General features: G+C 49.5%; 5 protein-coding genes and 1 non-coding gene across 6 annotated transcripts in view; 4 read left to right on the top strand and 2 right to left on the bottom strand.

The window, feature by feature from the left end:
• Window positions 1-40,361, top strand: part of TANGO6 (transport and golgi organization 6 homolog) — a 164,895-nt gene extending 124,534 nt beyond the window's left edge. The window contains exons 16-18 of the mRNA XM_063945922.1: window positions 2,605-2,756; window positions 3,145-3,258; window positions 39,979-40,361. Of these exons, the coding sequence (XP_063801992.1) occupies window positions 2,605-2,756; window positions 3,145-3,258; window positions 39,979-40,155 (443 nt within the window). The 3' untranslated portion in view covers window positions 40,156-40,361. The remainder of the gene's footprint in view (window positions 1-2,604; window positions 2,757-3,144; window positions 3,259-39,978) is intronic.
• A 30,724-nt stretch (window positions 40,362-71,085) lies between these two features.
• On the top strand, window positions 71,086-95,907 carry HAS3 (hyaluronan synthase 3). Its single transcript, XM_063946242.1, has 3 exons — window positions 71,086-71,691; window positions 80,179-80,280; window positions 93,220-95,907. Exons 1-3 carry the CDS (start codon window positions 71,086-71,088, stop codon window positions 94,147-94,149), a joined length of 1,638 nt encoding a protein of 545 aa, XP_063802312.1. The 3' UTR covers window positions 94,150-95,907.
• On the bottom strand, window positions 89,444-89,559 carry LOC134971076 (U5 spliceosomal RNA). Its single transcript, XR_010190221.1, has one exon. It is a non-coding gene; the product is annotated as a U5 spliceosomal RNA (small nuclear RNA).
• Window positions 95,908-105,868: 9,961 nt separating the features above from the next.
• On the bottom strand, window positions 105,869-143,464 carry CHTF8 (chromosome transmission fidelity factor 8). The gene is made up of 3 exons (XM_063945920.1): window positions 143,382-143,464; window positions 112,666-112,783; window positions 105,869-106,574 (listed from the first exon to the last, which is right to left on the bottom strand). The coding sequence occupies exons 1-3, from the start codon at window positions 143,402-143,404 to the stop codon at window positions 106,347-106,349; spliced, it is 369 nt and encodes a 122-aa protein (XP_063801990.1). The 5' UTR covers window positions 143,405-143,464; the 3' UTR covers window positions 105,869-106,346.
• UTP4 (UTP4 small subunit processome component) lies at window positions 143,444-188,456 on the top strand. The gene is made up of 17 exons (XM_063945919.1): window positions 143,444-143,543; window positions 145,389-145,548; window positions 145,646-145,837; window positions 145,934-146,018; window positions 146,223-146,312; window positions 147,717-147,928; window positions 148,013-148,184; window positions 148,260-148,351; window positions 148,759-148,855; window positions 149,811-149,875; window positions 179,289-179,411; window positions 179,536-179,692; window positions 185,564-185,670; window positions 185,767-185,862; window positions 185,952-186,137; window positions 187,029-187,139; window positions 188,049-188,456. Exons 2-17 carry the CDS (start codon window positions 145,390-145,392, stop codon window positions 188,163-188,165), a joined length of 2,061 nt encoding a protein of 686 aa, XP_063801989.1. The 5' UTR covers window positions 143,444-143,543; window position 145,389; the 3' UTR covers window positions 188,166-188,456.
• Window positions 188,457-244,326: 55,870 nt separating this feature from the next.
• Window positions 244,327-263,915, top strand: SNTB2 (syntrophin beta 2). The gene is made up of 7 exons (XM_063945918.1): window positions 244,327-244,953; window positions 255,251-255,452; window positions 255,537-255,732; window positions 256,335-256,477; window positions 260,947-261,143; window positions 261,860-262,041; window positions 263,015-263,915. Exons 1-7 carry the CDS (start codon window positions 244,461-244,463, stop codon window positions 263,105-263,107), a joined length of 1,506 nt encoding a protein of 501 aa, XP_063801988.1. The 5' UTR covers window positions 244,327-244,460; the 3' UTR covers window positions 263,108-263,915.
• Window positions 263,916-288,358: the final 24,443 nt, after the last annotated feature.

Genomic DNA, 288,358 nt, shown 5'->3' with positions numbered 1-288,358 from the left:
TGTAGCTGTAATCTCCTCTCAGCGTGTCATATAGAGCGTTCATGTGTAGCTGTAATCTCCTCTCAGCACGTGTCATATAGAGCGTTCATGTGTAGCTGTAATCTCCTTTCAGCACGTGTCATATAGAGAGTTCATGTGTAGCTGTAATCTCCTCTCAACACGTGTCATATAGAGCGTTTTTGTGTAGCTGTAATCTCCTCTCAGCGTGTGTCATATAGAGCGTTCATGTGCAGCTGTAATCTCCTCTCAGCGTGTCATATAGAGCGTTCATGTGTAGCTGTAATCTCCTCTCAGCGTGTCATATAGAGCGTTCATGTGTAGCTGTAATCTCCTCTCAGCGTGTGTCATATAGAGCGTTCATGTGCAGCTGTAATCTCCTCTCAGCACGTGTCATATAGAGCGTTCATGTGCAGCTGTAATCTCCCCTCAGCGTGTCATATAGAGCGTTCATGTGTAGCTGTAATCTCCTCTCAGCGTGTCATATAGAGCGTTCATGTGTAGCTGTAATCTCCTCTCAGCGTGTATCATATAACGCGTTCATGTGTAGCTGTAATCTCTCAGCGTGTCATATAGAGCGTTCATGTTTAGCTGTAATCTCCTCTCAGCGTGTGTCATATAGAGCGTTCATGTGCAGCTGTAATCTCCTCTCAGCGTGTCATATAGAGCGTTCATGTGTAGCTGTAATCTCCTCTCAGCGTGTCATATAGAGCGTTCATGTGTAGCTGTAATCTCAGCACGTGTCATATAGAGCGTTCATGTGCAGCTGTAATCTCCTCTCAGCGTGTCATATAGAGCGTTCATGTGTAGCTGTAATCTCCTCTCAGCGTGTCATATAGAGCGTTCATGTGTAGCTGTTATCTCCTCTCAGCGTGTCATATAGAGCGTCCATGTGTAGCTGTAATCTCCTCTCAGCGTGTCATATAGAGCGTTCATATGTAGCTGTAATCTCCTCTCAGCACGTGTTATATAGAGCGTTCATGTGCAGCTGTAATCTCCCCTCAGCGTGTCATATAGAGCGTTCTTGTGTAGCTGTAATCTTCTCTCAGCGTGTCATATAGAGCGTTCATGTGTAGCTGTAATCTCCTCTCAGCACGTGTCATATAGAGCGTTCATGTGCAGCTGTAATCTCCCCTCAGCGTGTCATATAGAGCGTTCATGTGTAGCTGTAATCTCCTCTCAGCGTGTCACATAGAGCGTTCATGTGTAGCTGTAATCTCCTCTCAGCGTGTCATATAGAGCGTTCATGTGTAGCTGTAATCTCCTCTCAGCACGTGTCATATAGAGCGTTCATGTGTAGCTGTAATCTCCTCTCAGCGTGTGTCATATAACGCGTTCATGTGTAGCTGTAATCTCTCAGCGTGTCATATAGAGCGTTCATGTTTAGCTGTAATCTCCTCTCAGCGTGTGTCATATAGAGCGTTCATGTGCAGCTGTAATCTCCTCTCAGCGTGTCATATAGAGCGTTCATGTGTAGCTGTAATCTCCTCTCAGCGTGTCATATAGAGCGTTCATGTGTAGCTGTAATCTCAGCACGTGTCATATAGAGCGTTCATGTGCAGCTGTAATCTCCTCTCAGCGTGTCATATAGAGCGTTCATGTGTAGCTGTAATCTCCTCTCAGCGTGTCATATAGAGCGTTCATGTGTAGCTGTTATCTCCTCTCAGCGTGTCATATAGAGCGTCCATGTGTAGCTGTAATCTCCTCTCAGCGTGTCACATAGAGCGTTCATGTGTAGCTGTAATCTCCTCTCAACGCGTGTCATATAGAGCGTTCATGTCTAGCTGTAATCTCCTCTCAGCACGTCATATAGAGCGTTCATGTGTAGCTGTAATCTCCTCTCAGCGTGTCATATAGAGCGTTCATGTGTAGCTGTAATCTCCTCTCAGCACGTGTCATATAGAGCGTTCATGTGTAGCTGTAATCTCCTCTCAGCGCGTCATATAGAGCGTTCATGTGTAGCTGTAATCTCCTCTCAGCGCGTGTCATATAGAGCGTTCATGTGTAGCTGTAATCTCCTCTCAGCGTGTCATATAGAGCGTTCATGTGTAGCTGTAATCTCCTCTCAGCGCGTGTCATATAGAGCGTTCATGTGTAGCTGTAATCTCCTCTCAGCGCGTCATATAGAGCGTTCATGTGTAGCTGTAATCTCCTCTCAGTGCGTGTCATATAGAGCGTTCATGTGTAGCTGTAAGTGTGAGAGCATTAACGAGGCGTTTCTTACACCGGCTATGGCCGCGGTGCTTTCCTCCGCACTTTTTTCCTATGTGGGAGGTGTTCCGTGTTAGTCTTGGGAGTATGTCGGCTGGTACGTTAGATATTGCCGTCATTAGATCGTGTTTAACCTTGTGTCCCATGTAAGCTGTGCCCTCAGGTCTTTAGTGTATACTGCTACATACAGTCGTGTGGTGACACATTCTGTTTTCCGCATCGTCAGTGTGTGCATACAGAACTGCCCACAGCCCGGATGCCGCTGACAGGCGTGTAGCAGTAGTGGACAGCCCTGGTCTGTTATTATAAGATGCTCCCTATCGGCAGGGTTATTACAATACGATAGAACATAATGGAACGAGCTCACACATTTTTACTCCATTCCTTCATCTGCAGGGAACATGATTCTCCAGCACAGAGACTCTCTGGTTAATGTCTTCCTGAGGGGTTCCCGGGACCCGGACGGCTCACTGAGGGCTAGCAGCCTTTCCAACCTTGGTGAGCTCTGCCAGCAGTTACAGTTCTCGTTGGGACCTATCATCCATGAGGTAGGTTACTGATATCTTCCCAATGACTCTCTCTGCACCTTGCCGAGGATGAGGTCACACGGGTGTTTTAGGGCCCTGGTGTTCCAGCCGGGAGCCGCAGTGTCCTAAAGTGATGAAATGCTCAGACGGCGAAACGCGGAAGAAATTGGGGGAAACTGTTCCACCATAACTGTTTTAGCTGTGTCACCATGTGTTTGCTTTGGTGTGAGAGGGGCAACATCATTCCGGATACATATCGCTGCTGAGTGGGTGCGGACTCGGCATATTGTCACATTAGAAATCCGCGGCTTTGACGCATTTCTGACCGCTGGCGTGACCATATCCTAGTGATGCAGTTTTCAGTCACGTATACCTGTAACACAGCTTGCATTTATTTCCCTTTCTACAGGTGAGCTCCTGTCTATCAGCCTTGATCCGTACTGACCCGGAGGCGCAGGTGCGAAGGGCAGCCATTCACGTGGTCGTCTTGCTCCTGAGAGGGCTGAGTGAGCGAGCCACAGAGGTAAATATGTTCGGGAGTCAAGGCTTTATCTAAACGCCTTCCGGTTTTTCCCTGTTCAAGGCTGTATATGTGGCACCGGGCTGTGTGCAAAGCTGGATCCGGGCTGTCTTTGTGTGTAAGTCCCAGATCCGTACAGCACATGCCAGTCACTATTATATCCCGGTTACACCGAATCTGTCAGACAGCACAGTTACATGCACTACATAGATAATTACAGAATGGCTGCTGGGGTGTTATTGCAGATCGTCACTGCAGAGATAATAACACTCACTGACTCCTAAACCTCATCAGGCATCTTTCTTGTTTAAAAATATAAAAAAATCAATAAAAGTGTTTAGAAAAACATACAAAATGGTTGACAGCCAACTCTTATATCCTATCCGGAGGATTGCTTTTGATTATATATAAAATAATCCCTGAAAAGACGCATGTTGGCTCTGCACCCAGCGTGTGAGGAGCCCTGTGCAGCATCATTGTGGTTTATATCCAGTTCCCTGTGCATCACCGTGGTTTAGGTCCAGTCCCCTGTGCAGCATCACCGTGGTTTAGGTCCAGTCCCCTGTGCATCATCGTGGTTTAGGTCTAGTTCCCTGTGCATCATCATGGTTTAGGTCAAGTCCCCTGTGCATCATCGTGGTTTAGGTCCAGTCCCCTGTACATCATCGTGGTTTAGGTCTAGTTCCCTGTGCATCATCATGGTTTAGGTCCAGTCCCCTGTGCATCATCGTGGTTTAGGTCTAGTTCCCTGTGCATCATCGTGGTTTAGGTCCAGTCCTCTGTGCATCATCGTGGTTTAGGTCACGTTCCCTGTGCATCATCGTGGTTTAGGTCCAGTTCCCTGTGCATCATCGTGGTTTAGGTCCAGTCCCCTGTGCAACATCACCGTGGTTTAGGTCCAGTCCCCTGTGCAGCATCACCGTGGTTTAGGTCCAGTCCCCTGTGCAGCATCACCGTGGTTTAGGTCCAGTCCCCTGTGCAGCATCACCGTGGTTTAGGTCCAGTCCCCTGTGCAGCATCACCGTGGTTTAGGTCACGTTCCCTGTGTAGCATCGTGGTTTAGGTCACGTTCTCTGTGCAGCATCGTGGTTTAGGTCACGTTCCCTGTGCATCATCAGGGTTTAGGTCCAGTTCCCTGTGCATCATCGTGGTTTAGGTCCAGTTCCCTGTGCATCATCGTTGTTTAGGTCCACTCCCCTGTGCAGCATACAGTGGTTTAGGTCCAGTCCCCTGTGCAGCATACAGTGGTTTAGGTCCAGTGTCCTGTGCAGCATTGTGGTTTAGGTCCAGTCCCCTGTGCAGCCTCGTGGTTTAGGTCCAGTCCCCTGTGCATCATCGTGGTTTGGGTCCCATCCCCTGTGCATCATCGTAGTTTAGGGTTAGGCTGCAATGGGATTGTTAGGGTTAGGCTGTGGGGGGAGGTTAGGGTTAGGCTGCGCTGGGATTGTTAGGGTTAGGCTGTGGAGGGAGGTTAGGGTTAGGCTGCAATGGGATTGTCAGGGTTAGGCTGTGGGGGGGAGGTTAGGGTAAGGCTGTGGGGGGGGAGTTTAGGGTTAGGCTGTACTGGGATTGTTAGGGTTAGGCTGCGATGGGGTTGTTAGGGTTAGGCTGTTGGGGGAGGTTAGGGTTAGGCTGCGATGGGATTGTTAGGGTTAGGCTGTGGGGGGAGGTTAGGGTTAGGCTGCGATGGGGTTGTTAGGGTTAGGCTGTGGGGGAAGTTTAGGGTTAGGCTGCGCTGGGATTGTTAGGGTTAGGATGCAATGGGATTGTTAGGGTTAGGCTGTGGGGGGAGGTTAGGGTTAGGCTGCGCTGGGATTGTTAGGGTTAGGATGCAATGGGATTGTTAGGGTTAGGCTGTTGGGGGAGGTTAGGGTTAGGCTGCAATGGGATTGTTAAGGTTAGGCTGTCGAGGGAGGTTAGGGTTAGGCTGCGATGGGATTGTCAGGGTTAGGCTGCGAGGGGATTGTTAAGGTTAGGCTGCGCTGGGATTGTTAGGTTTAGGCTGTGAGGGGAGTTTAGGGTTAGGCTGCGATGGGATTGTTAGGGTTAGGCTGTGGGGGGAGTTTAGGGTTAGGCTGCGCTGGGATTGTTAGGGTTAGGCTGTGAGGGGAGTTTAGGGTTAGGCTGCACTACTAATTAATTTTGGTAAGGTATAAAGGCTTGTGGGAACCAGTGGTGGCAGACCTTTTATAGTATATATAAAAATAAAATGCATTTGTACGTGTGCCTGCTGTTACATAGATCTATCTATCTATCTATCTATCTATCTATCTATCTATCTATCTATCTATCTATCTATCTATCTATCTATCTATCTATCTATCTATCTATCTATCTGCCTAGTGGATCCCCCTGCCTTTTTACCTCATACGTACACTCACTGTTGGATGTCGGAGACCTAGCACAGCCCCGGCAGGGTTAATGCCATGCGGCGTAGTATAATGCCATGCGGCGTAGTATGTATGTCCAGGGTCCACAGGTTATCCACAGGATAACATTGGGATATGATGGAGCGACAGCGGATTGGCACCAGACGATCACAAGCTTTCATTCCTCCCAGGATGCAACGGGCTCGTCCATATAACCCCGCCCACTGGCTCAGGCAAATCAGTTTTTTGTTTGGTGCGGCAGGAGCCGGACCATGGTCAGAGGGCTGCTGTTCTGGGCAGCCCTAAGCTTTCTTATTTTATTTTTTATAGTCTTACTATGTTTTTTGAGTGATCTTTCCTAACAGCGTCTTATACGCATATTGGAAAGAGTCGCTCCAACAACTCTCCGCCGGGTCGCAACAACGCTTACCCATGCGTACTGTGCTGTCTCGGCGGGCGTCTGTGTCGGATATACTAGCAGGTCCAGCAGACGTTACCAGGCTGTGGCCGGAGCACAGGGAGAAGGTAAGGCATCGGTACCACGTAGTCGGGGAATACGGACACAGCCGCACTGTATTGGGAGGAGACTACCAAACAGTAGCTGACGCGCCGCCACCACGGGTGCTCCAGCGCTAGGCCTTAGGGATCATAAGGCACCAGGATTAGCATGAGGCTGCGATCCCTAGGGTTGATGTCAGCGGTGGGGAGTTAGACGCTCATGACCAGTTTCCGCGAGTCTCCCGCCATGAACTGATTGCCTCACTTCCGTCTCAGACGCTACCACAAGGGGTCTCGTTTGCAGCATAGGCCGCTACGTCTGTGTTCACTAAGCGCTACCGCGAGGAGACCCGGTCGCAATACAGGCGTCTGTATGACCGGTGCGTCTGTGTCCACTTAAGAGTTCCCGGAGCGGCAGTGCACACTAGTAGCGTCTGGAACCACTCAGCGTTCGCTAACGTATTGATCGATCTTGGAAGTGAGGTGAGTCTCCCTGTATCCCACTCTACTGAGTACGGGTTATACAGCACTAAATTTCTATCTACTTTTTGTCAGTATGGATAGTTAAATTTAAGTGCCTATTGCATATTAGTCTGTGTACATTACTGTGGTTTTCTTCGCATTGCGTCTAAATACTTTAAGATCTGCATAAAGCAGAATTCAGTAATATGTACTCCTACATACTTTAAAATGTGTTTGTAGTTGATTATGTGCTCATATGACTAATATATAACATGTGACTGACTGCTAGTGTGATTGCTGACTTTAATATATGTTTGTCAGTTGTTTCTTCTGATCCTCAATGCCGGTGCATGGGTATGGTCAGATTGATATCACTTTAGAAGGTTAAAGTGATTACAGTCACAAATTGTGTAGTACACTGTGAAAGTGCTGATTATTTATCATGTCTAAGAGCGGCAAAGGTGACGAGGGTACACTCACAGCAACACCAACACTCATATCTTGTTTGTCTTGCAAAACTGTATTATCCTCTCAGGATCTGGTACAGGATGGGTTATGTGCAAATTGTTTTGCGTTTCAGCAGATTACAAGGCAGATCCCTGTTCAACGTCAGATACAGATAGATCCACCTTGGGCGATGTTTGCACAGACCTTGTCCAGTATAGCTGAACAGGTAATTCCTACAGCTTCACTACCAGGAAGGGGGTACACAAATTACCCATACATGCAGCTCCCTACTTACGGTATATCATTCTCCTCACCAGCTTCTCCTAAAAGACCAGCTGATAAACCAAGTGTAAGTAAACCATCAACTTCACAGGCTACACAGGATGATTCATCGGATGATGAAAGCTCTATATACTCTACTTCGGCATACGAAGAACAAGTAGAAGGTCTTAGCTCAATGGATATAGCTGAGATAATTAGAGAATTAAAGGCTATTCTAGCCTTAGAGGATTCAGCAGAGCCTGTGTTAAACGGCGCAAAGCAGGGAAGACTGAGTTTCCAGGGTCAATCCAGCTTACGGAAATCATGGAAGAGGCTTGGGCTACACCCAGTAAAAAATATAGAATTCCCAAAAAATGGGATTCCAATGATCCTTTCTCCTTCATCCACTAGGGGCCACTGGAGTGTAGTTACAATGGGGAAATAGTAGGCAGTAGTTGGGAGCTGGCACTTTAAAATTCTCACACTGTGGCTAGCTCCTCCCCTACTATCTCCCCTCCAAGCCAGTCTTAGTTTAGTGCCCGAGGTAGCTGGTTCACTTGGGTTTAGCTGAAGAATTTTTTCTTTTTTCTTTATTATTTTATTTTTCTTTCACACACTCACAGACTGGCAGCTCTGCCACTGCCAGTCTGCACCGCGGGAGCTGCCGGCGGGGTCCCATCGCAGCTGCGTGCGGCTCGGGATGGGCCCCGGCTGAGGGAGACACTGAGCTCTCCTGAGTTGGCCGGACACCGCTGCGTGCGGCGCGTGTCGGGGCCACTCCATCCAGCAGAAGATTCCGGCAGCATGGCAGCGGTGAGTATCAAAAATGGCCGGACACCGCTGCGTGCGGCGCGTGTCGGGGCCGCTGGGTCGAAACGCCTGACGGAAGGAAGCGGTGAGTACAATCTCCCCCCCTCCCCCTCCAGACTGATGTATGTTTTTACATTTTTCAGTTTCAGTGTTTTAATACATGGATGGACAGGCTCCCCTATACTCTCCAGTCAGACAGGCTGGAGTGCATGAAAGGCTTACTAATTTGAAATTGGCGCCATTATGTGGGGGGCAGAGCTTCAGCCCGCTCTGTAAGCGGGCTCAGCGCTCTTCACTCCCCGGCTGCAGCATACAGGCAGCCGGGTGATAAATTTACATATATCATATATCTGTGTAATAATTAGCATAGCTCTCATGGCAGAGTGGTAACACCTATGGTTACGATGCCCACGAGCTAGGGTTCGATTCCAGCAAAGGACACACTCTCCCCGGCCGCAGCATACACACAGGCAGCCGGGTGATAGTGCGGTTTTTAATTTGAAAGTGACCGGAGCAGGGGGGCGTAGCTAACTCCCGCTCCGTTCGGCGGGCTCAGGCTTTCCGCTCCCCGGCCGCACATCGCTCCCCGGCCGCAGCATACAGGCAGCCGGGGGATGCATGGGCGCTTTCCGCTTACTATACAGCGGATTTGAATTTGGCGCCGAAGCGGAGGGGGCGGAGCTAACTCCCGCTCTGTACGGCGGGCTTTCTCCGCTCCCCAGCCGCTGCAGCATGACGAGACGCCGCTCCACGCTCCCCGGGCCACTGAAAGCTCCTTTCCTCTCCTGGCTGTGCAGGGAGGATTCTTTACATGTATAAGGTATGAGGGGGGGGGGGTGAAGCTTATTCCCCCCGATGGAGGCTCCCAGCTCTCATTGTCTCTAGGCAACACACCTGTCTCTGGAGTTTGTAGCTTTTCTGTGCAGTGTGCTGCAGAAATATTGTTACATCTTGCTTTGGCTACATTCCTCCTGCAGGGGAGTCCTCTGCCCCATTTCAGACATTTAGATCAGGGAATCTGCTCTATTACAGGAGCTGGGACTCAGCTCATTAATAATTAAAAATCTACTGTGCAGTATTTCTTTACCCTACAAATACACAGTATTTATCTACCCTATTAGGTGCACAGTAATTATCTACCCTATTAGGTGCACAGTATTTATCTGCCCTATTAGGTGCATGGGTTCACTGTGGTGTGTGTATATAGATATATATAGGGCAGATGGTTCAGGGGAAGAAACTTTCTGCAGGATTTCTTGAACCATTGGAGGTAAGTCCACTTTGCTTTCTCCTACTTCTGCCCCAGCTCCAAGACAGACCTTTACCGGTCTTTCCTTTAGAGTTTTACCGTGCCCTTTCAGGCTTTCGACTCCACACGGGCGATATCTCTGTCGCCAGGGGATCTCAGGGCAAAAAGGCTGAAGCAGAGGTTCAACATCCTCGGTCCAGTCTGATTTTACATCATCCTATACACACACTAAAGGTCAGACTTTCCTACCACCTGGAGGGTCCCAGGGTAGACGCAGGTCGGTGGGAGAAGGCTTGGGCGGTTACAGACTAGATTTGGGAGTACAACCGTCTCAGGAGTCCCTCGGCAGGGGTTGGCCGATTTACGATGACAAGAGAGTCATACTGCAGGCGGCGCTCCATATGCTTCTAACCGCAAAGGGTGTTGATCCCTGTTTTTTACATATCATTTGAATCGGGACAGTTCTCAGGCCTTTGTTTCTCTAACGTCCTAGTGGATGCTGGGGACTCCGTCAGGACCATGGGGAATAGCGGGCTCCGCAGGAGACAGGGCACATCTAAAAAGCTCTTTAGGTCACATGGTGTGTACTGGCCCCTCCCCCTATGACCCTCCTCCAGGCTTCAGTTAGGTTTCTGTGCCCGGCCGAGTAGGGTGCAACCTGGATGGCTCTCTTATAGAGCTGTTTAGAAAAGTCTTTTTTAGGTTTAAACTAATCAGTGATACCTGCTGGCGACAGGATCACTGCAACGTGGGACTTAGGGGAGAGACTTGCAACTCACCTGCGTGCAGGAGGATTGAAGTCTTAGGCTACTGGACACTGAGCTCCAGAGGGAGTCGGAACACAGGTCAGCCTGGGGTTCGTCCCGGAGCCGCGCCGCCGATCCCCCTTACAGACGCTGAAGACGGCAGAGACGGAGGTCCGGTGACAGGCGGCAGAAGGCTTCTCAGTCTTCATAGAGGTAGCGCACAGCACTGCAGCTGTGCGCCATTGTTGTCTCACAGGCTCACTGACACGGTCACGGAGGGTGCAGGGCGCTGCTGGGGGCGCCCTGGGCAGCAATATAAATACCTAATTTGGCAAAAGAAATACACCACATATAGCCATTAAGGCTATATGTATGTATTTTAACCCAGGCCAGTATTAAAAAACCGGGAGGAAAAGCCCGCCGAGAAAGGGGCGGAGCTTATTCTCCTCAGCACACAGGCGCCATTTTCCCTCACAGAAAGGCTGAGGGGAAGGCTCCCATGCTCTCCCCTGCACTGCACTACAGAAACAGGGTTATAACAGAGAGGGGGGGCAATGATTTGGCGATATAAATATATATTAAATGCTATAAGGGAGGAACACTTATATAAAGGTTGTCCCTGTATAATTATAGCATTTTGGTGTGTGCTGGCAAACTCTCCCTCTGTCTCCCCAAAGGGCTAGTGGGTCCTGTCCTCTATCAGAGCATTCCCTGTGTGTGTGCTATAGGTCGGTACGTGTGTGTCGACATGTATGAGGAAAATGTTGGTGAGGAGACGGAGCAAATTGCCTGTAATAGTGATGTCACTCTCTAGGGAGTCGACACATGAATGGATGGCTTACTTATGGAATTACGTGATAATGTCAACACGCTGCAAGCCGGTTGACGACATGAGACAGCCGGCGGACAAATTAGTATTGGTCCAGGCGTCTCAGACACCGTCAGGGGCTTGTAAAAACGCCCATTTACCTCAGTCGGTCGACAGACACTGACACGGACACTGACCCCAGTGTCGACGGTGAAGAAACAAACGTATTTTTCCTTTAGGGCCACAAGTTACATGTTAAGGGCAATGAAGGAGGTGTTACATATTTCTGATACCACAAGTACCACAAATAAGGGTATTTTGTTGGGTGGGAATAAACTACTTGTAGTTTTGCCTGAATCAGATAAATTAAATGAAGTGTGTGATGATACGTGGGGTTCCTCCGATAGAAAGTTATGGGCGGTATACCCTTTCCCGCCAGAAGTAAGGGCGAGTTGGAAAACACACCTTAGGGTGGATAAGGCGCTCACACGCTTGTAAAAACATGGCGTTACCGTCTCCAGATACGGCCGCCTCAAGGAGCCAGCTGATAGGATGCTGGAAAATATCATAACAGTATATACACACATACTGGGTTATACTACGACCAGCAATCGCCTCAGCATGGATGTGCAGCGCTGAGGGGGCTTGGTCGGATTTCCTGACTGAAAATTTTGATACCCTTGACAGGGACAAGATTTTATTTACTATAGAGCATTTTAAGGATGCATTTCTATATATGCGTGATGCGCAGAGGCATATATTGGATTCTGGCATCAAGAGTAAATGTGATGTACATATCTGCCAGACGAACACACGACAGTGGTCAGGTGAGGCAGATTACAGACGGCATATGGAAGTATTGCTGTATAAAGGGGCGGTCCATTGGACCTGGTGGCCATGGCAACAGCTGAAAAATCCACCTTTTATTACCCCGAGTCACATATCGGCAAGAAAGGACACAGTCTTTTCAGTCTCAGTCCTTTCGTCCCCATACGGGCAGGCGGGCAAAGGCCAGTCATATCTGCCCAGGGGTAGAGGAAAGGGAAGAAGACTGCAGCAAGCAGCCCATTCCCAGGAACAGAAGCCCCTCACAGCTTCTGCCAAGTCCGCAGCATAACTCTGGGGCCGTACAAGCGGACTCAGGTGCGGTAGGGGGTCATCTCAAGAGTTTCAGCACGCAGTGGGCTCACTCGCAAGGGAACTCCGGGATCCTACATGTAGTATCCCAGGTGTACATTAGAAATTCGAGACGTCTCCCCCTCACACAATTCACAGGCTGTATTCCCAGCAGGTGATAATCAAAGTACCCCTTTTACAGAAGGGGGTAGTATTCCACACTATATTGTGGTACTGAAGCCAACCGGCTCGGTGAGATCTGAAATATTTGAACACTTACATACAAGCGTTCAAATCAAGATGGAGTCACTCGGAGCAGTGATAGCGAACCAGGAAGAAGGGGACGATATGGTGTCACTGGATATCAGGGACGCTTACCTACAGGTCCAAATTTGCCCTTCTCACCAAGGGTACTTCAGGTTCCTGGTACAGAACTGTCACTATCAGTTCAGACGCTGCCGTTTGGATTGTCCACGGCGCCCCGGGTCTTTACCAAGGTAATGGCCGGAATGATGAATTTTCTTAAAAGAAACATGGACGCTTTCCTGATAAGGGCAAGGTCCAGAGAACAGTTGGAGGTCGGAGTAGCACTATCTTAAGTAGTGCTACGACAGCACGAGTGGATTCTAAATATTCCAAAATCGCAGCTTTTTCCGACGACACGTCTACTGTTCCTAGGGATGATTCTGGACACAGTCCAGAAAAACGTGTTTCTCCCAGTGGAGAAAGCCAGGGAGTTATCCGAGATAATCGGGATCCTCCTAAAACCAGGAAAAGTGTCAGTGCATCATTGCACAAGAGTCCTGGTAAAAATGGTGGCTTATTACGAAGCAATTCCATTCGGCAGATTTCCCGCAAGAACTCTTCAATGGGATCTGCTGGACAAATGGTCCGGATCGCATCCTCAGATGCATCAGCGGATAACCCTATATCCAAGGACAAGGGTGTCTCTCCTGTGGTGATTACAGAGTGCTCATCTTCTAGAGGGCCGCAGATTCGGCATTCAGGATTGGATGCCGGTGACCACGGAGGCCAGCCTGAGAGGCTGGGGAACAGTCACACAAGGAAAAAATTTCCAGGGAAGTGTGATTAAGTCTGGAGAATTCTCTCCGCATAAATAAGCTTAGAGCAAATATATAATGCTCCAAACTTAGCAAGACCTCTGCTTCAAGGTCAGCCGGTATTGATCCAGTGGGATAACATCACGGCAGTCGCCCACGTAAACAGAAAGGGCGGCACAAGAAGCAGGAGGGCAGTGTCAAAACTGCAAGGATTTTTCGCTAGGCGGAAAATCATGTGATAGCACTGTCAGCAGTGTTCTTTCCGGGAGTGGACGACTGGGAAGCAGACTTCCTCAGCAGGCATTACCTCCACCCGGGAGAGTGGAAACTTCATAGGGAAGTTTTTCAGCATGATTGTGGACCGTTGGCAAAGACCAAAGGTGGACATGATGGCGTCCCGCCCGAACAAAAAACGGGACAGGTATTCCGCCAGGTCTTGAGACCTTCAGGCGATAGCTGTGGATGTTCTGGTAACACCGTGGGTGTACCAGTCAGTGTATGTGTTCCCTCCTCTGTTTCTCATAACCAAGGTATTGAGAATTATAAGACATAGAGGAGTATGAACTATACTAGTGGCTCCGGATTGGCCAAGAGGGACTTGGTACCCGGAACTTCAAGAGATGCTCACAGAGGACTAAGGGCCTGGGGAGCTAAGATGGGACTTGCTTCAGCAAGTACCATGTATATTCCAAGATTTACCGCGGCTGCGTGTGACGGCATGGCGGTTGAATGCCTGATCCTGAAGGGAAAAGACATTCCATAAGAGGTCATACCTACCTTGGTTAAAGCCAGGAAGGAGGTGACCGCACTACGTCATCACCACATGTGGTGAAAATATGTTGCGTGGGTAAGGCCAGGAAGGCTCCACGAAGGAAATTCAACTAGGTCGATTTCTGCACTTCCTGAAAACAGGAGTGTTTTGAGCCTCAAATTGGGGTTCATTAAGATTTAAATTTCGGCCCTGTAGATTTTCTTCCAGAAAAAAAAAAAAAAAAATTGACTTCAGTTCCTGAAGTCCAGATTATAAAGGGTGTATTGCATATACAGTTTTTTTTTGTGCCTCTAGGGGCACCGTGAGATCTCAACATAGTGTTGGGATTCCTTAAAATCATATTGGTTTGAACCGCTCAAATCTGTGGATTTGAAATAGCTCACATGGAAAGTGACCATGCTGTTGACCAATATCTCACATGGAAAGTGACCATGTTGTTAGCCCTGGCCTCGGCCAGGCGACTGTCAGAATGGGCGGCTGTGTCTTACAAAAGCCCATATTATAATTTTCCATTTGAACAGGGCAGAACTGGGACTCGTCTCCAGTTTCTTCCTAAAGGGGTGTCAGCGTTTTCACCTGAAACAACCTATTGTGGTGCCTGAGGCTACTGGGGACTTGGAGGACTCCAAGTTACTAGACGTTGTCAGGGCCCTAAAAATAAATATATATATATATATATATATATATATATATATATATATATATAGTTAGGACGGCTTGCTGTTTATATTGTATGCACCCAACAAGCTGGGTGCGTCTGCTTCTAAGCAGTCTATTGCACGCTGGATTTGTAGTACAATTCAGCTTGCACATTCTGTGGCAGGCCTGTCACAGTCGAAATATGTAGATGCCATTCCACAAGGAAGGTGGCATTCATCCTGGGCGGCTGCCCGAGGAGTCTCGGCATTATAACTTTGTCGAGCAGTTACGTAGTCAAGGGAGAACACGTTTGTAAAATTTTACAAATTTGATACTCTGGCTAAGGAGGACCTGGAGTTCTCTCATTCGGTGCTGCAGAGTCATCCGCACTCTCCCGCCCGTTTGGGAGCTTTGGTATAATCCCCATGGTCCTGACGGAGTCCCCAGCATCCACTAGGACGTTAGAGAAAATAAGATTTTACTTACCGATAAATCTATTTCTCGTAGTCCGTAGTGGATGCTGGGCGCCCATCCCAAGTGCGGATTGTCTGCAATGTTTGTACATAGTTATTGTTACAAAAAAAAAAAAAAAAATCGGGTTATTACTATTGTTGTGAGCCATCTTCTTAGAGGCTACTTCGTTTTGTTATCATACTGTTAACTGGGTTCAGATCACAAGTTGTACGGTGTGATTGGTGTGGCTGGTATGAGTCTTACCCGGGATTCAAGATCCTTCCTTATTGTGTACGCTCGTCCGGGCACAGTACCTAACTGAAGCCTGGAGGAGGGTCATAGGGGGAGGGGCCAGTACACACCATGTGACCTAAAGAGCTTTTTAGATGTGCCCTGTCTCCTGCGGAGCCCGCTATTCCCCATGGTCCTGACGGAGTCCCCAGCATCCACTACGGACTACGAGAAATAGATTTATCGGTAAGTAAAATCTTATTTTTCTATTCACGTTCCGAAGCCAGTTGGCTCGGCCAGGCCTATTCTGGCCTTAGAATCCTTTCAGTCTGTGATTGCTAGTTGAACAAGAAAGGGAGTTTTACGCGTCCCTTGTCTTCAGGGATGCCTGTTTACTGATTTCCGTTGGGTTTCCTCATCGGGCTTTACTCAGAGTCGCATTACAGGATTCTCATTTTCACTGTAAGTCCTTTCCTTTCGCTCCCACAGGGTTCAGGAAGATCACAGAATAACTCTTTTTCAAGGGGTTGACGTTGGTTCCCTAATGGGACAATCTACTGCTACTATCCCACTCTGTACATTACGTGGCTTCTGAAGATCCGGAGGATCCAGGAGCTTCTGGTTCGACACAGATCCAATTTATGCTCCTCGTAGACGTTTTTTTCAACACGGTCCGTCAGAGGATTTTTCCTTCCTCGGCATCAGGTACTCTATTTTTTCAGTCAAGTTGCGACGCAATGAGTGGTCGCCTACATTCCCCTCTGAGCGGGGGACAACAATCTTCTTTCCAGGTCAGGCCACCAGGTCAGACTCCTGGGTGAGGGAACATTCCCCGGAGTTTTGTCAGCTGGTCTGCTGTGGGCGGAGATTTCGAATCGACCTCAGGGCGTTCTGACTGACTCTTTAACCCTTTACTACTCACGGACGTGAGCTCTGATGGCAGTAGCCGAGGATGCCCTTAGGGCTCCTGGAAGTTTCTGGTTATTCTATCCTGCCTCCTTTTCTATTTCTACCTCACTTTCGGTAACACAGGAGGAGAATATGCGTGCTAGTCCTCTCGGTGGCTCTGGTTGGGCCACCCATGACTTGAAGATACGGCTACAACTGTTGTCGGTAGAGGAGCCTTGGCTCCTACCTCGACTGGACTGTCTACTTCAACAGGGTCCTTTTCTTTGTTCAATCTTACACTGGTTTCATTTAACCGTGTGACTGTTCACGAGACCTCAGAAGGGAGGAGTTCCCTAGTTCGGTTAGGCCTACTAGGCCCCGATTTCAGAAGTCTGTTACCTCTTCTCGCTTTTGCCGCTTTTGGAAAACTGTATGGGACATAATAAGGACAAAAGGGGGTTTTCCCCTTCTTTCAGTTACCATTCAGCCGTAATCTTTAGTTTCTCTGGGAGGTTTTGCTCCGCTGCGCTTCAAACCACATTGACCTGAATTTTCAGTCCCTGCCTTTTTCGGTTTTCTTCCAAAAGAAATTAGCCTGGCGCCCGTAAGTTCGGGCTCTCTTTCAGGGAGTACTTTATTAGCAACTCCCCCGGCTGAGCTTCGGCCTCAGCGGTCGTTTCTTCCAAAGGGCATGTCCGTTTTCCATATAAATCTGACACTAGTGTTTTTCAGTCCTCTCTGACTGTTGTCAGGGCTCGCTGACTTTCTCTACAGAGGTCTTAGGCTATTCGACGAAGGGTTTTTTCTTCTTTATTCTGTACGATGCTCCCGTACTAAATAGCCGGGGTCCCAGCATATGCTGGGCTGTTGGATACATCTGACCATCAGACAGTCTTCTTGGCGGTTGCTCGGGAGCCTCCGTTTTCCATTTCAGCGCACTTTACGTGCGTGGTGGGACCTTCGTGGGCAGCTGCCCATGGGGTCTCCATGAATACTTTAGGTCGGGCGGCTACTTGGTCCGGCCGTCATACGTTTGTCAAATTCTACAAGTTTGACACTTTTGCGGCCTCTGCATCACAGTTTGGCCGAGCGGTTTTACAGGACTCTCAGCGCTCTCCCACCCGTTTTGGGAGCTCTGGGACGTCCCCATTGTAACTACACTCCAGTGGCCCCTAGTGGATGAAGGAGAAATCAGGATTTTGGTACTTACCGATAAATCCCTTTCTCCGATTCCACAGGGGCCACTGGACGCCCGCCCAGCGCTGTTCCTCCTTGTTTTTTGCTTAACGGTTTGCAGATCACCATATGACTGCTTGTTGAGTTCGGGCTAGCCGGTTGTTTGTTAGGTTCTGTTCCAGGTTGGGTTTGTGTTATCCTGGGTTACAGGGCGTCATTAACCTCCTCTACCTTACGGTTTGTTTATTCCAGCTCTCCTCGGGCACAGTTTTACGTAGACTGGCTTGGAGGGGAGATAGTAGGGGAGGAGCTAGCCACAGTGTGAGAATTTTAAAGTGCCAGCTCCCAACTACTGCCTACTATTTCCCCATTGTAACTACACTCCAGTGGCCCCTGTGGAATCGGAGAAAGGGATTTATCGGTAAGTACCAAAATCCTGATTTTACAGCTGGGGACTGTTTAAAATGGGAAATGGCTCCCAAAGTAGATACGCATGTCATTCGATTAGTGCGAAAATCTATATTGCCTTTGCCATCAACGTCATTGGATGATGTCACGGATAGGAGAGTGGATGGTTTTCTGAAAACCATATTTTCTCTGTCGGGGGCATTCATAAGGCCAGCCATGGCTTTGTATGGCAAAAGCAGTTGCTGCCTGGATAGAGGTATTGGAAGACGGTCTTTCAGCGCCTTCAAGGGAGCAGGAATCCTATGTAGCACACATAAAACAGACTGCAATATTCTTGGAAGAAGCAGCGTTAGATATGGCACTATCGCCTCCAGGGCATCAGCTTCAACAATAGCTGCTCGCAGAGCACTTTGGTTACGTACATGGAAAGCTGATTCAGAATCTAAGAAGGTTCTGGAATCTTTGCCTTTTACTGGAAGCATTCTGTTTGGTAAAGAATTGACAGATATTCTGGAGTCAGAAGCAGACTCCAAAAAGGTCAAATTTCCTTCCACATATAACCCCAAACATAGGGGTCCCGCTTTTCGGCCCTTTGGGTCACAAGGAAAAGCGAAAGGAAAAAGTAATTGTAAGCAGCCCCAATACAATAAATTTGGTAAGGCAAAAAAACAATGGGCTACCAGAACGCCAGCCTCAAAACCTGAGAATAAGCCATCAGTTTGATGGTGCGGGCCCCCTCCTGGGGGACCCCATGGTAGGGGGCCGACTTCTTCTTACGTTTGCACAGATATGGCAGCAGTCTACAACAGATGCCTGGGAGCAAGAAGTGGTATCTCAGGGTTATGTTTTCCCTTCAAGAAGCATCCTCCTCGAAGATTCTTCTGCACCAGCCCATCTCGGGTAGAGACGAAGGCCAGAGCCCTGCAAGAAGCAGTTCAGAAATTGCTTCCATCAGGAGTAATCATTCCAGTACCCCCTGCAAAACGGGGACAGGGGTTTTCCTCCAATATGTTTTTGGTTCAGAAGCCAAATGGGTCATTCGGACCAATTCTCAATCTCAAAATGCTGAACAAGTATATTTGGGTCCCATGGTTTCACATGGAGACGCTACGCTCCATAGTTTTGGCCATGGAACCAGGGGATTATATGGTATCCCTGGATATTCAGGATGCTTACCTACATGTTCCTATAGCACTGTCCTATCAGTGCTATCTCAGGTTCGCCATCCAGCAGCATTTTTCAGTTCCAGGCATTACCTTTTCGGTTAGCCACGGCACCCAGAGTATTTACCAAAATCATGGTGGTTATGGCAGCTTATCTCCGCAAGCATGGGATAAGAATTTCTCCATACCTCGATGACCTGTTAATTCTAGCACAGTCACAGGAAATTCTCCTGGACCATCTGTAACAGACAATAACATGTCTGCAGAAACACGGGTGGCTCATAAATTGGGCAAAATCGTCTCTAGTTCCGTCATAATGGATGATTCACTTGGGGGCTATACTGGATTCAAGTCTACAGAAAATATTTTTACCTCGGGACAAGATAGCCAAGGTACAGTCAAGGACTCAGGAGTTGTTACACAGTCAAACAATATCAATCCACGCAGCAATGCGACTGATGGGTTTGATGGTATCAACATTCGACATGGTGGAGTATGAACAATTCCACTCAAGACCTCTGCAGCGTCTGATTCTGGCCAGATGGAATGGAATACATCAGACAGTAAAGAAACAGACAATGGTACTTTCACACAAGGTAAGAAAGTCATTAGCCTGGTGGCTACAAACATCACATCTAAGCAAAGGGAGACCCTTTTGGATATCAGATTGGGAGATCCTGACAACAGATGCCAGTCTTCAGGGCTGGGGAGCGGTGTCCGGAAGATTATGGTTCCAGGGACAATGGACCACAGAAGAAAGTTGCCTGCCAATAAATCTGTTAGAACTCCGGGACATATACAGGGCACTGATTCAGGCAAAGGACATTCTTCAAGGAAAACCAGTCCAGATCCGCTCGGACAATGTAACGGCGGTAGCGTACCTCAACCATCAGGGAGGAACGCGCAGTCAGACAGCAATGAAGGAGGTAAGTCACATCCTAAAATGGGCAGAACTCCATCTTCCAGCATTGTCTGCAGTATTCGTTCTGGGAGTCCTAAACGGGGAAGCGGACTTTCTCAGTCGACACGCCATTAAAGCAAGCGAATGGGCTCTACATCCGGAAGTCTTTCAGACTCTAGTAGACAAGTGGGGGTTGCCAGAGATAGATCTCATGGCGTCCCGTCTGAACAACAAAGTACCCGTGTACGGGTCAAGAATAAAGGATCCCGGAGCGATCTTTTTGGACGCCCTGTCAGTTAAATGGGATTCATCTGGCGTATCTGTTTCCTCCGATCATCCTGCTACCCAGGGTGGTGAGGAAGATAAAAGAAGCAAAGGGTGCCGTGATTCTAATCGCACCGGCGTGGCCCAGAAGGCATTGGTACACAGATCTGCAGAGAATGTCGATGAATGCTCCACTTCTGCTCCCTCAATGTCCAGATCTACTAATGCAGGGTCCTTGTTACCACAGGCATCTGGATCGACTGTCTTTGATGGCGTGGCTCTTGAAACCTCTATCCTGAAGTCAAGAGGATTCTCACTACAGGTAATTCAAACAATGCTCAGAGCAAGGAAACCCTCCTCAGCTCGCATTTATCACCAAATATGGCAAGCCTATATTCATTGGTGCAGTGAAAGAAATATGGACCCGAAATCTTTCCAGGTTTCCAGGGTCTTAGATTTCCTTCAGGCAGGAATGGATAAAGGTTTGAAGGTGGCTTCCTTGAGAGTACAAGTATTAGCATAGACTGTAGGGTTCCAAAAGAAAATTGCCAATTTACAGGATGTGCGCACTTTCTTCCAGGGAATGCTGCGCATTCAACCTCCCTTTGTTCCTCCTACAGTGCCTTGGGACTTAAATTTAGTCCTAAAGGCCCTTCAAGTTGCTCCATTTGAACCACTTAATAAAGTGGATCTTAAATGGTTGACAGCTAAAGTTCTTTTTCTACTGACTATGGCATCTGCTAGAAGAGTATCAGATTTAGGAGCGCTGTCTTGTCGTTCTCCTTTTCTGACTTTTTATCCAGATAAAGCAGTTCTCAGAACTAGGTCTGGGTATCTTCCTAAGGTGGTATCTAAATTCCACCTAAATGAAGAAATTGTAGTTCCGGCTTTTCAGGTATCGGGACTTTCTGCGAGAGATGCGGCGTTAGACGTAGTCCGGGCATTAAGGATCTACATGGACCGTACCAGTGCCATCAGAAAGACAGATTCTCTCTTCATTCTCTACGGATTTCACAAGAGGGGATGGCCTGCTACAAAACAGATGCTAGCAAGATGGCTTCGAATTACGATTTCAGAAGCATATTCTCGAGCTGATCTCCCTGTTCCGGATAATGTCTCTGCTCACTCTACTCGTAAGGTAGGTCCTTCATGGGCGGCACAAAATGGTGCTTCAGCAGAACAGATATGTAAGGCAGCCACATGGTCGTCCATTAACACATTCATTAGACATTATTCCTTGGATACTTTTGCCTCTCATGACGCTGAATTCGGGCGAAAAGTTCTCCTGTCTTATCAGGAGCGTCCCCACCACTAAAACTGCTTTGGGAAATCCCATTGACGCACCTGATTTGAGGATCCTTTTACTCACTAACCTCTTCCTTCTTGTACGGAAGGGTGTGCATGTGTGTTCCTCTCGCCTGATTAGGGCTCTACATGATGCTCCTGCCTAAATGCTTTGGAATGCAACTGATTTGCCTGAGCCAGTGGGCGGGGATATATATGGACGAGCCCGTTGCATCCTGGGAGGACTGAAAGCTTGTGATCGTTTGGTGCCAATCCGCTATCGCTCCATCATATCCCATTGTTATCCTGTGGAACCTGTGAACATAGGAGAAATACCGTTATCAACGGCAAGTTCTTACCATAACGTATATATCCTCATACGTACACTCCCTGTTGGATGTCAGAGACCTGGCACAGCGCCAGCAGGGTTAATGCCATGCGGCGTAGTATAAGGGTGGGTGGGTGTGTGTGTGTGTGTATAATAAATATATATATCCTCTTACGTACACTCACTGTTGGATGTCAGAGACCTGGCACAGCGCCGGCAGGGTTAGAGCCATGCGGCATAGTATAAGTGTGTGTGTGTATATATAAAATATATATATATATGTGTGTGTGTGTGTGTATATATATATATATATATATATCCTCATACGTACAGTCACTGTTGGATGTCGGGGACCTGGCACAGCGCCGGCAGGGTTAGTGCCATACGGCGTAGTATAAGTGAGTATTTTAAGCTCGGCTCATGCATGAATCAGTTTCTTAATTACCCGCTGTGATAAAGTGCCAATTTCTGCCGCTCTGCTCATTTCTGCTGATGAGGGGGCAGCGGAGGCTCCCGCGCTGCTATTTATAGGCTTGCTGCACAAATGTATTCTGATAGGAGAGACACAATGCTCACAGAGTGTCATTCCCAGAGCCGGGAGCTGGGCCGCAGAGCTGTCACTCTACACCAGCAGTCCTGTCTGTCCGCCTCTGATGTATTACAATATATATGTCCTTTTATTCATCAGAGTGCCATGGCAATCGCCTCTCATAATCGCTACCAAATTCAGGTAACCTGTGGGAGACCAGATGTCACAGACTACAAGTCCCAGCACGACCTACAATAGTTAGAGAGCTGAGAAATGCTGAAACCTATCATTTGTCTTACCCGTTTCATGTGTCACATGGGGCCACGCGGTGACTGCCTCAGGACAGGGTATCATGCGTTACATGAGGCCACGCAGTGACTGCGGCAGGACAGGGTATTCATGTGTCACATGGGGTCACGTGGTGACTGCGGCAGGACAGGTTATCATACGTCACATGGGGCCACGTGGTGACTGCGGCAGGACAGGGTATCATGTGTCACATGGGGCCACGCGGTGACTGCGGCAGGACAGGGTATTCATGTGTCACACGGGGCCACGTGGTTACTACGGCAGGACAGGTTATCATACGTCACATGGGGCCACGTGGTGACTGCGGCAGGACAGGGTATCATGCGTCACATGGGGCCACGCGGTGACTGCAGGAGGACAGGGTATCTAGCATCACATGGGGCCACGCGGTGACTGCGGCAGGACAGGGTATCTAGTGTCACATGGGGCCAAGCGGTGACTGCAGCAGGACAGGGTATCTAGCGTCACATGGGGCCACGCGGTGACTGCGGCAGGACAGGGTATAATGTGTCACATGGGGCCACGCGGTGACTGCAGCAGGACAGGGTATCATGCGTCACATGGGGCCACGCGGTGACTGCAGCAGGACAGAGTATCATGCGTTACATGAGGCCACGCGGTGACTGCGGCAGGACAGGGTATTCATGTGTCACACGGGGCCACGTGGTTACTACGGCAGGACAGGTTATCATACGTCACATGGGGCCACGTGGTGACTGCGGCAGGACAGGGTATCATGCGTCACATGGGGCCACGCGGTGACTGCGGCAGGACAGGGTATTCATGTGTCACACGGGGCCACGTGGTTACTACGGCAGGACAGGTTATCATACGTCACATGGGGCCACGTGGTGACTGCGGCAGGACAGGTTATCATACGTCACATGGGGCCACGTGGTGACTGCGGCAGGACAGGGTATTCATGTGTCACACGGGGCCACGTGGTTACTACGGCAGGACAGGTTATCATACGTCACATGGGGCCACGTGGTGACTGCGGCAGGACAGGGTATCATGTGTCACATGGGGCCACGTGGTGACTGCGGCAGGACAGGGTATCATGCGTCACATGGGGCCACGCGGTGACTGCAGGAGGACAGGGTATCTAGCGTCACATGGGGCCACGCGGTGACTGCGGCAGGACAGGGTATCTAGTGTCACATGGGGCCAAGCGGTGACTGCAGCAGGACAGGGTATCTAGCGTCACATGGGGCCACGCGGTGACTGCGGCAGGACAGGGTATAATGTGTCACATGGGGCCACGCGGTGACTGCAGCAGGACAGGGTATCATGCGTCACATGGGGCCACGCGGTGACTGCAGCAGGACAGGGTATCATGCGTCACATGGGGCCACGCGGTGACTGCCTCAGGACAGAGTATCATGCGTTACATGAGGCCACGCAGTGACTGCGGCAGGACAGGGTATCATGTGTCACATGGGGCCACGCGGTGACTGCGGCAGGACAGGTTATCATACGTCACATGGGGCCACGCGGTGACTGCCTCAGGACAGAGTATCATGCGTTACATGAGGCCACGCAGTGACTGCGGCAGGACAGGGTATTCATGTGTCACATGGGGCCACGTGGTGACTGCGGCAGGACAGGTTATCATACGTCACATGGGGCCACGTGGTGACTGCGGCAGGACAGGGTATCATGCGTCACACAGGGCCACGCGGTGACTGTGGCAGGACAGGGTATCATGCGTCACATGGGGCCACGCGGTGACTGCGGCAGGACATGGTATCATGCGTCACATGGGGCCACGCGGTGACTGCGGCAGGACAGGGTATCATGCGTCACATGGGGCCACGCGGTGACTGCGGCAGGACAGGGTGTGTCTGTGGCTGGCTCTGCAGTATATACACTGGTTCCTCAGCCCAGGCTTTGCTGTCCTCCCTCCAGGCTGCGATATACCCTCCTTACATCACCCCGGGGTCCCAGTGCCTCAGACTAATTACTGCCATAGCCTGGGAGATCCTGTGTGGCAGGAGACGTGGCGACAGGGCTGTCCTCATTTCCTCTACTTTGTCCCTGAAGCCCTTGTTAAATGACATCAGTTTAATAAAGTCTGTTACTGAGCCCCACCCACGCCCTTATCTATGAGCCCCCACCCACGCCCTCGTCTATGAGCCCTACCCACGCCATCGCCTGTGGGCCCCAACCCATGCCCTCGCCTGTGAGCCCCCACCCATGCCCTCGCCTGTGAGCCCGCACCCATGCCCTCGTCTGTGAGCTTCCACCCATGCCCTCATCTATGAGCCCACACCCTTGTCTATGAGCCCCCACCCACGCCCTCGTCTATGAGCCCACGCCCTCATATGTGAGCCCTCGCCTGTGAGCCCCCACCCACGCCCTCGTCCCCGTTTGGAAGCTTTGTTTGTGCATATATACCTATAATACTGTGTTACTCTCTGATCAGTCCTCCAGCCTCTGTAGTGTGTATTGATTTTTCTCTAACGTCCTAGTGGATGCTGGGACTCCGTCAGGACCATGGGGAATAGCGGGCTCCGCAGGAGACAGGGCACATCTAAAAAAGCTTTTAGGTCACATGGTGCGTACTGGCTCCTCCCCCTATGACCCTCCTCCAAGCCTCAGTTAGGTTTTTGTGCCCGTCCGAGAGGGTGCAATCTAGGTGGCTCTCCTAAAGAGCTGTTTAGAAAAGTTTTTTTTTAGGTTTCAATCTCAGTGATTCCTGCTGGCAACAGGATCACTGCATCGAGGGACTTAGGGGAGAGATTTCCAACTCACCTGCGTGCAGGATGGATTGGAGTCTTAGGCTACTGGACACTTAGCTCCAGAGGGAGTCGGAACACAGGTCAGCCTGGGGTTCGTCCCGGAGCCGCGCCGCCGATCCCCCTTACAGACGCTGAAGAGACGGCAGAACGGAGGTCCGGAAAGCAGGCGGCAGAAGACTCCTCAGTCTTCTTGAAGGTAGCGCACAGCACGGCAGCTGTGCGCCATTGTTGTCACACGGCTCACTGACTCAGTCACGGAGGGTGCAGGGCGCTGCTGGGGGCGCCCTGGGCAGCAATATAATTACCTTTAGTGGCAAAATAAATACATCACATATAGCCATTAAGGCTATATGTATGTATTTTAACCCAGGCCAGTTTCTTAAAAACCGGGGAAAAGCCCGCCGGAAAAGGGGCGGAGCTTATTCTCCTCAGCACTCAGCGCCATTTTCCTGCTCAGCTCCGCTGGTGAGGAAGGCTCCCAGGTCTCTCCCCTGCACTGCACTACAGAAACAGGGTAACAAAGAGAAGGGGGGCATAAATTGGCGATATTTATATTTCTCTAACGTCCTAGTGGATGCTGGGGACTCCGTCAGGACCATGGGGAATAGCGGGCTCCGCAGGAGACAGGGCACATCTAAAAAAGCTTTTAGGTCACATGGTGCGTACTGGCTCCTCCCCCTATGACCCTCCTCCAAGCCTCAGTTAGGTTTTTGTGCCCGTCCGAGAGGGTGCAATCTAGGTGGCTCTCTTAAAGAGCTAGTTAGAAAAGTTTTTTTTTAGGTTTCTAATCAGTGTCTCCTGCTGGCGACAGGAGCACTGCAACGAGGGACTTAGGGGAGAGACTTGCAACTCACCTGCCTGCAGGAGGATTGAAGTCTTAGGCTACTGGACACTGAGCTCCAGAGGGAGTCGGAACACAGGTCAGCCTGGGGTTCGTCCCGGAGCCGCGCCGCCGATCCCCCTTACAGACGCTGAAGAACGGCAGAACGGAAACAGGCGGCAGAAGACTTCAGTCTTCATAGAGGTAGCGCACAGCACTGCAGCTGTGCGCCATTGTTGCTACACAGCTCACGGATCTCGGTCACGGAGGGTGCAGGGCGCTGCTGGGGGCGCCCTGGGCAACAATATAGAGTACCTTAGAGGCAAATAAATACATCACATATAGCCATTAAGGCTATATGTATGTATTTAACCCAGGCCAGTTTATTAGAAAAACCGGGAGAAAAGCCCGCCGGAAAAGGGGCGGAGCTTATTCTCCTCAGCACTCGGCGCCATTTTCCTGCACGGCTCCGCTGGTGAGGAAGGCTCCCACGACTCTCCCCTGCACTGCACTACAGAAACAGGGTAACAAAGAGAGGGGGGGCATAAATTGGCGATATAAATATATATTGAGAGCGCATATATAAAAACAACACCTTCTAGGGTTGTTATATACTGTATAGCGCTTTTGGTGTGTGCTGGCAAACTCTCCCTCTGTCTCCCCAAAGGGCTAGGAGGGTCCTGTCTTCAATAGAGCATTCACTGTGTGGCTGCTGTGTGTGTCGGTACGTGTGTGTCGACATGTATGAGGACGAAGTTGGTGTGGAGGCAGAGCAATTGCCGATGATGGTAATGTCACCCCCTAGGGAGTCGACACCGGAATGGATGGCTTTGGTTATGGAATTACGTGATAATGTCAGCACATTACAAAAGTCAGTTGACGAAATGAGACGCCCGGCAAACCAGTTAGTACCGGTTCAGGCATCTCAGACACCGTCAGGGGCTGTAAAACGTCCCTTACCTCAGTCAGTCGACACCGGTACCGACACAGATGAATCTAGTGTCGACGGTGAGGAAGTAAACGTATTTTCCAGTAGGGCCACACGTTATATGATCACGGCAATGAAGGAGGCTTTGCAGCTCTCTGATACTACTGGTACCTCAAAAAGGGGTATTATGTGGGGGGTGAAAAAACTACCTGTATTTTTCCCAGAATCAGAGGAATTGAATGATGTGTGTGATGAAGCGTGGGTTACCCCCGATAGAAAAATGCTAATTTCAAAGAAGTTGTTGGCATTATACCCTTTCCCACCAGAGGTTAGGGCGCGCTGGGAATCACCCCCTAAGGTGGATAAGGCGCTCACACGTTTATCAAAGCAAGTGGCGTTGCCGTCTCCTGATACGGCCGCCCTCAAGGATCCAGCAGATAGGAGGCTGGAAACTACACTGAAGAGTATATACACACATACGGGTGTTATACTGCGACCGGCAATAGCCTCAGCCTGGATGTGCAGTGCTGGGGTAGTGTGGTTGGATTCTCTGACTGAAAATATTGAGACCCTGGATAGGGACAGTATTTTATTGACTCTAGAGCAATTAAAGGATGCTTTTCTTTATATGCGAGATGCTCAGAGGGATGTTTGTACTCTAGCATCAAGAGTAAGCGCGATGTCCATATCTGCTAGAAGAAGTTTATGGACGCGACAGTGGTCAGGTGATGCGGATTCCAAGAGGCATATGGAAGTATTGCCATATAAAGGAGAGGAATTGTTTGGGGTCGGTCTTTCGGACCTGGTGACCACGGCAACTGCCGGCAAATCCACCTTTTTACCTCAGACCCCTTCACAACAGAAAAAGACACCGTCTTTTCAGCCGCAGTCCTTTCGCTCCTATAAAAAGCGACCAAAAGGACAGTCTTATCTGCCGAGAGGCAGAGGAAAGGGTAAGAAAGGGCAGCACGCAGCCCCTGCCCAGGAACAGAAGCCCGCCCCGGCTTCTACAAAGCCATCAGCATGACGCTGGGGCTTTACAAGCGGACCCAGGAACGGTGGGGGGTCGACTCAAGATTTTCAGCAATCAATGGGCTCACTCACAAGTGGACCCGTGGGTCCTGCAGATAATATCTCAGGGTTACATGCTGGAGTTCGAAAGGTTTCCACCTCGCCGGTTCCTAAAGTCTGCTTTACCAACGTCTCCCTCAGAAAGGACGTCGGTTTTGGAAGCCATTCACAAGCTGTATTCTCAGCAGGTGATAGTCAAGGTACCCCTCCTACAACAGGGAAAGGGGTATTATTCCACACTATTTGTGGTACCGAAGCCGGACGGTTCGGTAAGACCTATTCTAAATCTGAAATCCTTGAACCTGTACATACAGAAATTCAAGTTCAAAATGGAGTCACTCAGAGCAGTGATAGCGAATCTGGAAGACGGGGACTTCTTGGTGTCCCTGGACATAAAGGATGCTTATCTGCATGTCCCAATTTACCCCTCACACCAAGGGTATCTCAGGTTCGTGATACAAGACTGTCATTATCAGTTTCAAACGATGCCGTTTGGTTTGTCTACGGCCCCTCGGGTCTTTACCAAGGTAATGACCGAAATGATGGTTCTTCTACGAAGAAAAGGCGTATTAATTATCCCTTACTTGGACGATCTCCTGATAAGGGCAAAGTCCAGAGAACAGCTGGAAGTCGGTGTAGCACTAACCCAGGTAGTGCTCCAGCAACACGGGTGGATTCTGAATCTTCCAAAATCTCAATTGACCCCGACAACTCGTCTGCTGTTCCTGGGAATGATTCTGGACACGGTTCAGAAAAAGGTGTTTCTCCCGGAGGAAAAAGCAAGGGAGTTATCCGAACTTGTCAGGAACCTCCTAAAACCAGGAACGGTGTCAGTACATCAATGCACAAGAGTCCTGGGAAAGATGGTGGCTTCGTACGAAGCGATTCCATTCGGCAGATTCCATGCACGGACATTTCAGTGGGATCTGCTGGACAAATGGTCCGGATCGCATCTGCACATGCATCAGCGAATAGCACTGTCACCAAGAACAAGGTTGTCTCTCCTGTGGTGGCTGCAAACTGCCCATCTGTTAGTGGGCCGCAGATTCGGCATACAGGACTGGGTCCTGGTGACTACGGATGCCAGCCTACGAGGTTGGGGAGCAGTCACAAAGGGAAGAAACTTCCAGGGCGTGTGGTCAAGCCTGGAGACGTCTCTTCACATAAATATACTGGAGCTAAGAGCGATCTACAATGCTCTAAGTCTGGCAAAACCGCTGCTTCAGGGTCAGCCGGTGTTGATCCAGTCCGACAACATCACGGCAGTCGCCCACGTAAACCGACAAGGCGGCACGAGAAGCAGGAGTGCAATGGCAGAAGCGGCAAGGATTCTGCGCTGGGCGGAGAATCATGTCATAGCACTGTCAGCAGTGTTCATCCCGGGAGTGGACAACTGGGAAGCAGATTTCCTCAGCAGACACGACCTTCACCCGGGAGAGTGGGGACTTCATCCAGAAGTTTTCCACATGATTGTGAACCGTTGGGAAAAACCAAAGGTAGACATGATGGCGTCTCGTCTCAACAAAAAATTGGACAGGTATTGCGCCAGGTCAAGAGACCCTCAGGCAATAGCTGTGGACGCTCTGGTAACACCGTGGGTGTACCAATCAGTGTATGTGTTCCCTCCTCTGCCTCTCATACCAAAGGTGCTGAGAATTATACGGAAAAGAGGAGTAAGAACGATACTGGTGGCTCCGGACTGGCCAAGGAGAACTTGGTATCCGGAACTTCAAGAGATGCTCACGGAGGATCCGTGGCCTCTACCTCTGAGAAGGGATCTGCTTCAGCAGGGACCTTGTATGTTCCAAGACTTACCGCGTCTGCGTTTGACGGCATGGCGGTTGAACGCCGGATTCTAAAAGAAAAGGGCATTCCAGAGGAAGTTATTCCTACCTTGATTAAGGCTAGGAAGGAAGTGACTGTACAACATTATCACCGCATTTGGCGAAAATATGTTGCGTGGTGTGAGGCCAAGAAGGCTCCAACGGAAGAATTTCAATTGGGTCGATTCTTACATTTCCTGCAAGCAGGATTGTCTATGGGCCTAAAATTGGGGTCTATTAAAGTTCAAATTTCGGCCTTATCAATTTTCTTCCAGAAGGAATTGGCGTCAGTGCCTGAAGTACAAACTTTTGTCAAAGGTGTACTACATATACAACCCCCAATAGTGCCTCCAGTGGCACCGTGGGATTTGAACGTGGTTCTAAATTTTCTCAAATCTCATTGGTTTGAGCCGTTAAAATCGGTAGAATTAAAATACCTTACATGGAAGGTAACCATGCTGTTGGCCCTGGCTTCTGCCAGGAGAGTTTCAGAGTTGGCAGCTTTGTCATACAAGAGCCCATATCTGATATTCCATTCGGACAGGGCAGAATTGAGGACGCGTCCTCAATTTCTCCCTAAGGTGGTTTCGGCATTTCACTTAAACCAGCCTATTGTGGTGCCTGCGGCTACTAGCGACTTGGAGGACTCCAAGTTACTGGACGTTGTCAGAGCATTAAAAATATATATTTCAAGGACAGCTGGAGTCAGAAAAACTGACTCGTTGTTTACATTGTATGCACCCAACAAGATGGGTGCTCCTGCGTCTAAACAGACGATTGCACGTTGGATCTGTAGCACAATCCAACTTGCACATTCTGTGGCAGGCGTGCCACAGCCTAAATCTGTAAAGGCCCACTCCACAAGGAAGGTGGGCTCATCTTGGGCGGCTGCCCGAGGAGTCTCGGCATTACAACTTTGCCGAGCAGCTACGTGGTCAGGGGAGAACACGTTTGTAAAATTTTACAAATTTGATACTCTGGCTACAGAGGACCTGGAGTTTTCTCATTCGGTGCTGCAGAGTCATCCGCACTCTCCCGCCCGTTTGGGAGCTTTGGTATAATCCCCATGGTCCTGACGGAGTCCCCAGCATCCACTAGGACGTTAGAGAAAATAAGAATTTACTTACCGATAATTCTATTTCTCATAGTCCGTAGTGGATGCTGGGCGCCCATCCCAAGTGCGGATTGTCTGCAATACTTGTACATAGTTATTGTTACAAAAATCGGGTTATTATTGTTGTGAGCCATCTTTTTAGAGGCTACTTCGTTTTGTTATCATACTGTTAACTGGGTTCAGATCACAAGTTGTATGGTGTGATTGGTGTGGCTGGTATGAGTCTTACCCGGGATTCAAGATCCTTCCTTATTGTGTACGCTCGTCCGGGCACAGTACCTAACTGAGGCTTGGAGGAGGGTCATAGGGGGAGGAGCCAGTACGCACCATGTGACCTAAAAGCTTTTTTAGATGTGCCCTGTCTCCTGCGGAGCCCGCTATTCCCCATGGTCCTGACGGAGTCCCCAGCATCCACTACGGACTATGAGAAATAGAATTATCGGTAAGTAAATTCTTATTATTAAGAGCGCATATATAGTAAACAACACCTTCTAGGGTTGTTTATATACATTTATAGCGCTTTTGGTGTGTGCTGGCAAACTCTCCCTCTGTCTCCCCAAAGGGCTAGGGGGTCCTGTCTTCGATTAGAGCATTCCCTGTGTGGCTGCTGTGTGTCGGTACGTGTGTGTCGACATGTATGAGGACGATGTTGGTGTGGAGGCAGAGCAATTGCCGATGATGGTAATGTCACCCCCTAGGGAGTCGACACCGGAATGGATGGCTTTAGTTATGGAATTACGTGATAATGTCAGCACATTACAAAAGTCAGTTGACGAAATAAGACGCCCGGCAAACCAGTTAGTACCGGTTCAGGCGTCTCAGACACCGTCAGGGGCTGTAAAACGTCCTTTACCTCAGTCAGTCGACACGGGTACCGACACAGATGAATCTAGTGTCGACGGTGAAGAAACAAACGTATTTTCCAATAGGGCCACACGTTATATGATCACGGCAATGAAGGAGGCTTTGCAGATCTCTGATACTGCTGGTACCTCAAAAAGGGGTATTATGTGGGGGGTGAAAAAACTACCTGTATTTTTTCCAGAATCAGAGGAATTGAATGACGTGTGTGATGAAGCGTGGGTTAACCCCGATAGAAAACTGCTAATTTCCAAGAAGTTATTGGCATTATACCCTTTCCCACCAGAGGTTAGGGCGCGCTGGGAAACACCCCCTAGGGTGGATAAGGCGCTCACACGTTTATCAAAGCAAGTGGCGTTGCCGTCTCCTGATACGGCCGCCCTCAAGGATCCAGCAGATAGGAGGCTGGAAACTACACTGAAGAGTATATACACACATACTGGTGTTATACTGCGACCGGCAATAGCCTCAGCCTGGATGTGCAGTGCTGGGGTAGTGTGGTTGGATTCTCTGACTGAAAATATTGATACCCTGGATAGGGACAGTATTTTATTGACTCTAGAGCAATTAAAGGATGCTTTCCTTTATATGCGAGATGCTCAGAGGGATGTTTGTACTCTAGCATCAAGAGTAAGCGCGATGTCCATATCTGCCAGAAGAAGTTTATGGACGCGACAGTGGTCAGGTGATGCGGATTCCAAGAGGCATATGGAAGTATTGCCATATAAAGGAGAGGAATTGTTTGGGGTCGGTCTTTCGGACCTGGTGGCCACGGCAACTGCCGGCAAATCCACTTTTTTACCTCAGACCCCCTCCCAACAGAAAAAGACACCGTCTTTTCAGCCGCAGTCCTTTCGCTCCTATAAAAAGCGACCAAAAGGACAGTCTTATCTGCCGCGAGGCAGAGGAAAGGGTAAGAAAGGGCAGCAAACAGCCCCTGCCCAGGAACAGAAGCCCGCCCCGGCTTCTACAAAGCCATCAGCATGACGCTGGGGCTTTACAAGCGGACTCAGGAACGGTGGGGGGTCGACTCAAGATTTTCAGCAATCAATGGGTTCACTCACAAGTGGACCCGTGGGTCCTGCAGATAGTATCTCAGGGTTACATGCTGGAGTTCGAAAGGTCTCCCCCTCGCCGGTTCCTAAAGTCTGCTTTACCAACGTCTCCCTCAGAAAGGACGTCGGTTTTGGAAGCCATTCACAAGCTGTATTCTCAGCAGGTGATAGTCAAGGTACCCCTCCTACAACAGGGAAAGGGGTATTATTCCACACTATTTGTGGTACCGAAACCGGACGGTTCGGTAAGGCCTATTCTAAATCTGAAATCCTTGAACCTGTACATAAAGAAATTCAAGTTCAAGATGGAGTCACTCAGAGCAGTGATAGCGAATCTGGAAGAAGGAGACTTCATGGTGTCCTTGGACATAAAAGATGCTTATCTACATGTCCCGATTTACCCCTCACACCAAGGGTATCTCAGGTTCGTGATACAAGACTGTCATTATCAGTTTCAAACGCTGCCGTTTGGGTTGTCCACGGCCCCTCGGGTCTTTACCAAGGTAATGACCGAAATGATGGTTCTTCTACGAAGAAAAGGCGTATTAATTATCCCTTACTTGGACGATCTCCTGATAAGGGCAAAGTCCAGAGAACAGCTGGAAGTCGGTGTAGCGCTAACACAAGTAGTGCTTCAGCAACACGGGTGGATTCTAAATCTTCCAAAATCTCAATTGACCCCGACAACACATCTGCTGTTCCTGGGCATGATTCTGGACACGGTTCAGAAAAAGGTATTTCTCCCGGAAGAGAAAGCAAGGGAGTTATCCGAACTTGTCAAGAACCTCCTAAAACCAGGAACTTTGTCAGTACATCAATGCACAAGAGTCCTGGGAAAGATGGTGGCTTCGTACGAAGCGATTCCATTCGGCAGATTCCATGCACGAACATTTCAGTGGGATCTGCTGGACAAATGGTCCGGATCGCATCTGCACATGCATCAGCGGATAACACTGTCACCGAGAACAAGGTTGTCTCTCCTGTGGTGGTTGCAGACTGCCCATCTGTTAGTGGGCCGCAGATTCGGCATACAGGACTGGGTCCTGGTGACTACGGATGCCAGCCTACGAGGTTGGGGAGCAGTCACAAAGGGAAGAAACTTCCAGGGCGTGTGGTCAAACCTGGAGACGTCTCTTCACATAAATATACTGGAGCTAAGAGCGATCTACAATGCTCTAAGCCTGGCAAAATCGCTGCTTCAGGGTCAGCCGGTGTTGATCCAGTCCGACAACATCACGGCAGTCGCCCACGTAAACCGACAAGGCGGCACGAGAAGCAGGAGTGCAATGGCAGAAGCTGCAAGGATTCTGCGCTGGGCGGAGAATCATGTCGTAGCACTGTCAGCAGTGTTCATCCCGGGAGTGGACAACTGGGAAGCAGATTTCCTCAGCAGACACGACCTTCACCCGGGAGAGTGGGGACTTCATCCAGAAGTTTTCCACATGATTGTGAACCGTTGGGAAAAACCAAAGGTGGACATGATGGCGTCTCGCCTCAACAAAAAATTGGACAGGTATTGCGCCAGGTCAAGAGACCCTCGGGCAATAGCTGTGGACGCTCTGGTAACACCGTGGGTGTACCAGTCAGTGTATGTGTTCCCTCCTCTGCCTCTCATACCAAAGGTACTGAGAATTATACGGAAAAGAGGAGTAAGAACAATACTGGTAGCTCCGGACTGGCCAAGAAGAACTTGGTATCCGGAACTTCAAGAGATGCTCACGGAGGATCCGTGGCCTCTACCTCTAAGAAGGGATCTGCTTCAGCAGGGACCTTGTATGTTCCAAGACTTACCGCGGCTGCGTTTGACGGCATGGCGGTTGAACGCCGGATTCTAAAAGAGAAGGGCATTCCTGAGGAAGTTATTCCTACTTTAATTAAAGCCAGGAAAGAAGTGACCGCACAACATTATCACCGCATTTGGAGAAAATATGTTGCGTGGTGTGAGGCCAAGAAGGCTCCAACGGAAGAATTTCAATTGGGTCGATTCTTACATTTCCTGCAAGCAGGATTGTCTATGGGCCTCAAATTGGGGTCCATTAAAGTTCAAATTTCGGCCTTATCAATTTTCTTCCAGAAGGAATTGGCGTCAGTGCCTGAAGTACAAACTTTTGTCAAAGGTGTACTACATATACAACCCCCAATAGTGCCTCCAGTGGCACCGTGGGATTTGAACGTGGTTCTAAATTTTCTCAAATCTCATTGGTTTGAGCCTTTAAAATCGGTAGATTTAAAATACCTTACATGGAAGGTAACCATGCTGTTGGCTCTGGCTTCAGCCAGGAGAGTTTCGGAGTTGGCAGCTTTGTCATACAAAAGCCCATATCTGATATTCCATTCGGACAGGGCAGAATTGAGGACACGTCCTCAATTTCTCCCTAAGGTGGTTTCGGCATTTCACTTGAACCAGCCTATTGTGGTGCCTGCGGCTACTAGCGACTTGGAGGACTCCAAGTTACTGGACGTTGTCAGAGCATTAAAAATATATATTTCAAGGACAGCTGGAGTCAGAAAATCTGACTCGTTGTTTACATTGTATGCACCCAACAAGTTGGGTGCTCCTGCGTCTAAACAGACGATTGCACGTTGGATATGTAGTACAATCCAACTTGCACATTCTGTGGCAGGCCTGCCACAGCCTAAATCTGTAAAGGCCCATTCCACAAGGAAAGTGGGCTCATCCTGGGCGGCTGCCCGAGGAGTCTCAGCATTACAACTTTGCCGAGCAGCTACGTGGTCAGGGGAGAACACGTTTGTAAAATTTTACAAATTTGATACTCTGGCTAAAGAGGACCTGGAGTTCTCTCATTCGGTGCTGCAGAGTCATCCGCACTCTCCCGCCCGTTTGGGAGCTTTGGTATAATCCCCATGGTCCTGACGGAGTCCCAGCATCCACTAGGACGTTAGAGAAAATAAGAATTTACTTACCGATAATTCTATTTCTCATAGTCCGTAGTGGATGCTGGGCGCCCATCCCAAGTGCGGATTGTCTGCAATGCTTGTACATAGTTATTGTTACAAAAATCGGGTTATTACTGTTGTTGTGAGCCATCTGTTCAGAGGCTACTTCGTTTGTGTTATCATACTGTTAACTGGGTTCAGATCACAAGTTGTACGGTGTGATTGGTGTGGCTGGTATGAGTCTTACCCGGGATTCAAGATCCTTCCTTATTGTGTACGCTCGTCCGGGCACAGTACCTAACTGAGGCTTGGAGGAGGGTCATAGGGGGAGGAGCCAGTACGCACCATGTGACCTAAAAGCTTTTTTAGATGTGCCCTGTCTCCTGCGGAGCCCGCTATTCCCCATGGTCCTGACGGAGTCCCAGCATCCACTACGGACTATGAGAAATAGAATTATCGGTAAGTAAATTCTTATTTTCCCTTTTGCACTTGTCTGCAGTTCCAGTGACACTAGACTCAATCTACAAAGGTGTCACTGACTCTAGAGGTCAATAAGACGATTCATAACTAGCAGCGTAGCGTTAACCCTATAGCACATCCACGGGTGTAATGAGTCGCAGCACTGCAGCCTGCGAGCAGATGAGCTTTGCTGGCTTCTGCTCTGCACTAAGGGCCTAGTTCAGACCTGATAGTAGCAGCAACTTTGTTAGCTGATGAGCAAAACCATGTACACTGCAGGGGGGCAGATGTAGCATGTGCAGAGAGAGTTAGATTTTGGTGGGTTACATTGTTTCTGTGCAGGGTAAATACTGGCTGCTTTATTTTACACTGCAAATTAGATTGCAGATTGAACACACCCCACCCAAATCTAACTCTCTCTGCACATGTTACATCTGCACCCACCTGCACTGCAAATGGTTTTGCCCATCTGCCAACAAAGTTCCTGCTACGATCAGGTCTGAATTAGGCCCTAAATGCGGGACCGGCAAAGTACAGCCCTCTGATCTTATGCAGCTGAGTCTAGATCATGCACATTGTCCCTCTGCAGCCTGTATTTCGACGCACGCAGTGTTTAGCCACGACACCAATGGCTTCTACATCTGCCCTGCGTGCTCCTGGCTCGTTCACAAAGCTTGTCCGCGCGCGTGGCTCAGATGGAGATGAAGGAGTTGGCAGCGTTGTAAGGGAAATGGTTACAGTATGTGCAGCCCTGGTCAGTTTACTGGCATTTGCGAAGTGCCCCTATGGCTGATATAATTGCCCATCCCACTCTAACCAGACCTGGTTTATGCAGACCATTCCTCCGTATAACAAGTCTATGATAAATCTGCCTCTTAGGGCCGGATTCAGTTAGCCGCGGATACCGCCATGACACGTTCCGGGGGCTTCGCTCGTTACCACTCACTGGTTCATTACTGCTCACGGCCTATGGCGGTGCGACCCATAATCCGCTCCCGTAACTGTCCGCCAAATGTGCAGCGAACTGAATCCTGCCCTTAGGTCAGTGATGGCTAACCTTGACACTCCAGCTGTTGTTGAACTACACATCCCAGCATGCCTTGCATCAGTTTTAGCAAGGCCAGATAGCAAAACTGTAGCAGGGCATGCTGGGATGTGTAGTTCAACAACAGCTGGAGTGTCAAGGTTAGCCATCACTGCCTTAGGTTAAAGAGGTACCTCAGGTATACCTCAGACAGCCAGGACATTTACCATATCCCTGCCACAGCGCACCTCAGTCTCTTCCATAAAGTGGGACTTATATGGTGGAACAGGATAGTACTTCTCCATCCTTTATCATCTGTCATCTTTCCTGTTTCTCCATCCTTTATCATGTGTCCTCTTCTATTTCTCCATCCTTTATCATCTATCATCTTTCCTGTTTCTTCATCCTTTATCATCTGTCCTCTCTCCTATTTCTCCATCCTTTATCATCTGTCCTCTCTCCTATTTCTCCATCCTTTATCATCTGTCCTCTCTCCTATTTCTCCATCCTTTATCATCTGTCATCTTTCCTGATTCTCCATCCTTTATCATCTGTCATCTTTCCTGTTTCTTCATCCTTTATCATCTGTCCTCTTCTATTTCTCCATCCTTTATCATCTGTCATCTTTCCTGATTCTCCATCCTTTATCATCTGTCCTCTTCTATTTCTTCATCATCTGTCCTCTCTCCTATTTCTCCATCCTTTATCATCTGTCCTCTCCTATTTCTCCATCCTTTATCATCTGTCATCTTTCCTACTTCTCCATCCTTTATCATCTGTCATCTTTCCTACTTCTCCATCCTTTATCATCTGTCATCTTTCCTACTTCTCCATCCTTTATCATCTGTCATCTTTCCTACTTCTCCATCCTTTATCATCTGTCATCTTTCCTACTTCTCCATCCTTTATTATCTGTCATCTTTCCTACTTCTCCATCCTTTATCATCTGTCATCTTTTCTATTTCTCCATCCTTTATCATCTGTTCTCTTCTATTTCTTCATCATCTGTCCTCTCTTCTATTTCTCCATCCTTTATCATCTGTCCTCTCTTCTATTTCTCCATCCTTTATCATCTGTCCTCTCTCCTATTTCTCCATCCTTTATCATCTGTCCTCTCTCCTATTTCTCCATCCTTTATCATCTGTCCTCTCTCCTATTTCTCCATCCTTTATCATCTGTCCTCTCTCCTATTTCTCCATCCTTTATCATCTGTCCTCTCTCCTATTTCTCCATCCTTTATCATCTGTCCTCTCCTATTTCTCCATCCTTTATCATCTGTCATCTTTCCTACTTCTCCATCCTTTATCATCTGTCATCTTTCCTACTTCTCCATCCTTTATCATCTGTCATCTTTCCTACTTCTCCATCCTTTATCATCTGTCATCTTTCCTACTTCTCCATCCTTTATCATCTGTCATCTTTCCTACTTCTCCATCCTTTATTATCTGTCATCTTTCCTACTTCTCCATCCTTTATCATCTGTCATCTTTTCTATTTCTCCATCCTTTATCATCTGTTCTCTTCTATTTCTTCATCATCTGTCCTCTCTTCTATTTCTCCATCCTTTATCATCTGTCCTCTCTTCTATTTCTCCATCCTTTATCATCTGTCCTCTCTCCTATTTCTCCATCCTTTATCATCTGTCCTCTCTCCTATTTCTCCATCCTTTATCATCTGTCCTCTCTCCTATTTCTCCATCCTTTATCATCTGTCCTCTCTCCTATTTCTCCATCCTTTATCATCTGTCCTCTCTCCTATTTCTCCATCCTTTATCATCTGTCCTCTCTCCTATTTCTCCATCCTTTATCATCTGTCCTCTCTCCTATTTCTCCATCATCTGTCATCTTTCCTATTTCTCCATCCTTTATCATCTGTCCTCTCTCCTATTTCTCCATCATCTGTCATCTTTCCTATTTCTCCATCCTTTATCATCTGTCCTCTCTCCTATTTCTCCATCCTTTATCATGTGTCCTCTTCTATTTATCCATCCTTTATCATCTGTCCTCTCTCCTATTTCTCCATCCTTTATCATTATCTCCCTCACTACTCCTGTACATCACACTGTTTTGTTTCCTGCACTTGCTTCACTCACTGACTTACAAAGAAACAGACCTCACACCCTCAAATCAAACCATGTTCTCGCCCTACTCCTTCTCATGGCTACTGGCGACATCTCACCCACCCCTGAACTTTGAACAATCCCAGTATTTGCTGTCACTTCTCGTTCCACCCTCGAGACTTCCCATCCAACTCATATTTCCAGTCCTTCCAACCACACCCATGAGTCTCCAGCACCCGACCTCCCTTTTCCTGTGCATTCTGTCATAGAAACATCGAATGTGACGGCAGATAAGAACCACTTGGCCCATCTAGTCTGCCCCTTTTTTTTTTACCATATTTTTATCTCAAACCTTATTTGATCCTTATTTCTTTGTAGGGCTATCCTTATGTCTATCCCATGCATGTTTAAATTGCTCTACTGTCTTAGCCTCTACCACCTCTGATGGGAGGCTATTCCACTTGTCCACTACCCTCTCTGTGAAGTAATTTTTCCTCAAATTTCCCCTGTCCATTGGCATTTTCTCCTAGTGGTATAAAATCTATTTCTGCAATGAAATAAACACCGATAACCACAGAAGTAGTATCTCAGCTCTTCTACGTGTTTTGCTGGACGCTGGAACCCCCTTTGAATGCCGCTGTGATATGTCTCCCCATTCAGAGATGCCTCTGACCCTCTTCTCCCACGTCTTCCCCCAGGTGTTACGGGACGTGCTCCGGGACTTGTACCGCTTGCTGAGATTTGTGGTGCAGTGCGAGTCGGACGCTGTGTCTGTATTACACGCGCAGCTCGGGCTGGAGGAACTGGACACCATCATGAGGGCGCTTCTCTTCCCCCCACAGAAACTGGAGAAGAAAATTACTGTTTTACCCTAAGACATCCGTCACCCGTCCTGGAAGTATTTCCGTGGGTTTGTGTCACCGAGAGGAAGAAGGGCGTTGAGGAGCCTTAGACATCTCAGCAGCAGCAATAGTTACCGGACATCTGTATTATATCACAATGTTTTATAATGTCACTTCATTGTCTAAATTGTGATTTCAAACACACAATAACTTCTAATAAAAGTAATGGTATTTGTGGATGACGTGTTTGACCCAGATGAGCATTGGGTACACCGATGAACTCCCAGGTAGAAGATAGCTTTGCTGCGTGCAGTACCTCTCTCTGGCCACTGGGCTTATCCACAATTTGCCCCTAAGAACACCTTTGTTTCTCTAACGTCCTAGAGGATGCTGGGGACTCCGTAAGGACCATGGGGTATAGACGGGCTCCGCAGGAGACATGGGCACTCTAAGACTTTAGATGGGTGTGAACTGGCTCCTTCCTCTATGCCCCTCCTCCAGACCTCAGTTAGATCCTGTGCCCAGAGGAGACTGGATGCACTGCACTGCAGGGGAGCTCTACTGAGTTTCTCTGAAAATAATTTTGTTAGGTTTTTTATTTTCAGGGAGCACTGCTGGCAACAGGCTCCCTGCATCGTGGGAGTGAGGGGAGAGAAGCAGACCCACTTTCCTGAACTGATGGGCTCTGCTTCTTAGGCTACTGGACACCATTAGCTCCAGAAGGTCGGAACACAGGTGTCGTCCTCGCTGTTCGTCCCGGAGCCGCGCCGCCGTCCTCACAGAGCCGGAAGATAGAAGCCGGGGGAGTATATGAAGAAAGAAGACTACAAAGGCGGCAGAAGACTTCAGATCTTCAGAGAGGTACCACGCAGCGGTCGCGCTGCGCGCCATTGCTCCCACACACACACACAAGGCACAGCAAGGGTGCAGGGCGCTGGAGGGGCGCCCTGGGCAGCAATAATTGCCTCAAATAAGACTGGCACCAGTATCAGATACTGCGGAGGCAGTATATTATAAAACCCATGCCAGTATAAAAAAAATGAGCGGGACCAAAGCCCGCCGTCGAGGGGGCGGGGCTTGATCCTCCAGCACTAACCAGCGCCATTTTCTCCACAGCAAGCTGCAGAGAAGCTGCTCCCGGACTCTCCTCTGCTGTACAAGTAACGGGGCAAAAACGAGGGGGGGGGGGGCACATTTATTTGGCAAAAGTGTGTGTGTGTGTATATATATATATATATATATATATATATATATATATATAAGAGCGCTGTACAGGCTGGGACTTTGTTTTCAGTGTCTAGTGGCGCTTGGTGTGTGCTGGCATACTCTCTCTCTGTCTCTCCAAAGGGCCTTATTGGGGGGCTGTCCCCATATTCATATATCCCAGTGTGTGTGGGGGTGTCAGTACGTGTGTGTCGGCATGTCTGAAGCGGAAGGCTCGTCTAGGGAGGATGCAGAGCAGATGGTGGTGGTGTCTCCGTCGGCACAGCCGACACCGGATTGGTTGGATATGTGGAATGTTTTAAATGCAAATGTGACCTTATTACATAAAAGATTGGACAAAGCAGAGTCCAGGGAAAAAGCAGGGAGGCAATCCATGGCTTTGACTGTGTCACAAGGCCCTTCAGGATCTCATAAACGTCCCCTTTCCCAGATAGCAGACACTGATACCGACACGGATTCCGACTCCAGTGTCGACTATGATGATGCAAGGTTGCACCCAAGGGTGGCTAAGAGTATTCATTATATGATTATTGCAATAAAAGATGTTTTGCATATCACAGAGGACCGCTCTGTCCCTGACACGAGGGTATGCATGTTTAAGGAAAAGAAACCTGAGGTAACGTTTTCCCCATCTCATGAGCTGAACGCTTTATTTGAAAAAGCTTGGGAAACTCCAGACAAGAGACTGCAGGTTCCCAAGAGAATTATTATGGCGTATCCTTTCTCCTCACAGGACAGGTTACGGTGGGAATCCTCGCCCACGGTGGACAAGGCTTTGACGCGCTTGTCCAAAAAGGTTGCACTACCGTCCCCGGACACTGCAGCCCTCAAGGATCATGCGGATCGCAGGCAGGAAACTACCTTAAAATCAATTTATACGCATACGGGTGCCCTGCTCAGACTGGCAGTAGCGTCGGCATGGGTGGGTAGCGTGATTGCAGCGTGGGCAGATAACTTGTCATCTGACATTGACACCCTAGATAAAGATAGTATTTTGTTGACCTTGGGTCACATTAAGGACGCAGCATTATATATGAGAGAGGCTGCGAGAGATATTGGGCTGTTGGGTTCAAGAGCCAATGCCATGGCAGTTTCTGCTAGAAGGTCCCTGTGGACCCGTCAATGGACAGGTGATGCTGATTCAAAGAGACATATGGAGGCTTTACCTTACACGGGTGAAGTTTTATTTGGGGAGGGCCTCGCGGACCTGGTTTCCACAGCTACCGGGGGTAAGTCTTCTTTTTTGCCTTACGTTCCCCCGCAGCAAAAGAAAACACCTCAATACCAGATGCAGTCCTTTCGGTCGCATAAGTTCAGAAAGGGTCGGGGCTCTTCCTTTCTCGCCAGAGGTAGAGGGAAACGAACGCCAGCTACGGCTAGTTCCCAGGAACAAAAGTCCTCCCCGACCTCTACAAAATCCACCGCATGACGCTGGGGCTCCGCTGAGGGAGTCCGCACCGGTGGGGGCACGTCTTCGACTCTTCAGCCAGGTCTGGGTTCAGTCGGATTTGGATCCTTGGGCGGTCGAAATTGTATCCCAAGGCTACAAACTGGAGTTCGAAGAGGTGCCTCCTCACCGATTTTTCAAATCGGCTTTGCCAGCTTCTCCCCCAGAGACGGAAATAGTTTCAGCTACCATACAAAAGCTGTGTCAACAGCAAGTGATTATCAAGGTTCCCCTAATGCAACAGGGGAAGGAGTTTTATTCAACCCTATTTGTGGTCCCGAAGCCGGATGGCTCGGTCAGACCGATTCTGAATCTAAAATCCCTGTACCTATATTTGAAAAGGTTCAAATTCAAGATGGAATCTCTCCGGGCAGTGATCTCCAGCCTGGAAGGGGGGGATTTTATGGTGTCACTAGACATAAAGGATGCATACCTTCATGTCCCCATATATCTGCCTCATCAGGCGTACCTGAGATTCGCTGTACAGGATTGTCATTACCAGTTTCAGACGTTGCCGTTTGGGCTTTCCACGGCCCCGAGAATTTTCACCAAGGTAATGGCGGAAATGATGGTGCTCCTGCGCAAGCAAGGAGTCACAATTATCCCATACTTGGACGATCTCCTGTTAAAGGAAAGATCGAGAGATCAGTTACTGAAAAGCGTGTCTCTCCCTGAGAGTACTACAACAACACTGCTGGATTCTAAATCTACCAAAGTCGGTTGGTTCCGTTAACTCGGCTGTTATTTTTGGGCATGGTTCTGGACACGGAAAAAAGAGGGTTTTTCTCCCTACGGAAAAGGCCCAGGAACTCCAGAACATGGTCAGGGACCTGCTAAAACCAAAAAGAGTGTCAGTTCATCAATGCACTCGAGTATTGGGAAAGATGGTGGCGGCCTACGAGGCCATTCCATTCGGCAGGTTCCATGCGAGAACTTTTCAGTGGGACCTTCTGGACAAGTGGTCAGGGTCCCATCTACAAATACATCAGAGAATAAGCCTGTCCTCCAGGGCCAGGGTATCTCTCCTGTGGTGGCTCCAGAGTGCTCACCTTCTAGAGGGTCGCAGGTTCGGCATTCAAGACTGGGTTCTGGTGACCACGGACGCGAGCCTCCGAGGATGGGGAGCAGTCACACAAGGAAGAAATTTTCAGGGAATATGGTCAAGCCAGGAGGCTTGTCTACACATCAATGTGCTGGAATTAAGGGCCATATACAACGGCCTACAACAACCGGAGAATCTTCTTCGCAACTTACCCGTTCTGGTTCAGTCAGACAACGTCACAGCCGTGGCACATGTAAACCGCCAGGGCGGGACAAGGAGCAGAGCAGCAATGGCAGAAGCCACCAGGATTCTTCACTGGGCGGAAAATCATGTAAGCGATCTGTCAGCAGTCTTCATTCCGGGAGTAGACAACTGGGAAGCAGACTTCCTCAGCAGACACGATCTCCATCCAGGAGAGTGGGGTCTTCATCAAGAGGTCTTTGCAGGTCAAGGGACCCTCAGGCAGTGGCGGTGGACGCCCTAGTGACACCGTGGGTGTTTCAGTCGGTCTATGTGTTCCCTCCACTTCCACTCATCTCAAAAATATTGAGAATCATAAGACGAACAAGAGTACAGACAATACTCATTGTCCCAGATTGGCCTCGAAGGGCCTGGTATTCAGATCTTCAGGAAATGCTCACAGAAGATCCGTGGCCTCTTCCTCCCAGGGAGGACCTGTTGCAACAGGGGCCCTGTGTGTTCCAAGACTTACCACGGTTACGTTTGACGGCATGGCGGTTGAACACCAAATCCTAGCTAGGAAAGGTATTCCGGGGGAAGTCATCCCTACTCTGATCAAAGCTAGGAAGGAAGTAACGGCGAAGCATTATCACCGTATCTGGAGGAAATATGTATCTTGGTGTGAAGCCAAGAATGCTCCTATGGAAAATTTTCGGCTGGGTCGTTTTCTCCTCTTTCTACAGACAGGAGTGGATATGGGCCTAAAGTTAGGCTCCATTAAGGTGCAGATTTTGGCCTTATCTATATTCTTTCAGAAGCAATTGGCTTCTCTCCCAGAAGTGCAGACTTTTGTAAAGGGAGTGCTGCACATCCAGCCTCCTTTTGTGCCTCCAGTGGCACCGTGGGACCTTAACGTGGTGTTATAGTTCCTTAAATCACACTGGTTTGAACCTCTTCAAACGGTTGAATTAAAAGGTCTCACTTGGAAAGTAGTCATGTTGTTGGCCTTGGCATCTGCGAGGCGGGTGTCCGAATTGGCGGCTTTATCTCACAAGAGCCCCTATCTGATTTTCCATGTGGATCGGGCGGAGTTGAGAACTTGTCCTCAGTTTCTACCTAAGGTGGTTTCGTCGTTTCATATGAACCAACCTATTGTGGTGCCTGTGGCTACGGGTGACTTGGAGGATTCCAAGTCCCTTGATGTGGTCAGGGCCTTAAAAATGTATGTAGCAGGACGGCTCAGGTTAGGAAAACAGAGGCACTGTTTGTCCTGTATGCAGCCAACAAGGTGGCGCTCCTGCTTCTAAGCAGACTATTACTCGCTGGATCTGTAACACGATTCAGCAGGCTCATTCTACGGCTGGATTGCCGTTAACAAATTCGGTAAAGGCCCATTCCACAAGGAAGGTGGGCTCATCTTGGGCGGCTGCCCGAGGCGTCTCGGTATTACAGCTTTGCCGAGCAGCTACTTGGTCGGGTTCAAACACTTTTGCAAAATTCTACAAGTTTGATAGCCTGGCTGATGAGGACCTCATGTTGGCTCAATCGGTGCTGCAGAGTCATCCGCACTCTCCTGCCCGGTCTGGAGCTTTGGTATAATCCCCATGGTTCTTACGGAGTCCCCAGCATCCTCTAGGACGTAAGAGAAAATAAGATTTTAAACCTACCGGTAAATCTTTTTCTCCTAGTCCGTAGAGCAACCTTTGGCCCTCCAGCTGTTGTTGAACTACACATACCAGCATGCCTTGCTACAGTTTTGCTATTTGGCCAAGCTAAAACTGTTGCATGGCATGCTGGGATGTGTAGTTCAACAACAGCTGGAGTGCCAAAGGTTCCCCATCCCTGCCGTAGAGGATGCTGGGCGCCCGTCCCAGTGCGGACTATTTCTGCAAGGCTTGTATATAGTTGTTGCTTACATAAGGGTTATGTTACAGTTGTGATCAGTCTCTAAATGATGCTGTTTTGTTCATACTGTTAACTGGTTTGATATATTCCATGTTATACGGTGTGGATTGTGTGGGCTGGTGTATATCTCGCCCTTAGATTAACAAAAATCCTTTCCTCATACTGTCAGTCTCCTCTGGGCACAGTTCTTTAACTGAGGTCTGGAGGAGGGGCATAGAGGGAGGAGCCAGTTCACACCCATCTGAAGTCTTAGATTGCCCATGTCTCCTGCTGAGCCCATCTATACCCCATGGTCCTTACGGAGTCCCCAGCATCCTCTACGGACTAGGAGAAAAAGATTTACCGGTAGGTTTCAAATCTTATATTTGTACCTATGGTATGGTGTATTGTACACGTCTATTCTCCGCTTTCTGGAGACCCCAGTGAAAACTTAAAGGCAGAAAAAACTGGGTACTTACCTGCCGAATTTACCGAACTCCAGAATATCGGCATAGGCTGCATATTGAAGGACAAAAATAGCAAGTGGCTCAAATCAATGCATTAGTCCATTACAGGTGCTTGCAAGGGAGGGGCTGATCTAGACAAGAAATAACAATACAGAATTCCCCAGGCACGCTAGAATGGAGCAGTAAATGGGATTTACACCCTATATGATAGTAGTAATGCAGAGATCTCTGTTACATATACTTACAAAGACATGGTTACGCCCCTAGCCGTGCCACTGCGTCCCTGATATGGTGGAGCTAATACTACAAGAAAATAGCACCAACTCTGGGTCATAGTGCATTGCTACATGATTATAGCATACACATTTATATATATATATATATGTATGTGTATATATATATATAAAATAAAAATCTTCAGAGCTAACTGACCGGGAGGCACCCTAACACCCTCCAAGAAATTATAATGATCTGGTCTCGGATGTGATCATTAGTAAATATGCCCCTAGTATCATTACTGGAAACAGATATATCCCAGGAATGTAATAAGATGAATAAGGATACATTTGTACATATACTGTGTGTACTGTGGTCCTGGCACTAGAGGGCTAGATAACGCATGAGGGACTTGGCACAGGCGCAGAGCTAATGCTTCCACACCAGCTCCCATCTTACATATGAGGCTGTGATACCACCGCTGTCTCCCTGAGCGAGCCCGTACTGCGGTGGCTGTACTGATTCTTATACCCCATCTTATATATATTACAGGTGATATCTGTGACCCTGCAGCATGCACACTGGAAGTGGTAACTCCCTGTACCCAGACTTTGCATATGACCCGAGCCCAGCTAATATATTAATGTACATGTGACTAATTGCATATGAATGTCTATTGGTCTTCCTTTACAACAAGCTATTCCAGCATCTAGCTATAAACACTGTGACTTAGTTACTTACACCCCAGCACTGTGACTTAGTACTGTACACCCGACACTGTGACTTAGTTACATACACCCCAGCACTGTGACTTAGTACTGTACACCCGACACTGTGACTTAGTTACTTACACCCCAGCACTGTGACTTAGTTACATACACCCCGGCACTGTGACTTAGTTACTTACACCCCAGCACTGTGACTTAGTTACATACACCCCGGCACTGTGACTTAGTACTGTACACCCGACACTGTGACTTAGTTACATACACCCCGGCACTGTGACTTAGTACTGTACACCCGACACTGTGACTTAGTTACTTACACCCCAGCACTGTGACTTAGTTACATACACCCCGGCACTGTGACTTAGTACTGTACACCCGACACTGTGACTTAGTTACTTACACCCCAGCACTGTGACTTAGTTACATACACCCCAGCACTGTGACTTAGTTACATACACCCGACACTGTGACTTAGTTACTTACACCCCAGCACTGTGACTTAGTACTGTACACCCGACACTGTGACTTAGTTACATACACCCCAGCACTGTGACTTAGTTACATACACCCCGGCACTGTGGCTTAGTTACATACACCCTAGCACTGTGACTTAGTACTGTACACCCGACACTGTGACTTAGTTACATACACCCCAGCACTGTGGCTTAGTTACATACACCCCGGCACTGTGGCTTAGTTACATACACCCTAGCACTGTGACTTAGTACTGTACACCCCGGCACTGTGGCTTAGTTACATACACCCTTGCACTGTGACTTAGTACTGTACACCCCGGCACTGTGGCTTAGTTACATACACCCTAGCACTGTGGCTTAGTTACATACACCCCAGCACTGTGACTTAGTTACATACACCCCGGCACTGTGACTTAGTTACATACACCCCGGCACTGTGGCTTAGTTACATACACCCCGGCACTGTGGCTTAGTTACATACACCCTAGCACTGTGACTTAGTTACATACACCCCGGCACTGTGGCTTAGTTACATACACCCCGGCACTGTGGCTTAGTTACATACACCCTAGCACTGTGACTTAGTACTGTACACCCCAGCACTGTGGCTTAGTTACATACACCCCGGCACTGTGGCTTAGTTACATACAACCCAGCACTGTGACTTAGTACTGTACACCCCGGCACTGTGACTTAGTTACATACACCCCAGCACTGTGACTTAGTTACATACACCCCGGCACTGTGGCTTAGTTACATACACCCTAGCACTGTGACTTAGTACTGTACCCCGGCACTGTGGCTTAGTTACATACACCCTTGCACTGTGACTTAGTTACATACACCCCGGCACTGTGGCTTAGTTACATACACCCTTGCACTGTGACTTAGTACTGTACACCCCGGCACTATGGCTTAGTTACATACACCCTAGCACTGTGGCTTAGTTACATACACCCCAGCACTGTGACTTAGTTACATACACCCCGGCACTGTGGCTTAGTTACATACACCCTAGCACTGTGACTTAGTTACATACACCCTAGCACTGTGACTTAGTACTGTACACCCGACACTGTGACTTAGTTACATACACCCCAGCACTGTGACTTAGTTACATACACCCCAGCACTGTGACTTAGTTACATACACCCCGGCACTGTGACTTAGTTACATACACACCGGCACTGTGGCTTAGTTACATACACCCTAGCACTGTGACTTAGTACTGTACACCCGACACTGTGACTTAGTTACATACACCCCAGCACTGTGGCTTAGTTACATACACCCCGGCACTGTGGCTTAGTTACATACACCCTAGCACTGTGACTTAGTACTGTACACCCCGGCACTGTGGCTTAGTTACATACACCCTTGCACTGTGACTTAGTACTGTACACCCCGGCACTGTGGCTTAGTTACATACACCCTAGCACTGTGGCTTAGTTACATACACCCCAGCACTGTGACTTAGTTACATACACCCCGGCACTGTGACTTAGTTACATACACCCCGGCACTGTGGCTTAGTTACATACACCCCGGCACTGTGGCTTAGTTACATACACCCTAGCACTGTGACTTAGTTACATACACCCCGGCACTGTGGCTTAGTTACATACACCCCGGCACTGTGGCTTAGTTACATACACCCTAGCACTGTGACTTAGTACTGTACACCCCGGCACTGTGGCTTAGTTACATACACCCTTGCACTGTGACTTAGTACTGTACACCCCGGCACTGTGGCTTAGTTACATACACCCTAGCACTGTGACTTAGTACTGTACACCCCGGCACTGTGGCTTAGTTGCATACACCCTTGCACTGTGACTTAGTACTGTACACCCCGGCACTGTGGCTTAGTTACATACACCCTAGCACTGTGGCTTAGTTACATACACCCCAGCACTGTGACTTAGTTACATACACCCCGTACTGTGGCTTAGTTACATACACCCCGGCACTGTGGCTTAGTTGCATACACCCTAGCACTGTGACTTAGTACTGTACACCCCGGCACTGTGGCTTAGTTACATACACCCTTGCACTGTGACTTAGTACTGTACACCCCGGCACTGTGGCTTAGTTACATACACCCTAGCACTGTGGCTTAGTTACATACACCCCAGCACTGTGACTTAGTTACATACACCCCAGCACTGTGACTTAGTTACATACACCCCGGCACTGTGGCTTAGTTACATACACCCCGGCACTGTGGCTTAGTTACATACACCCTAGCACTGTGACTTAGTACTGTACACCCCGGCACTGTGGCTTAGTTACATACACCCTTGCACTGTGACTTAGTACTGTACACCCCGGCACTGTGGCTTAGTTACATACACCCCGGCACTGTGACTTAGTTACATACACCCTAGCACTGTGACTTAGTACTGTACATCCCGGCACTGTGGCTTAGTTACATACACCCTTGCACTGTGACTTAGTACTGTACACCCCGGCACTGTGGCTTAGTTACATACACCCTAGCACTGTGGCTTAGTTACATACACCCCAGAACTGTGACTTAGTTACATACACCCTAGCACTGTGACTTAGTACTGTACACCCGGGACTTAGTTACATACACCCCGGCACTGTTACTTAGTTACTTACACTTCGGCACTGTGACTTAGTTGCATACACCCCGGCACTGTGACTTAGTTATGCGCACACCGGCATTGTGATTTACAACACCCTGTAGGTGTATGTCCTGATAGGCACCAGAAGCTCAGTAACTCTTTTGCGGGCACTCACCTCCTGTAGGTGTATGTCCTGATGGGCACCAGTAACTCTCCTGTGTCATACCCCAGTGCTGCGGGCACTCACCCCCTGTAGGTGTATGTGCTGATGGGCACCAGTAACTCTCCTGTGTCATACCCCAGTGCTGCGGGCACTCACCCCCTGTAGGTGTATGTCCTGATGGGCACCAGTAACTCTCCTGTGTCATACCCCATTGCTGCGGGCACTCACCCCCTGTAGGTGTATGTCCTGATGGGCACCAGTAACTCTCCTGTGTCATACCCCATTGCTGCGGGCACTCACCCCCTGTAGGTGTATGTCCTGATGGGCACCAGTAGCTCAGTATCTCTCCTGTGTCATACCCCGGTGCTGCGGGCCCTCACCCCCTGTAGGTGTATGTGCTGATGGGCACCAGTAACTCTCCTGTGTCATACCCCAGTGCTGCGGGCACTCACCCCCTGTAGGTGTATGTGCTGATGGGCACCAGTAACTCTCCTGTGTCATACCCCAGTGCTGCGGGCACTCACCACCTGTAAGTGTGTGTGTTGATGGGCACCAGTAACTCTCCTGTGTCATACCCCAGTGCTGCGGGCACTCACCCCCTGTAGGTGTATGTCCTGATGGGCACCAGTAACTCTCCTGTGTCATACCCCAGTGCTGCGGGCACTCACCCCCTGTAGGTGTATGTCCTGATGGGCACCAGTAGCTCAGTATCTCTCCTGTGTCATACCCCGGTGCTGCGGGCCCTCACCCCCTGGTAGGTGTATGTCCTGATGGGCACCAGTAGCTCAGTATCTCTCCTGTGTCATACCCCGGTGCTGCGGGCTCTCACCCCCTGGTAGGTGTATGCCCTGGTGATGTTTATGGATGAGGATGTTTTGGGGTTTTTCACTTGCAGGAGGGTGAGAGAATGAGCCGCCTGTTCCTCTCTCGTCTCCTGGATCCAGTTTCAGACTCCAAACAAGGAGATTTTTGTGCTTTTAAAAAAAAAAAAAAGGAAGAAATTTATTTATAACATGGTAGGAAAGTAGGAAGACGGAGTGAGAGCCGGAGCCGCTCCGTGCAGAAGGTAAGACACAAATAATGGTTCTCGCAGATTAATAGCTATTTTACCGTGTAATCGGATGGATGCAATGTACAGACATAACGCTGAGAAGGGAAATCACTATATAGTATCGCACTTTCCCCGGGGTGGGAAAAGTGGTCATAAGTGATGCTTGCAACATTCCGACTTCTGCCGCATGTAATTTGCAACGACGCTCAATGACTCGACTGAAAGCTAAGGCCAACCTGTGGCACTCCAGTTGCTGTGGGACTACAATATCCAGCATGCCCTGACAGCTTTTGGCTGGAGCCCCACAGGTTAGCAGCCTGGTTTATGTTGGAGGCTGGGAAAAGGCCCCAGTATAATATTGAGGTTATCTGGGGTCACAGTGTTCTCCTCTCAGTAGCCCATACCCCGGCCTGTGCCCTGTGCCAGCTCCTGACCACTCTGCATGCAGAGCAGGTCTGGTATGAGAACCCTGGATTTGCGGCTATTGTTGGGCGGTTTCCTCTGAGCTCCTGGAAGAGTTTGCTTTGTCTCGTTATTACAGCCCTGGTTTGGATTCCTGTGCACACAATTCACCAGAGCTTGCGTTGCTGTGCCAGGGCATCTGATGGGCACTCGTATGGGTGCATGACGGCAGTTGTGGCCACTGGGTGCCACGTCAGTGATGTGAGGGCGAGATGTGGCAGATTGCTCTGTGTAGAATGTGGCTCTGTGTTTACGTGCCTGTATTACAGCTGTGGGGTGTTGGCAGCTTTATGTAGTGAATTGTATTTTATGAAAATTTGTGGATTAACCAATAAACTGATAATTCTTCCCCCACAAAACCGTATTTTTTTATTTTTTTTACATAATAAAGTAAAAAAAAAATTCAATTAAAATAGTAAAATATTTTATTTAAAACAAACATATCTAGGGTCTCTGTGCCCCCCCCCAGTGTCTATGGTCCCTCCAGTAAAAAAATAACTGCCCACCCTTTCCATTGACAATAGACCTCTCAGTGGTTTTTAATATTACCCCACCCCCCACATACACCATACCTCCCCACTTCTGGAGGAGGCGAAGCGGGACTGTCTAGCATGGATTTGCCACATGCGGCCGTAAAGGGGTGTGGCCTGTGGGAAGGGGGGGGGGTGTCTTCAAGGGAGTACTGCGATTTGTAGCCACACCGCCGTTTTCAGCACTGAGGGGGCATGTCCGGCGGTCTGTGAGCTGCTGGCGTGCCCCCAGTCTCCTGTGATTACTTTACACCCCCCACCAGCATCATTTACATATTTATCTCTAGCTCCCCCCACCAGCACTGGATAAAGCCCCCCCACCACCACCACAGGCATATACTCCTGATAATAATACTGATGGTGGGGCCCAGGCTCCACCGCCCCCCCCTCCCATCGCCACCTCCTTACCTGGCAGCTGCAGCGCCTCTCCTGAGTCCCGCACTCTCTGCTGTATGCTGGGCTGCAGTGTGGCCAGAGAGGCACTAACAGGACCTGTACAATTCTTTCTGTATTTTTTTTCTAAGAGTGCAGGGACACGCCTCCTGAGATTAGGCCACACCCCCTAAAAAGTATCTGGGCCCAACCAGACTTTCTATTGCCCTGAGCGCGGCCTCAGTGGCAGTGGGAGGTTCTCAGTGCGGTCTCAGTGACAGTGGGAGCTTCTCAGCGCGGTCTCAGTGACAGTGGGAAATTCTCAGCACGGCCTCAAAGACAGTGGGAACCTCTCAGCACGGCCTCAGTGACAGTGGGAACCTCTCAGCACAGTCTCAGTGACAGTGGGAACCTCTCAGTGACAGTAGGAACCTCTCAGTGCAGTCTTAGTGACAGTGGGAACCTCTCAGCACGGCCTCAGTGACAGTGGGAACCTCTCAGCACGGCCTCAGTGACAGTGGGAACCTCTCAGCACGGCCTCAGTGACAGTGGGAACCTCTCAGCACAGTCTCAGTGACAGTGGGAACCTCTCAGTGACAGTAGGAACCTCTCAGCGCGGTCTCAGTGACAGTGGGAACCTCTCAGTGCGGCCTCAGTGACAGTGGGAACCTCTCAGTGCGGTCTTAGTGATGTTGGGAACCTCCCAGTGCGGTCTCAGTGACGGTAGGAACCTCTTAGTGCGGTCTCAGTGACAGTGGGAGCCTCACAGTGCGGTCTCAGTGACAGTGGGAACCTCTCAGTGCAGTCTCAGTGACAATGGGAACCTCTCAGTGACAGTAGGAACCTCTCAGCGCGGTCTCAGTGACAGTGGGAACCTCTCAGTGCGGTCTTAGTGATGTTGGGAACCTCCCAGTGCGGTCTCAGTGACAGTGGGAACTCTTCAGCGTGGCCTCAGTGACAGTGGGAACCTCTCAGTGCAGTCTCAGTGACAGTGGGAACCTCTCAGTGCGGTCTCAGTGACAGTGGGAACTCTTCAGCGTGGCCTCAGTGACAGTGGGAACCTCTCAGTGCAGTCTCAGTGACAGTGGGAACCTCTCAGCGCGGTCTCAGTGACAGTGGGAACCTCTCAGTGACAGTAGGAACCTCTCAGCGTGGCCTCGGTGACGATGGGAACCTCTCAGCACGGTCTCAGTGACAGTGAGAACTCTTCAGGGCGGCCTCATTGACGGTGGGAACCTCTCAGTGACAGTAGGAACCTCTCAGCGCGGTCTCAGTGACAGTGGGAACCTCTCAGTGCGGTCTCAGTGACAGTGGGAACCTCTCAGTGCGGTCTCAGTGACAGTGGGAGCCTCTCAGTGCGGTCTCAGTGACAGTGGGAACCTCTCAGTGACAGTAGGAACCTCTCAGCGCGGTCTCAGTGACAGTGGGAACCTCTCAGCGCGGTCTCAGTGACAGTGGGAATCTCTCAGTGACAGTGGGAACCTCTCAGCGCGGTCTCAGTGACAGTGGGAACCTCTCAGTGACAGTAGGAACCTCTCAGCGTGGCCTCGGTGACGATGGGAACCTCTCAGCACGGTCTCAGTGACAGTGAGAACTCTTCAGGGCGGCCTCATTGACGGTGGGAACCTCTCAGTGACAGTAGGAACCTCTCAGCGCGGTCTCAGTGACAGTGGGAACCTCTCAGTGCGGTCTCAGTGACAGTGGGAACCTCTCAGTGCGGTCTCAGTGACAGTGGGAGCCTCTCAGTGCGGTCTCAGTGACAGTGGGAACCTCTCAGTGACAGTAGGAACCTCTCAGCGCGGTCTCAGTGACAGTGGGAACCTCTCAGCGCGGTCTCAGTGACAGTGGGAACCTCTCAGTGACAGTAGGAACCTCTCAGCGCGGTCTCAGTGACAGTAGGAACCTCTCAGCGTGGCCTCGGTGACAATGGGAACCTCTCAGCACGGTCTCAGTGACAGTGGGAACCTCTCAGTGCGGTCTCAGTGACAGTAGGAACCTCTCAGCACGGTCTCAGTGACAGTGGGAAGCTCTAAGTGCGGTCTCAGTGACAGTAGGAACCTCTTAGCGCGGTCTCAGTGACAGTGGGAACCTCTCAGCGCGGTCTCAGTGACAGTGGGAACCTCTCAGTGCGGTCTTAGTGATGTTGGGAACCTCCCAGTGCGGTCTCAGTGACGGTGGGAACCTCTCAGTGCGGTCTCAGTGACGGTGGGAACCTCCCAGTGCGGTCTCAGTGACAGTGGGAGCCTCTCAGTGACAGTGGGAACCTCTCAGTGACAGTAGGAACCTCTCCGCGCGGTCTCAGTGACTGTGGGAACCTCTCAGCGCGGTCTCAGTGACAGTGGGAACCTCTCAGTGCGGTCTTAGTGATGTTGGGAATCTCCCAGTGCGATCTCAGTGACGGTGGGAACCTCCCAGTGCGGTCTCAGTGACAGCCTCACAGTGCGGTCTCAGTGACAGTGGGAACCTCTCAGCGCGGTCTCAGTGACAGTGGGAGCCTCTCAGTGCGGTCTCAGTGACAGTGGGAACCTCTCAGCGCGGTCTCAGTGACTGTGGGAACCTCTCAGCGCGGTCTCAGTGACATTGGGAACCTCTCAGTGCGGTCTTAGTGATGTTGGGAATCTCCCAGTGCGGTCTCAGTGACGGTGGGAACCTCCCAGTGCGGTCTCAGTGACAGTGGGAGCCTCACAGTGCGGTCTCAGTGACAGTGGGAACCTCTCAGCGCGGTCTCAGTGACAGTGGGAACCTCTCAGCGTGGCCTCGGTGACGATGGGAACCTCTCAGCGCGGTCTCAGTGACAGTGGGAACCTCTCAGTGACAGTAGGAACCTCTCAGCGTGGCCTCGGTGACGATGGGAACCTCTCAGCACGGTCTCAGTGACAGTGAGAACTCTTCAGGGCGGCCTCATTGACGGTGGGAACCTCTCAGTGACAGTAGGAACCTCTCAGCGCGGTCTCAGTGACAGTGGGAACCTCTCAGTGCGGTCTCAGTGACAGTGGGAACCTCTCAGTGCGGTCTCAGTGACAGTGGGAACCTCTCAGTGCGGTCTTAGTGATGTTGGGAACCTCCCAGTGCGGTCTCAGTGACAGTGGGAACTCTTCAGCGTGGCCTCAGTGACAGTGGGAACCTCTCAGTGCAGTCTCAGTGACAGTGGGAACCTCTCAGTGCGGTCTCAGTGACAGTGGGAACTCTTCAGCGTGGCCTCAGTGACAGTGGGAACCTCTCAGTGCAGTCTCAGTGACAGTGGGAACCTCTCAGCGCGGTCTCAGTGACAGTGGGAACCTCTCAGTGACAGTAGGAACCTCTCAGCGTGGCCTCGGTGACGATGGGAACCTCTCAGCACGGTCTCAGTGACAGTGAGAACTCTTCAGGGCGGCCTCATTGACGGTGGGAACCTCTCAGTGACAGTAGGAACCTCTCAGCGCGGTCTCAGTGACAGTGGGAACCTCTCAGTGCGGTCTCAGTGACAGTGGGAACCTCTCAGTGCGGTCTCAGTGACAGTGGGAGCCTCTCAGTGCGGTCTCAGTGACAGTGGGAACCTCTCAGTGACAGTAGGAACCTCTCAGCGCGGTCTCAGTGACAGTGGGAACCTCTCAGCGCGGTCTCAGTGACAGTGGGAATCTCTCAGTGACAGTGGGAACCTCTCAGCGCGGTCTCAGTGACAGTGGGAACCTCTCAGTGACAGTAGGAACCTCTCAGCGTGGCCTCGGTGACGATGGGAACCTCTCAGCACGGTCTCAGTGACAGTGAGAACTCTTCAGGGCGGCCTCATTGACGGTGGGAACCTCTCAGTGACAGTAGGAACCTCTCAGCGCGGTCTCAGTGACAGTGGGAACCTCTCAGTGCGGTCTCAGTGACAGTGGGAACCTCTCAGTGCGGTCTCAGTGACAGTGGGAGCCTCTCAGTGCGGTCTCAGTGACAGTGGGAACCTCTCAGTGACAGTAGGAACCTCTCAGCGCGGTCTCAGTGACAGTGGGAACCTCTCAGCGCGGTCTCAGTGACAGTGGGAACCTCTCAGTGACAGTAGGAACCTCTCAGCGCGGTCTCAGTGACAGTAGGAACCTCTCAGCGTGGCCTCGGTGACAATGGGAACCTCTCAGCACGGTCTCAGTGACAGTGGGAACCTCTCAGTGCGGTCTCAGTGACAGTAGGAACCTCTCAGCACGGTCTCAGTGACAGTGGGAAGCTCTAAGTGCGGTCTCAGTGACAGTAGGAACCTCTTAGCGCGGTCTCAGTGACAGTGGGAACCTCTCAGCGCGGTCTCAGTGACAGTGGGAACCTCTCAGTGCGGTCTTAGTGATGTTGGGAACCTCCCAGTGCGGTCTCAGTGACGGTGGGAACCTCTCAGTGCGGTCTCAGTGACGGTGGGAACCTCCCAGTGCGGTCTCAGTGACAGTGGGAGCCTCTCAGTGACAGTGGGAACCTCTCAGTGACAGTAGGAACCTCTCCGCGCGGTCTCAGTGACTGTGGGAACCTCTCAGCGCGGTCTCAGTGACAGTGGGAACCTCTCAGTGCGGTCTTAGTGATGTTGGGAATCTCCCAGTGCGATCTCAGTGACGGTGGGAACCTCCCAGTGCGGTCTCAGTGACAGCCTCACAGTGCGGTCTCAGTGACAGTGGGAACCTCTCAGCGCGGTCTCAGTGACAGTGGGAGCCTCTCAGTGCGGTCTCAGTGACAGTGGGAACCTCTCAGCGCGGTCTCAGTGACTGTGGGAACCTCTCAGCGCGGTCTCAGTGACATTGGGAACCTCTCAGTGCGGTCTTAGTGATGTTGGGAATCTCCCAGTGCGGTCTCAGTGACGGTGGGAACCTCCCAGTGCGGTCTCAGTGACAGTGGGAGCCTCACAGTGCGGTCTCAGTGACAGTGGGAACCTCTCAGCGCGGTCTCAGTGACAGTGGGAACCTCTCAGCGTGGCCTCGGTGACGATGGGAACCTCTCAGCGCGGTCTCAGTGACAGTGGGAACCTCTCAGTGACAGTAGGAACCTCTCAGCGTGGCCTCGGTGACGATGGGAACCTCTCAGCACGGTCTCAGTGACAGTGAGAACTCTTCAGGGCGGCCTCATTGACGGTGGGAACCTCTCAGTGACAGTAGGAACCTCTCAGCGCGGTCTCAGTGACAGTGGGAACCTCTCAGTGCGGTCTCAGTGACAGTGGGAACCTCTCAGTGCGGTCTCAGTGACAGTGGGAGCCTCTCAGTGCGGTCTCAGTGACAGTGGGAACCTCTCAGTGACAGTAGGAACCTCTCAGCGCGGTCTCAGTGACAGTGGGAACCTCTCAGCGCGGTCTCAGTGACAGTGGGAACCTCTCAGTGACAGTAGGAACCTCTCAGCGCGGTCTCAGTGACAGTAGGAACCTCTCAGCGTGGCCTCGGTGACAATGGGAACCTCTCAGCACGGTCTCAGTGACAGTGGGAACCTCTCAGTGCGGTCTCAGTGACAGTAGGAACCTCTCAGCACGGTCTCAGTGACAGTGGGAAGCTCTAAGTGCGGTCTCAGTGACAGTAGGAACCTCTTAGCGCGGTCTCAGTGACAGTGGGAACCTCTCAGCGCGGTCTCAGTGACAGTGGGAACCTCTCAGTGCGGTCTTAGTGATGTTGGGAACCTCCCAGTGCGGTCTCAGTGACGGTGGGAACCTCTCAGTGCGGTCTCAGTGACGGTGGGAACCTCCCAGTGCGGTCTCAGTGACAGTGGGAGCCTCTCAGTGACAGTGGGAACCTCTCAGTGACAGTAGGAACCTCTCCGCGCGGTCTCAGTGACTGTGGGAACCTCTCAGCGCGGTCTCAGTGACAGTGGGAACCTCTCAGTGCGGTCTTAGTGATGTTGGGAATCTCCCAGTGCGATCTCAGTGACGGTGGGAACCTCCCAGTGCGGTCTCAGTGACAGCCTCACAGTGCGGTCTCAGTGACAGTGGGAACCTCTCAGCGCGGTCTCAGTGACAGTGGGAGCCTCTCAGTGCGGTCTCAGTGACAGTGGGAACCTCTCAGCGCGGTCTCAGTGACTGTGGGAACCTCTCAGCGCGGTCTCAGTGACATTGGGAACCTCTCAGTGCGGTCTTAGTGATGTTGGGAATCTCCCAGTGCGGTCTCAGTGACGGTGGGAACCTCCCAGTGCGGTCTCAGTGACAGTGGGAGCCTCACAGTGCGGTCTCAGTGACAGTGGGAACCTCTCAGCGCGGTCTCAGTGACAGTGGGAACCTCTCAGCGTGGCCTCGGTGACGATGGGAACCTCTCAGCACGGTCTCAGTGACAGTGGGAACTTTTCAGCGCGCCCTCAATGACGGTGGGAACCCCTCAGTGCGGTCTCAGTGACAGTGGGAACCTCTCAGTGCAGTCTTAGTGACAGTGGGAACCTCTCAGCGCGGTCTCAGTGACAGTGGGAACCTCTCAGCGCGGCCTCAGTGACAGTGGTAAGCTCTCAGCGCGGCCTCAGTGATAGTGGGAACCTCTTAGCACGACCTCAGTCACAGTGGGAACCTCTCAGTGCTTTCTCAGTAACAGCCACAATCACACATACTAACAGCCGCAGTTACACATACTAATGGCCCCAGTCACACATACTAACAGCACCAGTCACACATACTAACAGCTCCAGTCACACATAATAACAGCCATACATAATGACAGGCCCAGTCACACATATTAACAGCCACAGTCACATACACTACAAACAGCCCATCACACATACTAACAGCCGCAGTCACACATACAAACAGTTACACATATCAACAGCCCAGTCACACATGCTAGCAGCCGCCGTCAAACATCCTAACTGCTCCAGTCACATACTAACAGCCACAGTCACATATACTAACAGGCACAGTCACATATACTACAAACTAACAGCCCCAGTCACACATACTAACAGCTACAGTCACACATACTAACAGCCGCAGTCACACATACTAACGGCCCCAGTTACACATACTACAAACTAACAGCTCCAGTCACACATACTAACAGCACCAGTCACACATGCTAACAGCCACACATACAGCTGCAGTCACACATAACAGCCACAGTCACACATACTAACAGCCACAGTCACACATATTAACAGTTACACATACTAACAGCTCCAGTCACACATACTAACAGCCACACATACTGACAGGCCCCGTCACACATACTAACAGCCACAGTCACACATGCTACATACTAACAGCCCCAATCACACATACTAATGGATCCAGTCACACATATTAACAGCAACAGCCGCATTAACACATACTGACGGCCCCAGTCACCCAAAGTAACAGCCGCAGTCACACATACTAACAGCTGCTGTCACACATACTACATACTAACAGCACCAGTCACTCATAATAATAGCCCCAGTCACACATACTAATGGCCACAGCCACACATACTAACAGCCTCAGTCACACATACTGTCAGCAACAGTCACACATACTAACAGCCCCATTAACACATAGTAACGGCCCAGTCACACATACTACAAACTAACAGCCCCAGTCACACATACTAACAGCACCAGTCACACATACTACCAGCACAAGTCACACATACAGCTCCAGTCACACATACTAACAGCCCCAGTCACACATACTAATGGCCCCAGTCACACATACAGCATGAGACACACATACTAACAGCCACAGTCACACATACCACATACTAACAGCCCCAGTCACACATACTAACAGCCCCAGTCACACATACTAACAATCCCAGTCACACATACTAAAAGACACAGTCACACATACTACATACTAACAGTCCCAGTCACACATACTACAAACAAACAGCCCCAGTCACACATACTAATAGCTACAGTCACACATACTAACAGCTACACATACTAACAGCCCCAGTCACACATACTAACAACCACAGCCACACACATTACAAACTAACAGCTCCAGACACACATATTAACGGCCCCAGTCACACATGCTAAAAGCCCCAGTCACACATACTAACAGCCCCAGTCACACATACTAACAGCCCCAGTCACACATAAAACATACTAAAAGCCCCAGTCACACATACTAACAGCTCCAGTCACACATACTAACAGCCCCAGTCACACATACCAACAGCCCCAGTCACACATACTACATACTAAAAGCCCCAATCACACATATTAACAGCCCCAGTCACACATATTGACTGCCACGGTCACACCTACTAACAGCCGCATTAACACATACCAATGACCCCAATTTAACAGCCACAGTCACACATACTAACAGCTGCTGTCACACATACTACATACTAATAACCCCAGTCATACATACTAACAGCCAGTCACAAATATTAATGGCCCCAGTCACACATACTAATGGCCCCAGTAACACATACTACATACTAATAGCCCCAGTCACACATAGTAACAGCCAGTCACACATACTAATGGCCCCAGTCACACATGCTAACAGCCCCAGTCACACATACTAATGGCTGCAGTCACACATACCAACAGTCACACATACCAACAGCCACAGTCACACATACCAACAGCACAAGTCACACATGCTAACAGCCCCAGTCACACATACTAACAGACCCAGTCACACTTACCACATACTAACAGCCACAGTCACACATACTAACAGCTCCAGTCACACATGCTAACAACCCTAGATACACATACTAATAGCCCCAGTCACAGATACTTACAGCCCCAGTCACACATACTTACAGCCCCAGTCACACATACTAATGGCCCCAGTCACACATACTAACGGCCACAGTCACACATACTAACGGCCGCAGTCACATACTAACAGCACGAGTCAAACGTACGAACAGTCACACATGCTAACAGCCACAGTCAAACATACCAACAGCCCCAGTCACGCATACTAACAGCCAGTCACACATACCACATACTAATAGCCACAGTCACACATACTAACAGCTCCAGTCACACATACTAACAGCCCCAGTGACACATTTTAACAGTCACACAAAATACATACTAACAGCCACAATCACACATACTACAAGCCACAGTCACATATACTACACATGATCAGCCAGTCACACATACTAACAGCCGTAGTCACACATACTAACAGCTGCAGTCACACATACTAAAAAATAACACCTCCAGTCACACATACTAATGGCCCCAGTCACACATACTAATGGCCCCAGTCACACATACAGCCCCAGTCACACATACTAACAGCCCCAAACATAAAAAAGCCACAGTCACACATACTAACAGCCACAGTCACATACTAAAAGCCGCAGTCACATATACTAACAGCCGCATTCACACATACTACAAACTAACAGCACCAGTCACACATACTAACAGCCCCAGTCACACATACTAACAACTGCACTCACACATACTAACAGCCCCAGTCACACATACTACAAACACACAGCTCCAGTCACACATACTAATGGCCCCAGTCACACATAATAACAGCCCCAGTCATACATACTAAAAGCCACAGTCACACATACTATCAGCTCCAGTCACACATATAGCATACTAACAGCTCCAGTCACACATACTAATGGCCCCAGTCACACATACTAATAGCCCCAGTCACACATACTAATAGCCCCAGTTACACATACAAACAGCCACAGTCACACATACTAACACCTGCAGTCACACATACTGCATACTAACAGCTCCAGTCACGCATACTAACAGCCCCACATACTAACAGCCCCACATACTAACAGCCCCACATACTAACAGCCCCAGTCACACATATCAAAAGCCACAGTCACACATACTAACAGCTACAGTCTTACATACTAACAGCTGCAGTCACACATACTGCATACTAACAGCTCCAGTCACACACATTAAAAGCCAGTCACACATACTAAAAGCCACAATCATATATACTAACAGCTGCAGTCACACATACTAACAGCCCCAGTCACACATACCAACAGCCCCAGTCACACATACTAACAGCCAGTCACACATACTACAAACTAACAGCACCAGTCACACATACTAACAGCTCCAGTCACACATACTAACAGCCACAGACATACTACAAACTAACAGCCCCAGTCACACCTACTAACAGCTCCAGTCACACATACTAATAACCACAGTCACACATACTAACAGCCAGTCACACATACTAACAGCTGCAGTCACACATGCTAACAACCCTAGTTACACATACTAATAGCCACAGTCACACATACTACAAATAGCCCCAGTCACACATACTAATGGTCCCAGTTGCACATACTACAAACTAACAGCTCCAGTCACACATACTAACAGCCACACATACTAACAACTGCAGTCACACATACTAACAGCCACACATACTACATACTACCAACCACACTCACTAACAGTCACATATACTACAAACTAACAGCCGCAGTCACATATACTAACAGCCCCAGTCAAACATACTAGCAGCCACAGTCACACATACTACAAACTAACAGCCCCAGTCACACATACTACAAACTAACAGCACCAGTCACACATACTAACAGCTCCAGTCACACATACTAACAGCCACAGACATACTACAAACTAACAGCCCCAGTCACACCTACTAACAGCTCCAGTCACACATACTAATAACCACAGTCACACATACTAACAGCCAGTCACACATACTAACAGCTGCAGTCACACATGCTAACAACCCTAGTTACACATACTAATAGCCACAGTCACACATACTACAAATAGCCCCAGTCACACATACTAATGGTCCCAGTTACACATACTACAAACTAACAGCTCCAGTCACACATACTAACAGCCACACATACTAACAACTGCAGTCACACATACTAACAGCCACACATACTACCAACCACACTCACTAACAGTCACATATACTACAAACTAACAGACGCAGTCACATATACTAACAGGCCCAGTCAAACATACTAACAGCCACAGTCACACATACTACAAACAGCCCCAGTCACACATACTAACAACTGCAGTCACACATACTAACAACTGCTGTCACACATACTAACAGCCCCAGTCACATACTAACGGTCCTAGTCACACATACTAACAGCTCCAGTTACATATACTAACGGTCCCAGACACATATACTAACAGCCCCAGTCACACATACTGCATACTAACAGCCCCAGTCACACATATTAAAAGCCGCAGTCACTCATACTAACAGCCGCAGTCACTCATACTAACAGCCGCAGTCACGCATACTAACAGCCGCAGTCACTCATACTAACAGCCGTAGTCACGCATACTAACAGCCGCAGTCACACTTACTAACAGCCACAGTCACACATACTAACAGCCCCAATCACACATACTAACAGCCACAGTCACACATACTACAAACTAATAGCACCAGTCACACATACTAACAGCCGCAGTCACACATACTAACAACTGCTGTCACACATACTAACAGCCCCAGTCACATACTAACGGCCCTAGTCACACATACTAACAGCTCCAGTTACATATACTAACGGTCCCAGACACATATACTAACAGCCGCATTCACACATACTACAAACTAACAGCACCAGTCACACATACTAACAGCCCCAGTCACACATACTAACAACTGCACTCACACATACTAACAGCCCCAGTCACACATACTACAAACACACAGCTCCAGTCACACATACTAATGGCCCCAGTCACACATAATAACAGCCCCAGTCATACATACTAAAAGCCACAGTCACACATACTATCAGCTCCAGTCACACATATAGCATACTAACAGCTCCAGTCACACATACTAATGGCCCCAGTCACACATACTAATAGCCCCAGTCACACATACTAATAGCCCCAGTTACACATACAAACAGCCACAGTCACACATACTAACACCTGCAGTCACACATACTGCATACTAACAGTCCCAGTCACGCATACTAACAGCCCCACATACTAACAGCCCCACATACTAACAGCCCCAGTCACACATATCAAAAGCCACAGTCACACATACTAACAGCTACAGTCTTACATACTAACAGCTGCAGTCACACATACTGCATACTAACAGCTCCAGTCACACACATTAAAAGCCAGTCACACATACTAAAAGCCACAATCATATATACTAACAGCTGCAGTCACACATACTAACAGCCCCAGTCACACATACCAACAGCCCCAGTCACACATACTAACAGCCAGTCACACATACTACAAACTAACAGCACCAGTCACACATACTAACAGCTCCAGTCACACATACTAACAGCCACAGACATACTACAAACTAACAGCCCCAGTCACACCTACTAACAGCTCCAGTCACACATACTAATAACCACAGTCACACATACTAACAGCCAGTCACACATACTAACAGCTGCAGTCACACATGCTAACAACCCTAGTTACACATACTAATAGCCACAGTCACACATACTACAAATAGCCCCAGTCACACATACTAATGGTCCCAGTTGCACATACTACAAACTAACAGCTCCAGTCACACATACTAACAGCCACACATACTAACAACTGCAGTCACACATACTAACAGCCACACATACTACATACTACCAACCACACTCACTAACAGTCACATATACTACAAACTAACAGCCGCAGTCACATATACTAACAGCCCCAGTCAAACATACTAGCAGCCACAGTCACACATACTACAAACTAACAGCCCCAGTCACACATACTACAAACTAACAGCACCAGTCACACATACTAACAGCTCCAGTCACACATACTAACAGCCACAGACATACTACAAACTAACAGCCCCAGTCACACCTACTAACAGCTCCAGTCACACATACTAATAACCAGTCACACATACTAACAGCCAGTCACACATACTAACAGCTGCAGTCACACATGCTAACAACCCTAGTTACACATACTAATAGCCACAGTCACACATACTACAAATAGCCCCAGTCACACATACTAATGGTCCCAGTTACACATACTACAAACTAACAGCTCCAGTCACACATACTAACAGCCACACATACTAACAACTGCAGTCACACATACTAACAGCCACACATACTACCAACCACACTCACTAACAGTCACATATACTACAAACTAACAGCCGCAGTCACATATACTAACAGCCCCAGTCAAACATACTAACAGCCACAGTCACACATACTACAAACTAACAGCCCCAGTCACACATACTAACAACTGCAGTCACACATACTAACAACTGCTGTCACACATACTAACAGCCCCAGTCACATACTAACGGCCCTAGTCACACATACTAACAGCTCCAGTTACATATACTAACGGTCCCAGACACATATACTAACAGCCCCAGTCACACATACTGCATACTAACAGCCCCAGTCACACATATTAAAAGCCGCAGTCACTCATACTAACAGCCGCAGTCACTCATACTAACAGCCGCAGTCACGCATACTAACAGCCGCAGTCACTCATACTAACAGCCGTAGTCACGCATACTAACAGCCGCAGTCACACTTACTAACAGCCAGTCACACATACTAACAGCCCCAATCACACATACTAACAGCCACAGTCACACATACTACAAACTAATAGCACCAGTCACACATACTAACAGCCGCAGTCACACATACTAACAGCTCCAGTCACACATACTAATAGCCCCAGTCACACATACTAATATCCCCAGTCACACAAGCTAACAACCCTAGTTACACATACTAATAGCCAGTCACACATACTACAAACTAATAGCCCCAGTCACACATACTTACAGCCCCAGTCACACATACTACAAACTAACAGCTCCAGTCACACATACTAACAGACACACACACACACACACACACACACACACACACACACACACACTAACAGCCACAGTCACTAACAGTCACATATACTACAAACTAATAGCACCAGTCACACATACTAACAGCTGCAGTCACACCTACTAACAGCCCCATTAACGCCTACTAACAGCCACAGCCACACATACTGACAGCCCCAGTCACACATACTACATACTAACAGCACCAGTCACACATACTAATCGCATGAGTCACACATACTAAAAGACCAAGTCACACATACCACATACTAACAGCCAAAGCCACACATACTAACAGCCAAAGTCACACATACTAACAACCCCAGTCACACATACTACATACTAACAGCCCATGTCACACATACTACATACTAACAGCCCATGTCACACATACTACATACTAACAAGCCGAGTCACTCATACTAACAGCCACCGTCACACACACTGTCCGGCTACTGGCCAGTAGCACTGCTGCAGCAGGACAGGAGACCACCGCCCTGTGCATAAATGAGCCCCCTGATGCTAGTGTAGTTGTCCCATTATAATCCCCTGAAGCACGGAGAGACCCCCAGTTACCAAGACACCTGCTGCCAAATTCCTACAGTGACAGCTGGGTCTATATATACGTTTTATGTGGATGTGATGGGTAGCAGCATCCTCAGGCTGAGCCCGGGTCTCTGCGGGGCAGCTCACTGTGCACTGGAGAGGAGGTGCCTGGTGATGAGGTGTGGGGTATGTACAGGGATGAGGAGTGTAGGTGGTGGGCTGGGGGGAGAGGTGGGAGAGGGTAATGCACTTGCTGCTGCTGCTGGAGGGAGGTGAGGCTGCAGGGGAGAGCGGTGCGGAGTATGCACGGGGTGCGGGAGGAGGAGATGCTGAGAGCTGCGAGTGCCGGGACTGTGCGGGAGTAATCCGGAGTGGCTGCAGAACGGTGAGTGCTGCATATACACTATATACTGTAACACATATATATATATATTTATACTGTATATGTGTGGGTGTGTTCTGTTACACATGGATACATTGTGCTGTACAATGCTGCACACAGCACACCAGGGGATACACATCTGTAAATATGACAAACCATCCCCACTCACATACACAATGTCATACGTGTGTGTGTGTGTGTGTGTGTGTGTGTGTGTGATGCATGTGGCAGCAGCAGCACCCTGCAGATACATGATAGTAAATCCCCGGTATCCGCATCACGTCCCTGGCACAGAAGCAATGCTGTAGCTGTCACACCCCTTCCCCCAGTCATTGCATTGTGTCCTCGTCCTCTACAACCCCCAGAACCAAGGCTGACTCTTATGGAACAAGAAGTCCCAGCATTCCCACACCAACTGCAGCTCTGCACCTCAGTTCTAGAGCATGCACCCATACAATACATACAGACAGACAGACAGACATACATACATACATACATACATACATACATACATACCAGCCTTTCCATAGATTTTGGCCAACTTTCCAGGTGCTCTGTGCATCTAGTTCCCCTTTGCACAGCAGACCCCTGGTGTGAGATATATGCTGCACACTGCACACCTCCTCTGCGTGACTGTATATTATAGTGATCGCTGTGTATACTGCAGGTATATTATCTGCATGTGAGATGCAAAGTTGGAATCTTTCTTTGTAGAAGTCCTGCCTGTAAGGACATACCAGTAGAGTGTAAGCTCTGTGGGGAAGCCCTGCTCCTGCCTGTAAAGACATACCAGTAGAGTGTAAGCACTGTGGGGAAGGCCTGCTCCTGCCTGTAAGGACATACCAGTAGAGTGTAAGCTCTGTGGGGAAGCAGAGGGGTCCACTGTGTGCCTACACCCATACAGGAGAGGCTGATAGCAGTGTTGGGAAGGACAGATGGCAGGGTGGCACTCAGGGTGGCACTGTAGCACTGCCTAGTTCTAGACTTTGTAAAACTATGTGAAATAATGGTATCAGGCTGCATTGCAGGGAGAGAATGGAGAGCCTGGAGGAAAGCCCCAGACTTCACCAGCCATACATTGTGTTTTATCATACTCAAACCCCCTAACAGGAGATTATTACTGAGGGTCCGGTGTTCCATGCTGTGCAGGGAGGTCACGGGTCAGTCTGGTGCTTGCATGGCCCTTGCTGGTGATATCTAATATTATCCCTGTAATACATATTGCATATAATTAGTGACTGATGACATTCACAAGCATACAGGTATATGGTGAGAAGCTGAGATGAGGTGTGGTTGCTATGGGGGCTGCTGGTTGGTGTGTAAGCCTGTGGGGGCTGCCGGTTGGTGTGTAAGCCTGTGGGGGCTGCTGGTTGGTGTGTAAGCCTGTGGGGGCTGCCGGTTGGTGTGTAAGCCTGTGGAGGCTGCCGGTTGGTGTGTAAGCCTGTGGGGGCTGCTGGTTGGTGTGTAAGCCTGTGGGGGCTGCTGGTTGGTGTGTAAGCCTGTGGGGGCTGCTGGTTGGTGTGTAAGCCTGTGGGGGCTGCTGGTTGGTGTGTAGGCCTGTGGGAGATACTGGTTGGTGTGTAGGCCTGTGGGGGCTGCTGGTTGGTGTGTAAGCCTGTGGAGGCTGCTGGTTGGTGTGTAAGTCTGCGGGGGCAGCTGGTTGGTGTGTAGGCTTGTGGGGGCTGCTGGTTGGTTTGTAAGCCTGTGGGGGCTGCTGGTTGGTGTGTAAACCTGTAGGAGCTGCTTACTTCCCACATAGAATCATAGAATGTGAGGGCAGATAAGAGCCACTTGGCACATCTAGTCTGCCCCACCAGACGTCTTTGGGCGACGGTGGCTCTCTGTGGTTTTGCAGCCTTAGTGAAAATATCAGACTGCCCTGTTGGCAGGACAGGTACACATAGGCTGCAATTCAATTGTTTTCACCTCGGCCCCCGCACCTGTTCTTGCCCGTTGGACACCCATACGGCACTTTTCGCGTTGCGGCCAGTACTTTAATCGGGTTTTGCCATTTTGCAGAATTAACCCGGTTCTGGGCGTGATCAGCGTGCAAAAACAATGGGCAACCAAACAATTGCACACCGCCCCGTCTTAAATGACGGACGATATGCAATTATGGGTGCCTATTAAACAATTGAATCGCCCCAAAGAATATGGAGAGTGAAAGCTAACTGAAGCCCACACTATAGGGTGTCAGAGACTTATATGTCCCCGCATGCAGGGTACAGAGGGAGCCATACACAGAAAGCTGGGGCCCGTAATGTGGCTTTCAATACTCAAATGTTAACTAGGTACACTGCATCATCTTTCTGTGCCTTTCAGCCCTGTCCAGAGCCTAATGCAGTGCTGAAGAACACAGAGGGGATCACGAATGATGGCGCATTAGTAAAAGTTGCACAAAGGCACAATCCAAATAAAGTCTTCTGAATGCAAATACCTTTACAGTAAAAATAAAAGCGGTGGATTGAGAAAGATCTGAAGGCTGTATAATAAGGGGAATTACGCTGGAATCAGGACAGCCCTTTATGTAAACCTATGGCTGAGCTCACAGCCGGGGCTTCAGGTTCGGTACCTGTAGGCTTTGTAGCCATGATCCTTCCTTCAGAAGTCTCCTTCAGATGTAACCTGTAATTACCTGCCCCCCCACCCCCCTCCCAACTCGCTCCTCATCATCCAGCTCCTTTCATCTCCTTTGTTTCCCAGGATGTTCATTAAAAGGGAACTTTTCCATTTCCTCCTCTTCCTAATTAACTCCTTCAGGCTGGTGGAGAATGAAGTTGGTGGGAGAATCATGTGACACGTTTTAAGAACTAGGTTGCTGTAGATCAGGCTTAAGCAATGCGGGCCGCCCACCTGTGGAACTACAAGTCCCAGAATGAATTGCCTTTCCGCCTCTGTCTGGGACTTGTAGTTCCACAGCAACTGGCGCACCCCCCCCCCCCCCCCCCCGTGCTGTCTACCTCTGACCTTGTAGTGTTACAGATTGCGCACAGGACCAGCGTTCCCAGTAAGTGAACACTCCAGAAGTAATAACAGAAGATTGGCGGCATAACTGCGGGATAACAGGTCCCAGCCGCACTGGTAATTGCCGGTTCCCAGCAGATCAGTCATCTGAGAACTGAGGTTCTATCTCAGCCACTGGCTTTTCACCTACCAGTAAGGAAGCCCTAATTATGAGTCAATGAGTCGCTGGCAGCAATTCTGTTTCTGGGCATGAGGGCATCGCATTTGTAGGATAAGGGATACTTAACTCTTTTGTTCCAAAGTGAACTTCTGCAAGGTAAGAAGACAGTGAAACGACATATGTAATTAAAACAATTACCAAATGTAATTGCGCAGCTTACTGGCAGACACAGCGTGTAAACTGGGAGGCCGGCGTGTATTGGCTTGGTGCTTTAGGTGTCTCTGCATATGGGTTTGTCTGTGCTTGATTCCTCTCTGCCTCAATCTCTCTCTTGGCACAGATGCCTGGACGGCTGCAGACCTCTCTGAAGATCCTAGGCACGAGCCTGTTTGCTCTGCTGGTCCTGGGGGGCATACTGGCGGCCTACGTGACGGGGTACCAGTTCATACACACCGACCACCATCACCTCTCCTTCGGGCTGTACGGCGCTATCCTGGGATTACATCTGCTCACTCAGAGCCTCTTTGCTTTCCTGGAGCACAGGCGAATGCGGAAAGGTGGGAAAATCCCTACGGGAACATCCTCAGTGGCCCTGTGCATCGCAGCCTATCAGGAAGACCCGGAGTACCTGAGGAAATGCCTGCAGTCAGTCCGGCGTCTCTCCTACCCCCACCTGCGAGTGGTCATGGTGGTGGACGGAAATTCAGAAGACGATAGATACATGATGGACATCTTCCGAGAGGTGATGGGATCGGAAGGCACCTGCTGCTACCTGTGGGACAGCAACTACCATGAGACGGCAGAGGGGGGGCAGGATGGGGAGAGAGGTGTCCAGGAGCTGGTGCAGAAGTTCCATTACTCCTGTATCATGCAGAAGTGGGGAGGGAAGCGAGAAGTTATGTACACTGCATTCCGGGCCCTTGGCGACAGTGTGGACTATGTTCAGGTAAGAATGATGAAGCTTAAATGAAGGATCAGCGATTTATAGAATGCTTAGCACACTAACATAACTTTTATTACGTTTTCCCACAGGATTTATGATCTAATGAAGTTATAAAGTATATATAACACTGTTATACCCTGGACTCAAACCCATCACCTCCTACATTTCAGTCAGGCACCTTACTCATGAATCTATTTATGTAGTACTATATAACACTGTTCTACCCTGTACTCAAACCCATCACCTCTTACATCGCAGTCAGGCACCTTACTCATTAAGCTATTTATGCAGTATTATATAACACTGTTATACCCTGGACTCAAGCCCATCATATCTTTTGTTGCAGTCAGGCACCTAACTAGTGAAGCTATTTATGTAGTATTATAGAACACTGTTATACCCGCGACTGAAGCCCATCACCTCTTACATTGCAGTCAGGCACCTAACTAGTGAAGCTATTTATGTAGTATTATAGAACACTGTTATACCCGGGACTCAAGCCCATCATCTCTTTTGTTGCAGTCAGGCATGTCACTTTTAAAGTTATTTATATAGTATTATATAACACTATTATACCTGCGACTTAAAGCCATTACCTCTTACATTGCACTCAGGCACCTTACTCATTAAGCTATTTATATAGTATTATAGAACATGGTTATACCTGGGACTCGAGACCATCACCTCTTACATTGCAGTCAGGCATCTTGCTCACAAAGTTATTTATATAGTATTATATATAACACTGTTATATCTGGGACTTGAAGCCATCACCCCTTACATTGCAGTCAGGCACCTTTCGCACCGCTATTTATATAGTATTATATGACACGTTACAGAAGGCTTGTTTTCTGCTACAAACCGCAGCCCATTAGAAGCACCTCCATTCTCCAAAGTGTGTGCTAGAAATTCCCTCCCCTTCTGTACTGGAGGTAGAAGCGCTTTATGTTCTTAATGCTTGATTCATAGTTGCGTGCTAATGCATCCGCAGCTGCGACACCATGCGCAGATACTGTGCGAACGACACAGACGTCTGGATTTGTATAGAGACGCCCGCAGGCGGATTGGCTGGTCCCAGCATCTGTGTCGCAGTATAGTTTGCAGATCATTCAGTCGCAGTTCTGAGTAGCTATGATTGCACAGAATGGCTGCGGGAACGGAGACGCAGCCGCCATGTTTTCTGCATACGGGATCGCAGTGGTAGGCTGAGACACGCTCTGAAAACGGTTGTGACGGTGTGTGGTTTTTCCACTACTCCCCGTGACCTACCACAAGCGGTCCGTGCCTGTCAGCCACTGTATGAGTACGTGGGACTGCGACGCACACGGCCGGCCGATAATCGCTCGTCTCCGTAAATATCGGCATTGTGTTCAGCTCTGCATAAAGCGCAGGAGATCGGGAGTCAGGGTCATAGTTACTTGCACATGGCACAAATACAGTACTATAAACTGTAAATCTGATGGGTGTGATATAGGAAAACGCTGCATGGTATGAAGTCTTCATTGCAACTTTTCCAGATTAGCGATCAGACCTGGATCAGGCACTGTGTGAATAACATTGCTATGATGGTGTTAATAAACAAGCTAGGTTTTCTGGATAGCCCTGTTTGAGGAAAGCAGAGAGGTTTGTCATTTTAATGCAGCAATACTTAGTCTCACTTGCTAGCGGCCACCAAGCAGCAGGACGTCAGATCTTTGTGTGCATTAGTGGGAAGACGGACGGGGTTTCATACACTCTAATCCCTTACTATCCCGCTGTGCTGTGCAAGTTACACTGATGGTGACCAGCCTCAGCATGCTGCAAGGGAGGGACGCTCGTCACACTTCCCAGGGCTGGTTACACAAGGCTCGGAGCTGCCATTGACAAAATAAAGGTAAAGGGCCTCAGGTTCAGCAGACATCGGGGTTATTCAGGTGTGTTAGTAAATAGGAATTTGATACCTACCGGTAATTCCTTTTCTCCTAGTCTGTAGTGGATACTGGGGTTCTGTACTTTAGTACCATGGGGTATATATCGGGTCCACTGGAGCCTGGCACTTTAAAACCTTTAGTGTGTGTGTATGTGTGTGCTGGCTCCTCCCCTCTATGCCCCTCCTACCAGACCCAGTCTAAGAAAACTGTGCCCGAGGAGACGGACATACCACGAGAGAAGAAACAAATACAACAGCGGTGAGGTAACAAGCCAACACGCAACAAGAACCGAAAGGAGGGTGCTAACCAGAACAGAGGATAGCAACACCAACCTAACCAGGATAGAACAGCTATCCTAACAACATAATGGGACCATAACGGCGGGCCAACCAAATACTTACTCAGGTAAGCAGGAATCGAAGCACTGAGGCGGGCACCCAGTATCCACTACGGACTACGAGAAAAGGAATTACCAGTAGGTATCAAATTCATATTTTCTCTTATGTCCTAGTGGATACTGGGGTTCTGTACTTTCATACCACGTGGAAGTCCCAAAGCTCCCAAATTGGTGGGAGAGTGCCGAGACTCCTGTAAAGCCACCTGACCAAACTGAAGGTCATCCTTGGCCAAGGTGTCGAACCGATAGAACTTAACAAAAGTGTTCAAACCAGACCAAATAGCAGCTCGGCCCAACCTTAAGGCCGAGACACCCCGGGCAGCCGCCCAGGAAGAGCCCACAGACCTCGTCGACTGGGCCTGAATAGACATCGGCAAAGGCAGAGTCTCCGAAGTATAGGCCTGTTAAATGGTCAACCTGAGCCAACAAGAAAATTGATTGCTTAGAATCCAGACGACCAATCTTGGTGGCATCAGAATGGACAAACAGCGAATCAGATATCCGATGATGAGCCGTCCTCTTGACATAAATCTTCAGAGCCCTCACTACATCCAAGGACTCTGGCCCAATGGAATGAACCGCAATAGGTTGATTGATATGAAAAGCTGAAACCACTTTTGGCAAAAACTGAAGACGCATCCTGAGTTCTGCCCTGTCCTCATGGAAAATCAAATAAGGGCTCTTACAGGATAAGGCCCCCAATTCAGAGAGAGACGTCTGGCAGACGCCAATGCTAGTAACATCACCATCTTCCTGGTGAGACATTTCAACTCCACCCTATGTAAGGATTCAACCCAGTCAGATTGAAGAAAGGACAGAACCACATTGAGATCCCACGGAGCCGTGGGAGGCACAAAGGGCGGTTGCATATGAAGAACTCCTTTTAGGAAAGTTTGTACTTCCGGCAACATGCCAAGTTGTTTCTGGAAGATTATAGAGAGCACCGAAATCTGGACTAAACATAGGCCCATATCCACTCCCGCTTGCAGGAAAAGTAGAAAACGACCAATTCCAAATTCCACGGGAGACATCTTTCTACTTTCACACCAGGAAACATACTTTTTCCAGATACAATGATAATGTTTTGACGTAACCACCTTTCTGGCCTGGACCATGGTGGAAATATCCCGGGAGAGAAGACGTTTTCTTGCTAGAATCTCCCTCTCAACTTCCAAGCCGTCAAACATAGCCGCTGTAAGTCTGGATAGACGAACGGACCTTGTTGAAGAAGATCTTTTTGGAGCGGTAGAGGCCAGGGATCCTTCAGAACATGGGTAGGAAGTCCGAGTACCATGCCCGTCAAGGCCAATCTGGGGCAATTAGAATTGTTTGAACGCTTTCCCTTCTTAGTCTTTTTAGAACCCTTGGGTTTAGCGGTTGAGGAGGGAATAGGTACACAAACCGGTACGTCCAAGGCATTGTCAGTGCGTCCACTGCTACAGCCTGCGGATCCCTCGTTCTGGAACAGTAACGACCTAGCTTCTTGTTGAGACGAGAAGCCATCAGATCTGTCTGCGGACATTCCCACCGGTAAATTAACTGTTGAAACACCTGGGAATGTAGGCCCCATTCTCCCGGATGGAGGTTGTGTCTGCTGAGGAAGTCCGCTTCCCAGTTGTCCACTCCTGGAATGAATATGGCTGAGATGGCCTTTGCGTTGGCCTACGCCCAGAGGAGGATATTTGCCACTTCTCGCATCGCCGCTCTGCTTCTTGTTCCCCCTTGTTGGTTTATGGGGGTAATTCAGACCTGATCGCTCGCTAGCTGTTTTTTGCAGTTCTGCGTTCGCAAAGTCATCGCCCATAGGGGAGTGTATTTTAGCTGTGCAAGTGTGCGATCGCATGTGCAGCCGAGCAGTACAAAAAGATCTTGTACAGTTTCTGAGTAGCCCAGAACTTACTCAGCCGCTGCGATCACTTCAGCCTGTCCGGGACCGGAATTCACGATAGACACCCACCGGCAAATGCTTGGACACGCCTGCGTTTTTCCAACCACTCCCTGAAAACGGTCAGTTGCCACCCACACGCGCCCTCTTTCCGTCAATCACCTTGCGATCGGCTGTGCGAATGGATTCTTCGTAAAACCCATTGCACAGCAACGATACGCTTTGTACCCGTGCGACGTGCCTGCGCATTGCGGTGCATACGCATGCGCAGTTCAGACCTGATCGTAGCGCTGCAAAAAACAGTAGCTAGCGATCAGGTCTGAATTACCCTCAATGTACGCCACCGCCGTGGCGTTGTCTAATTGAACTTGGATCGCCCGATCCCTCAGGAGATGAGAAGCTTGCAGAAGGGCATTGTAAATAGCCGTGAGTTCCAGAGCAGATTCCTGACGTGACCATATCCCCTGGAACTGGGCCCCTTGACACCGGAGGCTGGCATCTGTTGTCGGTAGAATCCACGAGTGGATATTGAAATTCCTGCCTTCTACCAGGTGAGGAACTTGCAGCCACCATAATAGAGAAATCCGGGCCTTCGGCGATAAGGTCACTTCCTGATGCATGTGCAGGTGAGACCCCGACCATTTGTCCAGCAGATCCAGCTCAAATGGCCGGGCATGAAATCTGCCATATTGGATTGCCCCGTAAGCAGCATCCATCCTGCCCAGCAAATGTAGGCAAAGATGGATGGATACCTTGCGAGGACGGAGCACTGAGCGGACCATAGCCTGGATAGCCAAGGCTTTGTCCATCAGAAGAAATACCTTCTGAGACACTATATCTTTCCCAGGAACTGAAGACGCTGGGTCGGTTCCAGGTGAGATTTCTGGAAATTTTGGATCCACCCGTGATCCGTAAGCAGGTGAGTCGTCGGCTCAAAGCTGTGCAGTAGACGCTCCCTGGACATAGCCTTATCAGGAGATCATCCTAGTAGGGGACTAAGTTGACCCCCATCATGCGCAGTTGCAGCATCATCTCCGCCATGATTTTGGTGAAGACCCTCGGAGCTGTGGACAGGCCAAAGGGCAAGGCCTGAAACTGGAAATTGTCATCCAAGATGGCGAACCTGAGGTAAGCCTGATGAGGGGGCTACATGGGAATGTGTAAGTAAGCATCCTTGACATCTAGGGATACCAGGGATTCCCCCTCCTCTAGACTGGACACCACTGCCCGCAGATATTCCATCTTGAATTTGAACACCCGCAGACACGGGTTGATAGACTTCAAGTTCAAGATGGGTCGCACCAAACCGTCTGGTTTTGGAACGACAAAAAGACCAGAGTAAAAACCCCTGTTGCGTAACAAAGGAGGTACTGGGACCACCACCCCTGTCCACAAAAGTTTTTGAATAGCCTCTTCAAGGTAACTCTTGCTGCGGGTAAAGCTGACAAGCCTGATTTGAAAAATCTGTGAGGAGGGAGTGCTTGAAATTCCAGCTGGTATCCCTGGGAAATGAGGTCCCTCACCCAAAGATCCTGGCAGGACTTTGCTCACATGTGGGCAAAGTGTTGAAGGCGAGCACCCACCTGAAAGTCACCTTGCCGCTGTAGGGCCAACCATCACGAGGAAGGCTTAGCGGCAGGGGATCCGGTGGTCTGGTCCAGGGAGGCAGCAGCTGCAGGTTTACGGGACTTACCACAAGATACTCTCGGAGTGGTGGAGACTCCCCTGCCCCTGCTTCTGAGTCTTGCCACACGAAAGGATTGCAAGGAGGGTCCTGTGTAAGAACGTCTAGCAGGTGGCGCAGCCGACAGCAGATAGTTTGACTTACCCGCCGTTGCCTGGGAGATCCATTTATTTAATTCGTCCCCAAACAAGGCATCACCCGTAAAGGGAAGATTTTATACACCCTTTTTGGAATCAGCGTCCGCTGACCATTGACGTAACCACAGAGCTCTGCGTGCCGAAACAGCCATAGCAGTAGTGCAACCATATATATTTTACATTTCTTATCAGGGTTTAACCACACTTCCTTGGCCAGGGAGCTTAATTCCTTAGACACAGGAAACGTGGCTGAGGTCTTGGATCTGACATTAAACTGCAACTCCTCATCTGGTTCCGCCTCCTGATCCGGTATGTGAAGGACCTCACTTACAGCATAAATGAGGACCTCCACCTCTGGGGACAGAGAGCTGTCCTCATCCATATCATCATCATCATCATCCACATCAGACTGACCAGAATCAGACTGGAGCACCTGTGGCAGTGAGCATTTATCTGAAACCAACAGACTGGGCTGAGAAGCCTTTCTGGTATCTGCTGTTTTTGCCATACAATCAATAGACTATTTCAACACCTGTCTCTCCTTTTTAGCTGCAGCTAATTCTGAATTGACATTCTGAATCATGCTCTTAAAATTATCTAACCAGTCAGGTGCCTGTGAACTGTGTCCCTGTGGAGATACAGAGCACTGTTCACAAATGAGGGACCCCACTGATGAAGGGGTAGAGTTACAAGCAGCACACATAACCATGTCCGCAGACATATTTACACAACTGAAAATACAGCGCAGCTCACTGAAAACACCTCCACACAGACCCTAGAGAGCCCCTGGAGTGACACTGAGGAAACGGAGACCAGCTCACAAACACAGCAGCCCAATGTGTGAATGTAAGTGTACAACCTGTATAAGTGCAGCGGTGCTACCGCTGGTGTGCTCCCCCCCTGCTATGACCCCCTGGTACCAGGACAGAAGTCTGTAACAGCATGGATCCCCGGAGGAGCAGCGTTCATGCAGCCTTGATGAAGCGGCAGGAAATGGTGCCTTCCCGCCTCTGGTCCCGCTCCGGGAAGCCCCACCCCTTGCAATGGCGCGCCGTCCCTGTAGCCTGTTTTTTATACTGGCCATGTTAAAACACAGTAAAACCATAACAGTACACACAAAGCCTTGTCTGACAGTGAGCACTGCTGAGGAGAACCAGTAATGTCCACGGCGGGCACCACAGCTCGTGGCCCGTGACCACCGCGCGACATGTCGCCAAAACTGCACCGGGGACCCGCTAACTGGGACCCTGGTGTAACACTCACCGCACCTTGATCTTCAGCATCTGTTAGAGGGTGGCGGCTGGCTGCCAGCGTGGGCACACATACTAACGATGTGTGAACAGCACCTCAGGAGCTCAGTGTCCTGTCAGCTGGGATTACGAACCATTAACCCTCAGGAGATTGGTTCGTCCCCCCTCTAAAGGCCAGTACTCACGGCCCGATGCGGGAGAGATGTGTGCTGAGCGAACCGCTCAGCACACATCTCTCCCGCCGCTCAGCACAGCGCGATGTGTGCTGAGCGTGCGGGGGGAGACGGGGGGGGGGGCGCTCACTTCACCCAGCGGGTGAAGTGAGCGACCCGCTAGATTGGCCTGCATGCAGGCCAATCTAGCACCAGCAATAGCGATGCGTGGGGCTGCGCATCGCTATCGCTGTTAGGACTACACACGGAGCGATCTTGCTGAAAATCTAGATTATCGCTCCGTGAGTACCTCCCTTTAGTCCCACGAAGCAGGTAGCCTGCTTGCCAACCAGAGCTACCTGAAAATAACGAACTAAAATAAAAAATAAAGGAAACTCTCCAGAGAAATGCAGCCGGCTCCTTGAGCACATTTTTCTAAACTAAGTCTGGTAGGAGGGGCATAGAGGGGAGGAGCCAGCGCACACATACACACACTAAAGGTTTTAAAGTGCCAGGATCCAGTGGACCTGACCTATACCCCATGGTACTAAAGTACATAACCCCAGTATCCACTAGGACGTAAGAGACAACCAAAAAAAGCACACTAATGGACAAAACCATGCTGCAGTGCAGGTGGGGCGGATGTAACATGTGCAGAGAGAGTTAGATTTGGGTGGGGTGTGTTCAGACCGAAATCTAAATTGCAGTGTAAAAATAAAGCAGCCAGTATTTACCCTGCACAGAAACAATATAACCCACCCAAATCTAACATCTTAAATTCCCACCACACACAAGGGGCCATTATAGCAGCCAGGTAACTTACCAGTATCATTCTGCTTGTGAACAGAGACCAGAGGGAGCCTGCACAAACACATAGAGAACATACAAACTCCACACCAGTATAAAGCAATGTTAACCATAGTGTCACCGTGCTGCCCCCATAGATGATGATAAACATGCTGATCCAGCCCGCAGAACAAATGTCCCCACTGTGTCACATATTAATCTACTGAAAGTCACTGTCCGGCCACTGAGTGCTGAGCCGTGGTGTCACGCTGTCTCCATCTGGTTGTAGGTGTGTGATTCCGACACGGTACTGGACTCGGCGTGCACGGTGGAAATGCTGCGTATCTTGGAGGAAGACCCCGATGTGGGTGGAGTTGGGGGAGATGTGCAGGTAACAATAAAGCATTTGTTTTCCCTTCCTTGTGGCTTACATAAAAAGGGCATTCCCTTCATGTTGATTGTCGTATTTTAGCTATTAAACCAGGGGTTCCCTAAACTGGGTCCCCAAGGCACCCTAACACTCCAGGTTTTCAGGATATCCATGCTTAAGCATAGGTGACTTAATTAGTACCTAGTTCATTCTGAATAAACCATTTGTGGTCAACCATGGATATCCTTAAAACCTAGAGTGTTAGGGTGCCCTGGGGACAGGGGGGGGGGGTCATTCCGAGTTGATCGCTTGCTAGCTACTCTTTGCAGCGCTCTGATCAGATAGTCGCCACCTATGGGGGAGTGTATTTTCGCTTTGCAAGTGTGCGAACGCATGTGCAGCCGAGCGGTACGAAAATAGTTTGTGCAGTTTCTGAGTAGGTCTGAACTTACTCAGCCGCTGCGATCACATCAGCCTGTCCGGTCCCGGAATTGACGTCATACACCCGCCCTGCAAACGCTTGGACGCGCATGCGTTTTTCCAACCACTCCCTGAAAACGGTCAGATGACACCCACAAACACCCTCTTCCTGTCATTCTCCTTGCGATCGGCTGTGCAAATGGATTAGTTAAATCCATCGCCTAGCACCGATCCGCTTTGTATCAGTATGACGCGCCTGCGCATTGCGGTGCATACGCATGCGCAGTTTTGACCTGATCGCAGCGCTGCAAAAAATAAGAATTTACTCACCGGTAATTCTATTTCTCGTAGTCCGTAGTGGATGCTGGGTACTCCGTAAGGACCATGGGGTATAGACGGGCTCCGCAGGAGACTGGGCACTCTTAAAAGAAAGATTAGGTACTATATCTGGTGTGCACTGGCTCCTCCCTCTATGCCCCTCCTCCAGACCTCAGTTAGGGAAACTGTGCCCGGAAGAGCTGACATTACTAGGAAAGGATTTGGAATCCAGGGTAAGACTCATACCAGCCACACCAATCACACTGTGCAACTCGTGATAACTATACCCAGTTAACAGTATGAACAAAAACTGAGCCTCTCTCAACAGATGGCTCAAACAATAACCCTTTAGTTAAGCAATAACTATATACATGTATTGCAGAGAGTCCGCACTTGGGACGGGCTCCCAGCATCCACTACGGACTACGAGAAATAGAATTACCGGTGAGTAAATTCTTATTTTCTCTGACGTCCTAGTGGATGCTGGGTACTCCGTAAGGACCATGGGGATTATACCAAAGCTCCCAAACGGGCGGGAGAGTGCGGATGACTCTGCAGCACCGAATGAGCAAACTCAAGGTCCTCCTCAGCCAGGGTATCAAACTTGTAGAATTTTGCAAAAGTGTTTGAAACCGACCAAGTAGCAGCTCGGCAAAGTTGTAAAGCCGAGACCCCTCGGGCAGCCGCCCAAGAAGAGTCCACCTTCCTCGTGGAATGGGCTTTTACTGATTTAGGATGCGGCAGTCCAGCCGCAGAATGTGCAAGCTGAATGGTGTTACAGGCCAGCGAGCAATAGTCTGCTTTGAAGCAGGAGCACCCAGCTTGTTGGGTGCATGCAGGATAAATAGCGAGTCAGTTTTTCTGACTCTAGCCGTCCTGGAAGCATAAAGTTTCAGGGCCCGGACTACGTCCAGCAACTTGGAATCCTCCAAGTCCCTAGTAACAGCAGGCACCACAATAGGTTGGTTCAAATGAAACGATGATACCACCTTAGGGAGAAATTGGGGACGAGTCCTCCATTCTGCCCTTTCCATATGGAAGATCAGATATGGCCTTTTACATGACAAAGCCGCCAATTCTGACACACGCCTAGTCCAAGCTAAGGCCAAAAGCATGACCACTTTCCACGTGAGATATTTTAGCTCCACGGTCTTAAGTGGCTCAAACCAGTGGTATTTTAGGAATACAACACACGTTAAGATCCCAAGGTGCCACTGGAGGCACAAAAGGGGCTGAATATGCAGCACCCCTGTAACAACGTCCGAACTTCAGGCAGTGAAGCCAGTTCTTTTTGAGAGAAAAAGGGATAGGGCCGAAATCTTGGCCTTTATGGATCCTAATTTTAGGCCCATAGTCACTCCTGACTGTAGGAAGTGCAGGAATCGACCCCGCTGGAATTCCTCTGTAGGGCCTTCCCGGCCTCACACCAAGCAACCTATTTTCGCCATATACAGTGAAAAAGTCTTGCTGTCACGTCTTTCCTAGCCTTTATCAGCGTAGGAATAACTGCATCCGGAATGCCCTTTTCCGCTAGGATCCGGCGTCCAACCGCCATGCCGTCCAACGCAGCCGCGGTAAGTCTTGGATCAGACAGGGTCCCTGTTGCAACATGTCCTGACTGAGAGGCAGAGGCCATGGGTCCTCTGAGAGCATTTCTTGCAGTTCCGGGTACCGAGTCCTTCTTGGCCAATCCGGAGCAAAGAATATTGGCCCTCATTCCGAGTTGTTCGCTCGGTATTTTTCATCGCATCGCAATGAAAATCCGCTTAGTACGCATGCGCAATGTTCGCACTGCGACTGCGCCAAGTAACTTTACTATGTAGAAAGTAATTTTACTCACGGCTTTTTCATCGCTCCGGCGATCGTAATGTGATTGACAGGAAATGGGTGTTACTGGGCGGAAACACGGCGTTTCAGGGGCGTGTGGCTGAAAACGCTACCGTTTCCGGAAAAAACGCAGGAGTGGCCGGAGAAACGGTGGGAGTGCCTGGGCGAATGCTGGGTGTGTTTGTGACGTCAACCAGGAACGACAAGCACTGAACTGATCGCACAGGCAGAGTAAGTCTGAAGCTACTCTGAAACTGCTAAGTAGTTAGTAATTGCAATATTGCGAATACATCGGTCGCAATTTTAAGAAGCTAAGATTCACTCCCAGTAGGCGGCGGCTTAGCGTGTGTAACTCTGCTAAATTCGCCTTGCGACCGATCAACTCGGAATGAGGGCCATTGTTCACACTCCTCCGTTTATTACAATTCTCAGCCCTTGGGTCTGAGAGGAAGAGGAGGGAATATATAGACCGACTGGAACACCCACGGTGTTACTAGTGCGACCACAGTTATCGCCTGAGAGTCCCTTGACCCAGCGTAAAACCTTTTTTATCTATTTATTGAGGTGGGACGCCATGTAGTCCACCTGAGGCAGTTTCCATCAATTTGCAAAACTGCGTGAAGACTTCCTGATGAAGTCACCACTTTCCCGGGTGGAGGTCGTGTCCACTCCCGGAATGAACACTGCTGATAGTGCGCTTACTTGATTCTCCGCCCAGCGAAGAATTCTGGTGGCTTCTACCCTCGCCACCCTGCTCCTTGTGCCGCCCTGGTGGTTTACATGAGCCCCTGCGGTCTGACTGGATCAGAACCGGTTGGTCGCGAAGCAGGAACTCCGCTTGACTTAGGGCGTTGTATATGGCCCTTAGTTCCAGGATATTGATGTGAAGGCAAGTCTGTTGGCTTGACCACAAACCTTGGAATTTTCTTCCCTGTGTAACTGCCCCCCACCCTCGGAGGCTTGCATCCGTGGTCACCAGGACCCAGTCCTGAATGCCGAATCTGCGGCCCTCGAGAAGGTGAGCACTCCGCAGCCACCACAGGAGAGACATCTGAAGATGTGATCCGGACCACTTGTTCAGTAAGTTCCATTGTCCTTGCATGGAACCAGCCGAAGGGGATGGCCTCGTATGATGCCATCATCCTTCCCAGGACTCGAGTGCAGTGATGCACTGACACCTGTTTTGGTTTTCAATGGATTCCTGACCAGTGTCATGAGCTCCTGAGCTCTCTCTATCGGGAGATAAACCCTCTTCTGGTCTGTGTCTAGGATCATGCCTAGGCGAGGCAGATGAGCTGTAGGAACCAACTGCGACTTTGGAATATATAGAATCCAGTCGTGTTGCCGTTTCACTTCCAGAGAAGGTGATACGCTGTCCAGCAACTGCTCTCTTGATCTCGCTTTTATGAGGAGATCATCCAAGTATGTGATAATAGTGACACCTTGCTTCCGCAGGAGCACCATCATATCCGCCATTACCTTGGTGAAATTGGTAATGACCATCCCGTACCGCAATTTTGAGGTACGCCTGATGAGGTGGATAAATGGGGACACGAAGGTATGCATCCCTTATGTCCCGATTCAATTCAGGCATGCAATGACCGCTCTTAGCGATTCCATCTTGAACCTGAACCTTTTCAGGTATATGTTCAGGTATTTTAATTCAATATGGGTCTAACCGAACCGTCTGGTTTCGGGATTATAACATGGTCGAATAATAACACCCTCTTGTTGAAGGAGGGGACCCTTGACCACCACCTGTTGAAGATACAATTTACGAATTGCAGTTAACACTGGCTCCCTCTCTTGGGGGGAAGCCCGCCGGGTCCTCGGTGAGGGGGCATCTTTTCACAGTCCAGCCTATATCCCTGCGATACAATTTCTATTGCCCAGGGATCTAACAGGGAGTGAACCCACTTGTGGCTGAACTTACGAAGGCGTGTCCCCACCGGGCCTAACTCCGCCTGTGGAGCCCCAGCGAAATGCAGTGGATTTTTGTAGAGGTCGGGGAGGACTTCTGTTCCTGGGGACTAGCTGTGTTGTACAGCTTCTTTCCTCTGCCCCCGGCTCTGACAAGAAAGGACGCACCTCAGTCTTTCTTGTTTCGTTATTCGAAAAGCTGCATTTAATAATGTCGTGCTTTCCTAGGCTGTGCAGGAATATAAGGCAAAATATCAGAATTACCAGCTATAACTGTGGAGACCAGGCCCGAGAACCTTTCTCCACACAATCCTCAGCCTTCCATATGCCTCTTAAGTCGGCATCATCTGTCCAATGTATATTCTACAGGACACGTCAAGCAGAAATCGACATAGCTTTTGTCTCTAGGACCCAGTATACTCATGTCCCTTTGGGCATGCTTTATAATTATATATCTATCACTTAAGACAGCATCTTAAAATATTTATATGCATACTAGGGTCTCAATCTCTGCTGATAAGGTACCTGTCCACGCTGCCACAGCGCTATAAACCCATGCCGACACAATCGCCTGTCTGGGTAGTATACTAGAATGTGCACGTTATCTGCAAGATCCCTGAGAATAGCTAGTGCAAACAGGACACCCAAGGGGAAGATTCTCAACACATCCTGGCCCTAGTGGGGAAAGGATACAGCCTGAGAATTCTCTTGTGGGAAGCTGCCGTCTCTTGTCTGGAGATTCCCGCTCTTTTTCCTCATGAGAGGAGGGAAATTTACCTCAGCATTCTTCCCCTTAACATGTGTACTCTCGTGTCAGGGACAGATGAGTCATCACTCATCAGTGATATGCAAATCATCTTTTATTCCAATAATCATATATTGAATATCTTTTAGCCCTCTTGGCTGTAACTTTGCATTATCGTAGTCGACAGTGGAGTTAAACTCCGTGTCGATACTTTGTTATTTTGGATAGTGAACATAGAGAGACTCTGAAGGACTCTGTGACATAGGGACAGACCAGGGTAGATTTCCTTTCTGTTCCCTAACCTTTTGTGCAATAATTTTACCTCAGCACTTACACATATCCAAACAGGTGTCGGCGTTGTTGACGGAGACACCCTCCCACACACTTATCCGCTCTATCACCTCCTTAGAGGAGCCTTTTACCTCAGACATGTCGACACACGCGTACCGACACACCACACACACAGGGGATGCTCTATTTGAAGACAGTTCCCCCACCAGGCCCTTTGGAGAGACAGAGAGAGAGTATGCCAGCACACACCACAGCGCTATATAATACAGGGATGTACACTATACTGAGTGATTTTTCCCCTATAGCAGCTTATATACACAGTTTTGCGCCTAAATTTATGTGCCCCCCCTCTCTTTTTTACCCTTTGTGTACCAGGATACTGCCGGGGAGAGCCTGGGGAGCTTCCTTCCAGCTGAGCTGTGAAGAGAAAATGGCGCCGGTGTGCTGAGAAAGAAGGCCCGGCCCCCTCAGCGGCGGGCTTCTGTCCTTTTATGTACTTTAATGGCGGGGGTTAATGCACATATACAGTTTATCAGACTGTATTATGTGCTTTTTGCCAAGTAAGGTAATCTAATTGCTGCCCAGGGCGCCCCCCCCCCAGCGCCCTGCACCCATCAGTGACCGGAGTGTGTGGTGTGCTAAGGGAGCAATGGCGCACAGCTGCAGTGCTGTGCGCTACCTTAATGAAGACCGGAGTCTTCAGCCGCCGATTTTCAACTTCTCTTCGTTCTTCTGGCTCTGCAAGGGGGACGGCGGCGCGGCTCCGGGACCGGACGACCGAGGACTGGGCCTGTGTTCGATCCCTCTGGAGCTAATGGTGTCCAGTAGCCTTAGAAGCCCAAGCTAGCTGCAAGCAGGTAGGTTCGCTTCTCTCCCCTCAGTCCCACGTAGCAGTGAGTCTGTTGCCAGCAGATCTCACTGAAAATAAAAAACCTAACAAATACTTTCTTTTCTAGGAAGCTCAGGAGAGCCCCTAGGGTGCATCCAGCTCTGGCCGGGCACAGATACTAACTGAGGTCTGGAGGAGGGGCATAGAGGGAGGAGCCAGTGCACACCAGATATAGTACCTAATCTTTCTTTTAAGAGTGCCCAGTCTCCTGCGGAGCCCGTCTATACCCCATGGTCCTTACGGAGTACCCAGCATCCACTAGGACGTCAGAGAAAATAGCTAGAGAGCGATCAACTCGGAATGACCCCAAGAGTCTGGAAAACACTGCATGAAACACTTTTCCTGACCTGGAAGGGGTGGGGGTCTATTTACCACTATTTGGCAATAAGGATGATTTCCTACCGCCGTAAAGCTCTCTGTAGAATATCGGAGCAATATCTCGCTGTCGGCGATACTGGCCCGGAATGCTTAGGGGCCAGTCTCAAGGTATATGCGCATGTATAACCGAGCAAGCCGGTTCATAGGGAAATTATCACCGGCGGAAACACTAGTTATCATATGGATTTCCGCCATAAATAAATTTGCCCCCTGCGGTAGGTTCCGCTGAGCATCAACACCAACGTAAAAATAGGATTTTGGTACTTACCAGGTAAATCCTTTTCTTTGAATCCATAGGGGGCACTGGAGTACTCTTGGGATATGGACGGGCGGAGCCGAACAAAGGCACTGAATATTCAAATTTAGGACTCTCCCCCCCCCTCCATATCCCCAAGTACCTCAGTGTACTTTGCCAGTGTTTTTTACTGAGCGAACAGGATATAGAGAGGTTGACAATGGAGAATCCCTATAACATAACGGACAACCACAAAGTTGATCCGTAACCTTATTGTCAACTAAACAGTTGACACCTTAACCGATAGAACTTTATAATTTGAGCCAATTGGTGAAAATGTGTTACCCTAAGCTCCTTCGAGCTTAATACCATCCAAGTTAAATTTGTTCACTAAGCTCCCTTGAGCTTACAACAACCCAGGTAAAACTGCTCTGGGTGGGCGTCCAGTGCCCCCTATGGATTCAAAGAAAAGGATTTACCTGGTAAGTACCAAAATCCTATTTTCTTTATCATCCACTAGGGGTCACTGGAGTACTCTTGGGACGTACCAAAGCTTCCCTCGTGGGCGGGAGAGCTGTTTGATACTTGTAACAGTAGGCAGCCAAAGCTAAATGCTGATGGCGCCACCATTCATAACGTGTAAACGTGCACAAACGTGGTGCACTAAAGGCTATGTAGCCGCGTCGTAGACGCTCCACGACCCGCTGGGTGTGACATTCCCACAGAACCTGTGGGATGCTATTACTGACGTAGGCGATTGTAACTTAGCCTTAAGTAAGCCTGACTTGTAGTCATTATTATCCAACTGGATAAAATCTGCTGAGAAACTAGCTAACCCCAGTTTGCAGTATCATATAGAACAAACAACGTATTCATATCACGTACTACATATATAAACGCGTAACGCGTGTACCACATTCAGAATTTTAGAATGTGCTGTCCCCACAGGAACCACTATTGGTATATTGATGTGAAGAATACGAAAGCGGATTTTGTCGGAAGATCTGCTTTGTAATGAGAAAACTCAAATACGGTGGCTTGGAATACAAGGCACCCAAATATGAAAACAAAATCCTTGCCGAAGCACCCTTGGCGAAGCCAAGGCTAGAAGAAAAATGTTTTCCAAAGTGAGAACTTAATACCCATTTGTTGTACGGGTTCAAAAATATGAAACTTAATTCCCATTTGTTGAAAGGATTCCAAAATATGAAAACTAAGAAATCTGAACCCAACCTCAAATCGCCTGGCGCTGTAGGTGGGATAAATAGAGTCTGAACTTTGGTGACACCTTGTAGAAAGATGTTTACAGACGTAAATAGAGGCAAACGCTTTGAAAATAAGTTTACCACACAGATACCTGCACTCTTAGTGCAGATGAACGCAGTTTTCCATCCCATCCCGTTTAACAGAATACGGGTACTTGAAGTATGATGTTGGAAACTTCCGAGGTTTACAACCTATGTAAGCACACGAAATTTTTTAATTATGAGCTGCCTTAAGCGGCTTACTATTTCGTAACATGGTTGGTATAACCGATACTGTAATTCTCTATTTTTTAAGAGAGAGGTCTGAACTCTCACCCCGTCAACCGCAGCTGCGGTACATAGATAATAGGTACATAGGTAACTATGGGTAAAAGAACGTTCCGTGATGTAACAGGTTGGCCGTATTATGAGCGGGGCAAGATCGTGTGCAAGTATTACTTGAAAATTCGAGAAGCAAACTTCTCCGAAACCCATGAGATACCACCAGTATGACTGTGACGAACTGTCTTCTGATCCGTTTTGGCAACGAAGAGAGAAGCGGAAAATGGTGGAGCCAGATACACGATGCTGAATGACCCCATGAATGTGATGTACATATACTGAGCTTTTGTAATTGTGGCGAGATGCCATTATGTATACTTGGGGTAACCGCCTTCTGTGGACTCACATATGAAACACCTCTGGATTTAATGTCCAGTTTTCAAGATCCAAACCCTGACGGGTGAGATCTTTTGTCTAACAAATGTCCACTCACGGATTGATGTCTTGACATTTTCACATAATGGCGTTCTGAGCCATTGAAGATTTGAGTTACCTGCCGCATTGCCATGCGGCTTCTTGGTTTTCACTGGTTGTTGTGTATGCAACTGCCGTTGCTTTGTTTGACTGCTTAAGGGCAGCGTGAGCTAGGCATGAAAAAACAAAATTACATGAAACTCACGGTTGTTCCTGTCTACAGAAATCTTTAGTAAAAAGCGAAAGATTTATTCGTTCTGAAGAGAACCCAGAGTCTATCCCTGGACAGACTGAAAACGAATTATTTATTGCATTGTAAAATGCACAGAGTTCTAGGACATTTATCTATTGCATTGTAAAATGCACAGAGTTCTAGGACATTTATTGACAGCAATCTGTCGTGTTTTAGAACCTTTGCGTTGATTTTAACTACAAATCCTGACTCTCTGTGACTGTCGTCCAGAGTATACGCACCCTTGTCCCTCTGTGAGAAACGCGATTGAAAACACATCTTTATTCTTAATAAGTGAATACACCAATGTACCGCTAATGTGCGTGTACCTTTGTTCTTGCTGGTGTAGTAGGTAAAAGTCTTTGATTTACCGTATTTATAATCTTACCTAGGAATTGACATCGTTTAGACCGACTTAGATGTGATTGTTTTCGAACTTAATCTGCTACCGCAGTATACCTTAGTAGCGCAAGATAGAGGAACTTTGTTGATACATAGTTCTTATGTGAGATGAGCGATTATTCCAACATCACTTTGGTAAATACCGGCAGCGATAAGCAACGGTATAAATGAAATGGTTAATGGTTGTGGCGATTTGCAAACGCTAGAACCTGTGATGAAGAAACCGGACTGGGTAAATACGCATTGTGAAGATCAAATGCAATTATACAATTTTGTGGCTGCAATAAGCAAAAACTAACTGCAGAAAATCCATTTTCATTTTCTAACTGTAGTAAATGACTTGCTGATTGATATTGCAACGGAGCTGTTTGATTTTGCTCAAACAGACGGGAATAAGTCATTTTGACTCTGTTGGCGTACTATTGACTGGTTTATAACCCAGCAAAGACTAAATGACAACCTGCCAAACCGTTCGCCAGAAGCAGTTTTGTACTCTAAGCTGTAAATAGCTGAGACATATATGAGTTGAAGTCATGAAACCTCGCAAATGTAACCTGAAAAGACGCACTTCCACAAATGTAAAAGAGGTCATCAAACCACTGGCTTGCTGACTGTAACGTCCTGTCGTTACAAGACGTGACTGATGTTTATAAAAGAATAAAACGCTGTTACAAGTATATTGTATGCGCTAATGGCAGAATATCGTAAAGGGATAAAATGTCGTTACACATATATCCAATTTAGGAGCAAACAAGCTCTGGGCTTGTCGCGCTTAACTAGCGACAATTTGAAAATAACCGGCGTTAGCAAAAGCTTTACAGATATACTCTGCAGCTTCTTTTAACCGTGATCGGCATGGTTCCATAGATAGATTCTAGTGACCCAAATGTATCTGTGGTTTTTATAATGTTTGACAGAAACGCATATACCAATGGCGGATCGCGTCCTTTTGGAAACTATTATGTATGGTTGTCTAAAACCCCGCACTATCTGAGTGCTGGACTAATGTACCCTGCTCACTTGTAGTTATCGGTGTGAGATTTGACATAGAATCGTGCATTAAATTATAAGACTAGTGAAATAAACACTCTGGTACCCAAAGGAAAATTGTCACTTTGGAAAGATTGTCTTTTGTTAGCGCTGGCGGAGTTATTCTGAGACTCCGATTACCGCTGTTTTAATTTGAATTGCCAATGTTAACATTTTTAGTCTGCACTAGAGCCTTATTCGCTATGTAGACAGACATCATAATAGGCAACAGACAGACACTTGCACGATTATTATATGGCATATATATCTATATATATATGTTATTGCTGAACAGCATATTTATTAGGAAACCAAAGTCTTTATGTGAAAAGCAGTTCACATGGGCATGAAACCCGAACCAAATTCCTACTAACACCCCTGCGCCTTCTGGTGGCTTAAAGATGTAGGGCAGGAATGTTCCAGAATTATCTTGAACTAAAAAAAAAAAAAAAATTCCCACTAACACCCCTGCGCCTCCTTGTGGAGTAGAGGTGTATGGTCTGGAATTATAACTGGAAAACCAGCAATGATTAAAATGGCCGTCATGCCATGCTTTCCCAGAAAATCATAGTACAGGGTACCTGCTGCAGTTTTAATATAGGCTTAATAGCCTATTATACAGTTATTATGCTTAATAGCCTATTATACATAGGATACAGTAAAATATATGTATTCAAATAATATGAGCACTGCCTGCAGTGTATTTATGCAACTGTAACCAAAAATAACAGAAAACATGGTTAAACGTGTAATAGGTTATGCCACTGATAACCTATTGCCAGCCAAAGCCTCATATATATATTATATATATATACAAAGTGTTTACACCTATAATCACAGTTCATACTGATATTATTGCCAGCAAAAGCTTCATTATATTTATATATATAAAACGTGCTGTTAACGTGCTGCGCTGCTTGTGTATTTTGAACCCATGCAGCCTTTGCTGCTGCTATGGGTATTATTCCCCCCCCCCCCCTGCATCCCTTACCTGCAGCGTACGGAGATCGGGAGCAGGGAGAGCAGGAGAGCCTGATCTAGCGCCGGGGAGCCGTCCGGCAGCTGCTTCCTACAGCAGTACACAGTCTCCCTGTGTCTGCGGTGTGTCTTTGGAAAAGTGGCCTGCGTCCTTTAGTGACGTGCGGCCACTGTCTCGGCGGCGTGTAGCGGTGCCGGGCCATGAAAGCAGTGAGAGCGGCCGGCGTCTGAGTGACGTGCGGCCGCTCTCTTAGTTGAGCTCCCGGAGAATGTCGGCGGCGTGTAACGGTGCCGCAGCAGAGCAGTGAGAGCGGCCGGCGTCTGAGTGACGTGCGGCCGCTCTACTTAGTTCAGCCCAGGAGAATGGCGGTAGCGTCTAGCGGTGCCGTGCCCTCAGAGCAGTGAGAGCGGCCGGCGTCTGAGTGACGTGCGGCCGCTCTCTTAGTACAGCGCACGGAGATTCTCGTACCGGGCCATCAGCGCAGTGAGAGCGGCCAACGTCTGAGTGACGTGCGGCCGCTCTGCGCATCGTTCAGCAAGACCTTCAGCGGCGTGTAGTTCACGTGCTCAGCGGCTATGTCATTTCTACAGCATAACACACACACAGCAGGGCGGCAGCGTGAGCTGACCGCCCTGACACTCATACCTTGTGCCGCCTTCTCTTCTCTCTGCAAGCTCCGTTTCAGCCTCATCTTGGCTGTGACGGAGCTTCTGTAAGTGTAAGCTCCTTCCAGCTCTTTGTCTTATCCTGGCTGTAACGGATCTTCTTTCTGTAAGCTCCGTTCAGTTTAAAGGAGACAATGGCTGCCTGTGGCTGTGAGGGTGCTCTTTGTGAGGACCGACACGCCATGCGCTTGTCTATAGCGCCTGTGGCTGTGAGGGTGCTCTTTGTGAGGACCGACACGCCATCCGCTGCCTTGCAGCGACACCATCCCGGACCCATGTTTTTCCATAAACTGAGACGGGCAGTGTAAAAATTAAAAATAAAAATAAAAATCTGAAAAGTGGCCATTGCCACAAGCCGATGTTCATCTGTGAGCACCGAAAAAACACTGGCAAAGTACACTGAGGTACTTGGGGATATGGAGGGGGGGGAGAGTCCTAAATTTGAATATTCAGTGCCTTTGTTCGGCTCCGCCCGTCCATATCCCAAGAGTACTCCAGTGACCCCTAGTGGATGATAAAGAAATCTGAACCAGAGGCTAATGCTAGTTCCTCACCGTACTATTCTGCAGTACTGACCACAGAGTCATTTTTCATGTATGTCTGCCTCTAATGTCCGCTGTTTCCCTACAGATCCTGAATAAATACGACTCCTGGATCTCCTTCTTGAGCAGCGTGCGGTACTGGATGGCGTTTAACGTGGAGCGAGCGTGTCAGTCCTACTTTGGCTGTGTACAGTGCATCAGCGGCCCTCTGGGGATGTACCGGAACACTCTGCTGCAGTACTTTCTGGAAGACTGGTACCACCAGACCTTCCTGGGCCAGAAGTGTAGCTTTGGTGATGACCGGCACCTGACCAATCGCGTGCTGAGCATGGGCTACCGGACTAAGTACACAGCCCGATCCAGGTGCCTGACGGAAACGCCCACCAAGTACCTGCGATGGCTGAACCAGCAGACGCGGTGGAGTAAATCATATTTCCGGGAGTGGCTGTACAACGCGCTGTGGTTCCACAAGCATCACCTCTGGATGACCTACGAGTCCGTGGTCACGGGTTTCTTCCCTTTCTTCCTGGTGGCCACGGTGGTGCAGCTCTTCTACCGTGGCCGCATCTGGAACATAATGCTCTTCCTGCTGACGGTGCAGCTTGTGGGCATAGTGAAGGCCACCTATGCCTGCTTTCTGCGTGGCAACGCCGAGATGATCTTCATGTCGCTCTACTCTCTCCTCTACATGACCAGTCTGCTACCTGCCAAAATGTTTGCCATCATCACCATCAACAAGTCCGGATGGGGGACGTCTGGGCGGAGGAAGCTGGTGGTGAACTTCATGGGTATAGTGCCCGTGTCGTTGTGGTTCTGTATCCTTCTGGGTGGGCTAGTGTACACGGCGTACTGCCAGAGCCAGGATCCATTCACTGATACGGAACTGTTGTTCCTGGTAACAGGAGCGGTCCTGTACGGGTGTTACTGGTTGGCACTGCTCAGTCTCTACCTGGCAATCGTTGCCCGACGGTGTGGAAAGAAGCAGGAACTGTACAGCCTGGCCCTATCGGAGGTGTGACAGTGAGGGCAGGGTCTAGCTTTCAAATGACATTACAAAACTTGAATATATTATTGAGGATATGGCTGGACCAATCAGATGTAAGATCTACAGAAGTATACGGCCGAGAGGGCGATGCCAGGAGGACCACGGACTGTATCTCACCAGCAGAGTCTTACAGGGATCAGACTGTACTATGCAAACATATACCTCAGGCAGATCATCAGAGCACGTTGCCTATAGCAATACCAGCCAGTGATGGCGCAGCCTTAACACGCCCAGAATTCGCCTACTGTGCCACCAACACAATGATACATGTGAGACAGCTTTATGGGGCATTGAACAGCCGCATCCACCGCAGGGGAAGAGCTTACTAACATTATGGCGTAGACGCATATATCGGTGACCCCTCCACCCGAACATATGGGAGACTCATGCACAAATGTGACCTCGTACATCTCTGCTGCAGCCGCGCCAAACACCCCCTGTCGGCGCGCCAGGTCCTGTCAGGTTCTCCAAGCGCCGGGGTCTTTTTTTTTTTTTTTTAGGTGAATTTGTGTTTCACGTGCCCCTAGGACTCACCAGGAGAATGTGCTGATTATTTGATATGTCACTTGTGTATCTTTATGTGACGGAGTCCGTATCTGTATACTAAGTGCTACTATGTAGCAGCCACAGCTTTTTTCCATGTCCCGGTCCATCGAGCATCATATATAGTCCCAGTCACACACAGATATACACGTGTCATATATCACATTACTCAGCACAGTTTCCCGCAGCGACTATGATGCATTTCCGGTGCAAAAAAAAATATGCCCGACTTCTAGCGGGGTTTCACAGGACCTGGCGGCTCACTCCTCTGGCATCTGGCGCTGCGTGACGTACTGAGGTTGGATGTATGAGGACACATCTGTAGGAACGGCTACATATACTTAGTTGCCTGATGGACACAGTGATCACCCAGATTATAGGACTTTGCGTCTAGTGACAAGACGTTTGTAATGATCCAAGAAATAAGGGGCTAATGGTAAAATGTGACATGGAGACAGCACTGCAGGCGGAGAGGCTGATTCTGTGCACGGCCGCGTCCCTAAATGTGGCCCGGGGCAGGGGGTTACTGGTAGTGGTTTTGCCGATGATTTTGGCTGGAATTTCTTAAGATGCCATGCTTACATATGACCAAAGATGTGTCTGCACACTTACGTCTCCGGAACTACATTCTAAGACGCAGCCTTAAATCTACCGTATAGACCTGTCGGGGGGGGGTTTGGGGAGTAGTGCCAGCAATCACCACTGGCAACGCCAACATTTCCGCACAGGTTTACAGAATGTACATCTGCTTTATCCATATCAATACTCAAGATGCATCTCAGGGGCGCTCTCTGTAGCAGACCGACGCGTAACCATTCCTCATCAGCCGCTCCTAGCCCATTCTTACGTCGTGCAACTCTGTGCAGTAATATCCCACCGTAACCAAAGCCCACATAACATATGTCATGGGTATTATCAGGTATGAGGGTTCCACACATGGGGGTATATTTACTAAGCACCCGATTTTGTGCAAGTTTTTTTTTTCCTAAGTGTCATCTCGGGAATTTACTAAAATTTCAGCAGAGTTGGGGCTATTCGTATTGTTTTCCCCGGCTAAGTTCACAAACACGAATGAATACACCATCGGTCAAACACGGCTGTTATTTGATGCAACTCGGTAATTTACTAAGAATTTGTATTCTCAATCACTGCCGACAACAGTCAAACACTGCCGGGAAAGCATAGAGGGGGTAATTCCAAGTTGATCGCAGCAGGTACTTTGTTAGCAGTTGGGCAAAACCATGTGCACTGCAGGGGAGGCAGATATAACATGTGCAGAGAGACTTAGATTTGGGTGGGTTATTTTGTTTCTGTGCAGGGTAAATACTGGCTGCTTTATTTTTACACTGCAAATAAGAATTTACTCACCGGTAATTCTATTTCTCGTAGTCCGTAGTGGATGCTGGGAACTCCGTAAGGACCATGGGGAATAGCGGGCTCCGAAGGAGGCTGGGCACTCTAGAAAGATCTTAGACTACCTGGTGTGCACTGGCTCCTCCCACTATGACCCTCCTCCAAGCCTCAGTTAGGATACTGTGCCCGGACGAGCGTACACAATAAGGAAGGATTTTGAATCCCGGGTAAGACTCATACCAGCCACACCAATCACACCGTACAACTTGTGATCTGAACCCAGTTAACAGTATGAAACAATAGAGCCTCTCAACAGATGGCTCAACAATAACCCGATTTAGTTAACAATAACTATGTACAAGTATTGCAGATAAACCGCACTTGGGATGGGCGCCCAGCATCCACTACGGACTACGAGAAATAGAATTACCGGTGAGTAAATTCTTATTTTCTCTGACGTCCTAGTGGATGCTGGGAACTCCGTAAGGACCATGGGGATTATACCAAAGCTCCCAAACGGGCGGGAGAGTGCGGATGACTCTGCAACACCGAATGAGAGAACTCCAGGTCCTCCTCAGCCAGGGTATCAAATTTATAGAATTTTGCAAATGTGTTTGCCCCTGACCAAGTAGCAGCTCGGCAAAGTTGTAAAGCCGAGACCCCTCGGGCAGCCGCCCAAGATGAGCCCACCTTCCTTGGGGAATGGGCTTTAACAGATTTTGGCTGTGGCAGGCCTGCCACAGAATGTGCAAGCTGAATTGTACTACAAATCCAACGAGCAATAGTCTGCTTAGAAGCAGGAGCACCCAGCTTGTTGGGTGCATATAGGATAAACAGCGAGTCAGATTTCCTGACTCTAGCCGTTCTGGAAACATATATTTTCAGGGCCCTGACTACGTACAACAACTTGGAGTCCTCCAAGTCACTAGTAGCCGCAGGCACCACAATAGGCTGGTTCAGGTGAAACGCTGACACCACCTTTGGGAGAAACTGGGGACGAGTCCTCAATTCTGCCCTATCCATATGGAAAATCAAATAAGGGCTTTTACAAGACAAAGCCGCCAATTCTGATACTCGCCTGGCAGACGCCAAGGCCAATAACATAACCACTTTCCACGTGAGATATTTCAGATCCACGGTTTTTAATGGTTCAAACCAATGTGATTTTAAGAAACTCAACACCACGTTGAGATCCCAAGGTGCCACGGGTGGCACAAACGGGGGCTGAATATGCAGCACTCCTTTCACAAATGTCTGAACTTCAGGTACTGAAGCTAGTTCTTTTTGAAAGAAAATCGACAGAGCCGAGATCTGTACCTTAATGGAGCCCAGTTTTAGGCCCATATTCACTCCTGCTTGCAGGAAATGCAGAAATCGACCTAGTTGAAATTCCTCCGTTGGGGCCTTTTCGGCCTCACACCATGCAACATACCTCCGCCATATGCGATGATAATGAGTTGCTGTGACCTCTTTCCTGGCTTTAATAAGCGTAGGAATGACTTCCTCCGGAATGCCCTTCTCCTTCAGGATCCGGCGTTCAACCGCCATGCCGTCAAACGCAGCCGCGGTAAGTCTTGGAACAGACAGGGGCCCTGCTGTAGCAGGTCTTGTCTGAGCGGCAGAGACCACGGGTCCTCTGAGATCATCTCTTGAAGTTCCGGGTACCACGCTCTTCTTGGCCAATCCGGAACCACGAGAATTGTGTTTACTCCTCGCTTTCTTATTATTCTCAATACCTTTGGTATGAGAGGTAGAGGAGGGAACACATAAACTGACCGGTACACCCACGGTGTCACTAGAGCGTCCACAGCTATCGCCTGAGGGTCTCTTGACCTGGCGCAATACCTCTCCAGTTTTTTGTTTAGGCGGGACGCCATCATGTCCACCTGTGGACGACCCCATTGATTTACAATCATTTGGAAGACTTCTGGATGAAGTCCCCACTCTCCCGAGTGGAGGTCGTGCCTGCTGAGAAAGTCTGCTTCCCAGTTGTCCACTCCCGGGATGAACACTGCTGACAGTGCTAGTACATGATTCTCCGCCCATCGGAGAATTTTTGTGGCTTCTGCCATCGCCATCCTGCTTCTTGTGCCGCCCTGTCGATTCACATGGGCGACTGCCGTGATGTTGTCTGACTGGATCAGCACCGGCTGGTGTAGGAGCAGGGATTTTGCTCGACTTAGGGCATTGTAAATGGCCCTTAGTTCCAGAATATTTATGTGAAGGGCAGTCTCCTGACTTGACCATAGTCCTTGGAAGTTTCTTCCCTTTGTGACTGCCCCCCAGCCTCGTAGGCTGGCATCCGTGGTCACCAGGACCCAGTCCTGTATGCCGAATCTGCGGCCCTCCAGAAGATGAGCACTCTGCAGCCACCACAGAAGAGACACCCTGGTTCTTGGGGACAGGGTTATCAAGCGATGCATCTAAAGATGCGATCCGGACCACTTGTCCAACAGGTCCCACTGAAAAATTCTGGCATGGAACCTGCCGAATGGAATTGCTTCGTAAGAAGCTACCATCTTTCCCAGGACCCGCGTGCAGTGATGCACAGATACCTGTTTTGGTTTTAGGAGGTCTCTGACTAGAGAAGACAACTCCCTGGCTTTCTCCTCCGGGAGAAACACTTTTTTCTGGACTGTGTCCAGAATCATTCCCAGGAACATTAGACGTGTCGTGGGGACCAGCTGTGACTTTGGGATATTCAGAATCCAGCCGTGCTGGCGCAGCACTTCCTGAGATAGTGCTACTCCCACTAACAACTGTTCCTTGGATCGTGCCTTTATTAGGAGATCGTCCAAGTATGGGATAATTAAAACTCCCTTTTTTCGAAGGAGTATCATTTCCACCATAACCTTGGTAAATACCCTCGGTGGAGAGTCCAAACGGCAGTGTCTGGAATTGGTAATGGCAATCCTGTACCACAAATCTGAGGTACTCCTGGTGAGGATTGTAAATGGGGACATGCAGGTAAGCATCCTTGATGTCCAGGGATACCATGTAATCCCCCTCGTCCAGGCTTGCAATAACCGCCCTGAGCGATTCCATCTTGAACTTGAACTTTTTTATGCATGTGTTCAAGGATTTCAAATTTAAAATGGGTCTCACCGAACCGTCCGGTTTCGGCACCACAAATAGTGTGGAATAGTAACCCCGGCCTTGTTGAAGTAGGGGTACCTTGATTATCACCTGCTGGGAATACAGCTTGTGAATCGCTGCTAGCACCGCCTCCCTGTCTGAGGGAGCAATCGGCAAGGCGGATTTTAGGAAACGGTGGGGTGGAGCCGCCTCGAATTCCAGCTTGTATCCCTGAGATACTATTTGAAGGATCCAGGGATCCACCTGTGAGCGAGCCCACTGATCGCTGAAATTCATGAGGCGGGCCCCCACCGTACCTGGCTCCGCCTGTGGAGCCCCACCGTCATGCGGCGGACTTGGAAGAGGAAGCGGGGGAGGACTTTTGTTCCTGGGAACCTGCTGTTTGCTGCAGCCTTTTTCCCCTACCTCTGCCTCTAGACAGAAAAGACCCTCCTTTTCCCCGCTTGTTTTTCTGGGTCCGAAAGGACTGAACCTGATAAAATGGCGCCTTCTTAGACTGTGAGGGGACATGGGGTAAAAATGCTGACTTCCCAGACGTTGCTGTGGAAACTAGGTCGGAGAGACCATCCCCAAATAATTCCTCCCCCTTATAAGGCAAAACTTCCATGTGCCTTTTGGAATCTGCATCTCCAGTCCACTGGCGAGTCCATAAGCATCTCCTAGCAGAGATGGATAATGCACTTACTTTAGATGCCAGCCGGCAGATTTCCCTCTGTGCATCTCTCATGTATAAGACTGAGTCTTTGATATGGTCAATTGTTAGCAGAATCGTGTCTCTGTCTAATGTGTCAATATTTTCTGACAGTTTATCTGACCACGCAGCGGCAGCACTGCACATCCATGCTGACGCAATAGCTGGTCTAAGTATAATGCCTGAGTGTATATACAGACTTCAGGATTGCCTCCTGCTTTCTATCAGCAGGTTCCTTAAGGGCGGCCGTATCCTGGGACGGTAGTGCCACCTTTTTAGACAAACGTGTGAGCACTTTATCCACCCTAGGGGGTGTTTCCCAACGTAACCTATCCTCTGGCGGGAAAGGGAACGCCATTAGTAGCTTCTTAGGAATTACCAATTTCTTATCAGGGGAAGCCCACGCTTCTTCACACACCTCATTTAATTCATCTGACGGGGGAAAAACTACAGGTAGTTTTTTCTCCCCAAACATAATACCCTTTTTTGTGGTACCTGGATGTAAATCAGAAATATTTAACACCTCTTTCATTGCCTCAATCATACAGTGAATGGCCTTAACGGGCATTAAATTTGACTCGTCGTCGACACTGGTGTCAGTATCCGTGTCGACATCTACTTGTGCCATCTGAGATAGCGGGCGTTTCAGAGCCCCTGATGACTTTTGAGACACCTGGACAGGCACGAGCTGAAGACTCGGCTGTCCCACAGTCGGCATGTCGTCAAATTTTTTATGTAAGGAGTCTATACGTGCACTCATTTCCTGCCATAAAACCATCCACTCAGGTGTCTGCCCCCCAGGGGGTGACATCCCTGCTAAAGGCATCTGCTCCCCCTCCACATCATTATCCTCCTCAAACATGTCGACACAGCCGTACCAACACACTCCACACACACAGGGAATGCTCAAACAGAGGACAGGACCCACAAAAAGCCCTTTGGGGGGACAGAGTAAGAGTATGCCAGCACACACCAGAGCGCTATATATATATATATACAGGGACTAACTGAGTTATGTCCCTAATAGCTGCTTTTCAATAAAATATACTGTATATACTGCCAAATGTAATGCCCCCCCTCTCTTTTCCCTCTTACTGTACTGTAGATTGCAGGGAAGAGCCAGGGAGCTTCCTTCCAGCGGAGCTGTGAGGGAAAAATGGCGCCAGTGTGCTGAGGAGATAGGCTCCGCCCCTTTTTCGCTGCCTATTCTCCCGCTTTTTATGGAATTCTGGCAGGGGTATTTACCTCATATATAGCCCCAGGGGCTATATATTGAGGTATTTTAGCCAGCCAAGGTGTTTTTATTGCTGCCTCAGGGCGCCCCCCCCCAGCGCCCTGCACCCTCAGTGACCGGAGTGTGAAGTGTGTGAGAGGAGCAATGGCGCACAGCTGCAGTGCTGTGCGCTACCTTGGTGAAGACGGAGTCTTCATGCCGCCGATTTTCCGGACCATCTTCTTGCTTCTGGCTCTGTAAGGGGGACGGCGGCGCGGCTCCGGGACCGAACATCAAGGCTGGGCCTGCGGTCGATCCCTCTGGAGCTAATGGTGTCCAGTAGCCTAAGAAGCCCAATCCGGCTGCAAGCAGGCGAGTTCGCTTCTTCTCCCCTTAGTCCCTCGCTGCAGTGAGCCTGTTGCCAGCAGGTCTCACTGAAAATAACAAAATCTAAGACTATTACTTTCTAAGAGCTCAGGAGAGCCCCTAGTGTGCATCCAACCTCGGCCGGGCACGAAATCTAACAGGCTTGGAGGAGGGTCATAGTGGGAGGAGCCAGTGCACACCAGGTAGTCTAAGATCTTTCTAGAGTGCCCAGCCTCCTTCGGAGCCCGCTATTCCCCATGGTCCTTACGGAGTTCCCAGCATCCACTAGGACGTCAGAGAAAATTAGATTGCAGATTGAACACACCCCACCCAAATCTAACTCTCTCTGCACATGTTACATCTGCCTCCCCTGCAGTGCACATGGTTTTGCCCAACTGCTAAAAAATTTCCTGCTGCGATCAACTTGGAATTACCCCCAGAATTCATTTAAAAAAAAGTAGTTTTAAAATAGACCTGCGTTTTCCTGGCATGTTTAGATAGTCATGCACGGATCAGTGATATCCGTGCATGCGTATCTGTGTAAAGGGGTGTGAAAGTTAAAAATCAAAGGGGAAAAAAAAAAAAAAAAAAAAAAGAGCTCAGTGCTGGTTGTATAAATATGGGGGGACCCTACGCATTTTCCCCCCTGTATTTTTACAACCAGGGCCGGCTCAAAGAGCCCGAGGCTGGTTATACGTAGGAGGGGGGACCCCACGCAAATTTTTTCTTTAATTTTTAACACTTTAAACACCTCATCATGTACACAATGAAGTCCTGCACGGATCTCACTGATCCAGCCGGGCTTGAATGTGTTATGTCCGGCGGTGTTCTACGAATCACTCCCGTAAGACACTGCCCGACCATACGAATCACATCGACATCGGAAAATACGACAATAGAAAACTCGGCAGCTTAGTAAATGTGCGTAGATGAATTCAAAAATTTGCAGTAAAATACGTCCGATAAAAAAACAAGATTAAACTCCCATCAAATCGGCACAAACACGAATTTTAGTAAATATACCCCATGGTCTATTTGTTGTCAGATTGTCTCTGAAAGTGAACTTCACATGACACAGGTACAACAGGCAGCACCTAATAACCAGAACATATACCGTCACGTGGTGAGGTTCAGACTCCTCTCTAGCTGTGCGCGTGCAATCGCCAATGGATGCATCCAAAAGTCGGATGAGAACGCAGTCCTCTTCTCCCGTGTCCATATTGTATCCATCACCATCCAGGCCATAAGGAACTAGTGATCAGTGCCTCACGCCTCTTATAGTCTTAGGCGCCTAATTACTGAGCACAATTATCACTGTAACCTCAATAGGAATACTAATGTGAAGCTAATACAGATTACCCAAGGAGAATGTGGCTGTGTACAGGGCACTTGTCTTAGTGTGTAGAATTTATAGCATGCAGCGTAACCTGTGCGCCAGGTGGTGTACACGGCCTTCCCTGGTGTACCCTCCGCACTGTGATAGCACCAGCAACCTCAGGAAGCAGAATGCAGCGACAATGGCTTCTTATGGAAGGAAATGCTCAGGGCTGTGTTATGCCTTTCCCATCTGTTACAGGACGTCATTGTGATGTTACTGTGTAGCCTGTGCCGCTGCAGTGTGGAGCGGGGTGTTATAACGTCATGTACTGTACAGGCAGCCTAGTACTCAGGTCTCAGAGTAATACAGGGCCACACACACACTCTCTCTCTCTCTGTACCCGTAGACGTTGTGCACCAGCAAGATGATAGAAGCCCCAGACCCTCACAATTGATTGGTCGGTACTCATAGGGTACAAGGGTAGAAGGGGCACAGGCCCATCAGTAAGTCCAAGCAATGTAATGGAGGCACTAAAGGATGTTATTGTAAAAGAAGATAATTGAGCTACAATATGTGACTTATGTCATAATGAGGTGCGAAGAACGGATTCGGTATGATATGCCGATGGACAAGATGCCAAGGGTCATAATACCAGACCACCAGAATCCCGATAGCCCCCCAGAAAGTACCCTATCCCTCCCGCTGCCTTGTGGGTGCCTAACCCTAACCCCCCCCTCCCCAGTACCTAACCATCCCTGCACCCTTCCCCACTGCCTAAACTTAACCCCCCCTCCCCAGTACCTAACCATCCCTGCACCCTAACCTTCCCCGCTGCCTAAACTTAACCCCCCCTCCCCTGTACCTAACCATCCCTGCACCCTAACCTTCCCCGCTGCCTAAACTTAACCCCCCCCCCCTCCCCTGTACCTAACCATCCCTGCACCCTAACCTTCCCCGCTGCCTAAACTTAACCCCCCCTCCCCAGTACCTTACCATCCCTGCACCCTAACCTTCCCCGCTGCCTAAACTTAACCCCCCTCCCAGTACCTAACCATCCCTGCACCCTAACCTTCCCCGCTGCCTAAACTTAACCCCCCCCCTCCCCTGTACCTAACCATCCCTGCACCCTAACCTTCGCTTCCTCGTTGCCTAAACTTAACCCCCCTCCCCAGTACCTTACCATCCCTGCACCCTAACCTTCCCCGCTGCCTAAACTTAACCCCCTCCCAGTACCTATCCATCCCTGCACCCTAACCTTCCCCGCTGCCTAACCTTAACCCCCCCCTCCCCTGCACCCTAACTTTCCCTTCCCCGCTGCCTAAACTTAACCCCCCCTCCCCAGTACCTAACCATCCCTGCACCCTAACCTTCCCCGCTGACTAAACTTAACCCCCCTCCCCAGTACCTAACCATCCCCTTCCCTGCTGACTAAACTTAATCCCCCCACCTCCCCAGTACCTAACCATCCCCTTCCCCGCTGCCTATACCGAACCCCCCCCCACTCCCCAGTACCTAACCATCCCCTTCCCCGCTGCCTATACCGAACCCCCCCCGCCCCTCCCCAGTACCTAACCATCCCCTTCCCTTCCCCGCTGCCTATACCGAAGCCCCCCCCCCCCCCCCCAGTACCTAACCATCCCCTTTCCCCCCCTTGGCAGGATGTGAGCGTGTCCTGCTAAAAGTACATTCGGAATTCCAGGCGTCTGTATTTTGATGCCGGGATCCCCTCCGGCGGCAATGTAATAACATCCCCAAAGAGCAGAGATGTGCTGTAACCCATAGCAACACAGCTTTTATTAGATTAGTCAATTACTGGAAAGTGACATCTCATTGGTTAAGGAGACTTGCCTCTAAATCCACAGGTCTTAACCAGATTTCACATGAAGTAAGGCGACAATGACATCACCATATATGTAAGTGCTAAAGCCCGCGCTTACTGCAGATCTCAGGGCGACGCAGGGTTCTGGGGCGTACATGTGCCCTGGGTCACATCTCAATTTTTTTAAACTCTTAAAGAAATTGGCATTTACATAGCATCAATCTGCATTCCTGTGACCTTGTACTGTAGTAAACACATCAGTCATTTCCAGTACCTTACTTAGCTTTGTAATGCACAGACTTTGGGCTACATTTACTAAGCAGCACTCTGCAAAATCACCGTCACCGTGTCTTCAGCGGCGTTGGCTGCTGGATTTGAAGTGGAAATAAAACACAAAACATGTCAGGTTTTACATCTAATGTTATTGCTCCATTAAATCAGCAGGCGACTGCCAAACGCTGCGGTTTAAAAATAGAAATGGCTGCCTGGTAAAATGTGCCTCCTAGATTCTTAAAGCGTATGATGGTGCCTTCAAGTAGCTTCGTAAAATTGGAGCGCGGCCATAGGCAGACTGCGTGTACCGGGTGCAGCGCACAAGCATGACGTCCGCGCGTCGCATGGAAGGGACTCGCCGCCCCCGTCTGAATGTTCCCAAACTTCTTTTCATTTTGTACAGTTTTTAATATATTACAAATGTTTATTTATTTGTGACCAGGATTGTACAAAGGGGTTTATACAGTGTTCCTACAAATACAGCCGGGTGCAAAGACTCTGTACGCCTGTGACTCGTCTCTAATGCAGAACTTTACACTGGATGTGTGTATACACACACACACACACACACACACACACACACACACACACACACACACACACACACACACTCTCTCTCTCTCTCTCTTTACCGGGTTTATTTGGTATTTTGCGCCTATACATAGCGGAACTTTCCAACGTACAGAATAAACACACCCAAATTAGCTGAATGTACAAAGCAGGTACTTACCCCACAGCCTATGCTGGCGCTGTACACAGCACGCGCACACTACAACAAAGCTACATAAAGCTTAGTATGACTATTACAGGGTACACATCTGCTACGCAGCCTTTGTGGCTTTCCTAGAAGCCAGCCCCCCCCCCCCCCCGTATTCTATTACTGTGCAATATAAAATATGCCGGGGTGTTTGGTGCTCAGATGCTCAATGACATTTCTTCCCATCGTATAAACAGACTGAACCTTTTTTTTACAACCTTCTGCTTAATTAGCAATTAAATTAATCGTTCAAAAGATATAAACACTGTCAATCACCGCAGGGCTGGTCTTTTATTTTATCATCTTGTGAAACAGCACTGATTAAAATCAATACTTTGCTTCCTCCCAACCAAACAAGGGTCTGGGACACGCGTCTGTGGCCGCCAATGGGGGCTCCGTATATCAACACACAGTAAAATATAAACGTCACGTTATACACAAATGTCTGATGCTAACAATAAAGCCAGATGAAAAGAATAAGAAATGAATTTTCGTTAACATGAATATTCAATGCCTGATAAATCTCAGATCTCCAGGGACCAGTGCACATGAGAAATAGAATTCCTATTATAACATCTTGGACTGGATGCCCCTAGAGTACTGCGGTGTGCATTATATTGCCCACTTCTGACTCGGTGCTGTACCCATCCATCCACCCAGTGCTGCGAAATGCGCTGGGCGCCCCTGTAAGTGGCTTTTCCCGGCTGGCTCATCCTTAGAGAAAGGCCCGGTCTCTGCTCGTCACACCTTCTTGGGGACGTTGGTAATGATTGGCTTGGGCCGTGTCTTGAAGATGATCTTCCTCTTGATCAGCGCAGTCACATTGTACTGTGTCTCGGCCGCATCTGTTGGGGTCTCGGTCTCCTCGGATGAGGCTCTGCTGCTTTTCACTAGGACAGCGAATGGCTTCTCCAGCTTTACAACCTTCCCATATAGGATGTGGTGTCCAATAATAAGAATAGGGACGCCCTGGTGATAGAGGAGACATCACAAGCGGTGCGGTCAGACATTTAATATGCAACCAATGTGGAGGGGCTATGAGCGAGCTATGGCACTGGCGCTGTTGCGGATGTACATCTACCGCACCGCTCAGCTAGCGAGACGCCCAGGAAACTTACAGTAACTCAGCTCCATAGGTTGCAGAGTTGTTGAAGAAACCCAAGGGTGACACCTTGTGGCGTCACTTAGTACTGCAATCCACACCCATGTTCATGCTTTCAATGTATTATTAATTACCATTACGTCTGTAGTGGTGAGCAATTATTCCTAGAACCAACTCCTCCCAATCACAGGCTGCAGCATTTATTTAAAATAAGCAGTTTTAATAATAAAGAAAAACCCTCAGCACTATATAAAGTGCTAAACTCTTGTTATTAGTGTACTACAAGTCAGTAATAGTATGTGGCATACTCAGATCACTGTAATATTGGTTTATGCATGACTGTGCGACTTATAGGTCAAAGTTGGCCAATCATGAAACAATCAGGGTGGGCAATTCAGTCATTCATGACCAAACTGCCCTACTGATACAAATATCATCCCACCATGCTGATCCCACTGATCCCATAGGCTACAATCATTATATGGCTGTGCCTTCATGTTTATAGTCCATAGATCAGTAGTAGGGTCAGTGAAGGCTGTGTGTTAATTAGATCAGGAGTGAGGAACTTAGGGCCTGATTTAAGTTTGTAAGTAAAGCAAATTATCAAGCAACTGCGGGGGGGGGGCAGATGTAACGTGCAGAGGGAGTTAGACATCTCTATCTGCACTACACATGCCGACATAAGCAGTAACTGTAGCGTGACTGTAGAACCCACCTCTTTCTGCACTACACATGCCGACATAAGCAGTAACTGTAGTGTGACTGTAGAACCCACCTCTTTCTGCACTACACATGCCGACATAAGCAGTAACTGTAGTGTGACTGTAGAACCCACCTTTCTGCACTACACATGCCGACATAAGCAGTAACTGTAGCGTGACTGTACAACCCACCTCTTTCTGCACTGCACATGCCGACATAAGCAGTAACTGTAGTGTGATTGTACAACCCACCTCTTTCTGCACTACACATGCCGACATAAGCAGTAACTGTAGTGTGATTGTACAACCCACCTCTTCCTGCACTACACACGCCGACATAAGCAGTAACTGTAGTGTGACTGTACAACCCACCTCTTTCTGCACTACACATGCCGACATAAGCAGTAACTGTAGTGTGACTGTAGAACCCACCTCTTTTTGCACTACACATGCCGACATAAGCAGTAACTGTAGTGTGACTGTAGAACCCACCTCTTTCTGCACTACACATGCCGACATAAGCAGTAACTGTAGTGTGACTGTAGAACCCACCTCTTTCTGCACTACACATGCCGACATAAGCAGTAACTGTAGTGTGATTGTACAACCCACCTCTTTCTGCACTACACATGCCGACATAAGCAGTAACTGTAGTGTGACTGTACAACCCACCTCTTTCTGCACTACACATGCCGACATAAGCAGTAACTGTAGCGTGACTGTAGAACCCACCTCTTTCTGCACTACACATGCCGACATAAGCAGTAACTGTAGTGTGACTGTAGAACCCACCTCTTTCTGCACTACACATGCCGACATAAGCAGTAACTGTAGCGTGACTGTAGAACCCACCTCTTTCTGCACTACACATGCCGACATAAGCAGTAACTGTAGTGTGACTGTAGAACCCACCTCTTTCTGCACTACACATGCCGACATAAGCAGTAACTGCAGTGTGACTGTAGAACCCACCTCTTTCTGCACTACACATGCCGACATAAGCAGTAACTGTAGCGTGACTGTAGAACCCACCTCTTTCTGCACTACACATGCCGACATAAGCAGTAACTGTAGTGTGACTGTAGAACCCACCTCTTTCTGCACTACACATGCCGACATAAGCAGTAACTGCAGTGTGACTGTAGAACCCACCTCTTTCTGCACTACACATGCCGACATAAGCAGTAACTGCAGTGTGACTGTAGAACCCACCTCTTTCTGCACTACACATGCCGACATAAGCAGTAACTGTAGCGTGACTGTAGAACCCACCTCTTTCTGCACTACACATGCCGACATAAGCAGTAACTGTAGCGTGACTGTAGAACCCACCTCTTTCTGCACTACACATGCCGACATAAGCAGTAACTGTAGCGTGACTGTAGAACCCACCTCTTTCTGCACTACACATGCCGACATAAGCAGTAACTGTAGCGTGACTGTAGAACCCACCTCTTTCTGCACTACACATGATGCCGACATAAGCAGTAACTGTAGCGTGACTGTACAACCAACCTCTTTCTGCACTACACATGATGCCGACATAAGCAGTAACTGTAGCGTGACTGTACAACCCACCTCTTTCTGCACTACACATGCCGACATAAGCAGTAACTGTAGAACCCACCTCTTTCTGCACTACACATGCCGACATAAGCAGTAACTGTAGTGTGACTGTAGAACCCACCTCTTTCTGCACTACACATGCCGACATAAGCAGTAACTGTAGTGTGACTGTAGAACCCACCTCTTTCTGCACTACACATGCCGACATAAGCAGTAACTGTAGAACCCACCTCTTTCTGCACTACACATGCCGACATAAGCAGTAACTGTAGTGTGACTGTAGAACCCACCTCTTTCTGCACTACACATGCCGACATAAGCAGTAACTGTAGTGTGACTGTAGAACCCACCTCTTTCTGCACTACACATGCCGACATAAGCAGTAACTGTAGTGTGACTGTAGAACCCACCTCTTTCTGCACTACACATGCCGACATAAGCAGTAACTGTAGTGTGACTGTAGAACCCACCTCTTTCTGCACTACACATGCCGACATAAGCAGTAACTGTAGTGTGACTGTAGAACCCACCTCTTTCTGCACTACACATGCCGACATAAGCAGTAACTGTAGTGTGACTGTAGAACCCACCTCTTTCTGCACTACACATGCCGACATAAGCAGTAACTGTAGTGTGACTGTAGAACCCACCTCTTTCTGCACTACACATGCCGACATAAGCAGTAACTGTAGTGTGACTGTAGAACCCACCTCTTTCTGCACTACACATGCCGACATAAGCAGTAACTGTAGTGTGACTGTAGAACCCACCTCTTTCTGCACTACACATGCCGACATAAGCAGTAACTGTAGTGTGACTGTAGAACCCACCTCTTTCTGCACTACACATGCCGACATAAGCAGTAACTGTAGTGTGATTGTACAACCCACCTCTTTCTGCACTACACATGCCAACATAAGCAGTAACTGTAGTGTGACTGTAGAACCCACCTCTTTCTGCACTACACATGCCGACATAAGCAGCAACCTATCTCTTCCTGCACTACACCCATCGACATAAGCAGTAACTGTAGTGTGACTGTACAACCCACCTCTTTCTGCACTACACATGCCGACATAAGCAGTAACTGTAGTGTGACTGTAGAACCCACCTCTTTCTGCACTACACATGCCGACATAAGCAGCAACCTATCTCTTCCTGCACTACACCCATCGACATAAGCAGTAACTGTAGTGTGACTGTACAACCCACCTCTTTCTGCACTACACATGCCGACATAAGCAGTAACTGTAGCGTGACTGTAGAACCCACCTCTTTCTGCACTACACATGCCGACATAAGCAGTAACTGTAGCGTGACTGTAGAACCCACCTCTTTCTGCACTACACATGCCGACATAAGCAGTAACTGTAGTGTGACTGTAGAACCCACCTCTTTCTGCACTACACATGCCGACATAAGCAGTAACTGTAGCGTGACTGTAGAACCCACCTCTTTCTGCACTACACATGCCGACATAAGCAGTAACTGTAGCGTGACTGTAGAACCCACCTCTTTCTGCACTACACATGCCGACATAAGCAGTAACTGTAGCGTGACTGTAGAACCCACCTCTTTCTGCACTACACATGCCGACATAAGCAGTAACTGTAGCGTGACTGTAGAACCCACCTCTTTCTGCACTACACATGCCGACATAAGCAGTAACTGTAGCGTGACTGTAGAACCCACCTCTTTCTGCACTACACATGCCGACATAAGCAGTAACTGTAGCGTGACTGTAGAACCCACCTCTTTCTGCACTACACATGCCGACATAAGCAGTAACTGTAGCGTGACTGTAGAACCCACCTCTTTCTGCACTACACATGCCGACATAAGCAGTAACTGTAGCGTGACTGTAGAACCCACCTCTTTCTGCACTACACATGCCGACATAAGCAGTAACTGTAGTGTGACTGTAGAACCCACCTCTTTCTGCACTACACATGCCGACATAAGCAGTAACTGTAGCGTGACTGTAGAACCCACCTCTTTCTGCACTACACATGCCGACATAAGCAGTAACTGTAGCGTGACTGTAGAACCCACCTCTTTCTGCACTACACATGCCGACATAAGCAGTAACTGTAGCGTGACTGTAGAACCCACCTCTTTCTGCACTACACATGCCGACATAAGCAGTAACTGTAGCGTGACTGTAGAACCCACCTCTTTCTGCACTACACATGATGCCGACATAAGCAGTAACTGTAGCGTGACTGTACAACCCACCTCTTTCTGCACTACACATGATGCCGACATAAGCAGTAACTGTAGCGTGACTGTACAACCCACCTCTTTCTGCACTACACATGCCGACATAAGCAGTAACTGTAGTGTGACTGTAGAACCCACCTCTTTCTGCACTACACATGCCGACATAAGCAGTAACTGTAGAACCCACCTCTTTCTGCACTACACATGCCGACATAAGCAGTAACTGTAGAACCCACCTCTTTCTGCACTACACATGCCGACAAGCAGTAACTGTAGTGTGACTGTAGAACCCACCTCTTTCTGCACTACACATGCCGACATAAGCAGTAACTGTAGTGTGACTGTAGAACCCACCTCTTTCTGCACTACACATGCCGACATAAGCAGTAACTGTAGTGTGACTGTAGAACCTACCTCTTTCTGCACTACACATGCCGACATAAGCAGTAACTGTAGTGTGACTGTAGAACCCACCTCTTTCTGCACTACACATGCCGACATAAGCAGCAACCTCTCTCTTCCTGCACTACACCCATCGACATAAGCAGTAACTGTAGTGTGACTGTACAACCCACCTCTTTCTGCACTACACATGCCGACATAAGCAGTAACTGTAGTGTGACTGTAGAACCCACCTTTCTGCACTACACATGCCGACATAAGCAGTAACTGTAGTGTGACTGTAGAACCTACCTCTTTCTGCACTACACATGCCGACATAAGCAGTAACTGTAGTGTGACTGTAGAACCCACCTCTTTCTGCACTACACATGCCGACATAAGCAGTAACTGTAGTGTGACTGTAGAACCCACCTCTTTTTGCACTACACATGCCGACATAAGCAGTAACTGTAGTGTGACTGTAGAACCCACCTCTTTCTGCACTACACATGCCGACATAAGCAGTAACTGTAGTGTGACTGTAGAACCCACCTCTTTCTGCACTACACATGCCGACATAAGCAGTAACTGTAGTGTGACTGTAGAACCCACCTCTTTCTGCACTACACATGCCGACATAAGCAGTAACTGTAGCGTGACTGTAGAACCCACCTCTTTCTGCACTACACATGCCGACATAAGCAGTAACTGCAGTGTGACTGTAGAACCCACCTCTTTCTGCACTACACATGCCGACATAAGCAGTAACTGTAGTGTGACTGTAGAACCCACCTCTTTCTGCACTACACATGCCGACATAAGCAGTAACTGTAGTGTGACTGTAGAACCCACCTCTTTCTGCACTACACATGCCGACATAAGCAGTAACTGTAGTGTGACTGTAGAACCCACCTCTTTCTGCACTACACATGCCGACATAAGCAGTAACTGTAGTGTGATTGTACAACCCACCTCTTTCTGCACTACACATGCCGACATAAGCAGTAACTGTAGTGTGATTGTACAACCCACCTCTTTCTGCACTACACATGCCGACATAAGCAGTAACCGTAGTGACTGTACAACCCACCTCTTTTGTGTACTGCAAATCTCCCATCAGTTTTCCAGCTAATCCGTCCTGTTTCCGGGCTTCTATCTGGCCCTGTAGCTCCATAAGCAGCCAATCGTCTGGCTGCCCCTGGGTGTCCCTGCAAGGTAGGGAGAAGCATGCCATGAGAACAACCAATAAATCGCTTACACATCTCCAGACAGGGCCGTAACTAGGTGTCTGCGGAGGGGGCACTGCACATAGCGCTGCAGGGTGGGGGGCGCTGTTGGCGACAGTTGTTCGTTAACCATTTTAATTACTTTCACTTGCAGCTAGCCCCCCTTTTGAAGCCCAGCATCTCCCGACCGCCCCTTCCTCCTACCCTGCCCACTTCTGTCGCTGATACCTATACAATATTCATGAACTCAACTATCTCTTTGTTATTCAGTCACACTGTCCTTTATTACATTTCAAGATACTGACATACCCGGGATTCAAACCCATTATCTGTGGCATTACAGTCAGACAGTCTATTCATTGATCTATCTGCCCTTGTGTAGAAAGGTAGATAATTCTAAGCTAGAAAATTCTAACTATTTGAAGCTTACCTTGTACTTTGTAAAATAATGATCAGCAGCTGAGCAGATCTATGTAGTGTCTAGCTGCAGGGGATTGGTTGGGTGGCAGCACACTACATAGATCTGCTCAATTGCAATGCTAATTATTGTTTTAAGGGCCCCATACATTAGAACGATAATGCCCGATTTCATCCAATTTCGGGCAGATATATCGGGCATTTTGGAGGGGTTACCGTATGATCTGCGTTCTCGCGAGCATCGGATCGGATTCCCTCGATTGAATGTGCTGCCCTAACAATCATGTCCGACCCCGCAGGCGTGGCTGGGATCGCATAAGATACATCGTATGCAAAAGGACAGCACACGATGTACCATATGCGATCCTGCCGCCAGGGAGGCTGCCGGGGGATCCGGTCTGAAGATCAACAGTGTCTAGGTCGACCACTATTGGTAGACAGTCACTAGTTCAACATGTTTTCAAGGTCGACAGGTAAAAAGGTCGACATGAGTTTTTCAAATGTCTTCTTTTTAAAAAAAAAAAAAAAAAAAAAAAACTTTTTCATACTTAATGATCCACGCGGACTACGACTGAGAATAGTAACCTGTGCTGAGTGCAGCGGAGCGAGGCACCTTGCACTAATTGGGCTTCCCGGTCATTGTACGGAGAAAACGACACCAAAAAAAACATTAAAAAAATCATGTCGACCTAGAAACCCTGTCTACACACACACACATACACGTTGAGTATCCCATATCCAAATATTCCGAAATACGGACTTATTTGAGTGAGAGTGAAATAGTGAAACCTTTGTTTTTTGATGGCTCAATGTACACAAACTTTGTTTAATACACAAAGTTATTAATAATATTGTATTAAATGAACTTCAGGCTGTGTGTATAAGGTGTATATGAAACATAAATGCATTCTGTGCTTAGATTTAGGTCCCATCGCCAAGATATCTCATTATGCTATGCAATTATTCCAAAATACGGAAAAATCCGATATCCAAAATACCTCTGGTCCCAAGCATTTTGGATAAGGGATACTCAATACATACATACAAGATTTTAAACCTACCGGCAAATCTTTTTCTCGTAGTTCGTAGAGGATGCTGGGGACTCCGTAAGGACCATGGGGATAGACGGACTCCGCAGGAGACATGGGCACTTTAAGAAAGACTTTAGGTATGGGTGTGCACTGGCTACTCCCTCTGTGCCCCTCCTCCAGACCTCAGTTAGAGAAACTGCCCAGAGGAGACGGACAGTACGAGGAAAGGATTTTAGTTAATCTAAGGGCAAGATTCATACCAGCCACACCAATCACACCGTATAACTTGTGTATTTATTAAACAGTTAACAGTATGAAAAAAAAACGTAGCATCAGTCCAAAACCGATGAAACTATAACATAACCCTTATGTAAGCAAAACTATATACAAGTCTCGCAGAAGTAGTCCGCACTAGGGACGGGCGCCCAGCATCTTCTACGGACTACGAGAAAAAGATTTACTGGTAGGTTTAAAATCTTATTTTCTCTTACGTCCTAGAGGATGCTGGGGACTTCGTAAGGACCATGGGGATTATACCAAAGCTCCCAAACGGGCGGGAGAGTGCGGATGACTCTGCAGCACCGATTGAGCCAACAGGAGGTCCTCCTAAGCCAAGGTATCAAACTTACAGAACTTTGCAAAGGTGTTTGAACTCGACCAAGTAGCAGCTCTGCATAGTTGTAGTGCAGAGACCCCTCGCGCAGCCGCCCAAGACGAGCCCACCTCCCTAGTGGAATGGGCCTTGACCGATTTTGGTAACGGCAATCCAGCCGTAGAATGCGCCTGCTGAATCGTGTTACAGATCCAGCGAGCAATAGTCTGCTTTGAAGCAGGGGCGCCAACCTTGTTGGCCGCATATAGGACAAACAGTGCCTCTGTTTTTCTGACTCTAGCCGTTCTGGCCACGTAAATTTTCAAAGCCCTGACTACATCAAGGGACTCAGAATCCTCCAAGTCTCGCGTAGCCACAGGCACCACAATAGGTTGGTTCATATGAAAAGATGACACCACCTTAGGCAAGAATTGAGGACGGGTCCGCAATTCAGCTATATCCATATGGAAAACCAGATAGGGGCTTTTATGAGACAAAGCCGCCAATTCCGACACTCGCCTAGCCGAAGCCAAGGCTAATAACATGACCACCTTCCAAGTGAGATATTTTAACTCCACCGTTTGAAGTGGTTCAAACCAGTGCGACTTAAGGAAACTCAACACCACGTTAAGGTCCCAAGGCGCCACTGGAGGTATAAAAGGAGGCTGAATATGCAGCACTCCCTTCACAAAAGTCTGTACTTCTGGGAGAGAAGCCAATTCTTTTTGAAAGAAAATGGATAAGGCCGAAATCTGAACCTTAATGGAGCCTAATTTTAGGCCCAAATTCACTCCAGTCTGTAGGAAGTGAAGGAAACGGCCCAGATGGAATTCTTCCGTAGGAGCATTCCTGGCCTCACACCAAGAAACATATTTTCGCCATATACGGTGATAATGTTTTGCTGTCACGTCCTTCCTAGCCTTTATCAGCGTAGGAATGACCTCATCCAGAATGCCTTTTTTTCCGCTAGGATCCTGCGTTCAACCGCCACGCCATCAAACGCAGCCGTGGTAAGTCTTGGAACAGACAGGGCCCCTGTTGCAACAGGTCCTGTCGCAGAGGAAGAGGCCACGGATCTTCTGTGAGCATTTCCAGCAGATCCGGATACCAGGTCCTTCGTGGCCAATCTGGAACAATGAGAATTGTTCTCACTCCTCTATTTCTTATTATTCTCAACACCTTGGGTATGAGAGGAAGAGGAGGAAACACATAGATCGACTGGAACACCCACGGTGTTACTAGCGCGTCCACAGCTACCGCCTGAAGATCTTTTGATCTGGCGCAATACCTCTGTAGCTTTTTGTTGAGGCGGGACGCCATCATGTCTATCTGGGGCACTCCCCACTGACTTGCAATCTATGCGAAGACTTCCTGAAGTCCCCACTCTCCTGGATGCAGGTCGTGTCTGCTGAGGAAGTCTGCTTCCCAGTTGTCCACTCCCAGAATGAACACGGCTGACAGTGCGGTTACATGATTCTCCGCCCAGCGAAGAATTCTGGTGGCTTCCGCCATTGCCACTCTGCTCCTTGTGCCACCTTGGCGGTTTACATGAGCCACTGCGGTGATGTTGTCTGACTGGATCAGAACTGGTTGGTCGCGAAGTAAGGTCTCCGCTTGACGTAGGGCGTTGTATATGGCCCTCAGTTCCAGAATGTTGATGTGAAGACAAGTCTCTTGACTCGTCCAAAGTCCTTGGAAGTGAATGCCGAACCTGTGGCCTTCTAAAAGGTGAGCACTCTGCAGCCACCACAGGAGAGATACCCTGGCTCTGGAGGACAGGGTGATCCGCTGATGAATTTGTAGATGTGACCCGGACCACTTGTCCAATAGGTCCCATTGGAAAGTCCTTGCATGGAATCTTCCGGAGGGAATGGCTTCGTATGTTGCCACCATCTTTCCCAGGACTTGAGTGCAATGATGTACTGACACTTGTTTTGGTTTCAATAGGTTCTTGACTAGAGTCATGAGTTCCTGCGCTTTTTCTATCGGAAGAAAAACCCTTTTCTGGTCTGTGTCCAGAATCATGCCCAAGAAGGTCAGACGGGTCGTAGGAACCAGCTGCGACTTCGGGATGTTGAGAATCCAGCCGTGTTGCTGTAACACCCTCAGGGAAAGTGACACGCTGTTCAGTAACTTCTCTCGTGATCTCGCTTTTATGAGGCGATCGTCCAAGTATGGGATAATTGTGACACCCTGCTTGCGCAGGAGCACCATCATTTCCGCCATTACCTTGGTGAAAATCCTCGGGGCCGTGGAAAGCCCAAATGGCAACGTCTGAAATTGGTAATGACAATCCTGTACCGCAAATCTCAGGTACGCCTGGTGGGGCGGATAAATGGGAACATGAAGGTATGCATCCTTTATGTCCAGAGAAACCATAAAATCCCCCCCTTCTAGGCTGGCGATGACCGCTTTGAGCGATTCCATCTTGAACAGTTTTAAATATAGGTTTAGGGATTTTAAATTCAAAATGGGTCTGACCGAACCGTCCGGTATCGGGACCACAAACAGAGTTGAGTAGCAACCCTTCCCTCTTTGAAGCAGGGGAACCTCGACCACCACTTGTTGAAGACACAATTTGCGAATCGCATTTAACACTAACTCCCTTTCTAGGGGAGAAGTCGGTAGAGCCGGATTTGAAAAACCGGCGAGGAGGCACCTCTTCGAATTCCAGCTTGTATCCCTGAGAAACAATTTCTATTGCCCAGGGATCCACCTGTGAGTGAACCCAGATGTGGCTGAAAAGTCGAAGACGTGCCCCCACTGGGGCGGACTCCCCCAGCGGAGCCCCAGCGTCATGCGGTGGATTTTGCAGAGGCCGGGGAGGACTTCTGTTCCTGGGAACTAGCTGTGTTGTGCAGCTTTTTTCCTCTGCCCTTACCTCTGGCAAGAAAGGACGATCCACGTACTCTTTTGCTTCTATTTGAACGAAAGGACTGCATTTGATAATGTGTCGCTTTCTTAGTCTGTGAGGGAACATAAGGCAAAAAATTTGATTTTCCTGCCGTAGCTTTGGAGACGAGGTCCGAGAGACCTTCCACAAACTATTCCTCAGCCTTGTAAGGCAAAACCTCCATATGCCTCTTCGAGTCGGCATCACCTGTCCACTGCCGGGTCCATAAGACTCGCCTAGCAGAAATAGACATAGCGTTTATTCTGGAACCCAGTAGACTAATGTCTCTTTGAGCATCTCTCATATATCAGACAGCATCTTTTATATGCCCTAGGGTCAATAAAATGGTATCCTTATCTAGGGTCTCAATATCCGCTGATAATGAATCTGTCCATACTGCTACAGCGCTACAAACCCAGGCCGACGCAATCGCCGGTCTGAGTAAAGTACCAGAATGTGTGTAAATGGACTTTAATGTAGCCTCCTGCTTGCGGTCAGCAGGATCCTTGAGGGTAGCCGTATCTTGGGATGGCAGCGCTATCTTTTTTGATAAGCGTGTCAATGCTTTGTCTACCCTAGGGGAGGATTCCCACCGTATCCTGTCCGTTGGCGGGAAAGGATACGCCATAAGAATCCTTTTTGGAATCTGCAGCTTTTTGTCTGGAGATTCCCACGCTTTTTCACACAACTCGTTCAACTCATGTGAGGAGGGAAAAGTTACCTCAGGTTTCTTTCCCTTATACATGTGTACCCTCGTGTCAGGGACAGGGGGTTCCTCTGTGATATGCAAAACATCTTTTATTGCAATAATCATATAACGAATAAATTTAGCCACTTTGGGCTGTAACTTTGCATCATCGTAGTCGACACGAGTCAGAATCCGTGTCGGTATCCGTTTCTCCTATTTGGGATAGTGGACGCTTTTGAGACCCTGAAGGTCCCGGCGACATAGGGACAGACATGGGTTGACTCCCTGACTGTTCCCTAGCTTCATTTTTGTCTAATCTTTTGTGCAATAAATGGACATTAGCACTTAAAACATTCCACATATCCATCCAGTCAGGTGTCGGCGCTGCCGACCTCACATTCATACGCTCCCCCTCCTCCCTAGGCAAGCCTTCCACCTCAGACATGTCGACACACGCGTACAGACACACCACACACACAGGGAAACTCTTATCTAAAGACAGTTTCCCCACCAGGCCCTTTCGAGAGACAGAGAGAGAGAGTATGCCAGCACACACCCCAGCGCTATATGACCCAGGAAAAACACCAAATGTTTACCCAGTAGCGCCTTTTTATATGTATATGCGCCAATTATGTGCCCCCCCCCCCCTCTTGAAAACCCTCCGTCACCGTGATTAAGCAGGGGAGAGTCCGGAGAGCTTCCTCTCAGCGCTGTGCTGTGGAGAAAATGGCGCCGGTGAGTGCTGAGGGAGAAGCCCCGCCCCCTCGGCAGCGGGCTTCTGTCCCGCTCAAAATTCTTAAAAAAACTGGTGGGGGCTCTTTATATACATGTACAGTGCCCATCTGTACATGTATATATGTAATTTTGCCAAAGGAGAGGTTTATATGCTGCCCAGGGCGCCCCCCCTGCGCCCTGCACCCTTACAGTGACTGCCGTGTGTGTGCTGTGTGGGAGCAATGGCCCACAGCGTTACTGTTGTGCGTTACCTCTGTGAAGATCAAGAAGTCTTCTGCCGCCTCTGAAGTCTTCTTCTCTTCTCATACTCACCCGGCTTCTATCTTCCGGCTCTGCGAGGAGGACGGCGGCGTGGCTCTGGGACGGACGGCAAGGGTGAGACCTGCGTACCGATCCCTCTGGAGCTAATGGTGTCCAGTAGCCTAAGAAACAGAGCCTTGAAACTCACAGAAGTAGGTCTGTTTCTCTCTCCTCAGTCCCTCGATGCAGGGAGTCTGTTGCCAGCAGGCTCCCTGAAAATAAAAAACCTAACTAAAATTCTTTCTAACAGGAAACTCAGGTGAGCTCCCTGTAATGCACCCAGTCTCCACTGGGCACAGTATCAAACTGAGGTCTGGAGGAGGGGCATAGAAGGAGGAGCCAGTGCACACCCAGACCTAAAGTCTTTCTTAAAGTGCCCATGTCTCCTGCGGAGCCCGTCTATCCCCATGGTCCTTACGGAGTCCCCAGCATCCTCTAGGACGTAAGAGAAATATATTTTAGGTTTTTAATTAATTACCCACCGGTAAATCCTTTTCTCGTAGTCCGTAGAGGATGCTGGGGTCCACATTAGTACCATGGGGTATAGACTGGTCCACTAGGAGCCACTGGCACTTTAAGAGTTTGAGAGTGTGGGCTGGCTCCTCCCTCTATGCCCCTCCTACCAGACTCAGTCTAGAAACTGTGCCCGAGGAGACGGACATACTTCGAGAGAAGGATTATACACAGATAGTGGCGAGATTCACACCAGCTCACACATACAAGGCAAACCAAGCTAACTAGCTTGAAAACTCAGCAACGGCTGAACAAGATTACTTAACCAAGTAACAAAACAGTACTTAACCAACTGAACTAAGTAACCACTGCAGGATCACGAAGTGCTGGGCGGGCGCCCAGCATCCTCTACAGACTACGAGAAAAGGATTTACCGGTAGGTAATGAAAATCCTATTTTCTCTTACGTCCTAGAGGATGCTGGGGTCCACATTAGTACCATGGGGATGTACCAAAGCTCCCAGAACGGGAGGGAGAGCGCGGAGGCTCCTGCAGAACCAATTGACCAAACTTCAGGTCCTCAGCGGCCAAGGTATCGAACTTGTAGAACTTTGCAAACGTGTTTAACCTCGACCAAATAGCCGCTCAGCAAAGCTGTAAAACAGACACCCCGGGCAGCAGCCCAGGAAGAACCCACCTTACGAGTAGAGTGGGCCTTAACAGATTTTTGGACACTGCAATCCTGCCGTAGAATACGCATGCTGGATAGTGAACCTGATCCAGCGAGAGATCGTCTGCTTAGAAGCAGGACACCCAATTTTCTTGCGATCATACAGGACAAACAGAGAGTCCGATTTTCTGTGATGAGCAGTCCTCCTCACATAAATTTTCAGAGCCCTTACAAGGACTTTGATGAAATTGAGGAGTCAGTAGCCACTGGCACCACAATAGGTTGATTGATATGAAATGCTGACACAACCTTCAGGAAGGAACTGCTGACGTGTCCGGAGCTCAGCTCTATCGTCATGGAAGAACAAGCAGGGGCTCTTAAAAGACAAAGCCCCCAAATCCTACACACAGCCTTCCACGTGAGAAATTTGACTTCAACCTCTGTTAGAGGTTCGAACCAATCCGATTGGAGGAACTGTAACACCACGTTAAGATCCCAGGGTGCCGTAGGCGGCACAAAGGGAGGATGGATGTGCAGTACCCCTTTCAGAAAAGTCTGAAGGAGGGAGGGAAGCCAACTGTTTCTGGAAGAAAATGGATAGGGCCGAAATCTGGACCTTGACGGATCCCAACCTCAGGCCCACATCCACACCTGCTTGCAGGAAGAGCAGTTCAAACTCCACCGTAGGAAACGTCTTGGACTCACACCAAGATACATATTTTTTCCAAATGCGATGGTAATGCTTAGACGTTACTCCTTTCCTAGCCTGTATCAGGGAAGGAATAACCTTGTTCGGAATGCCCTTCCGAGCTAATATCTGGCGTTCAACCTCCATGCTGTCAAAGGTAGCCGCGTTAAGTCTTGATAGGCGAACGGCCCTTGCTGCAGCAGGTCCTCCTGAAGAGGACTCGGCTCTTCTAGCAGTAGATCTAGAAGATCCGCGTACCAAGCCCTTCTTGACCAGTCCGGAGCAATGAGGATCGCTTGAACTCTTGTTCTCCTTACGAGCTTTAGAACTCTTGGAATGAGTGGAAGTGGAGGAAACACGTACACCGACTGGAACACCCACAGAGTCACTAGGGTGTTCACCGCAATGGCTTGCGGGTCCCTCGACCTGGAACAATACCGCCGAAGCTTCTTGTTGAGACGAGAGGCCATCATGTCTGTTTGAGGTACTCACCAAAGGTCTGTTACCTCCGTGAACACTTCCGGATGGAGTCCCCACTCCCCTGGATGGAGATACGAGTCTGCTGAGGAAGTCCGATTCCCAGTGGTCTACTCCCGGAATGAAGGTTGCCGACAACGCCAATGCGTGTTTTTCTGCCCAGAGGATGATTCTTGTTACCTCTGACATTGCAGCTCTGCTCTTCGTTCCGCCCTGTCGGTTTATGTAAACTACGGTAGTTACATTGTCCGACTGCACTTGAATGGCCCGATCTCGCAGAAGATGGGCCGCTTGGAGAAGACCGTTGTAGACGGCTCTTAGTTCCAGAATGTTTATTGGTAGGCCGACTTCCAGACTTGACCACCTGCCTTGGAAGGTCTCCCCTTGAGTGACTGCACCCCAGCCCCGGAGACTTGTATCCGTGGTTAGAAGGATCCAGTCCTGAATCCCGAACCTGCGGCCCTCCAGAAGTTGAGGTAAATTGTATCCACCAGAGTGAAATCCTGGCCTTTGGCAACAGATGTATTCTCTGGTGCATGTGTAGATGAGATCCCGACCACTTGTCCAGGAAATCCAGTTGGAAGGGCTGAGCATGAAGCCTCCCATACTGCAGAGCCTCGTAAGAGGCCACTATCTTCCCCAGAAGGTGAATGTACTGATGAACAGATACCCGGGCTGGCTTCAGGACATCCCGGACCATTGTTTGTATCACCAACGCTTTTTCCTCCGGAAGAAACACCCTCTGCACTTCTGTGTCGAGGATCATTCCCAGAAAGGACAACCTCCTGGTCGGCTCCAAATGGGATTTTGGAAGATTCAGGATCCAACCATGTTCCCTGAGTAGATTGGCCGTGAGAACAATGGACTGTAACAGCTTCTCCTTGGACGATGCCTTTATCAGCAGATCGTCCAGATATGGAATTATGTTCTCCCCCTGTCTTCAGAGGAGAACCATCATCTCCACCATCACCTTGGTGAACACCCTCAGTGCTGCAGAGAGGCCGAATGGCAGTGCCTGGAACTGATAGTGACAGTCTAACAGTGCGAATCAGAGAAAAGCCTGATGCGGCGGCCAAATCGGAATGTGGAGGTACGCAACCTTGATATCCAGGGATACCAGGAATTCCCCCTCCTCCAGACCCAATATCACCGCCCTCAGAGACTCCATTTTGAACTTCAACTCCCTCAGAAAGGGGTTTAGCGATTTTAAGTTCAAAATGGGCCTGACCGAACCATCCGGTTTCAGTACCACGAAAAGGTTTGAATAGTAACCTTTTTTTTGCAAATGGGGTGGAACTGCTACAATGACCTGTGACTCCAACTTTTGGATGGCTTCCTGTAGGACAGCCCTGTCTGCCAGCAAAGCTGGCAAGCCTGATTTGAAGAATCGGTGAGGTGGGAGATATTGAAACTCCAGCCTGTACCCCTGGAACACAATATCTTGCACCCAGGGATCCAGGCCGGACGACACCCAGACGTGGCTTAAATGCCAGAGTATCGCCCACACCGGCCCTACCTCCAGGCCGCACGGTCCACAGTCATGCTGAGGACTTTGGCGTACCTGAAGCAGGCTTCTGTTCCTGGGAACCCGCAGCAGGTTTCTTGGATTTTGGCCGACCTCCCCTTCCCCTAAAGAAGGTGTTGGACGGTTTGGCATTTCTTGTTTTAGCAGCCCAAAAGGACTGTGATGCAGCTGAAGCAAAAAGTTTCTTCGTAGCAGGTGCAACTGAGGGAAGAAAAGGTGACTTAACCGTTGTAGCCGTGGAAATCCACGCATCCAACGCTTCCCTAAAGAGAGCCTAACCTGTGTAGGGTAGGGTCTCCACACCTCTCCTGGATTCCACATTGGCAGACCACTGGCGCAGCCAAAGTCCTCTACGAACTGAGACAGACATGAAGATATCCCTGCAGCCATCGAACCCAGGTCTTTCATGGATTCCACCATAAATCCTGCAGAATCCTGAATGTTACGTAAAAACAATTCAACGTCACTTATCCAAATCCTCAAGTAACGTTCCTGACCACTTTACTATAGCTTTGGAAATCCATGCACAGGCGATAGTAGGACCTGAAGCAGTGTATATGGATTTGAGCGTAGTGTCAATTTTACGATCAGCCGGTTCTTTTAACATGGTAGATCCTGGGACAGGCAAAACAACCTTTTTTGATAATCTGGATACAGACGCGTCCACTATGGGTGTTTTTTTCCCCTATCCTCCTCAGGGAAAGCTACCAGAACCTTTCTAGGGATCTGAACTATTTTCTCCGGGTTTTCCCAGGCTCTCTCAAAAAAATAAGATTTTACTTACCGATAAATCTATTTCTCGTAGTCCGTAGTGGATGCTGGGGACTCCGTCAGGACCATGGGGATTAGCAGCTCCGCAGGAGACAGGGCACAAAAATAAAGCTTTAGGATCAGGTGGTGTGCACTGGCTCCTCCCCCTATGACCCTCCTCCAAGCCTCAGTTAGGATACTGTGCCCGGACGAGCGTACACAATAAGGAAGGATTTTGAATCCCGGGTAAGACTCATACCAGCCACACCAATCACACCGTACAACTTGTGATCTGAACCCAGTTAACAGTATGACAAACGTAGGAGCCTCTGAACAGACGGCTCACAACAATAACAACTCGATTTTTTTGTAACAATAACTATGTACAAGTATTGCAGACAATCCGCACTTGGGATGGGCGCCCAGCATCCACTACGGACTACGAGAAATAGATCGGTAAGTAAAATCTTATTTTCTCTGACGTCCTAGTGGATGCTGGGGACTCCGTCAGGACCATGGGGATTATACCAAAGCTCCCAAACGGGCGGGAGAGTGCGGATGACTCTGCAGCACCGAATGAGAGAACTCCAGGTCCTCTTTAGCTAGGGTATCAAATTTGTAGAATTTTACAAACGTGTTCTCCCCCGACCACGTAGCTGCTCGGCAGAGTTGTAATGCCGAGACCCCTCGGGCAGCCGCCCAGGATGAGCCCACCTTCCTTGTGGAATGGGCCTTGACAGATTTAGGCTGTGGCAGGCCTGCCACAGAATGTGCAAGTTGAAATGTGCTACAAATCCAACGAGCAATCGTCTGCTTAGAAGCAAGAGCACCCAGTTTGTTGGGTGCATACAGGATAACAGCAAGTCAGTTTTCCTGACTCCAGCCGTCCTGGAAACCTATATTTTCAGGGCCCTGACAACATCTAGCAACTTGGAGTCCTCCAAGTCCCTAGTAGCCGCAGGTACCACAATAAGCTGGTTCAGGTGAAACGCTGACACCACCTTAGGAAGAAACTGGGGACGAGTCCGCAGCTCTGCCCTGTCCGAATGGACAATCAGATATGGCTTTTGTGAGACAAAGCCGCCAATTCTGACACTCGCCTGGCCGAGGCCAGGGCCAACAGCATGGTCACTTTTCATGTGAGATATTTCAAATCCACAGATTTGAGCGGTTTAAAATGTGATTTGAGGAATCCCAGAACTACGTTGAGATCCCACAGTGCCACTGGAGGCACAAAAAGGGGGTTGTATATGCAATACTCCCTTGACAAACTTCTGGACTTCAGGAACTGAAGCCAATTCTTTCTGGAAGAAAATTGACAGGGCCGAAATTTGAACCTTAATGGACCCCAATTTGAGGCCCATAGACACTCCTGTTTGCAGGAAATGCAGGAATCGACCGAGTTGAAATTTCTTCGTGGGGCCTTCCTGGCCTCACACCACGCAACATATTTTCGCCACATGTGGTGATAATGTTGTGCGGTCACCTCCTTCCTGGCTTTGACCAGGGTAGGAATGACCTCTTCCGGAATGCCTTTTTCCCTTAGGATCTGGCGTTCCACCGCCATGCCGTCAAACGCAGCCGCGGTAAGTCTTGGAACAGACCTGGTACTTGCTGAAGCAAGTCCCTTCTTAGCGGCAGAGGCCATGAGTCCTCTGTGAGCATTTCTTGAAGTTCCGGGTGCCACGTCCTTCTTGGCCAATCCGGAGCCACGAGTATAGTTCTTACTCCTCTACGTCTTATAATTCTCAGTACCTTGGGTATGAGAAGCAGAGGAGGGAACACATACACCGACTGGTACACCCACGGTGTTACCAGAACGTCCACAGCTATTGCTTGAGGGTCTCTTGACCTGGCGCAATACCTGTCCAGTTTTTTGTTCAGGCGGGACGCCATCATGTCCACCTTTGGTCTTTCCCAACGGTTCACAATCATGTGGAATACTTCCCGATGAAGTCCCCACTCTCCCGGGTGGAGGTCGTGCCTGCTGAGGAAGTCTGCTTCCCAGTTGTCCACTCCCGGAATGAACACTGCTGACAGTGCTATCACATGATTTTTCGCCCAGCGAAGAATCCTTGCAGTTTCTGCCATTGCCCTCCTGCTTCTTGTGCCGCCCTGTCTGTTTACGTGGGCGACTGCCGTGATGTTGTCCCACTGGATCAATACCGGCTGACCTTGAAGCAGAGGTCTTGCTAAGCTTAGAACATTGTAAATTGCCCTTAGCTCCAGTATATTTATGTGGAGAGAAGTCTCCAGACTTGATCACACTCCCTGGAAATTTTTTCCCTGTGTGACTGCTCCCCAGCCTCTCAGGCTGGCATCCGTGGTCACCAGGACCCAGTCCTGAATGCCGAATCTGCGGCCCTTTAGTAGATGAGCACTCTGCAGCCACCGCAGAAGAAACACCCTTGTCCTTGGAGACAGGGTTATCCGCTGATGCATCTGAAGATGCGATCCGGACCATTTTTCCAGCAGATCCCACTGAAAAGTTCTTGCGTGAAATCTGCCGAATGGAATCGCTTCGTAAGAAGCCACCATTTTTCCCAGGACCCTTGTGCAATGATGCACTGACACTTTTCCTGGTTTTAGGAGGTTCCTGACTAGCTCGGATAACTCCCTGGCTTTCTTCTCCGGGAGAAACACCTTTTTCTGGACTGTGTCCAGAATCATCCCTAGGAACAGCAGACGTGTCGTCGGAAACAGCTGCGGTTTTGGAATATTTAGAATCCACCCGTGCTGTCGTAGAACTACTTGAGATAGTGCTACTCCGACCTCCAACTGTTCTCTGGACCTTGCCCCTATCAGGAGATCGTCCATTTTCTTTGAAGAAGAATCATCATTTCGGCCATTACCTTGGTAAGGACCCGGGGTGCCGTGGACAATCCAACCGGCAGCGTCTGAAACTGATAGTGACAGTTCTGTACCACGAACCTGAGGTACCCTTGGTGAGAAGGGCAAATTGGGACATGGAGGTAAGCATCCCTGATGTCCCGGGACACCATATAGTCCCCTTCTTCCTGGTTCGCTATCACTGCTCTGAGTGACTCCATCATGATTTGAACCTTTGTATGTAAGTGTTCAAATATTTCAGATTTAGAATAGGTCTCACCGAGCCGTCTGGCTTCAGTACCACAATATAGTGTGGAATAATACCCCTTTCCTTGTTGTAGGAGGGGTACTTTGATTATCACCTGCTGGGAATACAGCTTGTGAATTGTTTCCACTACTGCCTCCCTGTCGGAGGGAGACGTTGGTAAAGTAGACTTCAGGAACCTGCGAGGGGGAGACGTCTCGAATTTCCAATCTGTACCCCTGGGATACTACTTGTAGGATCCAGGGGTTTACTTGCGAGTGAGCCCACTGAATGCTGAAACTCTTGAGACAACCCCCCCACCGCACCTGAGTCCGCTTGTACGGCCCCAGCGTCATGCTGAGGACTTGGCAGAAGCGGTGGAGGGCTTCTGTTCCTGGGAATGGGCTGCCTGCTGCAGTCTTCTTCCCTTTCCTCTATCCCAAGGCAGATATGACTGGCCTTTTTCCCGCTTGCCCTTATGGGGATGAAAGGACTGAGGCTGAAAAGACGTTGTCTTTTTCTCCTTTATACGGCAATACTTCCATGTGCCGTTTGGAATCTGCATCACCTGACCACTGTCGTGTCCATAAACAACTTCTGGCAGATATGGACATCGCACTTACTCTTGATGCCAGAGTGCAAATATCCCTCTGTGCATCTCGCATATATAGAAATGCATCCTTTAAATGCTCTATAGTCAATAAAACACTGTCCCTGTCAAGGGTATCAATATTTTCAGTCAGGGAATCCGACCAAGCCACCCCAGCGCTGCACATCCAGGCTGAGGCGATCGCTGGTCGCAGTATAACACCAGTATGTGTGTATATACTTTTTTGGATATTTTCCAGCCTCCTATCAGCTGGCTCCTTGAGGGCGGCCCTATCTGGAGACGGTACCGCCACTTGTTTTGATAAGCGTGTGAGCGCCTTATCCACCCTAAGGGGTGTTTCCCAACGCGCCCTAACTTCTGGCGGGAAAGGGTATACCGCCAATAATTTTCTATCGGGGGAAACCCACGCATCATCACACACTTCATTTAATTTATCTGATTCAGGAAAAACTACAGGTAGTTTTTTCACACTCCACATAATACCCTTTTTTGTGGTACTTGTAGTATCAGAAATATGTAACACCTCCTTCATTGCCCTTAACAAGTAACGTGTGGCCCTAAAGGAAAATACGTTTGTTTCTTCACCGTCGACACTGGAGTCAGTGTCCGTGTCGACCGTAAAAGGACGTTTTAACGCCCCTGACGGTGTTTGAGACGCCTGGACAGGTACTAATTGGTTTGCCGGCCGTCTCATGTCGTCAACCGACCTTGCAGCGTGTTGACATTATCACGTAATTCCTTAAATAAGCCATCCATTCCGGTGTCGACTCCCTAGAGAGTGACATCACCATTACAGGCAATTGCTCCGCCTCCTCACCAACATCGTCCTCATACATGTCGACACACACGTACCGACACACAGCACACACACAGGGAATGCTCTGATAGAGGACAGGACCCCACTAGCCCTTTGGAGAGACAGAGGGAGAGTTTGCCAGCACACACCAAAACGCTATAATTATACAGGGACAACCTTTATATAAGTGTTTTTCCCTTATAGCATCTTAATATATATAATCATATCGCCAAATAAGTGCCCCCCCTCTCTGTTTTAACCCTGTTTCTGTAGTGCAGTGCAGGGGAGAGCCTGGGAGCCTTCCCACCAGCATTTCTGTGAGGGAAAATGGCGCTGTGTGCTGAGGAGAATAGGCCCCGCCCCCTTTTCGGCTGGCTTCTTCTCCCGTTTTTCTGAGACCTGGCAGGGGTTAAATACATCCATATAGCCCCAGGGGCTATATGTGATGTATTTTTTAGCCAGAACAAGGTATTCTCATTGCTGCCCAGGGCGCTCCCTGCAGCGCCCTGCACCCTCCGTGACCGCTGGTGTGAAGTGTGTGACAACAATGGCGCACAGCTGCAGTGCTGTGCGCTACCTCATGAAGACTGAAAAGTCTTCTGCCGCCGGTTTCTGGACCTCTTCACTTTTCGGCATCTGCAAGGGGGTCGGCGGCGCGGCTCCGGGACCGGACTCCATGGCTGGGCCTGTGTTCGATCCCTCTGGAGCTAATGGTGTCCAGTAGCCTAAGAAGCCAATCCATCCTGCACGCAGGTGAGTTCACTTCTTCTCCCCTAAGTCCCTCGTTGCAGTGAGCCTGTTGCCAGCAGGACTCACTGAAAATAAAAAACCTAATAACTTTTTCTAAGCAGCTCTTTAGGAGAGCCACCTAGATTGCACCCTGCTCGGACGGGCACAAAAACCTAACTGAGGCTTGGAGGAGGGTCATAGGGGGAGGAGCCAGTGCACACCACCTGATCCTAAAGCTTTATTTTTGTGCCCTGTCTCCTGCGGAGCCGCTAATCCCCATGGTCCTGACGGAGTCCCCAGCATCCACTAGGACGTCAGAGAAATAAGAATTTACTTACCGATAATTCTATTTCTCGTTGTCCGTAGTGGATGCTGGGAACTCCGTAAGGACCATGGGGAATAGCGGCTCCGCAGGAGACTGGGCACAAAAGTAAAGCTTTAGGACTACCTGGTGTGCACTGGCTCCTCCCCCTATGACCTTCCTCCAAGCCTCAGTTAGGATACTGTGCCCGGACGAGCGTACACAATAAGGAAGGATTTTGAATCCCGGGTAAGACTCATACCAGCCACACCAATCACACCGTACAACCTGTGATCTGAACCCGGTTAACAGCATGATAACAGAGGAGCCTCTGAAAAGATGGCTCACAACAATAATAACCCGATTTTTGTAACAATAACTATGTACAGGTATTGCAGACAATCCGCACTTGGGATGGGCGCCCAGCATCCACTACGGACTACGAGAAATAGAATTATCGGTAAGTAAATTCTTATTTTCTCTGACGTCCTAGTGGATGCTGGGAACTCCGTAAGGACCATGGGGATTATACCAAAGCTCCCAAACGGGTGGGAGAGTGCGGATGACTCTGCAGCACCGAATGAGAGAACTCCAGGTCCTCCTCAGCCAGGGTATCAAATTTGTAGAATTTAGCAAACGTGTTTGCCCCTGACCAAGTAGCTGCTCGGCAAAGTTGTAAAGCCGAGACCCCTCGGGCAGCCGCCCAAGATGAGCCCACCTTCCTTGTGGAATGGGCTTTTACAGATTTTGGCTGTGGCAGGCCTGCCACAGAATGTGCAAGCTGAATTGTACTACAAATCCAACGAGCAATAGTCTGCTTAGAAGCAGGAGCACCCAGCTTGTTGGGTGCATACAGGATAAATAGCGAGTCAGATTTTCTGACTCCAGCCGTCCTGGAAACATATATTTTCAGGGCCCTGACTACGTCCAGCAACTTGGAGTCCTCCAAGTCCCTAGTAGCCGCAGGTACCACAATAGGCTGGTTCAAGTGAAACGCTGAAACCACCTTAGGGAGAAATTGAGGACGAGTCCTCAATTCTGCCCTGTCCGTATGAAAAATTAGGTAAGGGCTTTTATAGGATAAAGCCGCCAATTCTGAGACACGCCTGGCTGAAGCCAGTGCCAACAGCATTACCACTTTCCATGTGAGATATTTTAAGTCCACAGTGGTGAGTGGTTCAAACCAATGTGATTTTAGGAACCCCAAAACTACATTGAGATCCCAAGGTGCCACTGGAGGCACAAAAGGAGGCTGTATATGCAGTACCCCCTTGACAAACGTCTGAACTTCAGGAACTGAAGCCAGTTCTTTCTGGAAGAAAATCGACAGGGCCGAAATTTGAACCTTAATGGACCCTAATTTTAGGCCCATAGACAGTCCTGTTCGCAGGAAATGCAGGAAACGACCCAGTTGAAATTCCTCTGTAGGGGCCTTCCTGGCCTCGCACCACTCAACATATTTACGCCAAATACGGTGATAATGCTGTACGGTTACATCCTTCCTGGCTTTGATCAGGGTAGGGATGACTTCATCCGGAATGCCTTTTTCCTTCAGGATCCGGCGTTCAACCGCCATGCCGTCAAACGCAGCCGCGGTAAGTCTTGGAACAGACAGGGTCCCTGCTGGAGCAGGTCCCTTCTTAGAGGTAGAGGCCACGGGTCCTCTGTGAGCATCTCTTGAAGTTCCGGGTACCAAGTCCTTCTTGGCCAATCCGGAGCCACGAGTATAGTCCTTACTCCTCTCCTTCTTATGATTCTCAGTACCTTGGGTATGAGAGGCAGAGGAGGGAACACATACACTGACTGGTACACCCACGGTGTTACCAGAGCGTCCACAGCTATTGCCTGAGGGTCCCTTGACCTGGCGCAATACCTGTCTAGTTTTTTGTTGAGGCGGGACGCCATCATGTCCACCTTTGGTTTTTCCCAGCGGTTCACAAACATGTGGAAGACTTCTGGGTGAAGTCCCCACTCTCCCGGGTGGAGGTCGTGTCTGCTGAGGAAGTCTGCTTCCCAGTTGTCCACTCCCGGAATGAACACTGCTGACAGTGCTATCACATGATTTTCCGCCCAGCGAAGAATCCTTGCAGCTTCTGCCATTGCCCTCCTGCTTCTTGTTTACGTGGGCGACTGCCGTGATGTTGTCTGACTGGATCAGCACCGGCTGACCTTGAAGCAGAGGTCTTGCTAGGCTTAGAGCATTGTAGATGGCCCTTAGCTCCAGGATATTTATGTGAAGTGATGTCTCCAGGCTTGACCACAAGCCCTGGAAATTTCTTCCCTGTGTGACTGCTCCCCAGCCTCGCAGGCTGGCATCCGTGGTCACCAGGACCCAGTCCTGAATGCCGAATCTGCGGCCCTCTAGAAGATGAGCACTCTGCAACCACCACAGGAGAGACACCCTTGTCCTTGGTGACGAGATTATCCGCTGATGCATCTGAAGATGCGACCCGGACCATTTGTCTAGCAGATCCCACTGGAAAGTTCTTGCGTGGAATCTGCCGAATGGGATTGCTTCGTAAGAAGCCACCATCTTTCCCAGGACCCTTGTGCATTGATGCACTGAGACTTGGCCTGGTTTTAGGAGATTTCTGACTAGTTCGGATAACTCCCTGGCTTTCTCCTCCAGGAGAAACACCTTTTTCTAGACTGTGTCCAGGATCATCCCTAGGAATAGAAGGCGTGTCGTCGGGATCAGCTGCGATTTTGGAATATTGAGAATCCAACCGTGCTGGCGCAGCACTATCTGAGATAGTGCTACCCCGACTTCCAACTGTTCCCTGGATCTTGCCCTTATCAGGAGATTGTCCATCGAAGGAGTATCATCATTTCGGCCATTACCTTGGTAAAGACCCGGGGTGCCGTGGACAATCCAAACGGCAGCGTCTGAAACTGATAGTGACAGTTCTGTACCACAAACCTGAGGTACCCTTGGTGAGAAGGGTAAATTGGGACATGTAGGTAAGCATCTTTGATGTCCAGAGACACCATATAGTCCCCTTCTTCCAGGTTTGCAATCACTGCTCTGAGTGACTCCATCTTGAATTTGAACCTTTGTATGTAAGTGTTCAAGGATTTTAGATTTAAAATTGGTGTCACCGAGCCGTCCGGCTTCGGTACCACAAATAGTGTGGAATAGTACCCCTTTCCCTGTTGTAGGAGGGGTACCTTGATTATCACCTGCTGGGAATACAGCTTGTGAATGGCTTCCAATACTGCTTCCCTGTCTGAGGGAGACGTCGGTAAAGCAGACTTTAGAAAACGGCGAGGGGGAGACGTCTCGAATTCCAATTTGTACCCCTGAGATACCACCTGAAGGATCCAGGGGTCCACTTGCGAGTGGGCCCACTGCGCACTGAACATCTTGAGACGGGCCCCCACCGTGCCCGAGTCCGCTTGTAAAGCCCCAGCGTCATGCTGAGGACTTTGCGGAGGCGGGAGAGGGCTTTTGTTCCTGGGAACTGGCTGTTTGCTGCAGCCTTTTTCCTCTCCCTCTGCCACGGGGCAGAAATGAGGAGCCTTTTGCCCGCTTGCCCTTATGGGGCCCAAAGGACTGCGCCTGATAATACGGCGTCTTCTTAGGTTGAGAAGCTACCTGGGGTAAAAATGTTGATTTTTCAGCAGTTGCCGTGGCTACCAGGTCTGATAGACCTACCCCAAATAACTCCTCCCCCTTATAAGGCAATACTTCCATGTGCCTTTTAGAATCTGCATCACCTGACCACTGCCGCGTCCATAAACCTCTTCTTGCAGAAATGGACAGCGCGCTAACTCTTGATGCCAGTCGGCAAATATCCCTCTGTGCATCACGCATATATAGAAATGCATCCTTCAAATGCTCTATAGTCAGTAATATACTGTCCCTATCTAGGGTATCAATATTTTCAGTCAGGGAATCCGACCACGCCACGCCCGCACTGCACATCCAGGCTGAGGCGATTGCTGGTCGCAGTATAACACCCGTGTGAGAGTATATACATTTTAGGATATTCTCCAGCTTTCTATCGGCAGGTTCCTTTAGGGCGGCCGTATCAGGAGAGGGTAGTGCTACCTGTTTAGACAAGCGTGTGAGCGCTTTATCCACCCTAGGGGGTGTTTCCCAACGTGCCCTATCCTCTGGCGGGAAAGGGTATGATGCCAATAACCTTTTAGGAATTATCAGTTTTTTGTCGGGGGAAACCCACGCCTCGTCACACACTTCATTTAATTCCTCGGATACAGGAAAAACTACAGGCAGTTTTTTCTCACCAAACATAATACCCTTTTTAGTGGTACTTGTATTATCAGAGATATGCAATAAATTTTTCATTGCTTCAATCATGTAACGTGTGGCCCTAGTGGAAGTCACGTTTGTCTCCTCATCATCGACACTGGAGTCAGTATCCGTGTCTGTGTCTGCCATTTGAGGTAACGGGCGTTTTAAAGCCCCTGATGGCGTTTGAGACCCCTGGACAGGCACAAGCTGAGTAGCCGGCTGTCTCATGTCGTCAACTGTCTTTCGTAAAGAGCTGACACTGTCACGCAATTCCTTCCATAAGCTCATCCACTCAGGTGTCGACTCCCTAGGGGGTGACAACTCTATAAATAAGAATTTACTTACCGATAATTCTATTTCTCGTAGTCCGTAGTGGATGCTGGGAACTCCGTAAGGACCATGGGGAATAGTGGCTCCGCAGGAGACTGGGCACAAAAGTAAAGCTTTAGGACTACCTGGTGTGCACTGGCTCCTCCCCCTATGACCCTCCTCCAAGCCTCAGTTAGGATACTGTGCCCGGACGAGCGTACACAATAAGGAAGGATTTATGAATCCCGGGTAAGACTCATACCAGCCACACCAATCACACCGTACAACCTGTGATCTGAACCCAGTTAACAGCATGATAACAGAGGAGCCTCTGGATAGATGGCACACAACAACAATAACCCGATTTAGTTAACAATAACTATGTACAAGTATTGCAGACAATCCGCACTTGGGATGGGCACCCAGCATCCACTACGGACTACGAGAAATAGAATTATCGGTAAGTAAATTCTTATTTTCTCTGACGTCCTAGTGGATGCTGGGAACTCCGTAAGGACCATGGGGATTATACCAAAGCTCCCAAACGGGCGGGAGAGTGCGGATGACTCTGCAGCACCGAATGAGAGAACTCCAGGTCCACCTCAGCCAGGGTATCAATTTTGTAGAATTTTGCAAACGTGTTTGCCCCTGACCAAGTAGCTGCTCGGCAAAGTTGTAAAGCCGAGACCCCTCGGGCAACCGTCCAAGATGAGCCCACCTTCCTTGTGGAATGGGCTTTTACAGATTTTGGCTGTGGCAGGCCTGCCACAGAATGTGCAAGCTGAATTGTATTACAAATCCAACGAGCAATAGTCTGCTTAGAAGCAGGAGCACCCAACTTGTTGGGTGCATACAGGATAAACAGCGAGTCAGATTTTCTGACTCCAGCCGTCCTGGAAACATATATTTTCAGGGCCCTGACTATGTCCAACAACTTGGAGTCCTCCAAGTCACTAGTAGCCGCAGGTACCACAATAGGTTGGTTCAGATGAAACGCTGAAAACTACCTTAGGGAGAAAATGAGGACGAGTCCTCAATTCCGCCCTGTCTGAATGGAAAATCAGATAAGGGCTTTTACAGGATAAAGCCACCAATTCTGACACGCGCCTGGCCGAGGCCAGGGCCAACAGCATGACCACTTTCCATGTGAGATATTTTAACTCCACAGATTCAAGTGGTTCAAACCATTGTGACTTTAGGAACCCCAAAACTACATTGAGATCCCAAGGTGCCACTGGAGGCACAAAAAGGAGGCTGTATATGCAGTACCCCTTTTACAACCGTCTGAACTTCAGGAACTGAAGCTAGTTCTTTTTGGAAGAAAATGGACAGGGCCGAAATTTGAACCTTAATGGACCCAATTTTAGGCCCATAGACACTCCTGTTTGCAGGAAATGCAGGAATCGACCTAGTTGAAATTCCTCCATCGGGGCCTTACTGGCCTCGCACCACGCAACATATTTTCGCCAAATGCGGTGATAATGCTTTGCGGTTACATCCTTCCTGGCTTTGATCAGGGTAGGGATGACTTCATCCGGAATGCCTTTTTCCTTCAGGATCCGGCGTTCAACCGCCCTGCCGTCAAACGCAGCAGCGGTAAGTCTTGGAATAGACAGGGTCCTTGCTGGAGCAGGTCCCTTCTTAGAGGTAGAGGCCACGGGTCCTCCGTGAGCATCTCTTGAAGTTCCGGGTACCAAGTCCTTCTTGGCCAATCCGGAGCCACGAGTATATTCTTACTCCCCTCCGTCTAATAATTCTCAGTACTTTTGGTAAGAGAGGAAGAGGAGGGAACACATACACTGACTGGTACACCCACGGTGTTACCAGCGCGACCACAGCTATTGCCTGAGGGTCCCTTGACCTGGCGCAATACCTGTCCAATTTTTTGTTTAGGCGGGACGCCATCATGTCCACCTTTGGTTTTTCCCAACGGTTTACAATCATGTGGAAGACTTCTGCTGAGGAAGTCTGTTTCCCAGTTGTTCACTCCCGGAATGAACACTGCTGATAATGCTATCCCATGATTTTCCGCCCAGCGAAAAATCCTTGCAGCTTCTGCCATTTCCCTCCTGCTTCTTGTGCCGCCCTGTCTGTCTACGTGGGCGACTGCCGTGATGTTGTCCGACTGGATCAGCACCGGCTGACCTTAAAGCAGAGGTTTTGCTTGGCTTAGGGCATTGTAAATGGCCCTTAGCTCCAAGATATTTATGTGAAGTGATGTCTCCAGGCTTGACCACAAGCCCCGGAAATTTCTTCCCTGTGTGACTGCTCCCCAGCCTCGCAGGCTGGCATCCGTGGTCACCAGGACCCAGTCCTGAATGCCGAATCTGCGCCCTCTAGAAGATGAGCACTCTGCAACCACCACAGAAGAGACACCCTTGTCTTTGGTGACAGGGTTATCCGCTGATGCATCTGAAGATGCGACCTGGACCATTTTTCCAGCAGGTCCCACTGGAAAGTTATTGCGTGGAATCTGCCGAATGGAATTGCTTCGTAGGAAGCCACCATTTTTCCCAGGACCCTTGTGCACTGATGCACTGACACTTGGCCTGGTTTTAGGAGGTTTCTGACTAGTTCGGATAACTCCCTGGCTTTCTCCTCCTGTAGAAACACCTTTTTCTGGACTGTGTCCAGGATCATCCTTAGGAATAGAAGACGTGTCATCGGGATCAGCTGCGATTTTGGAATATTAAGAATCCAACCGTGCTGCCGCAACACTACTTGAGATAGTGCTACCCCGACTACCAACTGTTCCCTGGATCTTGCCCTTTTCCGGAGATCGTCCAAGTAAGGGATAATTAAAACTCCCTTCCTTCGAAGGAGTATCATCATTTCGGCCATTACTTTGGTAAAGACCCGGGGTGCCGTGGACAAACCAAACGGCAGCTTCTGAAACTGATAGTGACAGTTCTGTACCACAAACCTGAGGTACCCTTGGTGAGAAGGGTAAATTGGGACATGGAGATAAGCATCCTTGATGTCCAGAGACACCATATAATCCCCTTCTTCCAGGTTTGCAATCACCGCTCTGAGTGACTCCATCTTGAATTTGAACCTTTGTATGTAAGTGTTCAAGGATTTCAGATTTAAATTAGGTCTCACCGAGCCGTCCGGCTTCGGTACCACAAACAGCGTGGAATAATACCCCTTTCCCTGTTGTAGGAGGGGTACCTTGATTATCACCTGCTGGGAATACAGCTTGTGAATGGCTTCCAATACTGCCTCCCTGTCTGAGGGAGACGTCGGTAAAGCAGACTTTAGAAAACGGCGAGGGGGAGACGTCTCGAATTTCAATTTGTACCCCTGAGATACCACCTGAAGGATCCAGGGGTCCACCTGTGAGTGAGCCCACTGCACGCTGAAATTTTTGAGACGGGCACCCACCGTGCCTGAGTCCGCTTGTAAAGCCCCAGCGTCCTGCTGAGGACTTGGCAGAAAACGGGAGAGGGCTTCTGTTCCTGGGAACTGGCTGTTTGCTGCAGCCTTTTTCTTCTCCCTCTGCCACGGGGCAGAAATGAGGAGCCTTTTGCCCGCTTGCCCTTATGGGGCCCAAAGGACTGCGCCTGATAATACGGCGTCTTCTTATGTTGAGAGGCTACCTGGGGTAAAAATGTGGATTTCCCAGCCGTTGCCGTGGCCACCAGGTCTGTTAGACCTACCCCAAATAACTCCTCCCTTTTATAAGGCGATACTTCCATATGCCTTTTGGAATCAGCATCACCTGACCACTGTCTTGTCCATAACCCTCTCTGGCAGAAATGGACAGCGCACTTACTCTTGATGCCAGTCGGCAAATATCCCTCTGTGCATCACGCATATATAGAACTGCATCTTTAGTCAGTAATATACTGTCCCTATCTAGGGTATCAATATTGTCAGTCAGGGAATCCGACCAAGCCACCCCAGCACTGCACATCCAGGCTGAGGCGATTGCTGGTCGTAGTATCACACCCGTGTGAGTGTATATACATTTTACTGCTTTCTGTCAGCAGGTTCCTTAAGGCGGCCGTGCCTTTAGACAAGCGTGTGAGCGCTTTATTCACCCTAGGTGGTGTTTCCCAACGTGCCCTATCCTCTGGCGGGAAGGGGTATGATGCTAATAACTTTTTAGGAATTAACAGTTTTTTTATCGGGGGAAACCCACGCATCATCACACACTTTTATTTAATTCCTCAGATGCAGGAAAAACTACAGGCAGTTTTTTCTCACCCAACATAATACCCTTTTTAGTGGTACTGGTATTATCAGAAATGTGTAAAAACATTTTCCATAGCCTCAATCATGTAACGTGTGGCCCTACTGGAAGTCACATTCGTCTCTTAATCGTCGACACTGGAGTCAGTATCCGTGTCGGCGTCTGTATCTGCCATCTATGGTAACGGGCGTTTTAGAGCCCCTGATGGCTTTTGAGACCCCTGGACAGGCACAGGCTGAGTCGCCGGCTGTCTCATGTCATCAATCTTTTGTAAAGAGCTGACACTGTCACATATTCCTTCCATAAGCTCAACCACTCAGGTGTCGACTCCCTAGGGGGTGACATCTCCATTACAGGCCATTGCTCCGTCTCCACACCATTTTCCTCCTCATACATGTCGACACAACGTACCGACACACAGCACACACACAGGGAATGCTCTGATAGAGGACAGGACCCCACTAGCCCTTTGGGGAGACAGAGGGAGAGTTTGCCAGCACACACCAGAGCGCTATATATATACAGGGATAACCTTATATAAGTGTTTTTCCCCTTATAGCTGCTGTTTTATTAATACTGCGCCTAATTAGTGCCCCCCTCTCTTTTTTAACCCTTTTCTGTAGTGTAGTAACTGCAGGGGAGAGCCAGGGAGCTTCCCTCCAACGGAGCTGTGAGAGAAAATGGCGCCAGTGTGCTGAGATAGGCTCCGCCCCCTTCTCGGCAGCCTTTTCTCCCGCTTTTGGTGAGTTCTGGCAGGGGTTAAAATACATCCATATAGCCCTGGGGGTTATATGTGGTGTATTTATGCCAGCCAAGGTGTTTTACATTGCTGCTCAGGGCGCCCCCCCCCCTAGCGCCCTGCACCCTCAGTGACCGGAGTGTGAAGTGTGCCTGAGTAACAATGGCGCACAGCTGCAGTGCTGTGCGCTACCTTGTTGAAGGCCGATGTCTTCTGCCGCCGATTTTTCCGGACCTCTTCTCGCTTCTGGCTCTGTAAGGGGGCCGGCGGCGCGGCTCTGGGACCGAGCTCCGAGGCTGGGCCTGTGTTCGGTCCCTCTGGAGCTAATGGTGTCCAGTAGCCTAAGAAGCCCAATCCACTCTGCACGCAGGTGAGTTCGCTTCTTCTCCCCTTAGTCCCTCGATGCAGTGAGCCTGTTGCCAGCAGGTCTCACTGAAAATAAAAAACCTAAAACTAAACTTTCACTAAGAAGCTCGGGAGAGCCCCTAGTGTGCACCCTTCTCGGCCGGGCACAAAAATCTAACTGAAGCTTGGAGGAGGGTCATAGGGGGAGGAGCCAGTGCACACCAGGTAGTCCTAAAGCTTTACTTTTGTGCCCAGTCTCCTGCGGAGCCGCTATTCCCCATGGTCCTTACGGAGTTCCCAGCATCCACTAGGACATCAGAGAAATAGGCAATTGCTCCGCCTCCATCTCATTTTCCTCCTCAAACATGTCGACACAATCGTACCGACACACCGCACACACACAGGGAATGCTCTGATAGAGGACAGGACCCCACTAGCCCTTTGGGGAGACAGAGGGAGAGTATGCCAGCACACACCAGAGCGCTATATATAGACAGGAATACCACTATAAAATGTGCTTTTCCCTTTATAGCTGCTATTATTAAAACTGCGCCAAATTAGTGCCCCCCTCTCTTTTTTACCCTTTTCTGTAGTGCAGGACTGCAGGGGAGAGTCAGGGAGACGTCCTTCCAGCGGAGCTGTGATGGAAAATGGCGCCCGTGTGCTGAGGAGATAGGCCCCGCCCCCTTCTCGGCGGCCTTTTCTCCCGCTTTTTGGTGAGTTCTGGCAGGGGTTAAAATACATCCATATAGCCCTGGGGGTTATATGTGGTGTATTTTTGCCAGCCAAGGTGTTTACATTGCTGCTCAGGGCGCCCCCCCCTAGCGCCCTGCACCCTCAGTGACCGAAGTGTGAAGTGTGCCTGAGTAACAATGGCGCACAGCTGCAGTGCTGTGCGCTACCTTGTTGAAGACTGATGTCTTCTGCCGCCGATTTTTCCGGACCTCTTCTTGCTTCTGGCTCTGTAAGGGGGCCGGCGGCGCGGCTCTGGGACCGAGCTCCGAGGCTGGGCCTGTGTTCGGTCCCTCTGGAGCTAATGGTGTCCAGTAGCCTAAGAAGCCCAAGCTGGCTGCAAGCAGGCAGGTTCGCTTCTTCTCCCCTTAGTCCCTCGATGCAGTGAGCCTGTTGCCAGCAGGTCTCACTGAAAATAAAAAACCTAAAACTAAACTTTCACTAAGAAGCTCAGGAGAGCCCCTAGTGTGCACCCTTCTCGGCCGGGCACAAAAATCTAACTGAGGCTTGGAGGAGGGTCATAGGGGGAGGAGCCAGTGCACACCAGGTAGTCCTAAAGCTTTACTTTTGTGCCCAGTCTCCTGCGGAGCCGCTATTCCCCATGGTCCTTACGGAGTTCCCAGCATCCACTAGGACGTCAGAGAAATAGCATTTAATTCCTTAGACGCAGGTAAGCTTAGCGACGCTTTCTAAAGGTGCATACACACGGAGAGATTTTAACTATGAGAGATTTTGACTGAGCGTTTTCCCTTGAACTGGCAGTAGGAGGAGATTTTGACTAACTTTTCCAGCGATTTTGACCAACTTTACCAGCGATTTTGGCTATGAGCGATTTTGGCCAACTCATTTAAGCAAGGAGATGCTTTTTCTTTTCCAGCGACCTAGCCAAAATTGACTTGCCTGCACAGTCTATTTTTAGCAGCGATAGCGACCTGGCGGGGACGCGCAGCGCTATTGCTGGCTGTGTACACACAGAGCGATATGCACTAACTTTCTGAGCGATTTTGACTATATAGTCAAAATCTCTCGGCTATATCGCTCCGTGTGTTTGGACCTTTACTATCAGTGAAGTAAGCCTCCTCAACCTGCTCAGTTGTTGCATCAGCAATATTCCCCACCTCTCTAATGGCCTACATCAACTGCACTCCCTTTGCAAGAGATGCCGCCCCCCCGCAGCACATCCCCATCACCGTCTGCCATGTCAGAATCGGTATCCGTGTCATCTTGCATAATCTGGGCAAGAGCACGTTTGTGGGAACCTACAGAGAGGGGCCCTGAGGTAACAGAACCGGACCAAACTGCCATAGAGTTCTGCAAAACCTGAGTTGTAGATTCATTCTGTGCAACCCTAGTAGAAATCTGAGAAATCATAGTTTTAATAGAGGCTAACCACTCAGGCTCCCTTGCAGGGACCTGTGCTAAAACAGTGCAATCCTAATTACATGGAATGGGATCTTCCTGAGAGGACATGTCCTCTGCAGCATATGACACAGAGTCCCTGGACATAGCTTAATGGAGACCACATACACTCCACACACACACGGGAGGATAGACAGAGTTTCACCCCCAAGAATGGCAAGAGAGATACAGAGATTGGAGCCAACCCACACACAGCGCTTACTGTGTACCTTAATAGGTTGCACAGTACAGATATACAGCCTCCCCCCCCCCCCTTCTGCAACCCCCTGGTACCATGAGAGATAGCTGGAGTTGATATGGAGGGACAGCTCTCACTGACAGCGCTTCTGCAGGCAGGAAAATGGCGCTGAACGCTGCTGGGTCCGCTCTGAGAAGCTCCACCCCCTTTCATGGCGCTGTTTCCCATTTTTCTGGAGATTATACTGGCTTGAGGAATTGTGCTGGCAGCGATCCTGGGACCCTGACAGGCTTGAGAGGTCAGGGTAGGGTGTAGGCGCTGGCTCAGGGCGCCCCTCACAGCGCTGCACTATGTACCGCTGAGCCCCGGAGCGCAGTTAGTACTGCGCTCCATACCCTGTTGCCGCCATCTTCACACCGGCTTCCCGCTTGCTAGGGGGGCCGGTGACTCACTCGCCACTGATCTTCTGGTTCTGTAAGGGGGGTGGCAGCATGCTGCCGGGGTGAGCGATCCCCTGTGGTGGGGAACGTTCAATCTCTTCAGGAGCTCAGTGTCCTGTCAGCGGAGATAGTGGCTCAGACCCTGCAGGGCGGACACTACTCCCCCCTTAGTCCCATGAGGCAGGGAGGCTGTTGCCAGCAGCCTCCCTGTAAAATAATAAACTCTAAACTAAACTTTTACTAGAGAAACTCTGTAGAGCTCCCCTAGCTGTGACCGGCTTCTCCGGGCACATTTTCTAAACTGAGTCTGGTAGGAGGGGCATAGAGGGAGGAGCCAGCACACACTATCAAACTCTTAAAGTGCCAATGGCTCCTAGTGGACCCAGCTATACCCCATGGTACTAATGTGGACCCCAGCATCCTCTAGGACATAAGAGAAATTTACACACACACTCAATGAGCCGGTACTCATTCCACATTCATATACGCCCGGGTGCCCTCCAGTAGTCAGTAGCAACCTATGAATATGTCCACGGAGAAGGCGGCAGTCACAGGGCTGTCATTACTAATAACCACCAGAGTCTCCTGGTCAATTATCCAAGGACACATAAATAGCGGGTGCAGAGAGGGTGAGCAGCGGGTGCGGGGTGCAGAGGGTGAGCAGCGGGTGCGGGTGCAGAGGGTGAGCAGCTGGTGCGGGGTGTAGAGGGTGAGCAGCTGGTGCGGGGTGTAGAGGGTGAGCAGCTGGTGCGGGGTGCAGAGGGTGAGCAGCTGGTGCGGGGTGTAGAGGGTGAGCAGCTGGTGCGGGGTGCAGAGGGTGGGCAGCGGGTGCGGGGTGCAGAGGGTGGGCAGCGGGTGAGCAGCTTATGCGGGGTGCAGAGGGTGGGCAGCGGGTGCGGGGTGCAGAGGGTGGGCAGCGGGTGCGGGGTGCAGAGGGTGGGCAGCGGGTGCGGGGTGCAGAGGGTGGGCAGCGGGTGCAGAGGGTGGGCAGCGGGTGCGGGGTGCAGAGGGTGGGCAGCGGGTGTGGGGTGTAGAGGGTGAGCAGCTGGTGCGGGGTGCAGAGGGTGGGCAGCGGGTGCGGGGTGCAGAGGGTGAGCAGCGGGTGCGGGATGCAGAGGGTGGGCAGCGGGTGAGCAGCTTGTGCGGGGTGCGGGGTGGGTGCAGAGGGTGAGCAGCGGGTGCGGGGTGCAGAGGGTGGGCAGCTGGGGCGGGGTACAGAGACACCCCCGGGCGGCACTAACCTGCACACCCGCATCTGCACCATGGCCGCACAATGACAGGACGGGAACTGTATTTGGCGCCGCAGCAGGAGTGGGCGGAGCCTCTAGCCGGTGACACGTTTCCGCTTCCGGGTCTCTGTGGCCTCCACGTGAAGTAACAGCAGCAGCGGAGACCGGAGCCGGGTGCGTGACTTATACCGATATATTTATATACACCCCTATAAACTACCTGCTTGTGCTACATACATGTGCCCCTGTCTGGCTCTACTACATACATGTGCCCTGCCCCGTGCTACATACATGTGCCCCGTGCTATATTCTTGTGCCCCTGTCTGGCTCTACTACATACATGTGCCCTACCCTGAGCTACATACATGTGCCCTGCCCTGAGCTACATACATGTGCCCTGCCCTGTGCTACATACATGTGCCCTGCCCTGTGCTACATACATGTGCCCTGCCCTGTGCTACATACATGTGCCCTGCCCTGTGCTACATACATGTGCCCTGCCCTGTGCTACATACATGTGTCCTGTGCTACATACATGTGCCCCATGCTACATACTTGTGTCCCTGTCTGGCTCTACTACATACATGTGCCCTGCACTGTGCTACATACATGTGCCCTGCACTGTGCTACATACATGTGCCCTGCCCCGTGCTACATACATGTGCCTCGTGCTATATTCTTGTGCCCCGTCTGGCTCTACTACATACATGTGCCCTACCCTGTGCTACATACATGTGCCCTGCCCTGTGCTACATACATGTGTCCTGTGCTACATACATGTGCCCCATGCTACATACTTGTGTCCCTGTTTGGCTCTACTACATACATGTGCCCTGCGCTACATACATGTGCCCTGCCCTGTGCTACATACATTTGCCCTGCCCCGTGCTATATTCTTCTGCCCCTGTCTGGCTCTACTACATACATGTGCCCTGCGCTACATACATGTGCCCTGCCCTGTGCTACATACATGTGCCCTGCCCTGTGCTACATGCATGTGTCCTGTGCTACATACATGTGTCCTGTGCTACATACATGTGCCCCATGCTACATACTTGTGTCCCTGTCTGGCTCTACTACAGACATGTGCCCTGCCCTGTGCTACAGACATGTGCCCTGCCCTGTGCTACAGACATGTGCCCTGCCCTGTGCTACAGACATGTGCCCTGCCCTGTGCTACAGACATGTGCCCTGCCCTGTGCTACAGACATGTGCCCTGCCCTGTGCTACAGACATGTGCCCCGTGCTACATACATGTTCCCCGTGCTACATACTTGTGTCCCTGTCTGGCTCTACTACATACATGTGCCCTGCCCTGCGCTACATTCATGTGCCCTGCGCTACATTCATGTGCCCTGCCCTGCGCTACATTCATGTGCCCTGCCCTGCGCTACATTCATGTGCCCTGCCCTGTGCTACATACATGTGCCCCCGTGCTACATACATGTGCCCCGTACTACATACATGTGCCCCGTGCTACATACTTGTGCCCCTGTCTGGCTCTACTACATACATGTGCCCTGCCCTGTGCTACATACATGTGCCCTGCCCTGTGCTACATACATGTACCCTGCCCCGTGCTACATACATGTGCCCCTGTCTGGCTCTACTACATACACGTGCCCCTGCCCCTCGCTGCATACACGTGCCCCTGCCCCTCGCTGCATACACGTGCCCCTGCCCCGCGCTGCATACGCGTGCCCTGTGCTACATACATGGTCCCTGTGCTACATACATGTGCCCCTGTCTGGCTCTACTACATACATGTGCCCCTGTCTGGCTCTACTACATACATGTGCCCCTGCCCTGTGCTACATACACGTGCCCGCGCTGCATACATGTGCCCTGCCCTGTGCTACATACATGTGCCCTGTGCTACATACATGGGCCCTGTGCTACATACATGGGCCCTGCCCTGTGCTACATACAAGCTTGCAGACTTACACCATTAAAGCACTGTTACACCGGTCAGTACGTGGGCCTGTACTAAATGTATAATCCATCTGTGCCGTTTCCCAGGATGGGGGAGTTTAAGGTCCACCGTGTGCGGTTCTTTGACTACGTGCCGTCCGGCGTGAGGTGTATGGCGTTCTCAGAGCAGACGGAGAGACTGGCCGTGGCTCGCAGCGATGGATCTGTGGAAGTGTACAACTTTCCTGCCAACTACTACCAGGAGAAGGTAAGAAGAAATCGCTGCAGCCATTGGTTGTGCATAACCCGCATACGCTGCTGCGGCCTGCCCGCCGGACGTTACAGTATTCATCTCTGCCGTGCAGATTGTTCCTGGCGACGAGACCAGGTCCACAGAGTCCATCTGCTGGGTGGCTGGCGGCCGCCTCTTCTCTGCTGGTCTGAATGGAGAGATCACGGAGTACGACCTGCAGAAACAGTGCGTCAGATATTCTGTGGATGCGTTCGGAGGCCCCATCTGGGGTATCACGGCCAGTCCCAGCGGCTCCCATCTCGCGGTAAGTCCTGTTCCAGTTATCCGGTGCCCCGGTACGGATATTATCCTTCTGCGCTGTAAGCCGATCTCTGAGCCGTCTCCCTTCTCTGTCACGCAGGTGAGCAGTGAAGACGGCTCCGTGAAGCTGTTCAGCATCAACCCGGAGAGCGTTGTGTTTGAGAAGAACTTGGATCGCCAGAAAGGTGCTTGAAAGACGGACTCTGCGATAATAGAGGGAGATAAAGTACCAACTAATCAGCTTCTGACTGCCATGTTACAGGCTGTGTGTGAAACATGACAGAAGCAGATTGGTACTTTATCTCTCTCCAAGCATCGCTAAATTTCCCCCAATGTCATTGGCAAGTGTTCCGTTCGTGGTGACCGATTTATATTTCTCTCTCTCTCAGGTCGTATCCTCTGTCTGGCTTGGCATCCATCGGGGTCTCACATCGTCACCGGTTCTGTCAGTGTGATCAGAGTATTCAGTGTGTCGTCAGGTGATTATATATGTAGTGTGTAAGCCGGTGAAATAATAAAAGCTTAATACTGCGTTTGGGTATAGCCCTGTTTGTTGATCAACTTTAGCGTGTTCTCCAGCGAACTTCTCCAGATGTTATGTGCCGCACTGTACACACACAAATACACGGAACAGTGGTCTCATGTTATCCGGGTTCAGCAAAGGATACAAGTGGCTCACATACATTGTTATCACAGGCGCACGTTTTCTAATGAGCTTTAATTTAAACTGTATTACTCCACAAGGGGCGCATGTGTATCACAGGGGCCTGTAGGCACACCACCTCTGTGCCCCTACCCTGTCCTGTGCCCCTACCCCGTCTGCTATCCGTGTCTTATTTTACACGAATCCTCCCATACCCTCCTGTCATAGAAGAAATCGTTACAGCAGCGCCCTCGAGCTCCCAAGAAATCCATACTTCATATAAGTGCAGGAGAATCATGACATTGGGGGTCATTCCGAGTTGATCGCTGGCTGCTTTCGTTCGCTGCGCAGCGATCAGGCAAAAAATCGGCACTTCTGTGCACGCACGTCGTACTATTGCAACGAACGATGTAGTTTCACACAAGGTCTAGCGAAGCTTTTCAGTCGCACTGCTGGCCGCAGAGTGATTGACAGGGAGTGGGCGTTTCTGGGTGTCAACTGACTGTTTTCAGGGAGTGTTTGGAAAAACGCAAGCGTGCCAGGGAAAACGCAGGCGTGGCTGGGCGAACGCAGGGCGTGTTTGTGACGTCAAAACAGGAACTGAACAGTCTGAAGTGATCGCAAGCGCTGAGTAGGTCTGGATCTACTCTGAAACTGCACAAAATTATTTTGCCTCTGCTCTGCGATCCTTTCGTTCGCACTTCTGCTAAGCTAAAATACACTCCCAGTGGGCGGCGGCTTTGCGTTTGCACGGCTGCTAAAAACTGCTAGCGAGCGAACAACTGGGAATGACCACCATACTGCAGTGATGGGGAACCTTTGCCACTCCAGCTGTTGTGGAACTACACATCCCAGCATGCCCTGCTGCAGTTTTAGCATGGCCAAATAGCAAAACTGTAGCAGGGCATGCTGGGATGTGTAGTTCAACAACAGCTGGAGTACCAAAGGTTCCCCATCACTGACATAATGTATTGATCTATGGTTGGCCAGTGAAGCTAGTAAGCAGCCACCAGCGTGAAATCCCAATCTACTGCATGCAGCGTGTGTTCTCCTGTCACCACCGAGTCATTGGGAAATGGATGAAAGTTGAATAACCGGAACTGTCCGGACAGCAGGTTCCACTGCGGCACTGCTCCATAGCATTATCCTAATGGCCGTTTAAAGCTTCTCTGACGCGCCTGGAACATGTTTGACCGTGTGCACATTGGTGTAACAGTCTGGTTGTCTTTTCCACTCCTAGGTCACCAAGTGCAAGTGCTCACAGTGGACCGCCGGCCGGTGAGCGGCCGGAATCGCGATTGCGTTGTGTGGAGTGTGGCCGTTCTGTCCTGCGGACAAATCGTCAGCGTGGATTCTGCTGGGAGGCTGCAGTTCTGGGACTTGGAGAAGGGGACACTTATGCGGTCGTACCCTGTGGCTAGCTGTGACCTCCTGTGCCTCGCGGTGTCTCAGGTAGGTAGTGCCGCTCACCGGATACCTACTTTATAAACACAGGATTAAAATGCTGATCTCCGCTGTGTCTCTTCTCCATGTCAGTCAGAGGACAGCTTGGTGGTGGGCACGAGCCAGGGGGTCATCTACCAGTTCCAGCACCTGGCCGTGCAGGAAGGGAAGGCGGAGCGGCAGTGGGTCTCCACCAAGCCGTTCCGGCATCACACCCACGATGTCAGAGCTGTAGCTCACAGCAGCAACGCTCTCATTTCTGGAGGTAGGTTGTCCCCGCGTGGTGCTTCACACCGTGCGTCGCTCTCTCAGTTCTAAGGACTCCCCCCTTATCTCGCAGGTGTCGACGGCCAGGTTGTCTGTCGGCCCTTGTTGGAGAAGATACCGGAACAATCCTATGAGGCGGCCCTGAGGAAAATCACATTCCCGCATGTAAGTCCTCCTGTGCGGGTAACACTATTATATTCCATACCAGGCTTAGGAAAACTGCTGCATTGTAACTGCCCGTGGAACTGAATGTGTCCTAGCATGCTGACAGCCTGGGGAACTAGAAGTCCCAGCATGCTGTGTTAGTCTCTTATGCATTCCATGAGTTTTTGTACTGCAAGTGTCTGCATGTTATACCCTGCGGAGGCATGCGGGCAGCACAGGTTCCATAGCAACTCAGTAGCCACTGGATGTCTATGCATGGTTTAGAATGTGTACAGGTCAGATGCAGGCAGTGCATGCTGGGGTTTGCAGTTCCACAAGAGGCGCTGATACATAAGGTTACTCACTTCTGCACCTTCTTTAATAGTACCAGGAAATTGCGTTTATTGAGTCTCTATCTCTCTCTACAGCGCCATCTAGTGTCCTGCGCCCAAGCTTCCCGCCTGCTTCTCTTCCAGTTCCCCGAACATCTGGAACTATGGCGGCTTGGAGAGACCCACGAATCAGGTGGGAGCACTTGCTGTAAGGTCTTAGCCCTTTTCTGACCCGGCAAACATCTTAGAGATTGATTCTAGCCTCATCAAAATCCAGATGGGGTTTAGTCTGTCTGGCATATCTATCTGGTCTCTGATTGTAGTGATACGGACGTCTGCGTTGTTCCCTGCCACGTTGAGTATTTGTGCAAGGTGACCAAATTGGCCCATCTGCATTTTGGGTTAACAAAAGTGCCGGTGTTTTTTGTGTATAGGACTGCATGTAGATACAGTCCTGCTGCTTTTCCGGACTTTATTGATTTGTCTTTACAACGTCCTTCTGCACATTTCATCCTTGCCTTTATATCAGAGGGCAGTGTTGGTTAGTTACGTTGCAAGGGGAGATGTGACATAAAGGGGGTAATTCCGAGTTGATCGCAGCAGGAACTTTGTTAGCAGTTGGGCAAAACCATGTGCACTGCAGGGGGGGCAGATGTAACATGTGCAGAGAGAGTTAGATTTGGGTGGGATGTGTTCAAACTGAAATGTAAATTGCAGTGTAAAAATAAAGCAGCCAGTATTTACCCTGCACAGAAACAAAATAACCCACCCAAATCTAACTCTCTCTGCACATGTTATATCTGCCCCCCCCCTGCAGTGCACATGGTTTTGCCCAACTGCTAACAAAGTTCCTGCTGCGATCAACTCAGAATTACCCCCAAAGTTGCTCTGTGGATACAGTTATACCCAGCACAAGAGAGTACATAACGGTAACGCAGTCTAATGAAAGTAAGCTTCTCTGCCCGATGATATACATACATGACTGAAAAGCACAGAAGTGCGCTAAATAATGAATTCAGCAAACGTTGCAGTGTACTGTGTGCAAGCCAGTCACGTCCTTTGGAAGACCCCCATTGTTCAGCTTGCTCTAGATCACAAGTATGTTCTTTTCAGAAAGGCATAACTGTCCCTGCTTCTGTGTGTTACAGGGGTAGATGGTGACATCCTTCCTGTGGCCCGGGAACAAGAGCTTCTGCTGCAGCTGAAGAGAAAGGTGAGAGGGAGCCTCTAGGAGGCAGCACTGAGTCTGTACGACTGGGGTTGTTAACCAGGAGACCACGGAAGCCTGGCTAAGCCTGAGTAATGTGTGCAGGAAAAGAACCTGTCAGCACGTATACTAGTGATAATGCAGCAGTGTGCCCGTCCTCTGCTGGCCGTTATATTACTGAAGATGTCCTCTCAACCTAAAACCCATAAGGGTAGGCATGTGTGCATTATAGAGATAATATCGCTGTGGCCGGAGAGACTAATGGCGTCTGCAGCACTGAAGGGGTTAACCCTCGTGCCCGGCGCCATGTTGCGGACAATAGGCACTTGGCGTCACTGTTAAATGTACTTACGGCGCTGGGCGCGGACTGTTTAAAAGTTTGTTTAATGATGTGTTTTAACATGTCATATGTAGTGCTCTGTGCACAATTGCAGGAATGCATGTTTTTTTAATTTAACAATTTTTATTATTATTAATGGTATAATTCCAAATTACAACAATTGTATTCAAAAAAACATGGAGCATAGGTTTCACGGATGTTATAATGAAAAAAATAAAGAAAAAAGTAGGTTGGTCTTGTCTCATCATCGTTTGATCAAGTGTGTGTCTGGAAACACTGCATGGTGTAGGAACAGAACAATATATGTTAAACTGAAGAAATAACCATATGGCAGAAAGGCTGCATAACATCTTCACTCTGAACCTGTTTAACAATATTGAAAAACGAAGGGTAAACTGTAACGGTGGTAAGAGCTATTCAGTTTTCTCTATCGTCCTAGTGGATGCTGGGGTTCCTGAAAGGACCATGGGGAATAGCGGCTCCGCAGGAGACAGGGCACAAAAAGTAAAGCTTTTCCGATCAGGTGGTGTGCACTGGCTCCTCCCCCCATGACCCTCCTCCAGACTCCAGTTAGATTTTTGTGCCCGGCCGAGAAGGGTGCAATCTAGGTGGCTCTCCTAAAGAGCTGCTTAGAGAAAGTTTAGCTAGGTTTTTTATGTTACAGTGATTCCTGCTGGCAACAGGATCACTGCAGCGAGGGACTGAGGGGAGAAGGAGTCAACTCACCTGCGTGCAGGATGGATTGGCTTCTTGGCTACTGGACATCAAGCTCCAGAGGGACGATCACAGGTACAGCCTGGATGGTCACCGGAGCCGCGCCGCCGGCCCCCTTGCAGATGCTGAAGACAGAAGAGGTCCAGAATCGGCGGCTGAAGACTCCTGCAGTCTTCTAAAGGTAGCGCACAGCACTGCAGCTGTGCGCCATTTTCCTCTCAGCACACTTCACACGGCAGTCACTGAGGGTGCAGGGCGCTGGGAGGGGGGCGCCCTGGGAGGCAAAATAGTACCTATAAAGGCTAAAAATACCTCACATATAGCCCTAGAGGCTATATGGAGATATTTAACCCCTGCCTGATTTCTCAAAATAGCGGGAGACGAGCCCGCCGGAAAAGGGGCGGGGCCTATCTCCTCAGCACACGGCGCCATTTCCTCTCACAGCTCCGCTGGTCAGGACGGCTCCCAGGTCTCTCCCCTGCACTGCACTACAGAAACAGGGTAAAACAGAGAGGGGGGGCAAATTTATGGCGATATTTTTATATAACAAAGCAGCTATAGGGGAGCACTTATTATAAGGCTATCCCTGATATATATATAGCGCTTTTGGTGTGTGCTGGCAAACTCTCCCTCTGTCTCCCCAAAGGGCTAGTGGGTCCTGTCTTCATTAGGAGCATTCCCTGTGTGTCTGCTGTGTGTCGGTACGTGTGTGTCGACATGTATGAGGACGATATTGGTGTGGAGGCGGAGCAATTGCCAAATATGGGGATGTCACCTCCTAGGGGGTCGACACCAGAATGGATGCCTTTATTTATGGAACTACGGGATAGTGTCAACACGCTAAAGCAGTCGTTTGACGACATGAGACGGCCGGACAATCAATTAGTGCCTGTCCAGGCGACTCAAACACCGTCAGGGGCTGTGAAACGCCCTTTGCCTCAGTCGGTCGACACAGACCCAGACACAGGCGATGACTCCAGTGGTGACGGTGACGAATCAACCGTATTTTCCAGTAGGGCCACACGTTATATGATTTTGGCAATGAAGGAGGCGTTACATTTAGCTGATACTACAGGTACCACTAAACAGGGTATTATGTGGGGTATGAAAAAACTACCTATAGTTTTTCCTGAATCAGAAGAACTAAATGACGTGTGTAATGAAGCGTGGGTTGCCCCTGATAAAAAGCTGATAATTTCAAAGAAATTATTGGCATTATACCCTTTCCCGCCAGAGGTTAGGGAGCGCTGGGAAACACCTCCTAGGGTGGACAAGGCGCTAACACGCTTATCTAAACAAGTGGCGTTACCCTCTCCTGAGACGGCCGCACTTAAAGATCCATCAGATAGGAGGATGGAAAATATCCAAAAAAGTATATACACACATGCAGGTGTTATACTACGACCAGCTGTAGCAACTGCCTGGATGGGCAGTGCGGGGGTAGTTTGGTCAGAATCCCTGATTGAAAATATTGATACCCTGGACAGGGACAATATTTTACTGTCGTTAGAACAAATAAAGGATGCATTTCTTTATATGCGTGATGCACAGAGGGATATATGCACACTGGCATCACGGGTAAGTGCTATGTCCATTTCGGCCAGAAGAGCTTTATGGACGCGACAGTGGACAGGCGATGCGGATTCAAAACGGCATATGGAAGTTTTGCCGTATAAGGGGGAGGAGTTATTTGGAGTCGGTCTATCAGATTTGGTGGCCACGGCTACAGCCGGGAAATCCACCTTTCTACCTCAAGTCACTCCCCAACAGAAAAAGGCACCGACTTTTCAACCGCAGCCCTTTCGTTCCTTTAAAAATAAGAGAGCAAAGGGCTATTCATATTTGCCACGAGGCAAAGGTCGAGGGAAGAGACAGCAACACGCAGCTCCTTCCCAGGATCAGAAGCCCTCCCCGGCTTCTACAAAAGCCTCAGCATGACGCTGGGGCTTCTCAAGCGGACTCGGGGACGGTGGGCGGTCGTCTCAAAAATTACAGCGCGCAGTGGGCTCACTCGCAAGTAGATCCCTGGATCCTGCAGATAATATCTCAGGGATACAGGTTGGAATTAGAGACAGATCCACCTCGCCGTTTCCTGAGGTCTGCTTTACCAACGTCCCCCTCCGAAAGGGAGACGGTGTTGGAAGCCATTCACAAGCTGTACTCTCAGCAGGTGATAGTCAAGGTACCTCTTCTGCAACAAGGGAAGGGGTATTATTCCACTCTTTTTGTGGTACCGAAGCCGGATGGCTCGGTAAGGCCTATTCTAAATCTGAAGTCCTTGAACCTGTACATAAAGAAGTTCAAGTTCAAAATGGAGTCACTCAGAGCAGTGATAGCGAACCTGGAAGAGGGGGACTTTATGGTATCCTTGGACATCAAGGATGCGTATCTCCACGTTCCAATTTACCCCTCACACCAGGGGTACCTCAGGTTCGTTGTACAAAACTGTCACTATCAGTTTCAGACGCTGCCGTTCGGATTGTCCACGGCACCTCGGATCTTTACAAAGGTAATGGCCGAGATGATGATTCTTCTTCGAAGAAAAGGCGTATTAATTATCCCATACTTGGACGATCTCCTAATAAGGGCAAGGTCCAGAGAACAGCTAGAGATGGGATTAGCACTGTCTCAAGAAGTGCTAAAACAGCACGGGTGGATTCTGAATATTCCAAAATCCCAGTTAATGCCGACAACTCGTCTGCTGTTCCTAGGGATGATTCTGGACACGGTTCAGAAAAAGGTTTTTCTCCCGGAGGAAAAAGCCAAGGAGTTATCCGAGCTTGTCAGGAACCTCCTAAAACCAGGAAAGGTGTCTGTACATCAATGCACAAGAGTCCTGGGAAAAATGGTGGCTTCTTACGAAGCGATTCCATTCGGCAGATTCCACGCAAGAATTTTCCAAAGGGATCTGTTGGACAAATGGTCAGGGTCGCATCTTCAGATGCACCTACGGATAACCCTGTCTCCAAGGACAAGGGTGTCTCTTCTGTGGTGGTTGCAGAGTGCTCATCTATTGGAGGGCCGCAGATTCGGAATACAGGATTGGATCCTGGTGACCACGGACGCCAGCCTGAGAGGCTGGGGAGCAGTCACACAAGGAAGAAACTTCCAGGGAGTATGGACGAGCCTGGAAACGTCTCTTCACATAAACATTCTGGAACTAAGAGCAATATACAATGCTCTAAACCAGGCAGAACCTCTGCTTCAGGGAAAACCGGTATTGATCCAGTCGGACAACATCACGGCAGTCGCCCATGTGAACAGACAGGGCGGCACAAGAAGCAGGAGGGCAATGGCAGAAGCTGCAAGGATTCTTCGCTGGGCAGAGAATCATGTGATAGCACTGTCAGCAGTGTTCATCCCGGGAGTGGACAACTGGGAAGCAGACTTCCTCAGCAGACACGATCTTCACCCGGGAGAGTGGGGACTTCATCCAGAAGTCTTCCACATGCTGGTAACCCGTTGGGAAAGACCAATGGTGGACATGATGGCGTCTCGCCTCAACAAAAAACTGGACAGGTATTGCGCCAGGTCAAGAGATCCGCAGGCAATAGCTGTGGACGCGCTGGTAACGCCTTGGGTGTACCAGTCGGTGTATGTGTTTCCTCCTCTGCCTCTCGTACCAAAAGTATTGAGAATTATACGGCAAAGAGGCGTAAGAACGATACTAGTGGTTCCGGATTGGCCAAGGAGGACTTGGTACCCGGAACTTCAAGAGATGATCACGGAAGATCCGTGGCCTCTACCTCTAAGGAGGGACTTGCTTCAGCAGGGTCCCTGTCTGTTTCAAGACTTACCGCGGCTGCGTTTGACGGCATGGCGGTTGAACGCCGGATCCTAAAGGAAAGAGGCATGCCGGAAGAAGTCATTCCTACTTTGATTAAAGCAAGGAAGGAAGTAACCGTGCAACATTATCACCGAATTTGGCGAAAATATGTTGCGTGGTGCGAAGATCGGAGTGCTCCGACGGAGGAATTTCAACTGGGTCGATTCCTACATTTCCTGCAATCAGGATTGTCAATGGGTCTCAAATTGGGATCTATTAAGGTTCAAATTTCGGCCCTGTCAATTTTCTTTCAAAAAGAATTGGCTTCAGTCCCTGAAGTCCAGACCTTTGTTAAGGGAGTGCTGCATATTCAGCCTCCTGTGGTGCCTCCAGTGGCACCGTGGGATCTAAATGTGGTTTTGGACTTCCTAAAATCTCATTGGTTTGAACCACTAAAAAAGGTGGATTTGAAATATCTCACATGGAAAGTGACCATGCTTCTAGCCCTGGCTTCTGCCAGGAGAGTGTCAGAATTGGCAGCTTTATCTTACAAAAGCCCATATCTGATTTTCCATTCGGACAGGGCAGAACTGCGGACTCGTCCGCATTTTCTCCCTAAGGTGGTGTCAGCATTTCATCTGAACCAGCCTATTGTAGTGCCTGCGGCTACAAGTGACTTGGAGGACTCCAAGTTACTGGACGTTGTCAGAGCATTAAAAATATATATTGCAAGGACAGCTGGAGTCAGAAAATCTGACTCGTTGTTTATATTGTATGCACCCAACAAGATGGGTGCTCCTGCGTCTAAGCAGACGATTGCTCGTTGGATCTGTAGCACAATCCAACTTGCACATTCTGTGGCAGGCTTGCCACAGCCTAAATCTGTAAAGGCCCACTCCACAAGGAAGGTGGGCTCCTCTTGGGCGGCTGCCCGAGGGGTCTCGGCATTACAACTTTGCCGAGCAGCTACGTGGTCAGGGGAGAACACGTTTGTAAAATTTTACAAATTTGATACTCTGGCTAAGGAGGACCTGGAGTTCTCTCATTCGGTGCTGCAGAGTCATCCGCACTCTCCCGCCCGTTTGGGAGCTTTGGTATAATCCCCATGGTCCTTTCAGGAACCCCAGCATCCACTAGGACGATAGAGAAAATAAGATTTTACTTACCGATAAATCTATTTCTCGGAGTCCGTAGTGGATGCTGGGCGCCCATCCCAAGTGCGGATTATCTGCATAAGTTGTACATAGTTATTGTTAACTAATTCGGGTTATTGTTAAAGGAAGCCATCTTTCAGAGGCTCCGCTGTTATCATACTGTTAACTGGGTTTAGATCACAAGTTGTACGGTGTGATTGGTGTGGCTGGTATGAGTCTTACCCGGGATTCAAAATCCTCCCTTATTGTGTACGCTCGTCCGGGCACAGTACCTAACTGGAGTCTGGAGGAGGGTCATGGGGGGAGGAGCCAGTGCACACCACCTGATCGGAAAAGCTTTACTTTTTGTGCCCTGTCTCCTGCGGAGCCGCTATTCCCCATGGTCCTTTCAGGAACCCCAGCATCCACTACGGACTCCGAGAAATAGATTTATCGGTAAGTAAAATCTTATTATCTTAATCAATAGTTAATATGCCTACGTAATATCGTCTATCCCTGTAAAAGAGCTAGTAGTATGCTGAAATGGAAGGAGATGAGCGCCATTCCGTAGCTGATATATGTATAACATATTAGTCTTAAGATGTTGCTCCACAGTACTAAGAACGGAATAATATATCAATATATGGGAGAAAGGAAAGTAAAGAATAGATTATAAAGAAATAGGAGGTGGGATAGGAGAGGTTGAGCCTCATAAGATGAGCCACGAGAGAGGCTAAGATAGAATAGTAAGGGAGAAAGGAAGTAGGGAGGGCGAGAGAATGGTTTGGAGAAATGAATCAGGGATTGAAAAATACAGCTCTACTATTATATAGTTGCGAAAAAGGCTATACTTGCTGGTAACACATTGTTATCGTAACCTATATATCTATCTCTGTCAGAACAAATGCCTCAAAGAATGGAATGGAGGAGTAAGTGAGAGAATAAAAATAGGTGTGAAGAAAAAGAAAAAAGGGGGGGGGGGGCGTGGTCGGACTCTCTGAACCTGGGCTGAACTCCCAAGGAATGAGGAGTGGTACCATGAAGAGGGTATGGATCCCTCGAGTATATAGTGGGACCTGGTATATAGAAGTATAGAAGAATGAGGAGAATACATTAATGGAGAGACCAACTGGTGGTATCAAACATTTTGGTTAGCGAGAATCTCTCATCGTCTGGTAGGGACATACGGTAGTATTGCCATTTGTTCAGAAATTTAGATAGGATCTCTCCTCTGGCCAGGATCAAAGATCTATCAAAGAGGTATATCTGTCTAAGCTTCTGCAGTACCTCATTGAGGGATGGTGCAGATTTAGTGGTCCAATGAATTAGGATTATCTTTTTTGCAATCGTCACTATGATGGTAAGTAGTGGGTGGATCTGAGGTGAGAACGGACCAATTTTCCAGTTGGTAAAGTTTGCACATAGGCATGCTAAGATGTCAGGTTGTATCTTGGCTTGAAATAGTCTGTTGATGTAAGCTATAACTTTGTGCCAGAATTTTTTGATCTTTCCACAAGACCAGAAGGAGTGTGAGAATTTGGCCATGTGTGCAGAGCATTTTGGGCAGTCTCCTGATTCCTCCAAAACCATGTGGCTTCTCTGTGCAGGAGAGATGTATGCCCTATGGATAGTTCTGAAATGTACCTCTTGTAAATAAAATGAGTTGAGCCAACTCATGGCTTGGCTAAAAGTAGGGCATAGATCAGAGATCTCGACTACCGTGGGTATGTCTTGTGACCAGTTTAATGGTTTGGCTAGTGGAGAGGCAGAATGCCTGGCTATCATAAGTTTAGAGTATAAATTACAGGTCTTGTATGTTCTGTATGTTAGGGATTGGAGTATTGTTAGTATCAGGTCCTGTGTGTCAGAATGGGGAGTGTGTGAATGTATAGATGTTGCGAAGTGGCGGGCTTGTAGGAACATAAAGAATTGGTTATTGGGGAGTTGGTAAGTTTGTTGAAGGGTGGAGAAGGGGAGTGGTATTCCTCCTGGATCAAAAACTTTTGACGTTGTCGAAAGTCCTTTAGCCTTCCAGTCTAGGTACTGGCGATTGGTTAACGAGGGTGGGAACCGTGGGTTACCCCAAAGTGGGCTGTATATGGGTGAAGTGTGGTCTCGGTGTAGGATTTTGTTAATGGAGATCCATGATTTATATGTATCTGTGAAGATGATGTTGTTATAGATATGTGGTGGGATGTCTTGCTTCCTGGTGTGGAGCAATGCACATGGGGAGTATGGGGTAAACATGGCTGTGTCAAGATTTACATCTGTGTAGGTGGAGGATTCTAAAATCCAATCTGAAATGTATCGGAACATAACAGAGTGTGTGTACATACGAAGGTTGGGGGCTTTGAGGCCTCCGTATTTAATCGAATTTTGCAATTTATTTAGCGAAATTCTAGATTTTTTATGTTTCCATAAAAATCTAGAGGTTAGTTTGTCAAAGGTGGCAAAGTCGGAGGTTTTCAAAGAAAGTGGCAACATTCTTTATAGCCGCCATGCGGCCTAATAGTGACAGTGGGAGATCCTTCCAGTTATCATATAGTGCAGCTATTTTAGTTAGTAAGGGGGTATAATTAAGTTTGTAAATATTGGCGGTGGACGGTGGGATTTTGATCCCTAAATATTTTATTCTTTCCTTGGCTATTTGAAAAGTGGAAAGGGATGGGGTACTTTGAGCGATGGGGGGAGGGCCAGTAATGGGTAGGATTTCGGATTTAGATAGGTTTATTTTGAGACCTGCAGTTTGGCCAAACAGTGAGATGAGGGACATAACTTGGGGAACTGAGGAGGCAGGGTCAGAAAGGAAAAGAATCATGTCATCTGCAAACATAGATATTTTTAATTCAAGTGGTCCTAAAACAATTCCGGGTATATTGGTCGAATTGCGGATAGCTATGGCGAGAGGTTCGATGGCTATGTTGAATAGTAATGGTGATAATGGGCATCCTTGTCTGGTGCCTCTGGCAATAGGGAAGGGGGAAGAGAGAAACCCATTGCAGGAAATTTGGGAAGTGGAATTGGAGTATAAGGCCGTAATTATATCAATGAACGGTTTGGGGAAACCGAATTTGGAAAGTGTGTGATATAAGTGGGGCCATAGTACTAAATCGAAGGCCTTCTCGGCGTCCAGTGATAGGATAATGGCTGGTTTGGTGGGAGGAGAGATGTTCATACTCTGGACGACCGAGAAGACCTTCCTCAGGTTTATCACCGAGTGACGGCCAGAAATGAAGCCAGTCTGGTCTTGATGGATTATGTGAGGCAAAATCGGTTTGAGACGGTTGGATAGAATTTTCGTTAGAATTTTGTAGTCAAGGTTGAGTAAAGATATTGGTCTGTATGAACTGGGGAGGGACAGGTCGCGGTTTGGTTTGGGTAAAGTTTTTATTATTGCTGAGGTAAAGTAGAGCGGGGGATTGAGGTTTGTAAGGAGGTGGTTATACATTAAAACTAAAGTGTCTATAATTTTGGGGGCTAGTAATTTGTAAAATTCTCCAGAAAATCCGTCAGGGCCTGGGGCTTTGTCTCGCTGGAGATGTTGGATAACTGTGAGGATCTCCTGAGCTGTGATGGGAGCCGTTAGAGGGTCAGAGAGGGATTGAGGGATGATAGGGAGAGGGGGGTGTTCCCAAATAGGTGTGGAAGAGAGTTTATTCTGTGATGGGGTATTTGTAGGGGGAGTGGAAGAAGGTGCGGAATATAGTGATTCGTAAAATGATCTCATCACCTCTGAGACTTGTTGATTAGAGGTTGTCATTTTGCCATCAGGTGTTTTTAGAGGACGTATGAAGGAGGGAGGGCGGGAACCATGAAGTAGATTGGTCAAGAGCTTGCCTGTCTTGTTGCCAAATTTATGATATTTATAGTTTATGTTAAAGAGATGTTTGTCCCCTAGAGACTGGAGGTGTATTTCAAAGTTATGTTTTGCCTTGGTGTATATAAATCCTTGTTTGCAGGAGAGGGTAATGATTTGAATTGTTGGAATGAAGATGTTAGTTCTGATTGCAATTGTAAGTAGGTTGAGGCTAGTTGCTTTTTAGATTTAGAAGTGTAGGAGATGATCATGCCCCTTAAAACTGATTTGGCTGTTTGCCAGAAAATTGGTGGGTTGGAAGTGAGGTAAGATATGTTATTGGAAGCGAATTCATCCCATTTCGCTATCAGTGCGTCACAAAACAGTTGTGAACGTGATAAGTGAGTTGGAAATCTCCAAATTTTTGTGACATGTGGGTCGTACGAGAGTTTGAGATCGAACCAGATGAGGGCATGGTCTGAGAGAGATATGGTTTCTATAGTGGTAGAAATGATATCGGGGATTAGAATATGGGAAATTAAAAAATAATCTATTCGGGATAGGGTGCCATGTGCGGCAGAGAGGCATGTATATTCTTTGTCAATGGGGTTGAAGGCTCTCCAGACGTCAGTGGTTTGGAGAGAGGAGGCGAAGTGGGGGATACCGAATTTTGGTAAAGAGGTGGGTTTAGAGGAAGTATTGGAGCGATCGAGAAGTGGGGAGGAGATTAGATTGAGGTCACCTCCAATGATTAGTTTTTCTTGTAGAAAGGGGGTTAGTTTAGTTATCAGTGTGGAAAAGAAAGATTTTTTGAAGTTGTTGGGTGCGTATATATTACACAATACATAAGAGATGTCTTGTAAGGTAACATGTGCTATGATAAATCTGCCATTAGAGTCGAGTGTAGTGTTAGAAACTTTAAGTGGTAAGGAAGATCTAGCCAATATGATTACTCCACGGGCCTTGGAGGAAAAAGGAGCCGCCGCTATGACTACCCAGCCTAGGGTTCCTAATTTTTTTGATTCTAGGTCCGTTAGGTGGGTTTCTTGTAAATATGCTAAGTCTAAGTGTTGTTTAGTTAGATATTGCAAAATTTTACGACGCTTAGCTGGGGAGTTTATACCGCCCACGTTCAGAGAGCCAACCTTAAGGTGGGAGAGAGACATATATGGAATTTACCATGTGAGAAGGGGACAGAGATAAGGCGTTGTGTAGGCCATATTTTGAGTGTGTAGAAATGAAAGGGTGAAGAGAGGAAAGGAAGAATTGACAGAAGAGAGATAGCAGAGGAAAGAAAAACAAAACATAATGCAAAAAAGTCCTGCTGAGGACAACTCTAGGAAACAACCTAGGTGATCTGCGGTATGGCCTGCATACCAACTTTCGGTTCATTGAAGTAAAGGAAAATATAACTTCTATGGATCCTTAGCTGCCCGGGACTAACCCACCGGGCTGAAACATAGCGGAGGGAACGAACCCATGGGGGGGGAGGGGGAGAATGTGAAGGGAGGGTGAAGGGAGGGTGAGGGGAAGGGGAGGGGAGGGGGGAGGTTGGGGTGAGCAATTGGGAGTATGACATAGCTGCAGGTTGCGTGTTATTAATTACCACATGGGGCATCACGTCTGCCCAAAGGTTATCTGTTTATCCAAATACTAATGTCATAAAATCCAAGGGAAGATTTATGCTTAATAGTATTTTGTGTAATGCCTGAGATAAATCTATTATCATTAATTATAACTAAGGTGGAAGAAAAAAACTTAAAGAGAAAAAAAATAAAACATTCATGACAATAAACAGTGGTACGTGTCCACATAGCTGTCATTCAATGGATACGCTGGAGAGGTGTAGAGCCCGTCACAAAGGCTGTTTAAAATGTTATGCTGTGTCAGAAATGTCCTCATGATGGCCTTGTGCTTCTTCTTTGAGGAATGCATCTGCGTCTCCAGGGGTGTTAAAGTCATAAAATGTGTCTCCTGTAAATATGCGTAGTTTGGCTGGATATTGTAGGGCAAATTTCCTTTTCATCTGTATTAACTGAGCACAGATAGGGGAGAAAGCCTTTCTGGCCCGTGTGAGTTCAGGAGAAAAGTCTTGGAAGATGAGTAGCTTGTTTTTTTCCCATATCAGTGGGCGCACTTGTCTGGAAGCCGTCCAAAGGGCTTGCTTATGAAGATAGTTTAAGCAGCGGAAAATGACCACTCTGGGACGGGTGTCTGCAGGACGTAGGTTGGGGCCAATTCTATGTACCCTTTCAATGACCATGTCTTTACATGCGTCTGTGACATGCAGCAGCTGCGGCAGTGTGTGACTGACAAAGCGCTCCAGGGCTGCATCTCTTACTGATTCAGGAATGCCTATTATTCTCAAATTATTTCTCCTGGCTCTGTTTTCAATATTATCCAGCTTATTTAAGAGATGGTAGTTTTCCTTTTGGAGGCGGATAATGTCGTGCTGTACATCTGCCATGTCATGAGCTATCTTCCCTACTTGTGTCTCGGTTGTGGTCACCCTGTGAGTGAGATTTTTAAGTTGTGTGGAAATGTCCGTAACAGCCTGTGACAGAAGGGGCCCCATCGTGGCAGTTATAGCTTGAGCCAAATCAGCGTGTGTGATGGGGGTGTCAGGGTGTCTCTGTGAGCCAAACTTATCTGTTTCTGAAGCGGCTTTCTTATGTGCCGGAGACGCTGGCGGTGAGTCTGTGTCCGGCGCCATCTTTGGATCTGCTCGTCGCTTCTCCTGCCGAAACAGCTGCTTGCGGGCGGCGGTATTCGGAGCCAGAAATTTCTCCATACACTGGGGGGGAGGAGGGAGGGTTCGTCCCTTCTTGTTGGAGGCTCCGAAGAGCCGTAAAAAGATGTTTGCGGTGAGTGAGTCCCGGTAGCTGCACGGACACGCTGCTCACAGCATGAACCCGGAACCGGAAGTCCAGGAATGCATGTTTAAATGTATTTATTTTATATTCAAGACAGGCTCAGTGTATATTTAAAGGGAAACACGTGTTTAAATGAAATGTATTTAAAGGAAAAAATGCAGTTACTATAGCTGTCTGAATGAGCATCTCTTATCCTCTGGAAATAGGAAGTGGCATGCTAATGGCCCTGTCCTAACAGAGAGGTGTGAAGGACAATACCTTTTGATGTGCAAGTTCCTTAGAGAGAGATGCTAATCACTGGGTCTATGGGCTTGGAACTTGTTTCATGTAGGTGATTTAATTGATATACGATCCCTGAATGGCAGATACAGGAAGGAAGACTGTTTGTTTGTATTGTAGCCATTCCTGTTGTAATCTCAAACACTGGGATTGCCTGGAGATGTGAATGACCAGAAACATTTGTATTTTGAAGCTATGTGATAAATTTATCAATAGTGAATGTTAATCTGATACCAAACGTTGTCTGTGTGACAGGAAGGAGAAGATTGTTTTATTGCACTTATCTCCTTTTGAAATGTAATTTATTTATTGGTATTTTGTAAAATAACCTGATTGGTTGGAGAAGACAGGGAGGGCTTACCCCCCTGTGGTACTGTGTGGTAAACTGACATAAAAAGGAGACCTGCGTGCCTCCAGAGTTGTATTGAATTGTACCATCTTATTCTGCTGGAACATCTTGCTGTATGCTGTTGCCCCTAGCAATAGGGAGGAGCCTTTTTAAAGGTTATTATTGAGCAAATAAACATCATTGCCTCAAGAAGACCGCGTCATCTTGCCACCTACAGGGTTATGCCAAACATAGCCCCGTCCTCCGGCTGTCCAGGGAAGCACCTAACGTCTCCAAGTTCCGCCTTCCGCCAGCTACCGGTAGAGGACTAGCAAGTGGCTAGTGGGGATTCGTCAACACCACACAGGTGTGGTAAGGTAGTGCGTCGGCACATACAGAGCAGAACCGTGGTTCCAAACGCCACGGCAGGTTAGGAGTTTGGTGGTGGCAGCATAAACCCGCCCACAGTGCAGTGGGTGGAGTCAGTAACAGGCGGTTACTGACGGTAAGCGGGAATCCCCTATGTGGTCAGGCCTCGTGTGACTTGACCTTCCATTCTGTGCGCAGTCGACAGGACGCGAAAGCGGCGAGTGCTTCCGTACGGTACCGTCCTGTCACAGAAATTGGTGGCATAGTGGTGGGATATTCCCAGGCGGCTTTTCATCACCTGATTGGAGAAGCCGAGTTACTCAGGAGAGGAGTAACTGCAGCGCAGGAGAACGCACAAGATGGCGGAATTCAGCGGAATGTCCAAGGAGGATCTGGATATCGTATGCCAGGGGAAGGGTGTGGATATCCCTTCCAACGCGTCCAGAAGCGTCATGAAGGCGGCGCTCAGGAGCTTGGAGGAGTCCCATCGGGCGGAGGTGGAAAGCACTGACTGCGTCAGCATCGCAGAGGACGGCCCAACAGTGGACCTTCGTAAGGAACCGGTGAGAACCACAAGCCCCGCCCTCTCTCACAGCAGCAATGTTTCCCAGCAATCCCTAGCAGGGCCAGGATCCCAACGTCCCAGGGGGGGCAGTACGGATAGCCTAGCAGATCGGCTAGCGGAATTGGGGGAAAGGGCAACGGAGCAAGAGCGCTTGATCATCCAGATGTGGCGTGATGAGCGGGCACCACAGGCCGTGGTACCCCGGGAGCCGTTGTCAGCTGTTGTACACAGATCAGGACGTATTCAGTTTGCAGACAGTGATGGGGACATTGATGGACATTTGCAAGTTTTTGAAAGGACTTGTAAACTACACGATCTACCCAAGTCAGAGTGGGTGAGACACCTTGTGCCCACTCTGCATGGAGAGGCCTTGGAGGCCTATCGAGGAGTGGCCATGGAGGACTGTGGGAACTACGACGAAGTCGCGAAGGCCCTCCTCCAGCGATTCTTCATCACTCCAGAGTCTTACAGGAAGAAGTTCAGAGACTTGCCCAAGAATCCTAGCAGCACCCATGAGCAGTTCGCCACCCAGCTGCGGCAGTACGTGGTGAAGTGGGTGAAGGATTCTGAAGCCACTACATGGGACGCACTGATCGACCTGATCTGCAGTTCTACCGCAGGTGCGCCCAAGAATGAAGGAGTGGGTGCTAGATCGGGAGCCACCCAGCTTAAAAATGGCTGCCCAATTAGCCGACAAATATGTGGCAATTCGGCCACGGGGGCAGAAGCGCCCAGCCAGCAGCCAGCTCCAAAAGACTGTACCACCAAGGGGACCCCCCTCTTCAGCTCTTCACCCCCAAAGACAAGCATCTTCCAACCCGGGTGCTCTTGGCCAGCAACCGCACCGCAGCGTCCCTGCAACTGATCAGAGGTCATCGGTGCCACGACTGGAGAAGAAGTGCTACGGCTGTGGGAAAATCGGACATCTGAGGATGAACTGTCCTGCATCCCAAGCACCCCAGGCTCGTGCCCCAAATCTGAGTGCTGGAGCCCGGATCGCTTGTTTGACGAGAGGAGATAAGCCTACCGAGACTGTTCCCCCTCCAGTCAGTCTGATGGAGTGTGGCGAGAGACAGGTGCACTCTGCGGAGAGAGTCACCTGCATGGCCAAACAGCCCCTACACAACATGTGGAGGCACCTGCAGCCAGTCCACGTGGGACCCCTGCAGGGAGAAGGCCTAAGAGACTCTGGGGCCTCAATCACTGTGGTGAGCCCCCACCTTATAGATCCTGCTGCAGTATTGCAGGGTCGCACTGCCAAGGTCACCCTGGCAGATGGAACAGAGAAAGAGGTTCCCATGGCAAGAGTCTACCTGGACTGGGGAGCTGGACCAGAGTTGCGAGAAGTTGCCGTCATGGATGGTCTCCCAACTGATGTGGTCCTAGGAAATGATCTGGGTGGTGGGATCGTCACTACGTTTGTTGGCGCCATTCCCCGGAGTCAAGTTCCACAACCACCGTTGACATCAGCTGCTCCAGCACAGCCCAGCCCAGAGGAAAAGACTACAGCTGCTAGACAACTGCCAGCACAGCCAACCACAGCATCAACCAGCCCAGAGGAAAAGATTACAGCGGCTAGATCAGCACATCGACCCCGCATGCCTTTTGCCTCTGGTATGCCTACGTCCACCAACAACGCAGAGGATGTCGGTTCCAGCTCGTTTGATCCTGTGGGGGTGCCCAATTATGCTCCTGACCCAAGTGGTTTGCCAACTCCGGCGGTGAGTATGAGAAACCACACTGACTTTTCCATGACTGACCCCTACCAGACTGACCCTAGTAGTCCCCACCTAGATCCCCCTGTAGAGTGTCCCAATTTAGGAGAGATTGAGGGCCACAGGCAGGAGTTTAGGGAGGCTCAACTCTCTGACCCATCCCCGAAAGGCATGAGGCGCCACTCTGGCAGCGGCCTTGACAGGGTTGGGGAAGGAAGTTTGACCTGGCGGGAAGGGTTAAGGTATAGGGTAGCCAGGAAACTGGGAGGGGATAGACCAGATAGGGAATGTGTCCAACTGGTCCCCCCAGGGAACGTTCCTGCGCAACCGGTGTCGGTTGCCAGCGAAACCCCTTTGGACAGTAACCCAGAGACAGACCGTACCCTGAAGTGCCTGACACAGAGCTTACCCTGGTCTGGAATGTCGGATGACGCCCAGACCAACTGTAAGGCTGGTGCCATGCGTTGGCAGCTGGGGCACTCCAGCGGTTGTGTTGTCTCTGGGCCTCTGCCCATAGGAGAACCCTTGCAGCAAGTTACTGTGGACATAACAGGTCCCTTGCCTGTGCTCAGTAGATCGGGGAAGACACGCAGCCTCCCTGTAGTGGATGCCACACAGGATCCAGAGGCTGGTGGTCTGGCCGCCATCACTGTGGCACAGGTAGCGGACGAGGAGGGAAGAGTAGGCCTAGGTGACAGGGTAGGTTTTTCCGAGTCATAGGTCGACAGAAGAGGATTGGAGGGCAGGTCTGACAGTTAGGGCAGACAGTTGGCAGATAGGTATGACGGAGGTGCAGTGTCTGGGGCACCATGTGGGAGGAGACAGGGGTAGGCTCAAACCAGAGGGGGTGGAGGCAACCAGAGGCTGTCCCCGACCCACATCACCCAGACCGGTACTGACCTTAGAACCTGTAAGGCTCTACGGACACGTTGTCATTGACTTTAGTCCTGTAGTTAACCCCTTGACCGAGATGGCTAGGAAGGGCATTCCCAAGTCAGTGGACTTTGCACCCGCTTGCGAGTTGGCATTCCAGTCATTAAAGGAGGCTCGGGTACCCGCTCCAGTGCTGATGGCGCACATTCTTGACCAGGACTGTGTGTTACGAACTACTGCGCCACTGCACGGACTGGGAGCAGTACCGAGCCCGAAAGAGCCATATGGGCAGGAGCACCCTGTGGCCTGGTTGAGCAGTATACTGCTATTGTGGGAGGTGGGGTATGCCACAATTGGGACACCTTGGGTGGCACTTGTTTGTAACCGGCCCCCCACCGTGATGACTTACCACCTACCTGTTAGGTGGCTGCAACCTACCTTGGGGAAATTGGACAGACTTTTGTGGTGGAGACTTGAACTTGGACTTCAGGTGGACTATTTGAACATTGTGCACCCACGAAGAGAGGCCCACTGCACTATGGATGAACTGTCTAGGCCGGAGCCTACACCCCCTAGGTAGCGTCCCCTTCAACACAAGGGACTGCGGAACCAGGACCCAAATCGTTGGGACATGGGTCCCTGGTTGACCCGCTTGAATGGGGGGGGGGGAATGTGGCCGGAGAGACTAATGGCGTCTGCGGCACTGAAGGGGTTAACCCTCGTGCCCGGCGCCATGTTGCGGACAATAGGCACTTGGCGTCACTGTTAAATGTACTTACGGCGCTGGGCGCGGACTGTTTAAAAGTTTGTTTAATGATGTGTTTTAGCATGTCCTATGTAGTGCTCTGTGCACAATTGCAGGAATGCATGTTTAAATGTATTTATTTTATATTCAAGACAGGTTCAGTGTATATTTAAAGGGAAACACGTGTTTAAATGAAATGTATTTAAAGGAAAAAATGCAGTTACTATAGCTGTCTGAATGAGCATCTCTTATCCTCTGGAAATAGGAAGTGGCATGCTAATGGCCCTGTCCTAACAGAGAGGTGTGAAGGACAATACCTTTTGATGTGCAAGTTCCTTAGAGAGAGATGCTAATCACTGGGTCTATGGGCTTGGAACTTGTTTCATGTAGGTGATTTAATTGATATACAATCCCTGAATGGCAGATACAGGAAGGAAGACTGTTTGTTTGTATTGTAGCCTTTCCTGTTGTAATCTCAAACACTGGGATTGCCTGGAGATGTGAATGACCAGAAACATTTGTATTTTGAAGCTATGTGATAAATTTATCAATAGTGAATGTTAATCTGATACCAAACGTTGTCTGTGTGACAGGAAGGAGAAGATTGTTTTATTGCACTTATCTCCTTTTGAAATGTAATTTATTTATTGGTATTTTGTAAAATAACCTGTTTGGTTGGAGAAGACAGGGAGGGCTTACCCCCCTGTGGTACTGTGTGGTAAACTGACATAAAAAGGAGACCTGCGTGCCTCCAGAGTTGTATTGAATTGTACCATCTTATTCTGCTGGAACATCTTGCTGTATGCTGTTGCCCCTAGCAATAGGGAGGAGCCTTTTTAAAGGTTATTATTGAGCAAATAAACATCATTGCCTCAAGAAGACCGCGTCATCTTGTGACCTACAGGGTTATGCCAAACATAGCCCTGTCCTCCGGCTGTCCAGGGAAGCACCTAACGTCTCCAAGTTCCGCCTTCCGCCAGCTACCGGTAGAGGACTAGCAAGTGGCTAGTGGGGATTCGTCAACACCACACAGGTGTGGTAAGGTAGTGCGTCGGCACATACAGAGCAGAACCGTGGTTCCAAACGCCACGGCAGGTTAGGAGTTTGGTGGTGGCAGCATAAACCCGCCCACAGCGCAGTGGGTGGAGTCAGTAACAGGCGGTTACTGACGGTAAGCGGGAATCCCCTATGTGGTCAGGCCTCGTGTGACTTGACCTTCCATTCTGTGCGCAGCCGACGGGACGCGAAAGCAGCAAGTGCTTTCGTACGGGACCGTCCTGTCACAATCGCTTTGTCTATACCACAGGTTCTCAAACTCGGTCCTCAGGACCCCCACACAGTGCATGTTTTGCAGGTAGCCCAGCAGGTGCACAGGTGTATTATTTACTCACTGACACATTTTAAAAGGTCCACAGGTGGAGCTAATTATTTATTTCGCGATTCTGTGAGGAGACCTGCAAAACATGCACTGTGTGCGCCCCTGAGGACCGAGTTTGAGAACCTGTGGTCTATACTTATGCTTGTCGTTTACTCTCACTGTTGTGTTGTCACTTCCTCCTGTTGCTGCTGCTTGTTCTCTCCTCCCAGAATCCTTGTGGGGAGCAGCCGCCATATACTGCAGTGTCACAGGCACCTGGCGGCACGCTGGCTGTGATGGTGTGGGTATAGACGCTATATAGTGCAGTGTCACAGGCACCTGGCGGCACGCTGGCTGTGATGGTGTGGGTATAGACGCTATATAGTGCAGTGTCACAGGCACCTGGCGGCACGCTGGCTGTGATGGTGTGGGTATAGACGCTATATAGTGCAGTGTCACAGGCACCTGGCGGCACACTGGCTGTGATGGTGTGGGTATAGACGCTGGATCCTCGGCATGCTGATGTTATGTACTCATATTATTACAGCCCGCGTGCCGCACATTTGCGCTACAGCCCATCCTCGGCAGCCGTACACCACAGGGAATCCGGGAAGACATTACAGGCAGAGAAAGTGGGTGAAAGCTGACAAACCAATACTATTTACGAAGATTGGAGGTGACATTTGATCAGTAGTAGATTTGGCGAGGTGATTACAGGTCCATGTAAACGGTGGGGTAGACGGTAATTTTCCTTACTAATAGCAGGACACGCTGAGAAAAGTTTCACCTCCCGGCAGCTGGAAACTGGGAAGAAGAACAGACTTCTATTAACCAGTTGCCTACTTTGATGGTTTAAAAAAATCTGTTTTAGGCGGTCATTGTATTTTGTAGTGCCGTGTTGCATTTGTCTTAAATTTGTGTGGATTTGTGGCACTTGGGAGGGATGGCGGAGGATTCCATTGGGGATTTACGCCCTCATACTGCTTCATTTACAGATGTAGACACGCTCATCGTGGCTACATCTGCGCCCCAGGGCGATCGCGGGCATGTCATAGACATACCCGCGCCCCATTCACATGACTGGATCTGTATGCTGCCTCAGTGCGGCTGGGCACCGGATCGCATCCGTGCCAAGAGTGCCCACCTGCAATGTAGCAATGCTAGATGAATGTGGCTACATCTGTATTGTCTAGTTCACAGGTTCTCAGGCAGCGCATGTTTTCCAGGTTTCCTCACAGAATCACAAGAGAAATAATTAGCTATACTTGTGGATCTCTTTAACTTTGCTAGTGAGTAATGAGTACACCTGTGCTCCTCCTGTGTGACCTGGGAAATGTGTCAGTGAGTAATGAGTACACCTGTGCTCCTCCTGTGTGACCTGGGAAATGTGTCAGTGAGTAATGAGTACACCTGTGCTCCTCCTGTGTGACCTGGGAAATGTGTCAGTGAGTAATGAGTACACCTGTGCACCTGCTGGGTGACCTGGGAAATGTGTCAGTGAGTAATGAGTACACCTGTGCTCCTCCTGTGTGACCTGGGAAATGTGTCAGTGAGTAATGAGTACACCTGTGCTCCTCCTGTGTGACCTGGGAAATGTGTCAGTGAGTAATGAATACACCTGTGCACCTGCTGGGTGACCTGGGAAATGTATCAGTCAGTAATGAGTACACCTGTGCACCTGCTGGGTGACCTGGGAAATGTATCAGTGAGTAATGCATACACCTGTGCACCTGCTGGGTGACCTGGGAAATGTGTCAGTGAGTAATGAGTACACCTGTGCTCCTGCTAGGTGATCTGGGAAATGTGTCAGTGAGTAATGAGTACACCTGTGCTCCTGTTGGGTGACCTGGGAAATGTGTCAGTGAGTAATGAGTACACCTGTGCTCCTGCTGGGTGACCTGGGACATGTGTCAGTGAGTAATGAGTACACCTGTGCTCCTGCTGGGTGACCTGGGACATGTGTCAGTGAGTAATGAGTACACCTGTGCACCTACTGGGTGACCTGGGACATGTGTCAGTGAGTAATGAGTACACCTGTGCACCTGCTGGGTGACCTGGGAAATGTGTCGGTGAGTAATGAGTACACCTGTGCACCTGCTGGGTGACCTGGGAAATGTGTCAGTGAGTAATGAGTACACCTGTGCCCCTGCTGGGTGACCTGGGAAATGTGTCAGTGAGTAATGAGTACACCTGTGCTCCTGCTGGGTGACCTGGGACATGTGTCAGTGAGTAATGAGTGCTCCTGCTGGGTGACCTGGGAAATGTGTCAGTGAGTAATGAGTACACCTGTGCACCTACTGGGTGACCTGGGAAATGTATCAGTGAGTAATGCATACACCTGTGCTCCTGCTGGATGACCTGGGACATGTGTCAGTGAGTAATGAGTATACACCTGGGTGACCTGGGAAATGTGTCAGTGAGTAATGAGTACCTGTGCCCCTGCTGGGTGACCTCGGAAATGTGTCAGTGAGTAATGAGTACACCTGTGCTCCTCCTGGGTGACCTGGGAAATGTGTCAGTGAGTGATGAGTACACCTGTGCTCCTGCTGGGTGACCTGGGAAATGTGTCAGTGAGTAATGAGTACACCTGTGCACCTGCTGGATGACCTGGGAAATGTCAGTGAGTAATGAGTATATCTGTGCTCCTGCTGGGTGACCTGGGAAATGTGTCAATGAGTAATGAGTACACATGTGCTCCTGCTGGGTGACCTCGGACATGTATCGGTGAGTAATGAGTACACCTGTGCTCCTGCTGGATGACCTGGGACATGTGTCCGTGAGTAATGAGTACACCTGTGCACATACTGGGTGACCTGGGAAATGTGTCAGTGAGTAATCTGTGCACCTGCTGGATGACCTGGGAAATGTGTCAGTGAGTAATGAGTACACCTGTGCACCTGCTGGGTGACCTGGGAAATGTGTCAGTGAGTAATGAGTACACCTGTGCTCCTGCTGGGTGACCTGGGAAATGTATCAGTGAGTAATGAGTACACCTGTGCACCTGCTGGGTGACCTGGGAAATGTATCAGTGAGTAATGAGTACACCTGTGCACCTGCTGGGTGACCTGGGAAATGTGTCAGTGAGTAATGAGTACACCTGTGCTCCTGCTGGGTGACCTGGGAAATGTATCAGTGAGTAATGAGTACACCTGTGCTTCTGCTGGGTGACCTGGGAAATGTATCGGTGAGTAATGAGTACACCTGTGCTCCTGCTGGGTGACCTGGGACATGTGAGCTGGCTGGGTCTCGATGACTGAGTTTAAGGACATATTTGTCCCGTGTTAATAACAGCCTTGTTAAATGCTCTCATGGGAAGCCTTTTGGTTCTCGCCACAAATTAATGTGATCTCCAGTGTGTCCCCACTCAGTGGCTCTTACTGTCTGCTCATCCCAGTACATTGGGTTTGTCATTAGCTGTCTCTGACTCGGATGTGTAGAAATCTCATTGATTGAACTCCCCCTCTTCTGTAATATCTATTTAATTACTTATATGGTTTTTGTCATTTTCTCTGTACCGTACTACAGATACTATGGGATGTCATATAAATAAGAGATAATAATTGTTTTCACTTTCCATATTGTTTTCTGTGCTTTTCATCCTTGTAGTGCGGTTTATTTCCAGAACTGTAAGAAATGAGAAAAAACTGCTGTCTGGATAACGCTGTGTCCAGTGCAGAGAGCGTGACAGAACTATCACATCCTTACAAATGTTTTGTTGGGAAAGACCAACAGAGAAAATAGATTGCTTTTTTGGAGCACTCTTTTACATAGATTAAGTACTTAATTTGACATGATTACAATATTTTAAAACGTAACCTTTATTTTTCAATAAAATAAATGGGGTAATTTCGTGGCACTGTGATAAATAAATGTGATTAAATCAGTGCATATACTGTATTGAACCCCTTGTTAGGTCTGCGTATGTTATGCACACCAGTGCCTGCAGGAATGTACTGGTGTCTGAACTGTTATGCACACCAGTGCCTGCAGGAATGTACCGGTGTCTGAACGGATAGGGATGCAAAACAAATGAACTCACAGACAGACTGGGGAATATGACATTACGTACACTTACGGTGATAGGGTAACAAAATAAACACAAAGTGAACAGAGAAGCCCAGAGGCTAAGAAACTGGGTGTCTCCCTAGTATTAGGAATGCTCAGATGGAAAAAGCAAGATGTTGTGTTTTAATACGTAGAGAACCCGAAATGCTGTTGCTAAGGGCAACAGCAAAACCCTAAAGGGTTACCAACGGGTGTGGCAGTAAACTCCTTGGTCAGAGATGGAATGATAGACACAAGGAGAGTCTCCACAATCCTAATCCTCACTTGCAGTGCACAGGTTCAGTTTACTGCCACTAAACTGACACCTGAACACCTTGCACAGTGAGAAAGGATTTAGGCAGGCAAGTCTGAGAATACAGCCGCAAACTTGCTAAGTTCACAGAGTAGCAAAAGAACCCCAGCAAGTTAAACGACTGACTCCAGTCTTACTGCTAGGTCTGGATTGGCAGAGTGTAGTACCAAATCCCCAGGCCTATTTGCAGTAAGCAACAACAAATACAAAGCTACACAGTACTGGCTAACTTTCAGGAACTAACTAACCAACAAAGATTCAGCAGCATCTGCTTAACCTGAGAAGAGGGTTTATAAAGCAGGTGCTGTCCACGCCCCACTCAGACCTCACAGACTGTGAGCACAAAAACCAGCACTGGATCCCCTGCCGTGCACAGAGCCTGTAACCACTGCACAGCAAAAGACCCGAACCGGAGTATCAGCTGCGCTCAGGTTACTCCGCTAGCACTTGTCTCCCGGTTGCCATGACGACGTGGCAGCACAGGGCAGGAGACCCTAACAGTACCCCCCCTCTGACGAGGGGTTAAAGAACCCCTACCACCGGGTTTATCGGGGAACTGCGAGAAGAAAGAGCGTATCAGTCTGGGGGCATGAAGATCACAACTGCGCACCCACGACCGCTCCTCCGGGCCATACCCCTTCTAGTGCACCAAAAATGACAGCCGACCCCGAACCATCTTGGTGTCAAGAATCCTTTCAACAACAAACTCCCTCTGTCCACATATCAGAAGAGGGGAAGGTCTTCCACTGGAAGAAGGATTACTAATTGCCCGTTTTAAAAGGGAACAATGAAATGTTTTATTGATACCCTAAGAACGGGGCAGATCTAACTGAAATGCCACCGGATTGATAACCCTGGTGATCTTATAAGGGCCGATGAACCGGGGGCCTAACTTATGAGATGGCTGTCTCAACTTCAAATTCTTGGTAGACAACCAGACGAAGTCTCCTAATTTGAAGCTGCAGGGTCTTTTCCGCTTATCAAAAACCCTTTTGGTCACTAATGACACAGACACAAGGGCTTTCTTCACTTTCTTTCAAATACCTCTAAGGACCGAAACCACAGAGGAACCACCAGGCGTGGAGTCCAGGGGGTCAAAAGAATTGGCCTTAGGATGATGCCCATACACACAAAGGAAGGGAGAGATCCCTGTAGCAGAGTGAGCCGCGTTGTTATAGGCAAACTCCGCCATGGACAGATGAGCAACCCAGTCAGTCTGACACTTGGAGACATAACACCTGAGGAACTGCTCCAAGGACTTTTTCACCCTTTCAGTCTGCCCATTAGACTGCGGATGGTAGCCTTACGACAAGCTGACAGAAATCTGGAGATCGGAACAAAATGCCCTCCAGAATTTGGCCACAAACTGGGATCCGCGGTCAGAGACCACATCAAGTGGCAACCCGTGGAGACGCACAACATGCAGCATAAATAATTCAGACAGGCGTCTGGCCGATGGCAGCCCAACCAGTGGAACGAAGTGCGCCATCTTCGAAAACCTGTCAACGACAACCCAGATGGCTGTCATCCCCGAGGATTTGGGCAAGTCCACCACAAAATCCATTGAAATGTGGGTTCATGGCTTAGATGGAATAGAGAGTGGATGTAATGGGCCAACAGGAACCCCTCTAGGAGTCTTATTTCGGGCACAGATGTCACATGCCCGAATCCACTGATCCACATCTTTAGCCACCGAGGGCCACCACACCGCCCTAGATAGCAACTCCCGAGTTCTGGCAATACCCGGGTGACCTGCCGACTTCTTGGCATGGAATTCCAGGAACACTCGCTGTCTTAACCTAGGAGGCACAAACAAAAGACCTACCGGAAGGTCTGGAGGAGCCTGCTCCTGTGCTCTAAGGACTAATGATAAGAGGTCCTGGGTAATGCCCACTTTAATACATGATGGGGACACAATGGGCAACGGGTCCTCGGTGGTCTCCTGGATTGGAGCAAAACTCTGCGAGAGCGCATCAGCCTTGATGTTTTTTGACCCAGGGCGATATGTTATCAAAAAATTAAAGCGAGCAAAAAACAAAGCCCATCGTGCCTGCCTGGCATTGAGACGCTTCGCTGACTCTAAATATGCCAGATTCTTATGGTCGGTGAGAATTGAGACCACAAACTTAGCCCCCTCAAGCCAGTGTCTCCACTCCTCGAGTGCATCCTTAATAGCCAACAATTCCCGGTTACCCACGTCATAATTCATCTCGGCAGGCGAAAATTTACGGGAAAAGTAAGCACAGGGATGAAGGCGATTATCAGACACTCCCATCTGAGAGAGCACTGCCCCAATACCCATCTCAGAGGCATCCACCTCCACCACAAAAGGACGCTCTGGATCTGGGTGTCGCAGCACCTAGGCCGAGACAAATGCCCTTTTGAGACGGGCAAAAGCCGCTTTAGCCTCACAAGACCAGTGAGCAACATCCGCCCCTTTCTTAGTGAGTGCCACCAAGGGCGCCACTATAGACGAAAATCCAGCGATAAATCGTCTATAAAAATTCGCAAAGCCCAGGAAACGCTGAAGCGCCTTCAAACTAGTGGGCTGAACCCAATCCAGGACTGCCTGTACCTTGGAACCCTCCATTTGGAAACCTTCTGGGGAGATAATATATCCTAGAAATGCGATTTGCTGAACTTCAAATTCGCACTTCTCCAGCTTCGCCCCAAGCCGGTGGTCTCTGAGTTTCTGGAGGACTAAGCGTACATGCTTCCGATGTTCCTCCAGGGAATGGGAGAAGATTAGGATGTCATCTAAGTATACAACTAAGAATCTATCCAAATATTCCCTGAGCACATCATTCATGAAATCCTGGAAGACTGCCGGGGCATTACAGAGCCCAAAAGGCATCACCAAATATTCATAATGCCCTGAGTGGGTATTAAAGGCAGTCTTCCATTCATCCCCCTCTCTTATTCGGATTAGATTGTACGCCCCGCGTAGGTCAATCTTAGAAAAAATGGTGGCAGTACGAAGCTGGTCAAACAAGACCGAAATGAGAGGCAGTGGGTATGAGTTTTTAATCGTGATACGGTTCAATTCCCTGAAGTCGATGCAGGGTCGCAACGAACCGTCCTTTTTACCCACGAAGAAGAACCCCGACCCAACTGGAGACTGTGAAGGTCTGATAAATCCCTTAGCCAAGTTCTCCTGAATGTACTCTGCCATAGCCTGAGTCTCAGGACGTGACAGGGAGTACAACCTGCTCTTGGGAAGCTTAGCATTCGGCAACAAATCAATGGCACAGTCATAGGGGCGATGGGGAGGTAGTTCCTCTGCAACTTTTTTGGAGAACACGTCTGCAAAATCTGCATAACACCCTGGCAATCCTGGCAAACTTAGCTGCGAGAGCCTGACTGGAAGGCTCAAGCAACTCCTGAAACAATCAGTACCCCAACTAAGAATCTCCCCAGAGACCCAGTCAAATTGAGGATTGTGGGCCCTTAACCAGGGTAACCCCAAGACCAATGGGGCAAAAGTACAGACAGTCACATAAAAGGACAATTTTTCAGAGTGTGTGGCTCCAATAAACAAAGAAATCTGGCTAGTGCAAGAGGTAATTTTACCTTGGGATAATGGTTCCCCGTTTAACCCACAAATCTCAATTTCCAATGCCAAGGGTACTAAGGGAACGTGTTTCAGGGCGAATTGGCGGTCCATAAAAACCCCGTCGGCCCCACTGTCCACAAAGGCCTCAGTCTTGACAGTTTGACCGAGGATCTTCAAGGTCACCGGAATGATAAAAGTCTTCTTGGGAAATTCTGACTTCTGGCCTGACAGGATATTTCCCATCACCCTCAGGCCCTGAAGTTTTCCGGCTTTTCTGGGCATGATACTACCACATGACCTTTATTCCCACAGTACAAACACAACCCCTGCTGTCTCCTCCGCGTCTTCTCACGCGAGGAGAGGCGGGTAGCCCCAATCTGCATAGGCTCCTCGGAAAATTCCTCAGAGTCTGAGGTTCCCTTGGGAAGGAAGGAAACCTCGGTCTCCCTTTCAAGCCTACGCTCTCTCAGCCGTCTATCCACCCGGATGGATAACTGCATGAGCTGATCCAAGCTATCAGGCAAGGGTTATTGTACCAGTTGGTCTTTTATCTGGTTAGAAAGACCTCTTCGGTACTGGTGTCTCAGGGCTGGGTCATTCCACTGGGTATCATGGGCCAACCTCCGAAACTCTGTACAGTAAACCTCAACTGGCCTTCGCCCTTGCTTAAGGATCGAAATCTGAGCCTCGGCTGAGGCCGTCTTGTCAGGGTCATCATACAACATGCCCAGTGCCGTAAAAAAAGCATCAACACTTTTAAGCGACGGACAGTCAGGCTGCAACCCATATGCCCAGACCTGTGGGTCTCCTTGTAGCAAGGAAATCACTATGCCCACCCGCTGAATCTCCGACCCAGAAGACTGAGGCCTAAGCCGGAAGTATAGCTTGCAGCTCTCCTTGAAACAAAAGAACTGCGAGCGATCTCCAGAAAAACGATCCGGGAGATTTACTTTCGGCTCCTTAACCCCTGAAGGTGCTGCTGCTGCGGGAGCTCCGCCAGCGGCCTGGGAGGTGTGCATTTTAATGGACAAATCATTAAATTGTCGAGTCAGGACCTGCACCTGATCGACCACCTGTTGCAACGTATTTTGAGGGGTATGCTCCATATTCCAACAAAATTTCAACAGGAGTATTAGGCTGCTGAATATGTTATGCACACCAGTGCCTGCAGGAATGTACTGGTGTCTGAACTGTTATACACACCAGTGCCTGCAGGAATGTATTGGTGTCTGAACTGTTATGCACACCAGTGCCTGCAGGAATGTACCGGTGTCTGAACGGATAGGGATGCAAAACAAATGAACTCACAGACAGACTGGGGAATATGACATTACGTACACAGAAGGTGATAGGGTAACAAAATAAACACAAAGTGAACAGAGAAGCCCAGAGGCTAAGAAACTGGGTGTCTCCCTAGTATTAGGAATGCTCAGATGGAAAAAGCAAGATGTTGTGTTTTAATACGTAGAGAACCCGAAATGCTGTTGCTAAGGGCAACAGCAAAACCCTAAAGGGTTACCAACGGGTGTGGCAGTAAACTCCTTGGTCAGAGATGGAATGATAGACACAAGGAGAGTCTCCACAATCCTAATCCTCACTTGCAGTGCACAGGTTCAGCTTACTGCCACTAAACTGACACCTGAACACCTTGCACAGTGAGAAAGGATTTAGGCAGGCAAGTCTGAGAATACAGCCGCAAACTTGCTAAATTCACAGAGTAGCAAAAGAACCCCAGCAAGTTAAACGACTGACTCCAGTCTTACTGCTAGGTCTGGATTGGCAGAGTGTAGTACCAAATCCCCAGGCCTATTTGCAGTAAGCAACAACAAATACAAAGCTACACAGTACTGGCTAACTTTCAGGAACTAACTAACCAACAAAGATTCAGCAGCATCTGCTTAACCTGAGAAGAGGGTTTATAAAGCAGGTGCTGTCCACGCCCCACTCAGACCTCACAGACTGTGAGCACAAAAACCAGCACCGGATCCCCTGCCGTGCACAGAGCCTGTAACCACTGCACAGCAAAAGACCCGAACCGGAGTATCAGCTGCGCTCAGGTTACTCCGCTAGCACTTGTCTCCCGGTTGCCATGACGACGTGGCAGCACAGGGCAGGAGACCCTAACAGCGTAAGACCGACAATATTTAATCATATTTATTTATCACAGTGTCACGAAATTACCTCATTTATTTTATTGAAATATAATAAAGGTTACGTTTTAAAATATTGTAATCATGTCAAATTAAGTACTTAATCTATCTAAAAGAGTGCTCCAAAAAAGCAATCTATTTTCTCTGTTAGTTTTTCCCAACAAAACATTTATAAGCATGCTTAGTTTTTGATTGCAGGAACACCTCCAGCTGTGTTAATTATTATAAATCCAAACTTTGGTATATAATCCGTAGCTGGTTTTCTAAAATTGGTTTGTGATTAACACATTCTCATTGTCTGGTTCGGGATAAAAACTCGATGCTACAGAACGATCGCATCCATGGGGGGAAATATGCCTGATGATATAAATACATGGTTGTAAAGCACAGAAAGAGACTAGACAGATAAAGCAGTGTGCTTAGTAAGAGTTGCACTGGGGCGATATATGAAAGTGATCTGATGGTGCACAGCCCATTCTGCCAACTGACTGATTCGCTTCCCATAGGGAAGCGAGAGTATCCGGTGCAGCGCCATCTCCCGCTGCGGTTCCTGGGTCTCTTACGCCACATCCTCCCGTCTGTTCCTGCACGGGCTGCGATACGATAATGATGACATTAGCATCAGCCGGGTGAGTATTGTCTGCAGCTGCTCGCAGAGGAAAAGTATTGCAGATCTAGGCTGCGGCTTATGCTAGTGCTATAATCCGCAGAGGCATCCTCTCATTTCATGCGTTTATCTGTCTCCCCCCACAGGTTCCAAAAGTGCCGCAGCCACCCACCGCAGCTCTGCATCTTCTCTTCTCTCCTGACTCCATGCGGCTCTACGTAGGGTCAGAGGGGGCATCTGTCCACGTGCTGGACCTGACGGAGGGCAGCTGGCAGCACAGTCACACCCTACAACCCCCTGCAGGTAATGGAAGCTTTACTGGCTGCAGAAAATCTAAGTTCTGTGGAGAATGTTAACTAGGGAGCCTAGTGCTGGGCATAACTACTAACCTGGCACACCGGGGTGAGATGCTGCCGAGAACTGGGGGGACTGGCTGCTGTCAGTGTGGATGGTGATAGGGGGACTGGCTGCTGTCAGTGTGGATGGTGATAGGGGGACTGGCTGCTGTCAGTGTGGATGATAGGAGGACTGGCTGCTGTCAGTGTGGATGATGATAGGAGGACTGGCTGCTGTCAGTGTGGATGATGATAGGAGGACTGGCTGCTGTCAGTGTGGATGATAGGGGGACTGGCTGCTGTCAGTGTGGATGATGATAGGGGGACTGGCTGCTGTCAGTGTGGATGATGATAGGAGGACTGGCTGCTGTCAGTGTGGATGATGATAGGGGGACTGGCTGCTGTCAGTGTGGATGATGATAGGAGGACTGGCTGCTGTCAGTGTGGATGGTGATAGGGGGACTGGCTGCTGTCAGTGTGGATGGTGATAGGAGGACTGGCTGCTGTCAGTGTGGATGGTGATAGGGGGACTGGCTGCTGTCAGTGTGGATGATGATAGGAGGACTGGCCGCTGTCAGTGTGGATGATGATAGTAGGACTGGTTGCTGTCAGTGTGGATGATGATAGGAGGACTGGCTGCTGTCAGTGTGGATGGTGATAGGGGGACTGGCTGCTGTCAGTGTGGATGATGATAGGAGGACTGGCTGCTGTCAGTGTGGATGATAGGGGGACTGGCTGCTGTCAGTGTGGATGATGATAGGAGGACTGGCTGCTGTCGGTGTGGATGATGATAGGAGGACTGGCTGCTGTCAGTGTGGATGGTGATAGGGGGACTGGCTGCTGTCAGTGTGGATGATAGGGGGACTGGCTGCTGTCAGTGTGGATGGTGATGGGAGGACTGGCTGCTGTCAGTGTGGATGATAGGAGGACTGGCTGCTGTCAGTGTGGATGATGATAGGAGGACTGGCTGCTGTCAGTGTGGATGATGATATGGGGACTGGCTGCTGTCAGTGTGGATGATGATAGGAGGACTGGCTGCTGTCAGTGTGGATGATGATAGGAGGACTGGCTGCTGTCAGTGTGGATGGTGATAGGAGGACTGGCTGCTGTCGGTGTGGATGGTGATAGGAGGACTGGCTGCTGTCAGTGTGGATGATGATGGGGGGACTGGCTGCTGTCGGTGTGGATGATGATAGGAGGACTGGCTGCTGTCGGTGTGGATGATGATAGGAGGACTGGCTGCTGTCAGTGTGGATGGTGATAGGGGAACTGGCTGCTGTCAGTGTGGATGATAGGGGGACTGGCTGCTGTCAGTGTGGATGATGATAGGAGGACTGGCTGCTGTCAGTGTGGATGGTGATAGGGGGACTGGCTGCTGTCAGTGTGGATGATGATAGGAGGACTGGCTGCTGTCAGTGTGGATGGTGATAGGGGGACTGGCTGCTGTCAGTGTGGATGATGATAGGGGGACTGGCTGCTGTCAGTGTGGATGATGATGGGGGGACTGGCTGCTGTCGGTGTGGATGATGATAGGAGGACTGGCTGCTGTCGGTGTGGATGATGATAGGAGGACTGGCTGCTGTCAGTGTGGATGGTGATAGGGGAACTGGCTGCTGTCAGTGTGGATGATAGGGGGACTGGCTGCTGTCAGTGTGGATGATAGGGGGACTGGCTGCTGTCAGTGTGGATGGTGATGGGAGGACTGGCTGCTGTCAGTGTGGATGATAGGAGGACTGGCTGCTGTCAGTGTGGATGATGATATGGGGACTGGCTGCTGTCAGTGTGGATGATGATAGGGGGACTGGCTGCTGTCAGTGTGGATGATGATAGGAGGACTGGCTGCTGTCAGTGTGGATGATGATAGGAGGACTGGCTGCTGTCAGTGTGGATGATGATAGGAGGACTGGCTGCTGTCAGTGTGGATGGTGATAGGGGGACTGGCTGCTGTCAGTGTGGATGATGATAGGGGGATGGCTGCTGTCAGTGTGGATGATGATAGGAGGACTGGCTGCTGTCAGTGTGGATGATGATAGGAGGACTGGCTGCTGTCAGTGTGGATGATGATAGGAGGACTGGCTGCTGTCAGTGTGGATGATGATAGGAGGACTGGCTGCTGTCAGTGTGGATGATGATAGGAGGACTGGCTGCTGTCAGTGTGGATGGTGATAGGAGGACTGGCTGCTGTCAGTGTGGATGATGATAGGGGGACTGGCTGCTGTCAGTGTGGATGATAGGGGGACTGGCTGCTGTCAGTGTGGATGAGTGTAGGAGGACTGGCTGCTGTCAGTGTGGATGGTGATAGGGGGACTGGCTGCTGTCAGTGTGGATGGTGATAGGGGGACTGGCTGCTGTCAGTGTGGATGGTGATAGGGGGACTGGCTGCTGTCAGTGTGGATGATGATAGGGGGACTGGCTGCTGTCAGTGTGGATGATAGGGGGACTGGCTGCTGTCAGTGTGGATGAGTGTAGGAGGACTGGCTGCTGTCAGTGTGGATGGTGATAGGGGGACTGGCTGCTGTCAGTGTGGATGGTGATAGGGGGACTGGCTGCTGTCAGTGTGGATGGTGATAGGGGGACTGGCTGCTGTCAGTGTGGATGATGATAGGGGGACTGGCTGCTGTCAGTGTGGATGATAGGAGGACTGGCTGCTGTCAGTGTGGATGATGATAGGAGGACTGGCTGCTGTCAGTGTGGATGATGATAGGAGGACTGGCTGCTGTCAGTGTGGATGATGATAGGAGGACTGGCTGCTGTCAGTGTGGATGATGATAGGAGGACTGGCTGCTGTCAGTGTGGATGATGATAGGAGGACTGGCTGCTGTCAGTGTGGATGGTGATAGGAGGACTGGCTGCTGTCGGTGTGGATGGTGATAGGAGGACTGGCTGCTGTCGGTGCGGATGATGATAGGAGGACTGGCTGCTGTCGGTGTGGATGGTGATAGGGGGACTGGCTGATGTCAGTGTGGATGAGTGTAGGGGGACTGGCTGCTGTCAGTGTGGATGATGATAGGAGGACTGGCTGCTGTCAGTGTGGATGGTGATAGGGGGACTGGCTGCTGTCAGTGTGGATGATGATAGGGGGACTGGCTGCTGTCAGTGTGGATGATGATGGGGGGACTGGCTGCTGTCGGTGTGGATGATGATAGGAGGACTGGCTGCTGTCGGTGTGGATGATGATAGGAGGACTGGCTGCTGTCAGTGTGGATGGTGATAGGGGGACTGGCTGCTGTCAGTGTGGATGATAGGGGGACTGGCTGCTGTCAGTGTGGATGATAGGGGGACTGGCTGCTGTCAGTGTGGATGGTGATGGGAGGACTGGCTGCTGTCAGTGTGGATGATAGGAGGACTGGCTGCTGTCAGTGTGGATGATGATAGGAGGACTGGCTGCTGTCAGTGTGGATGATGATATGGGGACTGGCTGCTGTCAGTGTGGATGATGATAGGGGGACTGGCTGCTGTCAGTGTGGATGATGATAGGGGGACTGGCTGCTGTCAGTGTGGATGATGATAGGGGGACTGGCTGCTGTCAGTGTGGATGAGTGTAGGGGGACTGGCTGCTGTCAGTGTGGATGAGTGTAGGGGGACTGGCTGCTGTTAGTGTGGATGAGTGTAGGGGGACTGGCTGCTGTCAGTGTGGATGAGTGTAGGGGGACTGGCTGCTGTCGGTGTGGATGGTGATAGGGGGACTGGCTGCTGTCAGTGTGGATGAGTGTAGGGGGACTGGCTGCTGTCAGTGTGGATGAGTGTAGGGGGACTGGCTGCTGTCAGTGTGGATGAGTGTAGGGGGACTGGCTGCTGTCGGTGTGGATGATGATAGGAGGACTGGCTGCTGTCGGTGTGGATGGTGATAGGGGGACTGGCTGCTGGAAACACTCTTAAAAGAAAGAGTTGTAGATTATCTCAAATCCGGCAATTTACTGGATCCCAAACAGCATGGATTCACTGGGGGGAGATCATGTCAAACAAATCTTATTGACTTTTTTGATTGTGTGACTAAAGTGATGGATAAAGGTGGAGCCATGGATATAGCTTATCTTGACTTTAGTAAGGCTTTTGACACTGTTCCACATCGCAGACTGCTAAATAAACTTGAAAGTTTCGGATTGGATATTAGGATTATTGAATGGATAAGATCTTGGTTGAAGGATAGAAAACAGAGAGTTGTGGTAAATGGAGTGCATTCACAGGAGGGAAATGTTACCAGTGGAGTACCCCAGGGGTCTGTACTTGGACCAGTGCTTTTTAATATCTTTATTGGTGACATTGCAAATGGCATTAAAGGGAAAGTATGCCTTTTTGCAGATGACACAAAGGTATGCAACAGGGTAGACACACCAGGTGGGGTAAAACAAATGATTGAGGATCTAGGTAGACTAGAGGAATGGTCAAGAGTCTGGCAATTACAGTTTAATGCCAAAAAATGCAAAATCATGCACTTGGGTCTCAAAAATCCTAAAGCTAAATACAGTATTAATGGCACTATACTGGAAACTACTGAGGAGGAAAGGGATCTAGGAGTCACTATTTCAGATGACTTCAAGGCAGGTAAGCAATGTAACAAGGCAATGAGGAAGGCTAGTCAGATGCTTGGCTGCATTGGGAGAGGAATCAGCAGCAGAAAGAAAGAAGTAATAATGCCACTGTATAGGTCATTGGTATGGCCTCATCTAGAATACTGTATTCAGTTCTGGAGGCCATATCTTCAAAAGGATATTAATACATTAGAAACTGTACAAAGAAGGGCAACTAAAATGGTGCATGGCCTGCATCACAAAACATACCCAGAAAGACTAAGAAATCTCAATATGTATAGTTTGGAGCAGAGAAGGGAAAGGGGGGACATGATAGAAACTTTCAAATATATCAAGGGTTTTAACAAAGTCCAGGAGGGAAACATTCTCCAAATGAAGAGAAGCAATAGGACACGAGGACATGCACTGAGACTGGAGGGGGGGAGGTTCAGGAGAAATTTGCGGAAAAATTATTTCACAGAAAGGGTAGTGGACAAGTGGAATAGCCTCCCATCAGAGGTGGTAGAGGCTAAGACAGTAGAGCAATTTAAACATGCATGGGATAGACATAAGGATATCCTTACAAAGAAATAAGGATCAAATAAGGTTAGAGATAAAAATAATATAAAAAAAAAAAAAGGGGGCAGACTAGATGGGCCAAGTGGTTCTTATCTGCCGACAAATTCTATGTTTCTATGCTGTCAGTGTGGATGATGATAGGAGGACTGGCTGCTGTCAGTGTGGATGATGATAGGAGGACTGGCTGCTGTCAGTGCGGATGGTGATAGGGGGACTGGCTGCTGTCAGTGTGGATGATAGGGGGACTGGCTGCTGTCAGTGTGGATGGTGATAGGAGGACTGGCTGCTGTCAGTGTGGATGGTGATAGGAGGACTGGCTGCTGTCAGTGTGGATGATAGGGGGACTGGCTGCTGTCGGTGTGGATGGTGATAGGATGACTGGCTGCTGTCAGTGTGGATGGTGATAGGAGGACTGGCTGCTGTCAGTTTGGATGATAGGGGGACTGGCTGCTGTCAGTGTGGATGGTGATAGGAGGACTGGCTGCTGTCAGTGTGGATGATAGGAGGACTGGCTGCTGTCAGTGTGGATGGTGATATGGGGACTGGCTGCTGTCAGTGCGGATGAGTGTAGGGGACTGGTTGCTGTCAGTGTGTGTGAGTGTATTGGGACTGGTTGCTGTCAGTGTGTGTGAGTGTAGGGGGGTTAGATGCGGCATGTCAGAGGGGATTGAGGAGTAACCGCACCAGATAATTACCCCGTTGTGTTAGTGAAGAAGAGTCCGTTGACTGTTGAGTAATTGTGTCGGCAGCTTCTCCGGATCCGGTTCACCTCTTGGCGGCGAGTGCGGATGGCTCCCTGCTGGCGGCGGCATGTCCCAGCTCACAGATCGATATCTATAACGTGAAGGAGAGAAAGGTAGGGAGTGAATGTTAAGTGATGTCGTTGTGTAACACTGAAACGTTTCAGCCTCTCATTCTGCATTTAGATGTATCTCATTTCTGCTCCTTGCAGTTCAGGTGCTCGGTGCCTCAGTATACCTCTCCTCCTACAGCGATCAGTATCCACCCATCCACTAATAACCTGGTGATGGCTCATGCAGACCAGCAGGTGAGTGCGCCTCGGGCGTGGGTCATGCTGCACCCATATACCACAAGTCCTGCGTCTCATTGGTGTCACCCGGTGTCTCGCCCCCTCAGGTGCTGGAATTCAGCATCACTCAGAAACAGTACACTGACTGGAGCCGGAGGGTCCTGCAACATGGTCTCCATCGCGATTGGCAGGAGAGAGACACGCCCATCACTGGCATCACATTTAACCCCTCAAGGCCTGGGGACATTCTGATGCACGACAACTACATGTTCTGTGTCCTGGATAAGTCTCTAGTAAGTGGCAGAATTGCTGTGAGGTTAATGCGCGGGTTTACATACTGTCCTGTGGACCTGATTAGGGGTCTTGCGCAATGCTGCGTGTAGCGGGGGGTGGGGCGGGGGTATGCATACCGCATATGCATCTTGGCAAACGTACACGCGATTCATGGATGTACGAGTCTCAGCCGTTTATCTGCGGACGCTAAACAACAGTAACAATGTGATCACACGTAAGTGAACCATTACGTGGGTGTGTAGCCAGGGTGACTTGTTGTTCTGATGTGCTAGAACAGTGATGGCTAACCTTGACACTCCAGCTGTTGTTGAACTACACATCCCAGCATGCCCTGCTACAGTTTTGCTATTTGGCCATGCTAAAACTGACGCAGGGCATGCTGGGATGTGTAGTTCAACAACAGCTGGAGTGTCAAAGTTAGCCATCACTGTGCTAGAACTTCAGCCAATCTTCTGCACCTAGCATGGGTTAAGTACCAATATAATATAACAAAATATAAGTACCAATATGATTAATGGCTGTTCTCGCAGTCCGAAGAGCGGGGCAGTAAGATCGACTGTGGATATAAACTATACCATGTCATTCGCATTCCGTTCATAATGGGAGTCCAGAATTGCGCCTGGAGAACCTGCGAAGATGCCGCAACCTGTGCTGATAGTGACGTCTGATTGGCTGGGCCTGAAAACCCTCCTGCTCGTTGCCTCTTTCCTCTCTGCGCAGGCACGAGGTCTCCGGGCCATGAGGTCTGCATTATCCGTGTACACTGGCAGAAATCCAGGGCGGAATCCCCATCAGGCAGGGATTGGTGGCGTGCTAAGGATAATGCGCCGTTTAGCGTTATGCCGCCATGTTGTCTGCTGCGTTGTAATGCCTCTTGTGTCTCTGCTCAGCCACTTCCAGATGATAAGACCGCACTCGTCAACCAGATCTCATTGAAGCATCTCTCGGAGCGAGCGCGGCGGAGTCAGGCGCACGCCTTTAAAATAACCAGGAAGTATCAGGTGAGGACTCGTGTGCTGGGCTTGTCTGCCTGTCTTAGGGCTGTATTCAATAACTGTCGGAAGCTGCCGTCTTGTCGGAAAGACAGCAGCTTCCGACAGAAATAGGTTCCGACCTATTCAATAGGGGGTGATTTTTTCAGAAAAACACGTGGATCGGCGGAATAGACTGTCGGAAATGGGGCCAAATCCGTCAGGTTTTGGCTCCTTTTCCAACAAACTCAATCCGACTTGAAAGCAAGTCGGATTGAGGTGAGGAGAGGAGCGGTGCTGCGGGCGGCAGCTGTAGCTGAGATCGACAGCCGGTGGGGGGAGCTGGCTGCGGGGAGACAAGTCTGCGGCGGCGGAGGGAGGCGCTGCAGGGAGGGAGGTGCCTGGCCATCCCCGGCCAGCGCACCTCTCTCCCTGCAGCGCCCCCGCCCCGCCGCTGCAGACATGTTCCCCCGCTGCCAGCACCTCCCGCCGGCCACCGATCTTTGCTCCCCCCGCCGCCGTAGCACCTCTCTTCCTGCTACCAGCTCCTCCTGCGGCTCCACACATGTCCCTCGCAGCCAGCCCCTCCCGCTCACGGCTGCCGATCTCTGCTCCCCTGGCCGCTGCTGTCCGCGCATCCGCCGACAGCAGCGGCCTGACAGGACGGCCAAATCCGACAGTCGGATTTGGCCGTCCATTGAATAGGGGTTCTTGGATCCATTCCGACAACTGCATGTCGGAATGGAACCGACTCCTATTGAATACACCCCTTAGTAGATGTATACAGTCCGCCATACCGGTTATTAGAGGGCAGACCGCCAACGGCGTTATGTGTAGCTTGTATAGAAATTGTCCGGTTGCCTTTCCGCCTGTAACTCTATTCTCCATTTCTCTCTCCCTCTAAACATTTGTCTGCGCCGGTTGCTGGGCCCCTGGCAGCCGCTGCTCTTCATGGACTTGTTGGACGATGGGGAACTAGTCCTGGTGGAGAGACCCATCCGTGATATTCTGGCCCAGCTCCCGCCACCCATGAAAGAGAAGAAATTTGGGACATAATCCCTGTAAGACTGGAAGACGATCGTACTGCACCCATGCGTTTTCTTTTATTGCTGCTGGGGCCTAACCAGCGGTCCTGGACTCGTTTGTGGCTGATGTTCCAGACCTCAAACCTGGGCTTGGACTGGGATTAAATGGACCTGGATTCAGCACAGGTCTTGATGCCAGAAGTGGACCCACTGACACAACCAGGGAACAGCGGAGGGATGAATTATTATTATTATATTTTTATAAACTGGTAAATTCAGCTCATTATCTGGTTGCTTCATCAAGTAAAATCTGTTATTAAGATTATCAAGTATTTTTTTCCGTTAAATATCATATATATATATATATATATATATATATATATTTATTTATTTATTTAAAGTGGGAGCACTCGCCAGTCTTCTTTAGAAATATAGTTTAATCAGATCATCAAAGACAAAGGCACGTCACATCGACGTTTCGGTCCTATTTGGACAATAAGAGTGAAACGTTGATGTGACATGCCCTTGATGATCTAATTAAACTATATTCATGAAGAAGACTGGCGAGTGCTCCCATTTTTACCACTAGATTGGAGTGGAGACGACTCTGTGTCCTCATTGGACGTCATCAGCTCAGGAAGAGATGACAGGTGCTTGAACGATGAATAGCCGCTGTCACTCATTAGTAGACGGCGATGCATCGTCGGAGCAGCCACGAGCTGACCGTATAGAGGGAGTAAATCTGCATCCATGTGCTCGCAGTGTAATTTGCTCGCAGTGTAATTTGCTCGCAGTGTAAGCCTGTTGCCGTCACTAGGGTTAGGGTTAGTCTAGAACCAGCCGAAATAAATTTCAAGACAATTGTGAAACAGTTCTATCAGGACGGCTGGCTGCCGCGTGATAAGAGGCTTTGTGAGTTAGAGCTATGCGGGGTCACATAGGGCGTGCTCGGGGGGTACAGCTGTGACCTGAACGCTCCCCGTATTCCCTGCACTTACAGACCATCACCAGTGTTCACTGTGCGATCCCGGACCGTGCAAATATATAACAGCAAACGGATAAAATAATATATATATATATATACACATACTGGGTGATTCATCGCGCCCTACGGGCGCTCTTCACACCGTCGTTTGGGGCTACGCCCCGTTAACCCCTGCACGCTTTTGAACATACTCAGGCCGGTAGAGAACAGATCCAGAAATGCAGGGCAGTATAGATGGCATACAGAAATGGTGTCCGGTTGAGAAAAGATAGAGAGGCGTAGGGGGGGGGGAGAAAGGGAATGTATAGAAACGCTGTGCGATGGGTAAAGGATAGGGAGATGCAGGGTGGTAGGGAGAGGATAAAGAGAGGGAAGGTGTTAGACAGAAAATACCTTTGCAAGAGGCTACGACCCGTTAACCCCTGCACGGGCTTCAGCTGTGCTATAATTGTTATTATATGGAGTATTACCTGCAAAAAATTTTTATGCTAGTGGGTAAATATTGCAAGGGGGAAGGACGTGCGATTGTCAAGGGGGCGTAGCTCTTTGTGAGGGCGTGAAGAGTGGCCGCATGGCACAATGAATAACATAGTGTAGTATATACTGCTAGTGTATGCAGCGCAGCTTATACACACAGTGCTCACAGGTATCAGAGCCGCTTATACACACAGTGCCCACAGGTAGCAGAGTTTGTTCTACACACAATGGCCACAGCTAGTAGCTGCGTTTATACACACAGTGGGCACAGGTATCAGAGCCGCATATACACACAATGGGCAAAGGTAGCAGTGTCGCTTAGACACATAATGGCCACAGCATTAGTGTTTCTTATTAATCCAATGTCCATTGGTAGCAACTATACTCACAGAAGTTCAGTGTGTGTGTGTGGGGAGTTTGTTAAGGGGGTGGGTGCAGTGAGGTGCCTATCCGTGCCGCTGATCACCCCGATTCAGGGAATCACTTGTAGCGGCTGCGGATGGTGTCCGAGGTGCTACGTGTGGTGGAGGGGTGGGTGCCGGAGGGGGTCAGAGGTGTTGCGGGTGGTGGAGGGGTGGGTGCAGTGGCACCGATGGCGGAAAGGGTGCAGAGGTGCGGGGGGGAGAACTGGGTATGGTGGTGGTGCTGCGGTTGGGGGTGGGGTGGAGGGTGCGTGGGTGTAGGAGGGGGGGGGATATGGGGCTGGTGTGAGGGGGGTGCCGCGGGTGGGGGAGGGAGGGGGGGGGGTTTGCAGGTTGTGGGTGTGATGGGTGGGGGAGGGGGCGTGTGCCGCGGGTGGGGGAGGGAGGGGGGGTGTTGTGGGTGCCACGGGTGGGAGCGCGTGCTGCGGGTGGGGGACTGATGTGGTGGGTGCCACGGGTGGGGGAGGGGCGGGGGGCTGCGGGTGTGGGTGCTATGGGCGGGGGAGGGACGTGTGCCGCGGGTGGGGGGCAGATGTGGTGGATGCCGCTGGAGGGAGAGATGGGGGTGGGGTGGAGGGTGCAGGAGTGTAGCGGGGGGGAGAGGTGGGTATGGAGGTGTTGTGGGTGCTACGGGTGGGGGAGGGGGCCGGAGTGCCGCGGGTGGGGGAGGGGGGTGTGCCGCGGGTGGGGGACGGATGTGGTGGGCGCCGCGGGTGGGGGAGTGGTGCGGGTGCTACGGGTGGGGGTGGTATGGGTGGGGGAGGGGCGTGTGCCGCAGGTGGATTCGGGGTGGGGCTGGTGGGGGAGGGGCAAGTGCTGCGGGTGGGGGGCGGATGTGGTGGGGGAGGGGGCGGGAGTGGGAGGTGCGTGTGCAGCGGGTGGGGTGGATGCTGTGAGTGCGGGGTGGCGTGGGCCGTGTGCTGCGGGTGGGAGAGGGGGGCGGCTGTGGCTGTCAGTGGTTGTCCACAGCAAAATTCTCCTCCTGCTTACAGTCCCCGGCTGCAGTGTCACCAGGGTACAGGGAGGGAGGGAGGGCACTGGGCGGAGATGGGGAGTGGACTGGGCGGACCGAGGGAGGGGACTGTTCCTGGCCTACATCCCCCCACTGTGACTCCGCCCAGCATTACGGCCAGGCACAGAGTCACAGACCTGGCCTATTATATAGGAGATTGCATATCCAAAATGCTTGGGATCAGAAGTATTTTGGATATCGGATTTGTCCATATTTTGGAATATATCATTTTAACCATTATGTTTAATAACTTTTATGCATTAAAAAAAGTTTGTGCACATTCACACAATTCATTTATGTTTCATATACACCTTATACACACAGCCTGAAGGTCATTTAATGCAATATTTGGAATAATTTTGTGTATTAAACAAAGTTTGTGTACATTGATCCATCAGAAAACAAAGGTTTCACTATCTTACTCAAAAAATTCTGTATTTTGGAATATTTCGTATTTTGGAATGTTTGGACACGGGATACTCAACCTTTATATATATATATATATATATATATATATATATATTTAGAATGTGGATTGTTTACTCTGAGATGAATTTAGACCGTTGTTGCACTTTATGTGTCTATGTGAAATGTCTTCTCAAATCTCTTTATTTCTTTTCCTTTTCTTTTTTTTTTACCAAAAGTTTTTTATTGATAGGTGAGCATCAATAGCATACAACATAATAGAATAATAACACGTTGTACATGAAAACATTTAGAGATATAAAGTCTCGTAATAGTGACAAATGTTGTTATTGTAACATTATCCCACGTGGCTCCCCGGTGATATCAAAACTATGCACTCAAAGAAGCAAACAAATATCGAGTCAGCAATAAGGGGCGACATTAATTAGGTTAGTTGAACATTTAGGAGCGGTGTAATCAGAAGGGGGGTGTGGAGTCAAGCGACTCTAAAAGATACCATTTAGTATCTTTAAAACATTTTCTTAGTGCCTCTTTTATGAGTGGGGGTAGAGTCAGAACATAAGGTAACCAGGTATGGAAGTACTGTGCAGTCAGTTTTTCCTTCTGTAGGGTGGTATTGGTCCAGTCAAGATGGAAAAGGTGAGAGATTCTAGGGTGTACTAGTGAGATGGGTACGGGGTCGGCAGAGACCCATTGGGAGAGGATCGTCTTCTTGGTGGCTGCTGCTAGTTTAATCAATAAGATACGTTGTCCTTTGGTTAGCCTGATAGGAGAGGATTTCGGATATATGCCCCAAAATGCCCACGTTTTAGTAATGTCAAAATGTATCTGTAAGTCTGTTGTGATATATGACTGGAGCGCTTTCCATAGTGACTGCACCTTAGGGCAAGACCATAGACAATGAACCAGATCTGCATCTGGGGCAGCGCATTTGAAACAATGAGATGAGGAGGCAGCTCCAATAAGGTGTCGCAACTTTGGAGTGACGTATGCTCTATGTCAGGGGTGGCCAGCCAGTCAGAGACAAAGAGCCAAAAAATTTTGTTAGGTACGTCAAAGAGCCGACATCAAGCCGAAGGCGCGTGTGCAAAAATGGGCCACACCCCTGGTATAAAATACAATGAAAATGCCAGATCCGCCTAAAATACATTTTAAAGCCAGATCCAACATAAAATACATTGAAAAAGACACTTCCACATAAAATAATAATAAAAATCCAGATCCACATAACATATATTGAAACAGCCATATTCACATAAATAACTTCAGCTCCTCCATGTGTCACTCCAGTCAGCAACCTCCTGTGTCACTCCAGACAGCCCATGTGTGAATGTGTCACTCCTGCTAGTACCCTCCTGTGTCACTCCAGCCAGCTCCCCCATGTGTCACTCCTGCTAGTACCCTCCTGTGTCACTCCAGCCAGCACACTCCTTTATCACTCCAGTCACCTCCCCCATTATGTCTCTCCTGCCAGGATCCTTCTGTGTCACTCCAGCCAGCTCCCCCTTGTGTCACTCCAGCCCACCATCATATGTCACTACTGCCCAGTATCTGGCTCCCTCAGTTTTCAGTCGCCGTAGTGCTGCTGTGTGTCTGGCTGGAGTGCACCGGTTTCCAGGATCTGTTGTGGTCAGGTGACTTTGAGTGTTGGGAGCCACATTTGAATAAAGAAAGAGCCGCAGGCGGCTCAAGAGCCACGCGTTGGCCACGGCTGCTCTATGTAGAATTTTTTGGTGCATTTCTGAATATGAAATGGAGCCCAATGTTTTATCTAAATAAGCGTTGGCTTCTAGGATTAATTTTAAAGAAAGATCCGGGAATTCTATTCTCCACTTCATAAGTCCCACCGAGCCTGATTCTATGTTTCTCTAACGTCCTAGTGGATGCTGGGGACTCCGAAAGGACCATGGGGAATAGCGGCTCCGCAGGAGACTGGGCACAAAAGTAAAAAGCTTTAGGACTACCTGGTGTGCACTGGCTCCTCCCCCTATGACCCTCCTCCAAGCCTCAGTTAGATTTTTGTGCCCGAACGAGACGGGTGCAGGCTAAGGGGCTCTCCTGAGCTGCTTAGTGTAAAAGTAGGTTTTTTTATTTTCAGTGAGACCTGCTGGCAACAGGCTCACTGCACCGAGGGACTAAGGGGAGAAGAAGCGAACTCACCTGCGTGCAGAGTGGATTGGGCTTCTTAGGCTACTGGACATTAGCTCCAGAGGGACGATCACAGGCCCAGCCATGGATGGGTCCCAGAGCCGCGCCGCCGTCCCCCTTACAGAGCCAGAAGACGGAGGAGGTCCGGAAAATCGGCGGCAGAAGACGTCCTGTCTTCAATAAGGTAGCGCACAGCACTGCAGCTGTGCGCCATTGCTCTCAGCACACTTCACACTCCGGTCACTGAGGGTGCAGGGCGCTGGGGGGGGGGGGCGCCCTGAGACGCAATAAAAACACCTTTTTTGGCAAAAAAATACATCACATATAGCTCCTGGGCTATATGGATGTATTTAACCCCTGCCTACTTTTACATAAAAAAGCGGGAGAAAGGCTGCCGAAAAAGGGGCGGAGCCTATCTCCTCAGCACACTGGCGCCATTTTTTCCTCACAGCTCCGTTGGAGGAAGGCTCCCTGACTCTCCCCTGCAGTCCTGCACTACAGAAACAGGGTAAAACAAGAGAGGGGGGGCACTAAATTGGCATATAAATATATACAGCAGCTATATTAGGGAAAAACACTTATATAAGGTTATCCCTGTATATATATAGCGCTCTGGTGTGTGCTGGCAAACTCTCCCTCTGTCTCCCCAAAGGGCTAGTGGGGTCCTGTCCTCTATCAGAGCATTCCCTGTGTGTGTGCTGTGTGTCGGTACGTTGTGTCGACATGTATGAGGAGGAAAATGGTGTGGAGGCGGAGCAATTGCCTGTGTTAGTGATGTCACCCCCTAGGGAGTCGACACCTGACTGGATGGTCTTATGGAAAGAATTACGTGATAGTGTCAGCACTTTACAAAAGACTGTTGACGACATGAGACAGCCGGCAAATCAGTTAATACCTGTACAGGCGTCTCAAACACCGTCAGGGGCTCTAAAGCGCCCGTTACCTCAGGTCGATACAGACACGGACACTGACTCCAGTGTCGACGGTGAGGAAACAAACGTATTTTCCAGTAGGGCCACACGTTACATGATCATGGCAATGAAGGAGGTTTTGAACATTTCTGATACTACAATGTACCACAAAAAAGGGTATTATGTGGGGTGTGAAAAAACTACCCGTAGTTTTTCCCGAATCAGATGAATTAAATGAGGTGTGTGATGAAGCGTGGGTTTCCCCCGATAAAAAAACTGCTAATTTCTAAAAAGTTATTGGCATTATACCCTTTCCCGCCAGAGGTTAGGGCGCGTTGGGAAACACCCCCTAGCGTAGATAAGGCGCTCACACGCTTATCAAAACAAGTGGCGTTACCGTCCCCTGATACGGCCGCCCTCAAGGAACCAGCTGATAGGAAGCTGGAAAATATCCTTAAAAGTATATACACACATACTGGTATTATACTGCGACCAGCAATCGCCTCAGCCTGGATGTGCAGTGCTGGGGTGGCTTGGTCGGATTCCCTGACTGAAAATATTGATACCCTGGACAGGGACAATATATTATTGACTATAGAGCATTTAAAGGATGCATTTCTATATATGCGAGATGCACAGAGGGATATTTGCACTCTGGCATCAAGAGTAAGTGCGATGTCCATTTCTGCCAGAAGAGGATTATGGACGCGACAGTGGTCAGGGGATGCGGATTCCAAACGGCATATGGAAGTATTGCCGTATAAAGGGGAGGAGTTATTTGGGGTCGGTCTATCGGACCTGGTGGCCACGGCAACGGCTGGAAAATCCACCTTTTTACCCCAAGTCACCTCGCAGCAGAAAAAGATACCGTCTTTTCAGGCTCAGTCCTTTCGTCCCCATAAGGGCAAGCGGGCAAAAGGCCACTCATATCTGCCCCGGGGCAGAGGAAGGGGAAAAAGACTGCAGCAGACAGCCTCTTCCCACGAACAGAAGCCCTCCCCCGCTTCTGCCAAGTCCTCAGCATGACGCTGGGGCCTTACAAGCGGACTCAGGCACGGTGGGGGCCCGTCTCAAGAATTTCAGCGCGCAGTGGGCTCACTCGCAAGTGGACCCCTGGATCCTGCAGGTAGTATCTCAGGGGTACAAATTGGAATTCGAGACGTCTCCCCCTCGCCGGTTCCTGAAGTCTGCTTTACCAACGTCTCCCCCCGACGGAGGCGGTATTGGAAGCCATTCACAAGCTGTATTCCCAGCAGGTGATAATCAAGGTACCCCTCCTACAACAGGGAAAGGGGTATTATTCCACGCTGTTTGTGGTACCGAAGCCGGACGGCTCGGTGAGACCCATTTTAAATCTGAAATCCTTGAACACTTACATAAAAAGGTTCAAGTTCAAGATGGAGTCACTCAGAGCAGTGATAGCGAACCTGGAAGAAGGGGACTATATGGTGTCTCTGGACATCAAGGATGCTTACCTCCATGTCCCAATTTGCCCTTCTCACCAAGGGTACCTCAGGTTTGTGGTACAGAACTGTCACTATCAGTTTCAGACGCTGCCGTTTGGATTGTCCACGGCACCCCGGGTCTTTACCAAGGTAATGGCCGAAATGATGATTCTTCGAAGAAGAAAAGGCGTCTTAATTATCCCTTACTTGGACGATCTCCTGATAAGGGCAAGGTCCAGAGAACGGTTAGAGGTCGGAGTAGTACTATCTCAAGTAGTACTACGACAGCACGGATGGATTCTAAATATTCCAAAATCGCAGCTGATTCCGACGACACGTCTGCTGTTCCTAGGGATGATTCTGGACACAGTACAGAAAAAGGTGTTTCTCCCGGAGGAGAAAGCCAAGGAGTTATCCGACCTAGTCAGGAACCTCCTAAGACCAGGCCAAGTGTCAGTACATCAATGCACAAGGGTCCTGGGAAAGATGGTGGCTTCTTACGAAGCGATTCCATTCGGCAGATTCCACGCAAGAACTTTTCAGTGGGATCTGCTGGACAAATGGTCCGGATCGCATCTTCAAATGCATCAGCGGATAACCCTGTCTCCAAGGACAAGGGTGTCTCTCCTGTGGTGGTTACAGAGTGCTCATCTCCTAGAGGGCCGCAGATTCGGCATTCAGGATTGGGTCCTGGTGACCACGGATGCCAGCCTGAGAGGCTGGGGAGCAGTCACACAGGGAAAAAATTTCCAGGGCTTGTGGTCAAGCATGGAAACGTCACTTCACATAAATATCCTGGAACTAAGGGCCATTTACAATGCCCTAAGTCAGGCAAGACCTCTGCTTCAGGGTCAGCCGGTGTTGATCCAGTCGGACAACATCACGGCAGTCGCCCACGTAAACAGACAGGGCGGCACAAGAAGCAGGAGGGCAATGATGGAAGTGGCAAGGATTCTTCGCTGGGCGGAGAATCATGTGATAGCACTGTCAGCAGTGTTCATTCCGGGAGTGGACAACTGGGAAGCAGACTTCCTCAGCAGACACGATCTTCACCCGGGGGAGTGGGGACTTCACCCAGAAGTCTTCCACATGATTGTGAACCGTTGGGAAAAACCAAAGGTGGACATGATGGCGTCCCGCCTCAACAAAAAACTGGACAGATATTGCGCCAGGTCAAGGGACCCTCAGGCAATAGCTGTGGACGCTCTGGTAACACCGTGGGTGTACCAGTCAGTGTATGTGTTCTCTCCTCTTCCTCTCATACCAAAAGTACTGAGCAGGGCCGGACTGGCCATCTGGCACTTCTGGCAGATGCCAGAAGGGCCGATGGCCACGTGGGCCGGTCCAGCGGTCACTGAGACGCGCTGCCGCTCAGACCGGCGGCAGCGCGTCTCAGCTGACAGGATAGGAGAGCTGTGAGGGACGGGGGTGAGAGCACCGGGCGCCCGCCAGCACGGCTGTGTCTGGCGCGGCGCGTATAGCAGACTTCAAAGCAGCCGCCGGTTCGTGAGCCAATCAGAGCTCGCGGACCGGCAGCCAATCAGAAGCCGCCGGTCCGCGAGCTCTGATTGGCTCACAAACCGGCGGCTGCTTTGAATGCTATACGCTGCCGCACCAGAAACAGCCGCGCTGGCGGGCGCCCGGCGCTCTCACCCCCGCCCCTTACAGCCCGGAGGAGGAGCAGCAGCAGCAGCAGTGCAGCAGCGGTAAGTAGCTGCAGCACTGGCTGCTGTGGGGGCAATTGTATACCTGGCACTGTGGGGGCAATTGTATACCTGGCACTGTGGGGGCAATTGTATACCTGGCACTGTGGGGGCAATTTGCTGGCACTGTGGGGCATTTGTATACCTGGCACTGTGGGGGCAATTGGTTGGCACTGTGGGGCATTTGTATACCTGGCACTGTGGGGGCAATTGTATACCTGGCAGTGTGGGGGCATCTGTATACCTGGCACTGTGGGGGCATCTGTATACCTGGCACTGTGGGGGCATTTGTATACCTTGCACTGTGGGGGCATTTGTATATCTGGCACTGTGGGGGCATTTGTGGATCTGGCACTGTGGGGGCATCTGTATACCTGGCACTGTGGGGGCATTTGTTTACCTGGCACTGTGGGGGAATCTGTATACCTGGCACTGTGGGGGCATTTGTATACCTGGCACTGTGGGGGCATTTGTATACCTGGCACTGTGTGGGCATTTGTATACCTGGCACTGTGTGGGCATTTGTGGATCTGGCACTGTGGGGGGCATTTGTGGATCTGGCACTGTGGGGGGCATTTGTTTACCTGGCACTGTGGGGGGCATTTGTTTACCTGGCACTGTGGGGGCATTTGTTTACCTGGCACTGTGGGGGCAATTGTTTACCTGGCACTGTGGGGGAATCTGTATACCTGGCACTGTGGGGGCATTTGTATACCTGGCACTGTGGGGGCATTTGTATACCTGGCACTGCACTATCGGGGGCATATAATGTAAATTTCAGCTCATACCGGGTGCTGTAATGTGAATTTTGGCTCATACTGTGTGGTATAATGTGAAAGGGGCAGCAGTACTAGATAGTATAAGGGGTCCTACTATCGTGGTGCATAATGCGTATAAGGGGTGTATGGTGTGGTAAACTACACTGAAGACCACGCCCCCTTTAAGTGACCACGCCCCCTTTTCCGGAGCGCGCGCGCTTAATTACAAACCTCACATTTCCTTGCCCCCACTTACAAATTTCCACTTCAACCACTGGTTGAGTATATTTTAATAGAGAATGATGTACGCCTGTATGTTGTTAGAATATTAATTATATTTGTAAGAACATAGACGACTAAGTGGGAGGAGTCAGGAATAGTAAGGGGAGGAGTCACAGAGGTGGGCCTGTGTGCTTCAAAAATGCCAGGGCCTATTTTTAGTCCCAGTCCGGCCCTGGTACTGAGAATCATAAGAAGGAGAGGAGTAAAGACTATACTCGTGGCTCCGGATTGGCCAAGAAGGACTTGGTACCCGGAAATTCAAGAGATGCTCACGGAAGACCCGTGGCCTCTACCTCTAAGAAAGGACCTGCTCCAGCAGGGACCATGTCTGTTCCAAGACTTACCGCGGCTGCGTTTGACGGCATGGCGGTTGAACGCCGGATCCTGAAGGAAAAAGGCATTCCGGATGAAGTCATCCCTACCCTGATCAAAGCCAGGAAGGATGTAACCGTACAACATTATCACCGTATTTGGCGTAAATATGTTGCGTGGTGCGAGGCCAGGAAGGCCCCTACAGAGGAATTTCAACTGGGTCGTTTCCTGCATTTCCTGCAAACAGGACTGTCTATGGGCCTCAAATTAGGGTCCATTAAGGTTCAAATTTCGGCCCTGTCAATATTCTTCCAAAAAGAACTGGCTTCAGTTCCTGAAGTTCAGACGTTTGTCAAGGGAGTACTGCATATACAGCCTCCTTTTGTGCCTCCAGTGGCACCTTGGGATCTCAATGTAGTTTTGGGATTCCTAAAATCACATTGGTTTGAACCACTCACCACTGTGGACTTAAAATATCTCACATGGAAAGTGGTAATGCTGTTAGCCCTGGCTTCAGCCAGGCGTGTCTCAGAATTGGCGGCTTTATCCTATAAAAGCCCTTACCTAATTTTTCATACGGACAGGGCAGAATTGAGGACTCGTCCTCAATTTCTCCCTAAGGTGGTTTCAGCTTTTCACTTAAACCAGCCTACTGTGGTGCCTGCGGCTACTAGGGACTTGGAGGATTCCAAGTTGCTGGACGTAGTCAGGGCCCTGAAAATATATGTTTCCAGGACGGCTGGAGTCAGAAAATCTGATTCGCTGTTTATCCTGTATGCACCCAACAAGCTGGGTGCTCCTGCTTCTAAGCAGACGATTGCTCGTTGGATTTGTAGTACAATTCAGCTTGCACATTCTGTGGCAGGCCTGCCACAGCCAAAATCTGTAAAAGCCCATTCCACACGGAAAGTGGGCTCATCTTGGGCGGCTGCCCGAGGGGTCTCGGCTTTACAACTTTGCCGAGCAGCTACTTGGTCAGGGGCAAACACGTTTGCTAAATTCTACAAATTTGATACCCTGGCTGAGGAGGACCTTGAGTTCTCTCATTCGGTGCTGCAGAGTCATCCGCACTCTCCCGCCCGTTTGGGAGCTTTGGTATAATCCCCATGGTCCTTTCGGAGTCCCCAGCATCCACTAGGACGTTAGAGAAAATAATTATTTACTTACCGATAATTCTATTTCTCATAGTCCGTAGTGGATGCTGGGCGCCCATCCCAAGTGCGGATTGTCTGCATTACTTGTACATAGTTATTGTTACAAAAATCGGGTTATTGTTGTTGTGCGCCATCTTTTCAGAGGCTCCTTCTGTTATCATGCTGTTAACTGGGTTCAGATCACAAGTTGTACGGTGTGATTGGTGTGGCTGGTATGAGTCTTACCCGGGATTCAAAATCCTTCCTTATTGTGTACGCTCGTCCGGGCACAGTATCCTAACTGAGGCTTGGAGGAGGGTCATAGGGGGAGGAGCCAGTGCACACCAGGTAGTCCTAAAGCTTTTTACTTTTGTGCCCAGTCTCCTGCGGAGCCGCTATTCCCCATGGTCCTTTCGGAGTCCCCAGCATCCACTACGGACTATGAGAAATAGAATTATCGGTAAGTAAATTCTTATTTTAATAAGGTGCGAGAGTGTGAGTGTATGAGGGCTGTGGAGAAGTTGCTATGCACGGTTAGGCGCAGTGTTTTATCTAAATTGTGAGATTTGTCCTGTTGTGTTATTAAGGACAGGATTCTCTGCACATAGCTGCAGGCCTGAAGGAAGGGAAATAATGGTATCTGTAAATGTGGGAATCGTGCTATGACCTGTGAGTGTGTTAGTAGGGTCAAAGTTTCGATAGTCAAAAATTGATGGATATATTTCAGGCCTCCGTCATGCCAAGTATAAAATATGCGGGAGGTAGTGTGTGGTTGAAAATCTGGGTTACCCCATAGAGGTAAGAACAGTGATTTGTGTCGTGAGAGTCCAAGCCGGGAACGGACTAATCGCCATGCTGCACAAGTAGAGGACAGGAGTAAATTGTCCTTTACCCTATTTGGCATGGAATTGGGGGTTGCATGTAATAGGGCTACCAGATTCCAAGAGGGTGTAAAGGATTGTTCTAGATACGTGTTTGCATATATGCTCTGTCCGCCGATCCAGTCCAAAGCAATCCTGTAATTAGCTGCTAGAGCGTAGGTATATAGGCACGGCAAATTCAATCCGCCAAGTGACCTTGGTTGACGTAATTTAAACAATGAGAATCTGGGGCGTTTCCCCGCCCAAATAAATGAGGATAGTGCTTTATCCAATTGAGTGAATATGTCCCCGGACGGAATCAGCGGAAGCATCTGAAGCACATATAAGAAACGTGGGAAACTAATCATTTTATACAAATGGCTCCTGCCCGTGTATGTGAGGGGAAGGTGGGCCCACCTAGCGAAGTCGCCATATGTTCTAGTGAGCAATGGTGAAAAGTTGAGAGAATATAATTCGGAGGGACGACTAGAGAATACAATACCTAGATAGGTAATACGGTTATTTGAGGACCAGTGGAATGGGAAGGTGGCGTCCCAGCCCAGTTTGGCAGAGGGGAAGAAGGCTAAAGCCTCCGTTTTAGAGGAGTTGATTTTGAACCCAGAAACTCGTTCAAAGGAGTCTAATATATCTAGTAGATGCGGAATGGCTACTCGGGGGTTGCTGAAGTAGAGTAAAATATCATCTGCGAATGCCGAGAATTTAAGTTCTCGGTCCGCTAGTTTTATACCCTGCCATCTAGTTTCTTTTATGAAGTGGTGAAGGAGTGGGTCTAGGGCTAAGTTAAACAGCAGGGGGGATAGGGGGCATCCCTGTCTGGTGCCACGGTGTAGGGAGAAGAGTCCAGAGTTGTGGCCGTTAATTGTTAGGAAGGCTTGGGGAGTTTGGTATAGGGTGTGAAATACCTGGAGAAAGTCAGGGCCAAAATTTTGGAATCTAAGTATTCTATCAATACGGGCCCAAGAGACTCTGTCGAAGGCCTTGTCCGCATCGCAACTTAGAACAATGTTTCCCGTCTCTAATGAGTCATGGGTTTTAATCATGGCCGCTAGTAATGAGCGAACATTATGTACAGAGTGCCTATTGCGTAGAAAGCCTGTTTGAGCAGGGTGGAGCAGTTTAGGCAGGACCAACTGGAGACGGGAAGCAAGTATCTTCGTGAATATTTTGAAATCTTGATTTAATAATGAGATTGGTCGGTAAGACGAGACTAGGGTGTGGTCTTTATTAGGTTTAGGGAGGACTATGACCCGTGCCGTGTTAAAATCATTAGGAGCTGGGTGGCCTATCAAGATTGAATTATACAAAGTTAATAGATGGTGGCTTATGTGTGGGAGGAGCAATTTGTAATAAGCTGCGGACAATCCGTCAGGGCCTGGGGATTTCCCATTGGGTAGGGATTTGATGGCCTCTTCCAAGTCTGCTGTAGTGATGGGAGTAGTGAGGAACTCTTTGTCCTCCTCTGATAGAGTGGGAAGGCCAGCTTTTGTTAAAAAATCCGTGCCCAGTTCTGGTTGGTCAGGGGGGGCGGTATATAAAGTCTCAAAGAAAGATAGGTGTCGCTGATTGCTTCCTGTGTCAGTGCAGGTGAAGTGTGGGTGTCTCGAACAGTGGAAATGTGTTTAGGGGTGGTGTGAGCCTTCACCATGTTTGCCAACAGTTTTCCAGGGCGGTTGCCCCAACGAAAATATTTGTTAGACTGGTAGGAAAGGAACAGTTTGGCTTGTTCTGTACAGAGTGTGTCATAGACTAATTTAGCATCTTTATATCGTTGTCTGTTAGCTTCAGACGGGTCAGCCAATAATTGGGAGTAGACAGATGCAACCTGGTGAGAAGCCTCAGTCATTCTCTCCCTAAATTGTTTTTTTCCTGGCAGCTACATATGAGATTATTTGACCTCTAATGACCGGCTTGGAGGCCTGCCAGAAGAGGTTTATGTTATCAACATGTGTTGCATTATCGCCTGTATAATTGAGATACGATTGGGTCAAATAGAGTTTGAAGTCTTCTGAGTGGGCTAGATGTTCTGGGAACCGCCAGATATAAGAATATAAGCGGGGTGTGGTCAAGGCAATTGACAGTGTGATTGGGGCATGATCTGATAGAAGAATATTAGCTATGGTGGTATCTTCTATTCTATGTATCAGAGAGGAGGATGTTAGCCAGTAATCTAGTCTAGAGAATATTTTGTGTGGGTGTGAAAAGAAGGAGTATTCCCTAGAGTCAGGATTGAGAAATCGCCAAGGGTCTAACAGCTGTAGAGAGTCTAGCATTAGGGACAATGGTGGGGGGGTAGATCTATTCAAGCCTGATTGTCTGGGACCACCTGACACATCGAGCATTGGATCTAGTACAACATTAAGATCTCCTAAGATCAAGGAACCCTCCACCCAGTCCTGTAAATGAACAAAAATGTCTGGAAAAAAAGGAAGCGTTTGGTCCTGTAGGGGCGTAGATACAAGCCAGAGTAAATCTTTCCCCTTCAATATCGACCTTTAAAAACAAAAATCGGCCCTCTGGGTCAACCCGTTCCTCCTTGATTTCGTAATGCAATGATTTGTGAAAAAGGAGCAACACTCCCCTTGTTTTGGTAGTATATGATGCACTTCTAAAATCTCCCACCCAGGTATCCCTAAGTGTGTTAGGATCAGTGATACGCCAGTGCGTCTCTTGTAGAAACACCACATCAGGATGGAATTTTTTAAGGTGGTTCAATATCTTTTTCCTCTTGACTGGTGTGTTCAAACCTTCCACATTCCACGAGACAAGCTTAAGAGACCTCCTTGAGCTATCAAGGGGAGGTTCGACCTCCTTAGGGTCCGACATTATCCAATGCCCAGTCTCATGGAACGCAGAAGGCGAAGCCACAATCGAGAACCCAAACCCCCGTCCCAGCGAGCAGGGGAGTGGCTGAGGGAGCACGTAAGGAGGGTATGTGGAGTCACATTAAACATGTAGCGAGATATTGTGATACATGCACAAAGTGTTAACTGATATAACTTTGGCCACCCATCAAAAACATTTTTAAATTTTTGAACCCAATATGACAGTAGTAATAACCATCCATATGTAACTGAAACCTTAGTATGAACAGAGGAGAAGAAGAAAAAAGAAGAAGAAAGAGAAAACAAAAAAGGGGCTGACAGAGCAAATGGAAAGGGGGCCCTCCGCCATTCCCGTAACCTCAACGAGTAGTAAAGGCATCCACACAGTAATGGCTGTAAGAGCCAAATGTACGTAATCAACAGTGTATTATCCATTGGAGTAGATGGGAAAGATAAAAGAAGAGAAAAGAGAAAATATACTTGGTGTTAGAAAAGTCAATCAGCATCGTCCATTCGAGAATCAGGTTGTGAGGCTGGTATCGACTTGAGAAAGTTGCGAACAGCTTCTGGGGTATGAAAAAAGTGTGGTTTACCGGCATGAAAAAGTCTTAATTTTGCAGGGTACAGGAGAGCGAATCTGATGCTTTTGGAAAATAGCTCTTTGCAGACAGGGGAGAATTCTCTCCGTTGCGTTGAGACTTGGAAAGAAAAGTCCTGGAAAAGCAGGAGTTTGGATCCTTCATAATGGAGGTCAGAGCATCTGCGATAGGCCTCTAGGATCTTCACCTTGTCAAGGTAACTTAGTAGTTTAAAGATTACAGGTCTAGGTCGTGGCTGGGAAGATTGTGAGGGGTGTCTATCAGGGCCGATACGGTGTGCTCGTTCCACCAGATAGAAAGTGGGGGAGGGGGGCAGACCAAGAGTTGTGGGGAGCCAGTGAGTTACCAAGTCCAGTAGGTCTTTTTGTTTAACGGATTCTGGGAGGCCAATCAAGCGCAAATTGTTTCGTGGGTTGCGATTTTCCAATTCCTCGAGCTTATCACTCATGGTCACTAAAGCGTTATCATGTGTTTGCTGTTGGGATCGTATCGCCTGATGGTCATCCTCCAGTGTGGAGATTCGGTCCTCGGCCTCTGCTAGGCGTTGTGTGTGTTGAGTCAGTTGAGCAGCCGCTGACGTGATGGCCTCCATCAATGGCGCCAGCTTGGCGTCTAGAAGCGGTGAGATGATTTCTGAAATTTCCCTGGCTTTTTGTATTGCGGATGGGCTAGCTTGGATATCGGTAGACAACAGGTCGACTTGGTCTCTTCTGCCCGGAGAGGGCGGGTACCCCTGCTGAGTAGGGCTTTGTTCTTTATCTTTAGTTGTAGGTTTGTTTTTATTTTGAGAATTTTTGCACGAACGGGGAGTTTTGGCCACATATTTTTCCATAATGGACGATGTGATTTAGATAGTTGTATTCAGGAGAGTTGCAGCACGATATGCGTCGTTCAGGCACACTGTGTGGTAGGGGGGAGGCGAAGCAGAAAGGCCTGGTTGCCCACGGCAAAAACAGTAAGGGCAGACTCAGGCAGCGACCAGCGCAGTACCTGAGGGGCTCCGGGCGTGCCGCGTGGTCTCCTCTCCGAGAGGCACTAACAGGTGCCAGCGGGATGTATACCAGAGCCAGCCAGCCGTTAATGTAAGCCGGGCCTGCAGTGTGGTGAGTGTTCGCGTCTCCCTCTGTGAGGGCAGGGGGGGCGCAGGGCGCACCAGATTGTATCCGAAGGGTCAGGGGGGGACTCGGCCGCTGCAGCGGCAGGGCGATTTACGTCCTCACGCACCTGGTATAGCGGAGTTGCCTGTCAGCAGTATGGGGTCTGGTGGGCCGTCGGGGAGCACAGCGGAGCGCTGTAGATGGTCCTGGGTCCCTCAGGCAGCTCGATCTCGGCCCTGCACGAGGTCCAAGATGGCCGCCGTCATTTGCTGCACACAGCGTGTGCGGACTCCGGCGGGCGAAACGGGGGGGGGGGGGAGCGAGCCGGGACTCACGTCACTTTGCTCCCTCTTATCTCCGGGACCCGTAGGTGTGATTTTGGGGTCTTCTGTCCAGGCCAAGCCGCTGGAATAGGCTGGATAGGGAGCCTGGAGGGAGAGCTCAGGGAAGAAGCGTCCAGATCGTTCGGCACGCCCACCGGAAGTCTTCTTTTCCTTTTCTATGAAATATTACCTTAGCGGCGGCTGGCCAGAACAGTCTAGGGCCTAAGTAAGAAGAACAACCTGCTATAAATCCCTCTATCTCCGGAGACTCGTACTCAAAGCTTCCAAAGTCTCAGAGTCCCTTTCTCTCTGCATAAACACCTGGAAGCCTCATCAAGGCACGGTCTGATATCAGGATGGTTCAGTCTTAGGCTGGGTACACACTTAAATACCGGCTGATTTGATAAGCTATACGCATCAATCGGCCGCTCGATATGTCTGGCCGGACATCACAACTGGACGGGCAACGGGCCGGGTTGCAGGGCTGCCGCGATAGTTGTTCACAGACATATTGGGTGTACACACCTGCTATGTACTCGTGATATATCGTTCATCGATTTGCTAAATGATATATCGCATAGTGCTTACCCAGCCTCACTGGATGAAAATATAATCTGAAAGTAAAAAGGTGTTAGTGATATATAAATAAGAATTTGCTCACCGGTAATTCTATTTCTCGTAGTCCGTAGTGGATGCTGGGACTCCGTAAGGACCATGGGGAATAGCGGCTCCGCAGGAGACTGGGCACAACTATAAAGAAAGCTTTAGACTACTGGTGTGCAATGGCTCCTCCCACTATGACCCTCCTCCAGACTTCAGTTAGGATACTGTGCCCGGAAGAGCTGACACAATAAGGAAGGATTTTGAATCCCGGGTAAGACTCATACCAGCCACACCAATCACACCGTATAACTCGTGATACAATACCCAGTTAACAGTATGATAACAACTGAGCCTCTCAACAGATGGCTCAACAATAACCCTTTAGATAAACAATAACTATATACAAGTATTGCAGACAATCCGCACTTGGGATGGGCGCCCAGCATCCACTACGGACTACGAGAAATAGAATTACCGGTGAGTAAATTCTTATTTTCTCTGACGTCCTAGTGGATGCTGGGAACTCCGTAAGGACCATGGGGAATAGCGGCTCCGCAGGAGACTGGGCACAAAAGTAAAAGCTTTATGACTAGCTGGTGTGCACTGGCTCCTCCCCCTATGACCCTCCTCCAAGCCTCAGTTAGATTTTTGTGCCCGGCCGAGAAGGGTGCATGCTAGGTAGCTCTCCAGAGCTGCTTAGAGTAAAAGTTTTAAATAGGTTTTTTTTTTATTTTTTCAGTGAGACCTGCTGGCAACAGGCTCACTGCATCGTGGGACTAAGGGGAGAAGAAGCGAACTCACCTGAATGCAGAGTGGATTGGGCTTCTTGGCTACTGGACATTAGCTCCAGAGGGACGATCACAGGTTCAGCCTGGATGGGTCCCGGAGCCGCGCCGCCGGCCCCCTTACAGAGCCAGAAGAGCGAAGAGGTCCGGAAAAATCGGCGGCAGAAGACGTTCCTGTCTTCAATAAGGTAGCGCACAGCACTGCAGCTGTGCGCCATTGCTCTCAGCACACTTCACACTCCGGTCACTGAGGGTGCAGGGCGCTGGGGGGGAGCGCCCTGAGACGCAATAAAACATGTTTTAAACCTTATATGGCTAAAGAAATGCATCACATATAGCTCCTGGGCTATATGGATGCATTTAACCCCTGCCAGTTTTCCTAAAAAAAGCGGGAGAAAAGGCCGCCGAAAAGGGGGCGGAGCCTATATCCTCAGCACACAAGCGCCATTTTCCCTCACAGCTCCGCTGGAAGGACGGCTCCCTGACTCTCCCCTGCAGTCCTGCTACAGAATCAGGGTAAAACAAGAGAGGGGGGGCACTAATTGGCAGAAAATACATATACAGCAGCTATAGAAGGGAGAAACACTTATATAAGGTTATCCCTGCATATATATAGCGCTCTGGTGTGTGCTGGCAAACTCTCCCTCTGTCTCCCCAAAGGGCTCGTGGGGTCCTGTCCTCTATCAGAGCTTTTCCTGTGTGTGTGCTGTGTGTCGGTACGATTGTGTCGACATGTATGAGGAGGAAAATGATGTGGAGGCGGAGCAATTGCCTGTAATAGTGATGTCACCCCCTAGGGAGTCGACACCTGACTGGATGGTCGTATGGAAGGAATTACGTGACAGTGTCAGCACTTTGCAAAAAACTGTTGACGACATGAGACAGCCGGCAAATCAGTTAGTGCCTGTCCAGGCGTCTCAAACACCGTCAGGGGCTCTAAAGCGCCCGTTACCTCAGATGGTCGACACAGACCCAGACACGGATACTGACTCCAGTGTCGACGGTGACGAGATAAACGTAATGTCCAGTAGGGCCACACGTTACATGATCACGGCAATGAAGGAGGCTTTGAACATTTCTGATACTACAAGTACCACAAAAAAGGGTATTATGTGGGGTGTGAAAAAACTACCCATAGTTTTTCCTGAATCAGATGAATTAAATGAGGTGTGTGACAAAGCGTGGGTTTCCCCCGATAAAAAACTGCTGATTTCTAATAAATTATTGGCATTATACCCTTTCCCGCCAGAGGTTAGGGCGCATTGGGAAACACCCCCTAGGGTAGATAAGGCGCTCACACGCTTATCAAAACAAGTGGCGTTACCGTCTCCTGATACGGCCGCCCTCAAGGAACCAGCTGATAGAAAGCTGGAAAATATCCTAAAAGGTATATACACACATACTGGTGTTATACTACGACCAGCAATCGCCTCAGCCTGGATGTGCAGCGCTGGAGTGGCTTGGTCGGATTTCCTGACTGAAAATATTGATACCCTGGATAGGGACAGTATATTATTGACTATAGAGCATTTAAAGGATGCATTATTATATATGCGAGATGCACAGAGGGCATCAAGAGTAAGTGCGTTGTCCATTTCTGCCAGAAGAAGTTTATGGACACGACAGTGGTCAGGTGATGTGGATTCAAAACGGCATATGGAAGTTTTGCCGTATAAAGGGGAGGAGTTATTTGGGGTCGGTCTATCAGACCTGGTGGCCACGGCGACGGCTGGAAAATCCACCTTTTTACCCCAGGTCACCTCTCAGCAGAAAAAGACACCGTCTTTTCAAACTCAGTCCTTTTGTCCCCATAAGGGCAAGCGGGCAAAAGGCCAGTCATTTCTGCCCCGGGGCAGAGGAAGGGGAAAAAGACTGCAGCAAGCAGCCTCTTCCCAGGATCAGAAGCCCTCCCCCGCTTCTGCCAAGTCTTCAGCATGACGCTGGGGCTTTACAAGCGGACTCAGGCACGGTGGGGGCCCGTCTCAAAAATTTCAACGCGCAGTGGGCTCACTCGCAAGTGGACCACTGGATCCTGCAGGTAGTATCACAGGGGTACAAATTGGAATTCGAGACGTCTCCCCCTCGCCGGTTCCTGAAGTCTGCTCTACCAACGTCTCCCTCCGACAGGGAGGCAGTATTGGAAGCTATTCACAAGCTGTATTCCCAGCAGGTGATAATCAAGGTACCCCTCCTACAGCAGGGAAAGGGGTATTATTCCACGCTGTTTGTGGTACCGAAGCCGGACGGCTCGGTGAGACCGATTTTAAATCTGAAATCATTGAACACTTACATAAAAAGGTTCAAATTCAAGATGGAAGCACTCAGAGCAGTGATAGCGAACCTGGAAGAAGGGGACTATATGGTGTCTCTGGACATCAAAGATGCTTATCTCCATGTCCCAATCTACCCTTCTCACCAAGGGTACCTCAGGTTTGTGGTACAGAACTGTCATTATCAGTTTCAGACGCTGCCGTTTGGATTGTCCACGGCACCACGGGTCTTTACCAAGGTAATGGCCGAAATGATGATTCTTCTTCGAAGAAAAGGCGTCTTAATTATCCCTTACTTGGACGATCTCCTGATAAGGGCAAGGTCCAGGGAACAGTTAGAGGTCGGAGTAGCACTATCTCAGGTGGTGCTACGTCAGCACGGGTGGATTCTAAATATTCCAAAATCGCAGCTGATTCCAACAACACGTCTACTGTTCCTAGGGATGATTCTGGACACAGTCCAGAAAAAGGTGTTTCTCCCGGAGGAGAAGGCCAGGGAGTTATCCGAGCTAGTCAGGAACCTCCTGAAACCAGGACAAGTGTCAGTGCATCAATGCACAAGGGTCCTGGGAAAGATGGTGGCTTCTTACGAAGCGATTCCATTCGGAAGATTCCATGCAAGAACGTTTCAGTGGGATCTGCTGGACAAATGGTCCGGATCGCATCTTCAGATGCATCAGCGGATAACCCTATCTCCAAGGACAAGGGTGTCTCTCCTGTGGTGGTTGCAGAGTGCTCATCTTCTAGAGGGCCGCAGATTCGGCATTCAGGACTGGATTCTGGTGACCACGGATGCCAGCCTGAGAGGCTGGGGAGCAGTCACACAGGGAAGAAATTTCCAGGGCTTGTGGTCAAGCATGGAAACGTCTCTTCACATAAATATCCTGGAACTAAGGGCAATTTACAATGCCCTAAGTCAAGCAAGGCCTCTGCTTCAGGGTCAGTCGGTTTTGATCCAATCGGACAACATCACGGCAGTCGCCCACGTAAACAGACAGGGCGGCACAAGAAGCAGGAGGGCAATGGCAGAAGCTGCAAGAATTCTTCGCTGGGCGGAAAATCATGTGACAGCACTGTCAGCGGTGTTCATTCCGGGAGTGGACAACTGGGAAGCAGACTTCCTCAGCAGACACGACCTCCACCCGGGGGAGTGGGGACTTCACCCAGAAGTCTTCCACGTGATTGTAAACCGTTGGGAAAAACCAAAGGTGGACATGATGGCGTCTCGTCTCAACAAGAAACTAGACAGATATTGCGCCAGGTCAAGGGACCCTCAGGCAATAGCGGTGGACGCTCTGGTAACACCGTGGGTGTACCAGTCAGTGTATGTGTTCCCTCCTCTGCCTCTCATACCAAAAGTACTGAGAATCATAAGAAGGAGAGGAGTAAGAACTATACTCGTGGCTCCGGATTGGCCAAGAAGGACTTGGTACCCGGAACTTCAAGAGATGCTCACGGAGGACCCGTGGCCTCTACATCTCAGAAAGGACCTGCTCCAGCAGGGACCTTGTCTGTTCCAAGACTTACCGCGGCTGCGTTTGACGGCATGGAGGTTGAACGCCGGATCCTGAAGGAAAAAGGCATTCCAGATGAAGTCATCCCTACCCTGGTCAAGGCCAGAAAGGATGTAACCGCAAAACATTATCACCGCATTTGGCGGAAATATGTTGCGTGGTGTGAGGCCAAGAAGGCCCCTACAGAGGAATTTCAACTGGGTCGTTTCCTGCATTTCCTGCAAACAGGACTATCTATGGGCCTAAAATTAGGGTCCATTAAGGTTCAAATTTCGGCCCTGTCAATCTTCTTCCAAAAAGAACTGGCTTCAGTGCCTGAAGTTCAGACGTTTGTCAAAGGGGTACTGCATATACAGCCTCCTTTTGTGCCTCCAGTGGCACCTTGGGATCTCAATGTAGTGTTGAGTCTCCTAAAATCACATTGGTTTGAACCACTCACCACTGTGGAATTGAAATATCTCACATGGAAAGTGGTCATGCTGTTAGCCCTGGCTTCAGCCAGGCGTGTCTCAGAATTGGCGGCTTTATCATATAAAAGCCCTTACCTAATTTTTCATTCAGACAGGGCAGAACTGAGGACTCGCCCTCAATTTCTCCCTAAGGTGGTTTCAGCGTTTCACATGAACCAGCCTATTGTGGTACCTGCGGCTACTAGGGACTTGGAGGACTCCAAGTTGCTGGACGTAGTCAGGGCCCTGAAAATATATGTTTCCAGGACGGCTGGAGTCAGAAAATCTGACTCGCTGTTTATCCTGTATGCACCCAACAAGCTGGGTGCTCCTGCTTCTAAGCAGACGATTGCTCGTTGGATTTGTAGTACAATTCAGCTTGCACATTCTGTGGCAGGCCTGCCACAGCCAAAATCTGTAAAAGCCCATTCCACAAGGAAAGTGGGCTCATCTTGGGCGGCTGCCCGAGGGGTCTCGACTTTACAACTTTGCCGAGCAGCTACTTGGTCAGGGGCAAACACGTTTGCTAAATTTTACAAATTCGATACCCTGGCTGAAGAGGACCTGGAGTTCTCTCATTCGGTGCTGCAGAGTCATCCGCACTCTCCCGCCCGTTTGGGAGCTTTGGTATAATCCCCATGGTCCTTACGGAGTTCCCAGCATCTACTAGGACGTCAGAGAAAATAAGAATTTACTTACCGATAATTCTATTTCTCATAGTCCGTAGTGGATGCTGGGCGCCCATCCCAAGTGCGGATTGTCTGCAATACTTGTATATAGTTATTGTTACAAAAATCGGGTTGTTTATTGTTGTGAGCCATCTTTTCAGAGGCTCCTACGTTTATCATACTGTTAACTGGGTTCAGATCACAAGTTGTACGGTGTGATTGGTGTGGCTGGTATGAGTCTTACCCGGGATTCAAGATCCTTCCTTATTATGTACGCTCGTCCGGGCACAGTATCCTAACTGAGGCTTGGAGGAGGGTCATAGGGGGAGGAGCCAGTGCACACCAGCTAGTCATAAAGCTTTTACTTTTGTGCCCAGTCTCCTGCGGAGCCGCTATTCCCCATGGTCCTTACGGAGTTCCCAGCATCCACTACGGACTATGAGAAATAGAATTATCGGTAAGTAAATTCTTATTTTCTCTGACGTCCTAAGTGGATGCTGGGACTCCGTAAGGACCATGGGGATTATACCAAAGCTCCCAAACGGGCGGGAGAGTGCGGATGACTCTGCAGCACCGAATGGGCAAACTCTAGGTCCTCCTCAGCCAGGGTGTCAAACTTGTAGAATTTTGCAAATGTGTTTGACCCCGACCAAGTAGCTGCTCGGCAAAGTTGTAGAGCCGAGACCCCTCGGGCAGCCGCCCAAGAAGAGCCCACCTTCCTCGTGGAATGGGCTTTCACTGATTTAGGATGCGGCAGTCCAGGCGCAGAATGTGCAAGCTGAATCGTACTACAGATCCAGCGAGCAATAGTCTGCTTTGAAGCAGGTGCACCCAACTTGTTGGGCGCATACAGGATAAATAGCGAGTCAGTCTTTCTGACTCCAGCTGTCCTGGAAACATAGACTTTCAGGGCCCTGACTACGTCCAACAACTTGGAAGCCTCCAAGTCTTTAGTAGCCGCAGGCACCACGATAGGTTGGTTCAGATGAAAAGCTGATACCACTTTAGGGAGAAACTGGGGACGAGTCCTCAATTCTGCCCTATCCATATGGAAAATCAGATAAGGGCTTTTACATGACAAAGCCGCCAATTCTGATACACGTCTGGCCGAAGCCAAGGCCAACAACATGACTACTTTCCACGTGAGATATTTCAAATCCACGGTTTTTAGTGGCTCAAACCAATGTGACTTTAGGAAATCCAACACCACGTTGAGATCCCAAGGTGCCACTGGAGGCACAAAAGGGGGCTGAATATGCAGCACTCCCTTAACAAAAGTCTGAACTTCAGGTAGTGAAGCCAGTTCTCTCTGGAAGAAAATCGATAGAGCCGAAATCTGGACCTTAATGGAACCCAATTTTAGGCCCATAGTCACCCCTGACTGCAGGAAGTGCAGAAATCGACCTAGCTGAAATTCCTCCGTTGGGGCCTTCCTGGCCTCACACCACGCAACATATTTTCGCCAAATGCGGTGATAATGGTTTGCGGTAACTTCTTTCCTAGCTTTAATCAGCGTAGAAATGACTTCCTCCGGAATGCCCTTTTCCTTCAGGATCCGGTGTTCAACCGCCATGCTGTCAAACGCAGCCGCGGTAAGTCTTGGAACAGACAGGGCCCCTGCTGTAGCAGGTCCTGTCTGAGCGGCAGAGGCCATGGGTCCTTTGAGATCATTTCTTGAAGTTCCGGGTACCACGCTCTTCTTGGCCAATCCGGAACAATGAGTATAGTTCTTACTCCTCTTCTCCTTATTATCCTCAGTACCTTTGGTATGAGAGGAAGAGGAGGGAACACATAAACCGACCGGTACACCCACGGTGTCACTAGAGCGTCCACAGCTATCGCCTGAGGGTCTCTCGACCTGGCGCAATATCTTTCTAGCTTTTTGTTTAGGCGGGACGCCATCATGTCCACCTGTGGCCTTTCCCAACGGTTTACAATCATTTGGAAGACTTCTGGATGAAGTCCCCACTCTCCCGGGTGGAGGTCGTGCCTGCTGAAGAAGTCTGCTTCCCAGTTGTCCACTCCCGGAATGAACACTGCTGACAGTGCTAACACGTGATTTTCCGCCCATCAGAGAATCCTTGTGGCTTCTGCTATCGCCGTCCTGCTTCTCGTGCCGCCCTGTCGGTTTACATGGGCGACCGCCGTGATGTTGTCTGACTGGATCAGTACCGGCTGGTTTTGAAGCAGGGGTTTTGCCTGACTTAGGGCATTGTAAATGGCCTTCAGTTCCAGAATATTTATGTGCAGGGAAGTCTCCTACCTTGACCATAGTCCTTGGAAGTTTCTTCTCTGTGTGACTGCCCCCCAGCCTCGAAGGCTGGCATCCGTGGTCACCAGGACCCAGTCCTGTATGCCGAATCTGCGGCCCTCTTGAAGATGAGCACTCTGCAGCCACCACAGCAGAGACACCCTGGTCCTTGGAGACAGGGTTATCAGCCGATGCATCTGAAGATGCGATCCGGACCACTTGTCCAATAGGTCCCACTGAAAGGTTCTTGCATGGAACCTGCCGAATGGAATTGCTTCGTAGGAAGCTACCATCTTTCCCAGGATCCGCGTGCAGTGATGCACCGACACCTGTTTTGGTTTTAGGAGGCCTCTGACTAGAGATGACAGCTCCTTGGCCTTCTCCTCCGGGAGAAACACTTTTTTCTGTTCTGTGTCCAGAACCATTCCCAGGAACAGTAGATGTGTCGTAGGGATCAGCTGTGACTTTGGAATATTTAGAACCAAGCCGTGCTGTTGTAGCACCTCCCGAGATAGTGCTACCCCGACCAACAACTGCTCCCTGGACCTCGCCTTTATCAGGAGATCGTCCAAGTACGGGATAATTAAAACTCCCTTCTTTCGAAGGAGTATCATCATTACAGCCATTACCTTGGTAAAGACCCTCGGAGCCGTGGATAGACCGAACGGCAACGTCTGGAATTGGCAATGACAATCCTGTACCACAAATCTGAGGTACTCCTGGTGAGGATGGTAAATGGGGACATGCAGGTAAGCATCCTTGATGTCCAGTGATACCATGTAATCCCCCTCGTCCAGGCTTGCAATAATCGCCCTGAGCGATTCCATCTTGAACTTGAATTTTTTTATATATGTGTTCAAGGATTTAAAATTTAAAATGGGTCTCACCGAACCGTCCGGTTTCGGTACCACAAACATTGTGGAATAGTAACCCCGTCCTTGTTGAAGTAGGGGCACCTTTACAGGGCCGTTTTATCAGCAGTGTGGGCCCCTGGGCACAGCAATACACTGGGGCCCCTACCCATCCTCCATGGGTGGGGGTGCTATCAGCAGCAGCTTTGATGTCCCGCGGGCGGTAGGGGGTGTTCTATATTCAGCTCAGCATGTAGGACTTGGAGCAGTAATTTCTGCTAATTACTCCTTTACTGCACAGATAGGGTGGAAGGGAGAACACTAAACTGTACAAGGAGGCACTGGGCTGAATGAAGGGGCCCCAGTATATGACTTTCAGGGTGGTAGGGGGTGTTTAATACATAAGGAAGGGGTCGATAGTGGAGTGGGCTTAATTTTCATCATTTTCTGGTGAGAGAGTAGCTTGCTTGACTGCAGATATCTCAAGTTCCTGGAAAAAGATTTCTTAGCTGTGAATAGGATAAAAAATTAGAGTGTCTCACCTGTCAGGAGGAACTGGGGACTTGGGTATCAGAGTTCAGGAGCCAGAGCAATTAACCAACAAATATATAAAACTTGATATTAGACGTGTGGAGCTTGAGCAGGTACCAGCTGCTTGAAGGCTGATATATTTGGTTCTGGGCATAGTAGAGACAAGCTGCTAGTGTCCACCGAAAGTGGAGAGTCACAGCTTTTGAAATATACCCTCAGAAAAATGCTAAGTCATACAGAGCCCGAGATATCTGGCTGGGAAGAGCAATTAACAGGCTTGGATGGGGACCACTGCTTTGAAGTCGGATATCTCTGGTTCCCTAGGGCCGATTTTCAAAAATTTGGTACCCCTGGAAAGAGGGGACCCTCAGTTATCAGCCTGGGGCCCTTATACTCCTGGGGCCCTTGGGCAAGAGCCCATTGAGCCCATACGAAAAGACGGCCCTGCACCTTTACTATCACCTGTTGTGAATACAGCTTGTGAATTGCCTGTAACACTGCCTCCCTGCCTGAGGGAGTGGTTGGCAAGGCAGATTTGAGGAAACGGCGGGGGGGAGACGTCTCGAATTCCAGCTTGTACCCCTGAGATACTATTTGAAAGATCCAGGGATCCACCCGTGAGCGAGCCCACTGATTGCTGAAATATTTGAGATGGGCCCCCACCGTACCCGACTCCACCTGTGGAGACCCAGCATCATGCTGTGGACTTAGAGGAAGCGGGGGAGGACTTTTGCTCCTGGGAACTGGCTGTATGCTGCAGCTTTTTCCCCCTACCTCTGCCTCTGGGCAGAAAGGACGCGCCCTTAACCCACTTGCCACTATTGGGCCGAAAGGACTGTACCTGATAATACGGTGCTTTCTTTGGCTGTGAGGGAACATGGGGTAAAAATGTAGACTTCCCAGCTGTTGCTGTGGAAACGAGGTCCGAGAGACCATCCCCGAACAACTCCTCACCCTTATAAGGCAGAACTTCCATGTGCCTTTTAGAATCTGCATCACCTGTCCACTGCCGAGTCCATAACCCTCTCCTGGCAGAAATGGACATTGCACTAATTTTGGATGCCAGCCGGCAAATATCCCTCTGTGCATCCCTCATGTATAAAAGTGCGTCTTTAATATGCTCTACGGTTAGCAATCTAGTGTCCCTGTCTAGGGTATCAATATTTTCCGACAAGGAATCTGACCACGCAGCTGCAGCACTGCACATCCATGCTGACGTAATAGCTGGCCTCAGTATAACACCTGTGTGTGTATATATAGACTTCAGGATAGCCTCCTGCTTTCTATCAGCAGATTCCTTCAGGGCGGCCGTATCCGGAGACGGTAGTGCCACCTTCTTTGACAAGCGTGTGAGCGCTTTATCCACCCTAGGGGATGTTTCCCAGCGTGACCTATCCTCTGGCGGGAAAGGGTACGCCATTAGTAACCTCTTAGAAATTACCAGTTTCTTATCAGGAGAAGCCCACGCTTCTTCACACACGTCATTTAACTCCTCAGATGGAGGAAAAGCTACTGGTAGTTTTTTCTCTCCAAACATAATACCCTTTTTTGTGGTACCGGGGGTAACATCAGAAATGTGCAACACATTTTTCATTGCCTCAATCATGTAACGTGTGGCCCTATTGGAAGTTACATTAGTCTCATCGTCGTCGACACTGGAGTCAGTATCCGTGTCGACATCTGTGTCTGCCATCTGAGGTAGCGGGCGTTTTAGAGCCCCTGATGGCTTTTGAGACGCCTGGGCAGGCACAGGCTGAGAAGCCGGCTGTCCCATAGTAGGTATGTCGTCAAACCTTTTATGCAAGGAGTCGACACTGTCGCGTAATTCCTTCCACAGAACCATCCACTCAGGTGTCGACCCCGCAGGGGGTGACATCACATTTACAGGCATTTGCTCCGCCTCCACATAAGCCTCCTCATCAAACATGTCGACACAGCCGTACCGACACACCGCATACACACAGGGAATGCTCTGACAGGACAGGACCCCACAAAGCCCTTTGGGGAGACAGAGAGAGAGTATGCCAGCACACACCAGAGCGCTATATAATACAGGGACTAACTGAATTATATCCCCTTATAGCTGCTATATATATATATATATATATATATATATATATACTGCGCCTAAATTTAGTGCCCCCCCTCTCTTTTTTACCCTTCTGTAGCTTGTAGACTGCAGGGGAGAGCCAGGGAGCTTCCTTCCAGCGGAGCTGTGAGGGAAAAATGGCGCCAGTGTGCTGAGGGAGTTAGCCCCGCCCCTTTTTCTGCGGACTTCTCCCGCGTTTTTGAAACTCTGGCAGGGGTATTAATTTACACCTATATAGCCTCTGGGACTATATATGGTGTATATTTGCCAGCCAAGGTGTGTAATATTGCCCTCAGGGCGCCCCCCCCCCCCCCCCCAGCGCCCTGCACCCATCAGTGACCGGAGTGTGAGGTGTATATGAGGAGAAATGGCGCACAGCTGCAGTGCTGTGCGCTACCTTGGTGAAGACCGAAGTCTTCTGCCGCCGATTTTCCGGACCTCTTCATGCTTCTGGCTCTGTAAGTGGGACGGCGGCGCGGCTCCGGGAACGAACATCAAGGTCGGGTCCTGCGGTCGATCCCTCTGGAGCTAATGGTGTCCAGTAGCCTAAGAAGCCCAAACTACCACCTGTTAGGTAGGTTCGCTACTTCTCCCCTTAGTCCCTCGCTGCAGTGAGTCTGTTGCCAGCAGATCTCACTGTAAAATAAAAAACCTAAAATATACTTTCTTTCTAGGAGCTCAGGAGAGCCCCTAGTGTGCATCCAGCTCAGCCGGGCACAAGAATCTAACTGAAGTCTGGAGGAGGGTCATAGTGGGAGGAGCCAGTGCACACCAGTAGTCTAAAGCTTTCTTTATAGTTGTGCCCAGTCTCCAGTGGAGCCGCTATTCCCCATGGTCCTTACGGAGTCCCAGCATCCACTTAGGACGTCAGAGAAATCCGTTGTCGGAGGGTGCAGTTCTCCAAGTGTCCTCTAGGAGGAGCTGTGCTCTAACCTAATACACTGTATACCAAACAGAAGAAATAGTTTCACCAACTACCCAAAACTATCAGCCATAATACTAATATCGCCAACAGTGACCGTCTGACCTGTAGGGTCCCCAGGGGCTATGTAGCAAATGTCTGCCAGTGTGAGAGGTGAAAATCCTAAGATATAATGGATAAGTCGGAGTGACTTGGCTCTTGGGGTACCTCCTGGTGACAAAGGGGTCTACTTACTAAGCCCTGACGAGTGGACGGAGTTAAAGTACCAGCCAATCAGCTCCTCACTGTCATTTTTCAAACAGCCCGTAACATGGCAGTTAGGAGCGGATTGGCTGGTACTGAATCTCTCCTGGGCTTAGTAAATATACCCCTTAGTTCTCAATTTGGTACCATGACCCGATATTGGGGCTGTTCCTTGTTTAGCGTTAGGCCTGGTCTCAGCAGAAGCGTCGTGAGATCTGTTATCCTATTGGCTGTATGTACCACTAAGACTTCTGCATTTTTTATTTGCCTTTTAAATTATATCCGCATCTTATGTCACCATATTTTATTGGGGATTTATTCTGTTAGTGTTATTCAGCTACATTCTTCCAGTCCCTCATATTCCACAGCATTGTACAGTATAGTTGGAATACGTACTGGAGACCGGCAGGCGAGATGCTGACTGCCATTATACCGGTATTGAGGCAGCGAGTCCCCTCGTCACGCATCAGGCCCGGTGGCGAGCTTTAAGATTAACATTGACATTGTTTTTACACAAACCTACTGGGAAGACATTTGTGAAACACAAACTGATGTAACATTTTCCTTCACATCTCTAGGCTAGAACTGGTTTGACTTATCACACAACGGGAGAGTCTATAAAGCCCAAATAGTCTGCTCTCCCAACAGTGGCGTCACAAGGTGGGTGCGGCCTGCACCCAGGTGTCCCCCGCCGAGGGGTGACACCAAAGTTCCTGCTCAGCGACAGGAGCTGAGTGCTGCACTGTATCATTACGTGCAGCACTCGGCTCCGGTCACTGTGTGAGAAGCCGGCACTACAGACAAGGCAGTCTCGAGTGGCAGCCCGCACCTCCCGGACCACCCAAGTGTCAGAAACAGAGATGGCCCTGTTATGCAAAGCCACAACCCATCTTAGCGGCCACTCCCCCATTTTGTTAAGCCACACCCCCTACTTAGCGGCAGCCGCATTGGGTGACGGAAGGATAAGTGACGCCGCTGCTGCTCTCCGAACCTTAGTTTGTGTCTCAAAGAAAATGTCCACCACAAGGAATGCTTATTGTCACCTATCCCCTGCTGGAGCTAGGACATTTACCATGTGACTTTCTATGTATATGTTGCTGAAAAACAATTGTCAAAGCCTTTTAGAAACAAAATACCTCATACTTTCCTCATAAGTGCAGTTCTATAACCGCGCAGTCCATCATTCTTCAACTGCGCACAGCGATACAACATTTTAAAATACATTTTTAAACACTCGGTGCCCGGCGCCATCTTTTGTTGTTTCTTTTAAAAGATGGCGCCACAGCATGGGATTTACCCCTTCAGTGCTGCGGAGGCCATTTTCTCCATGTGGGCAAGGGGATTGCAGCCACGCTCACCTGAAGAGATTCGCTGCGGCAGCTGAAAAGCCACCAATACTACAGACGGTGTAAGGGTTAGCATTACTACCTCACAGCTCTGAGGCAATGGGTTCCATTCCCACCATGGCCCTATCTGTGTGGAGTTTGTATATTGGCCCTCATTCCGAGTTGATCGGTCGCAAGGCGAATTTAGCAGAGTTACACACGCTAAGCCGCCGCCTACTGGGAGTGAATCTTAGCTTCTTAAAATTGCGACCGATGTATTCGCAATATTGCGATTACTAACTACTTAGCAGTTTCAGAGTAGCTCCAGACTTACTCTGCCTGTGCGATCAGTTCAGTGCTTGTCGTTCCTGGTTGACGTCACAAACACACCCAGCGTTCGCCCAGGCACTCCCACCGTTTCTCCGGCCACTCCTGCGTTTTTTCCAGAAACGGTAGCGTTTTCAGCCACACGCCCCTGAAACGCCGTGTTTCCGCCCAGTAACACCCATTTCCTGTCAATCACATTACGATCGCCGGAGCGAAGAAAAAGCCGTGAGTAAAAATACTTTCTTCATAGTAAAGTTACTTGGCGCAGTCGCAGTGCGAACTTTGCGCATGCGTACTAAGCGGATTTTCACTGCGATGCGATGAAAAAGAACGAGCGAACAACTCGGAATGAGGGCCATTATCCCCATGATTGCGTGGGCTTCCTCCGAGTACTCCGGTTTCCTTCCACACTCCAAAAATATACTGGTAGGTTAATTGACGTCCAACTAAATGAACCCTAGTGTGAATGTGTCTGTGCGTGCATGTGATAGGGAATATAGAGTGTAAGCTCCACTGGGGCAGCGACTGATGTGAATGGCCAAATATTCTCTGTAAAGCACTGCGGAATATGTGTGCGCTATATATATATATATATATATATATATAACTGATGATAAATAATACGGCTCCATCCCAGTAATGATGTGTTAGTCCTCATTTCCCTATAAATAGTGGCTGATTTGTTAGTTCTGATGATGATGTGTCACGTGGGAGAACTCGCCGAGCGGCCACTAATGGAGGACTTGCAGTTTAATGACTGTTCTCTATAATTAGGGCAGTTATGACCAATTAACGTGGGCTAAGGTCAGTGTACCCGCAGCTGCACAGTGAATGGTTTCTGTAATCCTGACACATGGAAGCGGGAAGTCGTCATTTGTGGTGAGAGGTGCTAGAACTTGCTAGAAAATGGCCGCCTTCTACCGACACGCCGTGTATTCTGGGTATTTTTCGTCTCATTTAAAGACTTGTCCATGGTGTGAGACCCATACGTTCTGCTGGCTGGGGGGAAAGTGTCTAATACAGGTTTATGGTGAAAGTTGTCTTTAATTAGGCGATCCATAATAAAAGAAGGGAACTGTGACGTGATTGGTAATTAAACCCAAAGCAGTCGTCACCCGCATCTGTTTGGATGCCAGAAACTGTATAACGATAATAAGAAGCTCTTCCAACCAGTATTACAGCCAGAAGATGGCGGCTTCAGGTTACAGATTTCCAGCTAAAAAACAAAACAGAACGACCTTTTAGAACCAGAGGAAATAGGATCTATGCACCGTAATTAGGGATCTGTCCCCCGGGGGTTGTTTTTCCAGGACAGATGTTGAAGTGACAGGAATGAGTTAATGGTGCAGGTATCAGGACTAAGCGTGGGGCATGTCCTGACTTTCCGTATCATCAGCTCAGGAACAATGGTAGCCAGCGATGATCTCTGCGTGTGCATCCTCAGGAAGGAAGAAACGCCTCATGTACTTGTCATGGATCCCAGATAAGCCACTGAAATGTGAGGAGAAACGTGGGGGATAGTGCACCCATCTAATGGCTGAGCGGCCTCTGGGAAATCACCATTGTATGCCGGTCATTACACCTGGCTGACTGCTACGTGCAGGGAGGGGAGAATGAGAGTGTGTATGTCCTAAACTCCGTCCTCAAGGCACCAAAACCATCCAGATTTTAAAGTCCGTGCTTGAGCACAGGTGATTTACTTAGGGGGTCATTTATCAATGAGTGATAAAACTCATTGCGTATGATAAATGGTTCTCCAGCCAATCAGCTCCCAACTGTCCATGTGTTCACCTCCCAACTGTCGCGCGTTCAGCTTCCAGCTATCCATGTGTTCAGTTCCCAATTGTTGCGCTTTCAGCTTCCTACTGTCATGTGTTCAGCACTCTACTGTTGTGCATTCAGCTCTCTACTGTCGCGCGCCACAGCTCCAAACTGTCAACGTGTTCAGCTCCCAACTGTCGTGCGTTCAGCTCCTAACTGCTGTTTAGCTCCTAACTGCCACACATTCAGCTCCCAACTGTCGTGCGTTTAGCTCCCAACTGCCACGCGTTCAGCTCCCAACTGCCACGCGTTCAGCTCCCAACTGCCACGCGTTCAGCTCCCAACTGTCCATGCGTTCAGCTCCCAACTGTCCATGCGTTTAGCTCCCTACTGTCCATGCGTTCAGCTCCCAACTGTGCATGCGTTCAGCCCCCTACTGTCCATTTATTCAGCTCCCAACTGTCCACGTGTTCAGCTCCCAACTGTTACGTTCAGCTCCCAACTGTCCATTTGTTCAGCTTCCTACTGTCCATGTGTTCAGCTTCCTACTGTCCATTTGTTCAGCTCCCAACTGCCCATGTGTTCAGCTCCCTACTGTCCATGTGTTTCGTTCCCTACTGTCCATGTGTTTCGTTCCCTACTGTCCATGTGTTCAGCTCCCAACTGTCCATGTGTTGGACCAAAAACCTGTTATTGCCTGAAACATGGCAGCGTTTGTAGACAGCATTAGTTGATGCAAGACTGACATGCTGTGGCATTAGGGGGATAAAGCAGGGATGGCACCATTATTCAAAACGCAAACTTCGTGGACCCTGTCCAGCATGAGTAAGCTTCAGCTCACACAGGCTGGCCGGTGCCTGTAACCATCGATGGTCACGATGCTGATCCGAGGCTGAATCCTCAGACGCAGCACTCGGATCCTCCTGCTAGATTAGAATTTGAATCAGACGGAATTGCGCAGCTGCTTCCTTGCGCTTGCCTGCCTCTGTGCAATGCCACACACACGAATAGGGACCGCAGCACGACACTTCAGCCGGCAGCCTGTAAACTACACATGAAGCCGCTCAGTAAAAGTGCAGCAATGATACTCTCTATGAACCTGTAAATATTTATATAGGAGCCGTGACATCATTCATAGAGATTGCACATCCAGTGAGCTCACATGAAGACACCAGACCTGGGGCCGGGTCATCCATCTCCCAGGCTGCAGAATCCTGTCCCGGGGCAATGCAGTCAGGGGGCTACATCAATTATATCATTACCCATCATTCCTGGTGGCTCCTGGTCAGTCAGTTATAATGAGAGGATTGTATGATCCCTGGGGATATTTCCACATCTACAAATGACATTATGTCCCTGTATAATGTGATAACAATGCGTGACTCATGGGAGATCGTAGTCTGGAGGTGACCAAGGATTACACACCATTCGTGTGCAGAGAAGGATTTAGATCTCATGGGGCCCTAAGCACGACACCAATTTGGGGCCCCCCTTCCTTCAACAATCCTCAGTGTGCAATTAACCTACCAGTATGTTTTCTCTAACGTCCTAAGTGGATGCTGGGACTCCGTAAGGACCATGGGGAATAGCGGCTCCGCAGGAGACTGGGCACAAAAGTAAAAGCTTGAACTAGCTGGTGTGCACTGGCTCCTCCCCCTATGACCCTCCTCCAAGCCTCAGTTAGATTTTTGTGCCCGAATGAGAAGGGTGCATGCTAGGTGGCTCTCCTGAGCTGCTTAGAGTAAAAGTTTATTTTAGGTTTTTTATTTTCAGTGAGTCCTGCTGGCAACAGACTCACTGCATCGTGGGACTAAGGGGAGAAGAAACAAACTCACCTGCGTGCAGAGTGGATTGGGTTTCTTAGGCTACTGGACATTAGCTCCAGAGGGACGATCACAGGTTCAGCCTGGATGGGTCCCGGAGCCGCGCCGCCGGCCCCCCCTTACAGAGCCAGAAGAACGAAGAGGTCCGGTGAAATCGGCGGCAGAAGACGTTCCTGTCTTCAACTAAGGTAGCGCACAGCACTGCAGCTGTGCGCCATTGCTCTCAGCACACTTCACACTCCGGTCACTGAGGGTGCAGGGCGCTGGGGGGGAGCGCCCTGAGACGCAATAAAAACAGAAATACCTTAGGATGGCAAAAGAAATACATCACATATAGCTCCTGGGCTATATGGATGTATTTAACCCCTGCCAGTTTTCCAGAAAAAAGCGGGAGATAAGGCCGTCGTGAAGGGGCGGAGCCTATCTCCTCAGCACACAAGCGCCATTTTCCCTCACAGTTCCGCTGGAAGGACGGCTCCCTGACTCTCCCCTGCAGTCCCTACAGAATCAGGGTAAAAACGAGAGAGGGGGGGCACTATTGGCAGCTAAATTATAAACAGCAGCTAAAAAGGGAGTAACACTTATATAAGGTTATCCCTATTGATATATATAGCGCTCTGGTGTGTGCTGGCAAACTCTCCCTCTGTCTCCCCAAAGGGCTAGTGGGGTCCTGTCCTCTATCAGAGCATTCCCTGTGTGTGTGCTGGGTGTCGGTACGATTGTGTCGACATGTATGAGGAGGAAAATTATGTGGAAGCAGAGCAATTGCCTGTATTAGTGATGTCACCCCCTAGGGAGTCGACACCTGACTGGATGGTTGTATTTAAAGAACTACGTGACAATGTCAGCACTTTACAAAAAACTGTTGACGACATGAGACAGCCGACAAATCAATTAGTGCCTGTCCAGGCGTCTCAGACACCATCAGGGGCGATAAAACGCCCGTTACCTCAGTGGGTCGACACAGACCCAGACACGGATACTGAGTCCAGTGTCGACGGTGAGGAGACAAACGTAATGTCCAGTAGGGCCACACGTTACATGATCACGGCAATGAAGGAGGCATTGAACATTTCTGACACTACAAGTACCACAAAGAAGGGTATTATGTGGGGAGTGAAAAAACTACCAGTAGCTTTTCCTGAGTCAGATGAATTAAATGAGGTGTGTGATAAAGCGTGGGTTTCCCCCGATAAAAAAGTGCTAATTTCTAATAAATTATTGGCACTATACCCTTTCCCGCCAGAGGTTAGGGCGCGTTGGGAAACACCCCCTAGAGTAGATAAAGCGCTCACACGTTTATCTAAACAAGTAGCGTTACCGTCTCCTGATACGGCCGCCCTCAAAGAACCAGCGGATAGAAGGCTGGAAAATATCCTGAAGGGTATATACACACATACTGGTGTTATACTGCGACCAGCAATCGCATCAGCCTGGATGTGCAGTGCTGGAGTTGCGTGGTCGGATTCCCTGACTGAAAATATTGATACCCTGGATAGGGACAGTATATTACTAACTATAGAGCATTTGAAGGATGCATTACTATATATGCGTGATGCACAGAGGGATATTTGCACCCTGGCATCAAGAGTGAGTGCTATGTCCATTTCTGCCAGAAGAGCGTTATGGACGCGACAGTGGTCAGGGGATGCGGATTCCAAACGACATATGGAAGTATTGCCGTTTAAAGGGGAGGAGTTATTTGGGGCCGGTCTATCGGACCTGGTGGCCACGGCAACGGCCGGAAAGTCCACCTTTTTACCCCAGGTCACCTCTCAGCAGAAAAAGACACCGTCTTTTCAAACTCAGTCCTTTCGTCCCCATAAGTACAGGCGGGCAAAAGGCCACTCATTTCTGCCCCGGGGCAGAGGAAGAGGAAAAAGACTGCACCAGGCAGCCTCTTCACAGGAGCAGAAGCCCTCCTCTGCTTCTGCCAAGTCTTCAGCATGACGCTGGGGCTTTACAAGCGGACTCGGACACGGTGGGGGCCCGTCTCAAAAATTTCAATGCGCAGTGGGCTCACTCGCAAGTGGACCCCTGGATTCTGCAGGTAGTATCACAGGGGTACAAACTGGAATTCGAGACGTCTCCCCCTCGCCGGTTCCTGAAGTCTGCTCTACCAAAGTCTCCCTCCGACAGGGAGGCAGTTTTGGAAGCCATTCACAAGCTGTATTCCCAGCAGGTGATAATCAAGGTACCTCTCCTACAACAGGGAAAGGGGTATTATTCCACGCTGTTTGTGGTACCGAAGCCGGACGGCTCGGTGAGACCAATTTTAAATCTAAAATCCTTGAACACTTACATAAAGAGGTTCAAATTCAAGATGGAGTCACTCAGAGCAGTGATAGCAAACCTGGAAGAAGGGGACTATATGGTGTCTCTGGACATCAAAGATGCTTATCTCCACATCCCAATCTACCCTTCTCACCAAGGGTACCTCAGGTTTGTAGTACAAAACTGTCATTATCAGTTTCAGATGCTGCCGTTTGGATTGTCCACGGCACCACGGGTCTTTACCAAGGTAATGGCCGAAATGATGATTCTTCTTCGAAGAAAAGGCGTTTTAATTATCCCTTACTTGGACGATCTCCTGATAAGGGCAAGGTCCAGGGAACAGTTAGAAGTCGGAGTAGCACTATCTCAGTTAGTGTTACGTCAGCACGGGTGGATTCTAAATATTCCAAAATCGCAGCTGATTCCAACGACACGTCTCCTGTTCCTAGGAATGATTCTGGACACAGTCCAGAAAAAGGTGTTTCTCCCAGAGGAGAAGGCCAGGGAGTTATCCGAGCTAGTCAGGAATCTCCTAAAACCAGGCCAGGTGTCAGTGCATCAGTGCACGAGGGTCCTGGGAAAAATGGTGGCTTCTTACGAAGCGATTCCATTCGGAAGATTCCATGCAAGAACGTTTCAGTGGGATCTTCTGGACAAATGGTCCGGATCGCATCTTCAGATGCATCAGCGGATAACCCTGTCGCCAAGGACAAGGGTGTCTCTTCTGTGGTGGCTGCAGAGTGCTCATCTACTAGAGGGCCGCAGATTCGGCATTCAGGATTGGATCCTGGTGACCACAGATGCCAGCCTGAGAGGCTGGGGAGCAGTCACACAGGGACAAAATTTCCAGGGCTTGTGGTCAAGCATGGAAACATCTCTTCATATAAACATTCTGGAACTAAGGGCCATTTACAATGCCCTAACTCAAGCAAAACCCCTGCTTCAGGGTCAGGTGGTATTGATCCAATCGGACAACATCACGTCAGTCGCCCACGTAAACAGACAGGGCGGCACGAGAAGCAGGAGGGCGATGGCAGAAGCTGCAAGGATTCTTCGCTGGGTGGAGAATCATGTGATAGCACTGTCAGCAGTGTTCATTCCGGGAGTGGACAACTGGGAAGCGGACTTCCTCAGCAGACACGACCTTCACCCGGGGGAGTGGGGACTTCATCCAGAAGTCTTCCAAGAGATGGTAAACCGTTGGGAAAAACCAAAGGTGGACATGATGGCGTCCCGTCTCAACAAAAAACTAGACAGATATTGCGCCAGGTCAAGGGACCCTCAGGCAATAGCTGTGGACGCTCTGGTAACACCATGGGTGTACCAGTCAGTGTATGTGTTCCCTCCTCTGCCTCTCATACCAAAAGTACTGAGAATCATAAAAAGGAGAGGAGTAAGAACTATACTCGTGGTTCCGGATTGGCCAAGAAGGACTTGGTACCCGGAACTTCAAGAGATGCTCACGGAGGACCCGTGGCCTCTACCTCTAAGAAAGGACCTGCTCCAGCAGGGACCTTGTCTGTTCCAAGACTTACCGCGGCTGCGTTTGACGGCATGGCGGTCGAATGCCGGATCCTGAAGGAAAAAGGCATTCCAGAAGAAGTCATCCCTACCCTGATAAAGGCCAGGAAGGATGTAACCGCGAAACATTATCACCGCATTTGGCGAAAATATGTTGCGTGGTGTGAGGCCAAAGAGGCCCCTACAGAGGAATTTCAACTGGGTCGCTTCCTACATTTCCTGCAAACAGGACTGTCTATGGGCCTAAAATTAGGGTCCATTAAGGTTCAAATTTCGGCCCTGTCGATTTTCTTCCAAAAAGAACTGGCTTCTGTGCCTGAAGTCCAGACGTTTGTCAAAGGGGTACTGCATATACAGCCTCCTTTTGTGCCCCCGGTGGCACCTTGGGATCTCAATGTGGTTTTGGGGTTCCTAAAATCACATTGGTTTGAACCACTCACCACTGTGGAATTAAAATATCTCACATGGAAGGTGGTAATGCTGTTAGCCCTGGCTTCAGCCAGGCGTGTCTCAGAATTGGCGGCTTTATCTTATAAAAGCCCTTACCTGATTTTTCACACGGATAGGGCAGAATTGAGGACTCGTCCTCAATTTCTCCCAAAGGTGGTTTCAGCGTTTCACGTGAACCAGCCTATTGTGGTGCCTGCGGCTACTAGGGACTTGGAGGACTCCAAGTTACTGGACGTAGTCAGGGCCCTGAAAATATATATTTCCAGGACGGCTGGAGTCAGGAAATCTGACTCGCTGTTTATCCTGTATGCACCCAACAAGCTGGGTGCTCCTGCTTCTAAGCAGACGATTGCTCGTTGGATTTGTAGTACAATTCAGCTTGCACATTCTGTGGCAGGCCTGCCACAGCCAAAATCTGTAAAAGCCCATTCCACAAGGAAGGTGGGCTCATCTTGGGCGGCTGCCCGAGGGGTCTCGGCTTTACAACTTTGCCGAGCAGCTACTTGGTCAGGGGCAAACACGTTTGCTAAATTCTACAAATTTGATACCCTGGCTGAGGAGGACCTGGAGTTCTCTCATTCGGTGCTGCAGAGTCATCCGCACTCTCCCGCCCGTTTGGGAGCTTTGGTATAATCCCCATGGTCCTTACGGAGTCCCAGCATCCACTTAGGACGTTAGAGAAAATAAGAATTTACTTACCGATAATTCTATTTCTCATAGTCCGTAGTGGATGCTGGGCGCCCATCCCAAGTGCGGATTGTCTGCAATACTTGTATATAGTTATTGTTACAAAATTCGGGTTATTATTGTTGGGAGCCATCTTTTCAGAGGCTCCTTCGTTTATCATACTGTTAACTGGGTTCAGATCACAGGTTGTACGGTGTGATTGGTGTGGCTGGTATGAGTCTTACCCGGGATTCAATATCCTTCCTTATTATGTACGCTCGTCCGGGCACAGTATCCTAACTGAGGCTTGGAGGAGGGTCATAGGGGGAGGAGCCAGTGCACACCAGTTAGTCCTAAAGCTTTTACTTTTGTGCCCAGTCTCCTGCGGAGCCGCTATTCCCCATGGTCCTTACGGAGTCCCAGCATCCACTACGGACTATGAGAAATAGAATTATCGGTAAGTAAATTCTTATTTTTTGCTTGGGAGAGGAAACCGGAGTACCTGGAGGAAAGCCATCGAGTACGGGGAGAATATGCAAACTCCACACAGTTAGGGACATGGGTGGTCATTCCGAGTTGTTCGCTAGCTGTTTTCGTTCGCAGCGCAGCTTTCATGGCAAAAAAACGGCACTTCTGTGCGCACGTATGCGGCGCAATGCGCACGCGCGACGTACTTTCACAACAGCCTAAGTAGTTTCACACAGGCTCTAGCGAAGCTTTTCAGTCGCACTGCTGGCCGCAGAGTGATTGACATGAAGTGGGCGTTTCTGGGTGTCAACTGACCGTTTTCAGGGAGTGATCGGAAAAACGCAGGGCGTGCCTGGAAAAATGCAGGTGTGGCTGGCCGAATGCAGGGCGTGTTTGTGACGTCAAAACAGGAACTGAATGGTCTGAAGTGATCGCAAGCGCTGAGTAGGTCTGAAGTTACTCTGAAACTGCTCAAAAATATTTTGCCTCCGCTCTGCGATCCTTTCGTTCGCACTTCTGCTAAGCTAAAATACACTCCCAGAGGGCGGCGGCATAGCGTTTGCACAGCTGCTAACAACTGCTAGCGAGCGATCAACTCGGAATGAGGGCCATGGTGGGAATTGAACCCATGACCTCAGTGCTGTCAGGCAGTAATGCTAACCATTACACCATCCATGCTGCCCTTAAACTCAAACCTGGCAGCTACCTAGTCACTGACAGGCTGCCGGGAGTTTTCAGCCAGCCCACCACTGGGACATTTTCTGCGGAAATCAGAAATGCCCTCCTGACTCCACGATCTGTCGGCAAACCCCCTGGGACCCGCCGGGCCCTTGCGGCTGCTTTGGTGCCTAGTGGTAAATCCACTACTGCCCGGTAACGAGTTTGCTAATTAATTGTCAGACCTTGTATAATGGAGTCACACTGAAGGAACTGACTGAGGGGTGCAATAATGGATATTACAAGGGATGGGGGACCTGCTAACAGTGGTTGGAGGGTGAAAGGATCCCTGCCTCTCTTTGTTCCCCTCGATGTGATGGTCTATCTGACGTCAGTGAGAGCAATCCTTAACATACAATGTAATGAGTCTGACACCCAGTAGTTAAGATTCACTCTCCTTTATTATATGGTTAACAAAGGTTTATAAAGACAACGTGCATGGGTGTATATAATATGTGCAAGCATATGATTGGATAAATAGAAGTAGCATACGACATTACATGCAGGATAATTAGTAACACACAGAAGTAACAGTTTTGATCTGGTATGTAATTGTCCTTGAAGATAAGACACACACAAGCCTTATATTATATGAACAGACAAGGGCATCTTGTAGAGAGTGCGTACGTGTCTATTCAAACACATAACAATTCATATAGCATGTTTAACCCTTCAATCCCCTCTTAGAATCATGATTGTTATATAACATGATTCTTGAGTGAGGCTCCTTTCTTGTTCCTCCAGTTTTTGAGATATTGGACATAATCGTCGGGTCCCTTACTATCAGAGGAGGTGACAGGACTGGTGGTTATATCATAGTACATCAGGGCCTTATCAATGCCTTTGGAGGTAAGTTTCTTTCCACAGGGAATTACACAATAAACTATAATGCCTACAAGAATTAAAGTTACAAGTATGAATATGCTTATTTGCACAAGAGCCTGTTTCCAATTTTCAACCCACCCAAAATATTGGCTCCATGGGTTATCAATACCTGAATTTTTCTTAAGTTCTATGGATAAGGTTTCTAACTTGTTTATGGCTAAAGTAACCTTACCATTGGGGCCAGTGTTGTCAGGAATATATGTACAACAGCCTCCCACCTTACTAATGTAAACACATGTACCGCCTTTTTCTGCTAGAATCATGTCAAGGGCCATTCTATTTTGGAATGTCATTTGGGAAGTGGCTTCTAGCTGTTCAGCTATACCTTTAAGAGCATCTTTGGTATCATTAACAAATCTTTGTTGATTATAATATATATAATTAATCCAGGCTACGTTTTTATTTACAGTTACTATAGGAAACAATGACTCAAAACCCGCAGCCACCTCATCTCTAGCTTTGAACTCATTTGGAACACCTCTTGGGACCCCTATAGCATCAATGTATACGTGGGGGTCAAAGCTACCTCCTGGGAGTGCTCTTTTCTTTCGATTAGCAGGAGTATTAGAGGGAGGAGTGGGGTCATCGGTGATCATTAGGAGTGGCATTATGACTTTGGCCAGGGCACACTCACCATACCATGGTGTGTCTAATTTAATTCTAAGCTTCATATCCCCACATATGTAATAAATGTCGCCTAATGATCTAGTTTGGTTGACTAAAACAGTTGTTCTTTTATTTGCACAATACCCTGGTGGGAAGGTTTTTAAATTTCTCCCTGTGGTGGTGTTAGATGTATAACAGGTATAGTTTCCAGGATATATGGTTATGGTGCTTCCTGGGTTGGGATTTTTTGACAATATGGGATATTCCCTTTTCCACATTTCGCACTGACTGTCATTTGTTTTGGTGTCATTAAAAAGGCTGAAAAAACAGTTTTCCTGTTCTAGGGGTATATTAAGGGGCACTGTACCTAGGTGTGGCCTAGATTTGCCACAGACATAACAGTTGCTTTTATTGTGTTTGTTAGCACTATACTTTATCCATTCCAACCAAAAATTAATGTCAGAGAAACCAGTTTCAATAGCTAGGGTGTCTTCAAAGGTAGGGTTAGTAATAGCCACCATATCTTTAGAAGTGGCAATATGGGGCTTTAAAGGTTTGTTTTGGGGAGCAATTTTAGGCTGGTATTTTGGGTTTTTGTACATGTCCCACAAATAAAACATTTGCCTTGCACTATAGTACCCTGCTTGCCACCATATACCAAGTACATAAGTCTCATTGTCGCTTCTGCTAGGGTTCACTATGTTTAGTCTAAACCTGTATGAATTTGGGCCTTCATCCATCTTATGAATGGATAGTCTAGAAAGTAGGGGTACTCCATATTTGCTCCATCTATTTTTTGCAAATGATGGGCCATATTTCCAATCTGCTCCTGTATTCCACCCCACAGATTCCCAGTAATCACAGTTGGATCCATGATAGGATATTTCCATCCACCATTCATCAGTGACACAAATGTACATTGTCTCAGACATCCCTGATTTCCTTTTCTGCTGTATGAAATGTTTGTTGTCAGCAAGTTTAGGGAACATGAAATAATCAAGGATGTATGTGGCTACGTGTGTATTGGAGGAATTGTACCACAAGGTGGGGACCCCATCTGTTTGTGTGATGCCGACTTCACATATTGTGAGGTGAATGAGGGCCAGTAGGGCTATCGAGATAGTCCCCAGGATAGAGATAGGGGGCAGGTTCTTCATCGTTTTCTGTTCTTCTGTCTTCGCTAGGTGGGAGGTCAGGGCTGTCTGCCCCGGTTCGTACCTCACTGGAATCACTTGCTTCCCTCTCTAGGTCTGGTCTAGGAACCTTTTTTACTCGGGATGCATGGATCCAGGTAGGACTTTCCTCTGTCAGGACTGCTGTTCGGGTAGCTGCTACGACCTCTGTCTCTGGACCATAGGTGAAGTCTCCTGGGCTCTTGTTCCTGGGGAGCACCTTCACCACGACTCTGTCTCCGACTTTAAAGGGGTGTGTAGGTTCCTGTGGATTCAAAGGGTTTTTACAAACAACCTCATGTTCAATTTCATTCAGTTTTGTTATCAGGGACCTGACATACTCTTCTCTGATGAGTTCTAGATCTCCTTCCTGTATTACTAGTGGTTTCTTAGCCCAGGGTGTAGGAAAAGGCCTACCCATTAGTATTTCAAATGGGGAGTAACCCAGAGTCTTTTGTGGGGTCATTCTGATCTCTGCTAGGATAATAGGAAGGACCTTCTTCCATTTATGGAAGGTACCCCCTGTGGCCTTCCTAAGCTTGTCTTTGAGGGTCCTATTCATGCGTTCTACGACCCCTGAACTCTGCGGATGGTACGGGATGTGGAACTTCCATTCCACCTGTAGGGTCTTTACCAGAGCCTGTGTAATTTTTGCTGTAAAGGCGGAGCCTTTATCACTATTGATTTGCAATGGGCACCCCCATCTGGGGATGATTTCCTGAGTCAGGATCCTAGCAACTGTCTTTGCATCTTCAGATTTAGTGGGGAATACCTCTGGCCATCGAGAGAACATGTCTACAATGACCAGGGCATACTCCTGCTTACCAGTACCTGGGATATGGGTGAAGTCAATTTGCAAATGTGTAAAGGGTGTGGTGGGGTATTCAAGATGCTGATGTTTTGCCTTATCAGGGTTGTTGGGGTTGTTCCGCAGACAAGTAATGCATCTACTGACATACTGGTCTACTAATGACTTGATGTTAGTGACATAAAAGTCATTGCGTAGGAGCAAAGTGGTTGTTGCCTTGCTGTGGTGACCTATGCCATGGTAGTGGGCAATAAACAGGGGTGCACTGGACTGGGGTATACAGGGTTTCCCCTCTTTGCAGATCAATCCTGTTTTAGGATTTTTCTGCAAAACTGGGTAAATCCAGTCAGCTAGGTCAATGTTGGAAGCAGCTGCTTGCAACTGAGTGATTAGGTACAGGTTGTCAAGGGCTGGTGGAGTCATGATGGTCATAGGGGCATGAGTAATGGGCTGTAGAGCAGCATATTTAGCAGCAGAGTCAGCAAGGGCATTTCCTAGAGAGACTTCGTCCTTCCCCCCCGTGTGTGCCCTGCAGTAGAGAATTGCAATGTCAGAGGGTAGAGTTATGGCATGCAAAAGGTCAGAGATGAGTTGGGCGTGTGATATGCCCTTTCCATCAGCTCCAAGGAACCCACGGCGTTGCCAAATGACCCCATGGTCATGGACGACGCCGTAAGCGTATTTGGAGTCAGTGTAGATGGTGACTGGTTTATTCTGGTATAGGTGACAAGCCCTTGTGAGAGCAATGAGTTCTGCAGCTTGTGCCGACTGGTAAGGAATGGGCTGTGCTTCCAGAACAATGTCAGGGAGGGTGACGATAGCATAGCCTGCTTGGTAAGTGGTATCGTTGGGTCTGTTGCAGGAGCCATCTACAAAAACAACATCTGCCTTAGGGATAGGAACAGGAGACATGTCCAGTCTGGGAGATGTTTCTGACTCAATGGAGGCTGAGCAGTCATGGGGTTCTGGAGGGTGGTCCTCAGGACCTTTGAGCCCCAGTAGAGCGTTGAGAATGGGTGCAGGACCTGAAGAGTTGGTGGCATACTGAATGGTAAGTGAGGGGTTGTTTAAAAGGAGAACCTCATATCCACTGAGGCGCTGAGCTGACATGTGTTGTGTGTGTAACCCTTTTAAAATGGTTAGAACATCATGAGTGGTGTGAAGTACTGTTGTGTGGCCTAGGGTGAGTGTGGTGGCCATTTCAGTTACCATTGCACAGGCTGCAAGTGCCCTGAGGCAAGCAGGCATACCTTGCACTGTGACAGGCATTACTTTGGAAAAAAATGCCACTGGGCGCAACTTTCCTCCATGAAACTGTGTGAGCACCCCCGCCATGGTTTTACAATTGTCCCTTGCAAACAAGTGAAAAGATAGTACATAATTGGGGAGGCCAAGTGCCGGACTTTTCATTAACATACATTTTAAGCTTTCATAAGCGGTTAACATTTCTTGTGACCATTGTACAGTATTAGGTTTGTCTTTCAGTGTGGCTTGTCTCAAAATGTTATCATAGTAGGAACAATCAGATATCCACTGTCTGCAGTAATTTACCATACCCAAAAAAGACAGCAGTTCTTTCTGGGTAGTTGGGGTGACCAGGCCCAATACAGACTGAATGCGCTGTGGACTGATTTTCCTTTCCCCCTGAGTGAGCACAAAACCTAAGTAATCCACATGCTTCTTACACCATTGCATTTTTGTTTTGGACACCTTGTGTCCACATTCACAGAGCCAGTTTAACAGTGATATACCATCCTCTCGGCAGGCCTCCTCAGTTTGACTACAGAGCAGCAGATCATCTGCATACTGTAGCAGGACTGAACCATGGTGAGGTTGCCAGGGCCCCAATGTGGCCTGGAGTACAATGCTATACACAACGGGTGCGTCAATATAGCCCTGGGGTAAACGACACCAGGTGAGTTGCTTGCCCTCAAAAGAAAAGGCAAAAAGTAGCTGTGTCTGTGCATCCACAGGTATGCTAAAAAATGCATTCTTTAAATCAATTACAGAAAAGAATGCAGCATCTGCAGGGATAGCTGAAATGAGTGAGTTAATGTCAGGTACAATGGGTGCTATGGGCACAATGAGTTGGTTAATTGCCCTAAGGTCCTGTACAAACCTTACACTGCCATCTGACTTGGCAACTGGGTTGACTGGTGTGCAGTAAGGTGAGATTACATGTCTGAGAATGCCTTGTTGGAGAAACTGTTGTATCATTGGTCTAAGACCTTCAATCTTTTCTTGTGACAAGGGGTATTGTTTTTGATAGACAGGTTGTGTGTCAGGTTTCAGGGTTGCTCTATATGGTGTACAAGGAATGAGGCCAGTGTCATAGGGACCCTCTGACCATAGAGCAGGGTTTACTTTGTCAAAATCAGGTGTAATGTCTGTTGCTTCCCACACCGGTAGGTGTGGGGACTCAACCTCCAGGCCACTGCCAGTGGGTGAAGGGAGAATGGAGATTTCGAGCCTGCTAAGAAGATCCCTTCCCAGAAGATTAATTGGACATTCAGGTATTACAGTGAAATTGTGTTTACCCATATATGTGCCTCCCGTGGTTCTGACACTAAGGGCATCTGTCAGGTAAGCATCTGTGGGTATCCCATTGATTCCCATTGAAGGAGCAGTCTTTTCCAAGTGACCGTCGTACAGGTCAGCACACAAAACACTAGTAGTTGCCCCGCTATCCACCAGGAAAGGGATTGCTCTCTTTCCTATAATCAAGGTTAGTAGCGGTGGGTCCTTCCAGTGTCTGGTGAGTTGGGCAAAGGCTGGGATACCCTCCTCCGGGCCCCGTCAGTGGGAGGGGTCCTGCCAATCAACCCGGAATCGGACATGATCCCGAAAGGGGTTGTTGTGTGATTGTCGGGGATGATCCCGGGAAGGGGCCGGAGCTTGGGGCTGTTGTGAGGGATAAGGGCAATCCCTTGCCCAATGATCGTCCTTTCCACAGTTAAAGCAGGAGGTTTGTTTCCTGCCGGCAGAGTCAGGGGGATGGGGTGGCCTGGCTTGTGGGTTTTGATATCGGGCTGGATTACGGGGTGGGCCAGTGGAGTGCTGCTGGCGTCTATCTCCCCGACCTCTCTGATTTTGGAAACTATGGGTTGGGACATTTTGTGAGGGTTTCTTTACATCGAAGCATCCTGCAGCTTCTTTTTCATATAAATGTTTTTCAAACTCCTTAATGTCGTCAGAGGTCCAAGATGAGACACTCTGTTTGACAGGGACCATGATAGACTGCAACAAGTTATTTACAAAGGTGGAAATAAGTAAATGGTCTGTTTCTACAAGGGTGAGACCTGCATTTTCAGACCAGCATTTTTTAAACCTCTTCCAAAACTCAGTGACAGTTTCAGTAGGTTTTTGCTTGCATGCTACAGCAATGGGAAGGGAGGCACGGGTCTTAAAGATTTCTTTCATGTGTTCTCCAATTTCCTTCCACATTTGCTTTACACCTTTCTCGGTATTGAGGGGGTACTCAGTGGCATTGTTTAGGACTGCAGGAGTGTTGATAGAGGGAATCTTTTTCCAATCCCACCCGTTGTAGTGGTCTATAACCCCGTCTACAATTAACCTCATATCCTCTTGAGTATAGCTGCGCCCCGTGCAAGCCTTTTTCAAGTAGGCTATGCAACCATCGGGTGCAACAGTGGGTTTGGGACAGTTCTTAACAATTCTGTCTAAATCCTCTATCTCAATGGGTTTCTTTAACAATTGATCCCCTACTGTCATGAAGGGCAGGTGGGTGGCGACACCGAGGAAACCAGTGCCGGATCGCGTTGTGGAGGGGGTGAGAGGGTTGTCAGTAGCAATAGTTGAGTCAGCGTTGCGGCGGGAGGCGGTTTGTCTGTTAGGAGTCGGGATTGTAGTTTTAAGCTGGGTTATACATAATTGATCATGGCCAGGGTGGTCACCACCCTCAAGAGGAATGTTAGAATCGCCATCTACAATAGCTACGTCAGGGGCACTAGGGGCGGGGGTGGTTACGTCTATGTGGAGGGTACTGTCAGGGGGGGCTATTCCTCCTGAGCCTCCTTCTCCTTCCCCTCCTCCCCCTCCCCTTTGCATCGGCATTCGTGACAAAGCAACTGCAGCTAAAAGATCTGTGTCTTTTAAGGAGGGGTATAGGGGACTGTAGGGCGGAGGAGAAGAGTTTTTCAGAAACTTGTTGCTTCTAAATTCCTCAGCTTTGTGTAGTCGGGAAGTTACAGATTTTATTCTACGCTGTTTCTGCTTGATATTTTTGTCATACCAATGAGGTGCTATCGTGAGCCATTGCTCTCCTCCAGCGCGCATATATGTCATGTCCCATTGTGGGTCATGATCATACCACGGCCAGGCTTCCTTGTCTTCCAGACAAAGCCCTTTGATCATGTCCATATAAAATGGATAATTAATACCATCACGGGGGAATGGGCTGGGGCTGCCAACTTTCTCGGTCCACCCCGCTAAGTTATCTACCCAAGGGTTAACTAAATAATAATCTGTGGTGGAGTTACGGGCAACATACTCCTTACATGTTTCCCCTGGTAAAGGTGGGGGGTAAATGACTGTCTTACTCTGACCCCCTCCCATAGTAAAAAATGCAATTTGCACCAACTTTCTATGCGATTTTACAATAAAAAATGCAATTTACAACAACTTTCTATGCATGCATCAGCTAACCAGTTAATTAGTCATTGACAATATCACAATATTATCTGTATAGTGAGAACATGAAATCTTTTGACGTGTACGATACTTACCATTCGTACAAGATGTCAGAAAAATACAGCGTTTTAAACAGGAAGCAGGAAAAGTGTTTGAGTAAAGATATCTGGCAGACGAAAACTTACCAGCCGTCTGATCAAATATAAGAACTTATCTCACTACAAACATACAAGAATATATAGACGATCAAATCGAGGTATAATCTACGTTATGTATAGACCCCAGGTCTATTTTAAGTATCCCAGATACTCACGTCTCGTTATGTATAGACTCCCAGGTCTATTTTAAGTATCCCAGATACTAACGTCTTTGGAGAATTGCGCTTGGACCCCTGGTCCCTTCTCAGACGTATCTTTAAGTCCCAGACATTAAAGATGTTTGGTCACGTGTTCCCAGAACACTGACACGGATTCAGCTTCAGTGTATGACCGCAATCCCGTATAGCAAAGACAGACAATAAATTCTCTATCTTACCATTCGGGGACGATCACTGAATCGCGGACGGAGCCCCCACTTGAAAGGATCCCTGCCTCTCTTTGTTCCCCTCGATGTGATGGTCTATCTGACGTCAGTGAGAGCAATCCTTAACATACAATGTAATGAGTCTGACACCCAGTAGTTAAGATTCACTCTCCTTTATTATATGGTTAACAAAGGTTTATAAAGACAACGTGCATGGGTGTATATAATATGTGCAAGCATATGATTGGATAAATAGAAGTAGCATACGACATTACATGCAGGATAATTAGTAACACACAGAAGTAACAGTTTTGATCTGGTATGTAATTGTCCTTGAAGATAAGACACACACAAGCCTTATATTATATGAACAGACAAGGGCATCTTGTAGAGAGTGCGTACGTGTCTATTCAAACACATAACAATTCATATAGCATGTTTAACCCTTCAGAGGGCGTGCTACAATCGGGGGGGACTGATATATAACTCAGGCACTACCCCCCCAGGCATCTGACGTCATACACACGTGTGTCATGACAGGTCACACGCACAGTACTGCAGGACTGGAGACACAGGCATGCGCTGGAGCCGGCACCCAACAGCTGCCTCATCACTGACAGCCTGCTGGGAACGTTTAGCCCTTTATACAGCCTTGTCAGAGGGCCCCCTGGGACCAACAGGGCACTAAGCAGTCGCTTTGGTTGCCTTGTGATAAATCCTCCTCTGGCCGTGTGGCACAATGGGCAAATGTCCCAACTATGTAGACGACGATGTCATTCCCTTATATTGGGTTAGTCATTCTTACAGCCCATCAATATCCTGTTGGTATGAATAGCTGCACCGTATCGCCTCTCCTGTATGTCCTGTGTAATCTCAGTATCTGTTTGTATGCAGTATGTATGGATGGCTACACAGTACAACTTCCGTCTCACTGCTTGCTGGTTGCAATTCTCGGCTCCTGCTCTTATTGTGTATGCATGACATTTGTACAGTATGCCATTTGACACTGTTAAAGCTACACATAGAGGACAAACATTCAGCCTTGGAGCTGACAGCATCGCCGAAGCGCGAGGCACTGTGTGTCTCATGTCTCAGTGCTGTCATAAGCTCTTAGAGTGTAAATCAAACCTGATCGCTCGCTAGCGTGTTTTGCAGCGCTGCGATCAGGTCAGAACTGCGCATGTGTATGCACCGCAATGCACAGGCACGTTGCACGGGTACAAAGCGGATCGTTGCTGTGCGATGGGTTTTACGAAGAATCCATTCGCACAGCCGATCGCAAGGTGATTGACAGGAAGAAGGCGTTTGTGGGTGGCAACTGACCGTTTTCTGGGAGTGGTTGGAAAAACGCAGGCGTGTCCAAGCGTTTGCAGGGCGGGTGTCTGACGTCAATTCCGGCCCCGGACAGGCTGAAGTGATCGCAGCGCCTGAGTAAGTTCTGGGCAACTCAGAAACTGCACAAGATCTTTTTGTACCGCTCGGCTGCACATGCGATCGCACACTTGCACAGCTAAAATACACTCCCCAGTGGGCGGCGACTATGCGAACGCAGAACTGCAAAAAACAGCTAGCGAGCGATCAGGTCTGAATGACCCCCTTAGTGCGGAGGCTGTTTTATCAGGCGAGGGGCCAGTGTGCAGTCTCTGAGTGCAGTGAAGTTTCCCTGTGAGGTAAATATAACCAATGGGTGCATGCATGTGAGCGCTGTTGGCCCCCCCTTGTCTCAGGGGCCCGTCCTAGCCGTCATCCTATACAAACCTGCATTGTCCCTGATTACAGTGTTTGGGGGAGGTGATTCTAATGCCTCGCTTATGTTTATAGGGACAGACAGCAGCTGCACTCTGGGAAAGTGGCCGTCGTCATGGCTGGGCCTGCTTTCTCCAGTAACCCTGTGTGTATATAGCAACAATGCAAATATTTGTCAGGGCGCAGGCGTAACATCAGAGTCTGTACACGTGCTGCAGCTCTGCAGACGTGACTGGGTTCTGCCAGGTACTCAGGTACAGTACACGTCAGATAATAGTCATTGTGACGGCGTGCGGCAGCCGGTCCCTCATGAGTAAAACGTCCCACAGAGTGAGGGGCAGAATGTGACACATGATCATGGTGATAAAATAAATGTAATATGGTTATTAGGATGTACTAGTATTGTCAGGGCTGTAACCAGGGGTGGGCAAGCAGTGCCGCCAAAGCAACACTGTACTGTGGCCCCTATATTTAGCGGGCAGACTGTCCGAGACGGCATGCTGCAGCCTAGAGAGCCACCTTAGGACACTCCGGGTGCTCAGCTTCTGCCTGTTTGCAGTGCGCCCACCATGTTGTTGTGACGTTTCACGTTTGCGGAGTGGGTGGCAAAGGACAGATTACCCTGCTACAGCCATGAGTGTTGTGGCTGTACTTACAATGCCATTTGCAAAACAATTGTAAAGTGCAATGCGATATGCTGCTTGTTATATAATTAAATGTTAATGATGCCTGTATGTAATAATATAATAAAGCCTTGTCGTGCAGTATAGCACGCAGCCCCGCAATTGCCCAACATAACAGACAGATCTATTCAATGTTATGTTATATAATGCACCCCTCAAATCGTACAGGCAGAAACGCAGGTGCTCAAATGCTCCTGTAGTGATACTGAAGTGTGAAACGCGTTTCTCCGTCCTACAAAGGCGCTGCAACGTATATGTTACCGTGAGGCTGAGATTTGCTCTGGTTCTCTCAAGCTGTGGAGCATGGGGGTCATTCCGAATTGTTTGCTCGCTAGCAGTTTTTAGCAGCTGTGCAAACGCTATGCCACCGCCCACTGGGAGTGTATTTTAGCTTAGCAGAAGTGCTAACGAAAGGATCGCAGAGCGGCTACAAAAAAAATGTATGCAGTTTCAGAGTAGCTTCAGACCTACTCGGCACTTGTGATCACTTCAGACTGTTCAGTTCCTGTTTTGACGTCACAAACACGCCCTGCGTTCGCCCAGCCACGTCTGCATTTTTCCTGGCACGCCTGCGTTTTTCCGAACACTCCCTGAAAATGGTCAGTTGACACCCAGAAACACCCACTTCCTGTCAATCACTCTGCGGCCAGCAGTGCGACTCAAAAGCTTTGCTAGACCTTGTGTGAAACTACATCATTCGTTGTAATAGCACGACGCGCGTACGCATTGCGCCGCATGCGCAGAAGTGCCATTTTTTAGCCTGATCGCTGCGCAGCAACCGAAAACAGCTAGCGATCAACTCGGAATGACCACCCATGTACTGAATAGAGAAACAGTGGGGTGGGAAGCGGTGTAAACCGGTGTTTTCCTCATCATGGCTGTATAGCTCTCAGAAAAATCTACTTTTACTCTGTATTCAGCAATGTCTACCTGTAACAATGATTGTATGATCGCAGGCTCCACGGAGGAGTACCGCACGCACTGAGCATACAATTATATAACACACTAGGAAGAAACCGCTGAGCAGTGGCATCATCCAGGCTGGTGTAATGGTTCAGCGATGCTGGGGAACACTGCAAACCGTACAGCTTCAGTTTGCTGCTGGCATTTGATAATGGCGGCCAAGCTCTGAAACGTGGTACACTGGCGCAAAGCACTGTCCCCATTGTGAATACTGGGGGGCTAGTTTGCCTGATGTAGGAGATAACTGATATTGCCTGTGCTAGGCTCTTAAGAGGTCTATTCATGAAGCAGTGAAAAGTGTAGAGAAGTGAGCAAGTGGAGAAGTTGCCCATGGCAACCAATCAGCATTGAAGTGACATTTATAATTTGCATACTATACAATTGTACGGAGCAGCTGATTGGTTGCCATGGGCAACTTCTCCACAGGCTCACCTCTCCACCCTTTTCACTGCTTCATGAATAGACCCCATAGTATCTACACATGGCACCTTATTCCGTTATAAATGTGCCCGTCATCTGGGGGACACTGCTCGTTATTACACAGGGGCATACATGTCCAGGAAGTCACATGAGCAGGCCGCAGCCGCATGTTATATACACTGTATTATAGATCCCTGGCTACTGATTGGAGGGGGAGCAGGAGTATGGCGGCGTGTCCCCGTGACGACACTAGAGTGCACACATTGGTACCTGCACATACAACGCTGTGATACATGCGTGTTGTGTCATGCGTGGGAACACTGGCCAGCTTTATTACATACCTCCTACAGCGCAGGCGTGGGGGCAGAGGTCACAGCAGGGTCTGATCGGGTTGTAGTCACCATCCCGGAGGTCAGAATGCCGGCAGGGGGCCGAGGCCTATTCCCACTCATGCGTGTCCACGACACCCACAGACTGGGAATAGAACCTGTGGCGAGCGCACCGAGACTGCAAGGGGCTTAGTTGCGCTCCCCCCCCCCCCCACCCAGCATTCTGGAGGATGGAATCCCATACCCAACCCATCGGGACAAAGTCCTAAACCAGGCTGTCCTGCTGACACTGGGAGAGGGGAGACCCAGGGGTATATATCCGCCCTGTGATTCCCCCCTTCCTAACTCCCACCACAGACAGCGCTAGACCTGGCACTGTAGGTGTCCCCAGCTGCAAGCATGCAGGGACTTGTAGTTCCCCAACAGATGGAGAGCCAGAGATAGCTAGGCCTGGTTACAGTGCTGTCACTAGGTGTCTCCCAGCTGCAGGGTGTGCAGGGACTTGTAGTTCCCCAGCAGATGGATAGCCGTAGATAGCTAGGCCTGGTTAGTGTGCTGGCAGGGCATGCAGGGACTTGTAGTTCCCCAGCAGGTGGAGAGCCACAGATAGCCAGCCCTGGTTACAGTGCTGTCACTAGGTGTGCTGGCAGGGCATGCAGGGACTTGTAGTTCCCCAGTAGGTGGAGAGCCACAGATAGCTAGGCCTGGTTAGTGTGCTATGCAGGGACTTGTAGTTCCCCAGCAGGTGGAGAGCCAGAGATAGCTAGGCCTGGTTAGTGTGCTGTAACTAGGTATGCTGGCAGGACATGCAGGGACTTGTAGTTCACCAGCTGGTGAAGAGCCACAGACAGCTAGACCTGGTTACAGTGCTGTCACTAGGTATGCTAGCAGGGCATGCAGGGACCTGTAGTTCCCCAGCAGGTGGAGAGCCGCAGATAGCTAGGCCTGGTTAGTATGCTGGCAGGGCATGCAGGGACTTGTAGTTCCCCAGCAGGTGGAGAGCCAGAGATAGCTAGGCCTGGTTAGTGTGCTGGCAGGGCATGCAGGCACTTGTAGTTCCCCAGCAGGTGGGAGAGCCATAGCTGCCAGGGCATGCAGGGACCTGTAGTTCCCGGGCAGTACCAGTCACCCAGTTGCCCGGCACCCAGCTGTCACCCGCAGGCAGCCGGCAGGGGGCGCTGTGCCACGTGTGGATGTGGCCGGGGAGGGTGCGGGCACCGGTGGCTGCAGGAGCGGAAGTCTCTCCCTGACTGAGTAGCGGTAGCAGCAGCCCCGGGCTCGCCGTGCCTCACACCTCCATGGCCGTCTGGACCCGAGCCTCCAAGTCGGGGCCCCTGGACCTGCTGCTGCAGGATCACTGGCTCCGGGTCCAGGCCGAGCTGTCAGGGGAGAGCCTAAGCCTGAGCTCGGAGCAGGAGGGCGGGCTGAGCAATGGCACGGAGCTGGCCCCGGGCAGCAGCCCCCGCAAGGGTCCCGGCTCAGACTGCGGCTCGGAGTCAGGACTGGGCAGCCCCGGAGCCCGCTTCCCCCCGGAGAGCCCGGAGCCGGTGCGGAGTGTGCGGGTGGTGAAGCAGGAGTCCGGCGGCCTGGGCATCAGCATCAAGGGCGGCCAGGAGAACCGCATGCCCATCCTCATCTCCAAGATCTTCCCGGGGCTGGCGGCCGACCAGAGCCAGGCACTGCGGGTGGGCGATGCCATCTTGTCCGTCAACGGGGCAGACCTGCGGAGTGCCACCCACGACCAGGCGGTACAGGTGCTGAAGAAGGCTGGCAAGGAGGTGACCCTGGAAGGTGGGTGCTCAGTGGCTTTCAGCTGCTGCACGGTTATTGCCCCGGTGCCCTGGTGCTTCCCCTCCCGGTGCCCTGGTGCTTCCCCTCCCGGTGCCCTGGTGCTTCCCCTCCCGGTGCCCTGGTGCTTCCCCTCCCGGTGCCCCGCAGCTTCCAGCTTTCCCCTCCCGGTGCCCCGCAGCTTTCCCCTCCCGGTGCCCCGCAGCTTTCCCCTCCCGGTGCCCCGCAGCTTTCCCCTCCCGGTGCCCCGCAGCTTTCCCCTCCCAGTACCCGGGTGCTTCCCCTCCCGGTGCCCCGCAGCTTTCCCCTCCCAGTACCCGGGTGCTTCCCCCTCCCGGTGCCCCGCAGCTTTCCCCTCCCAGTACCCGGGTGCTTCCCCTCCCGGTGCCCCGCAGCTTTCCCCTCCCAGTACCCGGGTGCTTCCCCTCCCGGTGCCCCGCAGCTTTCCCCTCCCAATGCCCCGCAGCTTTCCCCTCCCAATGCCCCGCAGCTTTCCCCTCCCAATGCCCCGCAGCTTTCCCCTCCCGGTGCCCCGCAGCTTTCCCCTCTCGGTGCCTCGCAGCTTTCCCCTCCCAGTACCCGGGTGCTTCCCCTCCCGGTGCCCCGCAGCTTTCCTCTCCCAGTACCCGGGTGCTTCCCCTCCCGGTGCCCCGCAGCTTTCCCCTCCCGGTGCCCCGCAGCTTTCCCCTCCCGGTGCCCCGCAGCTTTCCCCTCACGGTGCCCCGCAGCTTTCCCCTCCCGATGCCCCGCGGCTTTCCCCTCCCAGTACCCGGGTGCTTCCCCGCAGCTGTCCCCTCCCGGTGCCCCTGGTGTTTCCCCTCCCGGTGCCCCTGGTGTTTCCCCTCCCGGTGACCCTGGTGTTTCCCCTCCCGGTGCCCCTGGTGTTTCCCCTCCCGGTGCCCCTGGTGTTTCCCCTCCCGGTGCCCCTGGTGTTTCCCCTCCCGGTGCCCCTGGTGTTTCCCCTCCCGGTGCCCCTGGTATTTCCCCTCCCGATGCCCCGCAGCTTTACCCTCCCGGTGCCCCGCAGCTTTCCCTCTCAGTACCCGGGTGCTTCCCCTCCCGGTGCCCCGCAGCTTTCCCCTCCCGGTGCCCCGCAGCTTTCCCCTCCCAGTACCCAAGTGCTTCCCCTCCCGGTGCCCCGCAGCTTTCCCCTCCCGGTGCCCCGCAGCTTTCCCCTCCCGATGCCCCGCAGCTTTCCCTCCCAGTACCCGGGTGCTTCCCCTCCCGCTGCCCCGCAGCTGTCCCCTCCCGGTGGCACGCAGCTTTTCACTCCCTGTGGCCATGGGCCGCACTAATGTATCACTGCCTCTGTAACTAATACCGCTTTTACACCGAGCATTTGACCCGGGTTATTACTGGGTATACCCAGGTCACAGCTTGGTGTAAAAGGGTCCTTGAGAAACAACACAGGTGGAGTGACAAGGTAATGGTAATGGTAACAGTGCAGTGTGAACAGCTCGACCCGGGTCATGCGTAAAAGCTGCTGATTGGCTGTGTATGCAGAGGTCCGCCTCATGCAGGGCAGATCCGGGTTCAGTATAAATGGGGCTGACCCGGGAATTAACCGGATCCAAGGTGCAGTGTAAACAGGGTCTGACCAGGTTGAACCTGTGTTTTTGGTGTGAGAGTGGTATTAGTGCATTGGGAAGAATGCAGGGGCAAGGTGACAGGTCAGTGACGGGCAGCACACTTTGTATCTCTTTACAATGGCCCTCATTCCGAGTTGTTCGCTCGCAAGGCGATTTTAGCAGTATTGCACACGCTAAGCCGCCGCCTACTGGGAGTGAATCTTAGCTTCTTAAAATTGCGAACGATGTATTCGCAATATTGCGATTACAAACTTCTTAGCAGTCTCAGAGTAGCTTCAGACTTACTCGGCATCTGCGATCAGTTCAGTGCTTGTCGTTCCTGGTTTGACGTCACAAACACACCCAGCGTTCGCCCAGACACTCCCCCGTTTCTCCGGCCACTCCTGCGTTTTTTCCGGAAACGGTAGCGTTTTCATCCACACGCCCATAAAACGCTGTGTTTCCGCCCAGAAACACCCACTTCCTGTCAATCACACTACGATCGCCGGAGCGAAGGAAAAGCTGTGTGTAAAAATACTATCTTCATAGCAAAATTACTTGGCGCAGTCGCAGTGCGAACATTGCGCATGCGTACTAAGCAGAAAACCGCTGCGATGCGATGAAATTTACAGAGCGAACAACTCGGAATGAGGGCCAATGTCTTTGCCGCAGCTTTCTCTTCTGGTCATCTGTGACTTTCCAAGTGCATCGGGGAGAATACAGGGACAAGGTGTGAGGTCAGTGATGGACAGTAGTGACAGCACTAAGTGCATTGGGGAAGTGACAGGTAGTGAGGTGAGTGACAGCACTAAGTGCATTGGGGGAAGTGACAGGCAGTGAGGTGAGTGACAGTACTAAGTGCATTGGGGAAGTGACAGGTAGTGAGGTGAGTGACAGCACTAAGTGCATTGGGGGAAGTGACAGGCAGTGAGGTGAGTGACAGCACTAAGTGCATTGGGGAAGTGACAGGTAGTGAGGTGAGTGACAGCACTAAGTGCATTGGGGAAGTGACAGGCAGTGAGGTGAGTGACAGTACTAAGTGCATTGGGGAAGTGACAGGTAGTGAGGTGAGTGACAGCACTAAGTGCATTGGGGAAGTGACAGGTAGTGAGGTGAGTGACAGCACTAAGTGCATTGGGGAAGTGACAGGCAGTGAGGTGAGTGACAGCACTAAGTGCATTGGGGGAAGTGACAGGTAGTGAGGCGAGTGACAGCACTAAGTGCATTGGGGGAAGTGACAGGCAGTGAGGTGAGTGACAGCACTAAGTGCATTGGGGAAGTGACAGGCAGGGAAGTGAGTGACAGCACTAAGTGCATTGGGGAAGTGACAGGTAGTGAGGCGAGTGACAGCACTAAGTGCATTGGGGAAGTGACAGGCAGTGAGGTGAGTGACAGCACTAAGTGCATTGGGGAAGTGACAGGCAGTGAGGTGAGTGACAGCACTAAGTGCATTGGGGAAGTGACAGGTAGTGAGGCGAGTGACAGCACTAAGTGCGTGGGGAAGTGACATGTAGTGAGGCGAGTGACAGCACTAAGTGCATTGGGGGAAGTGACAGGTAGTGAGGTGAGTGACAGCACTAAGTGCATTGGGGGAAGTGACAGGTAGTGAGGCGAGTGACAGCACTAAGTGCATTGGGGGAAGTGACAGGTAGTGAGGTGAGTGACAGCACTAAGTGCATTGGGGGAAGTGACAGGTAGTGAGGTGAGTGACAGCACTAAGTGCATTGGGGAAGTGACAGGTAGTGAGGTGAGTGACAGCACTAAGTGCATTGGGGGAAGTGACAGGCAGTGAGGTGAGTGACAGTACTAAGTGCATTGGGGAAGTGACAGGTAGTGAGGTGAGTGAGGTGAGTGACAGCACTAAGTGCATTGGGGGAAGTGACAGGCAGTGAGGTGAGTGACAGCACTAAGTGCATTGGGGAAGTGACAGGTAGTGAGGTGAGTGACAGCACTAAGTGCATTGGGGAAGTGACAGGCAGTGAGGTGAGTGACAGTACTAAGTGCATTGGGGAAGTGACAGGTAGTGAGGTGAGTGACAGCACTAAGTGCATTGGGGAAGTGACAGGTAGTGAGGTGAGTGACAGCACTAAGTGCATTGGGGGAAGTGACAGGTAGTGAGGCGAGTGACAGCACTAAGTGCATTGGGGGAAGTGACAGGCAGTGAGGTGAGTGACAGCACTAAGTGCATTGGGGAAGTGACAGGCAGGGAAGTGAGTGACAGCACTAAGTGCATTGGGGAAGTGACAGGCAGGGAAGTGAGTGACAGCACTAAGTGCATTGAGGAAGTGACAGGTAGTGAGGCGAGTGACAGCACTAAGTGCATTGGGGAAGTGACAGGCAGTGAGGTGAGTGACAGCACTAAGTGCATTGGGGAAGTGACAGGCAGTGAGGTGAGTGACAGCACTAAGTGCATTGGGGAAGTGACAGGTAGTGAGGCGAGTGACAGCACTAAGTGCGTGGGGAAGTGACATGTAGTGAGGCGAGTGACAGCACTAAGTGCATTGGGGGAAGTGACAGGTAGTGAGGTGAGTGACAGCACTAAGTGCATTGGGGGAAGTGACAGGTAGTGAGGCGAGTGACAGCACTAAGTGCATTGGGGGAAGTGACAGGTAGTGAGGTGAGTGACAGCACTAAGTGCATTGGGGAAGTGACATGTAGTGAGGTGAGTGACAGCACTAAGTGCATTGGGGAAGTGACAGGCAGGGAAGCGGCGCTTTACCCTGACAGTTGCAGAACACTCTCTTGTGTTTGCCGCTTGCCCCCCCCCCCCCCCCCCCCTAATTGTGTAAGCCAATGAGCAGTGACAGGCAGCTCTCACAGCGGGGTCTGTGCTTTGCAAAAAAATGTATCCCCGTATTTTATCATTCTTTTTAGTTGGTCCCCCTTATAATCCTCCAGACCAGCCAAGAATCTGGGAATTGTGCGTGCACATTAACCCCTGCTGTGACCATTGCAGAGATTTGCTGAGTCTGCTTGTGGGAATACTAATCGGTTTTAAGTCAGCATTAATATCAATCACCTCCCCCAACTGATGGGCGCTGTCGTGTTATCTAGGGGATAATCTGCCTCATTGTACTGTGTCCGTCCTGTGTCGTGACTACAAAAGAGTTAAACTTCCCGGGTGACTTTCCCTGTAATATAAACCAAGTTACATTGTCCTCTGCACAAGTGTGTTTAATTAACAAATGAACAGCTCTCCTAATGCTTCTATCTGCCCCCTGGTTATATGTCATTCGCTGTTTACATATGACATTCCCTAGTGTTAGCAGCCATAAAAGATGGATGGTGGAATCTGGGGTACAGTTAGGGGGGGGATACCTGTGCTAGGTTATGTACTGCTGAGAGATACTTGGTAGTGCTGTGTAACACCACAATACGCTGTTTATACATTACGTTAAAGTGAATATAGAACATTGTTCTCCAACGTTTCAGCCCCAGATTTTTGCTGTCAGAATGCCACATGCAAAGCTATGACGGGAATCACGGGCCTAATTCACATCTGATCGCAGCAGCAAATTTGTTAGCAGTTTGGCAAAACCATGTGCACTGCAGGGGAGGCAGATGTAACATGTGCAGAGAGAATTAGATTTGGGTGGGGTGTGTTCAAACTTAAATCTAAATTGCAGTGTAAAAATAAAGCAGCCAGTATTTACCCTGCACAGAAACAATATAACCCACCCAAATCCAGCTCTCTCTGCACATGTTACCTCTGCCCTCCCTGCAGTGCACATGGTTTTGCCCATTTGCTAACAAATTTGCTGCTGCAATCAGATGTGAATTAGACCCCACATTCCTTATTCCTGTTAGGGGGCAATTCAATTGTCCGCAGGTTTTTCTGTGCAATCTTGTGTCAAGCAGCCACGTCCCCCAGTAAGACGTGATCACAGCCCCTCCAGCAGGCAGCGCAACGTGTAAAGTGGGCCTGGGTGTTCTCCTGGGGGTATGGCCACGCTGCCACACACTAGGCTACGCCCGGCTGGTATCCTCGGCCTGAGGTTGGTTACACATCAGAATGACGGTTAATTAATGAATTCCCTTCCTCCGGAACCATCTGAGATTGCCCGTAAACATTGGGCAATTCTGTAAAAGACGGAACAATATTTTGTTCCAGCCTTCGTGTAACTGCGCCGCATCATACACGGTGTCTTCTGATTGGCCGTGCAGTTATGTAAGCAGCTCTCTGCTCACAGCTCCGCAGGTTACATCTGACGTCCTCTCAGACTTGCCGTAAGCGTTGCGGCTTGTGGAATCTTCCTTCAGAATGAGAACTGTCTGACGGATCAGACGAGCACGTTACATGGCGGTAAGGCTGTACCCTTGTGTAAAAGCGAGGAGACCCTGGGGGTGGTTCCCGCCTGTGTCTTTTGCCGCAATCCTTTCCTATCATACCGAGGCTCAAATCCTTCTCCGTGCGCCTTTAGCTGCACCATCAGTCGCAACATCGAAACTTGCGCCAGGCGCGGTTTCTGAACATGGCTTCCTGTGTGAGCGGTTCTACATCCTTATACGCAACCGCTGACTGTGCAACGCCAGCGTCTGGTTAGCCGCACCCACAGAATTCCATTTCTCTCCGTCCGGATTTATTCTGCGTCTTGGCGCGGTGGCCATCGGGGACGCATGTGCATAGCGACCGGGAGTCATGCGCAGACTTAAACTGTCGCCCACTTGCATGCCACATCGCCACTGCGGCCACGCCTTAATAAGGCCCTCTGAGCGTGTCTGGCGGCGTGGAGAGCTGTTCCATAGAATGGGGGCAGCACAAAAGGTGTCCTGGAGGGGAGAGAGACTGTGAGAGGAGACGGGCGCTGTTTCCTGCGAGAGCACTGGTTTATAGATTAGGGGAGCGCTGTGGCATTGGCGTGGGCTTAATAGGTAGATTAGGAGTTAGATGCTGACATTGGGTGGTATCCAATTAGTCATGGTAACTTATCACGGCTAATTGGTTCGCCGGGCTATTATATTAACTCCAATAGCCGCCAATTATCAGAGATTGGTTTCGCCACCTCACCACGACAAGTGCCACAGAAATACATAGGTCCTCCCCTTTTTGCAGACCCTATATATTTTTGCGCATTAAACAGGTTTTTCTAAAGATGTCATTGGATATGGGTGATAAAAATCGTAAAAACTCCCTGTTTTACGCAGTCGCTGCATTATCGCGGCTAATTGGATACCACCATAAGTGTTTAGATGGGAAGTAGTGAACCTGAGTGTATAGAGGGGATCTCGCGGATGGAACCGATGGTAAGGTTATGTAGACGGAGTAAGGTGCCCGTGGAAAGAGGCACGACGTTAGGATAACCAAATTTGGTAAATGTGATGGAAAATAAGAAAGTTGGAGCCTGCGTGACTGGATGATCTCATGCGATGTGGGATGTGATTAATAACATTTCCACGTCCCCTGTGAGTGTCTGGCCTGGTGTGAGGCTAATCACTGCCAGCTGCTGCTATAGTACATCCAGGAGAATAGTGCGTGCCTGGTGCCTTTGCTTTGTGCCTCAGTGATGTCCCCTGTGAGTGCCTGGTCTGGGTGTGCTGCTAATCACTGCCAGCTGCTGCTATAGTACATCCAGGAGAATAGTGTGTGCCTGGTGCCTCTGCTTTGTGCCTCGTGCCTCAGTGATGTCCCCTGTGAGTGTCTGGTCTAGTGTGCGGCTAATCACTGCCAGCTGCTGCTATAGTACATCCAGGAGAATAGTGCGTGCCTGGTGCCTCTGCTTTGTGCCTCGTGCCTCAGTGATGTCCCCTGTGAGTGTCTGGTCTAGTGTACAACTAATCACTGCCAGCTGCTGCTATAGTACATCCAGGAGAATAGTGTGTGCCTGGTGCCTCTGCTTTGTGCCTCGTGCCTCAGTGATGTCCCCTGTGAGTGCCTGGTCTGGGTGTGCTGCTAATCACTGCCAGCTGCTGCTATAGTACATCCAGGAGAATAGTGTGTGCCTCGTGCCTCAGTGATGTCCCCTGTGAGTGCCTGGTCTGGTGTGAGGCTAATCAGTGCCAGTTGCTCCTATAGTACATCCAGGAGAATAGTGTGTGCCTAGTGCCTCTGCTCTGTACCTCATGCCTCAGTGATGTCTCCTGTGACCGCCTGGTCTGGTGTGCTGCTAATCACTACCAGCTGCTGCTATAGTACATCCAGGAGAATAGTGTGTGCCTAGTGCCTCTGCTCTGTACCTCGTGCCTCAGTGATGTCTCCTGTGAGCACCTGGTCTGCTGTGCTGCTAATCACTACCAGCTGCTGCTATAGTACATCCAGGAGAATAGTGAGTTTCTAGTGCCTTTGCTTTGTACCTCGTGCCTCAGTGATGTTCCTGGTCTTACACAAACCACGCTCTCTAGTTATCTGGATTAGATTCCTGGTTGGCCGCACATGTAGGTTCTTTCGGGCCAAACCACTGACCACATCAGAGCCTCCACCATTACTGCGGGCAAACACGGGCTGGGTGTCGCACTTGTCCTGGGGCTTACCCGCAGCTTACTTCCTAAACAGTAGAATCCGCCCATTCAGGGGTTAAATTATACAAAAATAAATAATAAATAAAGTCGGTTGCTCATTATCTCTGTCCTGTAAGTACGCTTGTCAAAAGATGCAGGTTCCAAATGAAGTAATTACCTCTGTAATTGCCGTTTAGGTAAATAAGAGGCACACCTTATAAATACGTGATATCTTTTTTAACTGTAAAGAGAGGCATGGTTACACCCATGTGCCGGAATCTGTGCTGATGGTTTATTCTCTCTGCATTATACCCAAGGGGAGCTTGTCCCAAAACCCCCCTCAGCACCCCCTCTTCTCCTCTGCACCTCGCCCCCCTCAGCGCCCCCTCTCCTGCACCTCTCCCCCTCAGCGCCCCCTCTCCTCTCCTGCACCTCTCCCCCTCAGCGCCCCCTCTTCTCTCCTGCACCTCTCCCCCTCTTCTCTCCTGCACCTCTCCCCCTCAGCACCCCCTCTTCTCTCCTGCACCTCTCCCCCTCAGCACCCCCTCCCCTCTCCTGCACCCCTCCCCCTCAGCACCCCCTCTTCTCTCCTGCACCTCTCCCCCTCAGCACCCCCTCTTCTCTCCTGCACCTCTCCCCCTCAGCGCCCCCTCTTCTCTCCTGCACCTCTCCCCCTCAGCACCCCCTCTTCTCTCCTGCACCTCTCCCCCTCAGCACCCCCTCTTCTCTCCTGCACCTCTCCCCCTCAGCACCCCCTCTTCTCTCCTGCACCTCTCCCCCTCAGCACCCCCTCTTCTCTCCTGCACCTCTCCCCCTCAGCGCCCCCTCTCCTCTCCTGCACCTCTCCCCCTCAGCACCCCCTCTTCTCTCCTGCACCTCTCCCCTCAGCGCCCCCTCTACTGCACCTCTCCCCCTCAGCACCCCCTCTTCTCTCCTGCACCTCTCCCCCTCAGCGCCCCCTCTCCTCTCCTGCACCTCTCCCCCTCAGCGCCCCCTCTCCTCTCCTGCACCTCTCCCCCTCAGCAACCCCTCTTCTCTCCTGCACCTCTCCCCTCAGCGCCCCCTCTTCTCTCCTGCACATCTCCCTCTCAGCACCCTCTCTCCTCTCCTGCACCTCTCCCCCTCAGCGCCCCCTCTTCTCTCCTGCACCTCTCCCCCTCAGTGCCCCCTCTTCTCTCCTGCACCTCTCCCCCTCAGCGCCTCCTCTTCTCTCCTGCACCTCTCCCCCTCAGCACCCCCTCTTCTCTCCTGCACCTCTCCCACTCAGCGCCCCCTCTACTGCACCTCTCCCCCCTCAGCGCCCCCTCTCCTCTCCTGCACCCCCCCCCCCCCCCCTCAGCTCCCTCTCCCCTCTCCCTTATATAGGCCAGCTCTCTAATCCTCCCTGTTTTGCAGCTAGCAATATAATCTGCAGCTAGATAGCAGATTAACCCCTTTGTACCCGTCGGGGGAGGAGGTGGTGCTGGAATGCCGACTGCAGTGACCGTTATGTAACTCGCCGCTTGTTATTCTCTGGAAGAAGCTGTGAGGAATCTGAACCTGTGTTTGTCTGGAATGGCCTCATAGTGCTCCGTCCTTCCCCTGTACAAATACAAATCGGGTTATCCGCACTTGTACTATTAGAAGGGTCTGTGTCCGGCAGACACGGCCGCGTCTGTTCCGCATTTATATGTGGACTGTATTGGCGCAGGAACAAGAAAAGGGCTTTAAACGCATCTGACCACTTTATGAAATGACCAATTGTCAGATATGTGATTTATTTCATGCAGCAGCAATTTGTGTATGTGGCTGAAAATCGCTATGTAGCACAAATAAGCAAAATTAAGTGTATATATATATATATATATATATATATATATATATATCTCTCTGTTCCAGAACCCCATCAAGTATAGGAGCGTGATTGACTAGCGCTCTAGTGCAGGACTGTGCGATAAGTGGCTCTCCAGCTGCTGCAGGACTACACATACCAGCATGTCTTGCCACAGGGCGTGCTAAAACTCAGCAGGCAATGCTGGGATGTGTAGTCCTACCGGAGCTGGATGGACCCTTTTTACCCACCCCTGCTCTAGTGTATGAATACTGAGTAGACTTTATTCACTGTAGATCTGCGGGATCCATAGGGTCCCAGAGTGGGTGTAATTGATACCAGCATACAAGGATCATATGGTACCGCCAGGCAGGTCACCCCAGCGCTGCCCTGTGACTGCCACCTGCCCGGGGGTGTCCTAGTGACCTCACATCTGTGCAGATGCGGAAGAGCTTACACTCCATCTCTCTTGTGTGTTTTCCCACAGTGCGTTTCCTGCAGGACGTGTCTCCCTACATCCAGAAAGCGTCCCTGGTGGGCGACCTTCCCTGGGACGGCTGTGACCCGCACAGTCCGGCAAACAGCGACTCATCCGGGTCTCCCAAACGCTGCTTCCGGGACACCAAGGTCATTCCTTTAAAAATGTGCTACGCTGCGCGCAATCTGAGCATGTGCGACCCGGAGGGACGGTCAGTGACCATTGTGCGTGACCAGATGTCAGGTGGTGTACCTCTCCCTCTCCTCTCCCTCTCTCATGCCTAGATCTCTTACAGGCTGGTGGAACTGCGCTCCCCGGATGGATGTCACTCCCTCGTGCTCCGCTGCAGAGATTCAGCCTCCGCGCTGTCCTGGTCGCAGGCGCTACACAACAACATATCTGCTCTGCTGCCGCAGGTCCTGGCCGAGACGCAGTGCATCCTGGGAGCTGCCAGTGAGGACCTCAGACATTTGGGCTGGGTGGCCGAGCAGGTGCGTCAGGTGTCTCTGTTTGTGATGTGCCCCGCACGCGGTTGAGGGTGAGGCATACTGTGTACTTGGGGCATGCCCTGACTCTCTGTACTGCTCTCCCTGGGGCAGGGTGAGGCATACTGTGTACTTGGGGCATGTCCTGACTCTCTGTACTGCTCTCCCTGGGGCAGGGTGAGGCATACTGTGTACTTGGGGCATGTCCTGACTCTCTGTACTGCTCTCCCTGGTGCAGGGGGCGAGGCATACTGTGTACTTGGGGCATGCCCTGACTCTCTGTACTGCTCTCCATGGGGCAGGGTGAGGCATACTGTGTACTTGGGGCATGCCCTGACTCTCTGTACTGCTCTCCCTGGGGCAGGGCGAGGCATACTGTGTACTTGGGGCATGCCCTGACTCTCTGTACTGCTCTCCCTGGTGCAGGGTGAGGCATACTGTGTACTTGGGGCATGCCCTGACTCTCTGTACTGCTCTCCCTGGTGCAGGGGGCGAGGCATACTGTGTACTTGGGGCATGTCCTGACTCTCTGTACTGCTCTCCCTGGTGCAGGGTGAGGCATACTGTGTACTTGGGGCAGGCCCTGACTCTCTGTACTGCTCTCCCAGGTGCCTCAGGATGATGGCCGCTCTACATGGAATCCAACGCTCGCCGTTGTCTCTCAGAGGGATTTTCTACTCTTTGAATCAATGCCGAGGACACGGGAAGAGTGGGCGCACCCAAAGCTGATGTTACCGCTAGTCTCTACCAGGTAATGGAGCGTTTTGCTTACACTTCTTGTTATTCTATGCATTCAAAGCTGAGCCAACGGGGGGGGGGGGACCAATCACAATATGCAATCAAGAGCTTGCGCCGTGTGATTGGTTCTCCCTTTTCACCATCCTTCAAAGCAGCAAATTAATGTGATTCGCTGGTTTCTGGTTCTGCTACAAAATTGGGTCAGTCCTAGGGAAGACCAGCATCACCGTTCAGGTCAGGGAAGACCAGCATCACCGGTCAGGTCAAGGAAGACCAGCAGCACCGGTTAGGTCCATGGAAGAAAGTCAGACAAATGTATCTGGTAGGTGGGAGTGCAGCTTGAAGGCCCGGTTTGGATCTTATGGAACTAGGCGGTAAAATACAAGTAGTCATACCTGGGCAGACTCTATCGTAGGAACAAATATACAATTAAATGAGCACAAAAGATGCTTTGTTGTTATTTTTGTTATATACATTTTAAAATATAAATAAACCAATATAAATGTAACAGGATTTAGTGATGTAATGTCTGGGCATCTTAGTGTGCACAGTCCAAAAGGGGTGGTCTTCAGTATGCTGGTTGTCGGGATCCCGGCGCACAGTATACCGTAGCCAGAATCCCGACAGCCGGCATACCGACACTTATTCTCCCTTGTGGGGGTCCACGACCCCCCTGGAGGGAGAATAAAATAGCGTGGCACGCGTAGCTCGCCACACTGTCGGTATGCCGGCGGTCGGGCTCCCGGTGCCGGTATGCTGGTCGCCTGGAGCCCGACCGCCGGCATACCATACTACACCCGTCCAAAAGTGGGTACACAGTAAGCGATGTGCTCGGTGAGCGACAGCATCTTGTGTTTTCCCTCCCGGACCACGGCGGGCATACACACTGCGATATCACTAATATCGCGCAGTGACGTCATGTCGCGGCCGGTTGGAGCTCGCAGCTTTGTACGATAAGTCCAAATTGAGCTGCATCCATGGCTGAGACAGAGGGTCGTTAAACGCTCTGCGGGGTCGCAGCATACACCATGGGCGATAGTAAACTCGATCGCTTAGGAGGGGGAAAATGAGCGATATAGTTAGGTAAGTGTGTACCTACCTCAACAATAATCTCTCTGAAACACAGAAAAAGATATAAAGTGCGAATCTACCTGTATTTTCTTGCATGATCATTAGAACAAATATATATAAAATTATGGGAGATGGAGAATTTTAACAAATAGAAGAGGTGCCAAACCGGAGTCTGATAAATGATTATTCGCAAGGACAGGAAACGTTGTGTCGCGGAATCGCTTGTACATCTTCCCCGCACATTACTGTGGTTGGAGATAAAATAGCAAGTAACGAGCCCCCACGTGACAGCTGTCACTCTGCCCATTTATTTTGTGAATTAGAAGGGAATCATGTGGTTACATATGCTGCATTTTTAACCACTTAACTGACAATTTATTTTGCCAAAAACTGCTCCGAAATTGTCGTGTTTTTTTTTTTTTTTTTTATGAGTGAATCAGGTAAAGAACATTTAACCCTATCCAAAATGATTTTAGTTGAAAAAAAACAAAACTTATTTTTTCTTTAAAAAAAAAAAATATATATATATGTGTGTGTGTGTGTGTGTATGTATATATATATATATATATATATATATCTATTTATTCGCGAAAACATCGAAACATCGATCAGGAACATCGTGACCATCGGAACATTGCGACCATTGTGGCTTTCATTTTGAAAGCCGGGACAGCCTCCAGGTATACAGGGGGGGGGGGGTTATTTTACACTCCCCAGCGTCTGCCATTGTCTGCAGTTGCTGGAGGGGAGGGGCGGGGGGGGGGGGATCCTGCCGTGCTGACCGATCAGCAGTGACCGGGACCACGGAAATCAGCAGAGGAGAGTGCAGGGAGGCAGAGGGACCTTATGGTGCAAAAATAAAGCTGCCAGTATTTACCCTGCACAGAAACAATATAACCCACCCAAATCTAACTCTCTCTGCACATGTTACATCTGCCCCACCTGCAGTGCAGATGGTTTTGCCCAACTGCTAACAAATTTGCTGCTGTGATCAACTCTGAATTACCCCCTATGTGCAGTGCAGGTGGGGCAGGTGTAACATGTGCAGAGAGAGTTAGATTGGTGTGTTTATGCGAGATAAGTGTGTCAATGTCATAATCCCTGTATGGGGAAAAATAGCTTTTTTAGTTGAATTTTCAGTAGTATAGGGGAAGGGATTTCATCCCTCTGATTACTTGATTTGTTTTTTTTTTTAAATAAAGGAAATAACCCTTAATTAACCAATTGTCCCATGATGCCTTGCGGTAATGGGGTTAGACTCTTCAAACTATTTATGTAAGAGACCAGGCGTTATAAGTGTAGATGAAAGCCTCCTTTCCTTTAGCTTCCATTAGGATATATTAGACGTTGCTATTACTTAAATTTAAGAGAAGCGCGAGATGCTATGTGGTCCACCTGCCGCTGGTGGAACACAAATTGCCACTTCCGGAAAGTAGTCAGAAAGGATCTGTTGTGCCTGTCCCATGGCTACCAGTGAACAACTCCGCATTACCTTTGCCCTTCTCTAGCTGTTGGAGGCCTGTGATCCGTTCAGTGCTCATGAGAAAACTATGGAATGTAAACTTCCTGTTTGCGCCCCAACTGATCTTGCCGTGTGGCTATTGGTGGTCATTCCGAGTTGATCGCTCGCTAGCAGTTCTTAGCCTCCGTGCAAACGCTGTGCCGCCGCACACCGGGAGTGTATTTTAGCTTAGCAGAAGTGCAAACGTTTTTATCGCAGAGCGCCTGCAAAGTTTTTTTGTGTAGTTTCAGAGTAGCTCAAAACCTACTCAGCGCTTGCGATCACTTCAGACTATTCAGTTCCGGATTTGACGTCACAAACACGCCAAGCGTTCGCCCAGCCATGCCTGCGTTTTCTCTGGCATGCCTGCGTTTTTCCGCACACTCCCTGAAAACGGTCAGTTGCCACCCAGAAACGCCCACTTCATGTCAATCACTCTGCGTCCAGCAGTGCGACTGAAGTGCATCGCTAATCCCTGTGCAAAACTACATCGTTCGTTGTGCCCGTACGTTGCACCGCATGCGCAGAACTGCCGTTTTTTAGCCTGATCGCTGCGCTGTGAACAATTGCAGCTAGTGATCAACTCGGAATGACCCCCATTATACAGTATGGCCTTTCAATGTCCTGCTATCCAGTGTGGATGATTAACCGCTAAACCGCCTCCGAGGCGCCTTCAGTTCCTAATAGTCTGATTGGTTATTCTAATGGGTGACCTAGAAACCATCGCCTAACATAAAGCACCAATAAGTTAATGGTACTAGTGGGTAATTTATCAGGCCGGAGAGGAGACAATAATCTATAGTGGATTAGATCATCATACCTTGTAACCTGATTTAGTTGGTGTCTCCAGTAGGGGAAATAAAATAGACCTCTTTATTGGTGGACTAAATTCTGGTTGTGAACATACCAATATATATACTAGTGTTCCTTGGTATTACCACCTTCAGCTATAGAGTTCAGTACTAATAAATAACAAATGATCCCAGAGTTCCAGTCTACGAGGGCTATTTGAAGGTCTTGTCCATCAGTCTCAACTTTTATTTTTACATTTAGCACAAAACCCTTCACCAAAAATAATGTTCAGACCCTAACAAGTGTCTCAAATCATCATACATATTTATAATACCCAACTTTCTTGACATTATGAACAGGTCATTAATCAGTAATGAAAATTATGTGACGGTTCATGTGAATTGCCAGATTATATATATATATATATATATATATATATATATATATATAATTTGTTTGTCTTGTAAACAACAACTGTGGGATATAGTCAATAAGTGTCGGATCCCGGTGCGCTGGCGGGGGACATGTTTGGGCGGGGGAGGGTGATGTCTGCGTGGGGGGAGGCGCTGCCGGGAGTGAGGAGCCTGGCCGGGGGGACGCCCTGCTCAATCCGACTTTTTGTAAAGTCAGATTGAGATTGTCGGAAAGGGGGCCCAAAACCTGTTGCATTTGGCCCCGTTTCCGACAGAAGCATGCGGATCGGCGCCTATTCCGCCGATCCACGTGTTTTTCGACAAGTCGGGAATTCCCCACTTGTCAGTAAAAACCAGCCCTCTATGAATAGGTTGGAACCCTTCGGAAGCTGCCGTCTTTCCAACAAGACGGCAGCTTCCGCCAGCTATTGAATACGGCCCTGAATCTGTTTGCCCAGAGCGAGGCCTTTCGCAGCCCAGTAGTGCGCTCATGTAACCGACGCTGGATGAAAGGTATATGAGATTCTGTGCGTGTCCTCCAGCAGTCTTCTATACGGCATCCTGTCCCGCGGATCAGGGACTATGGGGTCCGGATGGGATTCTGGCGGACCTGTTACCCTAGGGTGTAGTTATAACGTTGCCGGTTTCTGATGGATAGCTACTGGCTGCATTGCTGTGTGTTTATTTCCTCCGGTTTTCTTCTAGGTTGGTGCACTCGGGCCCTGGGCACAATTCTCCCTCTTTGGGGCAACATCTAACATTTGCCACCCGCACAGGGTGTCCACAGGGCATTGAAATGCACGTCTTCCGGGTGGAGACTCAGCGAGATCTCTCCGCTTGGACACGAGCCCTGGTACAAGGATGCCACGCCGCGGCCGAACTCACGAGAGAGGTCACAATTAGTAAGTCATCGTACAAAAAGGGAGGAGGAGGGGGGTATACAGATAACTTTATAGCCATCACCATATGTATGGTTTTTAGGGGTGGTCTTCAGTTTGCCGGCTGTCGGGATCCCGGCGCACAGTATACCAGCGCCAGAATCCCGACAGCCGGGATACCGACACTTTATCTCCCTCCTGGGGGTCCACGACTCTCCTGGTGGGAGAATAAATATGCGTCACCGTGCCTGCAGCGTGGCGAGCGCAGCGTGCCCGCAAGGGGCTCATTTGCACACGCCACACTGTCGATATGCCGGCGGTCGTGATTCCGGCGCTGGTATGCTGGTCGCCGGCATACAATATTATACCCGTTTTTTGGACCCAGAACAGATACAGACGGAGCCACGCTAATCGTGGCTCCGTCTGTGCCTGGGCTTGCCGCGTATGGGGCATGCGCGCATCCGTGACGCGAATGCGCCCCATCCACTAGAATGGGTGCGTATCTGTGCACTATTGGCGGGGCTAGGCGATAGAGAAGTGCGGCTCCTTCTGTATTACTCCCCAGTTTGCTGACAGACCCTCCCGCTAACTGATCAAGCCCCTGCACCCAAACGGATATGGGGCCTCCTGCTTGGTATAAGGCTGCTCCCGGGGGGGGGGGGGGGGGGGGTTCTGGGACTCGTTGTATAAGATGTTACAGCATTGCCGCCATGGTGATATGTACTGTATCTGTATAACAGGCTGCTCTCTGCGCGGAGAGGGAGTGTCTCTCGCCATTCACTACGACACAGGATTCACAGTGTGCCGCGGCGGCCCTTCCGGGCCGGTCCTTCACCGCTATCCTTTTGAGAAACTGAAAATGTCGGCAGATGACGGAAACAAAAACCTTTACCTGGACTTCGGGGGCCCAGAAGGAGAGCTGGTGAGAGTGTATTTATATGTGTTCCTCTACTCCAATAAAATGTATTATATAGAATATGTAAGGTGTTTTATATGGGTCGTTGGGTCGACTCAACTTAAGTCGACCACTGAAGGTCGACAGGTGTAAATGTTGACATGAGTTTTTGGACTTTTTGTTGGTGTAGTTTTCTTCGTAAAGTGACTGAGAACCCCAATTAGGGCACCGTGTCCCCTCGCATGGCTCGCTTTACTCGCCATGCTTCGGGCAAGGTGCCTCGCTCTGCTACCGATGCGCTCAGCACAGGTTATTGGGGGTCATTCCGACCCGATCGCACGTTGCAGTTTCTCGCAGCGCAGCGATTGGGTCGAAACTGTGCATGCGTCGCCGTACGCCGGTGCATGGCAGCCGTCGTTGCCTAGCGATCGCCTCTGAGGCAGAGGCGGTCGCTGGGCGGGAGCGGTCCGGCCAACGCAGGCGTGGTCGGACCGTTTGGGGGGGGGGGGGACGCGGGCCGCAGCAGCTGCGTGACGTTACATGCAGCCGCTGCGAGCCGGGGAGCGGTGAGTAGCTCCCGGCCAGCACGCTAAAGCTGCACTGGCCGGGAACTACTCTTGAAGTGCAAAGGCATCTCCTCTGTGCGATGCGTTTGCACTTCTGCGGGGGAGGGGGGGGGGGTCACTGACATGCGGGGCGGGATAACTCTGTGCTGGGCGTCCCCCTCCCCCACATATCGGTGTCAATGATCGTAGCTGTGCTAAATTTAGCACAGCTACGATCAACTCAGAGTGACCCCCATTATTCCAATCGTAGTCCACGTGGATCGTCAACAATGGAAAAATCCAAAAAATTATTATTATTTTTTAAAACTCATATCGACCTGTCGACCTAATGACTGTCGACCAAAGCTGTGTCGACCGCACGACCGTATCCCGTTTTATATAGTGACTGCAGCGTATGTGTCTCTGGTCTCTCACGGTTCTCTCTCCTCTTTCAGACGCTGGATCTGCACACGTGTCCGAAGCCGGTTGTTTTCCTGTTACACACATTCCTTTCTGCTAAAGTCACCCGTATGGGCCTGCTGGCCTGACCCTAAAGTGCCCTCCGCAGGACACACACAGCTGTCCGTATAACCAGTGCCTTCTAGCGACAATCACAACGTGTAAGGAGGGACAGTACGCGGCGTCTGATCCGATCACACGGCATTAGCACAGTCTCCGCTCCCCAAGCCGCCGCCCTGAGCGCCGGGACCCCGCAGAATGTGAGCCGCGTTATGTGAAACCAGGCGGAATTGGGGGCTTTGGACTAAACAAAATCTGCATTTTTATAAAGACTTTTGCTGTTTATTTTTTTTAACCACAAGAGTTTGTGAAACTGTTGGAAATGTTTCCAAGGTAAGTGCTGGCCGAGCCGCCGTCTTACCGGACTGTCACGGACGCGTCGGCTCTTCAGCCCTTTCACTACAGCGACTGAACGCAACGTTCGGTCCTCTGGGAATATGAAGCCATAATGTTTTTATGACCAAAAGTGCCTTCAATGTTACTGCTGCCTTAAATGTTTATGTTTATATGCACAAATGATATTTATAGAGTATATAATTATATATATATGTACACACATTACATGCACAGTTACACAATGACGGGGGGCCTGCTGGGACCACACCATGTCCGGCTGTGTAAGCCGGGCGCAGCACCCCTTCCGCTGGCTCCAAAACCTACTCTGGACAAAAGTTTCTCCAGATTTTAACCAAAGATATTCGTGCAGAGATATTGTTTACGTATCACGGTAAAAATGCTTTGATTAAAGGGGAAATATTCCCTATTTATAAACAGGATTTATATTCACTTTATTTTTCTATAACTGTTCAGTAAAACCTATGATATATTTGCACAGATCATCTCTTCCTATTCGCCTTTATTCCTCTATATATGAGTGCTGGAACATACGGTGTATATATACAGTGTCGCCGTTATGCACGCACACGCAGCGGAGATGACGGAACAGTTTGTACCCAGCCGCTACCTATCTCGCAGACACAAAAACATTACAAAAAACCCCAACAACTCCGTGGCTGGCAGCGGTAGGGTATGTGCCCAGTTTACAGCGGGCATACGTCACAATTCCTGACAGCCAGGTTCGTTACAAAGGTAAGGGGCGGGAACGATGCATGTTCCATTCCTCCCAACATTTACATATTGCCCAGCGCCACTTTCCACGAAAAAGGGGGCATGGGATCGTTTCCCTTAGGCTGTTTTTGGGGCATGCCCGCCCGTCTCACCCCCATTTCTCCACACACTGCCCCCAGCTTCCTCCTAGCACTAAATAGATGCCGTGCCCCCCCTGCTTCTATAGTGTCAGCTTCATGTCTGGATGAACGTGCGGTCTCTTGGCATGCGCAAACAATCAAGCTATGCAGACCGGTGTGACTTCCGCATCCGGTCCAGAGAGTACAGCCATGTTGTGCCGTGAAGCAATATTGATGCATGTAGCTTAACCAATCACTAGTATCACTCGGAGGCATGTCTCTGTAATGTCACTAGCTCCTGGTGAAGTATTTGTTTACATTCCGACACGTACGTTGGTTCAGCCCACAAGATGGCTGCCGTAAATCTGTGTATAAGGCGTACATTTAAGAATCCTCAGTGGACTACTGCCATCTAGTGGTCAGTATGTAGTGGGGAAATGCTTGCTTGGGAATAAAATTGTGCAGTCAACCTTAACAAGCTGCACTAGGTTCATTAAAGCTGATTGAGGATTAGTTGCTACGGGTTACCACACACTTGTTCTTTGTTAGTAAATAAGCTCCAGTAACTTTTGAACAAAACATTTTGTATTACCTGAGTGCAGATTTTTACTACTCATCAGGAAGAGCTTTATAGCAGTACCGTGTACACTGGCAGCCAGTACCCAGTACTGTACTAGCCTTTACTATCCTAATTCTTCCCAGTGTTTTCCATACCTGTAATATTACGCTATGGGGGTCATTCCGAGTTGATCGTAGCTGTGCTAAATTTAGCCCAGCTACTATCATTCACACTGACATGCGGGGGGACGCCCAGTACAGGGCTAGTCCGCCCCGCATGTCAGTGCCCCCCCCCCCCCCCCGCAGAAGTGCAAACGCATCGCACAGCGGCGATGCCTTTGCACTTCAAGAGTAGCTCCCGACCAGCGCAGCTTTAGCGTGCTGGCCGGAAGCTACTCATCGCTCCCCGACCCGCAGCGGCTGCGTGTGATGTCACGCAGCCGCCGCGGCCCACCCACCCAACGGTCCGGCCACGCCTGCGTTGGCCGGACCGCTCCCCCTAAACGGTGACTTAACGTCGCCGTCCAGCCCCCCTTCCGCCCAGCGACCGCTTCTGCCACAGAGGCGATCGCTATGCTACGACGGTTGCCATGCGCCGGTGCAGTTCCGACCCGATCGCTGCGCTGCGACAAACTGCAGCGAGGGATCGGGTCGGAATGACCCCCTATATTGTGGGAGTAAATGGAAAATGTCACTAAATATAGCTTTCTATTCTCTGGAACGCTACTTGCCTAAGTATGCCTAAAATGTGAAACATTCTGAGTGCAGGGAGATACAATATGTGTGTCAGTCTTGGGCCTCTGACTTACGGGTGATGATCCTGGATCCTGCCTGCCCAAAACAATTGTGTGTGTGAACAGCGATAGTGCTTGGTACAGTATAATGGACGCACTTTCTACGTGTGCCCCACTTGATGCTGTGAATGCGCACTTCTGACGCTCTGTTAGTGATTGTTAGCTGGTGTTTTTCAGCAACCGTGTGCAAAGGCCCTGAAGCTGGGAACACACTATACAGTCTAATATATTATTCCGACGTGGATCAGATCAATATATCCGTACACATGTAGTGTGTGTGCCCAATCTGACCTTCCCGGCACCATTGGGTGTTTGATGCGGTGTAGTTACATGCAGCGTGTAACGATACATTGCGCCGTTGTACGGCGCATCACATAGCGAGTACGCAGGGGTAATTCAGACTTGATCGCTGCTGAGCGGGCGATCAGACGCAACCTGTGCAGACGCCATCGCACAGGTACAAAGCGGATCGCTGCTCATCAATGGGTTTGTGCGAAAGATCCATTTGCATGGGCGTTCGCAAGGAGACTGAAAGGAAGAAGAGGGCGTTTGTGGGTGGCAACTGACCGTTTTCAGGGAGTGTTTGGAAAAACGCAGGCGTGTCCAGGCGTTTGCAGGGAGGGTTCCTGACGTCAATTCCGGTCCGGGACAGGCTGAAGTGATCGCAGCGGCTGAATAAGTCCTGGGCTACGCAGAGACTGCAGAAAATCAGTTTGTACAGCTCGGCTACACATGCGTTCGCACACTTGCAAAGCAAAAATACACTCCCCCTGTAGGTGGCGACTATCTGATCGCAGGACAGCAAAAATCGCTGCCGAGTGATCAGGTCTGAATTACCCCCGCAGTGCGATGTATCGTTACATCACACCGCTGATAATCACGGTTGTTAGGTGTCTACCCACTCTGTACACTTGGTACTTAATGGATTGGCTTGCAGAACGCAGAAGACCCGGTCACCCGTGCAGGGAGAGCTTTAGCTCTCCATTCAAATCTACGGACTGCACAGTACATGCTCATAGCTATGAAGGTATCCGGACTCTAGGTAGACACCCATTGGTCAGCAGTGATTAGCTCAACACTAGAAATAGGTTGACATGACCATTAGGTCGACGTGATTTTTTTCCACATTTTTTTTCTTGAAAAAACAACTTTTTCATACTTTACGATCCACGTGGACTACGATTGGGAACGGTAACCTGTGCCGACGCAGTGAGGCACCTTGCCAGAAGCATGCGAGGGGACACGATGCACTAATTGGGTTTCCCGGTCACTTTACGAAGACAACGACACCAAAAAAAAACATGAAAAACTCGTGTCGACCTAATGGTCGTTTCGACCCTATTTCTACTGTTGACCCTGTCTACCAATAGGTGTCGACCTAGACACTGTTGACTCTGAGTCCCATACCCAACTATGACTGTGTGAACCATCACTCTGTTGTACGGATCTCTAGGCTTCTGGGCCCTGCTCCCTTCATTCCAGAACAGAACCCTGGATATCAGTGATAGGGGTGCAGCAAGCATTTCGGCCGCCTGGCTCCCAAATAGATGTGCACAGAGTATTCTGCACAGATACTGTATGTGTATAGAGCAGGCATGTCCAAACTGCGGCCCTCCAGCTGTTGAGAAACTACACATCCCAGCATGCCCTGACACAGCTTTAGCATTCTCTGAAAACAAAACTGTGTCAGGGCATGCTGGGATATGTAGTTTCACAACAGCTGGAGGGCCGCAGTTTGGACATGCGTGGTATAGAGGTTTGGTGACAGGTCGCTGGTATTTGTAAAGGTAGAAACTGTTGCTATAACGCACGTGTTTAAGGTGGTCCTGCTGCTCTGACCCTTCTCTTAGAGTAGTTACACCCGCGGGTGGCGATATTGGGTGAGATCGATCAGACTCTGGCTGCCACTTGTGCTATTGTTGCTGTTGGAAGGCTGATTGTACATATGCTAATATCTGGTCTCCTCATTCCCAACCATGGTTATCCAGTGTCTCTGTCGTTCCGCACGCTGCCATATGTGGACAGTTGCTGATACCCAGCACAGCAGTCATTATAATAATCTTCCTGTAGAGATTTTATTTTAGAAGACAAAAGCCATAATAAGTAATACATAAACATATCGGAACTGTGGGCGTTATTCCGACCTGATCGCACGCTAGCTATTTTCTGCAGCGCTGCAATCCGGTCAAAACTGCGCGTGCATATGCACCGCAATGCGCAGGCACGTCGTACGGGTACAAAGCGGATCGTTGCTGGGCGATGGATTTAACGAAGAATCCATTCGCACAGCCGATCGCAAGGAGATTAACAGGAAGAAGGCGTTTGTGGGTGGCAACTGACCGTTTTCTGGGAGTGTTTGGAAAAACGCAGGAGTGTCCAAGCGTTTGCAGGGCGGGGGTCTGACGTCAATTCCGGGAGCGGACAGGCTGAAGTGATCGCAGCGGCTGAGTAAGCCCTGGGCTACTCAGAAACTGCACAAAACTTTTTTGTACCGCTTGGCTGCACATGCGATCGCACACTTGCAAAGCAAAAATACACTCCCTGGTGGGCGGCAACTATATTCGCAGCGCTGCAAAAAATAGCTAGCGAGCGATCAACTCGGAATGACCCCCTGTATCAGAAGCGATGGTGAGAGTTATACACAGAAGAAGAGAAATGATACCATTTACTGGCCACATACAACACAGAATTAATGTTACTGTAATATACACTTAACAGAAAAGTTACCAATCTCTCTGCACACACGTACAATGTTACCTTAAGAAACTATCACAAAAACAAAACACCTATGACCTGAAGTTACATCCGGACTCCGAGGCTCGGCTGATGGGGGGGGATTCTTTTCTGGGCGGGCGGAGCTGTTGCATCTGTTTCTCTGTAATATTTCCCTGTTGCTTGACGACGTGGATGAATATTCCCCATAGACTACATCTAACGTGTAATAAGCTGGCAGAGACTCGGGATGTTTTTATTTTAATTAAAAAGAAAATATTGTTTAAATTGTGCTTATGGGTTTTATTTATTTCTGGCGTTGCAGTGAATGGAGTTTTCCAGTGGTGTCTGACGGACTGGACATGCTGGCGCTTGTAGTTCTACAAGTGGAAATTTTGTACAAGTAGTTAATGGTGTTAGGGATTGCTGGGATTTATAGTTCCACTACAATAATGAATGGTCTTATGTCGTTACCCTGCCACCCACCGCTCAGATTTATCCATGTGGGGTGCATGGGCCCTAATTACCCTAGATAACGCTGCCTGGTGCTGACTGGCTTTGGGCTGAGAGACGGGGACCCCAACCTGGCATTGCAGTAACCGCCCAGGCCTATAATAGTGGTACATTATTAGGGAGAGGGCAGGGAGAGGGCATGAAGCCATTAATATCTATCTTACAGGGAATTGGATGTTAGAATGAATGAGAAGCAGCCAGTACTAGGGCAGCATGGGAAATAATGGTGATTCAAACATGCATGTTCTAGTGCACATGTGGTAGAATTGTTCTGCGCGGGGTGTTGATGGAAAGTATGCTGCATCTTTAATCCCTTTCTCAGACAAAAGTGTTTTGCGCTACAGAGAAAAGGGTTTCCCAGTCCATGCAAGGTCTCGGCTTTCTGACAGTCATTCTGTCCAGGTACCACGTCCCGAAATCTGTGTCCTTCCTTTATTTTACTTCCAAATCTGGTGGCAATAAGCAAAGGATTTCAGCAAGCGTATTGGGCCTGAGATGTGGACGGAGGAGCTATCGCTGCTGCTTATATGGAAGCAATGTTCCGATATGGTAATGCAGCAGGGGGCGTCACACTTACATAGAAGCAGCAGCAATGCACAAATATGGTAATGCAGCAGGGGGTGTCACACTTACATAGAAGCAGCAGCAATGCACAGATATGGTAATGCAGCAGGGGGTGTCACACATAGAAGCAGCAGCGATGTACAGATATGGTAATGCAGCAGTGGCGTCACGCTTACATAGAAGCAGCAGCGATGTACAGATATGGTAATGCAGCAGCGATGTACAGATATGGTAATGCAGCAGGGGTGTCACGCATACATAGAAGCAGCAGCGATGTACAGATATGGTAATGCAGCAGGGGGTGTCACACTTACATAGAAGCAGCAGCGATGTACAGATATGGTAATGCAGCAGGGGGCGTCACACTTACATAGAAGCAGCAGCGATGTACAGATATGGTAATGCAGCAGGGGGCATCACGCTTACATAGAAGCAGCAGCGATGTACAGATATGGTAATGCAGCAGGGGGTGTCACACTTACATAGAAGCAGCAGCGATGTACAGATATGGTAATGCAGCAGGGGGAGTCACGCTTACATAGAAGCAGCAGCGATGTACAGATATGGTAATGCAGCAGGGGGTGTCACATTTACATAGAAGCAGCAGCGATGTACAGATATGGAAATGCAGCAGGGGTGTCACGCTAGCAGCGATGTACAGATATGGTAATGCAGCAGGGGGCGTCACTCTTACATAGAAGCAGCAGTGATGTACAGATAATAAGAATTTACTTACCGATAATTCTATTTCTCATAGTCCGTAGTGGATGCTGGGACTCCGTCAGGACCATGGGGAATAGCGGGCTCCGCAGGAGACAGGGCACATCTAAATAAAGCTTTTAGGATCACATGGTGCGTGTCACGATCCGGGTATCTGGACGCCATTACTTACCCTTCAGATGCCTCCTAAGGCGGGCTCAGCGTTCCAGGACCGGATTCCGCTGTTCCTGAGTTTCCACATGCAGAGTGGTCTTTTCATCAGCCGCGGCCTCCGCTGTGCCCGCGTGGTTAAATGTGCATCTATCAGCCTGGCGTCTCCTGTCTCCGGTGGCCGGCGCCGCCATTACTGTTTCCCAGACCACATGGATTACAAACCAAACTTCCCTCCAAGTGTCTGCATGGGCGCAGCCATCTTGGATTCTGTCATCTGATCATTTCCACCAATCTGCTGTCTGTGTTGTTGATTTGCATAATTGCCTAGCCAACCCCTTCCTTGCTGCAGGTATAAGTAAGCTGTACCTGAGCAAGGAAGACGTCAGTGCTTTGGTTGTCAAACCTAGTTCCTGTTTGTCTCTCTTCTATGATTGTCTTCCAGGTTCCAGCTCCTGTCTCAAGACTTCCACCATAGAGACCCGCACCAGCATTCCACCTGCGGTGTAGCCTGACTCTCCAATCCATTGTGGATTCATCTGTTTCCAGCTACAACACTACCTGCTTCCAGCCTCAGCTTCCAGCAGAGTACAGCTTCCCTTAAAGGGCCGGTGTCCTTTCTACACTTTACCACTCTCCACCGGAATTATTATTTCTCCGCTCTCAAGTTCTACATTTCAGTTCACATTTCATCGCTCCCAAAGTTCATTTATTATTTAACTGGTTCCAGCCAGTATCCACTCCGTGCTAACAACAGTCTGGTTCCAGCCAGTATCCACAGCAGCTGTTTTACCTTCAGCAACCCAGCTCTTCCTGGAACACCAGCTGGTACAATCCTGGGTTATCTCCATTGCTACAGCCGGGCCTGGTAAGGACTTTCCATCTAGAAGATCATAAGAACTATCTCACACTACCAGTGCCCTGTGGCTCCTGCCATGCTGTAGTACTCAGGAACTGTATTTATTCTTTGCTGACTTTTACGTTTTCTTTTATTGCTGCTGTGATGCGGAGTTGTCATAATAAACATCATTGACTTTTATCTAAGTTGTCGTGGTCACGCCTTCGGGCAGTTATTATTCATGTTACTTACATGTCCAGGGGTCTGATACAACCTCCCAGGTTCCGGTACATCTCAGCCCCTACAACTGAGGCTGCCTCCCGTCAGCTCAGGCCCTCAGTTGTGACAGTAAGCACTGACCTAATGAATCCAGCCGGAGACCAGGATCAAGCGGCCAGGCCGATGCAAGAACTGGCAGCCCGACTAGAACATCAGGAGGCTGCACAGGGCCACATCATCCGCTGTCTCCAGGATCTCTCTACTCGGCTGGATGGGATTCAGACAACTCTCCGTGGATCAGGCGCGTCTGGTGCGTCAACCACAGTGACTCCAGCTATAACCCCACCCACCTTACCCATTTCTGCTCCACGTCTTCATCTTCCAACGCCAGCAAAATTTGACGGATCTCCAAGATTCTGCAGGGGATTTCTCAACCAGTGTGAGATTCAGTTTGAGCTACAACCTGGCAATTTTCCCAGTGACCGTACAAAAATTGCCTACATTATTTCTCTTCTCAGTGGCTCAGCCCTTGATTGGGCATCACCGTTATGGGAGAGGTCCGACACCCTGCTATCTTCTTACACTGCATTTGTGTCAACATTCAGGCGCATCTTCGACGAGCCAGGCCGGGTAACTTCAGCTTCGTCTGAGATTCTCCGTTTACGCCAGGAATCACGTACTGTAGGACAATATCTTATACAGTTCCAGATCCTGGCATCCGAACTGGCATGGAACGACGAGGCCCTGTATGCTGCATTCTGGCATGGTTTATCCGAGCGTATTAAAGATGAGTTAGCTACCAGAGACTTACCCTCCAAGTTAGATGAGCTAATCTCACTTTGTACGAAAGTTGACTTACGTTTCAGAGAGAGAGCAACTGAGCGTGGAAGATCATCTGCTCCAAAATCTTCTACTCCTCCTCCTCGCCAACTGTCACCAACTACAGATGAACCCATGCAAATTGGCCGTTCCCGTTTAACTCCTGCTGAGCGCCGAAGACGTCTCTCTGAGTTTCTCTGTCTGTATTGTGCAGCTCCGTCTCACACCATTAATGCCTGTCCCAAACGTCCGGGAAACTCCAAATCCTAGCTCGCCAAGGAGAGGGCCGGCTAGGAGTAATGATCTCCTCTCCATCTCCTCAAGATTGTAACCTCCCAGTCTCGCTTCAAGTTGCTCAACGTTATCAGAACGTCATTGCCCTCCTGGATTCCGGAGCAGCTGGGAACTTTATTACTGAAGCCTATGTTAAACGGTGGTCCCTACCCACCGAGAGACTTCCTTCGTCCTTTTCCTTAACTGCTGTGGATGGCAGTAAAATTTTTGATACAGTTATTTCTCTAAGGACTCTACCAGTTCGTCTGAGAGTGGGAGTTCTTCATTCCGAACTTATTTCATTTTTAGTGATTCCAAGAGCCACACATCCTGTGGTCCTGGGCCTTCCATGGCTCCGTCTTCACAATCCTACAATTGATTGGACGACTACGCAAATCCTGGCATGGGGTTCCTCCTGTACTAAGACATGTTTGTTTAAAGTGTTGCCTGTCTGTTCTTCCTCCCCCAGGTCGTCTGATGTTCCACCTCCTCCATATCAAGATTTCACGGATGTGTTCAGTAAAGCTTCTGCTGATATCCTTCCTCCTCATAGAGAATGGGACTGCCCGATTGATCTCGTTCCAGGGAAGGTTCCACCTCGAGGCCGAACTTATCCGTTGTCTCTCCCCGAGACACATTCTATGGAGGAATACATTAAAGAGAACCTAGCAAAGGGGTTCATTCGACCTTCTTCTTCTCCAGCCGGCGCAGGCTTCTTTTTTGTAAAGAAGAAAGATGGTGGTCTGCGGCCGTGCATCGACTACAGAGGTTTGAACGACATTACCATCAAGAACCGCTATCCTTTACCCCTGATTACTGAGCTCTTTGACAGAGTTAGCGGAGCTACCATCTTTACAAAGCTGGACCTGAGAGGTGCATACAATCTCATCCGGATCCGTGAGGGTGACGAGTGGAAGACCGCATTTAACACCCGTGACGGACATTATGAGTACCTCGTCATGCCCTTCGGATTGAGCAATGCTCCAGCTGTCTTCCAGCATTTCGTCAATGAGATCTTCAGAGACATTCTATACCGTCATGTCGTGGTCTATCTAGATGATATCCTCATTTTTGCCAACGATTTAGAGGAACATCGTTTCTGGGTAAAGGAGGTTCTGTCCCGTCTCCGTGTCAATCATCTCTACTGCAAATTAGAGAAATGCGTCTTTGAAGTCAAGTCCATTCCGTTTCTAGGGTACATTGTGTCCGGTTCCGGACTAGAGATGGATCCTGAGAAACTACAAGCAATCCAGAATTGGCCGGTACCCTTAACCCTCAAAGGGGTCCAGAGGTTCTTAGGGTTCGCCAATTATTACCGAAAGTTTATACGAGACTTTTCCACCATTGTGGCGCCTATTACTGCTTTCACCAAGAAGGGTGCTAACCCGTCCAAGTGGTCTGAAGAAGCCATGCAAGCTTTTCATCTTTTAAAACAGAGGTTCATCTCTGCACCTGTCCTGAAACAGCCTGACATCGACTCTCCTTTCATCTTAGAGATGGATGCCTCCTCCGTTGGAGTAGGAGCGGTGTTATCTCAGAGGGCTAAAGATGGTCATTTACATCCTTGCAGTTTCTTCTCACGGAAGTTCTCCCCAGCGGAGCGCAACTATGCCATTGGCGACCAGGAGTTGCTAGCCATCAAGCTCGCTCTAGAGGAGTGGAGATATCTGTTGGAGGGAGCTTCTCATTCAATCACCATCCTTACAGACCACAAGAACCTTCTATATCTAAAAGGCGCACAATGTCTCAACCCTCGTCAGGCCAGATGGGCACTTTTCTTTTCCAGGTTCGACTTTAAACTCCAGTTCTGTCCGGGCTCTCAGAATCGCAAGGCCGATGCCCTTTCCCGCTCATGGGAGCAAGAAAATGAGTCAGAGTCTTCAGACAAGCATCCTATTATAAATCCGTTGGCATTCTCCACGGTAGGGATGGACTCTACGCCCCCATCAGGGAAAAGTTTTGTGAAGCCGACACTAAGGAAGAAGCTCATGCATTGGGCCCATGCTTCCCGTTTTGCCGGACATACAGGTATCCAAAAAACCCTGGAGTTTATCTCTAGGTCCTATTGGTGGCCAACTCTGAAAAAGGACGTTTTGGAGTTTATTGCATCTTGCCCAAAGTGTGCTCAACATAAAGTATCCCGCCAGTCGCCTGCGGGGCAACTGGTTCCACTATCTGTTCCCCGTCGACCATGGACCCATTTGTCGATGGATTTTATTACAGATTTGCCCATGTGCAACAAGTTCAATACCATCTGGGTGGTAGTTGACCGGTTCACCAAGATGGCACACTTCATTCCTCTCACCGGTCTTCCGTCAGCTTCCAAGTTGGCTCAAGTATTCATACAAGAGATCTTCCGACTCCACGGTCTTCCAGAAGAAATTATCTCAGATCGAGGAGTTCAATTCACAGCCAAATTCTGGCGAAGTTTATGTCAAGTCCTCCAAGTCAAGTTAAAGTTTTCCACGGCTTACCATCCTCAGACCAATGGTCAAACTGAGAGGGTGAATCAGGACTTGGAGGCCTTCCTCCGCATCTATGTGTCCTCCTCTCAAGATGACTGGGTTCAATTACTTCCCTGGGCCGAGTTCTGTCATAACAACCAGTATCATTCTTCATCTTCCTCAACACCATTCTTCACCAACTTTGGATTCCACCCTAAAGTCCCTGAGTTCCAACCGCTTCCAGCAACTTCTGTTCCCGCAGTGGATATCACCTTGCATCAGTTTGCCAATATCTGGAAGAGCGTACGATCAGCTCTGCTCAAGGCATCGTTCAGGTACAAGAAGTTTGCGGATAAGAAGCGTCGAGCAGTTCCTGCTCTCAAGGTGGGTGATCGGGTATGGTTATCCACGAAGAATTTGAGGTTAAGAGTTCCCAGTATGAAGTTTGCACCTCGCTACATCGGTCCTTTTAAAATTGATCAAGTCATCAATCCTGTTGCTTACAGACTCCAGTTACCTCCCTTCTTAAAAATACCCAGGACATTCCATGTTTCCCTGTTGAAACCGCTAATCTTGAATCGGTTTCATTCCTCACTTCCACCAACTCCGAAAGTCCAAACTCAACGAGGCGTTGAGTATGAAGTGGCCAAGATCCTGGACTCACGTCACCGTTACGGTCAACTTCAGTATCTCATTGACTGGAAGGGCTATGGTCCTGAAGAACGCTCTTGGACCAATGCCTCTGACGTCCATGCTCCTGCCTTGGTCCGAAATTTCCACGCAAAGTTTCCTTTAAAGCCTAAGAAGTGTCCTGGGGCCACTCCTAAAGGGGGGGGTGCTGTCACGATCCGGGTATCTGGACGCCATTACTTACCCTTCAGATGCCTCCTAAGGCGGGCTCAGCGTTCCAGGACCGGATTCCGCTGTTCCTGAGTTTCCACATGCAGAGTGGTCTTTTCATCAGCCGCGGCCTCCGCTGTGCCCGCGTGGTTAAATGTGCATCTATCAGCCTGGCGTCTCCTGTCTCCGGTGGCCGGCGCCGCCATTACTGTTTCCCAGACCACATGGATTACAAACCAAACTTCCCTCCAAGTGTCTGCATGGGCGCAGCCATCTTGGATTCTGTCATCTGATCATTTCCACCAATCTGCTGTCTGTGTTGTTGATTTGCATAATTGCCTAGCCAACCCCTTCCTTGCTGCAGGTATAAGTAAGCTGTACCTGAGCAAGGAAGACGTCAGTGCTTTGGTTGTCAAACCTAGTTCCTGTTTGTCTCTCTTCTATGATTGTCTTCCAGGTTCCAGCTCCTGTCTCAAGACTTCCACCATAGAGACCCGCACCAGCATTCCACCTGCGGTGTAGCCTGACTCTCCAATCCATTGTGGATTCATCTGTTTCCAGCTACAACACTACCTGCTTCCAGCCTCAGCTTCCAGCAGAGTACAGCTTCCCTTAAAGGGCCGGTGTCCTTTCTACACTTTACCACTCTCCACCGGAATTATTATTTCTCCGCTCTCAAGTTCTACATTTCAGTTCACATTTCATCGCTCCCAAAGTTCATTTATTATTTAACTGGTTCCAGCCAGTATCCACTCCGTGCTAACAACAGTCTGGTTCCAGCCAGTATCCACAGCAGCTGTTTTACCTTCAGCAACCCAGCTCTTCCTGGAACACCAGCTGGTACAATCCTGGGTTATCTCCATTGCTACAGCCGGGCCTGGTAAGGACTTTCCATCTAGAAGATCATAAGAACTATCTCACACTACCAGTGCCCTGTGGCTCCTGCCATGCTGTAGTACTCAGGAACTGTATTTATTCTTTGCTGACTTTTACGTTTTCTTTTATTGCTGCTGTGATGCGGAGTTGTCATAATAAACATCATTGACTTTTATCTAAGTTGTCGTGGTCACGCCTTCGGGCAGTTATTATTCATGTTACTTACATGTCCAGGGGTCTGATACAACCTCCCAGGTTCCGGTACATCTCAGCCCCTACAACTGAGGCTGCCTCCCGTCAGCTCAGGCCCTCAGTTGTGACAGTGCGTACTGGCTCCTCCCCCTATGACCCTCCTCCAAGCCTCAGTTAGGTACTGTGCCCGGACGAGCGTACACAATAAGGAAGGATCTTGAATCCCGGGTAAGACTCATACCAGCCACACCAATCACACCGTACAACTTGTGATCTGAATCCAGTTAACAGTATGATAACAAAAAACGAAGTAGCCTCTGAAAAGATGGCTCACAACAATAGTAATAACCCGATCTTTGTAACAATAACTATGTACAAGTATTGCAGACAATCCGCACTTGGGATGGGCGCCCAGCATCCACTACGGACTATGAGAAATAGAATTATCGGTAAGTAAATTCTTATTTTCTCTAACGTCCTAGTGGATGCTGGGACTCCGTCAGGACCATGGGGATTATACCAAAGCTCCCAAACGGGCGGGAGAGTGCGGATGACTCTGCAGCACCGAATGAGAGAACTCCAGGTCCTCCTTAGCCAGAGTATCAAATTTGTAAAATTTTACAAACGTGTTCTCCCCTGACCACGTAGCTGCTCGGCAAAGTTGTAATGCCGAGACCCCTCGGGCAGCCGCCCAAGATGAGCCCACTTTCCTTGTGGAGTGGGCCTTTACAGATTTAGGCTGTGGCAGGCCTGCCACAGAATGTGCAAGTTGGATTGTGCTACAGATCCAACGTGCAATCGTCTGTTTAGACGCAGGAGCACCCATCTTGTTGGGTGCATACAATATAAACAACGAGTCAGATTTTCTGACTCCAGCTGTCCTTGAAATATATATTTTTAATGCTCTGACAACGTCCAGTAACTTGGAGTCCTCCAAGTCGCTAGTAGCCGCAGGCACCACAATAGGCTGGTTCAAGTGAAAAGCCGAAACCACCTTAGGGAGAAAATGAGGACGTGTCCGCAGTTCTGCCCTGTCCGAATGGAAAATCAGATATGGGCTTTTGTATGATAAAGCCGCCAACTCTGAAACTCTCCTGGCTGAAGCCAGGGCCAATAGCATGGTTACCTTCCATGTAAGGTATTTTAAATCTACCGATTTTAGAGGCTCAAACCAATGAGATTTGAGAAAATTCAAAACTACGTTCAAATCCCACGGTGCCACTGGAGGCACTATTGGGGGTTGTATATGTAGTACACCTTTGACAAAAGTTTGTACTTCAGGCACTGATGCCAATTCCTTCTGGAAGAAGATTGATAAGGCCGAAATTTGAACTTTAATGGACCCCAATTTTAGGCCCATAGACAATCCTGCTTGCAGGAAATGTAAGAATCGACCCAATTGAAATTCTTCCGTTGGAGCCTTCTTGGCCTCACACCACGCAACATATTTTCGCCAAATGCGGTGATTATGTTGTACAGTCACTTCCTTTCTAGCCTTAATCAAGGTAGGAATAACTTCCTCTGGAATGCCCTTTTCTTTTAGAATCCGGCGTTCAACCGCCATGCCGTCAAACGCAGACGCGGTAAGTCTTGGAACATACAAGGTCCCTGCTGAAGCAGATCCCTTCTTAGAGGTAGAGGCCATGGATCCTCCGTGAGCATCTCTTGAAGTTCCGGATACCAAGTTCTTCTTGGCCAGTCCGGAGCCACCAGTATTGTTCTTACTCCTCTTTTCCGTATAATTCTCAGTACCTTTGGTATGAGAGGCAGAGGAGGGAACACATACACTGACTGGTACACCCACGGTGTTACCAGAGCGTCCACAGCTATTGCCTGAGGGTCTCTTGACCTGGCGCAATATCTGTCCAATTTTTTGTTGAGGCGAGACGCCATCATGTCCACCTTTGGTCTTTCCCAACGGTTCACAATCATGTGGAAGACTTCTGGATGAAGTCCCCACTCTCCCGGGTGAAGGTCGTGTCTGCTGAGGAAGTCTGCTTCCCAGTTGTCCACTCCCGGGATGAACACTGCTGACAGTGCTATGACATGATTCTCCGCCCAGCGCAGAATCCTTGCAGCTTCTGTCATTGCTCTTCTGCTTCTCGTGCCGCCTTGTCGGTTTACGTGGGCGACTGCCGTGATGTTGTCCGACTGGATCAACACCGGCTGACCCTGAAGCAGCGATTTTGCCAGGCTTAGAGCATTGTAGATCGCTCTTAGCTCCAGTATATTTATGTGAAGGGACGTCTCCAGGTTTGACCACACGCCCTGGAAGTTTCTTCCCTGTGTGACTGCTCCCCAGCCTCGTAGGCTGGCATCCGTAGTCACCAGGACCCAGTCCTGTATGCCGAATCTGCGGCCCTCTAACAGATGGGCACTCTGCAACCACCACAGGAGAGACAACCTTGTTCTTGGTGACAGTGTTATCCGCTGATGCATGTGCAGATGCGATCCGGACCATTTGTCCAGCAGATCCCACTGAAATGTCCGTGCATGGAATCTGCCAAATGGAATCGCTTCGTAAGAAGCCACCATCTTTCCCAGGACTCTTGTGCATTGATGTACTGACACAGTTCCTGGTTTTAGGAGGTTCCTGACAAGTTCGGATAACTCCCTTGCTTTCTCCTCCGGGAGAAACACCTTTTTCTGAACCGTGTCCAGAATCATTCCCAGGAACAGCAGACGAGTTGTCGGGGTCAATTGAGATTTTGGAAGATTCAGAATCCACCCGTGTTGCTGAAGCACTACCTGGGTTAGTGCTACACCGACTTCCAGCTGTTCTCTGGACTTTGCCCTTATCAGGAGATCGTCCAAGTAAGGGATAATTAATACGCCTTTTCTTCGTAGAAGAACCATCATTTCGGTCATTACCTTGGTAAAGACCCGAGGGGCCGTGGACAAACCAAACGGCAGCGTTTGAAACTGATAATGACAGTCTTGTATCACGAACCTGAGATACCCTTGGTGTGAGGGGTAAATTGGGACATGCAGATAAGCATCTTTTATGTCCAGGGACACCATGAAGTCCCCTTCTTCCAGATTCGCTATCACTGCTCTGAGTGACTCCATCTTGAACTTGAATTTCTGTATGTACAGGTTCAAGGATTTCAGGTTTAGAATAGGTCTTACCGAACCGTCCGGCTTCGGTACCACAAATAGTGTGGAATAATACCCCTTTCCCTGTTGTAGGAGGGGTACCTTGACTATCACCTGCTGAGAATACAGCTTGTGAATGGCTTCCAAAACCGACGTCCTTTCTGAGGGAGACGTTGGTAAAGCAGACTTTAGGAACCGGCGAGGGGGAGACCTTTCGAACTCCAACATGTAACCCTGAGATATTATCTGCAGGATCCACGGGTCCACTTGTGAGCGAGCCCACTGATTGCTGAAAATCTTGAGTCGACCCCCCACCGCTCCTGAGTCCGCTTGTAAAGCCCCAGCGTCATGCTGATGGCTTTGTAGAACCCGGGGCGGGCTTCTGGTCCTGGGCAGGGGCTGCTTGCTGCCCTCTCTTACCCTTTCCTCTGCCTCGCGGCAGATAAGACTGTCCTTTTGGTCGCTTGTTTTTATAGGAGCGAAAGGACTGCGGCTGAAAAGACGGTGTCTTTTTCTGTTGGGAGGGGGTCTGAGGTAAAAAAGTGGATTTGCCGGCAGTTGCCGTGGCCACCAGGTCCGAAAGACCGACCCCAAATAATTCCTCTCCTTTATATGGCAATACTTCCATATGCCTTTTGGAATCCGCATCACCTGACCACTGTCGCGTCCATAAACTTCTTCTGGCAGATATGGACATCGCGCTTACTCTTGATGCTAGAGTACAAATATCCCTCTGAGCATCTCGCATATAAAGAAAAGCATCCTTTAATTGCTCTAGAGTCAATAAAATACTGTCCCTATCCAGGGTATCAATATTTTCAGTCAGAGAATCCAACCACACTACCCCAGCACTGCACATCCAGGCTGAGGCTACTGCCGGTCGCAGTATAACACCAGTATGTGTGTATATACTCTTCAGTGTAGTTTCCAGCCTCCTATCTGCTGGATCCTTGAGGGCGGCCGTATCAGGAGACGGCAACGCCACTTGCTTTGATAAACGTGTGAGCGCCTTATCCACCCTAGGGGGTGTTTCCCAGCGCGCCCTAACCTCTGGTGGGAAAGGGTATAATGCCAATAACTTCTTGGAAATTAGCAGTTTTCTATCTGGGTTAACCCACGCTTCGTCACACACGTCATTCAATTCCTCTGATTCTGGAAAAGCTACAGGTAGTTTTTTTCACCCCCCACATAATACCCCTTTTTGAGGTACCAGCAGTATCAGAGATCTGCAAAGCCTCCTTCATTGCCGTGATCATATAACGTGTGGCCCTATTGGAAAATACGTTTGTTTCTTCACCGTCGACACTAGATTCATCTGTGTCGGTACCCGTGTCGACTGACTGAGGTAAGGGACGTTTTACAGCCCCTGACGGTGTCTGAGACGCCTGAGCCGGTACTAACTGGTTTTCCGGCCGTCTCATTTCGTCAACTGACTTTTGTAATGTGCTAACATTATCACGTAATTCCATAACTAAAGCCATCCATTCCGGTGTCGACTCCCTAGGGGGTGACATCACCATTACCGGCAATTGCTCTGACTCCACACCAACATCGTCCTCATACATGTCGACACACACGTACCGACACACAGCAGCCACACAGGGAATGCTCTAATCGAAGACAGGACCCTCTTGGCCCTTTGGGGAGACAGAGGGAGAGTTTGCCAGCACACACCAAAAACGCTATAAATGTATATAAACAACCCTAGAAGGTGTTGTTTTTGATATAAGCGCTTTTAATATATCAATATCGCCAAATTATGCCCCCCTTCTCTTTGTTACCCTGTTTCTGTAGTGCAGTGCAGGGGAGAGTCCTGGGAGCCTTCCTCACCAGCGGAGCTGAGCAGGAAAATGGCGCTGAGTGCTGAGGAGAATAAGCTCCGCCCCTTTTTCGGCGGGCTTTTCTCCCGGGTTTTAAGAAAACTGGCCTGGGTTAAATACATACATATAGCCTTAATGGCTATATGTGATGTATTTATTTTGCCACTAAAGGTATTTAATATTGCTGCCCAGGGCGCCCCCAGCAGCGCCCTGCACCCTCCGTGACTGAATCAGTGAGACGTGTAGCAACAATGGCGCACAGCTGCAGTGCTGTGCGCTACCTTCATGAAGACTGAGGAGTCTTCTGCCGCCTGCTTTCCGGACCTCCGTCTTCAGCGTCTGTAAGGGGGATCGGCGGCGCGGCTCCGGGACGAACCCCAGGAGGACCTGTGTTCCGACTCCCTCTGGAGCTAAGTGTCCAGTAGCCTAAGACTCCAATCCATCCTGCACGCAGGTGAGTTGGAAATCTCTCCCCTAAGTCCCTCGATGCAGTGATCCTGTTGCCAGCAGGATTCACTGAGATTTAAACCTAAAAAAACTTTTTCTAAGCAGCTCTTTAGGAGAGCCACCTAGATTGCACCCTTCTCGGACGGGCACAAAAACCTAACTGAGGCTTGGAGGAGGGTCATAGGGGGAGGAGCCAGTACGCACCATGTGATCCTAAAAGCTTTATTTAGATGTGCCCTGTCTCCTGCGGAGCCCGCTATTCCCCATGGTCCTGACGGAGTCCCAGCATCCACTAGGACGTTAGAGAAATGGTAATGCTTCAGGGGGTGTCACACTTACATAGAAGCAGGAGCGATGCTCAGATATGGTAATGCAGCAGGGGGCGTCACACTTACATAGAAGCAGCAGTGATGCACAGATATGGTAATCCAGCAGGGGGCATCACACTTGCATAGAAGCAGGAGTGATGTACAGATATGGTAATGCAGCAGGGGGTATCATGCTTACATAGAAGTAACAGCGATGCACAGATATGGTAATGCAGCAGGGGGCGTCACACTTACATAGAAGCAGCAGTGATGCACAGATATGGTAATGCAGCAGGGGGCGTCACGCTTACATAGAAGCAGCAGTGATGCACAGATAGGGTAATGCAGCAGGGGGCGTCACGCTCACATAGAAGCGGCAGCGATGCACAGATATGGTAATGCAGCAGGGGGTGTCACTCTTGCATAGAAGCAGCAGCAATGTACAGATATGGTAATGCAGCAGGGGGCGTCACTCTTACATAGAAGCAGCAGCGATGCACAGATATGGTAATGCAGCAGGGGGCGTCACGCTTACATAGAAGCAGCGATGCACAGATATGGTAATGCAGCAGGGGGCGTCACGCTTACATAGAAGCAGCAGCAATGCACAGATATGGTAATACAGCAGGGGGCGTCACACTTACATAGAAGCAGCAGTGATGTACAGATATGGTAATGCAGCAGGGGGTATCATGCTTACATAGAAGTAGCAGCGATGCACAGATATGGTAATGCAGCAGGGGGCGTCACACATAGAAGCAGCAGTGATGCACAGATATGGTAATGCAGCAGGGGGCGTCACGCTTACATAGAAGCAGCAGTGATGCACAGATATGGTAATGCAGCAGGGGGCGTCATGCTCACATAGAAGTGGCAGCGATGCACAGATATGGTAATGCAGCAGGGGGTGTCACACTTACATAGAAGCAGCAGTGATGTACAGATATGGTAATGCAGCAGGGGGCGTCACGCTTACATAGAAGTAGCAGTGATGCACAGATATGATAATGCAGCAGGGGGCGTCATGCTTACATAGAAGCAGCAGCGATGTACAGATATGGTAATGCAGCAGGGGGTGTCACACTTGCATAGAAGCAGCAGCGATGCATAGATATGGTTATGCAGCAGCGATGCTCAGATATGGTAATGCAGCAGAGGGCATCACACTTACATAGAAGCAGCAGCGATGCACAGACATGGTAATGCAGCAGGGGGCATCACACTTACATAGAAGCAGCAGCGATGCACAGATATGGTAATGCAGCAGGGGGCGTCACACTTACATAGAAGTAACAGCGATGTACAGATATGGTAATGCAGCAGGGGGTGTCACATTTACATAGAAGCAGCAGCGATGTACAGATATGGAAATGCAGCAGGGGTGTCACGCTAGCAGCGATGTACAGATATGGTAATGCAGCAGGGGGCGTCACTCTTACATAGAAGCAGCAGTGATGCTCAGATATGGTAATGCTTCAGGGGGTGTCACACTTACATAGAAGCAGGAGCGATGCTCCGATATGGTAATGCAGCAGGGGGCGTCACACTTACATAGAAGCAGTAGTGATGCACAGATATGGTAATCCAGCAGGGGGCGTCTCACTTACATAGAAGCAGTAGCGATGCACAGATATGGTAATGCAGCAGGGGGCGTCACACTTACAAAGAAGCAGCAGCGATGCACAGATATGATAATGCAGCAGGGGGCGTCACACTTACATAGAAGCAGCAGCGATGCACAGATATGGTAATGCAGCAGGGGGCGTCACACTTACATAGAAGCAGCAGTGATGCTCAGATATGGTAATGCAGCAGGGGGCGTCACACTTACATAGAAGCAGCAGTGATGCTCAGATATGGTTATTCAGTAGGGGGCGTCACACTTACATAGAAGCAGCAGTGATGCTCAGATATGGTAATGCAGCAGGGGGCGTCACTAGAGAAGCGACCGGCAGGTCCGTGACACCTGCCGTTACGGGGTATAGGGGTATTTGTGGACGTTATATATGCCTGTGTGTGTGTGTGTATATATATATATATATATATATATGTATGTATGTGTGGGTCTGGGACTCAGGGTCGACACCTGAAATAGGTTGACATGAACAAGGCCGACATGAGTTTTTTATGTTTTTTTGGGTGTTGTTTTGTCTGTAATGTGACCGGGAACCCCAATTAGTGCTACGTTCCCAATCGTAGTCCATGTGGATTGTTAAGTATGAAAAAGTTAAAAAAATGAAGAAAACAGGTTTTTTTTTTTTTAAAAAAACTCATGTCGACATTTTTCTATGTCGACCTTTTGTCCATGTTGACCTATTTCAGGTGTCAACCTAAGTGGTGTCGACTTCAGTGGTGTTGACCTTATTGGTGTCGACCTGGAGTCCGGATACCGTATGTGTGTGTGCATACCTCCCAACTTTTGTAGAGAGAAATCCGGGACAAATGTGTGAGCCGAAATTGGTGAAAATGGGCATGTTCTCTTTGAGAATGCTGAACCCACAGGCTACTCCCCTGTGACCGGACGGTCCCGTACGAAAGCCCTCACCACTTTTGCGTCCCGTCCCCATCACAGAATAGAGTTTTAGGTCACACAGGACCTGGCCAATTAGGAGACTCCCGCTTACTGTCAGTACCTGCCTGTTACTGACTCCACCCACTGCACAGTGGGCGGGTACTAAGCTGCCACCACCAGGCTCCTAACCTGCCGTGGCATCTGTATGCATCGACACGCTGTCTTACCACACCTGTGTGGTGTTGATGAATCCCCACTAGTCGCTCGACTAGGCCTCTACCCGGTAGCTGCCTGGAGGCGGAGCTTGGAGACGCTGGGTACTCCCCGGACAGCCAGAAAATGGATCTAGGTTTTGCCTAAGATGAAGCGGTCGTGGGGGGCGTGGCTTGGCTCGGCATGGAGTAGCAGCTGCAGATTGTAGCTCCTCACCAACATCCTGCTGATATATCCTGCTCCCTGCTGCGTTCTCGTTGGAAATTGCTCCACAGGGGTGTTCCAGTGTGCTGCGTCTTTTGGTGTTTGTGCTGTGTCTCTAGCTGCAGAAAAACCTTGGCATTACGGAGCTGCGTAGTGTGGCCTACATCCTAGGTGTCGCGGCCGGCCTCGCTGCCTGACATTGTGCTGTGCGCAGGTTCACTTCCGGCTACGGCTCTCCTCTCCTCTGACCGCTCCGGCTGGCAGGCTGCTGATTCGGGGACTGCTGGCGCTGACTGGCGGCGGTGGGAGACTTCTACATCGCCGGGATTGACCGCATGTTTACTGTGGCCAAACTTACCTGCTGCGGATCCGCCACGTCTCCTACCCGACTGTCTACCCAAGCTGAATGCGGGGCAGCTTCTTCTGAGTGGTGCTTTTAACTCTGTGTCTGTGCTGCTGCTGTCGCCTTATATTGGGAGCGGAATCCTTGCACTTTGGCCGATCCTGGGAGCAGCTTATTGAGAGAGTGCTTTCCCGCCGCGGAGACGCCATCTTTTGACCGGGCCCCTAGGAAACCACAGATCTGGGCACTTCATAACTTCTCTCCTATGCTTCCCTAGTGAGTGCACACCCTTTTTTTTTTCACTATAGCTCTCTGCTGAACACTGAGGTCTCCTTTATCATGAACACACGGAACTGCCATTTCTTCTGCGTTTTATACCTCTGATATTGCCTGTTTGAGACTAGACCTTTTTATTATTTCTATCTGCTATTCTGTGCTTCTTTACATATTACTGGCTTCGGTGAGGCACCCCCTGCAGCCATGTTTAACCCTGCTAGTACCTCTGAACATCTAACCTCCTCTATCCTAAAGGCAGTTATGGAATCTGAGAAAAGGATTCTTGCTATGAGAAGAGACTATTGCGGTGCCTGTTTCTCCTGAACAGTCTGCCTGCCTACCTGTGTTGATGCCCTCGGAGCCCTTGGGTGTGCCTGTGGGTTCCGCTACACAACAAATTATAAATAAATTGGGGGAGTTGCGGATTAATCCCATGCGTATTCGCCGTTATTCCTGGTTGGCGATGGTGCGTGTGATGTCAGCGGCAGCCTCTATCTCGTCATTAGTGACTGTGTGGACCCACACTGTAATCTCATTCAGGGCCTCAAAATGTGACTTTTTGGACACTGGAGAACTGTACTGTATCACATTGCAGTCCGTTAAGGTGCTAGGGAGGGGGATGGATTTCCATTCTGTAATTTTTGTGGACCTGAGGCCTTTACTCTTGAATAATGCTGTACAAGATGGCTGATGACTCCATTTGTTTGCTGGTTACTGTGTGTGAATTGTTGGGCTATGTGGTTCCGGAATGGGCCCGTCCCCCAGACTGATTCTGTTTCTTTTCAACTCTGTGTACTGATTCACTGTTGCCAGGACCCTCGCTATGTTTTATTTTCTCACTGATTCTCTCTAAAATATTGGGGGTAATTCTGAGTTGATCGCAGCAGCAAGAAAGTTAGCAATTGGGCAAAACCATGTGCACTGCAGGGGGGGGGGCAGATATAACATTTGCAGAGAGATTTAGATTTGGGTGGGTTATTTTATTTCTGTGCAGGGTAAATACTGGCTGCTTTATTTTTACACTGCAAATTAGATTGCAGATTGAACACACCACACCCAAATCTAACTCTCTCTGCAAATGTTATATCTGCCCCCCCTGCAGTGCACATGGTTATGCCCAATTGCTAAAAAATGTCCTGCTGCGATCAACTTGGAATTACCCCCATTGTCCATTCTCATGTTCTTTGTATGTCTTATTATTGGCATGACTTTGTTATTACATAGTTCCGCACTATGTTTAATTTGAACATTTTTCATCTAAGAGCTTATATATCTAGATACGCATTGGAATATCTATTGGGTATAGCAAACACTAGCCTTCACATTTTATGTTCACATATGTACGTTTATACGTGGAAGTTCTACTAGATTTAGATTTTGACCCTTTGATATTATCTTTTCAGTTGCCCCAGTCATATATCTGTTTTATTTATCCTCGTTTTGGGGATGGGGTGGGGGGTTTTTAGGGCTTAGACAACTAGCTTAGGTGGGGGGGTTATGGGGATCCAGGTATACCTAGGTTGGGGTTAGGTTATACAGGGTGGGGGGGTTCTGCGGTGGTTTGTTTTGGGGGGTTTTGTTTTGATTTAGTTAAGAGACTGTAGGGTTTTGTTTTCATTTTTTTATTTATTCTGTTTAGATTTATGACAGATGTCTCCGGAATTATATATATATATATAACTTTTTTTTTTTTTCAATATTCCTTCACTCTATGCCTATTCTGTTCATGGTCTGTAATATGGTTCTCTCTGTATCTCTATATTCCTCAGATATAGGTTACTCTCACTTTATCCTTGATATCTGAGCTCATATGGCGACTGTGTGCTCTTATTGCTTAATGTTATACTGATGAGTTCTTTATATATCCTGTTTTTTGTTGGGCATGTATTGTAATTTTATTTGGTATACATTGTCTGACAGTACTCCTGTCTGCATATTGTATGATCTACTGTATCTGCCATGATTTGTTTGTTGTATTTTATTTATGTTATTATTTTTTTTTGGGGGGGGGGGTTAAAAAAACTTACAATAAAGAATACACAATTTAAAAAGATGAAGCGGTCGTCTTGAGGAGAAGATGTTTATTTGCCCAATACAGTCTTCAAAAAGACTCAGCAATACAGCAGATGTTACAGCAGCAGAAAATGGTATAATACACTTTTCATGGGGCAGCTGCCCTCCTTTTGTCCTACTCAGGGCCGGCTCCTGAGCGAGAATATGTAAAAGCGCCCCCCCCCCCCCCATGTGCGCTCCTGGGAAAGTGGGAGTGGCTTCGTAACTTCATATCATCAAACTATAAATAAATATATTTTCACATCCCTCTATATATATATATATATATATATATATATATATATTTAGA

This window comes from Pseudophryne corroboree, chromosome 11, assembly GCF_028390025.1.
Source record: "Pseudophryne corroboree isolate aPseCor3 chromosome 11, aPseCor3.hap2, whole genome shotgun sequence".
Classification (NCBI taxonomy): Eukaryota; Metazoa; Chordata; class Amphibia; order Anura; family Myobatrachidae; genus Pseudophryne; species Pseudophryne corroboree.
Note: the sequence above shows the minus strand (reverse complement) of the source record. Positions and strands in the feature narration are given on the sequence as shown.

Excerpts from the sequence above, each read along its gene's own strand:
- HAS3 (XM_063946242.1), top strand. The coding sequence starts at position 71,086 with ATGCCTGGACGGCTGCAGACCTCTCTGAAGATCCTAGGCACGAGCCTG. Across the intron at positions 71,692-80,178 it reads ACAGTGTGGACTATGTTCAG|GTGTGTGATTCCGACACGGT; the intron begins GTAAGAATGATG and ends ATCTGGTTGTAG. Across the intron at positions 80,281-93,219 it reads GAGTTGGGGGAGATGTGCAG|ATCCTGAATAAATACGACTC; the intron begins GTAACAATAAAG and ends GTTTCCCTACAG.
- CHTF8 (XM_063945920.1), bottom strand. The coding sequence starts at position 143,404 with ATGGTGCAGATGCGGGTGTGCAG. Across the intron at positions 112,784-143,381 it reads GTGCAGATGCGGGTGTGCAG|GGACACCCAGGGGCAGCCAG; the intron begins GTTAGTGCCGCC and ends CCTACCTTGCAG. Across the intron at positions 106,575-112,665 it reads ATTTGCAGTACACAAAAGAG|GGCGTCCCTATTCTTATTAT; the intron begins GTGGGTTGTACA and ends CTCTATCACCAG.
- UTP4 (XM_063945919.1), top strand. The coding sequence starts at position 145,390 with ATGGGGGAGTTTAAGGTCCACCGTGTGCGGTTCTTTGACTACGTGCCG. Across the intron at positions 148,352-148,758 it reads GGAAAATCACATTCCCGCAT|CGCCATCTAGTGTCCTGCGC; the intron begins GTAAGTCCTCCT and ends CTCTCTCTACAG. Across the intron at positions 149,876-179,288 it reads TGCTGCAGCTGAAGAGAAAG|GGAAGCGAGAGTATCCGGTG; the intron begins GTGAGAGGGAGC and ends CGCTTCCCATAG.
- SNTB2 (XM_063945918.1), top strand. The coding sequence starts at position 244,461 with ATGGCCGTCTGGACCCGAGCCTCCAAGTCGGGGCCCCTGGACCTGCTG. Across the intron at positions 255,453-255,536 it reads ATGTGCGACCCGGAGGGACG|GCTGGTGGAACTGCGCTCCC; the intron begins GTCAGTGACCAT and ends GATCTCTTACAG. Across the intron at positions 261,144-261,859 it reads CACGAGAGAGGTCACAATTA|GCTGCTCTCTGCGCGGAGAG; the intron begins GTAAGTCATCGT and ends TCTGTATAACAG.